Below are 251,007 nucleotides of genomic sequence, written 5' to 3' on the forward strand. Positions count from 1 at the left end.
CAGCTGCATAGGGCTTTATTGATGAACCTCACTGGCCAGGTGTGGCCAGTGATTGGCTCCGCCCACATATTTGAATCCGTCTTCTTTTATCATCCCATTTGTGTGCGTAGTACGCTGAGCCAAACTCTTTTGTTTGGGTCGACAAAGATTTGCGCACATTTGTAGTGGAAACACTGCTCATGGGTAAATGACCAAGCTCTCACTGCGGTCTTCTCAAAGTCTGGACTTAAACGGATCGAGATGCTAAACGAGGCGTGGCTTTAAACAGGCCTTTAATGTACCAAAGTCCTCCGATGTGACAGGATGAAAACAATTATGCAAAGCAGAGCAGACCAAAAGGTTGCCATAGCGACCAAGAAGACACTGTCACTGTTGCTGGGTCTAGGGGTCAATTACTTTTCCACACCAGGCGATTGGATTGGTTGGAATGCTTTTTGTCAAATATAACATTTACTCAGGTTATGTTTGTTTTGAAGATGTGTTAAAGTGGTCTGAAATATTTAAGTCTGTCCAAAAAGCAAAAGCAACAGATCAGTTTGTGCTTTTTCTTTTTGTTTTCACAACTTGGACCCTGTTGGCTTTACCAATTGCACTTAAAAAAGGTTCTGTGAAGCAATGATTAACAGGAGCTTTAAAAACCTTCAGTAAAAGAAACTGTGCAGCAGATTCTTGCAAAGCCTCCCAGCAGTTCAGTGGCAAGACAGAAGGCAGCTCATCTCCATTCTCAGGTAATTAAAGACTTTGACCTGCTCCGTCAGGTCAGGCTGGGTGGGTTTAAAGACTTATTTTTACACTTTCCACCTTCCTCACTTTGCTCACCTGTGTTTGAAGAGTTGGGTTCTTCAAACACAGTCCAGCCTGCTGAAAGTAGAGGATTGCTGCTGCTGCTGCATCAACAAGACGAGTCAAAAATGTAAAGTATTATAAAGAGAGGTAAAATTTGAATGAATTAATGGTATATTTGAATTCAGAACACAAAAGCTCAGAATGTGGCGACCCCGGCGCGGCCACGTTCAGAGGAAATGATTGCTGTTCCGTACGCTGACAGAATCGGGATATTGATTTCAGTCTCTGTTAAGCCCTGTTGAATGTCAGGCGCTGGGCTTCCATGACATTTCTAACAACCACCTTGGATGACTGACAGAACTTTTAATTAATAATAAAGTTGGTTTAGTGCTCGCAGACTCTAGTGTCGAGGAAAACAACAGAGCTAGAGAACGATGAGGAAAAAGATTGCTGTCAAACTAAGCTTCAAATTTGGTGGAAAAGCTGCTTTTTCGGTTCTCTGTCGCACCACATTAGGAAGGAGTCGGGCCATATGATGTTCTGTTGGTGTAGTTGCGAAGCAAAACATGACGGTTTAACTGAATTTAAAGAAAAAGTTTGCATGAAAAGGTATAAAAAGTTTAATAGCCTTCATTTGCAGTGTATAGCAACAGGTGGAGGAGGAGCAGCACTGCATAATGGTGGGTTCACTCTCTACTTATCAGCTATTTTACATAAAATCTTTATAGTGATGAAAAATTGTGATCCAAGACAGAAATGATCTGGCAAAGTTGTTCAGTGTTGCTGCTGCTGGGACCAAAATCAGATTCTTTTACCCAAACATGAGCCGTTATGTTAACATGCTATATTTATCTGCTCTGTACTCTTCACTGACATCATCATTAGCTGTGATTACATTATAAATGTGCACAAGTCTTTGTAAAAAAAACACAATTTTATACACGATAAGTCATTAAAAATCTTGGCAGAAACGGTTGGAAGCAGTTAAACGAGACGTATTCATAATGTAGCCATCAGAGGAGACGTCGCCGTCTTGTTCCTGTGTTGGAGTGACAGGCCCTTATACTGGGGAGCGGCTATATTTGCGCCGTTTTGGGAAAAAATTGTAGTGGGTGATTTTACGGAAGTGCTGTGGAGTCAAAACGTTTGAATGACGCACAGCTTTTAGTGAACTGTTCGATGCTGTGAGAGATCTGGTGGAGCCAGCTGACACTGTCCAAAATAAAGCAAACGTGCTGGACGACATTTACTATGTTCTTTTTTCTGAAATGCTGTTTTAGATTTTTTTGGCCACATGTACTACAAAGTCACCCACATTGGGCAAATCTTTGCTCTCTTCATCGTCAGCGGTGGTTTTCAACCAGGACTCTCAGGTGGTGGATACCATTTTGTCTCTCTCTTATTGTTCTGTCCTGAATGCTGAATTCATCTGAGGTAAACTACTCCATGGGCGTCCACCAACCAACCTTGGACCAATTTTAGTGGGCCAGCCTCTTCTGCGATGGTTCTCCACTGTTTCATGTTCTCTCTATTTGTGGATAATGGCTCTCACTGTGCTTTGCTTGAGCCTAAGAAATAGCTCCGTAATTCTTTTCAGACTGGTGGATGTCAGTGACTTTGTGTCTCATCTGTTCTCGGATTTCTTTCGAGAGAGGAATGATGTGTTGCATTGAAAGCTGTTCATTGTGTCGGCCGTGTGAAACACTCGCCGCTACTTAGCTCTCAAGCAGTGAGGGAAGAGTTATTTTATTCATTCATCCAGGTTGGTTTGGGGGCCTTTTTTCCTTAATACGTGCCATCATCGTTTGAAAACTGTCACTCAGATTATCTCTGGCGGATATTAAAATTAGTTTGATCTGAAACATTGAGGTGCAACAAAAAGAGATCAGAGGAAAACCGTGAGAGGTCAAACAGCCTGACCGCTCATCCACAGCAAAGTGAACAGGAGTTTCCTATTGAACCAGTAACTCATCTGTTCTCCAAAACAAAGCGAATCTTCCGGGTCGTCTGCCATGCAAGTAAAGTACCACAACAAGCAGACAGAGCAGAAACGTCTTTCTTGCTTGCATCAGTGATTCTTAACGGATGTCAGGTCACATTGGTGCAATCCCTATGGTCAGTAACGACAAAGGCTTTTAATTCTTAATTCAACCTGATTGCGGCTTGTCAGCGTTAATGTCAAAAAAGTGATTTTTTTTGTTTTTGTTTTTCCTCACTTTTTTCTTTTTCTTTTTTTTTTACAATGCCACATGTTTGGTTCCCAGAGTTGTAGTTTGATGGGTTTTTACCCCCTGGTAGACTATTAGCTTTTGTTTGATGGGCAGGAAGTTGTTAACAGCTTGTGCGTAATGTTAAGATAAATGCAGTGAAGCTTCTGCATGTCGGGTGTTTTCGCTTTGAAAAACAGGAGTAAAATGTCAGAGCCGCTCTGACGTTCGCTGTCCGGCTTGTTTTGTGTGTTACAATTGGTTTGTATGAAAATAATAAATTGTTAGAACTACCTTCAAATTCTTGAGAAGAAATGTTTTTTTAGATTTAGGTTGAAATTATTAGTAGAATTATTTTTTAACTACAGCGTCTCGCAAAAGTATTCATCGCTCTTGATCTTTTCACATTTTGTTACGTACAGCGTTTGAGAACATTTTAAGAAATGTGTGCGTAATTGTGAAGTAGGATGGAAATTATATATGACTTTAGCTTTATAAGCTAAAAAAGAAAAATTGTTGGATTTTTTTTTTTTTATTCATATGTCATCTTGCACAGCAAAAAAACAAAAACATGATTTGGGGTATGTCTCTTCCCACATGACAGATTTAGCTTTTTTCAGTCATATTTGTAAAACAGATCAAGCTCATTAGATCAATAGTGGCCAAACATCAATTTTCAACCGGGAAACGCTGGGAGAACAAAAGCTGAAAATGCCCAATTATTGTTTTTGTTGGTCTTGAAGGTGAAATCTGTGTAATCTGTGTAAAATCCACTGAAAATGTGAAAAAAGGTGACATGGCACCAGGATAAAACGTGATTATTCAGCTCATAAAGGTCTCGTCTATCCTTCTTAATAATAAAAACAAAACAAAACATGGTTACAGACAATCCTATGTTGACACTGTTCAAATTTAAATCCACATTTCCATTATAGCTGTACTAATAAAGTCTTCGAAGTCCAAAATATGCATCATTTACTCTGTTTTGAGGTAACCTCTCCTGGTACCTCTGCTCTGTTTACTTCATGTCAGTAATTTCTCAGCGGATGTCTTTGCTGTCATGGCTTCTGCACACGTCCGGCCCCTCTTGGCAGACCGTGAGTTCATTAAAACCGTGCTTATGAAAAAGCAGACCCAGAACTGCCACTCTGTCTCGATACCTGACCTTCACCGCTTCCCCCAACTCTTCCCAACGTTATCTGTATTACTCACTTCCAGACCAAGCGTGCCCTGCGCTCCACCCACAGCACCCTACCGTCTGTACGCTTCATCTCTTCCGTTCACCAACAATTCTATTAGTGACCATCTATTTTACTTCCTCTCTCTCTCTCTGTCTCTCTCCCCCTCCCTCCCCACTTCCATCCAGAATGTTGAGTTCAAAGATCCTGAACAGCAGAGACAGGGGTCTCCTTTGGGCTAAAGTCTGTCTTCTTTTACACCAATTACTGGCCCAGCTGCAGAACTCTGGAGGATTTTTCAATTGATATTCTTTGCCGATTTTTGAAATCTCTCCTGCTCATTCTGAATCTCCGCTTTCAGGAAGTCATCACAGCCTCACTTTTCTGTTGACCTTTTAACAACGGTTTTTACCAGCGTTTCACTGAGGAGCAGCTCCTATAACGAGCTCATCAGATGTGCAGCTCCACCAGGCGTTTACTAATTGCTGCTGGCTAATCTGGAGGAGCTGAGTATGGAGTCACAGGGAAGGTATACAGCAAAGGGGGAAAGCGTGAAAAACGCGTACACGGGGGTGATTGACAGCGCTAAACCCCCTCTTCCTGGCTCTGTTGGACTGGTTCTACCCGACGGGTGTATTTCTGCAGATGACAGCAGGATCAGAGAGACGTTTTAACAAATATGTAAAACAAAAAGTTTCCCACTGGAGTCTTAGCCATCTTATGCCAGACTGTCTATTTTTCTAAAATGGGGCAGTTTTTTGCCTCTTCCATACAGAGTCTTTAATGACAAACTTAAACTCAGGGGGTCTAAACCAAGGAGAACACATTATAATCTCACCTGGTGAGTAAGACCCTGGGAGGTGAAGAGGGAACGATGCCCTCCAGAGCTCCGCAAATGTCAAGCTGTATTAACCCGTTGAAGGAGGAGTTGGTTCTTGAAGTACTTGCTAAATGAAGGCATCCTAAGAACTTCCAAAATATCATAGCTCTGTAAAGATCAATACTAATGTCCTTACTGTGAGTGGTTGATCATTCATCGCTCCTTGACTAAATATGATCTGCACAGTGAAGATGAAAGAAATTTCTGCGATCAAAGTAAAGAAATAAACATGCGTTGCCAGCAGCAAATTTTCCATCGCAGCTAATCCCTGGAGTGAAGGAGATCAGAAAAACTGGCGTGATGGTTTACACTCTAAAGATGACTTTACAGGCAGAATGATTTGGTTGGTGGAAAGTCATGCATTGTTGAAGCATTATTTTAAGCACTAATGTAACTCACAGCTGAATTAGTGTATCAATATCAAAGGCCTTAGTAATGACTGTGGCACTCCCCCGATTTACCTCCATAATGCTAATCAGGCTGGGCTCCACAGCGAGAGGCGACTTGAAAAGACTCATTTACTGCAACACATAATTTAAACTCAACTCCCTTTACGATTATGACGCAGTTTGCTTTTTTCTAGTCAGTCTTTAGATGTAAAGATTAGACAAAACATTAAGGCCAATGACCTAGTGCTGAGTACATATCCTTTCTTGTTGTAGAAACAACTTGCTTATGGCATGAGCAAGCCCTATGAAGTTATGCTGTAGTTTCTTGCATAAAGCTACCAATAGGAGATGCAGTTCACATCAGCAAAACCAAAAGAAAAAAAGTGCTCAGCAAAAGAAATCGTGAAGGCCGGGTCTTCACTTCAAACTTGAGTAGTTGTCCTCTGCCAAGCTCTTAGGATGTTTTCACAGCTCATATTCCGGTAGATTTTGGTTCGATTGGGTACCAAACCTACAATCTTTGTTGCATTTTCAGCTGATGTGATTCACTTTCACTCTGCACTGAGCCAAATGAACTAAACAAATTGGCGTTGCACCAAAAACTACTGAAGGAAACGACACAAAACATCAGACGAAGACATGAGCGCAACTTCCTCTGTAACCTAAAATGTAGTAGGAGTTTTTATTGACCCAGAATCCCCTGCGCTGTGGTCTCCAGTCTGCTTGCAAACAAACGCATTTGAACCGAGCCAAAGTTCACGTCAACCGAACTGAGGCCGAAGTTTTCAGGTGAACTGGAGTTTGTTTATTTTAGCGCATCAGAGTTCGATTGTGCATCCACACCTCCCCAAACGAACTGGACTTTCTTGGCAAACGGACCAGAGTTCCATCAAAGTGGACCAAACAGGACTGGTGTGAACGCACTCTTAAGTTTTGTAGCAAACTTTGTCCAGACCATCATACCACCTTACATCTGTCCACTTCACTTCACAGGGTACAATTTGTTCTACAGGCAAGTGAAAACTATAATCTCCTCATAACAAAAGGCGATAATGTTATTCATCAGAAAAGCTACACTTTTAGATTTTTTCCATTATCCAGCTCTGACAATCAGAGCTCTGCAGGTTCTGGCTTTAGTATGGAAAGGTCAACTTATTCACCTTGCCTGACTTGTACAGTCACACAGCCTCCATGTGTAACACAAGAGTCAAGGAATTCAAATTGTTTGCAAATGGCTTTATAACCCTTCCAGATTGATTGGAAACAGTAATCCCTTCAGTAGTCATTGTGGGTCTCTTTCCATCTTGGTAATGTGTTAAAACCAAACTGTGTGCTTGAGACCAGAAAACCTCCAAATCCTCCATCAGTTGTAGTGCATTTGATCAGCTGCTACTTTCCACACAGAGGCGTTAGAATAGAGCAGAAGTATCCTTTATTATCCTACAATGGGGAACATTTCTGCATTTACACTTTAGCTTTGTGTTTAACTTATTTAGAATAATTTGGAACCTTTTCTCTGTTTTGTGTACTTGAGGTTCATTTAAAATACTTTGAGAACCTGACCAAAACCAGATCGTATTTTTTTTTTTCACCTTCCGCCACGTAGAAACCCTGTAAGTGAATGATTGTGATTATTTTCATCATACTTTAAGCCCATGAGTAATGCATCAAGCACCAAAGTCTGAAAGTGTAAATTTGCTCGTCTCCTTCAGGGTAATATCAGGGTGCTTTGAAAGACGGCGCTTAATGCAGGCACTATTCAAACCACTTTCTCTCTCGTATTGTAATAGCCCTTTCTTTTGGGCTTATGAGTAATTTATACTGTTTCTGATGACGGGCGTAAAATGCACCTCGCGTGTTTTCGGCGATGATACGAGTAGTGCTTGTCTAAATGTCCTCCATCTGTCTCCACTGGGCTTTCAGAATGCTCTCTAGAACCTCTTTATTTGACATTTTCTGGCACCACCATCCAGCGAATAGCCCACCGGGCAGACAGACAGAGAGCACTTTACTTCTTTCCACACTCATCTGCAAATTCGAGTGGTGAGATATGGCCACGCGGGACGCATTAGTTTGATGCAATGTGTCGGCGCAATTCAATCTACCAAACTCCGAAAGAGATGCAGCTTCTTGAAGCGAATGACGACGCGGGATAATTTGACAAAAACATGCAAAGCAGTCGGGTCAGAAATGTAGTTGGCTTCCTCTTTTTTGCAATTGTGTTGGGTGATTTCGAGTGGGAATGTTGGCTTAAACAGACAGAGAAAATGATTTACTTCAACAGAGAGCTTATTGTGCAACACATTTTCATACCAATGAGTTGATCAATTAATTATCAGAGCAAATCTGTAGTTTGTGGTGTTCACAGGATTTACACGTTTAATTCTGAAATAGGAAATGTGCCACGAGGATTTATCTTTAACCTGTGTTTCATATGATCTAATAAAAGTTGTTCTTATTAAATTGTTATATTTTACACATTTAATAAGCCTAAGAAATTACAGTTAAAATGTAACATAGGAGCAGAAAGAGACAGTTTAGTTCATCCTAAACTTATCCCATGGGTCAAATTTAATTGTATAAAGTATTTAAATTCTCCATACTTTTTTTAAATTGCTTTGTCTTGAATTAAATGAATTACTTTTTGTCCTTCTGTTTGTTTGAAACTACACAATCGCGTAAGAACCATAACGTTAATTTGCTCTGAGATCCAAATTATTTGTAAAAGTCAATATTTTATATTAAATGTACTCAGGATTTTCATATATTTTATTAAAAACGCTAAGAACATCGCTCATACTTCTTTTTCCACAATTTTCAACTTGTCTGGAAAAAGAAAACTTATGCTTTAATTAGTTTTTTGGTGCAAATTGTTTAAATGTGAAAATTTGTTTAAAATTAAACAATAATAAAATGAACAAAAATATGCATATTTTTGGGACGGTGACAGTAATCCTAGAAACATAGTTTCATTTTCTGAAAACAAAAAGGGTGAAACCATCAAAAGTTAAAATATTATTTAGATTTTCTTCCGTTTTATACATTTTAAGGCTGAAAATACAAAGTATTCCTATGATTATTTGTTCTTCAACAGCTTTTTTCTAATGTAAAGAAGCAAAGACAGAAAGAAAGCAAGATAACTTTTCCAGCAGTCTCGTACTAATTTAAAAACAAAAGCCAAACAAAAATGGACTTTTTTTAAAGGCTGCAACATTAACATTCCAATAGTAAGTTACTGAGCACAAAGGTGCATGTTGTTGGAAAGAAAAGCTAAGTAATGAAATGGCCTCACTGTTGCATGTGCAGAAACACAAACATCTCTGTTTCTTTGGAGAGTTTCTTGTGTCTGCAATGTGGTAAGCTGCAGTAGAAGAACAGCTGGAAGCAGGAATCATCAAAACATCATGCCTCTGGTGATATTGCAGAAATATTCTTTTTTCATCATTACCGTGTGTGTGCCTATAGTAACTAAAGCTCTCAGGAGCCTTGATGTCAAAGCTCAAATTTGTCTTGTATGTAAAAAAAAAAAAAAGTTTACCACTTAAAGCTGAGGAGTCTGAACATGTAAAAATGTACAACGAGGAAATAAAATGTGGAAGTTCTCCATGATATTATTAATCACCATGACTCATATGCGGTTTAATGGATTATACTTTAGGATTTAGCCCTTAGCTTGCGGTTTTGTTCACCGGCCATTGAAGCTGCTCTCCAGCAGTGTTTTTCAGCCCTGGTCCTCCAGGCGCAGCGCCCTGCATGTTTTATTTGTTTCTCTGCTTAAGCACAACTAAGTTCAAGGAGATGGACGATTAAGAGGGTTTTGCTGAAGCGCCATCATTTGAATCGGGTGTTTTGAAGCAGCGAAACGGCTGAAGCATGCAGGGCCGTGTGCCTGGAGCACCATGGTTGGGGATAAACTGCTCTGAAATAATCAGTTTGCAGTTGCACCTTGACAGTTTGACTGGGTTTTATTTACTTTCTAACTAATCCTGTCGCGTCCTTTCTTGTTCCTTGAACTAGACGTCTTCTCTTGTTCTGAGTGTTCATGAAATGACAGCAGAAGTTCTGTTGACTTCTCCGTTAATGTAACCACAGATTAATGGAGAACATCTGAAAGAGTTTTTAACAATTATCAATAGATCTGTGAGGATTTGGGAGCTAAAATTCAAAACATGTAAATAAAACTGCGTATATTGCTGCTTTGGTTTTGCCTGACTGTCCTACATGTTTTTAGCAATCTAAGTTAAACCTGTTAAGCAATAAACAATTAATTGTATGATAAATTAAACTCAATGTTGATTCTGTTGATTAATATTCTCTGACGGGCAATTGTGTTTAAGTCATAATTTATTTTTATTTCTGTTTAATTTATTGTTTTTGGTCGTTGTGTTTTATTTTGGTTATTTAAAATGTCTTCCATTTCTAGAGTTAACTTCTCAAAATTAAAGTTTACTGGTCCTTGAGGGGGGAACTTACATCATCATGCCACTGTCAATATCTTACTCGAAAATCGCCTCAAAACAACGACGTTACCGTTCACTGCAGTAATTAATCTGACATTTTATCGTCCAGTAAAGTTCATTGTGACGGGCCTAGTCAAGCTTTTTTTTTCAGAAAATATCTACAGTGCAGTGAAATTAACTGAAATTTCTCAGATCATCAAACTAATTTTAATATCAGACAATGACCATAGAAAAAGGTCATCTGAGATAAGAGAAATTATTACTGATGATTCTAACTCACTAATTCATACATTTGCTTTGTCTCTTCTTACTTCCATTTTGGATTTTTTTTTTTTTTTTGGTAAAAAGCAATTTGTACTCATACACTTATCCGTTGCATATCAGCTTGTTTATTGGTAGTTAAAGGGATCATATTACGTGAAACCAGTTTTTGTTATTCCCTCATAAAAAACATGCCCATTTCAAAGCTTCCCAGCTTCTGCCTCACAAAGCCCTTCCCCCCACTCAGCTCCTTCAGACTAGCCAGAAGCAATTAGCAAACACCTGGTATCTGCACGTCTGCTGAGCTCGTTATCTGAGCCACTTCACATTGAAACACTGGTAACAATGTTATTAAAAGAAAAAAACAATTTTAACAGAGGAGTGATGTTGTGAGGACTTTTCTGAATGCGGAGTCTCAGAAAGAGTAGGAGTTTTAAAAGTGGCAGAGGCCCAATGTGCAGGTGTTCAAATTTATGAAGCTAACATAGTTACTTGATTGTGCTATGAAGTGGTACTGTGTCGCTGGAAAACGCATAGTACTGCCTTTTTAAGTATTTTTGATGAATTATGGAATTGAAGATATAAGATGATAAAAGATTTTTTTCAGTTGTGCAATATTTTTTGAAGATCTTATATTTCACCATATCTCAGCTGAATGCAATTCTGATCCCTCATTGGCCGTCCGGACAGATTCTGACCGCTGACCAAACCAAAATAACTGCGCAACCCTCTGCTCACACATCAAATTAAACGTGCAAAGCAACATTTCCCTTTCCAGTAAATAACAAAAAAATAACTTCACAAAGTGAGTCCAAAACATCGTTGGGAAAAAAAAAACATCAGAGCGTCAGGACTGCAGAACAGAGAAGGATGTAAAAGGACGAATAACGATGAATTTGCAGCAGCTCAGGGTCATTTCTGACTTCAGTAGGTCAGTTTTAGAAAGTGACCAGTCACTCTCAGAATCTTTCTGTGACGAGGTCACTTTCCAAAAGCTCAGAAACGACAACATCGCCAGACTTCAGCTCACGGTTCAAATGGCCACCACTTGGTTTCATCTCCGACTCATCCGACACTGAAAGTCTTCTTTAATAAAATGCAAAAACTCCAAGACGCGAGCAGGAACTCAGCACCAACCGAACCCTCATTTTATATGAAAGACGCATAGAATTTATTATCAAACCGACACGATGACAGTTTATAGCATTTTAAAGTGCTCTATCGCAAATAACAAAAGAACTAATAAAAGCAGCATCCATATATAATGCCTTTAATGTCAGCAGCATTTACGGGCCTCCAGTCGTCAAAGATGATGCTGCAACCTGAATGAGAAAACTATTGTAAAAACTGAAGCATCGTCAGCTTCAAGCCTCTTCAACAGCCACCAAGCGTACAGCCCAGATGTGAGGCTGTGCTTCCTGCGACAAGTAACCCGAGCCACATACTGTAAATCAAAATACGAATATAAAGTCTCTTTTTTTTTTTTTTTTTTGCATTAAAAGCCGTCACCTTACGTCTGTTTTTATACCTCTGCGTCGAATGTGAATCCAAAACCACCAAACGACCCGTAAATCCACAAAGAGGCAAACAGTACCAGAGTATTTATCTGGTTGCCTGAGGCTGGTCTAATGTAGGGCTGCCTCTCTGGAGGATGTCTCTTTGTGGGAGAAACGATGGCTCAGTTGTCAGAATGCGCAAGTGCTGACAAAAGATCGTCCTTCCTTGTAAAGAGCACCATGGTTGCCGTGTGGCTGTTCCTTTTTAAATGGCGGCACACCTTGATTTGCTCACTGATTGATTCAGACTGAGGCCAGCCAGGAAAACGCATGCATGAAGAATAAGGTGTTTTCAGTGAAATGCCTACACTGCAGATGTTGAGATTGGTAGAATGTTGCAGTTGACAGTTTTTGTTTTGCTTGAGCTCATGTTTCACAGCCTTTTTTTTATTTACTTCTTATATAACATATTTTTGTTTATTTATTGAACCTGTCACTGTGTTGCTACAGTATGGTACGATACAGATGATCTGTGAAAAAAAATCTAACTACTCTGACATCTTCTAGCGCTAACTAGAACCGACCAATCAGGAGGCAGGTCTTAGCGCTGTTAATCAGCCTTCCTTCCCAAGCTTGCTCTCTGGTATGCTAGGTTAGCATAGCCACTGATGGCGACAGACAAACAGTTTTCCTGGAACGGTAAGTTGTTTTTCCACTAGCACATTTAATAATGCTTACACAAAGTTGATTGACAGCACTAAGACCCGCCTCGTGGCTCTGATTGGTTGTTTATGATCGGGAGAGGTGCTTTTTTAGCAGGACAGGGAGGAGATGGAAGAACTTAACTTTTTTTATTTTGTTTTTCACAGTTTCTCTGTCTCATACTGTCAGGACGTTGTGACTGTTTTAACAAATATGTTTAAAAAAAAAACATTTTTAATGTATTTTTTATTATGAAAGTTACATTCTGCACCTCTAAAATTGGTAAACATATAATTCTGTAGCAAATTGCAAATTATACTTCAAGCTGTAAATGAAAACAGTTACATGGTGTAAGAAAAAACTAAGTTTTTGTTAGTTTCACTTCAATAGCTGTTCTTGTCAGTGTTGGCAGAATGTTGCCGTTGTCAGTTTTTGTTTTGCTTGAGCTCATGTTACACAGCTTTTTTTTTGTTTGTTTTTATAAGTAAAAACAAAAGAATCATGAAACTTTGAAAGCTTACCAGGCAGAAATGTAGCTGAAGAAGCAGGTATCATGCACACAAGTGTCCTAAACTGCACGCATCGACGGCAACAAACCTTCTCTTCAACGAGGCTTCATCTCCTATTGGGGTTAGCGCGGAAACAAGAACATGGCAATACGACAGGTATCTTTGTTCATCTCAGGCATGACAACAGAGCCGGCTGCGAGCGTGACAGTCGAGCCAGTTAAAATTCAAATTCAGCTCCTCTTGTCCTTGTTGTTGTGGAAGAGAGGAAGCACAAAATGAAATAAGAGGCAATCTGATGGACAGCATGCAGTCCAGTTGGGAATAGCCTATCAGCCACAAACTTCATTGTATTTTACTGTGATTTTTTTATTTTTTGTTTATGTGACTGATGCCTTGAACTGTATAAATCCGAAGTGAAAGGATACAGAAAAGGCATTTTTCCAGTCTTCTGACTTGTGTGGCGTCTAGCGTCTTATCACATTCCTTCATAATGAAATATCGGCGTTTCCAGTTGTGAAAAAAAACGGGAGAGGTTCGCGGCGCGTAAAGACCTTTGCGAGGCTTCCTGCGTTTCACGCAGCACTTAAAGGGCCACGGTCATTTGCAGCACGTGCAAATTAGAGCGTTTTGTGTGCGACTCGTGGGGGGATGGTGATGTATTATGTTTTCTTATTTGTGTAAATAACTGAATGCAAACATCATTAGAAGGAGCGGTGATCACTGTCTTCCCGCAGAATGAACTTTTCAACGTGTTCCCGGCTTTAATGTCTGTCCCTTAATTGACTTCCCTTTAAGTATTGCACACATGGCTGGACTCCCCAGGGCAGACAGCCCTGCAGATAAACCCGAATCACTGCGTCTTTGCTTCATTTCACGCGCAGGCCTGCGAGGATATCCGACTCCTATACCATGCACAGCAAATGCAAATTTCTGGGTAGGAGTCTACACATTCAGTGTTTTGGTAACCATGGCAACAAGGTTTTTTTTTCCCTTATTTCTTTCTTTCTTTCTTTCTTTCTTTTTTTTTTTTTTGCTATTCGCCGGCAGGAAGTGGTGACCGAGTCTTAGTTAATGAAATCGGATTCTCCAGATTACTCCGACATCACTTCAAAGCTCAGAGTCGTTGTGTGAGAGAGCGAGCGTCGGCTTTAATCAGCCGCTGCCGAGGCCTCGACCGCCTCCTCTTTTCTCGCCGGGTGTCGGGAGGCATTCAGCGCAGGGGTAACGCGATGTCCTAACACGGTGCAAATAAAATGTTTGTTTTATTCATCAGAAATCGATGAGTTGTCTCGGGGCGCTCCTGCAACAGTGCTGCCTGGGCTGAAAAAAAAAGTGGAGCTACTGTAAAGCCCTTTGGGAAGAGCAGCGATTGGCCGGCTGACAGAGGGGCGAGGGTGAGGTGGGGTAGGGGGGCGAGGGTGAGGTGGGGTGGGGGGGGGGTGAATCTCCCTGCTGGTGTGGTTTCTGGCTTTGACTCGGTAAACACAGTGGACAGTGTGTGTTTGTGGGTGGGGTGCCAGTGAGGGGGCTTCCATTTTAAGCACTACCGACTCCTGTTTGGACCCGTGTTGTTTCTCTGCCTTTACTTCGTTGTGCTCCATCTGCAAATCCGTCGGCCTGATAAGGTCTTATGCCATTATCTTGTTTTAAATCACAATTCACACTCATCCTCACTCATCATTGACATGGATGTCATAATAATTTTGCTCTTATTTCCCTACATGTACAAGTCCAGTTAATTCTTGTAGCACATTTTAGCTACAAGGCAATTCAACGTGCTTCACACCATAAAACCATCATACAGTTGTGAAATGAGCAATAAACATTACATTTTGTCAAATGCCGTCATCATGATCATCAATACACATTAAATGTGTTGATCAATGTCCCATTTACTGCTGATCAAAGGTAACTCCAAACAGCTGGAGGAGGACCTCAGTGATTCAGCTGTTTTGCAGTTTTCTGGAAGTTTGTTCCAGATTTGTGTTGCGTAGAAGCTGAAGCCACAGGAGCAGAGAAGCCACACGCTTTTGTAGCAGTTGGTAATGTCCTAGAATATTTCTGGCCGTTTATTTGACCTCTCCGCCTTTTCTTCAGACTCTTTTCATTTTCTGTTCTTATTCTTAAATAAGGAGGTGGAGTTTTCTCTGTGGGAGCTGGTCCTATCAGAGTGCAGCGCCTGGCGGACCGAGCTCACATTTGTTTTGTGCAAACTAGTCCTCCAGCCTTAACGACCAATGACCAGCAACCGTAGAAAAGTGTTGAGCCTCGTTTGTCCAACTAGCGTCCTGTCGCGAATCGTAAGCAGAAAAGTCTATAAAACCCCTTGGAAACAAAATAAATAGACGAGTAAATTCAACGTTTTTGTTGATACACAGCCAAGCAGTTAATCACTGAAAATAAGAAACATTGATTTTCAAAAACTACCCATGCAACTCCCAGCTATGACTTATTCCCACCACTTTGTATTATTCCTACAGCATTTGACTGAAGCCGATTAAATATTAAAGAACAACAGCAGACTTGATGATCTAACCAGTCAGAGCCGTATTTAGAATAACAGGAGAGCCATCAGTGGAGTCGAAGGGAGCTTTCAGGAGGTTGTGGGGAGAACGCAGGAGCGTGCTCCCCTTAACGACGACTCATCTATCATGGTCATGAGATGACAATACAAGCCGGCTCTCCTCTGCCATACAAATGCAGATTTTTTTTATCTCCCACCAGCTGGTGGTTTACACCTGTCCACGGTCATTATATAATAACTGTGCTACTGATTTCAGTCCTTAACAGCCATCAGCTAAACTTTAGAAGACCGAGTTCCTGGTGTTACGGTTTGAGCTGTTATCAGAACCACGTCGACCCACCTGAGTGAAGTTGCCCCGTCCACCTTCTTCAAATCAGACAAAATTGGGATCAAACGTTTGCGCTACGTTTGTGCCGCTGTCATTTTATAGGTATTAAGAAATGTTCCCGGAGGTTATGAAAGGTCAACCAGCCTCCCCACTTTAAACGTTCATTAATATCTTCAAAACCAAAACGACAGAAACAAAAAAATGTCCTGCACAAACGTCGTCGAGTTGATTGGCACCAATTTTATGTGATTTGAAGAAGTTGACCTTTCATGACCTCTGGAAACATTGCTTAATATCTTTAATATGATAGCGGCACAAACAAAAATTTCTGTTGCACAAATATTTGACACTGATTTTGTCTGATTTGAAGAAGGTGGGGGGGAAACTTCACGCAGGTATTTGACCCACGGATCACGTTAGCAGAATATTTTCCTTATTTTACCTTTTTTTTCTTCTTTGTTTTCAAAAATTGTGGAAAAATCCAAAGGTTATTGGGGCCGCAGTCAGTTATTTTCGTCACTGTGGAGAAAATGTTAGATGTGCTTCATCTGTTTGAATATTAATTAAATCGAATGAATAGCCTACGTCATTAATATCGTTCTAAAAATTGAAAGTTAAATTACTTTCTTTTTTTTTTTGGATGACGGACAACAAAATCGTCTAGCACAGCCTCAGCTGTGACTAGTGGTAAATGTGAGACGTCCTGAAAAAGGTAACATATCGCAACAGCACTTAAGTGTTGCCTTATCATCCATAAGAGAGTCGAACAAAATGCCAGGACTTTGACCCCCAGCAGAGCCAGGATCAGCCAATTCTTTCAGCCCCCGGATATGATGACGGGACAAAAAATGCGAGGGAACAATCTGTTCCTCCAGCTGACTGCGAAGCTGCCCACTGTGAGCAACCAGGTGCTGCAGGTCCTAAAATATGCATTGTGTCATTTCTGTCTTGTTTGCCTTATGTTAAAAAGGTAAAGACAATCTGATTATACAGTAATTTAGGAACAGGGCATTTCTAAACTTTTGAGCATTTTACATGAGCCACAGCTGAAACGGCGAGGTAAGAAACGCTTGTCAGGTTTTGCAATGTATGCCTGTTTTTTTTTGTTTTTTTCCCAGTTCTAAGTTTTAATATCCAGCGGTCCTTCAGCGGAACATACAGTAATTAACAACAAACATCAGCACGGAGCAGCTTGGATGGCATATTGAAATGTTAGATTGAAAGTTCAAAGCAATATTGTGCGATGTGCTTTCATGGGAGTCTGACTAGAAGTCGATTTGTTCAGAGACCCTGACGCCGTAACGCCTCATTATGAGAGGAGCCAGAACTGCTGGCTGTCCACCTCCCTGTTGGGCTTCCTCGAGAGAAAACTGGCAGCCAATCACAGACGAGCTTGAATGTTGTTCTATATCTTTATAGATCTGATCAGAGGCATCAGGGACGTGGGGGGGATTATTACACAGTAGTATAATTTGAAAGTATATTTAAATAATATTGTTCAGATTGTTGGCGTATTAAAGTGCTGAGTGTTCTGAGTTTCTTCCTCCTTAAACTAGACTGTAAAGAAAAAAAGACACACTTTTAAACTCAGCAAAGTTGAACGTGATTTTGTCAGAGAAAACCCGAAATCAAAAATTGTTGTATTCATGTTGTCGCCATCAAATGTTTGGACCCAAACTAACCTCGTGATGTGCTTTATCACTGCTGAAACAACTGATTCAGTGTAAACATTTCTTTGCAAGTGTTTGTACAAGATCTCCCAAAAGGTACCATATTTTGCAAGGTTTACATTTGAGCCTGGGCATATTTGAAGTTGAAACAATTCAGTCGGATCAGCTGTTATTTCAGCAGTCCAGTCAGAGCTGACCCAATGCCAACCCCACAGCAACCCAGAGAGTCCATCTGGCTCTGGATAAATGTAGATTTTCAGTGGCGCTACACTCAAAAGACTCTCACTCTATCAGTAACACAAATATATATATTTTTATCAGACTACACGTAATAACTAGCAAATTTAATCCCAAATTACAATGTTCAGATTCCAGCTCAGGAGTCTGGCGATGTCTTTAAGGGTCCACACCAGATCGTGTTATCTCTGTTATTTTTCGAAAAGGGTTTGGTTTTAATATTCAATATTGACTGAACCACTTCTAACAAACTTCCTGCTCGGAGAAGTTTACACCCAACCAGCTGTCTGGTTTTCATTGAAAAATCTGTTTGTTTTTTTCTGGAAAGTGGCATGTTACCATTGAACACATTTATTATTTATTTTCCGTCTTTCCAGTTTGGACAGTTATACGGTCATTGGAAACGCAGCGAGAGACTGGATGTCTCCCCTAAAGTTGTACGCTTCTTTAAATAATGTGTTTATCAAGGATCAGTACAGAATATTAAAAAGCATCTAACCTATCTTTCCTTTGATATTAAAAACAAGGCTCTACATTTTGCTGCCTTCTTGGTTTTTAGGCGTCGTTGTGTCCCATCAAAACTCCTTGTAAAGTCTGGGCGACTTCCAAAGAAAACATCTGAAAAGTGACTCCTGTTTATATGTGATATGCAAAAACGAAAAGAAAAAGAAAAAAAACTTGCTGTCATGAAGAAAGAGAGCATTCTTCATGCTAAAAATTCTCATAATGCGAAACCATTCTTGCACCGGGACACCTACCGTCTCCCAGCAGAAAAACAAAAGGAGCTTTCTGTCACCAAATCCTTTTTAAACAGTTGGAATTTAATTAAAGTTACTATTTAGGCGAACTCAGCACTGCTCCTGTAAACTAGATGCAAATTTTCCCTCCGTTTCAACACAGCAGTGGATGCGAAGCGTCATCCTGCGCTATGAAATTTTACACAATTACACAAAGGCTCTCGGGGATCTCTGTTTCTTTTCTTAGGTAATTCAATTGCTTGAATGTGGAGCAAGTCAGCAGAGACGTGTTGCTGAACCTGTGGCAGCAAAACAAACATTGAGCAACTACCGATTATTATTTTGTCGGGTTTATTCTTTGTCCACGAATTCTCCCTGAAAACGCTCACATTTGTGTTTATTTTAAAACATTAGGACAACATTTAAAAAAAAAAAAAATCCTGCGTGCCACACCAAGCACCTGCAGTCAGATGTTTATTGATCACGGATCTGCATATACAGCCTTGTTTTTGCTGAATGGAACTAATATATAGCATGACATTTGAGCAAACAGACAAGAACTGGGTGATAGGCCTGGCACAATAAACAATAAATCAATTAATCGCATGATGAATAAAATAAAAACTAATTTTCATTGCTTGATTTAGTGTTTTCTCCTTTTTTGTCTCTTTTTTACCAAAAACTGAATGACAAAAAGTCTTCAGTCTGGTGTTTCGGTCTCAACTATCCTTTTTTTTTTTTTAAGATCATTTTATCTACAGACTTCATAATTTATTTTACTTGATGTTTCTGTTGTTTTCTTTATTTTAAATATACCAAATGTCTTCCAGTTCCAGCATTTTAATGTTCATTAGAATTTAAAGTTTATTGAGCTTTGAGAATGTGTTCTTGCATTTTTATGCCATTACCACCATTATGTTACTTGAAAATGTTCTCAAAAGAACAATATTATCATTTATTGCAATAAGTTCTGGGGCAATTTATCGTTCGGCAAAATGTGTTATTGTGACAGGCCTAACGGGTGTGTAGGTTTGAAATTAATTAACTATTCTTTATCGATAATCCACACAAGGTCCAAACTGCACATAAAATGCTGAGTTCAGTCCTTACAGATTCCTTAAGTTTTTATCACAATAACATGGACATTTGGCTATCAAAGATGACCTGACAAAAATGTCTGACACACTATAAAAATGTGGCACGAAGAAGTAAAAATAATTAAAAAAACATAGCAAAACCTTTTCTTCCATGTTGCCTAACTCTAGAGTTCAGTCTGCTGTTAACCTTGTGTTTACTAGACCCAAGCATTATACATTATACAGCATAAATGTGGTGAAAAACTTAAAGAGCGTTTAAAACGAATAAGAACCAGGGCCAGGAAGGTTTAGGTTAAAAAAAGCCATTAACTGCTTTAATGTAAACTTTTCTTTCCTTCTCTTGTGAACTTTGAAACCCGGTCAAACGGCTCAAAACGTCTCACGACCTTCAACGAAGAACCAGAAAGACTTTAGTCAGCAAAACGGATCGTGCCTTTAAGTTAAAATGTGTATTTTACTGTATTTGTTTTGTGTTTAATTCAGCAGAAAACATAAAAAAAAAAAAAAGTAAGCACGGTTATCTGGAAGGAGGCTTTGCTATTTATTTGAGGCAAACCTTTTACTGACACACTTGGTATTTCTCATCTCATTATTGGAGCTGATTATAATTCATACTCTATATTAAATGTCAGGGAAAGGCCAGGGATTGTTATGCAAATGTTAAGAATAAATGTGTTCTTTCATTCACATTGAATTTTTTTTCTCCCCCTCTCTGCAGCTGACTGAAAAGAAATACAAATAACAATTGAATACTATTATTAAAAATATGAAGAGATTCCCAGGACATAATTATCTTTTAAATTGTCCAAATATGTTACAGTGGGACAGAACTGTACAGCCAATCTGTCACTCAGAATGTGAAGCAAGCTGCACAGTCTCCTCTCTCTAAATCAGCTAGGAGTATTTTTCACTAATGACCTGCGGTCAGGGGAGGCATCATGGAAAATAAGGATCATTTATATTACTATATTCACCCTGTGATTTGTACTATGAAGTATTTAATTTTTCATTTAGCTTAAACAATTTTGATTATTTTTTCTTCAAAATCGCAGAATCACAACCTCTCGCTAACCGCGCTGCCTGCCACCCGACGGGAGCGTGTTCCTCCTGTCTGTACATCACCAATAAAATGGTTAAAAAACATTTAATATATGAACTGATTTTCCATAACTTAGCTCATCTGTATAATGTACTGTGTTTTAGTCACCAGCTGTGAGTGTAACGAGTTTCGTGTGCGGAGAAGCGATTGTAAACGACAGAGAACAGATTTGAGGTGAGGCAGGCAGTTCTCTTGCCTCATGGCAGGGGGCGCTCACGATCCCAGACATTCATCTTGTGACTCCATAACTGCAGAGTGACGGCGTCTGTGTTCCTCATCTCCTCCCTTAGGATGTCAACATGGATGACTACATTTCTGTTTAAACAACTTAAACAGGTTTTCTAAAGTGAATTTTCAATCCAAGCAGGAAATATTAAGACCAACACCGGAGCTGGAAGGTTTACCTCAAACTGCGAGACAGAAGGATTTCCGCTCTTTTCAAATGGTTTTGTGGGTGTCCTTCTAGAAACTTCCATTTCTGCTTTTCTTGCCATCTTTTCTCAACTTGTGTTGAGGATAGACTTGGCTTTGAATGAACTAATATTTGTATGCAGAACGGGCGGCACATGGACTTCATTAACAAGTAAAGAAAAGACGTCAGTAACATTTTTTTAATTTAGTTTTTTTAAATGAAATGTGCGTGTTGTGAGCTACAGTTTGTGTGTAAAGAATGCAGAAACGAAACATGACCCGCAAACTGCTGCGTTAGATTAGCTAATAGCAGCGTTAGCTACAATCTACCACAGCCATCACTTATTAATAATAGCAAAATAATCACAGACTTTTACCTTTAACAAAATGCAACACAGGAATGAGGGAAGAGCTACTGTAGAAACTGTGATCTCATGAATTCATGATCTCTGCCGTGTACCAGTGAAGAACTAGGCTTGAGAAAGTAAAGAGAAGATATCCATTGTATGCTAAAGTGATTCAATGTTATATATGGTTAATATTTTCTCCCCTCAGTATCTATGAACAGAACTCCAAGCATAAAGGGACGTCCCTCTGTCTGCTGTCCCCAGCCAACAAACTCCCCCCCCCTTTATCAGACAATTAGCCAAATATTGATTTCTTTGAGCTTACACATTACCCTCTCTCTTTCCCTCCCTCATTAAATACATTGTATAAATATGTAAATTCAGACACTGTTAATTATCAGAGCATCTTTTAAAGTGGGCATTGCCTGACTTTTCCCGCAAATGCATCGCCTGTTAATTTTTATGCTTTGAAGGAGCACAGATCAGCAGCTGAACAAAGTTCTCAATAATTAAACCTGTGAAAATTGAAGAGGCAGTGATGCGCAATCTGCGACTGATCTGGCACTTAATTAAAAGCAAAGTGGGAGCTAACTCCGTGGCCTGTAATTCCGGTGGCGAGATCATTACCCTTAAAGAAGGCAGAAAGAAGTCGCACTTTACAAGCATTGTTAGGTTTCCAAAGTGAGGCAGCAAAGAATAAAATGTCCCTGTGATTTTAATTATTATTTTTTTTCCCCACCCCGCAATCATTATGCATGCTAAATAGATCCCTGTTGCACGCTGAGCACTTTGGGGGGTTTCCATTAGGTGTAGTCATTGTAAAAGCTCGTATTTATTTATTTGCTGCTTTATGGAACCCGCTGCCACACAGCAACACCTAGGTGGAGATGAACAGCAACACACAAAGCTCTTAGAAAAAAAATCATGTCTTCATAGAGGGACTTGGCTGTGAGGACTGACGTAAAAATTCAATACAGAAACAGGAAGACATACATTAGCATGAAGTACATTATAGCAATATGTAGCTTATTTAGAACCCTAACCCTGAGTGTTGATGATCAATTTTGTAGATAAACATGAATTAAAAGTGATTTTTTTTAATTAACTTAAGACTGTACAAAAATCAAGACTTTAATACCAGCACAGTAAAAGGTCATAAGATATAGTCACCTGAGAACAAAAACTCATTTACAGAAGTTCTGTGGTGAGAGAATAAAAAATGATTATTTCATAAATAGCAATTGCATTTAGCTTATTGGATAATGGAGTAACACTGAAAACTATTAGCTGACTTATGATCCAGGCTTGGTTCTCTAGCCTGCATTCTGCCAGAAAAGACAAACTGTGAAACTCTTTTCCAGTGTTGTGTGTGATGACCTGGCGACCTTCAAACTGCTGATGTGAAAACGCTGAAGGAAAGGGACTCTGTTGACACAGACTTCGCTGAACAAAGGAGGATTTTACATCAGACATTACAAATCGGCGCATTGAACTGGAGGAATCTTATGCCAAATGTCGAAGATTCGCTATTGAGCTTTGGAACGCCGCCTCCGGACCTGTACGGTACCGTTTCTGGCATTTCCCAACACACAGCTCTAACTCTGAGGACAGTCAAGTATTAAACATATAAATATGGTTCACCACACACTTATTTTAAAAATGCATGCACAAACAAGCAAAAAATTCACTCAGTAGTAACTTCTAGCTGACCTCTTACGACAAAATTAGAAGAAGAAAAAAGAATTGTCATCCATGCTTTACGTCATTTATTTTTAGACATTCGGGTTAGGGGTAGGGTTACTTTTCCTCTCCCACTCACTGTCCAAAGTGAATGATTTAAAAAAAATAAATGTCATTTAAGTTGCCTGGTTGCAGTCAAAGTTGAAACAATATGTTTCTGGTAAATTGATGTGATCTAAATCACCATAGTTGGTTTTCATACCAGAATGTTGTTTGGATTCCAAAGAGTGCAGTTTTAACCAGCATTTATTTATTTATTGTGTGTGGTTGCTGGTCTGTAAAATTGCTTGAATTTGAACTTTTTTATTTGAATAATTTATGGTATTTATTTTTACATCTGACCAATCTGAGGTCAGTCAGATTTAACTCCAGATTGTGGAGCCACTGGCGTCATCATTAAGCTGTGACTCGGTTAGCAATATTATATGCCCTGTTTATATTTTTCTCGTAATTTTCTATTATTGTTTATTATTATTTTTTCTTTACTATGGACTTGTTTGCTTTTGCCTAACATTTTAAACCTGATTATAGCGAAGCGCGTTACTGTGCAGCTGAAAAACTCTGCCGGTACAACCCGATTTTGTATGCGGGGAAACGAAATACACAGACGGACACACAAATATGTGTAGAAGTCTACATGAATAGTTGCTTTATGCAGATAAAATGGCAGATTAATGCTTCATAAAATGCTGTTTGGAATTTATGCAAAATGGTAGAAATATGCTTTGGTCTTAGCCCCCCTCAGGCAAGTTGTTAGCTTCAACCTGCAGGGAACAGAAACCGATTTAATATTTATCCCGAATGAGGATATGAAGAGAATTATCCACTACAAGTCAGCTACTAAGTGATCATTACCTTTTAACAAAACCGCCACAGTAAAACAAAATTCAGGAATGACTCTTTTTGAAAAGCCCATCCTGTATGCTCAAAGTAAAACTCCCCTTCTTGTTAGCTGCCTATGAAAGATCTAAATCTGAACAGAAATACAGGAACTCAGCTGTATATCATCTGAAATTATTTAGAGACCATTAATCCGACGCCCTAAACCCAACCTTGTACTTTTCACTCCGTACGACTCTGATGCCACGTAACACTAATTTTACAGCTGTCGTATCTTTAAATGACTGTTAGAGTCGTGATGATGACGGCAATTAGCACACGGCACAGATGCCGAGCCGTGTACGCTAGGCCTAAATTTAAAAGCATTATCAACCCTCATCGTCGACCAGATGTTTGCTTCTCATACAGTAGAGGAAGAGCTCGCTCAGTCCTGAGAGCAGTGCGACGATCCGTGGCTCTCGACAGACGACTGCAAAAAGAATCGACTTACAAGAAGCAGAATCTATGGCGATTTGGACACCAGTGCAATTTTTTTCTTATTATTATTAAGGATTGTTACTACAAATGTTTGAATCTTAATTATTCTAATTCAGAACTACTTGATGGGAATGAACATTTTCAGCTCGTCTATTTTTCATACACATAATTGAGTGAGCAAACCTCTGAATTAGTAGCTTTTATATTACATTGGCTAGCTGCTGATTTGGATGGCGTCGTTTACAAAACGATTAGTAATCCTGCCAAATAAAGGAAACTACTCCAAAAAGAAAACTTAAACAATAAAACAACGGATGTTTGAATAAAACCGAGGTAGTATGTAGCCCATTGCAGCAAAACATTTCCAAATTACATTCGGAACAAAATGACTTCTTTCACACTGAGACATTTGGTTTGAGACAATAAAGTATTTTCCTAAACATGTTTTGAAAACATACGTTTCAAAGTTTGACCTGAATAATTTTTGAATCGACTGATGGTACTAGTTCCTACATAAGAGACAAATGAAGTATGAAGTGGAGCCGTCTGCAGCGGGACCATGTGTCAGTTCCTACCCAGCGAAGAGACGTTTCGCTGCTCCTTCATTCCTCATCTTTACATGAACTGAGTTTTCAAAACACGGCTGCACAACACAAACTACTGTAGCTTTCATAGGAGAGCCTACTCGTAATGTTGAAAGTGCCAAAATAATACTACAAAAACAAAAGTTTCTTGATGATTATGTCTTTTTGTTGGGAACTAATCTAGAATAATTCCTCGTTGTGCTCCCAGTTCTTGCGTTTCAAATCCTCCACTGTTAAAAGCATCACTTGATGATACGCTAATGAGTGCAGGTAATCTTCTTTAACTACAAATGAACAGCATCATTATCATTCTTCATTAAAGAAGTATGATAAATGTGTGAAAACTGTTGTGAAAAAAAAAATTTCTCAAGTTTATGCCAAAGACAAATAACAGAGCTCTTAATAAACAGGATTATTAATTGAAGAAATAACAGCTCTGTTTAGCTGTGATACCTTCCTATAGGGGAGCATCAGCTTATCTATTGAAACCAACAACTTGATGTTCTTGAACAGATAAAATACACCGTTGAAGTCCTTTAGTTTAACCCTGTCTCTCCTGGACAGATGTGATCTTTTCTTGCCCTCTTTAAGCTGTAGCCTTTGAAATTGACTCAGAGCTTTTTTGTTTAGATGAAGCCACTAAAGGACGTTCTGCTGCCATTTAACAATAGAAAGGACTCCTGTGTCAGTGGCTCAAAGAGCCGAGTTCTGCTGGATGTTTCTACAGTTAAAGGGGAGTTTTCCTCTCCACTGTCGCTACATGCATGCTCATCTTGACGATCGTCAAAGTCAACAAAATGACACAGGCAGTTGACCACCTACATTTTCATCCAGGAGGAACAAATGCCTCAAGTCGATAGCTGCATTTCCATTACAAATGGGTGCAAAACATTGTTTATATTCTGCTAATGTTTTTTTTGCAATTATACGCTGTGCCATCGTCCTATCACTTCCTGTCTTGTTTGCCGCTTCTGCTGTAGTATGTTGGTTGATCATGTGACTCGTGTGATGTGAAAAAAAGTGTTTCTATTGCAGTTTTGCAAAATACACTAATTTGATACAGTAGAAAAAACACCTCATCCTAGCTCTATAACTTATGATCACAAAACAGAATTTTTATTTTTTTATTTTATTTTTTTAATGGGCAGTTCCATTAAGAAAATGTATTTTCGTAATTCCAATTGCCGAAATGATATGGAAGCTTAACTAGTGACTCGACCGAATCTGCTGGTTTCCCTCAGAACATTTTAACCACTTTTGAATAATAAACTCAACCTGACTCCATTGTTTGAGACTCAGGACCGATTGGGATGCATGAATGATTAGATTGAATTGCATTGACTTCTCTTTTTTTGTAAAGTGAATTGAGAGGACATCTCTTTTGCACTTTATGAATAAACTCAACTGAAATAAACCCAAATCCCCAACCTATCTCACTGCAACAGACTTCTACAGTCCTTGATTTCTCTCTTAATGCTTAGTATTACATGCACCTTTTCAATTCTGTGCGGATGAGGTTAAACAAATGCTTGGCGCGCTGAACTGTGCCTTAACCTCCCTCTGAGAGACCAAGGTAAAGATGCGCTGACTGCTTACATGCCTTCAGTGTCCTCTCTGGCATAATGAGCTCTGACATTTAACGCTCCCTCAACTAGCATAGCTGCGTCGCTGTAATTAGCCCTGACCTTCCGTCTCCGAGACCAGAGCAGTTCTGACCCCATGTAGAAACTGGTAATGAGAAGCAGAACCTCGGCTGTGACAGTGTACCACACGGGTCAGATTAAAGGCTCGTGCAACCAATCAGATGCACGAGCGCAGGGACTGTCTTCGTTTGAATGCACAGGTAAAGCAGAGCTAGCTTGCTAGCTTACAAACAAGATTGAAACACTCCTAGCTTGTTTCATAAGCTAGCTTCACAACCTAGCCTGTAAAACAAGCCAGGTTTTTGAATTAATCTTCTAATTAATTCATAAAAAAGGGTCAAAAAGGATCATTCAATTAACCCTGAGAACACAATCTTGAAAGGGCATGATGTTGTTTATCAGGCTAATTTAGCCTTTACGTCGATGAACAAGTGGCGAGGTTGTGCAGTTTTCTGAATTTCTTTTTCAGGGTTTTGTTGTTACCCACAACTGGGAGATTTGAGCCTTGACCACAAGTGGTTCATGGTCAAACTTTGATGTTTTTTTTGTTCCACTTTGCTGGTCGATGTTTCTGAATGTGTATTTTTTTCATTTATGAAATCATTTAACCAGGTGACATTCTACAGCAAAACCAGGAACAAGTTGTAAAAATAGAGAAAAACTTTAAAAAAAAGCCCATCTATTTCTGAGAAAAGTGTTTTTTTAATAGTTGAAGTCTGAAAGAAGGCGTCCCATGATTCAAATGACAGTTTTGGACGTTTTAAAATGGTAAACATCATGTTTATAGAGTAAGTGAGAGTCGAATGTAAACTTCACAGGATGTTTCTCACCAGAGGGATGATGTGTTCACTGCAGACTGTAGACCAAAGAACTTTGGTCTGATCTGAAAAAGCAACTTCTTCCACATTTGCTCTGTTATTTGGATTGTGTCAAAATTCAAATGGGAACCTTTCTTCCAATCATGACTTTCTCTTGACTTACTTTCTAAAAACGTAATCTTTTGATTTTTGCATTATAAACTGACTATATCTTTGAGACATTCAAGTAATATTGAATATTTTAATCTTCAATTTTGTCCATGACCTGTCTGGTGCGTTCCAGTCTTCTCCGTGCAGTTAAGTCTGAATGTAAATGGTTACACTTAGCATAATCAAGTAACTATGTCACCTTCAATTGTTATAAACATGCTTTGTATATCAATTATGTCTTCATAAAAATTTTAAATTGTAAAATCAAAATCGAGCCTCTGTCTCTTTAAAAACTCCTGCTCTTTCTGAAACTCCGCCTCCAGGAAGTCATCACAAATTTGCTTCGCTATTAACCCTTTAAAAACTTTTTTTTTTTTTACCAGCGTTGCGCTGAGAAGTAGCTTGTATAGTGATATCAGTATATGTGCTGTTCCTCCAGGTGTTTGCTAATTGATGCAGGCTAGTCTAAAAGGTTTCAGCACTCAGAGTGGTTGCTATGGGAGATTAAAGGATTTCTCAAACACACCAGAAAGAATCAAATCAACACTCAAGGTATGTTTATGACGAGGCAAAAACATTATGACATTATGCAAAACTTAGTTTATTTTACATAATACTGCCTCTTTAGAGCAATCAAAATATGGAGGGCTGAATACGTACTTCTGCTACATTTTTCATATTCTGACTGAAAATCATGTATTTCTGTTTCCCATTATAATGTGAAAACACTCAAGTATGAACATTTTTGCAAGGAACGCCGCCGTAAAAAAAAAGGAAGTACAGCTGTTCTGCCATGATAAGTGATATCAATTTTATTTCCTCCATTTTTTGTCGATAAACCATTTTTAAATGTACATCTTTCCTGTGACTAGTTTGTTTGAGCTCCAGTTTCCCACTTGACAAATCAAGCTCAACTTTAATCTTAAAAAATAAATAAAATAAAATCCCCCACGGGCACTCCTGCTGTTCCAATGTGCTTCTGAATGATCATAAGAATTAAGCGTAATGGATTGCGGTGGAACCACGCCAGGATGATTGTTGGTAGAGGGGCTGTATGGAGCCCATGCCATTAAAACGCTGCACACATTAACTACTGTGCAGCTGATTAAGCCACATGGTCTCTTCCTAACCCACCTTCATTCTGCCAACCTGTCCCACAGAGCGATAAGAAGATATGTAATGCATAACCTCGAATTGGGGAGTAACGTATTTACAGTAACTGCGGATCGCGGAGTCATTACATAAAGGCTAACGCCAAGTCGCCAGGTCACCTTCTCGCTATGAAATCCAATTTTGAAAGGTAAACAGTTAAGTCGTCAGAGCTTTTAGAGGCGAGGGGCATTCTGAAGGAACGAGTCGCCTTTCATATCCTACCTGGGAGCGGGGCTCTGACGCGCCTCGCTGCCAGTAACTAGCCATTAGCGCTTGGCAAGCTCGCCTTCGAGCATTTCAATGTAAAACTGACATTTAGAAGAGAGCAGATGACGCTATTGACACTTGGATAGGCGGTAATTAGTTACCCCTTTAGGTTCCATTGTGCGAGGCATTTCATCACTAAATGTCAATTATCATGGCAGCTCTATTCAGCGAGTAACCTTCAGTTATCACTGTAAGCATTAAAGAGAAAAAGGGATACCTTTAAGATTAAGCTGACTTTATCCCCATGCTGACAGGTCCCTTTGACTGCGCCTGGCGATACGGAATAATGTGGCGTTCAGATATCCGGGGGATCCACCTGCAGCAGGTGTCGTCGCATGCTTGGGAAGGAAGTATATTCCATGTGCAACTTAATAGGAGCTTGAATACACTGACACAGAAAGATTCAGTGTGTGTGTGTGTGTGTCGGTAGACTGTTCATACTTTTAAAACAGAAATCTTTTTCTGTTCTTTAGCAGTTCTTAGTGCTTTTTGTCACCAATCCAGGTTGACTGAATCTTTTCAGAGGGAATCTTACAGGTAGTGCCATTTCAAGACGTTGGACTTGGATGCATATTTAGTTCGAAAAAAAGCCCAAAAATCTTTTATCCTTTCAATAACTCCAGTGTCAACCCACAATGCAAAAATCTGTCATACACTGCAAAAACACAAAATCTGACCAACTATTATTTGGTCTAGTTTCTAGTGGAAATATCTCAGTTTTGTCTTATTTCAGGTGTACTAACTTACAAGTAACTTTTCAGCAATATAGGAGCTTGTTTTAAGTCAATAATCCCTAACATTGACGAAAAAGTACCAGCTCCAGATTATTTCACTTATAACATGGGAAAACATTTTCATTCCTTTATTTTTGGTCAAAATAAAGGAATTATTTTCTTAAAACAAGCTCTTGCTAAAAAGTTACTCATACATTAGTGTACCAAGGTAATTGCACTGGAAACCATACCAAAAATACTTACTGTGATTTTTTTTTTGTAGTTTAGTTGAAGCAACCTTCTGAGAACGAACAGTCGTCTTCTCATAGAATAAGGTATTTATAGCTGGCTTTAGGAAAAAAAAAATTAAATGGGAGATTGAATTGATATATGAACAACATTTTTCTTTAGTGCTTTAAGGTCAGCAGACAGTAACATGTAATGCTCCATTCAAGTTCACATCTGACTCATCATTTGACAACATTCACACAGACGTTCCTTTTTATTAGCCCACCTGAAAAAATATAACTAACATCTTTAATGAAACATTTTAGAGAGTTTGTGCTTGGGATGAAATGCACTGTCTAAGTCTAAATGCAGTGAGTTGCTTACAGTTTTAACCTCTGCCTCAGTGGGAACTCTAGAGACGTTTGAGACGACTTGCATAATTAGCACAGTGCTGTGAAAATGTGATTTTTTCTGCTTTTTTTTTTGATTTATAGAAACTTGGAAGTTTCTGGAAGTTGGTCCAGATTTGTGGAGCGTAGATGGTTCTGGGGGTTGCAGAACCATCTACGCTCATACCACGTCATTTCATGTCCACACGTTCATACAGCCCAGAAGCTAACCATGCAGGGATCCGGGTATGAGATTCCTTCACTACTAAATAATCCGCTCTCAACTTTTGGTGCCACTTGAACAGAGTGGAAGTGACTGGAAGTCACAGCAACTGAGCTACACAGCGGCAGGTCCTGTGAAATTACAAAGCAGGGTCAGAGGATGCTGCGTTCAATCCCCAGAGATGGACAACCTTCTGCAGAGTCGATAGCTGCAGACCTCCAAACGTCCCCTGGCCTTTCCTACATCATCAAGGGCAGAGCAGTGACACCGCTCTGCTGGATGGAGGAGGGGGGGACAATCGGGTCAGTTGTACTGAGCTCCTCATAGAACCGGGCCCTTCAAATTAACATTATGGTCTGGAGTTTTATTTTCTTTTTTAATAGGCATGTTTCTACAGAGCCCCTAATAGGACCCAGAAGGAAAAATAAACACTCATGCACTCCACATACATGTCTTTTTGTTAATTATTAGCAATATATTGATACATATGATACAAAATCAAATTCTAACAGATTTTAACCCACAAACAAATCCCCAGGCAGCAGACAAACTAAACTGGGGTAAAATAAATATCATCTGCACAAAGTAGAAAAAAGGCACAAATGAATAACGCCATTTAAGATCACCCTATGACGATTAAAATTAATATCCACCAAAAATGTATGGAAATAAAAACATTAAAAAGAGGAGTGTTGTGGGAAGATACTCAAAGACAATAACAGTAGATTTCTCATAAACAGTTTAGAAAGAGATTTATACAATCTATTTTCACCTGAAGATGCATTTGTCAAAAAATAAATCTGTAAATCTTTTTTTTTCACTAAATAAATATATGCGAAAATGATTATTTTTAGCTAAATCGTTATAGTCATTTGATAAATATTTAAGCTCATGTCATTTATTTGATCTCTTCACCTCAAAAATCAGAATGACTCTGTGGTGAGCTGTAGTCTGGGAAAGGTGAGTGGTCTGCAGTGGTGAGAGCCCACTGACCCAGAGGCAGTCAGTCCATGTGTTTCCATGGCAGTGTAACACACACACATGGAAACATGGGATGGTAGTGTTTGGCTTTAGGACACACACACACACACGCACACACACACAGACGTATCCTTGCACTTCTATGCGAACTGGGGACTTTGTGTTGACTTCCATTCATTTTAGTATCTACATTTTTGCCTAATTTCGACATTTCCTGTTACTCTTACCACTACTAGTCTGTGCCTAACCTTAACCAAAACGTAATTCACATCTGACCTCTAAATCTAACTAGTAGAACACAGTAGAAGTGCAAAAAAAATCCTCCCTTTCCACTCTCTTTGTTGGGAAATTTTGTGAAAATGGTCCTCTTGATGTAGTATATAGAAGTACGTGCACACACACACACACACACCCACACACGCACACACACGCACACACACACACGCACACGCACACACACATTTACCCTTAAAGGTTGACACGGCTGTGGTGCAGCAGAATGAACATTGGCACCGTTTTGACCAACCCCTTTGGGAAAGCACTCTGTGTGACCTTCTTCCTCCGGTGAAATACAAAATCCAGCTCTATCAGACGTTCTGCTGCACTCGGTGTGATGATTCTGCTTTAGACTAGCTCTGAGTCAAGTCTGGCCTCAGCACTTTATGGAATGTAAACACAACTGGACCTCAGACTGAAATCAAAGGCTCACTCGCCCCAGACTCTTTTCATCCTCGAGCTTATTTTTGGATTTACTTGACGCAAATATCAGTATAAAAAAAAGAGTACAGAATAGACTTTCATTTTTTTAGCTGTTAATGTCATCACAATGGAAAACATAAAAGACTAACTCTGACAGTTATTTTTGTGTGCGTGTGATTATTAGCCTGTAAAATCCACAGAAGAGACACTATGGGAAAGCAAGGCGATGAGACCAAAGGAACGGCGGCGCCTCATAGAGACAAAGGCGTCACCATCAGACTGTCAGAGGAAGCATAAAAAACAGGTTTCAATAATTATCCTCGTTAGCATGAGGATAATGTTTTATCAGGCTAGTTGCTTTTGCAGCGCTCCTTTGTTGGGCTTCATGCTCTCTGTCAGGGGAGTCCAAAGTGTCCCGGGGGACATTTGTGGCTCTTTGACTGATTTTGTGCGGCCTCCCCAAATGCAGTTTAAAAATGACATGACAAAAGATTTTAAAAAATGACATGTTGCCGTTTTTAAAGTGCAAAAAAAAAAACCACGAAACCAGCTCGCCAACGATGACTACCAGTGGTTTTAGCCGTCAACATAACGCTTTAAATCTTAAATGTGTGTGATATTTTAAAGATAAAGGCTTTGCTATCAATAGAACAACCAGAAAACAAATTCCAAAGGCATCACATTTCACCGGCCAATAGAAAGTTTTAATTAAAATTGCAAAGGAGATGGCAGTAGGTCAGCTAAGCTAGCTTGACTTTGAGAACCTTATCATGTCTGCATGTAAAGTAGTTGACACACAGAAAGCGAGGACACAGAAGAACACAAGTGGTTTTGAGTTCTTTGTTTTTCCCTTTGCTGTGACGCTCTGCACTGAATGAATGTAACCTGCAGTTCAAAGTTTCATTTTAACAAAACTGTTCTACCGCCGCAGCGCAGAAAACATCATCTTTTTGCCCTCAAGTATTGTAGGATGGTAAACAATAACGTTCAAATGTTAATGTTGTAAAAATGACCCCCAAAAGGAAACAGAGAACTAGATGCTTTTCTTTTAATACAGTAAACGTGCAAAGAATAATATTCATTTTGAAAGAAAAAAAAGGGAGTAAAAGTACTTTATTAGCTTGATTTCCTTCATTTATTTTCTTGACCTGCGAGTTATTTTAACTCTGTAATTTTGGCCCGTGTGACAAAACGTTTGGAGGCTCCTGCTCCGTTATGCAGCGTTAGGTTATCAAGCAACATCCCGAGCTTCCAACTCCAGCTTTTCCCCCAGGAATATTGGAGACGCAGCAGATTTATGGAAGAAGTTCTGATCAGATGAGCCCACAATCAAATCCTTTGGCCTGTGTTAAATTCCATGTATGGCAGAAAACGAATGCTATACATATCCTTCTGAACACAGCATGGCGCCGTCACAATGCCGCTTTCCTTCATCAGTGAGTGAATTAGTGAACTCCTTTCGATCTGGGAAAACCCTAAACGTGCAGATGCTAAGTAGAAGGAAGATTTAAGTTTACAACATCTTCAATATTTTCTTCCTTTTTCGTTTGCAATAATCAGAGAGAGAGGTGACTAGAAATCACCCAACCTGACGTCCACAGAAAGATTGTAGAAACATGTCCACACTGATCCCCTCTGGTCCCGAAAGGACGACGCCTCAGATGAGTCTGTGGACACTGATAGCTGGCAGACAGGGCGAAAATGGCTTGACCTTGACTTTTTTTTTTCTTTGACGATTGAGGTTTTTCTTTTTCCAAAATGTTGAAATGATTGATTTTGTTGTGTTACCACATAAATGCTGTTTACAGACCAAATGCTGGGACACCTGACCATATTGTGAGAGGAAGCGATGGGCAAGCCGACAGTTTAGATATTCACTAGCAACTGAAGGCTTGCCTGCACGAGATCTAGTTAATAAAAACAACTGCTTGATTGTGCTATTCACACAACTGTGCGTACGATTAGACATGATGGGCAGGGAGGCGGATTCTGTTTCCTGTAGTTTAATATGTTCTGGTCTGAAATGTACAAATCGATTCAAGAACAAAAACCAAAAGATCTTAAGATGCTGGATGAAGCTGGTAACACAACGTCATTAACCAGGCTGAAATGTTGTGTATTAACATGGGCTGAAAGGTCACTCAGCGAGGAGGAAGACATTACTCTAAAAGAAACATAAAAAAAAAAACAGATTGCAGTTTGCGAATGCGTACGTTTCGGGCGAGAGGCAGGGTCACCCTGGACAGGTCGCCAGTCTGTCGTAGGGCAACACAGAGACACACAGGACACACAACCATGCACACACACACTCACACCTAGGGACAATTTGGAGAGGACAATTAACTTGACAGTCATGTTTTTGGACTGTGGGAGGAAACCGGAGTACCTGGAGAAAACCCACACATGCACAGGGAGAACACGCAAACTCCATGCAGAAAGACTGGGGCCGGGAATCGAACCCAGAACCTTCTTGCTGCAAGGCAACAGCTCTGTGCAGCCAATGATTTGGATTATTATGAATCCAAATCTGTCCGCTGTGAAGAGCTTTCATCTTTCCTGTAAGTCTGGGAGCAGAAGGTCAAATTTATTCTTATAGCACATTTGCAACAGTACAAACTACACAAAGTGCTTCACAAGTTTAAAAGCAAATGAGGATGAGTAAAAGTTCATAAGAGTGGTATATATAAAAAAGGTGTTAGAAAAGCAATAAGGCAATAATTAATAATAAGCCGTTTGGGTTGACATGTACGGAAAGCCAGTTCATAAAAGCAAGTCTTTAAGAGTGATTGCAGCTTCTGTGTGTTATGGTCACGTAACGGGTTGTATCGTCTGTCCGACCATCATTTCTGGGAAAATTCAACGTTGGATCGTCATTTGGCCGAAAGACTCAGCAATGACCTCACTGCTTCAGGTGGAGTCCTTCGGACTTTTTATGCAGACTTCCTGGTATTTGTAAGAGCTTACAAAACGATGCCTCACAGATCCTCCATTCTATCACTTCTCTCCTACCACAGCAAGTGAAAGTAAAACTTCATGCATCTTTACCAAAAGTCTGGTGTTTTTGTTGCTCAACAGTGACCCAAAAAACTAAAGGGGACACAGACACAACGCCGTGAATCTACCGAAGCATCTTTACTCTTCGCTATTTCTTTTGACGATCCGCGTAAATTAAAATTCAGAGACCGACCCAACTTAGCTCCTCTTCGCTGTGGTAGGTGGAGATGACAACCTTGGTGTTAGAGTGAAGGTTAAAGCTCTAAAATAGCCGTAATACCATCACTGTGTCGCCGAATGCACAATGTAGCTTTTGTGCGCGACACTGCCACTTTTCATTTAATCAGCCTCTCTATTGTGAGGACGGAATTACCCTCAAGAGCTTTCCTGACAAAAACCTTCATATTCTGGAGCAAATTAACAACAGAATCAATCCCTATTCTGAAGGCACTCGCTTTGGCGCACACACCGACCGCAGCGCACTTCAGCTGGCAAAGGTAAGGCTGAGATTAAGTTTATTTCTATTTGAAATTATAGTCAACGTGAAGGGTCTGATGTTTTTACTAGTAATTCACCAATTGGTCCATACAAAACAAACATTGGGTATTGATCTACCTACAAAATAACACATAACCAACCAGAGAAGAGAACAAACACCAATAAAAAAAATTGTAAAATAAAACAAAAAGAACAGGTACACATTGAAATTGGCAGTTTTTCTCAGATTTGTATTACCGTTTTCCTTTTCCCCAATATTCCCTGTTGTAATCAAACTTGGGTTTCACAGATACTTTAGTGGGAAAAAGACGGAGAAGAAAACAAAAACCACAAAAGATGAGATGCTCTGATGTTTACAGTTGGTTTTATTCTCGAGAGCAAAAATGTTTGGGGAATCTCTTTTGCAGAAATTTTAAGAAAAAGCTTCAGAGCTTGAGGTTGTAACGTGACAAAATGTGCACAGAAAAATTTACTTTTTTGTGTGTTTGTACTAGGCGCTGTACCCAAAGCTCTGAAATGTGCAATTTCTCAGCCTGCGCTCGCGATGTTTCAGAGTATTTAAAAAGTAAATTAGGTCCTTAGAACTCGGCTAATCTCACTTTTCCCGCACAACCCGCATTAGTGCCTTGTGCCCCCTTTTCCTTTCTCTGCTTACTGTAACATTGTGCCGAGCTACGGGGCCAACTGTTGCACGGCCAGCTGAGGGAAATTAATCATACAGTAATAAAAATGCAAATGTTATGAACAGAAGCTCACAACAAACGAACAACAACAAACGTCCTGTCTTTGACTTTCAGTCAGCCCGAAAGGAGAGGTGTTCAGAACTCGTCTTGAAACAAAACGTGCATAAAAAAATGCTGCAGTTATTGAAGTGAAAAGGAAGAGGGTTTGCAAAAACTGCCTTCCTGGGTCGAGAAGTAAAATTGCTCCCGGCTTCCCTTCGCCAAAACCGACTTGCTTCTGCTCCGAGTTGCCGCGTGAATCTTCATGGTTCCTCTATGCGTCATGCTTTTCTGGCCGCGTGTTTATCGAAACATGTTGCTTGTTTATGAAAATGCAGGTTCCAAGTGCCACCCATGATCCCTGCAATCCCCCAAAGTCTCGGCGGCTGCCAGGCTCATCCAGGCTGCCTCTGTCAGAAAACAGCCCTGTGGTGAAACGGGGCCAAAACTCACCCTCTAATGGGCCCCAGGATAATCATTACTTTGACTGATGGCATAATGAGGGCTTTATAAATATGCATGGGTCGCAAGAGGTAATAATACTGTGGATTATTAAAACTTTGGGGTTAGAGGTCAGGCTAATGAGACAAGGCTGCAGGGAGCGCCGCGTCCGCCAACACGGGGGGACCAAGGTGGGCCGGGTGTCGGAAACACGGCTTGTTCTAGTGTCACCCGGCAGTAAACCGGTGGGGTCTTACCAAAAAAAAATGCCTTTTTTCTTCAGTTTATGCACTCTTGTGTGCATAAGCTGAAAAAAAGGCATTTCTGTTGTTGTTTTGAGGCCAAAAATAAGTTTTAAAATCATATTAATGTTGTTAGATACATATTGCAGGTTTGGAGCAGGACAGAGTTGTGCATATTGGTGAAATGGAAGGAGGTTGTATTTGTGCAAATCCCTTTTTCTGTCTTGACCTTTTTTCCTACTTCCCTCTTTTTTCTCTCCCTTGTTTTTTTTACATCCCATTTGCCGTTTTTGTCTTTCCGTTATTCTGATTCTTCATACCATACTTTCTTTTCTATCCACCTTCCTTGAATTAGTTCTTTTGTCCTTTTATCACTTCCTTGTGTCCTACCTGTCTTCCTTCCCTCCGTTTTTCTTTCTCCTTTCTTTTGTCCTGCATCCATTTTCCCCCTTCCTTCTCTTATTCCTTATTTATGTGCCATTACTTCTGCTTATTCCTCGTGTCATATCTCTCCTCTGCTTTCCCTTTACTCTGGTTGTTCTTTTTTCATCTTACCTTCCTCTTTTTTCGTTAGCACCCTGTCCTTTGTTGAAAGGACAGGGTACTTTTAGCTGTGTTGGATATTTTAATTAACCTTAAATGAAGTTATCTGTCCTTTAAGAATCTGGTAGAAGATACATGGGAGTCCTGCTTTACAATCAAGAACGTTATGGACAACCCAATCCACTTCATGAGACTGTCAGAAAAACAGCTTCTTCAGATTTGCTGTAACACAGACTGCTACAGGAGACCCCTCTTGCATACAGCCATCACTATCAACAATAACTCTGAAGAATTTTGAATTAATGAAATAAAAAAAATTATTTCCCTTTGGGATCAATGCAGTATCTTTGAATTGAGTTGAGTTTAATTTTTTATTCTAACACCAACAGATAGAAATATGTAAAATTGCATGACTAGCTTATAACCAGAGAAACCTGGAGCTGGTTGGGGCAACCTGAGGCTCATCTTCATAAAAATAACTTCAGCCACAATGTTTTACATAAGATTAGCTTCTACTAATATTACTTTTAATGTCAACAGATGCAGTGTTTTGAACATTTTGACTTTCTGTTTAGCTGTTGATGCATTTTCTCTGCCGACACACACACACACACACACGCACAAACACACATTAGTTCCACAGTTCCCGGGATTGGGGATCTACTGGGAATTCAGTGACAGAACACTTCTGGTGGGTCAGAGCGGTTTCTAGGGGGGAGGAAAAAGCTGTCATGCACCGAGCGACAATTTTGTGCCCACATTACCCCTGGGACAACACTGCAAATGCTAAACAAGGACAAGAGCAAATGCCCGGATTGCAGTAAAAGCCAGGACTGTCTCGCGTAAAAAAAAAAAAAAAGAAGAAAAAGGAAGAAAAGCCAGGGCTTGGCTAGAGGAGCTGTTTATTAATTCATGACCGAGTATGATTGGATACAAGGAACAACCTTTTTCCATAAGCCTGCAGAGGAGAGCCTGTTTACCTCCGATGGAGAAGGTTCCGGCGCAATATTTTTGTAATGTTGCTGTTTACATAAACTTCAGTAAAGGCAGAAGAGAGAAGAGGGGGAAGAAAATGCATGTGGGTGTCAAAGTCAGTTATATATGCCGAGCCGGAGATGAATTCAACAACCCGGCTTAGGATGATCTGTAAATATTGACTCCATGTCTGCTGGTTTTCACTTTGCACTATTATTTAGAAGCATAAACTGTAACCCAAACAGACTAACAAAGATTGTATTTCCTGGACTTACTACTCAAACTGATTAGAATAATATTAACCCAAAACAAACAAAAAAACACCTAATTGGTTCAAATCATTTGGTTAGACAACATTAAAGCTGGACGATAAATCAGTAGCGATATGTATCGTGATAGAGGCTTTAAGATCAATACAATGAGCTGAGTTCTGTGAAGTGGCCTTCTGGTCCTTGTCACAATTCTTGCAGCTGAATTTGAGTCACAGACATGTCAGACTTGGACTAGACCACTACACATTATTAAAAAAATCCTTAAAACACAACATGTGATCTGTAGAATCCTTTCCACATAAGCTAAAAAAAAGAAAATTATTTCTTAGTTCCTCGCAAGTAACCCTTTTGAAGTTGTGTCATCTTAACAGGTGAGTACGGAAGAAGATAAGGACCACAGAAAAAAAAAAATCGGACTTTTTTCCCCCAGAATTCTGAGTTTAATTTTCTGAGATTAAAGTCAGAAATGTATTTCTGTTGTTGTTTTCAGTCGCCCTAATCTTTTTCTGTCGCTGAACTTATCATCACACTAGTAATAATTATTTATTAACTAAAATATTGCTGCAACGGTGTGTCCGACTTAAACTGGATCTCACCCACATGCACCACATCGCATGAAGCGGGTTCTACGTCTGCTCCGCTGTCTCCAAATGTTCATAAAATCTGCTTAAACTAAAGGATCCCATGCCTCCACTTTGACTCTGCCTTTGCAGGAAGAATAAATCTGTCACACTGTGTGCTAATCAACTTTTTTTCTGTCTTTTTTTTTGCATAAAAAGAGTCATATTCATCCTGTAAGTTCAGCCTCTGATTCTCTCTGACTGACGTTGACGGTTTCACTGAGGGAAGCGATAACCAGAGACTTCTACCCACCACTGCCACAGATTCCTAATCCTGTCTGTAAGCTCTTCACTGCTGGGTGTCCTGACCGCTTATGCCACCCATACTCTTAACCCCGGACTCGAATTGTACGCTGGTTTGGCGCATGAATCATCAGTGTAGGATTTATATGGAGTGAGTCACATCAGCAAAGGGATGCCCGTTGCACTTTGCAAAGGCTGCGTCGGTGTAGATTATTTGCGGTTGTTTTTGGGGAAAAACCCCAAGAAACTTAGAAGATGTGTGACTGCTGAAGCAGAGAGCAAAAATATTACAGTTTTTATCTCGTCATCTGGGGATAAAAGAAACAGAAAATATCCCCATTAGGACACATTGACCCTTAGCTTAGCTTTGCAATTGGAGGATGCAAAACATTTCTCATTGGTTGAATAACCCCAGCATTTTTACATCTTTATGTCTAGATGTAAACATCAACATTTAAATATCACATTTGCATTTAAATATATTCATAAAATCCTACATCTTTAGTAGATAGGAAGTGGAGAGTTCAGCATTCGTCATCGGAGAGAGTTAAACTTGCATCAAAGCCTCTTCAAAGAGATTTTAACTAGTAAAGTTGCACTATTTTCACTGTTTATGTTCTGAGACACAGATTAAAGTAATAAACAACTGCAAAGGATTGTTGATCATTCAAATTTTTTTCTTTAAACCTGAATAGACCAGACACTCTGCAGCGTATAGTTTGTCTAGACACATTTCACAAGCTTTAAATACTGAAGCTTTGTGGATTTTTGCTAAATTCTTCTGAGTCAGAAGGGATTTTAAAGTCCTTCCACATCACATAAATCACATAAATCACAAATCAGTCAGTTGTATTCTTCTTGTGTTCTGTTGACAGGATCGACAAAGTTTCTTTGAAATTCACTGTAGCTATACATTTCCATTCAGTTCAGTTTTTAAAGTATAAACACGTTGAAAGAATCTAAACTTGATGTTGATTTGGTCTAATTTTACCATTTTTAAAATAACAACCCACGTTCCTATCAATCCAGTAAGAGCCAAAGAAAAAAATAATTCTTTAAAGAAATATGTTTGTGTGAATTTTGACATATAAGGGTAGAACCTTTTGGGGGTTAGATACACGTTGTCTTCTAGGTGAGAAGTCAAAACAAAATGCAGAAATGGGTTTCAATACTTTATTGCATGTCCATCCATCCATCCATCCATCCATCCATCCATCCATCCATCCATCCATCCATCCATCCATCCATCCATCCATCCATCCATCACATATATGATCCAACACTCTGAAGGTTGGGGCTTCCCAATGGTGAAGAATCCCAGATGGTACCTTCACATACAGATGTGGCAAAATAATTCAACCATCTCTCTCTCTGTTGAGGTTCAAACACTTTTTATTTAGATCGACTGAAAAATAAGACAGAAAGGATAGACTCTCCCTCCCTTCTCCCCATCTCTCATCATCCACTGCTCCTCCTCCTCCTCCTCCCTCCACCTTGCTCTTTTCCGGATCAGCTGCCTTCTCCTCTGTGTCTCTCTTCCTTTTTTTTCCCCTTTCTTTTCTTCCCCCTGCCGGTCTCCATCCCACTTTTCCTTCTCCCACCTCAGTCTCTCAGCCTGGATACACCCTCCCTCGCTCGTTCTCTGCGCGGACCGCATGTGTCAACGCGTGTACACGTGTGGCTCCGCCGCTGACGGGAAACGGCCGTGGACTGGATATCAGATCCCCTCCACCCCGTCCTTATGCATACTTATCACTTTTCTTAACACCGCTGCAACATCGTTCCATTAAAGAAATCTCATTTTCCTTCTATTGAGGCGGCATCTCAGATGGCATCTTCCATCCTTCCTCCAGCATATTGGATTTAATGAGCAGCCGCCGTGAATGGAAACGAGCAATCTTTGGATTTCCTCTGTTAACGGCGTTGGGTAAGGCTGTCTTTTCTCGCTTCTCTGCCTGATTCTCTCGCACCTCCTATCCCCCCCCCAAATTCACTTGTCACAACAAATTGACAGGTGAACGCAGAGCGCACGCTATCATATGGAGGGGAGCAGTCAAACTGAGCTGAGCTGGCCATTTTAAGTGGGACACGGTTAGAGAGAGGGGGAAGGGGAGATCTGCCTTTGGGTTAGCAAAAAGAGTCAGGTAGAGAGCAGGGAGACGTTCACTGTCCTCCCGACACTTGGGAGCGTTGTTCGCCGGCTCGCTGCTTCTGCGCATTGATCTGCTGGTATTTTCAGCTTCCATCCCAGACAACTTTGCGATGCTCTACCTGCGCGACTCTGAGCAGTTTCGGCTGCGTGAGTGCCTGCGGGGGAGCAGCTTGGCCAGGGCGAGAGCCTGGATGCAGATAGGTGGGCGTGCGGAGCTAAATCCGCCGAGCCGTGGGTGATATTTCCATCTTTATGAAACCGTGGAGAGTTTATTTTCGGCAACAGTTTCTGCGTCTGGTGCAGCAGAGTTGTACTCAACTCGCTATATTTGATGCTTACTTCCTGTCCTGGCAGCCATTTTTGGAGAGGCAATGTTGCGTAGAGTTATGACCAGTTCCCAAGAGATCTGCCTCAACTTACAAGTCCATTACTAAGCACCTCTTTACTTCATTTGTATGTACCTTAGCTGATTTATTTTACTCAATCAAGGACATTTGCTTCCCACTAATTTTCACTTTACCAGCCCGGCGAAGTTGACGCAGCTACTTTGGTTTGGCTCATGTCTGCTTTTATCTTGGCAGCTGTCTCTGCTAGTCGCCGTTCGTCTTCCTCTCTCGTCTCTGAGCTCTACAAGGAGAAAATGGATTGCTAGGAGGAAAGAAATGAGAGATCTTGGTTACTGAAAGTAGTAATGGAAGCAAGAGAACAAAAAGATCAAGAAGTTTGGAATGACAGAATGACAGGAGACACGAGAACCGAAGTGAGTGAGAAGACGAGACTGTATGTGCTGCTGCGTGTGTGTGTGTGCGTGTGTGTGTGTGTGTGTGTGTGTGTGTTTTAATACAGCTCAGTAAGAGCTTTTTGGACAGCCAAGCCTCTTCTGATTGCCAGGCTTTTGGCAGCTGGGGGTCAGTTCACACACACACACCTTCAGGTTCTCTCTGATGGGAGTAGGAAAGCGCTATAGATCACCAAAGACCTGCACCCTCGCGCCTCGCTGGCTGCATTTCTTGCAGGGGACATCAATATTTATCACATTTTCCATTTCAAAAGAGCAAACTGTGGTAACGCCAGGAGATGGGAAAAATAATAAAAGATAAATCAAATTACCCCACCTCGGGTGGACCTTCTGCTGCTGTTTCATTTAGGATTCCTTCCTAGCACTTAGCCAATTTTGGCTTGATCCCACTGCATATTGAAATACAGGTGCAGCACGGCGACTCGTGTTCTCACCGGTTGTAGCGAGGAGCTGGAATTACATTTGCAATGATAATAGGAAGACAGCAGCAGGGGAGACTGTTGTTCTTTTTCTTTTGCCTAAAGTATTCCTTGGTCAACAAATCTCAAAAGGTCTGTAGTATAAAGAACGTAGGGTAGGTGGTTTTCTCGCAGAACCTCGCAGAGGACTCGAGGTAAAAAGGAAAATGATTTATTTATAAAAGTGAAGTGCAATAGATTTGGGGATAGGACTTCTGGAACCAGAGTCTGTAAATGAAAGAATGTGTGAGACAGCTGATAATGTGCAGAATAAATAATGAGACAAAGTTTGAGGTCTAGTGAGGTGGTGTAGACATGGGGAAGCGTGGAAGGCAGAGATCCAAGTTGTGCAGAGTCTTTGTTCATCCAGAGGCACACAGGGTAGATGGTAGATGGCTTGTGAGGGCTAAGTCTGAACGGTGAAGGCGTTGGAGAGTGGGCAGGCGAATAGAATCTATGATGATGTGATTCACCAAAGTCTGGAGAAGATCTGGTACAAGGAGCTTTGACGAGATCCAGCTTGTTAAGCAAGAGATCCAGGGAAGCAGAGGTCTCAAACTGCAATCCTCGAGAGTAAGAATCCTGCAACATTTAGATGTGTTCCTTGTCTTCCACACTAGAGTTAAATGGTGAAACTGCATCACTAGCATGCAGTCTGAGCTCTTCTAGAGAGATGATATTGGAGCCAGGTGTGCTGAAGCAGAGAGACACCTAAAGGTTGCAGGAGACTGGTCTTTGGTCCTTGAGGACTGGACCCCTGCAGTGAAAGGTTGAACCTGTAGGGCCCAGAATGTTGTGCTGTTAGATTCTCAGGTCAGGCAGAACAGACAGCAGTCTAGAGGTCTAGAGGTCCAAGTTCTCAGAACTTTATTAGGACACACAATGACGCTTTAAGATCATACAATCCTGCCAGCTACCCCACGGTGAGCATGGCTAGAGTCCTCTGCTATGCAAGGCGTGAAGAAAAAGTAGAAAAGTAGGAGTGGTAAGAAAACCCAAAAACTCTGCTGTAGCCATACTGTTTGTTAATCCTATTTGAAATGTAGGTTATTTTTTTTAGTTTAAGATATGTAACTGCATAAAGACCATCCAAGTAGATAGATGTTGTTGTTGACTGTTCAATCTTGGATGAAGACTATCTATTTTAAAGGTCTTACAGTATGCTTTTTTTGTTGTTGTTGGGTTGGGCACAGTTTACCCCAAGCCCATGAAGAAAACACAAGTCAGCAATGTTAATAAATATGTTCGCCTAATGATGCCCCCTTCACATTTCTGCCTGCCCCCTCATGTATCCATGCCTAGAACCGGCCCTGTTCTGGGGCGACTCTGGCTCGCTGTTGATTTGATTTGGGTTTTCTCCTCTCGCATGTCGATGTGCCTCTGGGTAAGTTAACACCAGGTTTCCTACTGATTAGTGTGTGAACGTGTGGCTCGGATATAAAGTGTTTTCAGGGGTCAGTATGACTGGAAATAACTTCAGTTTATTTCTGAATTTAAAGTGCCTCACAGCAGCAACGTTTTGCTACCGTGTGGCAGCAGCAAAGTGTTTGAGTCGTGTCAGAGAACACTGTCTGGGTTTCCAAAAACAATAAAGTTGAGGACAACGGCCGACTGGAGTAAAACTCAAATTCTTCAGAATTTATGTCAGAAACTCTTTAAAGTCTTTTTTCCACCATTGCATTTACAAGCTGATGTGCATCTTGCGGTGTCATCGACCCAAATACACACGAAGCAGAATTATCGTCTTTTAAATTTCAAGGCTCTCTTTTTTTAAAAAACTTTGTATTTCCTCAAATTCTGCAGTGGTAATCCATATTTTATAACCTGGTGGTTTCCTAGTAGCAGTGTGCCTTTGTTAGACGAAAAATAACACACACTGAAGGATAGCATCCTCACTGATTTAAAGGTACATTTGGCAAACTGCAACAATATTCCTACACAGTTACCCAAAGGGCTAGTTTGATTAATTAACCACCTTGTTTTACCTGTTATTCTAAAGAAAAGAGGCAAAAACACAAAACATTCAGCTCAGCACTTCAAAACCAGCACATTTAGCTGAAGTTCACTTTACTATTTAAGTCCAGGGTGCTCATAAAAAAAGCCACCAAACAAAATGTCGTTTGATGGATGAAAAGCTATTTTTTTTATACTACAGACACTACAGACACTCTTATCCCGCTCATTGTGAGACGACTAGCACCAGTTGACTGGACCTCTGTTACATTAGGTCAGCCACTTTAATATTTATGCACTTATTTTATGTCTAAATTTTTTTGTTGACTATATTTGATTTGTAAAAGTAATAAAAAGAGGGAAAACGTCCAAGAGAGGGAATATTTTTTAAAGGCACTACATGTATTAAAAATAATAATCAATTGTAATAGATGACATTGCAACTGTGATGATCAGTGTATGAGTTTAGCACCAGTGTTTCCTCTTTTTTTTTTCTTTAAAGTAAAATCAACCAGATTGTGTTTTACCTTTTTTTATTTTGAAAATGTTGGTCAAACACCTTAAATCTGATCCCACCTTAAGTTTTTATGTGGCCCTCTAGACTTTAGAGCCACGTAAATAAAACCTTCAAGTTGTGTATTTTAATTTTATTGTATCATTCAAACCGAAGCTGTTCTGCTGCCAAATTACTTCAATGTGAGAAGATGTTCAGTATTACCCCAATTTAGGACGTACTCATTAAATGCAGAGCCAGTTATTTACCAGTACTGTTTCAGCTTCTTAATGGGTTTTATCAAGACGTTCTGGCACAACCGGCCCTTTAAGGACATTCATGATCTTGATCTGGGCCAAGATGGAAACGGGTCTGCCACCCAGACCTTAATCTGCATTTTCAGACCCCGTTCTGAACATCTAATTTGGTGTTTTTATTTTATTTTATTTTTTTAAAGGAATGCATCCACTTGTTAAAATGCATAAACAAAACACAAGACCTTCAGGAGGAGGCCTTTTTTTTTTTTCTTCTCCCCCTCTGCAGCGGTAAAACAACTTGCCAGGCAGCAGGTGACTTGCATCCAAGAGTGACTCACGCCGCCGGTGGATGCCCCTCCTCCCACAGCGAGGAAGCTCTGATACCACCCATCACCAAATGAGAAATTAACAACTCATCCCCCCGTTCCCTCAACTTCCACAGCAGCTTTCCTCATGGTCATTACAGCGAATAATGGTTATTACCGATGTGGCTTCATAATTTAGCATGATGCATGAAATGAAGTTGGCAAATTAGTTACAGCAATTGACAGCTAATGGTGTCCGCGGTGGCGGGCGCGAGTCACATAGTTCCGTGGGATTTGGAGCCTCTCATCCGAGCGCGTTTTGGTCGGACGCGATTGGACACGCAGCACCTCTAAACAAAAGAGATTCACTGCGACAGTGCAAAGCTGCAAAGGAGCGGCGGTTCGAAATGTAATTTCGTTATTAATGCACTTTGCAATGACAAAGCGGATATAAAAATACTTCAGAGTAATGTGCCAAAGATAAGCATATAATGTCTCCGAATCCTATTCTCTCACCGCTCAGCTGTTTTTGAGTAAACAGTGAGGAGTTCTTCCATTATCTTCCCTCTGCGTATTGATTAGCAAATAATTAACTTTGCTGATAATGTAAATAGGATATAATGGGCTCTAACAATGGTGTTAGGAGTATTTAAATCGGGCTCCTTTTTATCCTGGGTAACAACCAGGGCCCTGAAAAAAGATCATATTTAGCTTTTCTATTGTTGGTAGAATAATAATCAGCTTTTTTGGCCTGGGTTTTGCACACAAACAAGAAATTTGACTTCAATCTTCCTTGCTCACATTGTACAGACAGTAAAGCTGCTGTATGTAACGATATGTGTGTGTAACTTTATCATGACAGCATAACATGAGACATATAATATGTGGGGGGGAAAAAATCAAGCTCCTCTGCCTTTTCCCAGTGCTGTAACTACAGAAACACACCGCTCAGTCAGAAATGACCAAGCAGAACCAGGAGGAGGGTCTTAACGAGGTCAATCACTCTTACGTGCTGCTCACACCCTTTGCCTTTCTCTGTGCTGCGCTTGTGCTGATTCACCACAACACAGCCTGACATGAATGCTAAGGCTAGTTAGCATGGCCACCGACAACAGCAGATGATAATTTTTCTTTAATGGTAACTTGCTTCTCCACTATTGGCACACTTTGAAGTGTACACTAGGATGATTGACAGCGCTAAGACCCTCTTCCTGTCTCTGATTGGTTGTTTTTGACCAGGAGCCATGGATTTTTTTTTCAAATGGCAATAGCAGCTCAGGGAAGAGGAGGAGCTCAATCTTTTCTCAGATTATTTGTCTTATATTCTGTCATGATGACAGTTTCAGAAAATATGTAGAAAACATATTTTTGTAGAAGTTGCATAATGTAGCCAAGTATAAATATATAAGAGTTGAGGATATAAAATAGGAAACATGACTTATCTTGTCTTTTTTTTAAAAAAAACAAAAAACGGTTTAGCTGCATAAACACATTCTAAACCCAAATGCGAATGAATATTAATGTGATGTCTGTATTCATACCACCATGGCAGAATTTTAGCAATCTTTTGTTTTGGGATGACGGTACTTGCTGTTTGGATATTTTAGAAGATTATAAAAATATTCCTCTGTTACATAATTTAATTAAGCAAACCTAACATACTGTGTGTCTACAGGAGCACAGAAGAGACGGCGTCCATTTCTACAAAAACAAAAACCAGCGACAAGCGTCACAACCTCATTAGTGACTCTTAATTTTTCCGTCCCTTTCAAAACCTTTGGAACCCGGTCTGAAGCTAGGTATGTTTTTCGCGTTTCATCGTCTGCTTGATGGGCTGAAAATGTCTCTTCAAAAATTTGTTGTGGAAAAATTTGTTTAAAAATGAATAAAAATAAGTTCTATAAGGCAGAAATGACGAACCCCGTTAGGCGTGCATGCACAGGAATCTCTGGAGTCGCCCTCACGTCTTCCACGCAACGTAACCTGATAGTCGGAACAGAAACCGCTCCGGAGCAGGGGAGGAGTTCGGCGCGTGCTGCCGGGTTTGAACGGAGTCAGCTTCAGGGCGCCGAAAACCTTCACGTTTAGCCCAACAGAGCCGGCTAAGCCGTTAATCCCACTTCCTAGTACATCCTCCTGGCTGCTTCCTGAGCCCGTGTTTGCATCCTCTCTGTCGCTTGCACATAACAGATATAGGACTTAACTTGTTCTGTTTTTTTTCCCCCCCATTAAATTATTTTATCACCCTGTTAATTAGTAATCACACTGATACACACAAAAAAAGTTTTTAAAGTTGTTTTGGGTAAAGCCGTTGTAATCCTCACACCTGCAAATACATTTGGGACTTGAAGCTGGAATCAGCTGGAACTGGGTTAGAGACATTAACCCTCCAGTTGTGAAGGATGAGATTGCTATTTTTGTTCCCTTCCTTTGCCTTTGCTGTTTCTTCTGGCTGGCTGAGTAAATGCAAATACTATATATATATATATATATATATATATATATATATATATATAATGCAGGAACTGGAACTGCTTTCATCTCGTGCATTTGGGTGCGCCGCAGTGAATCACATGTGTTGCATTCTCGGGAAAAGAACAACCTTTCTGTGACCTTTTGTTTTTTGGCAAAATCGCATGAATATGCCTCCTCGTGTGCCCTAGTTTTCACTCAGGACACTCTGCCTCAGAGTCATTTCTGTTGTCACCGAGGCAATTTTGTTCTTCTTCGTGAAATAAGCAGAGAACTGTGAATCTACAGTAACTCGTCCGTTTAAACACCAGCAATATGGCTGTGTTAGTCTAAAGATGAAAGGATATTTACCCTACAAACAAAAGATTTTTTTTAAAGGGGCAGTGTTATCTAAAATGTACTTTTTTGAGCGTTACATTGCGTTATTTTGTCATAAAAACATACATGGAGTGTTGCTTTGCTTCGTTCACGCATGTTTGAGAAATCTTTTAGTCTCCCATGGCAACCATTCAGCTGTTCAAAATGCCTTCGGGACCCAGCTCCTCCTCTGAGCTTCCGCTTCCAAGCTTCCTCCTCAAAGAGCAGCCCTGCCCCGCGACTCCCTCAGCTCCTTCAGACTAGCCCACTGCAATTAGCAAACACTTGGTGGAACTGAGCATCTGCTGATCTCATTATATGAGATACTTCTCACTGGTAAAAATGTGTTTAAAGGGTTAACAGAGCAACCATGTTGTGATGATTTCCTGAAGGCGGCGTTTTTGAAAGAGCAGGAGTTTTTAAAGAGACAGAGGCCCAATTTCAAGGCGTTGAATTACAAAGTCAAATTTCATTTAACGTCATGCTTGATCTATAGAGGATTTTTATAATGACTGAAGGTCACATAGTTACTTGATTGTGCTATTAAATGGCCCCACAGGCCTGGAAAATACATAATACTGCCCCTTTGATATTTTTGTAAGTAATCACAGCAGAACCTTCACTCCACCAAGCCTGAACACGAGAGAATCATTTCTGAGGGAAATTTTGATTAAATATTTTATGATTTTCCAGGCATCATCAGTGTTTTCTAGATGACCTTCCGGCTAATTTTACCAAAGGCTGGCAATGATGAAGCTCCTTCAGTGACACTGAAATGCAGTGTGGAACGATTATTACCGACCTCGTCATGCCTGCCTTCCTTTGAAAAGACTGACATTGTTAAGAAAAAGGTCACCAAGCATTTGAAACACCTTTAGACCTGGTTTGGTTTTCTGAGCTATTTTCAAATTAATAACTGAAACTGGCACTTCAGTGAACATCGCTCCAGCGCAATTCCCGGAAAAGTGCTCTACAAAGTCAGCTCATTTACTTAGACACATTAGTTAATGTTTTATTTATTCCGTACATTCTCATTATTTCAAACATGTGATTCCTTATTGTTGCTGTTTTTCATTATTTGAGAAGATCAAAACATTGATCAGGAAAATTTCTATTTGATCTTTGCCTTTTTGTTTGTCAGTGAGTTTTCTGGAACAATCAGCATTGAGCACAGAGATTTTTTTATTTTTATTTTTTCTGCAGCGCAGCAGAAAAACCTTCAGAAGATTCCAACAAAAACAAACACGGAGAAAGGCTCACGATTTTAAAAAGAGAGTGATTGCTAACAAGGACAAACAGAAATTACCCTCCAAGGTTTGGCCAGGGGCAGATTGTTTTATTTCAAAATGTTGGACCTGGCAAACTGTGAGTGGTGCACAAGGTCGTGACCTTTACTTCTAAAAGAAATAGTTGTTTGAAATAAAGTACCAACATTTGTTTTATACGTTTGATCCTCTTTGTAGGAAGATGTGTATCTGAAAATTGTGATTGAACATTTATTAAAGACTGAGGGTAAAAAATGGTTGGCTGAAATATAAATGTTAATACCTGAGTAACCCAACAATCTACACTGGAAATTATTTAACATTTATATAGCTTTAAATGTTGCATTTTAATGTCAGATTAGTCAGTTATTATTTCTGATTGTCAGGTCTTGGTTTTTTTTATTTTAACTAAAGATAATTATTTGTTAAAAATGTACTGCTCACAGCGTGAGAAATCTGTACTACTGTTATTAACTCCACAACACTAAAGTCTGTTTTTTTTTATTTTATTTTTTTACTATTTTTAAAGTTCAACAGTATCTACAAGCTTAAATAGCTTGGATTCGACATCACATCAGCAAAACGTCTGAGCTGATGTCTTTTTACATTTTCTCACAATTCTTTTCTTTTTCTCCTATGTTGAACATCTTTTTCTTTGTTTTATTTAGCATATTTTTTATGAGCTAAAATGGACATAAAAGCAAACAACTCCAGCCACTAATTTTTCAATATGTGAAAGCACCAATCAATCCGCAGTATCTGTATCATTTCTGACCAATAGGAAAATTCAACTGCAGTAGCCACCCTTCAACCAAAGAGGGCAGCACTAAGACGGTTTGAGGCCAAAGTATTGCTACATTGCATGTTTCCATAAAAGTGTCACAATTTGCACAGTAACAAATGATGGCAATCTTAAGGCCCAATTAATACAACTTATCTAAACAATGATTTGGAGTTTAGTTTCTCTTTAAAACTGACTTGTTACCCTGAAAATTCAACCAATCTAAAATGCCCAGAACCTTCAGTTCACTTACATGCTGTTTTCTGGAGTAAGTTTTCAGTGAGGATTGTTAGTTTTGACCCTGATTCATCCAACGACGATCGAATGGTTCCTGGAAAATGTTTATGAAGAGAATCACTTTTGACTTGTTTTAAAACGATCTAAACTTGATGTCTTAGCATTGCTAATGACGTTCATGTACTTGTTACTCACGGTCTCCATCTTGCTCTCCGCTAGGCTACTGCTAGCTCCACCAATGCTAACTAGCCTTAGCATTAGTGAATGCTAAAAGTAGCATCAACAAAGAGCTTATGCTAATACCTTAGCTAATACATTAGCATTGTTGATGCCGTAGCATTAGTGAACGCTAAGGCTAGTTAGCATGTTACCACCGTTGATGGCAGTTTTTCTGTAACAGTAAATTGTTTCTCTGCCATTAGCTCATGTGCGCTCTGATTGGTTGCTTCCTCACTGGGAGCGGTGTGTCTCTGCAGATGCCTGTAGGACCACAGGAAAGCGGCAGAGGAGCTTGATGTTTTTTTTTTTCTTTTTCTTTTCTTTCCCCCTCCACAGAGTATCTGGTTCATACTGTACTGTCATGAAATGGTGAAAGTTTGAACAAATATGTAAAAAAAAAACAAACAAAAAAAACATATTATTTATTGAAGTTAAAAATGCAGCTTTAAGCCTCATAGCATTCTGATTTCTGTCTTTGGTATATTCATGACTGACTGAACATCCTTCGCAAGATTCCTCCACATTTCCCTTTGGACTACAGGCACAGCAAGAAAACCAAAAAAAAAGTGTCACCACTGAGAATAATCCAAGGCATAACTCATAAATAACATGGACAAACACATTTGCAACTATGACATGATGATCAGGTTTAATGCTGTTATGGATAATCTAATTTGTTCTCCCTAATGAAGTCTGGCCTCCATTAAAAAAAAACACCCTGTACACAGTAATTACTGGAACACAACACTCTGCTGCATTTGTTGATGGTAATGTGGCGACTGTCTCTTGAAAAGGTTCTCTGATGCACTAGAATAACGTACAAAGAATGGAGGCATGCAGGCTAACAGTTTATAATGGTAAACTACAGCAGAGTTATGTTGTTTAAAGAGGATATATTTGATTAATGCAGTAAACAGTGTTGGTCAAGCTACTTTGAAATAGCAATTAGTTACTAATTACTGATTAATTCCCAAAGAAAGTAGTCCACTTACTTTACTAATTTATATTGAAAAGTAATTATTTTCTTAATTACTTAAGACGCACTACATGAATACGCAATAAAGCAATATGAGCCTAATTTTGTTCTTTCTGCATGTTCCTTCATAAAATCTAATCAAATGAAACCGTCTCTCATTAAAAATTGGTTTGTTTTGCTCCAATTTTATGCATATTGTGTCACGAAACATTGAACGAAATGCAACAATCTTTTTTCTTTTAAAGAATTTTGTATAAATATTTAACTCTAATCGCTGTGTATTCTGCTATATAATTCAAGACAGTCAAGTCTTCTGTTAAGCTGTATTCCACCGTATGCAATTATTTTTGTGTTTACGCTCCTTCTTTTGAATGTATGGAAAATACAAGAATACATACATTTTGAATGTCTTGACTGTGCTGCGAATTAGCAGCATTTACGCGTTTCAGCAGTTGGTGAAGTGCAGAGAGGAGTAATAATGAGGGGGGTTTTTTAAAAAAAAAAGAAAGATTTATCTGTTTAGCAGTAGAGGGGCTATCGGAGATTTCCCAGGTGGAAGTAAGTGTGGAGGGATCAGGTGGATTTCTGTGGCTTGCTAGCAGAAATTAAAATAAATTTTCTTCACACGCAGAAGAAATTTCCCTTCAGATGCCGCCCTGGGCAACTGACCCTACGGTATGGTCCTTTAAAAAAACAAAAAAAACAGCTCACCACCACTAGAGCTTAAATATTAAAATATAATCTCTTATTCAACCATTTTCTTTTTTGTAAAACTGCTCCTTTCCCACCCACAAGGACTAATATAGGTGAAAAAAATGTTCTAATTAAGAAGTCATCCCTCCAGCAAAGTGGCTGATTCTGAAACACTCCTCAGAAACCGTTCTCCATTACTAATAGCTCAGAAGCCGCGACGCTCACAGCTTGCTTGGAAACATACCAGGAAAGATGTGATTAAACCATTGAAACTGTATTTATTTGTTGTGTTTTTTGATCAATTTTAGGCTCAAAGGAGCTAGATTAGCGCGTTAGCACAGCTGGGACGAGAGGTGCCTTTCTCCGAGAGCGTCGCTGCTGGATCCTTTCCCAGTCCTGACGACGCTCCAGTCTCCTCTATGATTAACGTCAGAGATGAGTGAAAACATGGGCTCAAGCAAGCTGCCGGCAGCTCCAGTTATTACACATGATACACCCAGAGGTCTATTTTTGGTTCAGCGCGTCAGGAGAAAAGTTTCAACCTCAAAGTCCTTGGAAAAAGACATGTAAAATTAATGTTTAAAAATTAACTATTAAAAATCAAGGAGAGTATCAATTTGTTTGGCTCAACCTTCTGGACTCACCCGGTGCATCTATCACACACGAAGCGTATCGGATGCAAAGTATTCCTGTTTCTAGACACTTGTGTCATGATTTGTTCTTTTCGCCTCCCAGTGTGATTAAGCCATGTCTCTAATGGCTGCATGTGTTCTAAGTATGCAACAACGTCCACGTGCAAAAAACCTGTTTGTTTTTAATGTTTTTGCACATAAATACACTTCATGGAAATGGAAAAATAAAATAAAAATCTGAAAGATTTATAGCTGCAGTATGCACCAAGCTTTTTTATGTTAGCAAGAAAAAATAAATAAAAATAAGATAAGCTGCAGTATGTAATTTGATAAAAAAAACATTTTTTTACTTGGTTGTTGAAATATGATAATCACAGAGTATCTGAATCTTTTTTCCCCCAGATAATCTGTAAGAAACAAAATTACATATTCTGCTCCCAGGGCTAACTAAAAACAACCAATCAGAGCCAGGGTTAGGGTTTGTGTGCGGCCAATCACCGCTACCTCCTGCACATGCTCTCTGCTATTCTACAGCTGCTACACATGAATGCAAAGGCTAGTTAACATGTCCACCTATGATAGCGGATAAACGGTTCTCCTATAAGTTGCTTCTCTGCCATTAGCACATTTAGCAGCACGTTCATGCGATTGATTGACAGCACTAAGACCCTCCTCCTTACTCTGATTGGCTGCTTTTGACCGGAAGTGGTGCATTTCTTCAGACAGCAGTAGCAGCACAGAGGAGGCGGAGCAGATTGATATTGTCACAGTTTCTCTGTCTCATAACATTGTCACAACATAGACAATTTTAACAACAAACATATCTTTTATGAAAGTTGAATGAGAATTTCTGCACTTTTCACATGACTTTACACTTCAGTAACACTAATACTCCAAACATTATACATTTACATTTTCTTTTGCACGACTCATACTCAAGAAAGCTTGTCAAAGCTAAAGCAAATCACAAGAAGAAAGCGAGCTACCTTGGATCTTCTCCTCTCTGTACTACTTTGTAGATTTGCTTTCCCTGCCCCCGGCTTCCTTGGGGGGTAAATGAAACCATCTACAGAGGGTCTTGGCATTCAATAGGAGGGGATGAAACGGCAATACCAGGACCCATCATGGGCTAGCAAAACGGCGCAGGAGTGCATGAACCTGAGGTTGTTTCTTTGATGCGCACATTTTTTTTTTTTTTTGGTTCCTTTTTTTAGCAGCTTGGATCTTTATGCTGACTCTCAGACAACAAAAGGAATGTTACCGGTGAATCGTTGGCTGCATTCTTTACAGCGAATGTATCATATCGTGCTAGCATGCGCAAAGAAGTGTTTGACATGGGTCTAAAGGTGAACAGGTGAGGCATGTTTTGGAAAAGACTAGACCCGTCATGTCACTGACGTATGTGTGTCTCCTAAGATGCCCCCCAGCTTCACATAGTGCATGTGGATTGGGATGAGAGGTGTAAAGTGAACAGCCTGCTACTACGTCAATGAATCATTTATTTTAAGCTCATTGGGGCCACGTCAGGTATTCGGCTTGTGAGGGTGAGGCGGTCGTTGTTTTCGTCTGTAGCCTTTGCAATCCAACGATCCAGTTTTGCCCTAATTCCAGTCAAATAACTTGTGTAGAACCGTAAAGGTTACATGACCTTTTCTTAAAAGAAATGTATAATTTTTTAACAAGATCTACCACAGAAAATGTGCTACCATTTTTTACAGAATCACCACTTTATTTTTCTTCCTTACCTGAGGTCACACCACAGTCTGGACTGAATTTTAACACAGAATTGTCTTGGAAAGTCAGAAACATTCTGTCAGTATTAATACAATTTTGTAGTTTTTCCAAAATGTTCTACTTTTTCAGGTAATTCAAGATTATCTCCAGAACCTTGGGGATCATCATCATGTTTTTTTATTTCATTTTATTTTATTTTTTTGACAAGCGTGAAATTGGCCCTTGTCCCCTTTTTGGTCAGTTGTAGTTCTTTCTTTCCAGCTCTCACCTTGCAACACCAGAAACTTTGTTTAGCCAAGTTTAATCTAGGTCTTCTCCATGTGAATGAATTTCTCTGCATCAAACTGTTTCTATTTTAAAGATTCCTTTATTCTTCTGGTCTGGCTGTAATCAAACCTTGTTATTGTTAAAGCAACTAAACCAAAACCTGTAATGAATCATTTCTATTCTCACACAGAGGTTTGCTTGGCTAGCTTAGCTTATTTTCACCATCATAATTCAAATCATTGTTTTGACATTGAGCGTTTGTATTTATCCTTGTTTGATCTTAAATTTTTAGTTGTTTGTGTGAAAATAGCGAAACTGGAACAAATCCATTTTTACAGCTCTTTTATGCACCAAACCATCACATTATGCTGCTGTGTGTCAGCTAACAGTAATTCATAGTCATTTGTAACTTTAATTTGCCCCCTGCGAGAATAACATTTCTTTTCTTTTACACCTTTAATGATAACACAAATACACACACATCTTCTTACAGGGCTAAGTATCCCTTGCAAAATAGCAACACCCATGTCTTGTTTCCACAGCACTGAAGCTGAATGAATTGGACTCAGTCAACACCTCTTGAAAGAAGGATTCCTTTTTCATCTTTTTTTCTTTTTTTTGAACAGTTTTGCCTGTCTGTGCCTATATTTCATTTACCTTTTTGGCCATTCGGCAGTAAAACACAGATCATTCGTCCTCCTTTAGTAACACTGTTTTTCCACACGTCCCAAAGACGAGACGAGAGACATTTTTAGACAGTCTACACCAGGCTGTCACATTCACTTTAGAGATAATTTCACCACAGAGTTCCTTTCCTTTGGAGCACACTCTGGAGACATTTGCTTGATAGTTTATGCAGTTTGTAGCCGGTAGTCTGCTACCGGAAATTATGCCTCTATACGCATGCGGTTTGTAGTCGTTGAACAGCAGCTAAATGTAACCCGTTTTATCCGCAGAGATCTCGCCTCGAATCCGTGCATGTATGTGTTCGGCAAACAAGTCACCAGACAGTTTACACGCAGCTTTTGTAAGGTGCAGAAAGAGGGGGGGGGGAGAAAAAAAGCAATTGGCGGCTGGTTCTGCCAGACACGAACCGCCTGCATGTGCAAGCATTCGGCGCCTCACAGCACATGGTGGCTCCACGTGTTAGTAAATGAGTGTCATCGCCACCTGGGACAAGTGATCTTCATGGCATGATGTTATTGCTGCACTCCCACTCCTTATAACTGGTTCAGCAGGGAGCAAAGGCTGTCAGGAGGCACCGGAAGGAGATTTGGATGCAGGAGGTTTTCGTGGGGAAAGCTCTGTGCGTCTGCAGTTTTCAGCTTTAATGACTCGAGTTGAGGCCAGGTTCTATATTTAGGTCATATAGGAGAAGCGAATCAGTAGTAATGGTAAGCTGGTGGAGACGTGTCTTTGAAGGGTTTAGGAAAGGTGATATATCGATCATCCTACAGATTAGGCAGCGAATCGTTCTGTAGCTCAATTAAAAACGGTTGGATTGAATAAAGCTGTTATTTAGTTCTCATTGTTGGTGAATAAAGGTCTAATGATGCGTCCAACCGCTGAGAGAGAATAATATGCAACATTTAGGAACAAGATGATGTTTTAGATTTTTATATTTAACGGTATGTTTAGGAGAACTATGAATGCCCCTTATTTTTTCTTGTCGGAAGTAAATTGAGGTCTTACACACGACAAACTGCGGTTCAAAGCTGTTTGTTGTGGCCCTGGTCTCTGTCTCCTGGATGTTACCGTCTCCCTGCTCATCGTTAAGGCTACGTTTACAAGAAACTGCTGCCTGGAAACTGCCAGTATTTTTGTATGTTGATTGGGGAAATAGTTTCACATTTAGACGACGCACAACACATAGCTTATGTCAGCTGCAGTCGTCATGCCAGGCCACTGTATGGCGCTGTGATTTCATCGAACGCGCATGCCCTTTAGACCCTAAGCTTCCCCCTCATAGTAAACAGTAACCCGTCTCTGACTCCCATAAACGTTTTCATTAAATAAATATTCTGTCTTCTCAGAAATTGTGTTGAACTGAACATGTTACACAGCACAACACAGAACGATGCTATCCGCCAATACAGCTCCAACTCTACCATCTGGAGATGTGTTGTCCAACAGGACAGCATCCAGGTTTCTATATGAAGATACATTGGTTGATCCATGTGATCTCAGTGCCATCTAGCTCTGCCAGGAATGGAGTAAACTCTTGGATTGGTCTAACATCGTGTGGTTCAACACTTTTCAGGTTGTAAATTATCCTGACGGACTAACAAACGGTCGATTTGCCAGATCAGCTGATTGATACAGTGTCTTGATCAACTTGTCTACTTGGATTGTGAGGATTAACCATTGTTTTATGAAAGATTGAGAGACCAGGAGTTTACAGCTTAGAAAAAACAAAAAAAGGGAGGAAAAAAAACCTCTACTAAGTCCATTTCACAAAATGCCGTTTAGGGTTGCAAACATGAGACTAACTTTTTATTCCTCAAAACCAAAGCTGACTCTTCACTTGAAACCAAAATGAGATGAACTTGAATTGAAGTGGGACATTTTATACTGCTGTAATCAAAGTGGCCTCACTTTGCTCCTAATTTGACTTGAACTATATAAAAAGCTATTGAATGGTGTGCGTGTGTGAAGAAGTGTGTGTGTGGTTGAAACCATTCTCATTTAGAAACTGTCATAAAACATGCATGCCATTTTAATACTTTCTGGACTCCTTTATTCAAAGTGTGCAACAGCTGTGCGAGTGAATATTTTAAACAAAGTGACACCGGGAACCTGAGCTTTTAAAGCCAGCCTGAGGCCACATTCATATGGTGCCTTGCCTTGGCATTTTGAACCGTTTTCAGCTCAAACAGAATGATGTTGCAGACAGAGAAAAAAATAAGAAAATGTCACGATGTGATCACACGAACAGCGTCGGAGGAAAAGAAAGATTCCTTTAGCTGATGCACAAAAGTCTGAAAAAGTCTTCTGTTTGGGTTATGGATCTCAAGTCTTGCTCAAATAATAATCCTTGTCTCACAGTTTGCATCACTTACCACTTTATAGATTCTTGGGAGTTTGTGAAAATATCAACTGAAGGATGGGAAACTGGAGCAGCGTGCAACTTGAGGAATTGATACGATGGCAAGAAAAATCTGGGAATTCAGAGATTTTGCACAGGATAGGAATTGGCCACTGGACGTCAAACCTATGCGATGGCTGGACATGCAGATGTGACATGTCTGGAAGGTGATCACAACGAGGCCAAGCCAAAACTGACAAGACCAGCTATGAGGATAAATTCTGTCCAACAATGGGATGGGAAAACTCCCTCTGGGAGTCGGGACAGCAGGCAGAAGGTGCAGAAGAAACAGGCATCTCTCCAGGAGTTGAGCAAGGGACTGGTGAAACAGGCCCCCAGGGGTTAGACCGGATGCCGGCAGTGATGACCGAAGTCCTGGCAAGAGCAGACAGTAGGGCCAGCTGGAATACCTGATTTCTGACTGAAAAAAAGAGGATTAACTGAAGGCTTTACACAAGACTGCAAAGGACCTGGCCTGCACAGGGGAGAAAAGGGGACAGATGCTCAGTGAGCGAGAGCTCAACCGAGACCGTAACGCGAAATATGTCAGCAGACTCCTACACCTGGAAATTGGATGTCTCAGCAGAGTCAGGTGCTACTAGAGGGGGGATTTACATGGCAATAAACCTTCTGTTTCACAGGGGTAGGATCTCCAAACTCCTCTCTTAATCTTCTTTCTGCACAGGTCTTGCGCTTTGTATGTACGAGCTTCGCACAGTTGGAAACTGAATCTTTGCCTATTCTTGTCTGTCACTGAAATAATTCAAGCTCAATCAGATTGAATATATTTACAATTCAGTTAACTGAAGTGAGAACAATTGTTCATGTTAGTCCCTACTGATTGGGACTAAGACATCTTTTATGTGTTTTCTTTGTCCTTAACACTTGTGGGAAACCTTTGAATAAAACCTTTCTTCCTTAAAGGCATCATTTTCAGAGTGTACAACTATTACAATCCCAGTCAAGAGATTCACCAACCTGAGATGCAGCTCATCTAGAGTTACGATGTTCCTCTAGGGTGTGTCCCAGATCTTTTCGTGCCATAAGCTGCTTTTTTTAGGATAATCGATGGAACAAGACTTGAGATGTTTATCGTTTGGTGTATTGTTTTATAACAAATGGATGTGAATTTGTTTTACTTAGTAGTGGACTTTGCTTCATTTAGAGATATTTTTGGACTTCATTGCGTTTCAGAAAGGAAACGGGCAAAACGGGACTCTGCATTCCCCGAGGAGTGTCTTGTGTAGGCAACTGCATCTGCTTGATTTTATTTGGTGGATTAGAGTAAAGGGGACTGAACACAAATTCACGCCATAAAAACACTGTAAAAAAAACAATATGATTTTTCTCTCACTTCACAATGAAATGCTAAAAGTCTATAAGCTAAAATAAAAAAAATTACATTTAGTTTTTGGTTCCATCCATCCATCCATCCATCCATCCATCCATCCATCCATCCATCCATCCATCCATCCATCCATCTATCCATCCATCTGCTGAGGCAGTTGAAATGTGACGGACTGCTAAAAGTTCTGGTGGCATGAATTAAGTAAGCACCGGTTGCAGTTTTCTGTCCAATCTGCGATTACCAATCCTTAAAAAGGCCTGACCTTCCAATTTCAATTTTGGCTGAGTTGGTAACAGTGGGGTATTGTTGACTCTAAATGTGTGGACATGACCTGGTGGACCAGTCTGTCAGTCAAACCTCTCTCACAGCATAGCAGTGGAGGACAGTGGCCGATTTTCAGACTTTTATTGAGGTAAATAGGATCGGGGGATAAGATGGTCTTCACATGTAAGTATTGGCTGATCACTGATCTCCCAAAATTAAGGAAATCTGTGCTGATAAATCGGCTGGCTGGCTGGTAAATGGTTGCACCTCTAGTATGAATACATGTACGCGGCACTCTGTGCTAAAGCAAAGCTGAGCAAAAGCAGAACAAAAGGACAGATTTATCATGTTGAGCTTCATATAGAAACACACGCCTGCCCTTGAAGTCTTTTCATCCCCAATCCAAACTATGTTGATGACAACATTCTGAACATCACTGTAGTATGGATGAAAGACAATAATCTGCAGTCATGCTGTACATACTGTCATTTTCCAGCACATATTGTTCTTCCATCTGGGGTTTTCTGATAACAGGGAGTGTGAGCGACACAAAACACACACACACACACACGGAGACTCCTTTTTCTTTTGAACTTGCAGCTTTGTGTAAATGTGTGCCGCAGTGCAGTTTGGGCTGTCTCAGAGATATAATTCAGATATAATTTTTCATCCCACACAAATACTTTGCAGGGTTAAATGTACAAGGAGCGCATGCTACAAGAGCGTTGATATTAGAGGTGTGCCATAAGTGTTACCTTAATGCCTTTTTATTTACACTAGATTTGCTTCCACTGCGTCTTTCTGCAGTGGCCCAATTTCCTGGAAAAAGTCATCAAAGTTTCATTTCATCTTACTGGAGCCACAAACAGATGGACTCTCTTCCACCATGGGGAGCCGGTTTCACACCACCAGTGTTTTTCCTTTTCTGTGGACTTTTGTTGTGCACAGAAATGGGAGCTGTTTCGCCGAGTTCCAGCATGAGGCCCTTTTTCTGTCATTTTTAGTCATTTCGGCACGAGCTGTTGGTGTCTATATTTAGTCGAAATGGAGCAGATAATAATAATTTTTAAACAATTCTGATAGTGCTGTCTCTGCTATGCATTGCTTTCATGTGGCAGTAGAAACAAAGATCTCATTAGGGTGATTGTCGACTGGATGGAATAATATAAAAAAAAAAGAAAAGATTTTAATTGTTTTTCATGTAGCTAATCACTGATAATCAAACAAAACAAAGCAAGTTCTGGCGCTGGATGTGTCCTCAAATATGAAGTGCAAGAATAATAATGATTTCCATTGACATCTTCCTTTCTGTTTTTAACGTCTGAATTATCACCCCACCGTGGAGATTGCTTCAAACATTTCTGAAAGATGGCACCTGTGAGTGAGTCCGACTGTGACTCACTAAGCAACTAGAAATAACTCCCAAGTGGTATTTTAACAAAGTGGAAGTCACTGCCACCGCAGGAAGTCACACGGTGATGCATTCGGATGTCCTGCGGAGAGTTTGCCAGCTTGCTGCAGCCAGTAAATTCAGATCTCCAGACGTCACGAGGCCAACAGATTAGCTCCACGATGGCGCACATGGAGCTTCACTGAATGCTTTTCCAATGTCTGAAAAGCAGCATCAAAAGCCTCACTTCATCAAATCGATGGATGCGGTGGCATAAAGCAAACAGCTACTGGATTATAAAGCGTGGGAAACATGTTCTCTGAAGTACCAAATCACACATCCCCTGTCCAGTAAATCCATTGAGCTTGTTTGAGTTTTGGTGGTTCCCAGGAGAGCAGTATTGTTCTGCCTCCATTTTGTCAAGTGGAAAGTTTGATGGAAGAGTCACAGTACAAGTTTTTAATATCAGTTGTTTGATATTGATTAGTTTTGTCGTAAGTACTTGAAATACTGAAGACTGGTGGCTTTTTTTTTTTAAGCAGTTATGGTGGCAAAACTTTAAACGGCTGTTGCTAGGTAACCAATAAGCGAGTGAGTCAGATGATGCCATCCTGTGAAAGGTTGAGCAGCTAAAGACTTTCCTCTTCCTACATCCCCCAGAATGCTGTGTGGTTCTGGATTGGAGTTTAGTGAAATTATTGAATCTTCCGTCAGACGCGTTATCTATTGATATTGATCCCCTCTATTGCAATCTATTGTTATTGATTCATTGTTATTATTCATTATATTTCACTGTTTGTCTGGTCACCCTATAGTTTCAGTGAAAGAAATTTATTTTATGTTGTACAATAAAAAGGTATTTTGAAGAACTGTATGGATTCAACTCACAGTTTGGAGACGACTCTTCCAGTTCCAGCAGGACTAGAGCACATTACAAAGTCCATACGGAGATAAATAAGTGACTTTCCTGTGGAGGAACTTAACTGGCCTGGACAGAGTCTTGACCTCAACCTGACAGAACCTGTAAGTCAAGCCGTTGTGGCCAACATGTCGAGCCAAGGACAAGTGCGGTCCTGGAATTTCCAAATCTCTCATTTGGTATAACAGATGAAATATCAGAAATAGTGTTTGCTTTTGTTTTACCTTTTAAAACCTTGGTGTTCCTTAACAATGAATCATCGAGGTATCCCTGTGTTATATATCATTTTAGTGCTATAACAGCCAAACAGTGTAGAATTGGATGACAGGGTTCTAACATTTCTGCATCCAGTGAGTCTCCATGAATACAGCAGCAGCCAAAATACAGCCTGGACAAAGAAACAATAATAAGGTTTAGCGGGGCTACAGTGAAAGCCCCATCCATACAACTGAAAGGACCAGCCACTTAATAAAGAGTTTTCAAAATGGTACCGATACAAAGACTGTTTTGCAGTATAGAGTAAGAGGTCGGTGAACAGGGCTTCACTTGTAACGGATGACTAAAAGGCTGAGCTTTGTGCCGATTCGGTAATGTTTGTGCAGACAGACAGTATGCTAATTCCCAGTGTGTCTCATTCCATGGTGCATGTGGTTCATCAGCCATGTGGGAGCCATGTGTGCACAAGCTGTCCTTTGGCTTCGCTGCTAGGAGATGGCAGCTCGTGTAATTTTCTCCTGATTATCTTTGAAACTGCGTCTTACTTAAGATGTTAAAGGTTGATTGGGATAAAAAAAAAAATTGTAATTTCAAATGACGCGCTAGATTTGGCTTTTACTGTCTTTGGTACATACTGTACCTCTTACTTTTCATTCCTGTAAAATATTTTGACAAGAATCTACCCAGTTTAAGTTGCAATATGTAACTTTTATGAAAAATATGGTGTTTTTTCCTCACACATTTGTAAAGATTTAATCTGTGAATATCAAGTTCTTTTTGCCTTGCACCCCGTTCTAACTTCAGAAACACACCACTCAGTCAGAAATAACCAATCAGAGCCAAGAGGAGGGGCTTAGTGCTCCCAGTCACCCCCACGCACACTCCTACACTACAACAGGTTCACCACAACATAGCCTGCCACAAATGCTAAGGCTAGGTGGTGTAGCCACCAATGGCAGTGGACAAATGGTTCTCTTGATGCAGCAGTTCCTCTGCCATTACCACATTTAGCGACACGTTCACAAGATAGATTGACAGCGCTAAGACCCGCCCCCATTTTGATTGGGAGTGGTGCATTTCCTCAGACAGCAACAGTAGGCAGAGGAAATGGATCTTTTCACAGGCTGTCTGTCACGACATGGTGACGGTTTCAACAAACATGGCAGAAACATATATTTGTAGAAGTTACATGTCGCAGCTTTAATGCAAAGGAAAACGTTTTACTGGAAAGAAACGACGACGATAAACCACGTTCCACAGCCTTCGCCTCTCATGTGCTGCCATCGGACGTTAAAGGGTCATCTGTGTCATCTGCAGTGTGACACTGAGACGGCCTGTGCTTGTTCAGTCACCGTTACAACCCCGGTTCAGATGTTACTGGGGTTTCTTGAGACGACTTTCGCAGCTCTGAGAGGAAATATTTACGTGTCTGAGCAGAAAACTTTCTTCATTCTGCTGACACGGCTCAGCGTTTCCTCCCACAGCAATGTAACGTCGCCAAGCCTGAGTTCTTACAAGCTCTAACACGGTGCTTAAAAAGACATCTGACCTTTTCATTCTCAGTGTCACTTCAGGTATGATGAATTACTGCACTCGAGTTGAGCCTGCGACTCTTGTTTTTCTTCTTCACTCTGCAGTTAAAACTATATTTTTCTTTTTTGTAAAGGTAAACTAATTCAATAACTGTGCTATAAGCTCTTAGATCAGTGCTGGACGTTTGTTTTTGGGACGTCACTGTTGAGATATTGTCTTTTAATTAATATAACTTGTTAGCTGGAAGAATAAGACAGTCTTCGCTTTTCCATTTCTTTCTGTTTTTTTTCTTTTTTTTTTTAGCATTTACAATCACAGAAAGCCATAATTACTTCTGAAGTGTAATTTCAAAAGGCATCAAGAGATGGAAATACAATTGTAGCATAATTTTCGCAACAAGAATGAGTAATTTGAAAAATTTGTCACAGCTCTGATTTAATATCTCTCCTCTCGCTGATTAAAGAATCGCTGCGCAGCCAGTCACGGCTCGTAAAATGACAGCCGTGTACAGTGAACCGTTTGGACTGTGCAGAGCGAGAAGTGAAGTTGTTACGTAAAGGAAGACCGGCCTAACTGCATCGACCTCTGTCACGAGCCGATGATGAAACCCATCTGGAAGGGGAATCTATTAGCCTTTTGTGTCAGATTGAAAAATTTCAAACATTTTAAAGATCAAACTGTGTGTCAGAGTCTCTTCTCGCCGCGGTGGGATTTTTATTCTTCTTTCTTTTTTTCTCCAACAATACTTTCAGATATGCCGTGTGCCACTGAAGCAGAGGAAGTCGTCAGATTTTCTAACACAGGCCAACTGTACTGAGAAAAGTTACTGAACCTCCATTGTGAGTTTTTGTACCGGTGAACCTGTGAGGTGATGAACGCTTACTTATTTTCAAACATGTAATTTGGAAGGTTTTTATTTTTGGATATTTAGTCAAATTTGATTGCATTTCTTTGGGATTTTGTCCAAAACACCCTCAGAAAGCAGAGATGCACCGATTCAATATCTGTGTCGGTAGTGAAGGAGTTTCTACGTTGGGTTTTGGTGACAAAGTGCCCAATCCATAACTGCGGATCTGTTCAGTCCAATCCTTGTGCTGTGAGCGACATCATGCTTTATTGTTTATTCCTAATTGCACTTTTTGAACTATTTGAAAGAAGATTTTTTTGGTCTTTTTTTTTTTTACGTTTTTCCAAGGTAGTCAACCTTATTGTCTTTGTCAGTTTCTTTATTTTACATTGGCTGTCATACTCCTATTTACACTGACTGAATAAATTAAAGTTGTGTTGTGTTTACATGTTTGACTGAGCTTGTGAAGCTGGTTTTGTATTTAAGTGTGCTGTACTGGTGCAAAGTTATCAAATAAACTTGTAATTCAGTACATTTATGTCTGCGTTTACAGATATCGTTACCGGAAGTGAAAAAAGGGGGATCGGTGTTTCCTTAAGAAGCAGTCCAGCATAAATCAAAATTTGTTTTTTATAAAAGTACTTGATGAATTTAGATTTTTTTTTTTTTTTTTTTTTTTTTACAAACAATGTGCATTATGCTTTTTTTGTTCTTGTTTGATTGGAGTTAGGACTGCATGCGTGTTTGGATTATCAGCTTGTTATTTCCAGCTCTTTGGCATTTACAACAGCGCCTCATTCCTGTGGCATTTGTCAAAATGTGTTCCTCAAAACTTTCAATTGCTTGACATTTGAATTTCATTCATGTCAACTGCAGAATCTTGACTGATAACCGAAATAATGCAGCTTTATTTTCCTTCTTTTTTTTCTTTTTTTTTTACCCCTGAAGGTCCCTGATGTTCCCTGAAAGCATCATTGTTTTGTTTTTCTATACATTTATTATTATCTTTTTTTTGTTGTTTTTTTTGGTATTATTATTATTATTATTGTTGTTGGAGTGTAACACAGACGTGGCAGTGTCTGCTGCCGCCCGCGTCGCTCACAGCTTGACGTGGCTCGAAACAATCTGTTACCTGGAACACATGATGGCCCAAAAATAGCTGTGGGCTCTCGCAAAACTTCCACTGAGTCTGAGGTGTTATTTCTTGATAGTGCTACAAAGTGCTGCTCTCCAAGCCTTTTTTTTTTTTTTTTTTTTTTCTAAGTGAGACTGCGTTTTGGTGATTTCAAAATCTGAGTGCCACTTGGGTTTCTGACACATTTCGTGGCTTTATCTCTTCGGCGAGATTGCATTTCGTTAAACTTCCAGTATGACGGATAACCTCTGGGTTATTCCTTCTGGTTCGACGACAAAGACATGCTGAACGTTTCGGTGGCATGCTGATTACGTTGTGGCGCCGCCGTCGCCCTGCAACACCAATCTGTTTCTGATCTGGGAATGGTTTATGATATCAATATACCTGCTGTCCTAGTTTTTGCAGGAGTTGTTAGCAGCTGCTTAAAACCCCATACGCCGCTGTTTTTATGGCCGTGGCACAGGTGCGTTCAAGTCGCTGCGTGGAACTGGGTCATTTTACAGACAACAGAGCTAAAGGGATGGGAAATCTCCTGCCAAAAACTGGATTTGTTTATGAAAAAAGCTTTTTTCTTCTTCTTTGTTGTTGTCAAGTCTATGTTTTAGGTAATGGTGCTGTGGCAAAATATATTTTTTTCCATATTTATTAAAACAGTCACAATGTCATGACAGTTTGAGACACACAATTTGTTGGAAAGTTACCTGAGTTCAGTTACCTGAGCTGCTACTGCTGTCTGAAAGAAATGCACCACTCCTGATTTAAAAAAAACAACTAATCAGAGCAAGGGGGAGGGTCTTAGAGCTGTCAATCAGCTTGTGTACAAGCTGCTAAATGTCCTAATAGAGGAGAAACAACTCTTATTTCAAGCAAAACTGTTTATCCGCTGTCATTGGTGGCCATGCTAGCTAGCATAGCATTTGTGGCAGGCTATGTTGTGGTGAACCAGTGAGCATGTGAGTGGCGCATACGTGAGCTGATTGACAACGACAAGACCCTCCTCCTCGGTTGTTTTTGGTGCATTCTTGAAGATTGCAGGAGGTAGAGGAGCTTGATTTTTCTGTTTTTCACAAATTATTTTCTTAATATTTTACTGCCTCAACATAATAGTAATTTCTGCAAGTTTGTGAAAAACATATTGTTGTGAAAGTTACATGATGCAGCTTTAAGACAAAATGGAAAATAGTTTTCAAATCAGATTTAAGTTCCACTTCTCTGCACTGGACTATTTGCCCAAATATGTTCCCATTTAACACGAACCAAAAACAGCATAATAAATGTATTTGTAAATTAAAGGTATATTTAAAAAAGCCAAAAGTTCTCAACCGTAACCCGGTTTACCAACAAGACTCGACCAAAAAAGGTCCAGGCAAAATAGATCTTATATATTCTGGAGGATTACCGTACGTTAGGTTGAGTTTATTAACTGGTTTCTGGTTGGTACCCAAAACGAACCATTTGATTTAATGCTGCGGTTTTTGGATCCCTTTAAACAGAGCAGACTTCAGTGGTCTGGAGCTTTTTGTGCAGGTGTGAATACACTGAACCGGATCAAACAACAAGACCTGGTCTGGACCAAGCAACAAGACCGAGGCGCCCCTTTTTCAAATATATCAAAACTAACTTACAAGTAACTTTTCAGCAAGATATAGAAGTTTGTTTTATATCAATAATTCCTTCATATTGATTTAAGAAGTTCTAGTTCCACTGGTTTATTATTTCACTTATGGGGAAAAAATACATTCTCACAAGTGAAATAATCTGCCAGTGGAACAAGAACTTTTTCATCAATATTAAGAAATGATTGACCCTAAACAAGCTCCATCTTTCTGAAAAGTTACCTGTGCTCCAGGTTTTGTCTTATTTCAAGTGCACAAACATATTTACACTATAAACTAAACCATAAACACTTGGGAAGATTTGTAACTTTTGCTGTGTTCACATCACTGAGGAGAAAAAGTCAAACTTTGTAAAGTTAGAAAAGAGCCGCAAGCTGTAAATTCCACTTTTGTTGGAAATGAACAGTTGTTCAGTCAATGTCTTGATTTAGTGTTATCAGTTAAATAGGTAATAAGAAGAAGGATTGGAGAGTTTTACTAATGGGATGCAGACTTTATTGAGTGGAAAACACCATCACTTGCCACTACTCCTGCACATTGGGGTGTGAATGCGTGTGTGTGTGTGTGTGTGTGCGTGTGTGTGTGTGTGTGAGAGAGAGAGGAAGAGAGAGATGATGGATGCTACTGTGACCACGGCAATGAAAACATTCAGTCTCTGTCTGCTTTGGTTTCACTCAGGCTGCACTTGCGGTTGGCTTCATAGTGAACTCAGGTTATTTATTCATGTATGACTTCATCTCCCACGATGCATCAGTCATGTAGCTAGTGCTAGTTGTGGTGACTTAGCCTTGCTATAGCGATGCAGCAGATCTACCTTCACCTAACGCAAACCAAACAGATTTTATGACTATTAGTGGCATTACTGGTTGATGTGAATCTGTGTATAAATAAAGGTCTTTATGAGATCTTATTAGAATTTTTGATGTTTTTATGTGTTTGTAGAAGTGAATCCCAAAAGGCTCTTTTCTGTATGCAAAGCAAGAGATTAAAACAGTGCAGATTTCAGAGACTTTTGATTCACGCCTTGACCTTAAAACGTGCCGACTGGATTGTTACTAATTAATCAAAAACCAAAGTTTGTAAGGTCTTTCATATTTTCCTGTTTAACTCTACAGGGGATATGCGAAGGTATAGCCTGTATTTTGCATTGATTCAAGGGGAGAATTTATAAGTGCCTGAAAACATGAATGAATGCTTGAGGAAGCTACAAGGAGAAAATACAAAGATAAGCACAATATTCTTGGTTAGTTTTAGTATTATTGTTTTCTTCTGTTGCTACTTGGGCTCAAGTTTGTTTATTGTTCTTCAGCAACTAGTTGGTTGAAAGTTTTCGAGTTAGCCATTAGCAATGACTTCTGTCATTTTTTTCCCCAGAAAGTGTTCATGCTGCTGGTTCACTACGTCTAAAAAAAAAGACCCAAAAACAGTAAATTATGGTTAATTTAAATAGTTTGAGTGAGGCGTGTCTTGTAATCATCTACCAGTGTCTGATTTTGGTCTGAGGAAAGTTTGTTCCTCCACTCACTTTCCACTGTCAGGTGCTTGTTGTTAGATTCGTTTTGTAAATTAAATGTTGTGCAGAGGCTATATTGGAGTTTTCCAGGTTATGCACATGAAACGGGGATGTAATGTTTAGAACCTGGTTGATCAAAACTCAGCCACAGAACCTGCTGGTTGCAGCTGACAGAAAATCACATCCGCCATTTTTTTTTGGCGATTGCTTTTAATCAGAAACTCCACTGGTCACCATTTTAAATGACCAATGATTGAAAACGCATCAAGACTTCTGCAGATGGACTGATTCAGAAAACAGCATGTAAACAACACAGTCATTTTCGAAATAAAGCCCAACCCTCTCATCTACGATACCAACTTTCTAGTGGAAATTCAATTACATACATTTACCCCAAAAGATATTCATGACCATAAAATTACCCACCATGCAGTTTACATATGTTTATGTTGAACTGAATCAGAGCAAATTAGCTCCTCATCATGAATGAATGTGACCGAATCGGGAGTCGTTGCTCATTAACGTGCACTATTTTTATCCATCAGCTGTCATTGTTGGACACAAACCGACGGTGACCTTCGTATTCATCACCAGACGGGGGTTCTGTCTCGTACGTGACTCCGTGCCGTCTTGCCGAGCGTCTTTTAACCACGTTTGCCTTGCACCGTTGTCAGGCAACGGCTAGAAACAATGACCTTTCTGCCGCTTCGAGAGAACCACCATCCACTCGCTCGTATTTGCATAAGTATCCCTACCTGAGTATAATTAGTCAAATAACCTTGAGTCAGCCGGATGAATGAGGTGTGACTAATTATCCGCCTTTTGTGCGGCGATCTGCAGACGGAGCCAACTCAGAGTCGGGAATATAGAAATACATCTTTAGATTTTAGTCATGAAATCCCTCAGACTGGAGGTTTATGAGATGTTATGATGACACACGAAATCCCGAAGCTCCATGATGTATTTTTACAAATATAGGAAATATAGGCATTTGTACTTCAGTGTATTTTATGCTTATGAAACCGTGGCAGAGAGACGTTTTCATAGACGCGATTTGAGCATCAATATATTAATTTTGGATTTTTTTTTTAAAGAGGTTTATTAACGTCTCTCAGGAAAAGCTGTGCACAAACACCTTAAAGGATTGTTCTAAAGCAAAAATGGGGGCGAACAAATTTGACCTTATTGTAACATTTTTTTGGATCCACACATGAAAAGTTATGCATATTAACTCAAATATGGACGCAACACTCCCACATTTGATCCTTAGCAAGTTCCAGAGAAACGGTTTGGTTTTTATTATTTTAACCATCCACAACCTTTTGGAATAAGTCTGTATCGATGTTTCACCACTGTAGGGTTTATTCAAATATTTCTGACCACTGCAGGTAAATGTGTCCCGTTTTGTTCTCCCTACAGGATCAAAGTACTTCATGAACATTTTAATTACAGTTTATATCCACGTCCTAACCTCGGAAGAGCTCTTAAAAACTTTACGGACAACATCTTGGCGGACAATTTACATCAAAATTGTGCTTCTGAGTCAGTATTAATGCACATGATGAAGTCTGTGAAGGAAAGGAACAATGCCTCGATGTAACTGATTTAAGAGGAAAAACAAATTAGTGTTGTTCTGTTATAGTTCATTTTACTCACTGCTTGTGGGTTGAAATACTCCATAATCATCACATGTGAATTCTGAAATGGGAAAACTACATTTATTGGATTACAGGTCTCCCCCTTCCAGACGATGAATTCCCATACCATCCTGACACGTTTTACTAACCAACAATTTTAACATCAAAATCCTTACCTCCTTAGCTTTTAGCAGATGGTATTTGTTTCTTCACACAAGCAGCTCCGGTCTTTCAGAGCAGCCACCCATTCCGTCTATCTGGAAGCTGCGTAATTATCTGTTAAAATGTTTGGGCTTTCCCACAAACACACGCATGATACTTCATTTAACTGTAGGCCAGTGGTGTCCGTGTAGATAAGAGACTGCGCTAAAATTTAGGTTGCCTCAAAATTTAGCATCCACAAAACCTGAATAAAATTCAACACTTCAACCTCGGCGGGAGAGAAGATAACAATTTACACGTAATTTGTCGGAAAAACTCAACTAAACCCTCGTGATGAGGTTAGCACCTGAATTTCCTTTATCACTTCAAGTGCAGAACTTTGACAACATTTATGATAATATCAAAGGGAGAAAAGAGGGAAAAACTGGAGACCCATCTGATCCTTTCAATTTTTGTTTACCTCTCAATAATCTGCTGACACAATGCGCTCGCATTTGCATCAGGCGCAACACAAACAAGCTCACGCAATGTACATTTCAGCTGGAGCGTACACAAAGATATTGAAAATCGGATGGCAACCGCTGCCGTCGGCGAAAACAAGCCGCCCTACCGTGCCGTCAGCAGTTATTATCAATCTTTCATAAGTGCGCATCAGAACAACACATTTCTCGGTTTGGATCCTCACAGGACCCCCAGTGCAAACACGCAGTTCTGAAGGATTCCTCCCTGATGGCCTCTTGTTCTTTAAAATCTTCATCACTTTTCTTTACATACTTTTCACAGTTGACTATCTGCTTCCTTTAACATTTTGCTCAAGCTACTGTCAAGGTTTTCTTTAATCCCCACTTCCCAGGCCGTACAGATTCAAGACATACTTTTATTCACATTTTTTGAATTATTTAATTGAGCAAAGCCTACATGTGCATATTTGCGTCTCTGACAGTCTCTGGCAGCCAAAACAGATTAAAGCTCTAATCAGCTCTGACCTACACAAACAGGAAGCTCATATATGTCTGTTTACTTGATTACTTCCTGAGCCTCATGTGTGGGTTGTTCTTTCCTTTATTTTTGTAAATTATAGCACTCAGCCTGAGAACTTGACAAGTCCTTGCAGTGCATGAAAATAAAAATTTATTTCCTTTGTTCTCATCCTGTTTCCATGGCAACGTGACAGGGAATGAAGGACAGGCTGCTGGCTCTAATGAAAACACCCCGGGAAGTACTCGACCCTTCTCGCTCCATATCTCTTGGCGCAGCAGAATTATTGAACCATTTTCTTTATTTCTTTTTGCAGATTTAAGATGAAGTTTAATTTTTATAATTAATAGCCTATTAAGCATCTTCTGTCTCAGGGGTTGATGCAGCCGTGAAAGTGGCAACAGAAACAAATTGCGGCTTTGGAAAAAGTAAGTGATAAAAAAAAAAGAAATATATATATTGTACAGCAGATAAATGTGAAGTGGGAAAAGAGACTTTTTTACACATCTTGGAAGCGTGACATGTTTTTCTATTTGGCCTATTTTACTTTGTTACCTTAAAGGGACTTTTCAAGTTTTATTTATGAGTAGTTAGAGCCGACCTGTGTGTGTTTAACCACAATGAAATGCAGCTGTTTGGTTTGTTAGAGGACATTAATGAGCAAACAGAACCATGGAGACCAAAAGACAAGACAGATGAGTGAATCGTGATGGGACCCAAATAAAAGTTTTAGTCAAGTTGACTGCAATTAATTAATTACAATTAATTGCATTTTAATCCCTATTTTAATCATTTTTAGTTTAGTATAATTGCTGAAGACAGTCAAGTCAATGTAAAAAAAAAAGCTGTTGCTGCAACTTAAGTGTTTTCAACTGGACAGCTGAAGTTGATGCAACTTTACCGAGTTAAAGCAACGAAGAAACTAAACTAAGTCAAGATTTTAAAATCTTTTATTTAGGTTATTCAGCCATCAGATTGGTGCATAGTGCTGTTCAACCCAGTCAGCTTTCAAGTGTACAGAAACCTTTGATCCTTCATGGGAAAAAAACTGAAAAAATCCTTCTTCAGAAATGGGGATGTTAGCATTAGCATTAGCATTGGGGACATCTGTGCTGCTGCAACATGCCTTGAGATGCTGTTTTAGGCCAGAATAGCTTCACTGACAGGCGAACTCCTCCTAGCACAACTTGAACACGACTGTCGTCTTTTCCAGCGTCGCATCCGATCAATTTTTTGAAGCAGAGATGAACCTCCGGCGGGGCAAGAGAAACGGCTTTGTCACCCATCACTGTTGTTTGCAAATGTCACTTGTGCGTCAGATTTACAAGCGTACCAGAAACACGTGAATATAAAGGTTCCAGCCACAAAAAAAGAGCAAATGCCAGCGTAGTTAATTTATCAAAATTAACGCACTGACGTCCTGGCCCTAAGTTTAAATCAAACATCACTCAGCAAAGTAGCCAAGAGGTACATCATGACTATTGAGAACCTACAAAGAGCCTCAATTTGGGGACACATATGCTACAAACTTTATGCAAGGATAGACAGATAAAGTCATAGTAGGAAGAAAGTCAAAAAAGAAATTTAAAAGTCAGATAAAAATTGTCCATAATGTCTAAATAGAAATAACTTGTACTGAAAATGGCGAGGAGTTTTAAATCTCGATGAAAACCACGGAGCCAGAATAATGAAGGTCACTTTGTTGTTGTTTTTCTTCTTTTATTTTTACATCCAAGAAAATAAATTTCTCATGTGCCGACTTTATTTGGCTTTGACTTACTGAGGACCGTAATGATGACTGTGAAAAATGAGAGCGTGCGTCTAAAGTGCTGCATAAGTGTAAAAGATGCATAAAAGATGACATTTATGGATAGACCATGAATGCTTGTTGGTATAAAAACTGAACAAAACTTCACTTCACATTTTTCAGGGGTGCCTGAGGAAAGACATTTACTAGTACGAGTGTGAGTCCAAACACACTCCCAGCAGTCACATGAAAATTATGAAATCTGGTGGCTGGAGCACTTTGGGGTGTTATATTATGGATGGCAGGACAATGAAATATAATTCCAGCAGAGCAGCTGAAAACTGTGTGATACATTCACTGAATACTTATAGTCTCACTGAGCATAAAAATAATCCCGGGGTAATGAAGCAAGATGAGAAAGAGCTCCCTCTTTTTAGTTTCCTCCCCCAAGCCCATTAGCCAAACAAATGATTAAATAAATGCTGATTCTCATTTGATATTTTTAGCCAAATTAAACTAATGTGAAAGTAAATACTACATTTTTGCTACATCTTCTTTCACCTCTGAGCCAATTCCATCCAACTCACACCAGCCTGAACTGGAAATCAAAGTTGAGACATCTAATGGCGGCATCTTCAGTCAGATAGTGGAGCCAAAAGTGAGGGTGTGTTCACACCCGCCTCGTTTAGTCCACTTTAATCGAACTCTAGTCCATTAGTCCATAAAGTCTAGTTAGTATGGGGAGGTGTGAACGAAACTCTTTTTTTGGGGGGGTTTGCATCCACCAAAGAAACCTAGTTTGGCTTAAGTGAACTCTGGTGCGGTTCGAATGCATATGTGGATGCCAAGCAGAATGGAGGCTTCTCCAAAAGCAGGAAGTGGACTGTAGCATAGAGCATTCTGGGTAAATACAGTATAAACGTGTCTAGCGCTAGCAGGAGAAATGGCTTGTTGCCTTTTACCAAAGACAAAAGTGAAATCTTACAACCGCTAAAACGTTACTCCATCTTTGTTTACATTTTGTGAAACAGGAAGTTGCGCTCATGTCTTCTTCTAGGGTTTTACTGTCGTTTCCTTCAGTCCTCTAAAGGCTCTCAGTGCAGCGCCACCACCAGGTGAGGAGCTGAGCAGGTTTTTCAGTCAGTTTGGATCGTTTGGCCCACGGCAGTGTGAAAGTCAACCGCATCAGATCACAGTATAACAAATGTTGCAATTTCTATTGCCAAACTATGGAAACACTCCAGGTCTGCTGCATCTGATTTGTCTTTCAAAGTGTTGTAACGGTGCTGCAACTCCTTCTCCCAGATAAAGTACAAAAGAAACTTTTGCAAAGCATTGCACAGTTCTGGTGGAGGCTGCCAGCTGCTGAGACTCACCAGCCTGCAGCAGCGGTGTGGCCACATGCAGGTGTAACGCAGTCTGTGTGCCTGTTGCAATACCGCTGCCCACCATCTGCAGGAAACGCGTCCCGGGGACTGTTTTCTAAATCAATCTTACTGTAAATGTTTAAATGGGTTTTCAAAATTAGCATGTAGTCCAGACAGCAAAAACTTGCCAAACCAAAACAGAATGAAATTCAGGATCGCCTGCCCAGTATGACTTCATCCCACCAAGGTGCCACAAATGTCTGTATTATTAATTTGACTATGGTAAAAATGTAAACAATTATAACGACAATGAAGTAATTATTACAAAGTTAAGCCCAATAATATAAAAAAGGGATGCAACTCAAGAACAAGAGTAGCTAAACATTCTCCGTTTCACAATTGAAAGTAAGAGGCTCAAACATTACGCAGTCTGTCAAACTTAACAAACCCAGGCTCTTAGCAGCTGTCTTTCCATTTACCTAAAAATTGTTCAAATTGGAATTATGAAAATGCATTCACTTAATGGAGACCTGCCAGTTTTGATAACTAATTCTTGTTCTAGGTTGAGATGGTTTTTCGGTCGTATCAAAATTAGCGTATTTCTCAAAACTGAAATGAAAACACACATACGAGTCGCACGATCAACAGCTGGCGGAAAAGATGAAGAAGATGTCAGGAAGTGTTTCCGAGTGAACCAATTTATTTAACTGCATTTGTTACCGGATGGAAATACCTCTATTTCAACAATGTCAAAATTGCGGGGGGGGGGTTTCGACATCAGCGAAACATCAGCCATTTTTCGCACCTTTGTAGTGGAAATGCAGCTTAAACCGACAGCAGCTACACGGCATTTTGAGACAGATTTCAATTTAAATAGAAACTTTGTTACATTTTAATGTCTATATCTTGTTCCATCTGCACTATTTAAAAAAATCCGCTTAAGAGGTCAAACTTGAGAAGTCAAACTTCTTTTCCCCAAATTTCAAAACATGTCTCATAAAAACACCTGATGCAGTTGGCATTCTATCACTACAGACAGTTTTTACTTTTTTGCATCAATAATAGCATGACTTCCTGTTGTGCAAATATGTCAAGAGACTCCTTACGGTAATTGCCAGGAACATGCTAGCCTCCTCTCTTGAGGATACAATTACTTCACCTCAAGACGGGTCGAAAGTAGCATTCAGAACGACCTTTGACCTTCCTGCTGGATTAAAAAAAAATAAAAAATAAAAATCAGTGAAAGCATTTAAAAATCAATAGAGGGCTTGTAACTAATACTTGTAATTGACATTTTCTGTCATCAGCCGGGGATAATGACAGCTGTAAACTTGGGTTAATGTTACAAAGCTGATCCAAGGACGCGGCCACCAAAGACCTACTGAGTCGGATCGCAGAGGGGAAAAAATGTTGATCCGGCACTCAGAGCGCCCGTGAATCACGGCCACATGCTGACATGCTGTGAAATCAATATGAAGTCAAGTAATAAGAACCGGCAATCAGCAGCCTTATGAGGGGAGCAGGTCGGATGCCATCCTTATACATAATTCTGTTGACACACAGCAGCACCCATGGCTAAAGGGCATGCAAGATTTAGCACCGCAATTTTGCGCTATGAGGAAACATAATTAGGCTCATGAGATGGTTTCAGCCCAGTGTCATTTTTATTTTTTTTGGTAGAAAGAAACAGAGCAATGCGAGACAATGGATCTTCTCTAATGATTTTGTACACAAGAGCTCTTTTGCAGCTTATATATACAAATCATAGAACACTTAGATGTTTAGACAGGTTTTGCTAGAGACGATGCATAGAGTGCAACACACTGTGCGCTTTAAATTTTAACTTCTGTAATATACTGTATACAACGCTTCAGTAAGAAAGGGAAAGCATAAGAAAATTAATGCACTGGTGAAATATTGAAAATTCATCCATTACGGAGCTTTGTGATTAAATTGGATGCAGTTTTTTGTTTGTTTTTTTTCAGGAACAGTCGGGGAAACTGAGATAGGTGCTCGGCTTACATAACAACTTCCGTTACCGAACAAGCGAGTCGCTTCCTTGACATTTTCACTCGAGCGTCTTAAGAGCCATTTTCTGCTTTCAAAACAAATTAATTGTTAATCAAATTGTTCACTGAGAAAAAAAAAGTAGGGGTGAGATGTAATCTTGCATATGAAGCAGACTCTCAATTGAGTTTTAATGGTTTCATTTATTTATTTATTTTTTCCCACCATCAGCCTAATTGAAAATCAGAATGAAGAGACTCTCAGTTGACTTGATTAAAGCTTACAGCTATTTTGAGGAGGAAAAAAAAAAAATCTTTTCACACATATTTGTCAATGACTTAGCTCCTATAATTATCTATGGAATCGGTATCTTTCACAAGAATTATTTTGTGTGTAATGGAAACAGATGTTTGGATCTAATTCATCAGGTTCTGTTTGAATGGGTGGCCCTTTTTTTTACTATAATCATAGGGATTCCTTCTTTAGATTACTCCTCAGGTTAATCAACATGACCCTAAAGATCTTTTTGGTTGCAAAATGAGGAAAGCAGGTAAATACGTCACCAGATTTCACACACACATATACATATATACTGCTCAAAAAATAAAGGGAACACTTCAGTGTTTACTTAAATGTTAAAGTGTTCCCTTTATTTTTTTGAGCAGTGTATATACAAGCATAAACTGCATCTTCAAAAAAAGAAGAAAATAAGGAAATCTAAGCCTGAACAAATCTTTGACTTTATTTACCTGAATACTAAGTTCTGCTCCGCATAAGTGTGACTTCATCCGTGTTGATACGTGGAACAAATTCCTCAAATCTAATGGGTGCAAAACTCATCCTTTTTGCACTGTGTGTTAATATTCGTAAGCCTGAGTGAGATTAAAGATGTCTGCTGAAATTATGCTCTCATGTCGTATGCGCTATGCTAAGTGAACAGATGCACTATCCCCATATGGCCTCATGCACAGAGCCGCTCCCCTAATTAAACGTGATGGAGTTTCTCTCATTCTGAAATCAGCAGGAAAGTTAAAAATCCATATCAATACCGCTGCAGAAACAAAACATGCATCAAGTTACAAAATGTATAAACAACAAAAAAAGAGGCTCTTTTGCTACAAAATTGATGAAGAAATGAACAGCTAATGCAGAGGTGAGAAGAAAAACGGAAATGAGAAATCATATTTATCAATAATACAGGAAATGTAATTATACTTCTGTATACGTTTTGAGAAAACAAAAGAAATGAATTCAAAAGTGTGATTTTTGAGCAGTCAGTATCTTCCTTGAATTATGTCTTCAGATTAGAATGATAGCTCGAGTTCAGAGTCAGCCTTACAGATCTCAGAAATGTCACATTTTATTTGCAAACTACAAAAAGTAACAGTGTCAAAAAATATGTTTAAGCATTTTAAGGAAAGATCATTTTTGGGTTTTTACACAGTCATGCTTTTATGACCAGAAATACTTAGCATGGGAAAGTCATTGTGAACATTTTGCACTGCTGGGCAGGGCTAGCTGTGTTAGCATTGAGCAAAGTGCCCATCCACATGTCAAAAACAAATTCCTTCTGAAGCTGCTGAGGCTATCTCCAGACCCAGCAGAACATTCCTCATTGTACCCACTGGTCAGCAAGTTAATCAATTTAACTAAACCAATCAATAAAATATTCTCCTCTATGCATTATCTCTGAGACTGACTCTCGTCTCCTAGCGACGATGGTGGCGACGTCTGGCTCAGTTGTGTCCTTGGGCAAGACACTTCACCCGTCTTGCCTGGTCAGAGGGTCTGTCACCATCAGGGTGTGAATGCTGACAGACATTCATGGCTTCACAGGCCATTTGCCATTCATTCAGAGGCCCTTGTCGACTTCTGGTCACTTCACTTGGATGATAAATGTTCCCTGATTTTAAAACTTTGACTGAAGCGGCACAGAATGTGGATTTAGCCTCTACATGAACATCCCAACCCTGAGACATATGTACACATACATTCCATAATTTCTTGTCCATGTTGATGATTCTGTGACATGTTTTGTTTTGTTACCTGCTTTTCAACAAATCCAACTCTCAACCTTGTTTGGGAAGCCGACCGACAGTTTCTGACACTCTGAAGTCCAAAGTGGCAAAGTGGAGCAGAGACACATGCAGTGTAAACCGAGGGTATTATAGAAGCGGTTACATTGTAAAAAGCACTAAGAAAACCTACCATTTGTATTCATCTCCTTAGGAACTGCCAGGGTGTTCTTCAAGTGGCCGTCTGCGTACTTGTTCTTCCAGTTCTCGCCCTTTAGCTTTCCTCACAAATGAAGACTGTGTGGTTTAATCCTTGGCTCATGTCCGTCTGTATGACTTCACATTTAACGCATCCGTCAAAAAGTGCATCATGTAGAGAACAAGAACATTTATGAGTCACAGAACCAGCCAAACCATATTCCAATAAAGTGCTACATATAGCCTAGAGAATATATTTGGTTTTGAACTTTTTGCTCAGACACCGTGATAGGGCGGTATTCTAATTTGTGGTTCTTGTATGTTGCATTGCAAGGATCTCGTGTTGACCACACGAAATAACCTTAAAAAAGTGGTACTTATTTTTATTAACACAACTCTTGAGATCTCAAACCTGAGAAGGTCGCATTGACCAACTCAACCTGTTTTTTTCCATAAGCACAAGCTGTCTCTATTGTCTCTTCCTGCTTCTGCTCTCAGTTCAGCTTTTTACCTTTCCTACCAGATGGGTTGATGCATGTTTAGAGTACACGTGTATAGAAACACGAGCCAAGATGCCTACACTCCTTTCACTACTGCTTACATGCGCAAATAATCTCGACAACAGCTACATCCTGTCTCGCGCTTGACACATACTGCAGAGGAGAAAATGGAAAGAGCAAAGTGATAATGAGAGGGAAGGAGGGACAGTGGGAACTGCATCTCATTTTAGATTCCGTGCCATCATTTTTTATCATCCTTCCATTTCTTTTCCTCCTTTGTGCACTTCTCCTCCCTCCCTCCCTCAATCATTGCTCACACTTTACTTCCTCTTAAAAGATCCTTTCATCCTGCTCTTACCTACACCGTTAGACAAAGCCAGCTTTGAACGCGCCCGTGTCGCTTCTGTTGAAGCCACCGCTTCCTTTTCTTTTATTTTCCTACAGTCATGACTTTCACCTTTTTAAATTATACTCTCATATAGGTACTTTAAACCTCTATTAATCTGTGGGTGAATTTCCCTGAATCAGAGCTCTGGACTTTTAAGGACCTCTGTTATGCAGTAGAGCTCCCTTTTAGGGCTTAAGGACACCAAAATTAAACCCCACTGTGGCTTTTTAGAGGCTCCAGTAATGGCACAGGAACTACTGATGAAAACACATCTAAAAGAAGCTTGAATGTATAAAGAGCCACGGCACCTGAAAAGCTAAACCCTTGAAGTCTACTGTGGGCAGAAAAGAAGAAGCAGCAAAAGAAAAAGAAAGAACATAAAAGAGCCCTCTCAAAGGTACCACTAAAAAGTGTGGCGTTTCTCCTTCAGAGAACAGTAGCTAATTATTCCCAGCAAAGACATGCGATTTCCTTTTTTTAATTCGAGAGTTTGTTAGTTCCCAATATTAGTTCAGATTTTGGGCTCTAATAACGAGCAGGGAGTTTTAGAAATCAGACAAAACCATATTTGTTCAAAATTGTATTTCACTTATCTGAAAAATGTTGCTATAGTTTAACAAATCTCCCAGTGGATCTAAAAATATTAGTACTTTTTCATCAATAATGAGGAATTAATGACTTAAAACTGTAAGTTAGTTTTGTTTTACTTCAGGTGAACTAAAATATTTGCATTAGAAAATAGTCAGAAATACTTGGTAGGATTTGGTGTTTTTGCAGTGTAGAGCAGTTTGACCGGTTTGAACCTTTGTGTTGTAAACTGGTTAGAAAACCAGTGTACACACACACGCACACACGCACACACACACACACACACACACGCGTGCACCTCCAACAGGTTCTCACACTCTTAGGGACGTCTTAACGTCTTAAGGCTATTTTTGGTGCGTGGTTCTCGCCTCAGTCAGGAAGCTGCATCATCCTGCCACTGAAGCCAATAAAAAAAAAAAAAAAATCTAATTTTTGCTATTCTTTTAAAATTCCTATTAAGCTTTCCTGCAGAATTGATGCAGTGAACGTCGCTTTGTTTTATTCTACTGACGCACCTTGTTTTGAGGCAACACACTACGGCTTACATAGGCTAACAATGTCAGTATCACGCTGGACGAGGCAACGACTTTAACTGTGGAAGATAGAAGAAGAGTTTTAGGGATTATAAGTAGAACCAAAAGAAGTTTAAGTGCCGAACATTATTTTTATTGATCAAAAAATTTTTATCTGAAATGACACATGATCTTAGAAGATCGTAAGACAAGAACCAGGCAATAAGAGGAGAATAAATATCCTTGATGACATTTTGTTATTATTTATAACATTTTTGATTATCCTTTCTTACCATCATCCTAATCTTTAGCTGCCTCCACAGGTTATTGATCGGATTTATCCAAAATGTTGAGATTACTTCCGATAAGAAGAAACCTAAGATAAGGATTACTTTTAAACCTAAGTTCACCGTTGGGATAGAAACATGTGGATTTCACTGTAAAACAATGACACATTACATCACAGCGAAAATAATCAGTCATTAAGTACAGGCAATTTAATAAACCAAGTGAATAAAGCCATCCAAAAAAAAGAATAGAGAATGGAGAGAAGAAAAAAAAACATGATGCAAATTGCAAAAGACCATCAAAACCCACTTTATGTTGCAAATAATTATGTGCCACTAGTATGAATTTGGTTTTGATTTTCAACGGCGCTGTGTGTTTGCATGTCGCGTCAGTGTGAATCACAGACATCAATAACTCAACAGGCATTGAATTAGAGTGTTGTAATAGGAATATAATGAACCCTCTGTCAGCGTGTGCACAAGTAAAGAGGGTCTGCAGCTAATTAAAATGTTATCAACAAAGGTGCACATACTTGGTGTGTATCAAAGTGGGGACAAGTCCTGGCTTATTTAAATGAATTTCTCGAATGCACTGAGCGGTAAACAAGAAATGCCAACTCTGCTTTGCAACTTTGTTTACACTGCAAAGCCTTGGAAGTTTGGCTCCACCCGCAAATGTCCTTGCTTTCCAGAGGGGGGGGGGACATTTTCAAGAAATTCACAAGTAACTACATCCATTCCAACAACTAGAAGACTTGTGTGCAAGTGTCAGTTGTCTGGATCTACTATTGACAATATGAAAAGGCTAACTCACTTTTAGTAAAACCTTCGGGAGCTTTGCTGCAACAACCTGACGTTCCCAAAGTACTTAATATCTGAAATTGGACTTATTTTAGTACCAGAAGTTTAAATTACTTTAGTATCTGGAGTTACTTAGTATCTGAAATTAGGGTTATCTTAGTGTCTGAAGTATGAACTATTGCTAAAAGATCTACACTGCCCAGAAATAAATGTGTTTCTTGTGAAGGCCCATCAGTCTACCGCTGTGCTTTCAAAACAGAATTACAAAATGATAGAAATTGGAAGGAAACTTCCCACAGAAAGCAACACAAACTGAATTTAACAGGAGCTTAAAAAGGATCGAGAGGCCCTGACATACATCACCACAAGAAAACGAATATCTGAGAGTGAACTTTAAGACAAACACAGTTCAGTGTCTTAACTGGCAGCTGAATTAAATAGCATCTTGACCAGTTTATGGGTCAAGAGTTAAGAGGCATCTTCAGCATGTCTGACTTATGACTGGTCAGGAAGAGTTGTATTGTAGATTGTCCATTAAAACACCAGCAACAAGGAAAAGAGAGTTGATGATATTGGACAGTCTGGCTAAAAGTGTCCATCATGAGGTCTTTATATTAAACATTATTATATTTGAAAGATGTAAAACGGAGGGAAAGACGCAACAACACTGGGCAACAACACCAGGCCAGCAAGAAGAGGAAAGTATAACAGTCTGTATAGTTTATATTAAGTTGATGAAAGAAAGTATAACTATATATATATTGCTCCTTAAGTGAAGTGTTTATACTGCCAGGTTTCAACCATCTGACTTCAACTGTTCCCCAAACAGGAAGTAGAGTCGGGTAGAATGACCAGGAAAAGTCGAGTGCCCACAAGCAGCAGGATGTCGTTTTACTGTCCAAAGTCAAGTTTGTCTGGAATCAACTTGGATTGAAGGATTGAAAGAAAAAGAAACTGACGCTTTTAAAACTGCTATCTTCAATTATGGCTATCTAAAGTAATCTGAAAAAAAAAAAAAAAAAACGTTTTAAGGAAAGAGGAACAAACATTGATCTGTTTGAGTACCATGGAGAATAGCATTTGGAGGAGTCAAGGTGAGGCTTTGTGATGCAGCCACCATGATGAGAGTCTGTTCAGCTGCAGCCGGTGCACAACCCTGGGATGTTTCTCTGCAAATTGATGAGCATTAATTTAGATAACTAATCTAAATATCAGTGGGGGTGTACTAATACATTTGAGCTTGTGTGTATGAATTTTATTATCCGTAGATAGCAGAATATTTTTTTTCAGATTCCTACATAAACAGTGTATGGGAAACTTGTTTTTTGCTCGATAATTTAACTCAGGAACAAAAAAAGGGTGATTCGTTTTTAAATTCCTTTGTTAATACGTTGTTTGTGTCAACGATGAGTGTGCGTAAACCTCCGACCAACACCACAAGCCTTGCTGTGATCAGCAGAGCTAAGTTTCAAATTTAGCACACAGGAAAAAAAAAAAAAACTCATCTGCTTTTGCTTCTTCAGTAAAAACTCTGCTCTGCAAATGGAGATGGAATTCTGGCTGTTACTCATGATTTGTGTCAGACTTAAATTAGATTTTTTTTTCAAAGCAGTGTTGGCACACTGTGTCATTTTGCAGAGTGGGGGGGGGAAATAATCTGAGTGGTATTTTTATCGAACAGATGTGGAAATCTTGCAGTCATCTTAACTGGCTCCGTTGCGCATGAATGCAGCTTTCAAACACAGCGCTCTGCCTTGCAAGCTTTAAACTCGTCTATTTCACACTCGCTGTGTTGAGAAGACCACCCTAAATGAGTGGTTTACTTTATCGCCTACTTACTGTTAGCAATAGGAAAGAAATATTGGTATTTTTTTATGTATGATCAAGATAAAATGTTTGATGTATTATGTCATACTCCAATAATAGTACAAGCCTTCAAATAAAAACTTGGTGGGATATTCGTGCTTTACTCATACTAGCTCAACAACACAGTCATAATACCAAGAGCAACATTTAATTGTCAGTTTCTAGAGTTTTCTGAGTTATTACCATTATAGAAATGTTAACCAGTGCTTTCAAACCATGACTCAGCTCACTTTCTACATGCGTGCTGATGCGATTTCTGACAGAAAAAGAGGCCATGTTTACATGCAACTCGTTTCAAGTGTGATTACACTATGGCAGTGGTTCTTAACCTTTTTTGAGGTACCGAACCCCCCAGTTTCATATGCGCATTCACCGAACCCTTCTTATTGTCATGATCCGAGTTTCTATGTGATCCTGTTCCCTGTTAGTCCTGTCTCTGCGTCTTTCCCCGTTGATTGTCTCCCAGGTGTGTCTCGTTCCCGTGATTGCCCCGTGTGTATTTAGTCTCCCCTGTTGTCTGTGTTCTTCGTCGGGTCCTTGTCAATCTATGTCGTCTGTTCCCGTAGATGCCTGTTTCCCCGTGCTGCTCTCTGTTGTTCCTCGTGTGGATTATTGTCATTAAATTCATCATTTTTCACCATATCTGGGCCTAAGCGTCATCTCCTCACCTACCACCACACCGCCTCATGACAGAAGGACCCGACCACGACCACTAACGGTGAGGAACGCTACCTTTCATCATGGACCCAGCAGACCGTCGTTCTCTGTTTAGGGAGATCAGGAGATACGACGAGGAATGTAAGAAACCATATTCTCCGTTCACCCGCCTCAACGCCGCCATTCGGATGGTGATCCACCTAGACAGGTGGATCCAGCTCCTTCCTGGGTTGGGCTTGGAGGATTTTTACCAGGAGGTAAAACGGGAGCTGGAGACGGTAAAGGCTGTGCTGGCAGCGAGACCCAAGCCAGCTCCGTCTCTTCGCCCAGCCTACCCGTCTCCAGCCGCCACAGCCTGGTCACCCTGTCCTGCACCCGCTGCCGGCGTGCAGCTCCCCGAGCTTCCTGCACCCACTGCCGGCGTGCAGCTCCCCGAGTTTCCTGCGCCCGCTGCCGACGACCGGATGAGTCCCTGGTGGGGGACTCGTATGGCGATCTGCCCACCAGGTGTCGGGCCACGGCGATACCATCGCTCTGAGCCGCCGGAGGTCCCGGCCCCGGGGCATCGACGTCGCCGCCGCCCTCGACCACCGGAGTTTCCCGTGCCCGCTGCCGGTGAGCAGCCGCCAGAGTCCCCTAGTGTCCCTCCAGAGTCCCCTAGTGTCCCTCCAGAGTCCCCTAGTGTCCCTCCAGAGTCCCCTAGTGTCCCTCCAGAGTCCCCTAGTGTCCCTCCAGAGTCCCCTAGTGTCCCTCCAGAGTCCCCTAGTGTCCCTCCAGAGTCCCCTAGTGTCCCTCCAGAGTCCCCTAGTGTCCCTCCAGAGTCCCCTAGTGTCCCTCCAGAGTCCCCTAGTGTCCCTCCAGAGTCCCCTAGTGTCCCTCCAGAGTCCCCTAGCGTCCCTCCAGAGTCCCCTAGCGTCCCTCCAGAGTCCCCTAGCGTCCCTCCAGAGTCCCCTAGCGTCCCTCCAGAGTCCCCTAGCGTCCCTCCAGAGTCCCCTAGCGTCCCTCCAGAGTCCCCTAGCGTCCCTCCAGAGTCCCTAGCGTCCCTCCAGAGTCCCCTAGCGTCCCTCCAGAGTCCCCTAGCGTCCCTCCAGAGTCCCCTAGCGTCCCTCCAGAGTCCCCTAGCGTCCCTCCAGAGTCCCCTAGCGTCCCTCCAGAGTCCCCTAGCGTCCCTCCAGAGTCCCCTAGCGTCCCTCCAGAGTCCCCTAGCGTCCCTCCAGAGCATCCTAGCGTCCTTCTCGAGTCCCCTAGCGTCCTTCCCGAGTCCCCTAGCGTCCTCCCAGAGCTTCCTAGCGCCCTTCCCGAGTCCCCTAGCGTCCTCCCAGAGCTTCCTAGCGTCCTTCCCGAGTTCCCTAGTGTCCTTCCCGAGCTCCCAGCGCCCGCAGCAGCCGGCGCTCCGCCAGAGCTCCCAGCTCCAGAGCTCCCAGCGCCCGCAGCAGCCGGCGCTCCGCCAGAGCTCCCAGCGCCCGCAGCAGATGGCGCTCCGCCAGAGCTCCCAGCGCCCGGAGCAGCCGGCGCTCCGCCTGAGCTCTCCGAGTCCGCTGCCGGTGAGCAGCTCCCCGGTGAACCTCCCGAGAATCCAGCCGGCCGTCCTGCCGGTTCCACAGCCTCGGCTCCGCCCGAGCTCCCAGCGCCTGCAGCAGCCGGCGCTCCGCCAGAGCTCCCTGAGTCCGCTGCCGGTGCGCAGCTCCCCGGCGCTCCGCCCGAGACTCCGCCCGGCCGTCCTGCCGGTTTCCCGGCCTCTGCTCCGCCCGGCCGTCCTGCCGGTTTCCCGGCCTCTGCTCCGCCCGGCCGTCCTGCCGGTTTCCCGGCCTCTGCTCCGCCCGGCCGTCCTGCCGGTTTCCCGGCCTCTGCTCCGCCCGGCCGTCCTGCCGGTTCCCCGGCCTCTGCTCCGCCCGAGCCCACGGCCTCTGCTCCGCCCGAGCCCACGGCCTCTGCTCCGCCCGAGCCCACGGTCTCTGCTCCGCCCGGACCCCAGTCTCCAGCGCCTGCAGCAGCCGGCGCTCCGACCGGCCCACCGCGGCACAAGCTCCGCCTCCAGCGTCGCCGCCCACCGCGGCTCAAGCTCCGCCTCCAGCGTCGCCGCCCACCGCGGCTCAAGCTCCGCCTCCAGCGTCGCCGCCCACCGCGGCTCAAGCTCCGCCTCCAGCGTCGCCGCCCACCGCGGCTCAAGCTCCGCCTCCTGCGTCGCCGCCCACCGCGGCTCAAGCTCCGCCTCCTGCGTCGCCGCCCACCGCGGCTCAAGCTCCGCCTCCTGCGTCGCCGCCCACCGCGGCTCAAGCTCCGCCTCCTGCGTCGCCGCCCACCGCGGCTCAAGCTCCGCCTCCTGCGTCGCCGCCCACCGCGGCTCAAGCTCCGCCTCCTGCGTCGCCGCCCGCCGGACCTCCCACGAGAGGTCTGCCTCCTGTGCCGTGGTCGGCCCCCGGAGGGTTTTGCGGTGCTTATTTCGTTTTGGATTTGTTTTTTGTTTTTCTGGACTCTGGCCCTCCTACCGTCGCCCCTCCGCCCACCCTGTTGGGATCTGGTTTTGTTTTCTGGACTCTGGCCCTCCTGCCGTCGCCCCTCCGCCCACCCTGTTGGGTTGTTTTTTGTTGTTTTTCGTTGGACTTTTTCTGTTGGGCGCCTGGTAGTCGCCCCTTGAGGAGGGGGTACTGTCATGATCCGAGTTTCTATGTGATCCTGTTCCCTGTTAGTCCTGTCTCTGCGTCTTTCCCCGTTGATTGTCTCCCAGGTGTGTCTCGTTCCCGTGATTGCCCCGTGTGTATTTAGTCTCCCCTGTTGTCTGTGTTCTTCGTCGGGTCCTTGTCAATCTATGTCGTCTGTTCCCGTAGATGCCTGTTTCCCCGTGCTGCTCTCTGTTGTTCCTCGTGTGGATTATTGTCATTAAATTCATCATTTTTCACCATATCTGGGCCTAAGCGTCATCTCCTCACCTACCACCACACCGCCTCATGACACTTATCCCCCCCCCGCCCACACACAAAATACTTTGCGGTATTCTGATTTAGTAATGTAATTATATTAGCTGTGTTACCACCCCCACGCCACTAGAGGCAGTAGCAACCCCGAAGAGATGTTACTCATGTTACTCATGATTTGTGTCAGACTTAAATGAGATTTCTTTTTCAAAGGAGCAGATTTAGACTTTAGAATTTGGTAAAAACTGTGAGTTTTTCTGAAGTAATTAAAGACACAAGTTCAAATCACGACTTTACACAAGTGTGTCTTTACCTCCGTGGCAGAGGCTCCGCTGAACCCCTGAGACCGACTCACCGAACCCCTGGGGTTCAATCGAACCCAGGTTAAGAACCACTGCACTATGGTGTTGTGCTGTTAGCAGATTTGTTAGGAGTGACGATTTAAAGTGATGAAAAGGCTGAAGAAATATGTTTTACATACACTCTGGATTAAAGATTGCGTCCTCTTCTAAACAAACTGCTGAGTGTTTCCTGTACACAAATGTACACATCTTGTTAATTTTTAAAAAATGATGCTGCTCAGTTTCAGGGTAGCACATGGATGGTGTTGTGCTACAACGTGTAAACAAGTTACGTGATTTAAATTGACCCTTTATGGGTCAGTAACTTTAACCTACATTGCTCTTAGTAAGGGATTGGAGGCCCGTTTTCTCCAAAAACAGGCGTGTTTGCATTACTGGACTAATTGTGATCAAACTAGAATGAGGTTTGAACCAGTAAAATTACTTATATACTCGGCTACAGCGTAGCCTGCTCAATGGTCCATTTTACACATTTCTAAATACTGTAAAATACACAAAAACTCTTAAAATGATCAGCCCAAGTTTTTATTACTGCCCAGGTAACACCTACTGTCAATAGAGCTCCAATGGACAAGACGAAGTTAGCGATTCGGCTGGCTACGTCTGTGTTGGGAACTGTTAGCTGCTGCGGCCAGCAGCTAGCAGCTTAGAGCGTCCAGAAGTGGTAAACGTGGCGTCTCGTGTCTGCTCTGGAACAACTGGAGTTCTTGGACAGAGTTTTATTTCCTGTTGGAGGTGAAAACTTCACCCAGAATCTCCTCCTCAACTTCAAGTCCTACAGACAAACGGAACAGTTAGCATTAGCTGTGTTTGGCTAGCATAGCTCGCATTATTAATTTTTCATTGCAGCTTATTTAATGTTTCAGTGATTCTTGAGAATAGGGACAAAACAGGTCCCATGGATAAAGCACAAAATTTGAATAAAATATACACAAAATATTATTTTTTCAAATATCTTACTAAACTAACCTGGGTCATGTGAGCACAACAATGTATATTTTCCAGGTATTTGCTGAATATTTTTTTATTTTAAACATTGTAGTCGGTGGATGATGCCTGTAAAAGCCCTTGTCCAGGAGCAGAACTCAATACATTATGATAGTTTAAAACAATTAAAGAAATACAAAAATTATATATTATGACAATAAAGTACAAGTAGTCATATAAATAATTATAAAAGTATCAATAAATTGAATTAAAAATAATTTTTATACGTTTTCCAACTCCATTGAAATTTGTCCCTAGTTTTTGTCAACACCGTCAGAAATGAAAAGAATATAAAAAAAATCAGGCATTATTGGGGGGCACCAGAACTTCTGAGGACCCCATGACCACTTCCCTTCTCTTCCTTTGCTAAGAGGGCTAGTTAGCTCTGGCTAGCTTATGTTATTCTTTAGTTTTTTCTTCTTTTTATTCCTAAGTTTTTTGTAACAACCATGATGTGTCAACAACATAACTGACAATTTACAAAACTTTTATGAAATTTTGTGAAATAAAAGCTTAATTTTGGTAAAATGTAAAGATTTCATGGACCTGATGAGCTGCAATATGGCCTCCTTCAGAATAACATCATATGAATTGAGATAGTTTGGCTTTTTGTCAACTCCGTCAGATGTCAACTCCATCAGAGTTTTTGTGACTCTTTCAGTGAAATTGTTGTCAAATCTCACTTAAATGTGCAAATAATTCATTTTAATGTATTTTACATAAATTGCATTACTTCACATGTATGAAGTTTTTCATCAACTCCGTCATGCAGTGTCAACTCCGTCAGAAGGACTTTTTGTTGTTTTTTGTTTTAAATAATATTTATTTTGTTTCTTGAGAAGCATTTGTCTGTAAAATGAGTAAAAATATCACTAATAGGGTCATTAAAAATAATTTCATATTTATTTTTGTCAAATGGTGATGACAACGTTCTAGGCCAGGTCGATTGAAAATGTACTTAAAAAAAAAAAATGTTGCAACTGGGAGCCTGTACCTTAGCATCTTTACATTTCCAAAACATTATTTGTCATATTTGCATACATCAGGTTGAGAAATAACAAAAAAAAAAATTATGGAAAAATTAAAACCCATTTGGTCCCTATTATCAAGTATCACTGGTTTGTGTTTGCGTGGTTTCCGTTTGTCTGTCTCTTTGCCACTGATGCATTATTGAAAACACGAATACCAGATGTTTATGCAGCTCACATTTTTAAAATATATTTTTACACCAGCATTGTTGATCTTGTTCGTCAATTGTTGTATGATTTAGCCACATTTGTAAAACTGATCCAACATTGTTATCTCATGTTAAATGGCCTTACTGTCAAGTAAAACAAAAGTGAGACACAATCAATCTAGAAAAACTGTTGAATTTGTTTTAAAAAGAAAAAAAAGTCCAATAAGACTGTTTCCTTTTCGCGAGGCAAAGACAGATTGTGTCAAAGCTTATAGGAGAGGGCTTTGATTTGGAACGGCTCAGACAGACAGCTGGGAAAATTTGCTTGGACAAGCGGGTATTGAGAGTCAATGACTGATGTTACTTGTTTCATAATTGATCAGATCTAGCAGGTTCATGGTTGGTACATGTCACTGGAGAATTTGACATTGTTTCGTCAAATTAGGCTTCTTTTATACGGGCCCGGAGGATATGTAAAAATCGGCGCATTGCCTCGCCGAACAAAATGAGGCAGGCTTAGAGAGAGACAGACAGACAGAGAGAGAGAGGGAGAGAGAGAATGAAGCAGCCATCCAGCTGTAGCTGCTTAGGCAGTGAAGCTGAAAAAGATGAAAGCCAGATTGTTAGCATCAGTGACATCACAGCAGAGCGGGGAATTGCGTCAGCTTTTTCAAACGGCGCGCATAAAATACCAAACACTGCCTATTCTTGTGATAACAGAGCGGACCCCAGAGGATCTGTTGACGCTCGTAATCACAGCTGTTATTATTTTTGCCCCCCCACACACACACAAAATTCAGAGTTTATCACGGAAAAACGAAATGGCTCCAGATGTACTAGCTGTTAATATGCACTTTTGTCTTTAATTTTTGCTTAGTAAAAGCAAACAACCCATATTGCGTATGTTGTGGAAATGAACTGGAAAAGCTGCTGACTGAAGTGATTAAGAAAAATAAAAAGTAACATAACAACTGGTGTTATTTCTTTTAGCATCATGCAGCTGACTTTGCTGTTAATCCAGGAGGTGTTGCACCAGCCGATGTTGATTAGTCCTGACCTGGATTCTCGTCATCTCAGGCTGTGGCTCATCGGTTCTCTGATTCTGTCTGCAGTGTGACACACAAGGCCTGGTTGCTTTTGCTCACATCACCAAATAGCCTCTGTGACATCTTCCATACTTTAATACCATCAAAGGCTCTGTTTGCCACATCAGCATAATTAGCCGTCCAGCATCACCGGCCTTCACTCTGCTGACGTTTGATGGTCTCCAACGTTTGGTCATCAGACATCTCAAATGCCTTGCAAAAGTATTCCTGCTTTATGCCGTGTTATGTTTATAATTATTGCCCATTTTCCTTTGTAAAAAAGCTCAAATTCAATTAAAAGACGGACTGAAACGAGTTCCTTGTGTCCAAAGCTTTAAATGTTGCTTTAAACCTTTACCCTGGTTTAAACTCATCTATAACTTTATCCCCTGTTGGTCTATCTCTTTAAAAAAAAACTCAATAAAAACATGTAAATATGTGGTTGCAACATGACAAATTACAGAGAAGTTCGAGGTTCAGTTCGATGGCCATCCACCACCTTTTTCTACATATGCTAAGCTACACTATAAACATGAGCGTGTTTGTTTTCTGGGAAACCAAAAACTATTAGTCTAAAATGCTCCATTCAGTTTGCTTCTTTGTTTGGTGTTTATGTGTTTCGCAGCTAAAAAAAAAAAAAAAAGAAAAAGACAAAGGGAACCTGCCGGCTTTGCTACCTTACTTGACCTCCGTCGTTATGAATGTTCAAACATGTCACAGTACACAACAGGACGGCAAAACTTCAGCTGGCCTCCTTGTAGGAATTTCTTCTTTCATCTTTCTCCCTCATCCACGTTCTTCCTTAAGAGCATATTCTTGTTTACAGCAGTGGCCCAGGGGAGCTGTTGTGAGAACAGGCAGTGCTACACACAAAGGCACTTTTATCCAAGAAGTGACCAGCAAAACGTGTGGCTGCTGCTGCCCACCAAGTCATTTCAGCCCTTAGTGGAGCGGTGCGCTCAGATTTATTTAGCATCGTGTGTTTATATATCATTTTGTGTCATATTGTACCTTCAGTCTCCTAAACAGACTCAAGTGACATTTTCTCATATAAGGCATATTCTCTATGCATCATGTTTTCCAGAGCATCAAATCTGACAGGAGCTTTTCTTCATTAGTTCAATCTGATTAGGAGCAACATTTTAATATCATCGCAGAAATGGATAAAAAGATATTTTATTTTTTGTTCAAAATTGCTTAACACTTAATATTTCATTTGAGGTAATAAAGTATTAAAGCGATTTTCTTTTTGAATTTATTTTCAAACGGTTGGTACTAATGTTGATGCACCCAAAGGTTTTTGTATTTCATCCTCCATCAAAAACTTTTAAGTTTTGCAAGCTCATTAAATCAGGTTTGTATTGTTGTAGTTTGTTATAAATGTATGTTTTTTTATGTATTTAATCTTTATTTTGTTGTTTTGTTACTGAGGAGGGAATGGAAATGACAAACTCTGGAGTAAGTGGGGTAAACAGGGAGATGGGAAGCAGCTCCTTACTGTCACTCATCTGGTTGGGTGAGAACAGAAAACAAAGGGGAAAGAAAAACACACAGTAACACAAATGAATACTAAATTTAACAGAACAAATCCAAAAATCACAAACTTTAAGAATAACTGAACTAAACAAAGCATAAACAAAAATGACAAGATATAATAAAGCAATAAAGAAATCAAAACAGAAGATAACTGAAGCCAAAGATTCACCTAAGTCACATTTAGGGATCATAAAAACAAAATTTATTATCATTTTACTCATTTACTCAATTTACTGATTACTATTTACCATATAAAGCAAAACTAGGACTGTTTGTAATCTTTTTGAAATTTAGTTCCTTTTGCTGTTCTGGCAAACTAAACCATATCTAATATTAATTTAGTTGATCAAATGTGTTGTTTAAGACTTAAAGGACTTGGACTTTACTTGAGATTTGGGTGGAAAGATTTGAGTTGTACCTTCATGAGCGCCCACCTGCATTACTTACCAAACTCAGCATAATCTTCCTACACCAGTCAAAGGGAAAGGTCATTTTATTTATATAGCACATTTTGAGCAATAAGGCAATACAAAGTGCTTCACATGGTTTAAAAGGAAATAGGAAATACAAACAAAACAACAAACCAAAGGAAAGAGCAAAAGAAGAAAAAGCTAGAAACTGTGTCGTGTGTGTAATATTAAATGAATTTGGCTGGCAGGTCTGACAGGCTGCAAAACCTTCATACCACATCTGTTTAACACTATCGACTTTGTTGGACTTTGAAGAAAACTTTGCAAAACCACTGAGATGAAAGGATATAAGAGGTTTAACAAGCCATGAATAACAACCTCAGATTAATTACTGGAACTGGCTTCCCTGATGAGAAACAAAGGTAAAAATCAACAGTTTCTAAAACAAAGTAGTTATCAAGGCAAGTTGTCCACGAACCAACAGCTGCACAACAATGTGGCACTGTTGCATTTAAAATACTCGGTTTAAACAGTATCCTGGAAGCAAAGTGGTCTTTTCTGATGGAAGCAAATAAGAAAATTTATTCTTACGGTTTGTAAGTTCTGCACCCCAGCAAAGATAAGCAGGTGTAAGACATAAGATGCATGCATGTGTGGATGTTTTTAAGTTTAGTAGTTGATGTGAAATTCTTGGACTCTTTTAACGCACATAAATGTAAAACTAATGGCAGGTGTTGCTGCCAAGCATTGCTAGGCAGCCAGAAGCGCATTTGAAAGCCAGAAGACGAGTGTTTTCATTGTCTTCTGCAGCAGAGCAAACACATGCTGAAGACTGAGCACAGCTGCTGGAAAACAACTTCCAGTGGTTACAGTAACGGACTGTGTTCACGCCAGGCATTGGGCAGACCTTGTTATTTCTCTGTTAAACACTCGCCTGCTCTCTACATAGACACTTAGTGGACAGGGACACAAAGAATCCTCATGGAGGCTGACTTTACTGAAACGATGGACATGAAAATCTCCTGATGGGTTTAAGTACGATTCTTCTGTCTGTCTGTTTAGTTGCGGATGTGTTTGGTCTATCAAAGCCCAACAATGCCATGCTTGCTACGTAGCCATGCTATTAAAAATGAATCTACAATTACTTGGTGGTCATTGTAGAATGTATTTACTCAAGCTAAATGTACAAGGCTCTTTTCTTTTACATTATTACCTATTCTTAGACTAGAAAAAAAAAAGATTCTGTTGAATGATTTTGGCTAAATATCAGAATGAGAAACTGCAGTTTAAGTCTGTGCATCCTCTATTCCTAATCGGTCTAGTTAAAGGCCTCGGAGTGATGCAGCCTGTCCCAGGTCCCAGTGGGAAGAGGCGTGCAGGTCACAACTCCTCACTACATCACAGAACTACACCACAGAGAAACTGATTGCTAAGAACACACACAGTCAATCTGAAATAACTTAATGCTTACAGTTAAAAAATAAAAATAAAAACAGGAAGAAAAAAGCAGGCGACCTGCAGAAAAGACGCACCAAGACTCAAGTAAGAGGCTGTTTTTCTTGAAGTGTGCTAGCTGTCGTAGCATCATGACAAACCCACATCCAGGTATGAAAGCACAATAATATGTTTATTAAACTGTGCTGATATTTTAAACAAAGAACTGGTAGCTTGCTGAGCTAGCTCAAACAAAAGAGAGAGAGAAAAAGCTCCAATTTCAGCAATTTACCAAACTAATTTCAAACAAAAACCCAAATAACTTTGTGGAGTGATTTTTGACACAGTGTGAAAAAGTTTAAAGTCCCTTCAAAAGGTGTCAGTCGTTTCTCTAAATATGTCGTCTCACCGATGGCAAGTAAACAGGAAACACCCGTAGAGTTCACATGGGAATTAAGAGAGGAACGAAATTTAGGTCACCACTTCTTAGTTCATTAGATAAGTCTAAAAAAATATTCCGTCTTTTGTCTTTCACACTCACAGTGTGTGGCAGGAGAGGCAGACACAAACATGTTGATACCAAAGTTGTAGCTTCTTGATGAGTTTTTGAGAACGGTTCGCTCGCTCACTGGTGGCTGCCTTTTAAAGTTAATTGTTGCTTGAAGGAATTAAAAAAAAATCTAATTTTAATCACATTAATGATGTGTTTTGATAAATGATAGTGTCATAATTCAGATCAACAGGGGAGCTGTTAATTCACCAAACAATAATTGCATTTCAGATTGCGTCTAGTTCTGTGTTTCTACCTTTACTCCCTTTATATGGTTTTTATAGCTACCATGCTAGAGATGCTTCCTCACTGACAAAACTAAGCAGAGCTGTGGTGGGTTTAAAATTAGATTTATTTATTTTTAACTGTAAACTATCTAAATAAATCAGAAACAACAGCTCAGCCAGGCAAATCGATTTATCCCAGAAGTGTCCAAACGTTTAGCCATCGAGGGCCAAGACTGACTACATGAAAGCAGCTGAGGCCCACAAAAAAATATATTTTTTAAGTGAAATACAGTTCTTGTGCCTTTTTTATTGCATCTACACAGTAATAACTTAAATGTGCAAGACTGTATTGATAATAACAAAATAAACTTGAAGGATCTGTAAACTGTTTCGTCATTTTTTGGGTTGATATTTTTTTCAGCCTAAGTTCAGCAACAAGAATGGGACCTGGGTAATCTTCTTTTTTTTTTTCTTTACTGCTTTTGCTTACTATATTTTTGTTCTTGTATTATTGCAGGCCAGATTTTGATTAATTCCAGCCCTGATTTAACCTCCAGTTTCTGGGATCTCAGTGTTTAGATTGTGAAAAAGATATAGACCTTTTTGACTCAACTTTGTTCATCTTTGCTGACTAAAGCAGCTGCTGGACCCTTACTGATAAAGCCCTAATCTTTCACTCCACATCCTTCTCCATCCTAACTTCACTCACAGGACACCAGATGTTTGTAGTTTCCTCTAAATGGACCAGAACTCATATGATCAGATTAACTGTGTCCCATTACAAATGTGCACAAAACTTTGTCAGTGCTCCGCTGATGTCGAACTTCGCGTTGAAAATAATCACAGAGTGGATTTGATTTTCAAATGTGTCCAAAACTTTATTGGTATTCCGCTAATGTCAAAGATCACAATTTTGCAATCGTGGTGTTTCCATTACAAAAGAAACGCAATTAAAATCACACGTGAAAAAGTTTGTTCACGTAAGTCATTGGAAAACACGCTACGCCGTCGTCCTCCTACCACTTGCTGTCGTCTTCTTCGTCTTTTCCATCAGCAGTAACATCCGGTTGCCTGCCATCTACTGGATCCTAATATCTGTACCTCAAATTCTCATAACGATCCTAGTATTATTTTAAAAAATCGAAAAATCTTCTTTTTCTCCTCAATGCTATTTAACTGATCAACAACATTCTCAAATTTCAATTCCCTATTAAAACCTAATTCCGTTTTAATGGGAAATGTCTTCTTTTATTTCAAATTTTGACTTCCAATAATTCCCTTCCTGCAAAAGAGCCCCCTGGTGGTTGAAGAAAAATCCACATAGAGGCCGCACAGGACTATAAGCCGCATGGTTCGAAGCGTGGGGAAAAAAGTTGCGGCTTACAGTCTGGAAAATATGGTAATTTATTTGTGTAATTCTAATTTACCTGATTTTCTGGTCAGTGGAAACGCAGCTGCTGTCTGTTTCACTTGGGCAGATGTGAAAGCTCATTTCTTCACTTGAGAAATGCAGGTCTTGTTGCGTCTGCAAGAGAATCCTGGTGCCTTTTCCTTACGGTGGGAAACAAACCAAAGAGAAAAAGTGAACCAAAGAAGGAAGGGTCATGTAACATAGATTTATGTGATCTCAAATGGGACTCCTTGCTCTGCATCCATGTTGCGTCAGAAGAGGAATCCCTGTTGTCATCAGGCGGAAAACAAAAAACAGAATCTGAACTTACTCGAACCACGATGGCTGACTGCTAAACCAGTCAGTGCGGAGGACTCAGTTTGTTAAATGAATAATATATTAAGTTGCCATCATGTCTGTGTTCTTTAAACTTCAATCATCTCATCCAGTACATCACATCAAACCATAATCAATAGCAGAATAGGCTGGTTTGACGTTGACACACAGGATTGGCCAGGTTGTTTATAGATGCAACCGTCACATTGATCTGTGCAGCTCAACCCACAAATGCATTCGGAATATAAATGGTATAACATCAAGTACCAGGAATTATTGTTACAGCTAAGCAGTTGATTAAGTTGAGTTTCATTACTCTTCATGCTAACTTTAGAGATTTGTAATGTTTTGGAGTTATACTTCCTCTTACTCAAAAGTTTGTACATAAAAGCTGCTGAAATAATGAATTAAAACTGAAAAAGGTTAAGGAGTCCGATACACTGCCCTGGTGTGCTACGAGGCTAATTTTATCTCAGTAATACCCATTTGACTGCTTCCTACTTTAACAGATGTGAACCACCATTTTAATGAATTCATATGAATTAATATGAATTATGAATCTATGAATTAAACATAACAAAAGTCTCAGGCAAAGGTTAGTTTTACTTTCTAAAGACTTTTTGGTACTTCCTGATCTTTGGTATCTGTTTCAAGCAACTAATTCTTTAGTTTTTTTTTTTCCTGCAATATCTTGAGAGCCAATAGAATATTAAAAGTCTCTACATCTCAGGATATTTTGCATCACTATAACAATGTTGACCGACTCGTCGTATTCTTTAAAAAACATTTATATAGGAGGTGTGAGGGGAATATTTTGCTAACTTGACCAATGTGCATTTATACACTATTCTTCTACCCACATGGTTTAATTTGACCCATTTCTTTCTCATTATTTTCAGTCTTTCTGCTATCAAATTCCAAGCTATTTTACCGACCCGGCTGTTCTTATTGCAACGTGTAACTAGTTTTTGTTTACCGCAGCATGTGTCAGTAAGTTTACCATTTTCCCATTTATAAGGTAATGCAAAGACCCCTCTGTGAAAGTACAACTTATTTATTTATTAGTCTTTGTTTGTGAAATGGAAAAAATACATTTTGCGGCTCACTGTTGCTGCCTTATTAGAAGAGTGATAAGCGCACATGCTGCATGGCAGATTTTTAATATCGCGCCGCAGCCGAGTCCCAGTTGGGTTCATTACTCTCGCAAGCCAGGTGTTATGACGGTGCGCTGGAAGTATGAGACAGTGTTTGTGAAAGACTTTTTTATTTATTAAAATATGTAAATAATTACCCTTTGCACAGCGTATGACATTTACTTTGTCTTATCGTAGTTCATTTAGTTGTTCTTTTGAGTTAAAAACTCAGGATTATGGTGTTTGACTGAATCGTATGGTTTTAAATCCATATTATTGACAAAGAGCTTCCAGCTTGATCACCACTAACACTAACGTTTATGTACTAGAAAGGCATGAGACAAATATCAGTATCGAAATATACAAAGGTTTCCATTAACCCACTCCTTCATGTCAATATAATGGGGTGCAAGAGAAAGTGTCTGAGGTTTTGTCCATCATACCCCATCCTCTTCCTGTACGCTGCTAGCCTAACCTGGAAATTATTCTAAAGTGTTAAAAAAAAAACAATGTCGTGGTGTGGAAACTTAAAGATCCTCACCTTAAAGCGGCAGTATGTCACTTTTATAAAGAATACGTGTTTTTTAATATTTGTTACAGTTTATGAGACGTATAATCTGTGAAATGATCGATCTCCTCCACCTCCTCCCTGAGCTACTATTGTCGTTTGGAGAAACGCACCGCTCCCGACCAAAAACAATCAATTAGAGCCAGGAGGCGGGGCTTAACGCTGTCAATCTACCTCGTGAACGTGTTGCTGAATGTGTTAATAGTGGAGAAGCGAGTTACCGTCCAGGCGTTTTCACAGCTAATTGGTTGCCAGGGGAGATTACACTATTTCTCAAACATGCATTAAAAAAGTCAAAGCAACGCTCCATGTATGTTTTTGATGAGGGAATAATAATATAACATGATGTAAAGCTTAAAAAGGTTGATTTTGCATAATACCTCTCCTTTAACCACTAAGTCGAGGCGTGTTTCTTGAATCCTAAGTTTCCCATTCTGAATTACCAGCGCGTCTCTTCCTTGGCTTTTCATGTCTGAAACCTAATTGTGTCAATATTCAAATCGTCATCAAGCGGGTCGTGTTTTCCTTCCTGATGTGTGCAGATTGTTTGCATTTGAAGCCAGTCTTGAGAAAAAGGTGTGTGCCTGGAAGGTGCAGTCCCTCCACCACGGCAGAGGCTGTCCGTCGTTGAAACGTCAATCAATCTGACAGACGGCGCTTATCTACCAGTGTGAGAGAAATGGACCAAGCCCCCTGTCCCTCCGGCAGTCCATCCACACAGGCAAAACTCGCAGTCTTCAAGGAGTTCATCAGTTGCACATCACAGATAAGGCTATTGAGATGGAGGGCTTTAGGTAGTGTGTGTGTGTGTGCGTGCGTGCGTGCGTGCGTGCGTGCGTGTGTGTGTGCGTGCCCATGCGTGTGTAGATCGGCTGTGCTTAGAACCGAGACCTTTGTGTACGCCTCACCTGAGGTCTGATAAGATTATATTCACTTATTCCAAGCAGATGTTTCCCTGAGTTGGGCCAGTGGAAAAGGTCAAGGAAGTTTCTCAGAGTTTGACTGCATGTTTTACAAAGAGAATGTTTCAAAGGCAGAGAAATGTTCCCCAACGTAACCGTCGTGTTCTCGGCCACGACGACCTGAACCGAAGTTTCATTTATCTGTCTGAATAACAATTTGGATTCATTTGTTGATCAGTAATTTGATTTCTGCCACAGGCTGTAAAATAAAATGGAAGTCATCTCGGTTAGCAGTCAGCTGGATGGAGCTGAAGGGAGTCGACATTATGGCAGACAAGAAGCTGCACAGAGTTCTGGCCTTCCTAAACATTTGCATACTTTTACCAGCCATTATCAATTTTTGTTTTTTTTTGAGGTCACATATTGGCAAAAAGAAAAAAGAAAAAAAAAGAGTGAGGCCTTTATTTTAGGAAGGCGACAAGGGAGAAGATTTAAAGTTCCACTAGAATAAAAAAATGTCTATAAGAAATATTTTGTTTCTGTTTTTGGAACATTTTAAACAAGGAATGGAAAATAATCTGATTTCTACATTCTAGAACATGATGTCCTCAAGCAGAAGCTGTTTTTCTTTCTTTTTAACCAATAAAAGTGCATCTGCTACCAAAACAAAGTTAAGATAGCCATGTCTCATGACTGATTCATTTGACTATACATGGGGTTTTCTTCCACTGTCTCAAACTAAACTAGGAGACCAAAAAAAAAAAGAAAATCTTTAATCAGTTTTTTTTTTTTTTTACTTTTGAAAGAAACTGCGTGGAAGTGTGACAGCACAATATTATCTTTTCTGTTCAAAGTTATACCATTTATACTTCTGAGTCTTAGCCAGCTCGATGTCGCTGGACGCCTTACAGAACCACAAATTTGCATTTGCCATTAATCTTAAGACCCTAAAATGCCACTCCAGTTTTTCTTTATCTCAATTTTCCAAACACAAACAAAGCCCAACTTCTTTTGGCAGCATTTTCACTGAATCTTAAGTCTTTTCAGTGCATCTGCTGTTCTTACTTCTGTTGTTCTTATTTTCCTTTCTGTTGATTTGAACTTCATATTTAAGATGATGGGCGGGTTTCTGATTTATTGCAACCTCAAAGCTGTTGAGTTATGAAAAAGAAGAGTCCATTTCCATCATTAATTTAATTCGATTCAATCTTCAGTTTGTTCAGCGCTGAACTGAATTGGATTACAGTTTTTTTTACTTTTTCTTTCTCACTTTAGACTCACCAAACGGTACATTGAAAAATTAACCTAAAGAATGAATTATTCAGGAGATACTCGTCTTAGAATGAAAATATTTTCATTTTTAGTTTGAGTTTGAATTATTTACATGTTTTAAAACAAGTTTTTTGCTGTTGTTTTTTTTTACATATTTGTTAAAACTGTCAGCATGTTGTGACAATATAAATTCAGACAGATTATCTGAGGAAAGACTCATCTGCTGTCATTGGTGGCTATGCTAACTAGCTTAGCATTCACATTTCAGTTGTGGTGAACCAGCTGTACTGCACCAGAGAGAAATGTGGAGCGTGTGATCAGCATGTATGCAAGCCTGATTGACAGCGCTAAGACCCCCTCCTGGCTCTGATTGGTTGGTTTCAGTTAGCGCAGGGAGCGGTTAGAAAAGGCAGAGGAGCTCAATTTTTTCACAGATTTCTTGTCTGCTATTCCACTGTCACAGCACAGTGACTGTTTCAACAAATATGTAAAAACAACAACAAAAAAATCAACACATTTTTAATAAAAGTTAATCCTGCAGCTTTAAATGATTAGATATAATGACAATAGCTCCATAATTACCTCCTTTATTAGCAAACAGCTGCTCATGACGCAGAGGGAAGCCAGAACCTCACAGTAGACGGAGAATGAGATTATTTACCAAATCATGAGTGTCTGTGGAAAGTCCACTCAGGACCTTAAGCAGCTCAGATCCTGTGCCTCTGCACTCCGACAAAAAATTAAATATTTACGTGTGTCTGAAAACTTTAAACCCCACTGAGTGACAGTACTTTTTCTCCCCTTGCTTAGCTGGTGTAAGAGCCTACTGAAGTGGTTGTTGGTTCAGAAGAGGCTTTTAAGAAGGAAAGGAACATCTATAACCCATCTCCTGAGCTTGTCGTCGTGTTGCCACTCCCAAGGCACCAGCTCCAGGGGCAGCCTGAGCCTCGTGAATCTTTCCCTAAACTCATAAATAAGCTTTGCTTAACAATCTTCCTAAACCTGTTGGCAATCCTACTGCTTTTGTACATTATTGTGCCACACTTTTTCCTTCCACCTGACTTTCTGTTATTATCCTTAACAGGTCACCGATGTGAAACACCAGTCACGACTTGTTGCGGCTTCTCCTCCCAAACATGACATTTCTGTCTCAAAACATTCTGTATTCAAAATCAGTTTTTATTCTCTTTTTGGTTTTTTCACCTTGTGACTTTTTAAACTTAAGCAGCAGTATGCCACTCAACAAAAGAAATAAATTAAAACATTTATAAAGGTGAGGTTCACTTTTTGAATTGATTTAGTGAGATAAATTAACAAGACATTAACTGACAATTGGAAATTTAGCATTATAAATAAATAGAGATGCACTGATCTGACAGTAATACCCATCGGTCCCGGTACTGAAAAAAACTCTCCACTGGGTATCGGTGACGATGTGCCCAATCCATAACATCTACTCAGTCTAATTCTGTGCTTAGTTCTCAGAGCGTAATCAATTATTTTACATTACATTTAGGATATAATTTCTCTTTCTGAACCAAAACAAGTTTGAAATTAACTTTATTATGTATTTTACGTCGGCTGTTCTACTCCTAGTTACACTGACTGAACAAATTAAAGTTGTTTTGATCGAGCTTGTGAAGCTGCTGGTGTATATAAATGTGCTGTGCTGGTGCAGAGTTATCCAATAAATGTATAATTCAGTATGGCTACATCTGTGTTTTTAAAAAAAAGAAAAATTTTAAGTCAATTCGGCTCAGTTTTTTTGAGTATCGGATTTGTATCAGCCGATACCTCGGATATCGTTATCGGAAATGTAAAAAAGTGAATCGGTGCATTCCCATTTACAGACGGCGTTTTCCACAGCGTGTGAGTTGATCTGTCCGCTACAAAAGTAAAGATAAAAATACCACTTTGTGTGCAAATGCTTGAATTTGATGAGTTTCTTTGATACGTGTTTTGAAAAAATACTCATTTATCCAGACAAAAATTCTTTGGACCCATATTCATAATATCCATCTGAAAAACAAAATCAACAAAACACTAAATTAAATCAACAGTTCATAAGAGTCTTTGCTCTTTCTTCTGCTTTGGACTCTTTCTTCACTTTTTCCATTTACCAGATTAGTCAAACTCACGGTAAGATTATCATTTTATCCCAAGATTACAATTTCATTAGTTTTCCAATTTGAGAGCATGAGTGATTACATTGTTCAAACAACGGTAGGCCTGAAATAATAGCCTGGCGTCATAATGAGTCTCCATGGCCTCCCGGTGAGGTCGTAAATATTCATGACTGAGCCGCGGGTCCACAGGTCAGTGGCAAACAGAGCACAGTTTCCCCGTCCGGACCAAAACGTTTTGAGCAGACGCGTCTGTGTTTTAGGCGTTAACGAGCCGCAACGAATTAAAACGGATATAAAGTTGATCTCAAATGTAAAGTCACTCGGGGATCTTCTGCTGCGATTCTAAGGAACTCGTGGACCGACTGCATGTTGAGCTTTTATTTATTGTGGTATTTCTAAAATAGAGCAACCAACAATGACGGAGTTATGACATTATTGTGTCGGAGAACAGAAAACAATAACAATAAGGTTTTAATTTCAATAAGGGAGCCACTGTTCATTTTTCTTTTAAATGGACAACGGATTGCAACCAGCAGTGTAAATGTTGTTTACATTATTTTATGCTTGTGCTCAAAAAATGGTATTGCTACTTCAGAAAGTGGAACCCGTAACGTTCCACAATGCTTGATTATGTTTTTTAATTTATTGTGATTTTTCTTAAATTAAACGTAATTTGTTAATGATCTAACTAATGATATTGGTTATAATTAGTTTATATTAAAATAGATGCTATCTTAGAAACTGCATTGTTAATATGAAAATGTATTGTGATTTATCAAAAATGGTTTGACATGCACACAAAAGATATTGTAATATTTTTTTTTTGTCCATATTGCCCAACTATTCTTGGACTTTCGAGCTCGCGCTCTAGCCTCTCCGTGCTGCGCTGCATAAGCCAATTCATAAAAATTGGTGGAAAAAAATATATATATTTTCGCTAATCAGATACGTTCAAAATTAATCAAAAAACACATTTTGAATCAGTCCTTTATTTTAGTGCCAGAGTGAAGCTATAAATAATGCTGCATATTAGGTCACATTGCAGACATCGTAGTGGTAATACTGTGAAAGTAAAAATCATTTTAGTGTTTTCAATTTCAAGTTCTTTGAAGGTAGGTAGGAAAACCGTCATGACCAGGAGGTCTGCTTCTCTGTAGAGGCAGCTAGTAGAAGAGTACATGTTTACTATAAACCACCATCAACACACTGTGCTACACTAAATGAGCTAACATTGAGTGTTCTTCTGACAGTAACAACATTTGCACTGAAGAGTGTTGGACTGCAGCCTGCTAATGCTTCCCAGGACAGCGAAAGGTTCGATTTTTGCATTTTGAGCCAGAAGGCAAATCTGGAAATGTTTCAATTCCAGTCACTAATGTTTTCACAGCATCTCTAGTTGTAGCCCTGTTGTTTGTTGCACATCACCATGGAAACCAAGTAACCAAGGCCTGGAGTTGCTACCACAGACTTTCATAACCACTGATCTGGAATGTAACAGTGTTTGCTGGTTTGGAGCCTCTTTTCACTCTTATGTTTACAATATAACCTGAGGAAATTGCTGTTGCATCGTTTAGTACAATGATTATATTCCTGTAAAAAAAAAAAATATTTGCTTTAGATAGATAAAAAATATATACATTATTAAAATTGGCACAGATAGGAGGTTGACATAATGACTTAAATCTGATGGCATATTGATTTTATATGGGCACTACAGCAACATATGGAGACGCATCCCAATTTAAAGAAAACAAAATGAAACAAAAGGCCAAATTATGAGTATATGTTTTTTTTTAATTGCGATACACAAATGAGTAATTGATTCTGTTTGCACTAATTAAAGTTCTCCCGCTACAGGCCTCTCTCATTAGCTCTCGTAAAAAGTGCTGCTTTTCGATTAAAGACACAAACAGGCCGACCTGTGTTTTTAGCATCTTTCTCCCCGGTGACTCTTTAAATCTGGCGGCCAGCCGAACTTTTGTATGTTCCCCTAATTACCCTGATTGTATTGTGCTTTCGAATTAAGTCGCAAAAATGAGTTCAGAGTTCTTCTTGAGGCTAGTAGGGGGCAGGAGATGTGAACCATGGAAAACAAGGGCTCAGGGAGAACGTAATTACTTTTGCAGGTCAAAAGTTTTTGAAGTCGTCTCGTGGGAGGTTAACTTCGGTTAGTCTATTTGGCTTGTGTTTTCGCACTTAAACGCACGTGTGTTATTTAAAGCCCCACAACTAATTATAACAGAGGCCCGCAAGTTGATGATAAAAATGAGGAATGCTTAATTCGATTAGGGTGTTAAATTTTGTCTTACTCACCTAAGCTTAGTGGAGTAAAACAGGCACGAATGCACCGCAGTTCAAGTCCGATTCACAAACATTCGTGTTATTTGTAGCTAACTGCTAATTTAACGACGGGAAAACAATACGACAGTTTGCAAAACAGCCTTTAAGGTCTTACACAAGGCAGCAGTTCTGTGTGAAACTCGTAAAACCTTTGTGCACAGCAGCTTGGAGAAGTTTCAGAGTGTGCATTGTCCCATAGATTTTTTTTTAATTTTTATTAAGCATAAAGTTAGAGATAACAAACCTGGAATATGACAAAATCGATGCGACAAAACCAGAACACACAGAGCAATTGCAGAGATACATGTTCATATGTCGGTTTTATAGCATCCAAAGTCCAAGTGGGAGTGAAATCTAAGCATAAAATGTAAACATAAAGCTAATAATTGTTTATTCACACAGACTGTGATACTGAATGTGTCATGAAACACTGTGTTCAGTAGTTGAGATACACAAACCGGAGCCCTAACAAGAGGCAAGCTGATTACAAACAGGAACTGTAAATCAATAGTCATGATAGCAACTTGGCTAGAACTAAGATTTTACAACATTGAGATAAAAAACACACAAAAAACCCAATTTGACCTGAAATTCAACAGGCTGGCTCTCACATTGCTGCTTTTTGCTCCCCTGTCTTTTCCAGTGATACTTCAGTCCAGTTAAGTTTGCAGGAATTTGTCCTTTTAGTTTCTGACAAAACGCCGTCGCATTGTGGTCTGGACTTTGACTAGGTCAGCAGATTTTTCCAGATTTCATCATTTGGCTTTAGGTGACAAATAGATTGCGGAGGAGAAAGTCTGCAACAATAACACATTTTATCCCAGTAATCATTGCGATAAATGAAAATATTGTTGTTTTGAGAACATTTTCAAGTAATATATTGATGATGGCTTAAAAATGCACCTTCGTTAATAAACTTTAATTTTGTAAAGAACAGTTAACACTGTAACTGGAAGATTGTGTAAATGTACAAAATAAAACACCAAACCCAATAAATAACGCAAAAATAAAACTACACAATCAAAACCATAAAGAAAATGGATTTTGACGTCCCTGTAAGCAAAATTTCATGTCAGAGTTAATAATCAGAATGGAAACAATCAATCTAATTTGAATTTATTTTCTTATTAATTACTTATTGCTCCAAGACTCCAAGGTGCCTAACCTTTTAGACTCCAAATCATCAACCCTTCCACCACCAAACTGATGGTCGTGTTTGTGTTTCTGCCATCATGCGATGGTTCTGCTCATACAGCAAACTGTAGAAATTCTGTTCCCAGTAAAATATCTGGACTTTGGGACAATCTGGTTGTGTTCCAAAAACATTCAGGACCTAAACATTTACCCTGTAAAACGAGAAGCATGCAAACACACCGACTTCCAGCTCTTTTTTTAAAAGGTCATTTTTCTGAGCATGTCATGGTCTGACCTTGGAGTGAGTTTTCTGGGATGGCCACTCTGAGCGAAGAATGGCTGCACATGTTGATAATCAATTAATCAAGTGCAGCTGAGAAGCAGAACCTTGACGGCTGAAGTTTCTGTATGGACTTCAGCTGTTTCTACGTCGGAGGGCAGCAACAGAATCACATCCAGCCGCTCCGCTAATCAGTAGAGCAAATAGAATAACGCAACCTGTGTGTAATTTAGCTTTTAGATGTGCAAGAAACAGCAAACTGTTTATATTGCAGAACCCGGACAATAATGCGAGGAGACAAGGCTGTAATTTGAAGATGTGGCAAAATGGCTGCTGAAACCAGCTATTTTCTGCCACAACACAAGTAAACAAAGCAAAAAGTGACAGAGAAAAAGCAATGTGATGAAATTCTGATACAGTTATGAGTTCACCGAAGCATGGGGTGTAGATGTGTCTGCTGAAATGTGATGCGACGGCAGAACATCTGTGAGGAGCTTGTTTTGTCATCACAAGCTGTTTGCCTTGCAAATACGGATGATAACTATTGAGTGGATCGATGTTTCCCCCAATTAATGTGTTTTAATGAGAATATTGACATAAAATCTACCCCCAGACGTCATTATCAACCAAATACACACATGCAAACGAAATCCAGGCATCTTGTTTAATAAGTTATTTGTGACACGGTGGAATGACGGAGTAATGTTTTAAATCTGTAGAAGCGAAGCCGCAAAAAGCAATGAAAATAATATACAATTATACGTGTATAATTATATGCAAAACCAGTTCTGTGTTTATTTTTCTTTGAATGCCATTAAGTTTTGCTAAATTAATGGATGCATTCAAGCTTTTGTGTTGAAGTGTGGGTGGAAATCTAACCGCGTGCTGCTGCCTTTTTCTATTTGTTTTTAGTGTTATGTAATCTTGTTTATAAGTGCTTTGTTATGCACAATGTGTGGGACCTTCTTTGGGAAACGAGATGACTCGTGTCAAGGGGTTCTCTTTTGAGCAGATCCCATTAAAAACGCTTTCAGAAATGTATTGCTTACAAAATACTAACTTTACCTAAACGCTGTTTACTGCGCTCATTTAAAAGCAGGAGTGTTTGTCCTTCAGTCCACATCGCTGTTTATTTTTGAACACATTGGGTACAATAGTGAAAAAAAGTGAATGCCCTGAAGCTCCTGTTGCACATAACCTCATAAATGTGACACGACCTCCTTGAAAAACGGAACAGAAAACAAACATGAACATTGGAAGTGGTAGCTAATTCCTTGCTAATATACTATGCCAGATTTTTTTTTCAAAATAATAATCAATTTATTCCATGTTAGTTTGGTGAAAACACGCACTAGCAATCAAAAGCAGCTTTGTTTGGTATATAAATAACAAAAGTTTTCAGCAGTTTTCCAGTACTTTGTTTTTTAAAACATCAGGACAAAAGAAATGTTAGAAAACGGTTTTAAATCAGTGGCTCTCAGACTTTCTGCATCAAGGTCTACTGTAGTAAATATGTTTATGCGTTATCTCATAAACTCAAGGCAAAAAAACCTGCCATCCACTGAAACTGCATGGGAGCTTGTTCCACTTATAAGCTGAAATGTTTGGATTTTAATTTGGGAAAAATGGCCAGAAATGCCTCCAGGACTCAGTATTTTAAGGATATCCTACAAACTCTCACTTCAAAAATCCAACATGGCCGACATGAATATAAAACGTGGAAATATCTGTAGCAAAGAAAAAAAATTAACAAAGTAATTCATCTGTACTTTGATTATGCTGCTACCATATGAAATTACAAAGTATTTATTGCACAGAAATGCTTATTGGCTTGTGTTGCTAAGCTAAATTCGCTTTGCCAAAGAGCAGAAAATCCTACTGGTTTTCAAACCTTGAACTGGGAACATGATTAAAGTCCAGTGGTCGGTGTTCTGGTCATCTGCTGATTGCTCCAGTTTAAGCTGGAAAGTCTCTAACTCTTTCCCCTTTCACTCCTCTTTCGTCAGTTTCCGACGAGTAAAGATGCTTGAGCATCTTCTCCTGTTTGGCTGTTGATGCTCAGTAGCTCCACGTCACAGTTCATTCATCTGCATTTAACTTTGAAAATAATTGACCCCAAAATGTATTTTGAGTGCCACTAAAGGCAGCGACTACCAGAGGTACTTGTACCACGGTTTGAGAACCATAACACTTAAATCATCTTCTGAAGTTGCACTTAAAATGAATCAAGAGCTTTGTACCTGCTGTTCTGAGTCGGTGGCGGTTAAAAACCAGGAGACGTCGCTGTGTGTATGTGGACGACTGACCGTGCGTTTATCTCATTCATCTGAAGCAGTTGCAGATAGCTCGGTGGCTAGAAACAATTAGCATAAACGCTATGAGTAAAACGGAGAGGGTGACAAACTGGACGTGAAAGATCACAGCAAAGCTTTGACTGTCTAATGTGATCCGGTCACAAAGCCCTGCAAAGGCCCTGAAATTATATTTTGTTCATAAAAAAAAAAAAAAAAATGATGGCATGTCGTTTACCCTAAGCAGAAAAATTATGCCATGCTTTGAAAGATGCTTTGTGAACGACTTCTATGGATTTCGCAATCGATTTTAACATCAGGCCATTTTACAAAACGGTTCTGGGACGTGGTTGTGGATCGCCATCGGTCCCCTGTTGCCACCTCGGTTCCTGCGTAAAGTACTTGAGTGACTCCGTGTTGGAACCGGACTGCCCGTTTCAAACGGATGGATTGGTGAAGCATTTTGGTCCAGGCACCCGGACTTCATCAGGATGCGGCCATTGTTTACTGGCAGCTCGGCTGTGACAATGGGCGGGTGTAACGTGAGAAGAGAGACAGTAATTATAGCTCCCATTCAGCGTCTGATTCAGTTTGTGTCTGTGGAGAAAGGCTTCATCCAGTCAATGGATGGAAATTCTTTCTGAATAGGGAAGCTTTTTTTTTTTTTCCATTTCCTCATTTAACCCTTGAAATGCCATACCTTACAGTACAAGTGTGATAAATTGTTTGTGACTTTAAAAAAAAAAAAAAAATGATATTAAGATTGCTGCCTGTGTTTATGGTGAAAGATGCTCTGTACGGTGAAAAATTATAGGAGTCCGAACTCAAAGGGATGCTGAGCTAACAGGACGCAGGGAGGAAAAGTTTCCATACGTAGAAAAAATAACCATTTTATGTTGGACAACCGTTTTTATTTTTATGGGACTCTGTTATCGCTGCACATCTTGGACCACTTGGTGGTTGATCTGCAACATTTCCAGTTTTCTGAAACATGCAAACAGGTTTTGCCACAGTGTCGTGTGTGTGTGTGTGTGTGTGTGTGTGTGTGTGCGTGTGTGTGCGTGCGTGTGTGTGTGATGCTCGCTCCATGTTTTCTGTTAAAGTTTCGTGCAGCCATGCTTCCCGATCCAGCCGTCAGAATAATTTCAATTCTTTGCTCTTTTGTCAAACGCATCTTCTTGGGTATCTGAAATATAAAAGAAATATAAATTTTACATTCTCCTATGTATGGAAACGTATGGCCCATCCTGTAGATCTGAATGCAGGTTGTCTCAAAAGCACTCTTCTAATCCTGAGGTGTAGTGTTGACGCTGACCCACCGATGCTCCGTTGCTGATCCACCTCCTGAGGTAGAAGTATAACTGTTATGAGCCACAAAGATTAATCCTGCATTGCATAACAAGTGAGACATGGTGATGTGACAGACAGCAGGTCTGTGGATGTGATCAGAGGGAAAGGATGATCTTTCAGTGTTCGGCTTATCTGAGAAATATTTTTGAACAGTCGAATCTCAGGCAGCTAATAAAGTGCTACGGACGGCGAATAACAATTATTTTTATTATTGAAGAATCAAATGCACTGAAGCAGCCTGTATGAACATTATGACACAAAGCTCAGACCTTTAGCCCTCCACAAATCTTCCTGTTGATTTGATGTGAAGTTGCTGTAAATAAATGAATCGGTACAAACTGAAATTTGCACATTTTCTGCTTGTACATTTAATAGGTTGTTTTCATGTTCCTTTTTTTTCTTCCTTAAGTTAAAACACAACTTTTTACAGTAAACCCAGACCACAGCATCAGTTTTAACCGTGAAATCGACAATCACAATGCCTTCTGACCGTGAAAGAAAACATGGCAACCACAGCTGCCACCGTTCCACCATAGGATTCATTCTACAGTCTGGTTTTTACAATTCCAGCTGAATCTTTTGTCTTTTGGAAGAGGACATGGCATGCGCTCTTGGCAGGTCGACTTGTAGGAAGTGACAAGACGAGGTTGAATGTGTCTTTAATTTGTGCAACTGTGACTTAAAAAGGGTTTTAGAGAATAAGTCCAAAAACCAGGAAAGAACAAAACACCAATTTCTTTATAAATAAACAAACAGAATAAGAGAGTGGAATGCCAAATGTTACAAAAACTAAAAGCAGGAAGTGAACTGCAGAGCAGGGCATTCTGGGTAAATGCAACCTAAACAAAAATGTTCCACTGCTAAATAAATAGAATTTATTTAAGTGCGCAAATGTTACGGCAATTACCCGATAGTTTGGTCCTGCTGCGCTATGCAGATGATCTGTCTGCATTGATAAAGACTCCCTCACCTCGGCATGCCAAAAGCTTTGAGTGGCAGGTCTTTGCAGGGGAGTTTAACCTACTTTTTTTTTAATTCAGCTAAACATCATATCTAACATTGGGCGCCTTAATATGCAATATAAAGAGCAATTAGCCTTCATTGCAGGATGGTAAGATAGTTTGGTATAAAAAAACCAATAAAACAAGCAAGTTTTGTTATTTTCTTCCTACTGCATTGGGAAATGTTAAGTTTGTACTATGAGTACCACAACTTACAATCAATACAAATTTTATACACCAGCCTGTGATGCTGTGATGTTTCCTCACGTTTGAACCAATGCGATACAACGTTTTCTGACAAGCTTCGCAACAGTTTAATTCATTCCTGTTTTTCCCTGTAACATCCCAACATATTCAATTAACGTAATCACTTCCCATTTTCGCAAATCTACAACCCTACTTTTCTGCCACATACTGCACAGTTAGTCCCAACAGTGCAGTTAAGGCTAAGTGACTTGCTAAGAGGCACCTCGAAGCCATTGTGCACGCCAAGGGGGGAAAGAAAACTTCCTCCTTCGACCAGAATTCCCCAAATGGCACAACGAACGTGGTTACACAGAAAATCTAGTCGACACGGGTTTGGGTATTAAAGATTGTTTTAATTCCAGCTCGTGCTAAAAGTGTCCATTTTCGTACAGTTTTACTGTTCAAAGTCGGCATCGGTGGAAAGAAACCGACTGAACGCAGAGTCGTTCATAATTAACGACAGAATTAAAAGACTAACCAAAATTCATTGTTAGATCCAACTCTGTTCCATACATACGGATTTATTTGGAGTTCCAAAAAAATCAAAGATCAAGTTAAATTGGCATCTATGTGGAAAGCGTTCCATATAAAGATGACTGAACAATAACAAAGGGTGAAGCTGCGTTCCCCACAGTGAGTCCTACTGTAAGCTTCGCTCCCTGGGATGCCTGTTAGTCACCGCGGCTATGAGAAGTTCTGCTAGATGCCCTGGAGGGGGGAGTGCCATGTGGGTGATGCCTTTGCCTGTCAGATGGCTTGTGGTGAGAGCTAATCGCATTGAAAATAGAAATGCTTCCTGCCTTGGGACGGAGGGAGGGCGTACAAGCAGCCCCAAGGAGTCAGTCATACATGTGCGCGCGGAGAGATAGCCTAATCTTGTCACAAACACAGGGGGGTAAAAATGAAAGTCCCCACCTATCAGTGGCAAATGCTTCTTCTCACGGAGCTGATTTGTAAAAATCAGGCCGGCACGCCGCCGAAAATTACCAGTTTTTTTTAATTCTCGCGCACAAGCTGCTGTTGATTTATAATCCACCTTTGCATACATTTGCTGAACTGGATCTCCTTTATTAAATCACTTCTTCACCCCTAAAATTGCTTTCCTGTCAAGCTTACCAGTTGGAGCCTTACATAACCTCCCCCATCTTCCATCATGTGCTCGTTTCCTCTCTTTTTTTTAATTTCATTTACAGTTTGCAGATTCTGTTTATCAATGACTCCTCTCTGTTTTCTGGGATCTGTTTTTCCTGCCAGGTGTGAAAATGTGCCTCTGGTTTAAGCTGTGATTATGTCAAGGTTTTTCAAGGAGAGCTTGCTGATTTTCAACTTACACTGTAATACCTGCTAACCCCCACACCCTCCACACACACACACACACACACACACACACACACACACCCCTGACTTCACAATTATGTCACTCGAGTGTCCTTGATGCCTTCTGAGTCTCGGCTATACTTCACAGACAACATGTGGCGTCTGCTTCTGCATGCTGAGGCGGAAGGCAGCGGCGTTAAGAGCGATATTCCCCGAGGTCCCGTATATGTGACAAAGTGGCGGGAACGATTTTTTGTGAAGCCCACTGTGAAGGGTTTCAAAGCGAGGAAACAATAGGGCTGATTGCCTGTAGCCGAAACAGCCGGAGGCACGTTTGGATGTGAAGTGGACAGGGCTGGATTTCACTTCAAGAGCTCCGTGTGAGGAAAAGGAAATCACAAAACGCCGAATAATATCTAGGTAGAGGCCTTTAAATGGGCAGTGGTTGACTCCAGCTAAACCGTAAAGCAACAAAGAAATGACTTTTTGGACAAACTAATGAATATCTACCTTGTATTTTACTGTTACGTGAAGATAAGATGCCATGAAGTGTAATGTTTTTACGAATATGATACTGCAGAATACTCAGTTTAGCACAGGCTAAAACTAATTTTGTCATATGTGCTCTGCAACTACATTGTAGTTACACCTGTTGAATGGCTGCTTAGAAAAAGTGAACTGGCCAATCACATTGCAGCAGCTATTATACGCACGTCTAGACGTGGTGAAGATGATCAGACATTGAACATTACAAACGTGTGCAAAACTTTATCATTACTCCTCTAATGTCAAAGAACCACAACTTCATAATCGTGGTGTTTCTATTAAATAAGAAACAAAATTCAAAACACATGAACAAGTTTGTTCACTCGATAATTCATTAAAAATCCTCCTCCTAACACTTCCTGTTGTCTTCTTTGTCATTTCCACCAGTAGTAACATCCGGTTATTGATCATGTGACTAGTGTGAAAAAAGTGATGCACCTCAACCTAGGGCAAACACTATTTATAGAAAAAGGAGAGTGCCTTCATACATGGTATGGTAAAACACAACAGAGTGAGACATCAGTTTATGTATTTCTTTTTTTTTTTTTTTAAGATTCCTGCCAACCAAAGTGTGGATGTTAATATTGTCGTTTTAAGAATAAGGTAAAAGTCTTATTTTATTTCAACATACCTGGTAGATTTAATCAGGCATTGTTCAATTAATTATTTGATTTTTCATATTAACAGTTGTGTGTCTCTATTTGCCCTGTGGTGGACTGGCAACTTGCCCAGTTACCCTGCATTTTACCCAGTGACTGCTGTCAATAGGCACAAACACTCTGCAAATATAAGCACGGTATAGATAACAGATGGATGTAAATTAAGAGCTGCGTCCTCATGTTCATTTTTAAGTTTAGAACAACCCTGCAAGTTTTTTCCGGAGCTTTGAACGCAGCACTCATAGGAATATGATTAAATTCTCGGCTAATTTTGAAAAATTTGCACCTCTGGCAATTTGTTAGGTTCATTAAATCTCAATCATGTAATCCCTCTGTGAACAGTTATGACCAATCCTTATTGGATTTCCCTGAGTTAGTGTTTATTTGGTACTCTGTACTAGTCTGTCATATGAAATCTCAATAAAGTTCCATACAGTTTGAGGACGTGATCTACGGAAGAGGATCAGGGCCACTGCAAAAAAAAAAATCTCACAATTCTGACTTTTTTTTCCTTAAAATTCTGTCTTTTTCCCCTCAAAATTATGACTATAACTAATGACATTTCAATAATGTTGCACAAATTTGTGTTTTTTTCCCCCATAATTCTTCATAAAAATGTCATAATTCTGAAAAAGATAGTTTTTGTTCTAAATTGTCTTCCATAGTAATCTGTTAAAAGTGCGAGTTATAAATACTTTTTGCGGTGTAATTTGGGCAACTACTTTTTTAGCTGTGTCATATTTTAAAGCGACCTCGCACGTACTGAGGCCGTCGAATCGTAGATCCCCCCCTCCCCGGAGGAACATCAACGTGTCTCTGTTTCAGCCAATAACGTTGCAGATGAATCACAGCACCGCATACATTCAAACACGTTGCCTTGGATCCGCCATCTGACTTTTTTCCACAGCCAGGAAATCAAAGGGAAGTTGCGTCTCCTCTGATTTAAATATATCATCCAGCTCCATGTGTCTGTCAGAATGTACAAGATCAAAAAAAAAAAAAAAAATTGCCAACTCATTTGACTGTGCCTGGCTTCTCGCTCCGTCGGACTCTCTGCTGATAATCACGGCTTAGCTTTCATGATAATTTGAAGCAGTGAATTCTACTGGGTTTTTTTTTTTTTTTGATCCGACGCATCAATAATTATGAACCGACTCTGTCATCAGGTATTCCTGTGAGTGCGAATAAATGTAAAATATTGCAGTAGATAAAAAAAAGAAAAAGAAAAGGGATTCAAAATGTGAATATTAATAAGATCACCGGCATCTATTTAGAGATTTATTTCATGTAATGAAGGAACAAATTAACTTGGGCGTCCCCCGAGCCTCCAGAGAGAGTTCTCATGCAATTCTGAAGGCTGATCGTCTCTCCCCAGCACAGAGGGAAATGAAGCCTGTGGTTATTTCAGACGGGGAAGTAAGGACATGAAACCCAGAAGTCTGAAATACTGCTGTAATCTGTTGCAAGGAGGGTTTTTCATTCACAAGCTATAAAAAAAAAAAAAACCTTCATAACACTGCAGCAGTCATCACCATGGAGCATTTTTGCATCTCTAATTGTGTCGGTTGTGTTCTGGCTTTAACTCTTAGACTAATACCAGCTGCTCAAGTCTTCTCTTGTCAGTAAACATGTCTTGCAAAAAAAAAAAAACTAAAATAAAGCAGCAACTTCCTGCAAATCAAGACTACAGCCAGGCGAAGAGTAGCGAATGTTTCAGGAGAGTTTTATGTACAGAGTTTAGGGTTCCAGGATTCATGTCTGTTGTTTCAGTGCGAGACTGAAACGGTTTCTGGGCCGGGAGTTTTATTAGCAGAATGAACTGCTATAGACAGGAAGGAAAAAACAGAAAACAAGGTGATCTCTGTGGTCGTTTTGTATCTAATAGGTTGTTATCTTCCTCATTAGAGAACGGAGGATAAAGGAAGTATGGACCTTGATTTTTTTATTTTTGTTCTTTAGTGATGTAAACAGCAGCGCGAGCAGATATGACTCTACAATCAGGAGCCAATAATCAACTTAATCTTATTTATTTGCTTTGCAATGCCACATTTTGCACTTAACTACAACTGAGGATTTCTACTGAGCCAAGAAAAGGCAGCGGTTGTGTAAGAGTTTTTTATTTTTATTTTTTGGTTACACATTACAGTTCTCTTGATGGCAAAAAAACAACATTTTAGTTAAAAGACACAGTCGATCTATATTGGTATAAAACTTTATGAGGAAGATTATGTTTTGCTTTCTGTCCGAGGACCAACAATAGCCTTGTAATATTGCTATCTATCGAATTTAAAAGGTAATGATGACAAACTGGGCGGTGATTTTACACAGTAAAATGTAAGTGAAGTTTCCCCTGTTGGTTGTTGCAGGTGGCTGATCATCTGAGGAGGGAAAGCTGCGAGGAAATGTGGATTAGGTGCAGAAGGGACCCGGCTCACTCCTCCTGCCTCCCACTTTCCACGCAGTAAGCAGATCCAGCACATCTCCTGGACCAGCAGGCCAGCAATTACTACCTGGGAGGGTTCTTAAGGTAACCGATGAGGCTTTATTTCTAAGACGCACGCTTGGAGTGATCTCAGAACTCGCTGGGAAGAACCACTCCTGTCGGCTTAGAGCTCATAACTTTAGGAGTGCCGGCAGAAGAAGTTAAAATGTTATCGACGTTTAAGGACGAGGCTTAAAGAAGCAGAAGAAAATAACAGGAATGTGACTTTTTTTTTAAGGTACAAACTATGCTGGATCCCACATGAAGCGATTGGTCTTTAGTGTCTCGGTGGCAACAACTGCAGCTCCAGCTACTTTAATAAAATTAAGAAAAAAGAAAAACAGATTATAAATGTAGCTAACGCATTACACAATTCTCTTGTGTTTTCTTTAACTTTCTGTTTTTCATGTCTTTGGCAATTTTGTTGGGACGCAGTCACTGTGTTATGATTAGAAACTCAAAAAAAGGAAACAAATACTAAAAAGTGGCTAAAGGTCAATGAGCTTCCATTGCAGTCTATTTTGTAGATAACAAAAAAAAAAAAGTCCTCTTTCACAGCCTGTCATATTTTGTATGAAGTTAAAAGCGGGTCAGGTTGGTCGTCCTGACCTGTGTGTAATTTCTCTGGTTAAATTGGTTGAGATGGACAGAGCTGGAAGGGGCAGTGTGATGCTTGGGGCAATGTTAAGCAGGGGAAGCCTGGATCCTGCCATTTAAGCCGCTGTCATTTTGTCACGTTCCAGTATTGTTGCTGACCAAGTGCGTCCTTTCAAGGAAATTGCATATGCTGATGGCAGTGCCTTTCCCCCCCCCCCCCGCCAGCATAATTAGTTCTCCCGTATTGAAAGCGATGTTCAGGTCATGGTTTGAGGGGTTGACTTTCCTACTGAGTCCTGCTGGAAAAATATGGGCTTGCAAAAACGGGGACTTCTTTTAGATGGTGGTAAAGAATGGCGAGTCAGATTCATGCATACATGAATACAGCAAGATCCATCCATCCATTTTCTAACACCCTTGTCCCTCAGTGGGGTCGGTAATACAGCAAGATAATATTACAATTTTGATAGCATGCAATGTAATATGGACCTAAGCCAAAAAAACGTCGCCCGACTGCCATTAGCTGTGTCTCCATTACAAATGTGCTCAAGTTGTGCCATTGTGAAGTTGTGTCAGAAAAAACACAACTTTGCAATGTCAGTGTCTCCATTAAATAAGAAAGCAATTAAAATCACACACAAATAAGTTATACCTCATTAAAAAAAACACTCCCCCATCATCCTACTACCACTTTCTGTTGTCTTCTTTGTGTTTTCCACCAGGAATAACATCCGATTGTTGATCACGTGACTCGTGTGAGGCAAAAAAAAGCACGAATTCTGATATGGCCGAAAAGCCGCCTTTTTCTAGTTATCACAAAAATGCTTTATTGAAAAACATCACTTTTTTTTAAAAAAATGGCGTGTTAACTTTAAACAAATTAATTTCCGTAATTCCAATTTACCCATATGAGACAACGCAGCTGTCGACTTGTTGGTCACATCAAAAAATCTTGTGGAATCAAGTCACACAGAAACTGCTGCAAAATATATATGCTGTGTTAATATGGCAGCCATTACTCAAAGATGACTTTACCGCATGCTACGTTATGCAGTCACTCTGTCTGCGCACATGAAGATTCACTCACATCAGCATGCTAAATGCTTAGAGTGGCCAAATACCTTTTTGTGCCAGACGTCTGTGGAGAATCCAGACGTGAAGAACGACCGTTTCACTTTTACACCACAGACTGAGGAACACACCACTGAGACCGCAATGTAAACAGAGACTGTTGCTGCAGATCAACAACCGGTAGCAGAAGACCCATGTACACAGGGATCACTTTCCTGAAAGACAAATCTAAAGTTTGACCTTTTAAGTGACACTTGGAGGTTTGCATTTATATGAGCACTTCACGAGGGTACTCAGACTTTCAGGCAGAGAGATAAATTATGCATTTTAGGAATAAATGACCCAGTTTGCCCATAAAAGAGGTAGGTTGAGCTGGCGAATGGTGGACGTAAATATGCCAAGGCTTTCACTGTGACTGAAATCTGTATAATGTAGATTTACTAAAGATTATGTTATCTTCCTGCTTTCCTACAGCCTTTTTTGATATTTAACTCAGCTCATTTTCAAAAAGCGAACATACTAAAATCATGGTGGAATGTTTTACTAAAGATGTAGACATTATTATTTGGTAACATCCACCATCTAATTCCTAATAAAGTCCTTTTAAAGACTTTCTCAGTACATTAGTATGAAAGGCGAGCTAGTCACAGTCCTTTCCTGTTTTTGCTGTTCAGGTTTAAAGAAATATCATCACAACGAGCCAATATCATCAAAGAAATAGTTTTTCGTTTTAAGATGGGATATAGTTCAAGGTTAGACCCAAAGGACTTTCTTACAACATGTTTATGAATTATTAATCACCTCTAAACGGATGTCCACTCTCACTGGTGAACAGCGTAGCCGCGGTTGGTTTCAACACCCATTTGACATCAGTTGAAAAGCCATTAAAACAAACATTTTCACATTTTACTTAATCGACTACGACAAAGAAGTGCATGAATGTGATGCGACAGAAGAGTTTTCATATCTTTGTTTACAAAATGAAAATATACGAAATCTACGGCAAGCGGCTGTGTTCAACACTCCAGAGTTAACGGTTTCTAGGATCACCAAAAGCATTTACGAAACCCTGAGTCATCAATGGGAAACAACGCGCTGGTATTTGAACTCAACTTGTCAGATGAGCGTTTAGCTGTTTGATATTTCAAACATTGCTCATTCAGACGTTTTATTTTTCCTCTTTTATCCATCATCTTGATCTCTGGTCGCCACACATAAAGCCGTGAAACTCAGGTGGGGGGGGTGGTCAAGTCATTCATCGACAGCGATGGCTTTCCAGATTGTCATCATCATCAATCTCGAATCGTTGAAGGGAAAAAAAAAAAAAAGATTAAAAAATCGGATGAAAAACAGAAGAGATACGAAACGCTGTGAAACTGCCACTTAGCAATTCAGCAGACTGTGAAATACAGGTGAGTCACCTCTTAATTTCAAACACCTGCCTGTCGCTTCTGATGCTCCAGACGGCCTTAATCTTCAGCGATCCCCCTCGTTCCAGGCGGCCTCTTTTCCCTCGTTGCCCTCGTTTCACCGGGCCGTCGTTTTCCATCGCCTGGTTCTGGTGTCTTTACGGCGCCTTTTCGTTCGCTTGGTTCCAAACGTTCCCGTGTCCCTTCCTCTGTCTCCCCGCTGTCATGGCCGCGAGTAAAAGTGACGGCTAAGGTGAAAAGAATTGAGATCTACAGAGTTTGTGTACGTCAGTAATATGTTCAGTGGACTGTAACTCCCTCCCCGTGGACGACCGGGCCGCTCCAGCTCTACGAGGGAGTGAGCAGTGAACGGAGTGCCGTCGCTTCAGCTCCCTTGTGCCAATTGCTCAAAAATGGCCAATTTCCTGTCTAGGATGTGTGTTCTCACATTTTTATCATCCCCCGCTGTAGTTATCTAGTTGCACTTAGGGTCATCAGTCATCGATGCCACGTTTAGAGGAAGCCAATGTGCAGTAAAACTGACGGACGGCCTTCCGCATGACTGAAGATGTATGAGGCGCGCAGGCGAGGCGGTGAGGCTCCTTCTTTTTTTTTTTTTTTCTTCTTTCCTTTTTTATTGTATTTTCAGCGTTGTCATAAGGTGCCAGGAGGAAAAATAGCATAGCTTACCCTGCTCACTACTAAATAAAGCACAGAGCGTTTACTGATTCAGTGCTTAGCTCGGCCAATGTTTTCTGTCTTTGTTTTTGTTTGTTTGTTCTTTACGTGTTTGCAGATATTTGCAGTCACTGGAGACAGGAGTGTGGTTTAAAGTGGAATTATTGCAAGATTTAACATCTCAACTGCGGTAAAATTCAATTTAAGATTGTAATTTGTATCATGTCTGACTGGCTTAGATGGAAATTCGAGTAATGATTTGGGAGAAAGTGAGAAAAGGAGTAAATTACATAGTACTCTAAATAACCTGAGTGTTTCGCTTTGGTTAGTGTTTGCTACATTTACTGATTCTCCTGCTACAGATGATTAAAGTGGCAGTGTTATGGAAAATCAACTTTTTTAGCTTTAAATCATGTTATAATGTTATTCCCCCAGCAAAAACATACCTGGAGTCTGGACTTAAGTCTTTTATGGATGTTTTAGAAATCCTTTAATCTCCATGGCAACCATTCAGCTGTGCAAAATGTCTGGTTGGACCTAGCCCCGCCTTAGAGTTGCAGGTTCCAAGCTTCCAGCCTCACAGAGCAGCGCAATCCCGCTCAGCTCCTTCAGACTAGTCAGCAGCAATTAGCAAACAGCAGGTGAGCTCATTAAGGAGCTACTTCTCAGTGGAATGCTGGTAAAAAATAGAGGAGCCATGTTGTGATGATGGAGTTTCAGAAAGAGCTGGAGTTTTTAAAGAGACAGAGGCCCAATTTCAAGGCATTAAATCAGAATGTCAAATTTCTTTTAATTTATGTTTAATTTAAAGCATTTTTATAATAACTAGACGTAACATAGTTACTTGATTATACTGTGAAATGGCACTATGTGCCTGTAAAACACATAATACTGCTCATTTAAAGCAAGAGGTAAAATAATCTGCAATCTGCGCATTGCAGATTGCAATGCGCAGATCTATAATGCTGACAAGCTTCACAAGGGCATTGTGAACCTTGTCAGAGGCAAATTGAACTCTTTGAAACAACAGGAGTTGTTGCTGGTAATCTATCAGTAAACTTACAAAAAAAAAATCATCTTTGGATGTTAAACCAGGATAATGATCCAAACATTTGAAAAAATGAAGACCAGGTCTTTATAAAAGTATTGTATGTAATATCATACCAGATCGGTTTAAGAAAAGTGTTCATCCACACAAACCCACTAACAACACTGAGTGTTGTTTTAAACATGCCAAACCCACAGGGGGCAGTGTAGGGCAAAGCCAAAACCTATGTCGGCCAACCACAATCCTTCAAGAACAAACTTGACTTCCTGCTTGGGATTAAACACGGCCAAACAACGTCTCAATATGTGACGTCATCACTCCGTTATTTGTCGCAGATTGCAATTCGCAGGTCTCTAAATCTCATGTTTGCAATGTACACACACAAGAAGAACTGTCAAATCTTCACTTTGGTTGGAGTTTTTATAAATAATAGTTCTTAGCGATATTAAACGGGGTTTACGTGTGAATGAAAGGCCAAATTGCATAAAAATCTATTCAGTTTCCCAGATGTTCGGCTACCGTGTTGTTGGACAAGGCTAGACGGAAATGGACACCAGACACAAAATCAAACGTCTCCAGAAACTGAATCCTGACACAAACACAGAGTAAAACCCAGTAAAAAAAAGTGTAAACAGAAATGGTCAGTAACTGTCCCTCTCTGTTTGACCTACATTGTATAATCTCCAAGACGTCTTCCATTTCGACTCAGCCATCATCATCATCATCATCAAAAAAAAAACAAAAACGTATTGTTCTGATTTGCTTTTCTACGCTTTATTGCTCCACATTTAAAAAACGTCGGAGTAGCCCAATAAAATCAATAAACGTTGATTTCGCTTCTATTAGTGCAAACGTTTGAGAGAAAATTAGCAACAAAACTCCATAATCACGCAGCACTACGTGTTACATTTGGCAAACTGCTGCAAAGTACACTAATTATTGTTTTAACATTACTACTAACGCCGTCAAGAGTAATAAAACTCACACGTTTGAAATGTATTAACACGGTTAAATTTAGATCACAGCAATCCGCTCCTCTGGTGAAAACAAAGACAGATTGCAGTGAGGCATATTTCACATCGGTGTTTTAGCCGTCGTCGGGGAACGGCGCGTCACAAGCTGTTGTACTTTCACGCCAGAGAGGAGATCGAATCCTGCCGCACAGCGCAGAGTGTGTACCGCATTAAAACCAGGCAAAAAAAAAAAAGGAAGAAGAAGCGACTCATCATTAGCATAAGAACGAGTGGAGGACACCTCTCCACAAGCTGGAATGAGAAATGTTCCTGTTCGTCATGCATACAAAGCCCCCGCAACTTGACCTTTGAATTATGAATACCCTCCGCCGCGCAGGGGAGCTGCAGCCATGTCAAAGAGACGGGGCGGGAATGTGAAGTGAATCGCTCTGGGATGCACCAACATCCTATCTGGTTGAAAGTATTCAGTGCACTTTCAGTATTCGGGCTGCAAATGGTAACAACGGCTGGATTTTAACATACGACCATGCGATAAGATCGTTGTTGCCCGGCTTGCAGGAAGTGGCCTGCATCGTTTTTTTTGTTTTTTTCCTCAACAGCGTGTTTGTGAAATCGAGACTAATGTTGTTTTCACAGGGGCAACACGGCGGGTGCATTTTAAACAGGTGGCCTTGTCAAATTTCAAATGCAAAATGTATGAGTATTTCTGATTGGAGGCCATGATTGTATGTTTGACTGTCGTGATTTTTATTTTTATTTTTCCCCTCGACGAACACCTGAGTAAAGCAATTACTTCAGTTATGTTAGAGTCTGTAAAATGATTGACTCGTCATGACTTGAGGCGGTCTGTCAAGGCTTTGTCTCATTACAGATGTTTCACTTTTGATTCAGTTTTCATATTCTTTGTCACAGACACCTTCCCCCATTAAATATGAATTTAGAAAGCAAACACCAGAGATTTTTTCGTGACTCCATAAAGGCTCAGAGCATAAGTTCTCCATGTCAAGCTGATGATGATCTTGTAGGAATGTATTTGTTGACATGTGGAAATCTAATGTAGTTGAAGCTTAAATTTATGTTTAAAGAGGTATGTGTTATGTGTTTTAGAGGATATAATACCATTTTATAGTACAATCAAGAAGCCGTCAAGTTACATTTAGTTGTAAAAAAAAGATGCTACATATATCAAATATAATTTTGTAATTTAACATCTTGAAATTGGGCCTCTGTCTCTTTAAAAACTCCTGCTGTTTCTGAAACTCCGCCTTCAGGAAATCATCACATTATGGCTCCTCTATTAACCCTTTAACAATGTTTTTTTTTTTTTGGGGGGAGGGTTTTACCAGCATTTCACTGACAAGTAGCTCGCTTAATGAGCTCAGCAGACGTTTGCTAATTGCTGCTGGCTAGTCTGAAGGAACTGGGTGACGGAGCTGAATGGTTGCCACAAAAGATTAAAGGATTTCTCAAATATGCATAAAAGAATGATGACACAGTCCAGGTATGTTTTTAATGAGGGAATAACATTATAACAAGACGTAAAGCTCAGAAAATTGTGGTTTTACGTAATACTGCCCCTTTAAGAAGTTTATTTTGATGCATAAGAAAAAGTTCTTGAGCTGCTGGCCTGTTGTCTTACACATAACACTTGTTTACATAAGTTCTGGAAAAATGTTTAACTTTTGTTTGTGTGGCAGAATATTTGTGTTCTTGGTGGAGAAAAATAACAAAAGACTTTGGATTATATGTGAAAATACTACAACTGGCAAAGTCTCTGTTTGGCTAACAACGCTAATTCAACATTCAAAAACTTAACCTGATCAACTACGCTGCTCCACTCTGGACAGAAATGCTCTGAAACATAGTTTTGAGATTTATTAAACTTTATTCCATTTGTGAAAATACAAAATTTTGCCACCTTAGAACTAGACAACCATAAACACACGGACAAGTCAAAACTGGACTAAGCTTTTCTTCACCAATTAGGGATGTGTTGATGCATTATTTATAATTGCTTGAAGACAGAAACCAAATTCTGAAAACAAGCCAACAATAAAACATTTTTACGTCCTGTTGACGTAGAGCGGATGTAAAGTCTTGTCTTTCCTGACCAGCTGGACGTGTTGCCGCGCTCTACCAGAAGCCACCGGGATGAAAAGAGACAAACAAACTTTCCAAAATGGCACCGAGCTGGTCGACTTTCAAAGCCGTACTGGTTTTTTCCAGTTTTGACCGGACACGTTAAATATGCATGCACTGTAAATAATGAAGCAGTTTTTCAGGGCTTGGCAAACAAACGTTTCTGGTTGTTGTAACATTGCTTTCCACACGGTTTCTGATGAGAAACTCTCATTTGTTTAACGTGACGATAAACATGATGCGCATATGAAACTCGGGGGTTCGGTACCTCAAAAAAGGTTAAGAACCACTGATTTAGATACAATGACCTTCTATTATAACCAAAGTGCAGGGCTTAAAGAGCAAAAAATACATACCACCGCCCCTATAATATTAACTGAATAAGCCATTGTTGTTTTTGGCAGCAGCCTGATAAAGTTTCAATGGAAGTAAAGACAATTTTAAAATTTGACTTTTAGATAAAGTGTTAATATCCTAAGCCTTTTACGATGGACAACATTTTGCTTATCACACCCATCTGGTACTTATATAACATAAACCAATGTAATGTGAGAATCTGTACCAACTTCCTTTCATTTCCACCGCCGGGTCAGCGTTCGTCTGCTTGTGCGTTGACCTCAGCGGACAGTTGCTGGACGTTTGCCGACAGTAGGACTCTTCCGGATTTCTTGTAAACTCCATTTTTTTGCTAATAAACAACAACAACTCCCCAGCCCATGAATAGACCAAGGAAACAATATATGTATATTTGTAGTCTTGTCAAAATGTTATTGTAGGAGCAAACAAAAAAAAAAAAAACCAAAAAAACTATCTTTTCATTCACGGCGTGGCTTCAGGCGCTGAATGTAACAGGCCAATTATCTTCATCTCCCTCCCAGCGTTCAAGCTGAGCTTTCATTCACTATGTACTGTCTGACTGTCTGTGGCTCTTGTCTTACAGCACAGAAACCAGGGGCAACTAGTTGAAAAGAAATAATTGGCTTGATTGCAGAATGGCTAATGACAGCTGCAGTAGCTCAAGGTATATACAGTGGAAATACACCGAATAGAAGAACACACGCCTTTTTTTCCTCAACGTCTCAGGTTGAATCAGACCAAATCTCTCTTGTTTTCGGCCGTTTCGAAAAATAGAAAGCATTTCTATTTGCTAAACGGAAACTGGGTTAGGGTTAGTTACATTTGGACAATAAAACGTAGGAGAGTCATTTATTTACTACATGGGGCTCCCATGTAATGCTTATCCCGTTTGAACAGGGCTTTAGATGTTGTCTCACCAGCTTCACACAGCATCTTCAAGGTGACTTTGTCTTCAGGTCTGAAAGAATCGCTTTCCCTCCTGAGAGTTGTGATGGTTGGACATCACCATCATGTCTAAATCGGCGTTTTATTTTTTAAACCGATGAATCCGGCGCCTTCTGTCATCTGGAAAATGTTCCTGAAGATGAACCAGCTTCACGAAGCTTCACAGTTCTCTTCCTGATTTATTTGGACTTTAAACAATAACTTCTGATTTGCAAGATCTCTTGACGTATTCTTTCTCTCGTTGTTGTGGCATTTGGCAACTCGAAGTGATTTGTTGATTCTAACTAACAAGAGAGTTGGGTCTGATTTAACGTCATGTGGTGAGAAGAACAAGATGACTTTTAAGTTTATTTCCACAGCACATTTTCAGCCTCGAGGCGGTTCAAAGTGCTTCACATCATAAAAACGTTTTACAGTCACAAATTATGAAACAAGCAATGTTACATTTTGTCAATTTACTCAGCGTATGTAAACTTCTGGTTTCGCCTGTGTTCTTTAAATCTTCTTCTGTCCTGTTTTAAGTTGAAACATCTAATCGTTATTTTGTATCGATTTTTGATTTCACCTCTGGCTCTTTTAAAAAATAAAACTTAAAAATCGGTTCTGACGAAAAACGATGGCAGAGACTGAGGTGTTTACATGCAGGAGCAAAACCTCCAATAAACCCCAAATCCTAGACGAGTTGCAGATGATGCGTCAAACGTAGGACCGGAGAGAAAACGAGTTTTTTCCTCTTTGGTCGCCATTTTTGAAAATGGGATTACCAGCAAATGAAATGGAAATACGACGAGGACCCAGCAGGGATACTGGGAATGCGGTGTTGTTGTTATTTTTTGTTGTTTCAATGAGGTTCGGATGCAGGAGCGGATTCTCCTGAACCTCCTCACCCAGACTACAGCAGACAAAGCAAAGAGATTAATGCAGCTGCTGCTCAGCTCCACTGCAGTGAGCAGCTGCAGAAGGTCATGGCTGCCCATTGCTGCTGCCTTACATCATGAGTCCATATAATGACCACTGGTCCGGACTCTGTTCTGTCCTTTAACAAATGCATTTATTTTTCACCAAAATTGTTGACTGAATGTGCTGCGTTTCATGACGGAGTGTTAGATCCATACGCTAAGAAAATACAAAAATAATATTACGAGAAAAAAAAGTTGAAATAATATGAGGAAAAAAGTTATAGTATTACGAGAATACTCGTGTGAAAATAAAGTCAGAGTATTATGAGAAAGTCATAGCATTATAAAATGGTAATAATGCTTTCAGAATAAAAGTGGTACAACAATAAAGTCAAATAACCACTTTATTCTCGTAATATTAAGACATCATTGTACTTTTCAGTGATAACTTAGTTGTCCTGATGTATTTATTTTTTGTACCAGGAGTTGCATTCCATTTAAAATTACATCTTATAAAAGTGTTAAGGCGCGTTTCCATAGTGTTAATGTTTGTTTATATCACTTAAAATGTTCATGTTGTTAGAGCTGATGTTAAATATCCACATCTTCAAATCTGTTTTTTAATGAATTCACGATTAGCACTCAAACTTTAAAATCTTAACCATGATAATCAAGCAAGACATTTTCTTAAACTTGTAAAATTGCTGGCCTGATTTAAACTGATTTAAATTTGTTGCAACTTTAAATCAGATTATCTAGTATAAAGTATGTGTTTACGAGGTTTTGAACTAAAAATGCATTGAATGTATCGTTTGTCAACTCTTTAACGAAAATGAATAAAGTTCACAGAGCATGTGTCTTTTAGTCCAGTTCAATGTGAAATGCTTTCACACATTTGTTTTATCCAAAGGAGATTGATAGAGGAAATTTTCACGAGCTTAGAAAACGGCTTAGAAAAGTGAAAAAAGGCTGTTTTGTAATTCTAATCACCAGACGATACAGACTGTTATTTATTTACCCTCCTAAATACGTCCCAGTAACTCAAAGCTCTTTCTGGTTTCATTAAATCAGGTATAGTAGTTAGTGGAAGGTCACATGAACCAAGAGTTTAGCTTGATTTTCGTCGGATTCATTTTCTTCCCACGGAACTAAAACTCTTCATCTTTCTTATCCTTTCGTTTTGACCTACTTTTGATAGAGGAAAGAAAAAAGATAGAGAAATCCCCATCCCTCCTGCCCCGCCCCCCCCCCCCCCTCCATGAAAAAGTATTTTCCCTTTTCTGTCAATATTGCAGTTAAGAAAATGTCTCTTTATATGCTGAGGCAAAGTAGAGCTAGATCTCTCAGAGCAACAGAAAAAAAATAAATACATGTCTGTTTCTGGAAGATTTCCTCTAATCTTTTCCTCCAAAGCGCAAAACAAGTATCCAAGGTCAGCTTTCAAAGCGATAGAGAAGCCAGGCAGAGGCGTTTTTACAAGGTGCAGCTCTGTGGTTAGCGTCAAGCTAACTGCTAGTGCGGCGGCTCGTGAAAAACACATGCATGCCAAAGTGAACATGTTGGAGCACAGGGTGGTCTCAGCAGCAGCGTGTAAACTAATTCAAATAAAATATTTTTTATTGTTCTAAACAGGCAGCATCACACCTAAAATACTGAAACAAGCCGGCTGAACTTTTTGTTTTGTTTTGTTTTTGAATGTCCAAGTGCCTTAGTTTCCGAGTCCCTCCTTTTGAATGTGTTTGTCTAAACATTTTACTTACCCTTGGTTTTGTCAAGTGCAGTTGCCATGGAAACAGGTCATGTACTTATGTACTGTTTTGATGGGTGAATGCATATGAAAATACAAAGAAGCTCGTCTGTAACGTGAGCCCAGCTGCTGTCTGAGCTCTCGTCTGCAGACGTGTTACTGTCAGACAGCTTTCGTTGTGTGTGTGTGCGCGTTTGTAGCATATAGGCGGCGTTACCGGGGGTGATATTAAGGTTTCCTGAGGGAATTCATCTCTAATGCTTGTGATTTATGCATTAATGGTCCCGTAAATGGAAAATCAATTGCCATTAATCTTAAATATGGAACGGATGTTGTAATTATTTCTATGTGGGCCTTATTCAGGAGAACCGACAACAGAACATCGATGTGTTTTTCTAAATTAATGAGATGCCATTTTTGTTATTATATTATTTTCATTTTTCACTCCCACATTTATTCTGTTTTTTCGTGGTTATGATTATAGCAGCTGATTTTTAAGTTGTGGCTAAGTGAGAAAAATGTCATAAGCTCTTGCTTTTTATAAAACTTTGATCTGGCCATACAAATTTTACATAATTGTGGTTTATCTTTGAGAGTGATATGAAGCCAGAGGAAGAGCATTAAACATATTTTTTGTCAACGTGACAAGAAATATCCAAGAAATCTCTCCAAACCAAGCCATTCCAGTTTCAAAACAAAGTAAAAGTGATTACTCTTACATTAGATCTAAAAGAGCATTTTAGATCTTATGTCTTTCATTGCAATCATCTCCCCATACACTGACAATTAGCACAGTTAGCATGACCATTACAACAACTTTTGTGTGTATTCATGAGAAAATCAGAATTTATACACATTCAGTATGAAAACAATAAGACGGAGCATAAAGGCAATGAAACGTGACGTCACAAGCACAAGATCCCACCTGCTGGGGAGCAAAACAGCTGCTCACCCACAACGACTGCTATTGCTTTTAGCGGTCAGGTTGTTAAATGTATAAATGTTTGCGACGTGTAAAAGAAAGAGTGATGCAATGTTTTGCTACTAATTTTCAGCACTGACAACTAGATAAGGTCCAAGCATGTCACATTTCAGAGGTGAGTAAAAAGTTTTAAAAAATAGTAAGAAGTAGGTCAGCTATGCTAGCTTGACTTTGAAAACCTTAACATGACGACGTGCTACAGAATTCAGTGTTTCGGTTCAGCTACCAAAAACAAAATGCGATCCACACATTAACTCTCTGACATATCATAAGTAGAGCAATCAACTAATGAACCACCACTGGTATTCATGCAAATACTTTAATTATTAATCGCAAAATAAACATCAAGCATAAAAACATGACACTGTAATGGACTGAATGTTCTGTTCTGTGTGTGGAAAATGTATGTGTGTTTTTTAGTATTGAATCCTGATGCACATGAAAGTAATCTCTGCTCTGTCAGCTATCTGTTGTGGCTAAGTTGCTATGACAACAGGTTTGTGTAAAGATGACATCGCAAAGCCTGTCCTGAATGCTAAGGCTAGTAGCCCACCGATGATGGCGGCTAAACGGTTTTCATGTGACGATGAGTTCTTTCTCTGCAATTAGCACATTGAGCAGCACATTCACAAGATTAATTGACAGCGCTAAGACCCTTCTCCTGTCTCTGGTTGGCTGTTTTTGGCTGGAAGCGATGCAAAAGTAGCTCAGGGAAGAGGCGGAGTAACTCGACCTTTTCGCAAATTATCTGTTTCTTAGCGAACTATCACAACATGGTGACAGTTTTAACAAATATGTAAAGAGCATATGTTTATAAAAGTTATATAGTGTAGCCTTAACTTCAAACACATCTGGCAGCTAACAATAAAGATAAATCTTAACTCGTTAACCAAATATTTTGGTCGCTTATTATAAAATAATGGTATTTTTTTAAGTGTCAATCATCGCTAAGTTACAAATCAATCTGGTAACTTTGCCATCTCTCCTTCTTGGTGTTTGTTGGATTTTAGAAATAGGGTTGCCAGAAGACTTTTTTTTTCTTCTTTTTTTTATAGTAGCTGCTACTTTTCTGCCACGGAGGTTTTGGTCTTATCTCGTGTATGCCGCTGCAGTGAGACTCTGCTTTTACGGTGATTGCGAGGGATCAGTAAGTGAAGGTCATCTCTCCGCACCGCACTTGGTGCACTACACTATCAAAAATTATATTACTAGTATCCAAGGTTGGGCAGTAATAGTATTTGAGCTGATTCCATGTCAAACATTGATGGTTTAAACGGATTAGAAATAGGATGATGGAGCACAATATTGAGAGCATGTGTCCGTAAAAGAGCTATAAAGTTGCTATAAAGGAACCCAAAGCACAGGATGAGTAAAAAGGATGTTTTTTTTCCTTTTGAATGTTATCACAGTAAAAAAATTTATAGGTTAAAAAAGAGCACACTGTGGGAGTCTATTGTGTAGAAACCCTATATCTCCATAATGGATTGAATTTCTTTTGCATTTTACTTCATTATTCCTTTCAACGGTCTGCATAAGCGTTCATTAAGCTTTGTTTGTAGGCCCTCACTGACAAATGGTTTTCCATTGAAGTCACTTTGTTTTTGGCGTCTCTACAATGTGTTTATCAGGCTGGAATCCAGAACAGAATAACAGATTGTAGGACCTTGTTCAAGGTTTACGACACTGAAGGACACAGGCTGTTGCTGGTTTGATCCAACGTATTAACCTACGCCTGTGGCTCTCTGTGTTTAAAGGTCATAATAACAGCCATAAATTTAATGTCAGTCATCATCTTGATTGCATTAGGATTTTCTGTAGGCCTTTCATGCCAACGTGTGCTCATTACAAAACCGCAGGCACAGATTGAGCATATTGTTGAAGTCAAATGGAAGAACGGCGAGCTGTAGCTCCTGAATCTAGCCACCATATTGGAGGTTTACTCTGTCACCTTGGGAGTCACCTTGAGATTCTTAAGGCCGTTGTGGTCGACCGATGACCTTCGGATTGTAGTCTTAGTTGTTTAAATGGTGGAGTATTTGATGTTTCTGTCAGAGAATTAAGCTTCTAAGCTTATGAACTAAAGTCTGCTGGGATGCTCTGATGGATCCTCCAGCTGCAACGTATGGGGGAAGCAGTGTGACTTGGGTACAGGTGTTTGGAAGAGTGGAACAGATCATTGTTAAATAAACTTGTTGAGGAAGCACTTTGATTCTGCTTTGTTAGCCTGGTAAAAACCAGCCCCGTGTTCCAGGCTTTACTTCGTACAAAGGGTCTGGACCATCGGAGAAACGACTGCTTGCTGGAGACGTGACACACGTACCGCTGTGAAGCTTACCAGTAATTTCTTGTGCTGTAAGCAATCATCCTCCATTGAGAGGTGCTGAATGAGATGCTTCGTTCACTGTTGCGGGCGACGGTGGGAGGGCGACCCAATCGGTGGATTGACGGTTCCGTTTCCGCTCCGTCTGCCTATGTCGTTGTGTCTTTGAGCAATTTAGCGTCATCAGTCACAACTTCTTCTGTTCGCTGATTGGCCCGGTTGAAATGCTACCAGAGGAATCCAGGTCAATGGGAGAAGTTCCATTGACCTAGTGAAGGGAGATGAGAATCAAGTGGCAAAATCAAGGCAATTACCAGGCTATGGTGTCGTGGAAGGCCATGTAATTAAACCTTGAATTAATGCCTGTATCACATAACTCTTGCACTTACCTAATTAGTCAGCTTTTGCTATCTAGTATTTTAGTTTGTGAGCACTATTATGAATAAATCAATTAGTCACGTATTTGGACATACATGTTTGCTAATGATAACTTTTGTTTTTTGTAAGTACATTCACACACTTCTTACTCCAATTTGTTAACCTTTGTTTTAGGATTATATTCTTACATCACAATTATAAAAGCATGTCTTTTATGAGCAGCAAACTTCAACTGCATTCATATTAAGTTCAATAGCAATGTTTTTCATTATTCTGTTTTTCTAACTAGGTGCACCGGCCGGATGCGGTGATGTCGGCGCCTTCAGCTCGTTTGGTCTTGTCTCCGCTGTAATCCTGATTAACGTCAGCAGCTTTACAGACAAAAGGGTCATTTAAAGCAAGCCTGAATAAGTAACTACACTTTTATACAAAAAAGGCTTGCATAGTTTACCAAAACGTGTAACTTCAAAAAGTCAAAACAGAAATCTCTTAATTGCACTGCCAGTTGAGACGCTGTCTCACTGACTGACTGAATATTTGAACAGATTCATTCTTAGGTATGAACTCGTTAAATTTTGCATCCACGGTACTTCTTTTTTTTTTTTTTTTACCTGTCCTTTTTAATTTGGGCAAAGTACCATATAAGAGTTTTTTTTCCGCCTTACATTCAAAACATTTGGGTATATTGATGACTTTTCCTGACATTTTTGTCTATTTTTTTCTGTGTTCTTCCTTTAACTTTATTTACATTGTAAATAAGCATTTGCCTGTTGAGCTGAACTCTGATCATTTCACTCTAATACAGAAGTTTGATGGTTTTGTACCAGACTTTACTGGTTTGGAAAATGTTTGCATTTTAGTATGCTCTTTGAGAATCAAGGTTGGACGAATGAGGAAATCATTAACAGCTGAGATTGAGATAATGGTGAGGTTGAAAATAAAGCAAAGAGAAACCAAAACCCAATATAACAATGATACTTATACAACTAACACAAAGGATAAACCAAAGCAATTAAGAAATTACAAAAACATTAACGTAAATAAAGCTAAGAGTTCAAACACAAATAGATCATAATAGTATTTTTATTTTTAACTTAAGCAGGAGACAAATGGAGATAAGAACCATAATAAATACAACATTTTCATGTATTAATATACGACTAAATGAAATACGATTGAAGATGAGGGATTGAGGCACTTTTTAATTGATCGATCTCTCATCACAATTTTTCAGCTAAGAAGCAAAATATGCATCTGTCTGAATCCTTAAGTATGAAATGTTGGATGATATGAGGAGGTAGAGTATGGACATGAAAGTTGGTGAATAAATCTGGAGAACTTGAAAGTATGAAGTCAAGAGAAACAAACAAATCATCCAAAGCTTTTCTTTACCAAAGCGTCAGCTGAGCAATCATTTGAGCCTCAACAATAACTCTATCCATTAATTAGCATTATTTCTCTGTTGATATTTTCTATGACTCACTTTTTTTTTTTTGTCAGCTGTGCTTCTATATTTGTGAGGCATATTTGACTGCGTGTGCGGAATAAAATATGCCGTTTGAAGCGATTCACCGCACAGACCCGCCTTTGAACGCAGCGGCCCGGCGCTCCTTCAGCATCTCTCCTTCCAGGTTCTCACCTTTCCAAATTCATCAGTTTCAACTCCTAAACAAAGTTCGGAAACGAATATAAATGCGGTCTTGGTGACGCACGGAAAATAGTCCGCTCCAATAGTTCACCTTAGTGTTAAGCTGCTGTATGAATCTAGTATTTCATAGGAGAAAAAAAAAAAAAAGAAGGAAGGAATCAAGCGCCACTCCATTTTGCTTTCATACAGTTAAGTGGTTCTGCATTAAAGCGGTCATATTTTGTGTATAATACATGTGTGACATTGTGTATCGTGTAATTGAGCGCGGTTTGTTTCTGTGTGGGCGAGTGGCGAGGTCGGACCACCGACAAACACAATACGGCTGTCGGCGCCCGATCATGTTCGATCAACAATGGTTTGCCGTAATTGTGCATTTAGATTGTTCTGATGTTGACACTTCCTCAGACATATAAATATATATATATATATATATATATATATAAAATGCATTGTTGAGAATAGCATTACCGGCCTTATTTACCTTCGCCACGGCGGATGCGTAATGCACATTTTCTCTGTCTCGACGAAGCATTTGTTATTCTGAAAGGACATTTATTTGCGTGATGGAATTTGAGCCGCCTGTGTTTGCGGCGTAACTGTAATCAGTACGGAAAGTGCATCTAATGCTTCAGCGGTGACCTATGGAGGGGAGAGAGTGCAGTCAGAAGAACATTTTTCAATAAGCGAGTTTGTTGTTACTTAGGGTTGATGCGTTTTACTATGCCATTTGCCTTTATCTGGAATGCATGAAATAAGGCTCAGGAAGTCAGGAAATAAGATTGTGTTTGTTTTTGTCTCGTGGAAGATGTGAAATAAACCACATTATTTACTTGAGGCTTTTTCTCAATAAACCTATGAGTGGGAAAGAGACATACTGAGGCATCTTTAAAAAGCATCCAGAATTAGCAAGCGATGGCCTGTTTATAGGTGTAAAAAATTCAATTTGATCAAATTTTTCTTTATGGCATCAAATCACAACAAATGTTGTCTTAACGCACTGTAAAAAAATCTAATTTAAATTCAATTATGCATTCATTATTCCAATTGATCCAGTTAATTGAATTAACACAGCCGAAGTCATGGTAGCAGCATTTCGCTCCGTCCTGAACTAGCAACAGCAGGAACTTGCTTGTCGTTGACTTCACAGCAATTCCTCATACAGAGCATGCATGTAGCGACAGCGCAAAGGAAAAACTCACCTTTTACAGGAAGAAACCTCCAGCAGAAGCAGAACCTGGCTCGGTGCAAGAGGCCATCTGGGGGCAGACGTACAAAAAAGAAACAGATGAACGTATGTAGGATTGTTTTTTATGTTGAAATGAATTGTGATTAAAAATAAATGTGTAAGAGGCGGAATAGCAATTGAATATTGCTTTTCTGATGTTGTTGGAGATCAAAGAGTGTTTGGGGAAGGAACAGCACCTGTCAGTGTGAGACCTTGGTAAGCGTTGCCTCTTCTTTAGCCCACATCTAGTCTCCATGGTAACCAGTTGTTTTAACACCGCAAAGTTAATGTCTTCCCACTTTTCTCACTTTACAGCCAAGGATTTATAAAAACCCAGCAGTCTTTTACTTCCTGTTGTACAAAACCTGCTCTGGGTGTTTCATTTTGGGGGGTTTTATGCGTCATGAAATGACTTTCATTGTGAGGTGGTTCTACGTGGTCAGCTGAATTTCTACGTTTTTGAACATGTCTGAGTAACGTTACCAGAAGTGAGGCGCGTGAAGACGGATGTGATTAGATTAGCTACTGTACAATCAGCTACAACGTGTCTAGACAGGCTCATATTCCAGTATAATAGCAATCAGAATATGATGTAGCATATTTAAAGCTCAGACGTGGAAATAAAGGGCTACTTATGAAGTCGAATCAGTTTCTTCAACATGGAAAAAGCTGCTCTCCAAGCTGCTCTCCAAGTCATGAATTCATCTATTAAGTTCTGTTAGTATAATTTTGGTTACAAACGCCTCAGTGTAGGTTTTTTATATACATAAAGTTATGGAAACCATTAAATTAATGAATGAAAGATGACATGGGTTTGCAGTACTCAATGGGTTTAGATAACCAGATTATACTGTTAATCTGCTTTAAGGTGAATGAATCCGTCTCATAAAACTTTGGCCAATTCTGTATCTTGGCATATTTTACTTTGTTTCATGGATCTGCTCTGGAAACTCTGATAGTTAAATTTAGAAACGTCATTACAAAATTTCTTTGAATTTGTGCTGGAAGATCCAAGAATATATATTTGCCTTTGTTTTATTGCTTGTACAATAGGGGAAAATAATTAGAATTAAGATATAAACAGTGAGTTTTAGGTTTTTCAAATAAAGTTGCCTTTTAATTTTTTCTTGACTGGATTTATTAGAACCATCTTGTCAGGTTTTTTAGGATTCAGCTTTCCAGAGTTTTACCTTTACATTCACTAGAAAATGTGGTAGAATAAAGTTATGTAGCTTCATATTTTAGCTTACCTTGGCAAACATGAATATTTGTGTGTTAATAAAACCTATGAGAAGCCTTGTACATGCGTAATTGTATGTATTTGCTCTGGTACGAAAGCAGACATTCTTAATTTTTACAAGATTCTGCATGAATTCCTCCCGTCTGTCCCCCTCTCTGTTTTCACGTAGTGGTACGATCCCATGTCCTCATATCTGATTGGCCTAGTGGCATAAAGTTTGTTTGGATGCTACCAATCAAAACAAGCTTCTGCTGTGAGCGGGCCGGAGCCACTGAGAGTGAGAGCTGAGCAGCCAAAGGAAAAATAAAACGTTGTGACCCGGCTCTGACTCGATGGGAATCTGTTTCTCTTTTATTCACTACGAAGAAATCGCTAAACGGACAATTGGAAAGAGAATAAAGCTCAACAACCTTTTCCTTTGACAGTTTCTATCCAGTCTTGGAGGTGACTGAATAAAAATTGCAGACCGTCTGGTGTGTGTAAAATAAAAGTTCATTTTCAAGACGATTACTTTTTGTACTCGTGTGACGCTCAAAACCGAAGACGGTTGGTTTTCCTTTTCCTTTACATGTGAAGCACAGTGTAAAATAACAAGCACTTCTCCTCGTGTGTCTCACTCACTTACACACCGAGAGGGTCAAACAAATAACGGCTAATATTCAGCCCAGCAAGCTTTGCTTATTGCCTTTCAGAGCAGCAGCCCATTTTCTCACAGAATGCTAGACGGGCGGAAATAAAAGAGACAATGATCACAGCAGTGTTCCTCCTCAAGGTCAACAGTACACGTGTAGGAGAGAAACAAAGAAATCAAGAAATTGCTTTTTCATCCCAGGCGGCGGATATTTTGAAGAAGGGGGAAAAAAAAAAAATAAAATCTTTAACATTTATTGCTTACGTTTTGCTTCTAAAAATTGCAGTGGAGAGGATAGCTCGCCAGAATTAAAACAAAAACTACAACGACTTCCTGTTTCTGTCGACTTTCATTAGACATCAAGCGGAAGCTCGCCGGAAGCCTCCAGAACTGGCGCAACAAAATCAAAGTTGCTGATGTTTGAACAACTTGAGTGTCTGTTAACGAGGAGCTTAATTTGTTCAAAAATTACTACCTGAAGCTTTTACTCGGGTAAAGCCGCACGTCTTTTTGTTTCTTACGGCCCCGGAGAGCGGCGGAGTGTGCCAATGTGACAGCTAGACAATGACTAGACCCTAATTGATACTGCCAATTATTCTGCCAGCAACAAAGCGTGGCAATGTACAGTGAGCAGCACGTTGGTTTAATTAGAAAAGGTGTCCTTAGCGCTGCAGTTCCAGGGAACTTGACGAAGAGAAAGCAGTCCTTGCCTTGAGATGATACAAGACACAGATGAAATAATATTCCATTACAGCCACAGAGAGGGTCCTGCAAGCTGGGAATGTGAATATAATCTGCCACCCCTCCTGTTCTCACAGATAAAGCACTTTCCAAGGCCAACTTTTATTGGTTCTCTAGTGCCTTGCAAAAGATTTACAGCCACGTGTTGATGAAGTTTTGGTAGATTGTAAGTGATAAACCAGCATGAGGTGGCGCACGATCATAGAGCTTAAAGATTTAAAAGCGATTGTTTTCGACTGCCTTCATTCTGATACCTGGAAATAAAACCAACCACCTTTAGAAGTCATCTGAGTAGCAACCTGCATGCAGATTAATCTCACGATGAATCCATCTGGTTTATGAGGATGTCAGAGGTTTAACAGAGAACGTTGTTAAATATTATCATGCTGACCAAAAAAAATACAGCTGACAGGTCAAGGATAAAGTCGTATCAATCAATCAACCGATCAATCAAGTTTATTTGTACAGCACCTTTCAGCAACCAGGCAATTCAAAGTGTTTTACGTCAACAATTGTTAAAACCTGCAGCAGACATTGGATTTCTGTTAAGTGCTGTGGTTGAAATCATAAATACATCCAGTATGTTTCATTTATTATGTGTCAACAGAGGTTTCCTCTCCATGAGACACGCCAAGCTCTAAACACCTGGAATAGAACGGATATATGGTACAGATGTGGACCTATAAAAACATGGCAACCACAATGGTTAGCTTTAACTTTAGCATATGTAGCTAATAATATAATGCACTGATAAGAAAATGTGAGCCAATATCAATATCCAATATTAATGATGCTGTCATGGCCCATACCCGATAGTTACTGATGTTATCTATATTTTACCAGGGCTGGAAAAATATTTAAAGATGCAAGCATTTCGTATCAGTTGCTATTGATAATTATTGATTAGTTTTTTGTTATTTCATCCACAGTTTTCACTCCATGTCATTATTTTTTTTATTTTTAACCAGTTATGAGGCCTGGTGGCCCAAAACCTCAAACTGCTGCTGCGCAAGTTACTCAACAGATTGTTGCTAGGTAACCAAAGAATGAGTGAGTTAGTTAATGCCGCTCACCTAGCTTAGCTTTCCACACCTTGACAACAACAACCACATCACCACTGCTTCTGTGCTCCAGTTAAACTCCCCACAATCCTTTGCTGCATCATTGTCCCTGTCACATGACCAAACACGACACCAAATAACCGACCTCCTCCTCTCTCCCACCAGAAAACAAACAAGATCGAAACAAATATCGGTTGCTAATATTGACTCAGTTTTAAGTGTCGGACCAATACTGATGCTGGTCTGCATTGGGAATTGATGTTTGTAGATGCTCAGGCTGTGTTACAGAAATGTGGCCAAACATTCTCAAGTTGCAAAAACCTGGCGGAGAAAAAGTTGAGCTGCGCTGCCTTTCACTGAGTGGAGTCGGATCAGAGCAAGCTAAATACATACCAACGCCACACTTTTCAAACTTTTTCTTGTATCCGTTTACATGTTTACTCTAAAAATGCAGGGAAAAGTCCCAGGGTTATGTTTACTTTTGCAATGAGTCGTAGGAGCTTGAGGACTTCTTCCCCGGCTTTGCCAACGTTGAAACGAGCCTTCAGAGTGTACTTGTGTTTGCGTGCGTGTGCATGCGTGGGTGGGTGTGTGTGTGTGTTCGCGCGCGCATGCTACTTTACAACAAAGCCGTCTTGAAACGCAGCCTTGCTAAAAAGACACGGAGCAGCTGTTCGTGGGAGTAACTAATGTGTAGCATGTGAGGAAAATAACATTGATTGCAACAGAGTCATTTACCCTCTACTGAGAACCAATTTGTTTGGTGTTGTTTTCCTACAACTTGAGGGATGGTTTCTCGATACTAGAAACCCGGGTCGCCGGGTGCAGAAGTGCAGCGGCAAATGATGTACCCCCCCACCCCCCGTATGCCCCGTCCCTCACACACTTCAGCCCCACACACACCCTCTACCCAAGTGTGAGCTAAAGGTGTCTTTATAATCTGCTTGGGCAATCTTTGACCACAACAAGGGCACTGAATCATTTTCGCAAAAAGAGCGCCCATCAAAGGAATCATAGACCGAATGGTCCTAATCTCTTCCCCCTCTGCCCACGATTATTCGCCGCTTTGGGCGCATCACAGTAAGAAGGTGAAAGCAATGATAGATAATGGTACTATCACGGGAATTACATTAGAACCCTTTGGGACTTCAAAAAGAGTTCCTCACAAAGCCAATTATGCAGTCTGTTTGTCTCAAAGCTCTCTCGCATCACAGCGTTGTGTCAATAACCTTTAAACGGAGGGAAGCACTGAGAAGGACCTGAGGGAGCCGGGGGGCGACATGAAAATGGCAGCTGCAAGGTCGCATGTAGACCTTCCCGCGACGCAAAAGGAAAAAAGAAAAAGACTCTCCGACAGGTAAGTCCACATTAAATGCGAGGTCACTTTTAAGACTGGCACGGGTTTTACAGGCCGAGGAGTAAACATCGAACACAATGGGATGAATTACATGTTCAGGCTTCTAAAAACCTCCGGTTTCAATTCCAATTTGGCTGGCCGTGCGTAGCGGAGAGTTCCCTTCAATCAGTTCAACGACTCTTTATGTCTGCCTATCAAGACCACACTCTCCATTGTCGCTATGAATAATTCCACCCACCTATTTCTTTATATACCATACAAACAAACTACTTCAGCATGAAAAAGTTCACTGCCATTCACTGAAAAGCCCCTGATAGAAATGGAAGCAGCGGACGCTGGGACGTGGAATGACGAGTCGGAGTGCGGGATCGCCGTGTGAACGCGATGCCGTCCTTTCCAGCAGTTTCTCTGTGAACGTGCAAAAACCGAGGCGCACATCTGGCAGACATGCTTTATTTTCCTTCACGAGAATAAATGTTTCATGGCTCGAGATTTCCCAGCAGGACAGAAAGCAAATTTACTATCCTGGGAAATTTAGCGTGTCGTTGGAAATCATAAACGGCACCTGTGGGAATGTCCAATTGTGATTTTAATAATGACCAGAGTTCTCCACCAGGAGCAGCAAATCCATGCAGAGTTTCCGACAAGCGTCCGCCTTGATAACCGAGGAGACGCACGCGGCGCGTGGTGAAATGTTTTCAAAGCTCTCGGCACACACACTCACACTTCATCATGTCGTGCCCACGAAGCATCAGCGTTTGCTGTTAGGGCTATTGATGTGGCAGAGCCACTAAAATTGTTAAGCATGAATATATGAGAGAGAAGACGGGAGAGTATTCTTTTTCATAATTGTTTTACAAGTACATATTAAGTGCCGTGCATATTTATATGTAGCGCTCTACATGTTGCAAACCAGAGCAATCAAAAGCCACCACTTTTACCTGCTAATAAAGTTGTGGGTCTTAGCCCTACGCCAATAACAGGTCAGTATTTGCAATTTTTTTTCCTGTGGAACATAAATTCAGATTATTTAAATATACCTGCTTGTGGATTTTTTTTTGTAAAACGCATCTAAAATAATAGAAAGAAAATGCATTTTGAGAAGTTGAACTTCCAAGCTGCTTGACATGCTATTAGCTAATGTTTGCGTAGCAGCCAATCCAGAAGCTAATTTATTTTACACTGAGTGGCTGTTCCCCTAACAGCAGAGATGAGAAAAACTGCAGATTTTAACTTCTGTGGTAGCACTAAAACAGTTTCCTTAATATGTATTAATAAATATTAAGGTTCTCGAACTACTGAAAGGAAGTTTTAAGTATTTTCAGAGGGTGTCGCAACTAGTATTCACGTATTTTAGCTATTATTTCTTAGCTAACCAACATGAATGCCAGGGTTTGACTGTGTGTAGCACAAACATTTATTTATTTATTTATAAATTAAAGAGGTAAAATATTGACAAAATATATCTCATTTTTAATCCAGGTCTGTTTCTTTAAAGGCACAATAACATCTATTGTTCTGCGAATAAGATGTCACTTAAATATTGGTCTTCAGCCCCCCTCCTGTTTCTGAAGATTTAAAGGGGCAGTATTATGTATATAACAGGCACAAAGTGCCACTTCATAGCACAATAAAGTAACTTACCATCAGTTGTCAAAAGAAATTTTACTTTGCAATCTGCTGTCTTAAAAATTGTCTTTTGTCTCTTTAAGAAGCTCCTATTCTTTCTGACACTCCTGTTTGCTGTTTGTTGCAGCCACTAGTCTGAAGGAGCTGAGTGGGGAGGGTGAGGAGGAAGGGGCTGCTCTGTGAGGCGGAAACGTTTAGCCACCCATGAACGGTTGCCACGGGAGATTAAAGGATTTCTCAAACATGCATGAAGGAATCAAAAGCAACACTCCACAGGTGTGTTTTTGATGAGGGACTAACATTATAGCACGACGCTAAGCCAAAAAAAAAAAAGTAGTTTACACAGTGCCTCCCGTCGTCTTAATACATTCACACAGAACAATAAAAAAAACACACAATGTCAGTTGACAGAAACGTTTTACACCTCTGACAAAGCAGAGGTACACAGTGTGTGTAATTGCACACAGTAGCCGAGTCCACCTTTTCCCAATCAATCGTTCAGGAGACCTTTTAATCTTGCAGCTGTGGCTGTGGCTCGACTCCAGCTGGGAGCAGAAAGTGTTTATTGCCTCTGGTATCAGTAGGAAACTCACAGCGACCCGTCCACAGCGACTGTAATGTTCAGATTCTCGTCGGCGTTGTGACAAGCGCATTTTCCAATGGAACAATTGGCCCCAATGCGAGAAACAAAAATGGAAAAAACTGATCGGCTTTACATCTAGATTTATTTTTTGGTTATGGAACTTCTTTTTTTTTTTTTTTTTTTTTTTTACATATTTGTTAAAACTGCCACCAGGTTGTGACAGCATGTAATAATTTGTGAAAGAAAAAAAAAATCCATCTCCGCCATGTCGACCTGGATCTATTACCGTCATCTCAGGAAATGTAAAACAACCAATCAGAGCCGGGAGGAGGGTCTTGCCGCTGTCAATCAACCTCATGTACTTCTGCTAAATTTGCTAATGGCAGAGAAACAACTTGCCATTACAGGAAAACTATTAATCCATTGTCATCGGTGGCCTTGCTAACTAGCTTTAGCCTTCACTCCTGGCTCTGCTAGCTGCAGCTTGCTCTCTGCTAGCACTGGCAGTCAACCAGAGGGTGATTGTCAGTGCTAAGAACCTCCTCCTCCTCACTCTGATTGGTTGTATCTAGATAACACTAAAAGAAGCCGAAGGAGCTCTATTTTTTTTTTCCATAAATTATCTGTCTCATACCATACTGACATTTTCAAAAAGTATGTAAAAAAAATATTTTTATATAAGTTGCATAAATGCAACTTTAAGATTTAACCTCCAACATGATTTCTCTCTTTTTTTTTTTTTTTTTTCAAATTTGAGATCTGAATCACAGCCAGTTCCAACTTATTTTTTGTTAGTGAGACAAAAAGGGGAAATTTTCCTCCGAATGAAGTGCACCGCAGAAACAGCTGGCACGACTCTAAAGTGTTTGAATGGCAGCCTATTAAAAAGTTTGCGCTGCACGGTACACACGCTGTAGTCACGCGTTGGCAATTTGAATGCACATCAGAAGATATAATAGCTCAACATGTTCCTCTGCCTGGCGTGTGAGCCACACTGCTTGTCTTTAGAGAAGTGGGTCAGCATTAAAGCAGGAGATTTGTTTTTCCTTTCTTTTTCTTTCATTTTTTTTTGGCACTGAGACCCTGCTTTTCTTATCCAACTGAGTCACACATTTGTTTCTGTTTCCTATTTCCATATGCAGCACAATATGAAACGCTCGCCAGGGTATGTATTTATATATATGTATATGATAAGATGGAGGAACAATTCAGATTTATTACCGCTTGTTGAAGCAGAAACAGTTTTACGGTGACATGGCTCCTTTTTCCCCCCTTCCTTTCTCCTCTTTAATTAATCCTCTCTCATCATCTCCTTTATGATTGTCAGTCATAATTTTCGGATGGAAATGCGGCGCCACGGGGAAGTTCCCGTCCAGGAGAAGACACCTGCTACTTTAATAATGGCTCTTCTGAGGCAAGAACCAGTTAAAATGAGGAAGGTGCTCCCACGGTGAAAAAGCCTTTCATGTTTGACAGCTACTTCAGAATATTTCAGCCCGGAAAAAAAATCAAACTACTGCCATATTGGATTTATTTATTTATTTGTTTTATATCACTGCCAATTATGGTTTGCTCACATTTGCAAGTTATAATGATGCTTTTGCTTTTTGCTTGTGTTCCCCTTCACTGTATTATTTTGTTGTTTACTTAGTCTGAGCCAAAGTTATAGCAGGTTTTGGGTTTTTTTTGTTATAGTTTAGTTTTACTTCAGTTCATTTGAATGACCTCATACAGTCACCAATTGAGAAAACCGCTAACAGACGTTACATTTTGTCAAACGCTGTCAAAAGTCATCAATACACATCAAATATGTTGGTCAATGCTCCAATTATTATGGTCCAAAACCAACTCTTTATCGGCTGGACTTTTAGCCTCGAGGACCTCGGTGTTTCAGCTGTTCTGCAGTTTTCTGGAAGTTTGTTCCAGATGGAAATTCATTGTTTGCCGTCTACAAAAACCCAGTTTGATTTAAAGTTTTCTATGACTGTTGGCTGCAAATGAAATAAATCGACAGACGAAACCAAATATAAAACAAAAAGAAAAGCCCAGTGGAGTGAGCACTTATTTCTCTTAATGCTGATGCATTTAATTACAGGCTACTCTAATGAGTAGCGCGAGATAGGGTTTGCTCACTAGAAATCTGTTTTCCCAGCACATAATTAAGCGGTTAGTGATCCTCTTATCCCCACTAGTGAGCACCACCAGGTATAATTGTCCTCTTCGCCGATACTGAACCCAGTGTGGCCCTCCGAACAGCTGGAGTGGAGGAGGGGGTTTGGGGGGTCCCTGTGAAGTTTCCTGCGTTGCTTCTGGCTAATCAAAGCCCGTTCGTGGCTGAGTTCATTTCTACCTAATTAGCGGGTGGAAGAAAAGGCGGGCGCTCTCTGTTGTCTGACCCCGCTGTTTCTTAAAGGCCTTGGTGGTCACTTTCAGTATTGGCTTTTTGTCATCAGAGGGGGGGAAAAAATGCTAATAACGAACCTCTATTCACTGTCGCACACAAACGCTGCAAAGGCAGAGCGAGCGGCACAAAAAGCAGCAGCGCGTTACCCCCGAAACACGGCCGTAACCCCGGAACAAACAGCGGCGCTCGGGAGAAAGAGAGAATTTCCCCGCATAATAAATGCAGGACGGAAATAATGGCGGTTCGACAGTCACCCTGCCGCAGCCTGAATGTGCCGCGTATCACATTCAGCCTCTCCGCACGCTGGGCTTTGTGTGCGCGTCCCGAACGTTTATGCGTTTGGTAACTTGCCTCGACAGAGTAAGACAGGTCGGGGAGGTTAAACGGATTTATTTGCTGTCGGCTGTTTGCTTTTTTTTTTTTTTTTTTTTTTTGCTTTGCTGATCTCCATGCTTCTGTGAAATTGCTTTTGTATTATGGCTGTACATTATGCGTTCTGAATGACGGCTGGAACAAAGAGGCGGCGGTGGTGACACCTGATGTTCCTGCTGCTGCTCGTTGCTTTTGATTAATATTAAGCAAACCAGCCACGATTAATGAGAGCAGATTGTGGAAGGTGAGCTCGGCACCTTGACTCAAGGGTTCTGTGGCGTTCTCTGGGCCAACCGGGCCAGCCGCAAGCAAATATTTTCTTTATCGATTAATCCGGTAACCAGTTTTATGATTAATCTGGTCGTTTAAAGGACCGACTCTCCTGCAGAAATAGGCATATATTTAATTCAATCTGGAGAAACTCAGACGAAAAGAAGAACGACAAATATGATAACACTTCTTTGGCGCTCGGGCCCCGGCAGAAGATTTGAGCTGTGATTTGCTGTGAACTCGGGTGAACATCCCCGACGCTGATTAGGGATGCTCTCCCTCCGGGGCCCGACACGGTGGTGGAGGTCGGAAAAGGATGACGTCCTGGAGAGCCGAACGATGCTGGTGGAGAAAGGCCTGGAGGTGGGTTGAGCACAGCTGGAATGCGGCTGATGGCGTGGGTGTGGATCCTTATAAGCGGAGCTTGATTGATGATTGGACGCGCCGGGTCGAGGACCAGCGCTGAGGTTGGAGGCGAAGAGCATGACGCAGCGATTGGGTGGAGCAGAAGTTTTCCAGCTTGAATTTGCACTTATAGCTTCATTTATTTTTGCAGTAAATGTTCACATGTATTAAATACGACAACGTGAAACAGAAAATGATGATGATGCTTTGACTAGACTTCCTTGTTAACAGTTTGTATTGTAAGCTAAATATGCCTCCATTTTAGTCTAACTTGTATTTATATGACTGAATATGAAGTCAGAAGCCTTAACAGGGAAGGATTATGTGTTTTCCAGCCACATAGTGGCTTTTCTAGCACAATCTAGAAACTGTGACTTTCAGGCAAAACATATCAAATATCAAATATGACTTAAAATACATTTGACTTTATAATTAAATGCCTTCAAATTGGGGCTCTGACTCTTTAAAACCTGCTCTTTCTGAAACTTCGCATTCAGGAAGTCATCGCAACATGGTTTCTCTATTAACCCTTTAACAATGTTTTTACCAACGTTTTACTAAGAAGTTGCTGCTATAATGAGTTCAGCAGATGCTCAGTTCCACCAGGTGTTTGCTAATTGCTGCTGGCTAGTCTGCAGGAGCTGAGTGGGGAAGTGAAGAGGGAGGGGCCACTCTGTGAGGCAGAATCTCAGAAACATGGAAACTGCGACTTCCAGGAGGAGCTTCGTCCGTGTTTCAGGATAAGACAATTCTACTAATTTATTTGTTTTAAGGCATTTTGCACATCTATAACCAGGGCTGCCAGCAGATTTGTCTATAAATGGTTGAATTCCAGACTCCATCCCGTGAGTCTTTGAAGATCTCAAGTTATTCAAAACAATAAGAGAGTAAACAAATATTTCCCCGAGGGCAGTCAATGAAACAGGCCCTCCCTTTTTATTTTCTTTTTCTCCGAGCGGTAAAAATTCAATCCGGCTTGCATCTGAAACGTTTCCAGCAAATGTTGACAGAAGCAGCTTTGTTTGTGTGCGCCTCCAACAGGCTTTGGATCGCAGTAGGTTGCCCGTCGCTGGAACGAGCATTGTTGTAAATCAAACAAGACAGAGCTGTGGATTGTTGGTTTCTCATTTTAAAACTTTGTAATTAATAAGCCGCGTGCCATGTGGCGCCGTGCTGAACTCAGATAGCAGCTGGTGCAAGTCCAGCAAGGTCAGATGAAATTTTTAAAAACTTCCGCCCCCAAGCCCCCGGCAAACGGTGACAAAAACGCAGCTGAGGTAACGCAACTCGTACCGAATTAAAGAAATGAGAGCTCATGCCATCGTTTTCACCACACTTCCTTTTCTCACTGAGTTCAGGCTTGTGTGACCTGATGACTGTGTTCATTTCTTTGACTGAAAATAGGAATTATTTGAAAGAGCAGGAATAAAAAAACAACGAGAACCAAAGTCTCATGAGATCGTAAAGTGGATGTATATCCACTTTGAAAACTGGAATAATATTAACTCATAAAGAAGCCAGGAGAACTGTTGTCTGAGAGCGAATAGTTTGGAGGCGCAACAAACTGGCACCCTGCTGAAGGATTTAAAAACGCTCCAATCTCCCTATTATTCACCATCTGGATTGACTCCTTATAACCAAATTTATAATAATTTATTATAATAATAATTTATATAAGGTGTTTATAATTTTGACTTCAACGTTTTCACTTTTAATATGCAAAATATGACAACAGAATGCCCTACATTGTTAACAAGCCATCCAGGGATGTTAAAATATTTGTATCTTCCTGCTTTATTTGGGTTGGACTTTGTGGGTTTACAGCGACATATAGCAGTGATCGGGATAAGACACATTTTCTCTCTTTGATTCAACTCAAATTAATCCATATGTTGTCAGTTTTATCAAAACATTGTGTTGTTTAATTCCACAACTAAGCCAAAACAAGTTTATAAAGTCTAACAGAAGGTGCTGTCATTCATTTAGCTCAGACACAGAGAAAAGAAACAGTTACAGTTTAAGCTAATTGTTATGGCTAAATATTAACAATGATCATTTTAAAGGAACAGCCATTGAATTAACAAGTAAACCCAATCACCTCATGGTCCCAACATGAAATGCATTGTCTCATGCTCCTCATGTTAATTTCATATTTCCACTTTTTTCATAATCATGAGGTAAAATTGTTTTCTAATAGAAAGACATTTGTTGTGTTTGTCAGGTGAAATCTTTTCTTCCTCCATTTTGCACACCCACATTTCCTGATATTTTGCCTCTCACTGTATTGCCATTGCAATCATTTGTTTTAAAATTATTTTACAAAATAAAAATAGTTCCATGCACAACTGTAGTATATCATGCGGTCTCTATCCAGATTGCATCTCGTTTCGCAGATATGGCTGTCACTTTGTGTTTTTCAAAAGTTTTTTTTTTGTTTGTTTTTCTTTTATGAATTGTCTGCTTAGAAACAGAGAAAAGGCTAATTAATGTTTTCTATTTTCCACAGTGAGAGGCTTTATGGCTCCACAATGTTAGGTAATCTTTAAAGCTGCAGTATGTAACTTTTATAAAAAATATTTTTTTATATATATTAGTTGAAACTGTCACTACATCATCACAGTATATAATGAGAGAGATAATCTGTGAAAAAACAATGAGGCTCCTCTGCCTTTTCTCACTCTTTTAGTTTCTCAACACCCAATCAGAGCCAGGAGGAGGGTCTTAGCGCTGTCAATCACGCTGATCATTCTCTCTGCTATGCTACAGCTTTTTTTTATAGTTGCAGTTTATAGTTATAGTCTGTTGTGAATGCTAAAGCTAGTTAGCATAGCCACCGCATAAAGTTTTCCTGTAATTTCTCTACCAGTAGCATACTGAGCAGCACACACGCAGATTGATTGACAGCGTTAACACCCTCCTCCTGGCTCTGATTGGTTGTTTTTGAGCGATGTATTTCTTCAGACAGCAATGGTAGCTCAGGTGGGAGGTGGAGGATCTTTTCGCTGATTATCTGACACTTTTATGACATGCTGACACTTTTAACAAATATTTTTATTTTCTCTTTACCTGACAGTGGCATAGTTGTGTAATTAGTACACTGAGGTTAATGGTTCTGGCTCGCAGTGTTCACATGCTCTTGAGTCACCTTGAACAAACTCAAGAAATTTGCTCTGAGCAAATTCAAGCATTTGGACTTAACCGTCCTTGTAAAAGATTGAAGAGCAAGGCTGCCAGTCATTTATTTAGCACCAAAACACTGGGCTAAGAAAACAGATGACGCTCGAAAATGGAATGGATTTGCCTCAGCGGAGCTCTAATGTACAGCAGATGAAAAACTATTTTAGTCTGTTGAAGGCAGTTTGTCAACGGCGGTCGGGTTATGAAGCCCTGATTAGGTACAACGCCTTCTGTTCCACTTCTCCAGCAATGTGGAAAGAAACTACGATAGTTGCACTTCAGCACATCCAGTCTTTTCAGAGCATACCGGACAGTGAGACGACACGTTCGGCTGGTAAATGGTGAACAAACGGGTTGAGGAAATGTGTGTAACACACTGCAGGGGAGTCACACAGGAGTATTAGCAAAATCTAGCTAAGCAGGCAGCTATTTCTTTTCTCTTTGTGTTAGAATTGAAGGTAAATTCTCTCGTTTATTTAAAACCAATTCAAAGTGACGCGCCGTTAGACGTCTCTGACTGTTTCGACGGTGCCGTTGTTGCTTTGATGCTATTCAAATGGCACATCAAACAGGAGTTGGTTGAAGGAAACGCTATTACGGCGCCGGGCATGATCAAATATTTATCGAAGATGTCGTTTTGGCAGCTCGGTCTTTCTGTGGGAAATAAAACTTTCTATGTGTGTTTCTTAAGCTTCGCAGCTTATGTGCGTCAGCTAATATCCTTTTTCATGACTCATGTATTTTGGTGACACCATTAAATGCATGAACAGCATTAAGGCAGGCGCTGGAGAAAGAAAGAAAAAAAAAAAAAAAAAGGCCCGGGGCGCCGGGTTCCTCTAAGAACTTCCCTTTGTTTGATATCAGCAATCTGAAGCGATTTTATCTCACTGTAACACTAGATGGAGCTCAGAAGTTTAGAACATATAAAGTTATGTTGCATTGTGAAATGGTGAATGTGTCTGAACACGTGTGTGGTTATGACAAAATGAAGGTATAATGTAAAAAGTATTGGTGGTGCATTTAATGTTTCACAAACTTTTCACCTCTCACTTGTTTAACAGAAGCAGACATGGGGGAATCTGTTTTGTGTTCTCAAGGTGAGGTTTAAAATGAACCCACTGCAGGCCGGCTCATTTAAGTGTTTGAAATTGTGGGAATGACAGGGTGCACTTTCTTTTCACCATGACTGTCCCATCGTATCAGACTCAGATCTGAGTTGTTTGTCAAGTCAAGTCAACGAGGCAGTTCAAAGTGCTTTACATCATGAAACCACCACACAGTCATGAATTATGAAACGAGCAAGAAACATTACATTTTGTCAAATGTCATCATCAAAATCATCAAGCAAATTTACATCACAGATGTTGATCAATGTTCCAGTTGTTGCTAATCAAATGCAACTCTGAACAGCTGGGGGTTTAGTCCTGATTTTAAAAAACTCAAATGTTTCAGCTGCAGTTTTCTGGATGTTTGCTCCAGATCTGTGGTGCATAGAAGCTGATTGCCGCTTCTCCTCATTTGGTTCTGGTTCTAGGGATGCAGAGCAGAACCAGAGCCAGAAGACCTGAGGGGTCAGGAAGGTTGGTACAACAACAGCAGATCTTTAATGTGTTTTGGTGCTAAGCCGTTCAGTGATTTATAAATTATAAAGTATTTCAAAGTCTGTTCTACAGGGAGCCTGTATAGGGACTGTGGAACTGGAGTTATGTGCTCTAACTTCCTGGTTTTAGTGAGAACGCCAGTTCAGGAGGAAGTCCTATGAAGACACTGTTGCAGTAACCTATGTAGCTAAAGATAAATGCACGAGTTTCTCTAGCTCTTGCTAAAGGATTAGTCCGCTAATCCTGAAAATGTTCTTCAGGCGATAGAAGGCCGACTTTGTAAACGCTTTTATGTGGCTCTGAAGATTCAGGTCAGAGTCCATCATCACACACAGATTTTGGTCCTGATCGCTGGTTTCCAGCTGTAATAACTGAAGCTGTATGTTGACTCTACATTGCTCCTCTTTAGGTCCAAAGATAATAACTTCAGTTTTGTTTCTGTTCAGCTGCAGAAAGTTTTGACACATCCACACATTGATCTGTTCTAAGCATCTGTTTGGACTTCAATTGATCATGTCTGAGTGTAATTGTGTCATCTAATCTTTCTTAACCAGTTTTTCTCCTATGTGAGTGACCCTGCTCTAATGAATTCCCAAAACCAGGTGGATCTGATGCGGATGAGGAACATGTTTGTGGTCTACCTGCCCACATGAGCTGAGTTTTTTTTTTTTTTTTTTTTGCTTAGGTGACTTGTGGGATCCAAGTTACATTGCAGCAATATTTTATTTTCCTTAAAGAGATAATTTGGGATTTTTTTAAAGAAAATTTCTGTTTAAAGCAGATAAAATATTGAATATTGCAGTAGATGGCTTTTGACATATTCTTCATGTCTTTGTGATTGATCATGAGTGAATTTTAGGCATTGCTAATGTTCAGTAAATCAGGCACAGTTGATTATAATCTGGCTCTGTGCTCACTAACACAAAGCAGATTGTTTTTACCTCCCATCCTCGTTGCAAACTGATTTCTTGTGAGAAAAACTTTGACTTTTTGTCTTTTTCAGAGAATCAGATATTGTTTCAAACATTTTTTGACACAATGACGCAACAGGAACATTCTGCTGGAGCTGCAGACTAGATATTTGGGGGCATCAGCCCCAGATTTGCCCTGAATGTTCAACAGGGCAGGACTTACCTCATAAAGGATGTGGTAGGAAGGCTGCATGTTTTCATTAACAAGGAAGCTTTGGATCTGTGGAGAGAGAGAGCTCAGCATTTTGAATTTTGAAAATAATTTCAGCATTTTAATTCAGACATGCCATTTCCAAATGGATCTATGAATGTACTTTAAAGCCTCAAACACACTGCTCTGCTACACTTCAGCTAGCATAGCCTGTTGTGAATGCTCAGGCTAGTTAGCGTAGCCACTGATAAATGGTTCTCCTGTAAGAGTGAGTTGTTTCTCCACCATTAGTCGATTGAGCATCGAGTATATGAGGTTGATTGACAGCGCTAAGCCTCTCCGCCTGGTTCTGATTGGCTGTGTTTGACCGGGAGCTGTGCGTTTCTTCAGACAGCAGTAGCAGCTCAGGAGGGAAATTGATCTTTTCACCTTTTATCTGTCAAGACATGGTGACAGGTTTAACAAATCAGTAAAAAAACGATTTTTTTTTTATATTAAAAAAAAATATATATATATATATATCCATCCATCCATTTTCTTGCACCCTTTTTCCCTCAGTGGGGTCGGGAGGGTTGCTGGTGCCCATCTCCAGCCAACGTTTCGGGCGAGGGGCGGGGTACACCCTGGGCAGGTCGCCAGTCTGTCGCAGGGCAACACAGAGACACACAGGACACACAACCATGCACACACACACTCACACTCACACCTAGGGGCAATTTGGAGAGACCAATTAACCTGACAGTCATGTTTTTGGACTGTGGGAGGAAACCGGAGTACCCGGAGAAAACCCACGCACGCACAGGGAGAACATGCAAACTCCATGCAGAAAGACCCCAGGCCGGGAATCGAACCCAGAACCTTCTTGCTGCAAGGCAACAGCTCTACCAACTGCACCACTGTGCAGCCATATATATATATATATATATATATATATATATATATATATATATATATATATAAACATTTTATATATAAAAAAAAAAAATTGTATATAAACTTTTTTTTAAATAATTATCATTTATTTATTTAATACATTTCAATATTCCTACTCTCAACATTGGGGTATTTAGGAAATAAAAATAATTTCAGTCGGGGTGCTGTGGAGGTGCAGGGGCGAAGCACAACCCACGTATTGAGGCCTTACTCCTCATGCCGGTGGTCGCAGGTTCAATTCCCAGCCTGATGACATTTGCTGCATGTCTTCCCCATCTCTCATGACCCTCTTTCCTGTCAAACTACTTTCAAATAAAGGCCACTAGAGCCAACAAAATCTTTAAATAATTATTTCAGTCATTCTAATTGACCTAAAACAACATAAGTTTTTAATTTATCCTAAGAGTGAGAAATATGTCTTTTTATTCAATCTCGGTTCCAACTATATATATATATATATATATATATATATATATATATATATATATATATATATATATATATATATATGAGAGATATATAGTAATACTGAAATACATAGACGTTCTTTACCTACTGCTTTAACAGTCTCGTCCTGTTTGCATTGTCTGGTTAAAGTTGTCTGTAACTCACACATACATTCACTGCTTTTAAAGCGTCGTCTCCATATATCCAGAGGTGCATTGAAAACCTTCTGCTCATTCGCAGGCACTCGGGACCTGAGGAGAAAATGAGATTAGGCTTCTTCTCTTTTTTTTTTTTTTTTTTGCGCCTTGCAATCACTCAAAGGATCAACGTGGATTTAGTTGTCAACAATTTGCCAAAGCCGAGGTGGCGCCTATAAAGTGATTGAAATCTTTCTCCCCTTTGGATGATGTGATGCCACAGAGAGAGGAGGGCAAGTGAGGGAAGGGAGTAACCCCCCAAAAAACCTGCAGTGAAGAAATGATTACCAGTGTACGCTACTCCCAATACCATTTCCTTCCACTGCGGTCGCACAAAAAACAAAGGGATGGGATTTGATTCAGGTTCAGATTAGATTTGTGTGTATGTGTTTGTGTGTTCATGTTTGTTTGGGGGGGGCTTTCCCTCTGGGTGTGTGTGTACATGTGTGTGCATGTGTGTGCGTGTGCACGCGTGTGTGTGTTTGCGCCGAGGCAGAGCAGCAGCAACATCTTTTACAAGAAGGCTCTGATGTCAGGAAGCCATTGTCTGTGCGGCGAGATGACAGGCGAGAGGTGCTGGCAATGGATGGCGCCCGCCGCCCGAAGAAAATAAATAAAAAAAAATAAAGAAAAAAGGGGGCCATTGTTATAGAGGCCTTGAGCGGAATATCTGCAGGAGTGTGAGGCCAAAGCGCTGCTCATAATAACCTGTCTACGGGGAAAAACATTTGTCTTGTTGGCAAAATGAAATCCCGAATGGCTCTTTCAGGAGAATAAAGGAGGCTCTGCTGTGGATGATCACTAAGTGCGTGTGTGTTTTAGATATTCTCCAGGAAAGACATGGACATGGAAATGTGACTTTTTCTGAATCTTCTCATCCGAGGTGCTTTTCATTCTTCAGAACAGGATTCTGGAAGTGATTTAAAGGCGACTAAATATCGCCACCTTCAGAAAACAATGTCTTTTTTATTTTGCCAAAAGTGTTTTTTTGTCTAAATCATATTTGGAAAAAAACAAGGGATTTTTCTTTTTGCCAATAACTCCACAGACTTGGAATTATTGCCAAATCTGTGACAATAATGTTTTATTGTTTTATTCCATTTTTTCCCGTTCTGATGCCCACAAATGAAAAACGACGGCCTTCAGGAGAATTTGGCCCATTTACTCACCAATTACCTCCATTTTGACACAAAATAACAGCCTTAGTATGTATTGTCATGTTAACACATTTTAGCTGGACGATAAATTGTTCCAGAACGTATCGCGATAAATGATATTATGTAGAGAGCATTTTCAAGTAATATAATTGGTAATGGCATAAAAATACAAGAACACATTCTCAAAGATAAAACAAAATTCTAATGAACATTTAAACACTGGAACTGGAAGACATGTTAAATATCTGAAATAAATAAATAAATAAACAAATAAATAAAACATCAAATAAAATAAATTATGAACTAAACAAAAATGTCCATCAAAGAACCAGACTAAACATTTTTATCATCCATTTTGTGGTAGAAAGAGAGAAAACAGAAAAGCAATAAATGAGGCGAGATCCCATAAAGAACATATGAGCTCCATTCAGAAAGAGTTTTGTCAAACAGTGTATAATAATAAATCTGGTTTATTAGCATACCAGCTAGGTGGGCTAGCTAACACCTGTAGGGTCGATTTTTCTCCACACGACATCAGAATGAGCCGCCAGGAGCAGATGTTGTTCATCACAGCAACTCTGCGTCTTCGTGGGATACATTTACAGCGACGGCATCACAGTTAATGAGACCGAAAACTAATGGAGCGTAATCTGCGAGCCAAATTCTGTTTAATTTAAAAATATATTAATGTAATTTATGAGGAAATTAAATAGCTCAAGTCCAATTTTTCCCCTCTATTGTTTGTTACAATTTTATTTTATTTTGTTTTTGAACAAAAGTACACACAACACTTGTAACAAAATATATTTTTTTATTTTTTTTAAAGCTGCTTGTGTATTTGACATTTATATTTTGAAATTTTGTACTTTATCAAAAATATCTACATACTTTGGTTGTTAATACAGACGATTAAATTTTTTCTGGCTTGTTCTTATAAAAAAAATGTACATTTGAAGCGAACTCTTCATAAAGATTTGGTTCCTTTCAAACAGCCATCAGTCCCATCGCTACCCGTCACCACTCAAGATCATTTAGAGATTATTATTTACAACAAAAATATTTGAGTGACTGACTTCCTTGAATTCATAAATAAGAAAACAAAATTTTCAAATTGTCGCTCAGGAAGTTAATCCTGAGCGATCCTCTATTGATATGAAGCTCAATAGAGCTAAATATTAGTCAGTGTAGACGGGATAAAAGAGAAAACATTGTTTTTGTAGCAGCATTTTAAGTTGTATTAGATGACAAAAGAAAAAAAAAACTCTTGTCATTCTGCTTGCTTGTGAAGGTGAAGGACGGCATCATTGTCCTCAAAGAGAGAGAGAAAAAAATCCCATAAAAATGTAGAGGAAATCAAGGATGATGTAGAATACAAGAAGGCAAATTGGAGAGGATTATTCAGTCTCATTTGGGCCTCGGTGATAGATTAAGCCCCGGTATTAAAAGACATTGTGTTTTGTTCAAGGGTGGAAGTGACTTTGCCAAGACATTGCGAGATAAGAAGCTAACTCCTATTAGTTTAATGGGAATGATAGTCTGCCCAAAGCAGAGTGTGCAAGTGGCATGGGAGCATCATTTTTCTTTGCAGTCGTTCTTGCACTGAGCTGAGGTTAAATGGAAGAGAGAGAACTGCATGGTAAATAGTTTGTTTTGCTTTTGTCAGGGAAATGTAACCATTCAATCCAATTTGTTGTTTTTGCTACCACTTAGTAACAAAAGCAGGACCGGTTTGCCGGATTCGTTCCGAACAAACTCTCTCCGTTTGGTAACGTTTTCTTTCTTCTGGGCGTTTCAAGAAACTTGTTGGAGATGGGAATATTTTGGGTAGCACTTTGTTTGACGTGGTGTTTATAAGACTGACAGTGCACTGTCATAAACATGACATAAGTGTCGTTCGGTAAATAATGACACTTGTAGTGCAAATGTGCAAATCTTGCATTAAAAGTCAATTAAAAGAGTCAAATTTGCATTAAAAGATGCGCCTTCAGCCGAACTGTGGCCACAGGAAATTAAAGGTTTTCTCAAACTTGCATGAAAGAATCAAAGCAACACTCCATGTATGTTTTTGATAAAGAAATAATATTAAAACGTGACATAAAGCTTAAAAAAAGTTGATTTTACATAACACTGCCTCTTTAATTTAACAGCTCTTTAACTGTAAACATGAAACTCTAAATTCATGATCAGAACTAAAGTTTTTGGGTATTTTTTTAGATGAGGAGTGAAACAGGAAGGGAAGTCCAGCTGCGCTCTATTTAAGCATTCAAGATTCAGACAGATTCTACTCTGAATACCTTTTGTTTTCTCTGCATACTGTCCTTATGGCGAGCCTGCTGTCAGCGTCTGAAGCCGAATGTCAGTCCTGCCAAACCCAATTCCTGTGACATTCGCTTGTTGCCTGCAAGCCCATATTATAATGCTTATTCAGGGGTGTTAGCCATTCAAAGTCCATTGAAGGTCTATTTTCCCTTCAGCCTTGCCAGATCTGCAGCTTTACCACTTTCTCTGCAGCAGTCGTTTCACATAGCAGCACAACAATGCAAGTCAGGAAAAATGAGTGACTGCAAGGTGGAGAGTGAGTGACAACGACTGAGTCAGGGTGTGTAGTTTTTTTTTTTTTTTTTTTATCTGTGTGTGTGACTGTTCCATGACATACTGAGTCCGATCTTTTCAGCACACCTGGCAGATCGTCAACCGGTTAAAGCTATATAGTCTACAATTGTTTTTCCTATGTACATGCAGTATGTGGTGTGTATTATGTGATAGCTCTGTAAGATGAGACAGTTTCTAATCCAGAGGTCCAACTCAACGTTACTTTAAGATGAATAAAATCGAAGCCATGTACATGCTGGAAAACTTAAAATCGGTATTAAAAGATCCGTCAATACACACTCGGCAATGATGCTCTGGAAAATACAGTGACCTGTTTTCTTGGCCGCCTTGTTACACAGACACAGGCACAGGATAAAAGCAGCAGTACGTAACCTTTTTTTTTTTTAATTACATGTTTTTGCATTTTTTCCAAAACGTTTACTATGTTTTTCCAGTATAATATGACAGATGGCCTGTGAAAAAAAATCAAGCTTCTCTGATGAGTAAACACACGGCTCCGTCAGAAACAATCAATCGCCACATTAGAGGCTATTATGAATGCTAAGCTAGTCAGCATTGCTTAAAAAGTTCCCCTGGCATGTTAAGTTTTTCCTCCACCAATAGCACATTAGCAATAGCACATTTAGCATTGTGTACACAAGATGATTGACAGCACTAAGGCCTTCCTCCTGACTCTGATTGGCTGTTTTTGACAGGCAGCTGTGCATTTCTTCAGACAGGAATGGAGGAATTCGATCTTTTCACAGATTATCTGTTTCATATTATATTGTCACGACATGATGACGATTTTAACAAATATATTATATAAAAAACGTACTTTTAAGTTAGATAGTGTAGATTTAACTCATATAACTTCCTGTATCTGGCGATGTTTTCATTTGGACTAGTTTAAAATGCTGAAATGCTTAGTTAATGCTAGTATGTATATTATCTGTTTTGACTCAACCGGGTCATAATTTATCTTTGTATTGTTCCACAGTAAAAGATTTTATCTTAATTGTAAGACATAGTGCTTTGAACAATTTAAAGTTTATTGACTAGAATTTCAGCTGCTCTCTGAAAGAAATAACATGACGCACACAACACAACCGTGTTATTCCAGCTTGCAAGGCAGTCAAATTAAAATAGGCCTAATTAAAATCTGCAAGTAACAAGACTGAGTTAGATTTTAAAAATCTAACTCAGTCTTGTTACTTGCTGGCTGACAGTACAGTTGCAGTTGACACAAACATTAATCTGTTTATTTAAAAACAGAGTAAAAAACATTTCTGTTTTTATGTATTTAAAAAAAAACAAAACAGAAATGTGCAGATAAAGTCCTACGAAAATGCATTTGGTAAAGTTGCAAGTTGGATAAAGTGTAATGCAAAGCTCTTACTGTGTTTGGTAACATTTCTCAAAACTGCAACTCTGACAATCCTGGCTCAACACTCTCTATTTTCCTTGGATTTAAATTTTGCACCCCCTCCCACACACACACACACACACACACACGCACACACACACGCGCACACACACACGAATCAAATCTTTCACACAGTTGACATGTTAATGTGCGTGTATGTTGATGTCCATACAAATGCCTGGAATGAGAAAGAGTGCAAAAGTAAACACAGACTACGCTGAGGATTTCAGACAGGAAATAAGTACCTTTCCCTGTGAAGCACAGTCAGTTTAAAGGTCAGAAAGATAGGCATGCTGCATTAAAGTGGTTAAAAAATAGTACTGGCTTTTAGGCAGTGAGTGCTGAGAAGATCCCAAAGGGCAAAGCAAAGAAAGACTGATTGGTCTTGCTGTGCCAGAGCCGGGGATGCATTTGCAAACTGTGCTAATCTAGCCTGGAAATAAATTTAAAGCAGACCTTAATGTGGCACTTGCAATTTCCATACGTCTCAATATCTTTTAGCAGGATGCAGAATGACCTAACAGCATCGGCCATGTGACAAACACATTAATGCAAAACTGAGCAATTTTACCAGAAGTTACTGACGCTGTGTGTGGAGTATCTCACAAAAGCAAGTACAGCCCCTCACATTTTTGTAAATGCTTTATTAGATCTTCAGGTGGGACAACACTGAAGATGTGACGTTTTAATACAATGTAAAGTAGTCAGTGTACAGCTGGTATGACCATGTGAATTTGTTGGGCTCTTAAAATAACTCATTTAACTGCCATTAACTTCTAAGTGACGGTGAAAATGTCCAAAGTGTGTCCAACAATATTTTCCTAGTCTGGCCATTACCCTCAAACACAGCTGCGCTTGATTCTCATCTCCCTTCATTGCATCGTCTGGGATTTGTCCCATTGAGCTCGATTTGTCAGTATGCATTTCATCCTGGCCAGTCAGAAAGAGGAGTTATGAACGATGAGTTTCTGCACTATTTTTTAATTTGTAGTCTGCCTCTAGTTATAGTTTGGCAATGGAGGAAGTGAGGACAGCCTTTCAGTCCCTGTTGACCACGCTTTAAATTTTTTAAAGATGTTTATTTGGCTCTAGTGGGCTTTATTTGAAAGTGCTCAGACAGGAAATTAGGTAATGAGAGAGAAGGGAAGACATGCGGCAAAGGCCACCGGGCTGGAAATTGAACCTGCGACGGCCTCATCGAGGACTAAGGCCTCCTCATGTGGGTTGGTCTTCCAAATGTTGATCAAATAAACTTTTTGCTTGGCCATGACAGCGGACGCTGTCCCGGTAAAGTGCTGTGTGGTCTTGGCCTCCGTGTCGACAGTCTTCCTACAGCCTGGGCTCTTTCTGTCAGATCCTCTGAGAGTTCTGAGCCACGTTGAACTTCCAGTGACAGAGTGTGAGAGTGATAACAACCAATCCTACCCACATGCTCCCTATTTGCACCTGAGACCTTCTAACACCAACGAGTCACATGACACAGGCAAGAGGATATCGCTAATTGGGCACAATCCTGACGTTTTCACTTAGGGGTTTACTCACTTTTGCTAGCAGCAGTTCAGACATTGTTGGCTGTGTGATGAGTCATTTACTGTGCTACACAACCTGTACACTGACTATTTCCCATAGACTGTCTGTATTCTTCAACAATCAGCATTCTGCTGTACCTCTGTGCCAGGGTCAGTCGTCTTTGATATTTCCACGGCATGGATATTTCTGAACCCTCCAGTTCCTGGAAAACTGTCATATTATTGACATGACCAAGCAGGTTGGGTTCAGAATAACCTCTCTTTTACGCATGAGTGGGAAGACTGGGTTTACCTGCTGTCAGAAACTGCTTCCGCAGGATGACAGGCTGTCAGCTGCTCCTCACCAGAATGACTAAAGTACTGAAAAAAAACCCGATGAGAAAGTAATTGTTACTTTGGGCTTCTGCTATTTTTTTTTTTTTTGTTTTTATTGAGGGAGGGGATAACAGCATAAAATGTTGCTGCTGCTGTGACTGTATGCTTTGAAAGAACTCAAAGACTTACTCACTCAGCATATAAGACATTTTAGGGATATTGTGTCATGTCTCCCTAAAACACGTGTGTCAAACTTGAGGCCCGTGGGCCAAATTCAGCCCGCCATAGCTTTTTATGTGACCCTCTAGAGTCTAGACTAAAAACAAAGTGTGGTTAAATATTATGTTATCAGTCAACTCAATGCAATTTCTATCTGTTTACTGCTAAATTATATCAATCAGTCCCTCCAGTTTCTTGAGAATTACCACAGAAATTCACACAAAATGAACAAATCCCTGCACTTTTTTGCATTAATAATTGGTCATTTAGTACAGATTTTTTTCAAAAATTGTCAAAAACTCTCTTACTTGTAGTAAATAGCTGCCTCAGCTTTAACTGATGTCAGATTGTAGTCCATGATCTATACAGCGAGTAATAAACAGTGGCATTTACCGTCATAAATAAGCACAAATATTTCCAAATTAGTACCACAACCACTTTGATTTTTATTGCTAAAAAATCGCAAAAAGAATCACAAAGTCTTGGAAGGACTGAGAAGAATTTGTTGATATATTAACCGTTTTGTGAACAGGTTTTATCAATACATTTTAGCACAACCGGCCCTTTAAGAGCGTTCATGATCTTGATTTGGCCCAAAACAAAAATGAGTTTCCTACTCCCGTTTTAAAGGATAACGAGTGCAGTCTTTCTCCTGAATCCACGCTCTTTTACTTAAGTAGAACACATTTATTGAGCAGCCGTTCACAACACAAGAGGAATCATTCACCTTGTTTGATTTTCCTTAAAATAGTGCAGTCCAAGTTGAAAAAGCATTTTTTTTTTTCGTTCAGCCACAAGAGAATACCGTTCTCCAATACCTTCACCGACTATAAAGAAAGCCAGGAAACAAGGCTGGCTCTAGTTCCCCTGTTGCACAACCGTATAAATCCAGCTCAGCTTATGTTTGTCTATTGAGATTAATCGAATACAAAGCAGCACTGCTGTTGGTTTTCCACCTCCAGCTAAAGAGGGAAGCTTTGCATTGAGGTCCTCCTAATATTTACACCAGGAAGAAGCCAGCTGGTAAATTAATCGTTTGTAAATCTGAACGAATATTTTCAATTAAAACAGCTACATCTGCAATAATCAATGTATGCATTAGGGCTGTGTTCAGTTGAATATATATACTGATATATTCAACTTTAAACAATCAGATGGCATGAGATTTTTTAAAATATTTTTTCTTTATCCATTTCAGGATTGAAGTGTTTCATATTGTGAGCTTCAGAGGAATAGCGTCAACACTAAAATTTAGTTTCTTGCTATTAGGAAGCTACAGAGCAACTTTAACGATTCACCAGCCAAGCATTGTTTTTTCTTTCAACAAGGTAGCCCCCAAAATGCATCCACACACACACACTACTGAATTTAAAACGCTTCCTTGTACATTTAATATATATATATAATATTGTAGCCTAGTCTTATGGTACATTTTGCAGAGGTTTTGTCAACACTGGTTATGATAGTTTCACTTCAGCTGCTGGATTCCTCCAGGGACTGACATGGCAGGAGACCTGGCCTTATTTTCTGATTGATCAGCTAATAACTATGTCACCGCCTGGGGTCTGCGGCAGACTGTGTGTGCGGCTTGAAACGCTCGGCCCAAAATGGGTTAGGAGATCACAAAGAATGAGCAAAAAAACCCCTGTGTTTGTTTACCTTGATGCGGTTTCAAACAACGCATCCTTTTATTTTGCTTCAATGCATAAAAAATGTGTTTTCTCTAATATTCTTAATGGTGTGGCAGGATGAGGATTAGCCATAGCTAATGAACTTTTATGATCAAAGCTGACAGCTAAACATATTCATGATCCACTGTGGCACAGGGCCATGAAAAAAATATCTGACTTGTGATATGGTTAGTCTGTTTAATTCATTTCAAGGATATATGCATTTCTTTCCAGTCTGAATTATGTAGTGAGACATACATGAAAATACTTGATGGTATATTTTATGCCCTGCGACAGACTGGCGACCTGTCCAAATTGTAAACCTCATGCGGGTCTACAGCTGTTGTCACTGATCAAAAATACAAAAAACTTACTGTTCTATTAAAGGTTATTATCGCATATACTTAGGACAACTTTAAATAGAAAAAAGAAGTACATTTCCACCAAAAAACTTTCTGGAAAAAAAAACTGGAAAATTCTTCAGTTTGGAAATTCAAAAATTTGTGAGAAAAAAAATTCAGAAGGTTTAAAACTCAGAAATGTCCACATTTCTTTCTAGAAAATCTTAGATTGATCTAAAGATTTCTGAATTTTTCTAGAAATTTTTTGACTTTTAAAACTTTCACGTTTCTTTCTAGAAAATTTCTGGGACTAATATCAAAATATATGCGTGTAAGATTGTACTTATCTGCTAAGTCATCTGTGACAAAGGAATCAGTGACTATGAATCTTTACAATTAAGTAATTCATCAGAACTAGGTTCAACTCAGGAAGAGCAAGGGAAACAATGTGTTGAACAAAACACATTTATTACACATTTTGACAATAACGAAACAGAACAAAATAGTCAATTTTTAGTAGTCGTAAGTCAAGTCAGTCAAGTTCAAAAGTTTCTTTTCCTTTGATTTGTTTTCAGTTCTGTTCAGTTTTCAGATCTGAATGTTATATGGTAGCTACCCGGGTAGTGTTAATATGTGTAATCCCACCGATCAAGTGGAACAGAGGAAAGTTCTTCTTTGACATCATAGTGGACACAATGCTACGGAGCCCCTAAGGGGACATGGAGAAAAAAAAAGGAAAGAAATCCCGACTTATTATCTCGAGATCCCGAGAAACTAAGTCAAGATCTCGAGATCTCAACTTATTATCTCGAGATCCCGAGAAACTAAGTCAAGATCTCGAGATCCCGAGTTATTATCTCGAGATCCCGAGTTATTATCTCGAGATCCCAACTTTTTTTCCTCGAGATTCCGAGAAACTAAACTGAGATCTCGAGATCCTGACTTTCGAGATAATAACTCGGGATCTCGAGTTCTCGACTTAGTTTCTCGGGATCTCGAGAAACTAAGTCTTGAGAAAAAAAAGTCGGGATCTCGAGATAATAAGTTGGGATCTCGAGATAATAAGTCGGGATTTCTTTCTTTTTTTTTTCTCCATGTCCCCTTAGGGGCTCCGTACAATGCCAATCTGCTCTTTTGGATCCTGGCTCGCCGTTCTTCACGCGATGTCTCAAAAAAAAAAAAAAACTGCATATAGCAGAAATGTATTTTACTATAGTGAGATACACCAATCTAAGTCACTTCAGTGAAAGTTTATCTTTTCACTCCATGTAGATACACTGTAAAAAGAACTGTAAAAAAACGGGTAAATGTACTGTAGAATTTGAAGGAATTTTTTTCGTTTTTAGTTTTACAGGTATTTGTACCGTATTTTCCATTTTACGCATTGCATCATGGGAACAAGAACCTTCGAGAAGCGCGAAAACTGGTCAGACGACATTTCAAGCTCGCTAACCGGACCCTGGAACATATATCTTTTGGACTTCGGTTGGATTAAGAGATGGAGTTACCTTTCTGCCACCTCTCTGGTAAAGTAAAATAAATAAAAACACATTCTTTTCTGTGAATAATGGTTTGAAATATTTGTAGTTGACTTCGTGAGACTCCTGGCACAGTCTGTAATTGCAGACTGTTTTGCAGTCATTTTTTTTTTCTTTTACAAAAAAGATATTTTTTTACAACACTGTGTTTGCGTGTGTATTATAAAAGTAAAACGCGGTGGTTGCTGTATTACTATTCATGTATTTAACCGAATTCAAAGTCCCGCCCATTTTTTCAAGTCAAACTGAACTGGGCGCGTGAAAGCTAACCGTTCATCGCGTCATGCTACTTATGTCTCAATCCTGCTTTTTAAAAATATCAAGCTGCAGTTGTCTTATTTGCTAAACATGATTTGACGTCCCGGTTGTTAACATAAAAGCAGGTGGCCATTTAACTTTGGTAAATATACTTTCCATGTCAAGTTTGGGGTTTTAGAATATGGGAAAAGTCGCGGGTGGGGAGTATGGTGGGGGCAAACGACGAATGAACGTAATGTGGGGGCGGAGGGAAACCGTTAGAGACCAGGGGACGACGGCTCGTGTTTCAGTCAGCGTTAAATTTGTTGCATGTTCGGTGCTCTAGTCAGGCATGTTGAGATTAGGTTAGGTTGATAAACTGTTAAAATGGGTCAGAAGCTTCTTGCCTCATATAAATTCTAAGTTAGTGGATTGTACATACAGATAGTTAATTTTCATATTTCTGAAATGGGAACAAACATCACTGAGAGTAAATAAAAGTGACGTTTGCAAAAAAAAAAAAAAATCCAATTGGGAGTTTTTACTGAAATGCCTACTTGCAAACTCATTATTGGTTATTGTAGCTTAGCTTAAAAACTATATAAACAGTACTGTTCTAAATTTGTTAGAACAAATTATTTCATTTTATTGTTAAAAAAAAACAACTAATTTAATTATTGTAAGACTTGCATGTTTTGGGGTTTATATTTCTTTCTCCTTATATGGTTATTTTGTTTCTTCTCCTCAACAGCTGCATCCAGACACTCCTGAACTTTTCCTGGAAAGCAACAAGACATCTTTAAAATAGGTGTGTACATTTGTTTTTGTTTTACTCAACCTGTTAAACCTTTAGTTTAAATTAAGAAGTGTGTGATGTTTTCTGCAATAACATAGGCATAATGTTTTGTTACGTGTCTTTCTAATAATGTCTAATGCAGCACCTTGTAACTTATGATATTTTTTTTACATATTTGTTGAAGCTGCCACTGTGTCGTGATATTGCATGAGTAGGCCTGTCGCGATAAACGCTAAATCAATTAATCAATTAATCAGACGATAAAAAAACCTATCGAGATCATTTTAATTATTGTCTTTATCGTCTCTTCCTGCCTTTTTTTCTTTCTGTTGATGACGCTAAATGAAAAGGGCTCAGACCCTTCCTTCCTCATTTCCTTAGTCTAATGTCCAGCGCACATTACACGAGTTGTCGGCCCATTTTCAAACCCTGCGAGACACATTAGCCGACAGAAATCCCAGGTATAACGGTTCGATCGGGTTTGCCCTGCCGTGTGGTGTCCAGCCACATGGGCACAAAATAACGACTGCAAGTCCAGTTAACTAGTTTTAAAATCAGGCATTAATCAATGCTTTACTAGAATCTACCTGTGATGCATGTGGCTATAGAGTCAGCGTAAAATCTTAGCTGAATGAAAATAATTATAACCTATTTATGTTACGTTAACGAAGAACAGCTGAAAACCTACGGGGTTCATCAACTGCGGTAGCAATTTGGCTCCAACTCCTCCCCTTGTCATTTCTATATTCTTTGCACAAAACGTTAAATATTAATGTTGTTTCCACAAATCATCTCGGGTTGCGCCTTGTCAGCTGTTTGGGATTCCCCTCCGTAATTTCCCCTCAGAAAGCAGGAGGAGAATCCGAGCTTTCGGATTGGCTACCTGTCACATTCAGCATTAAGCTCCCAGTCGGGGAAAACCCCTGATTTAGATCGGAGCGGCCACGACAATCTACCGTAACCCACCACACACCGCAGGATGATCTGTTAGATCGGCCAACGATCTAAGATTGTCATAAGGGGAAAATAGGGGCAAAAAATGGTGTAGTGTGAACTATTGCATTATGTAGTCGGATGTGCCGGTTTTCTCTATTTAAATCTAGTGATTACTGAAGGGCAATACAGACTTCATAATCTGCACTCTTTTGGTTGAATGCAGTATTTATTTCCACTTTGGCTTTATGTTGTTTAGTTTTTATTCAAGTATGTTTTTTGTTAATGGAGACTGAGAATCCATTTTATTTTTGTTTTTTGTTTATTTAGTTTATCAGTTCCAGTGTTGCGTGTTATTTTGAAAATAAATATTAGGAAATCGCATGTATTATTAGTCATTTCCATTAAATCAGTGTCAAAAGGTCTTGAAACAATATTATCGTTTATCGCAATAATTTCTTTAGACAATCGTCCAGCAAAATTTGTTATCGTGACAGGACTATGCATGAGAGATAATCTGTTAGCCAGTGCTAACTGGATTCAAACAGTCAGAGCCAGTGTCAATCACAAACTCTTGTGGTGCTGCTCATCCCACTTCTCCCTGATCTCTTGCATTTGGCTACGCTGCAGCTAACGGAACCTCTCATGAATGTTAAGGCTAGTTAGCATGGACTAACTAGCCTTGGACTAACAATGGATAAACGGTTTTCCTGTAATGGTAAGTTGATTGACAGCATGAAGAGGTTGATTGACAGCGCTGAGACTATCCTCCTTTCTCTGATTGGTTGGTTTTGGTTGGGAGTGATGGATTTCTTCAAATGGAAATAGTAGCTCAGGGGAAGTGGAGTTTTTATTTTCACAAATTATACGTCTCATAACATAAAATCATGACATGGTGACTTTATTTTAACAAATATGCAAAAATCAGTGTATGTTTTTATTTTCAAAAGAAAATATTTGTGTATTGTGTATGTTAGGGGTGCACCAATAAATATTCCCCAAATCCTTAATTTTGAAGATTGGTGATCCCCCAATACATGTGAAAGTGATTTCATCCACTGATCTTATCTACCCCAGAAAATATCTAAAAATCAACCGCTTTCCTCTCCTGTTAGAGACGTTTGACTGATAGACCGGCCCACCAGGTCATGTCTGCATTTGGCAATATTCAGACAAGACGATCAGTATCGGCCAAAATCAGAATTGATAAGTCAGCTTTTTAAAGATTGACTAGAAATCTAATTGACACACTCCTAGTGTAGATTTTTTATCAAAATTACTCAATATTTGTGAAAGAGGTATTAGCAATTGGTGAGATGCTGATGAGCCAGGTGATATGCTGCTGTAATGTAACTTAGAAGCGTTTTGTAAAAAGTACGTTTATAATATAAAGTGTTTCTGTGTTAAATTTGAGTATCAATTCTCTTTGTTTAGAGATTTTCTGGGCTCAAACCCTGAATGAGGTCGACTGACACGATGCAGATGAAGGTGAAGAAGCAGCTTTGCATTCCACCAAGATGGTTCAAGTCCCTTAATGAATATGGGAATCCATGAAAAATTTGAGCCTTTTGAAGTTTAAACGTGATTGGTCATCTCATCAAACCTGGTGCACCAAGAACCTTTGCGAAGCACAAGAACTGGTCACAGAACATTTCAAGTTCTTGGTAACTGAACCTAAGAGTTGGATTAACCTTTTTGAATCCAGTGTCTTCCACTGTCGTTGGCATTAGGCTGTTTATGTAGCATTTGATTTTTAACTAAATATTTATACCTATATTTCATTTATTTTGAAGTATGTTGGTCTTGTTTACAACTATGATTTTCATGTTCCAAAGCATTTTTTTTATGTTCTATCTTATAGTAATTAACAAAACTGTTTGACTACAAAACTAGAGTCAAGATTGCTTTATATTTAATTTATACATTGAAATTTGTATAGTAAAATGCAATAAATTAGTTTGATGTGCAGAAGATAAACATTAGCAAGCTCAAGAATATGTTTAACTCTTAATATATACTGCTCAAAAAAATAAAGGGAACACTTAAACAACACAATATAACTCCAAGTAAATCAAACTTCTGTGAAATCAAACTGTCCACTTGGGAAGCAACACTGATTGACAACGGGGACTCTCGTCGGGTCAATCAGTGTTGCTTCCTAAGTGGACAGTTTGATTTCACAGAAGTTTGATTTACTTGGAGTTATATTGTGTTGTTTAAGTGTTCCCTTTATTTTTTTGAGCAGTGTATAATAGCAAAGGTTAGTAATAAAGACTAGATGACGTCAATTTATGGTCTTAAATTGCAAAATAAAATCTGCAAATTGTCGAATGGTTTTATTTTTATATCACTTTGCATGAGCTATTTTCAAACTAAGTGTTTTGTGTTCTACAACTACATTTCCTGTGGACTTAGAATTTAGTTTTGTTTCAAAATTATGCTAAGAATATATTAAATACATTAACTTTAATATATTTTACACTATAATTAATATAGAATACAGACTTCAATGGTTAGGAAGACAAGTATTTGGAAATGTCCAAGTTTTTATATATATATATATCACAAAAGACAGTAAAAAGACAGGGAATTTCAGTTTTGTGTTAACAAAATATTGGTATATTTGACATCCATCCATCCATCCATCCATTTTCTTCTGCTTATCCGGGATCGGGTCGCGGGGGCAGCAGCTTCAGAAGGGAGGCCCAGACTTCCCTCTCCCCAGCCACTTCTTCCAGCTCCTCCGGGGGAATCCCAAGGCGTTCCCAGGCCAGCCGAGAGACGTAATCCCTCCAGCGTGTCCTGGGTCTTCCCCGAGGCCTCCTCCCGGTGGGACGTGCCCGGAACACCTCACCAGGGAGGCGTCCAGGAGGCATCCTGACCAGATGCCCGAGCCACCTCAACTGGCTCCTCTCGACGTGGAGGAGCAGCGGCTCTACTCTGAGTCCCTCCCGGATGACCGAGCTTCTCACCCTATCTCTGAGGGAGAGCCCAGCCACCCTGCGGAGGAAACCCATTTCGGCCGCTTGTACCCGTGATCTCGTTCTTTCGGTCATGACCCAAAGCTCATGACCATAGATGAGGGTGGGAACGTAGATCGACCGGTAAATCAAGAGCTTCGCTTTTTGACTCAGCTCTCTCTTCACCACGACGGACAGGTACAGCGCCCGCTTCACAGTAGACGCTGCCCCAATCCGCCTGTCGATTTCCCGCTCCCTTCTTCCCTCATTCGTGAACAAGATCCCCAGATACTTAAACTCCTGTTAAATTATGGAAAATATTTTGATGGAAATTCTCAAAGAAAAAAAAAAAAGAAAACGTCCTGGTAACTTTTTGCCTGGATATTTTCAGTTTTTTAACAGAATTCCCGTCAGAAGTTTCCCGTAATTTAACAGTATTTTAGTTCAAAAATTTTCTTCCAGTACATTTTCCTGTTTTTTTACGGAAAATTGAAACTGAAAATTTTCAACCTTGAAACTATAAAATGAAATTACAATATAACTTTTAATACATAACAGCAAAATATTAGCTTGTGGATAATATTTTAGCCACGTTCCGCCTGCGAGTGCAAATGTCGGGAATAAATGGTGGAAAGAATCCTTTTGAGTTGTGATGTTTGGGCAACACGCTTCGTCCGAGCGTTAGCTATAATTAGCTAACGGAGCTAATTATAGCACAGAAAGAAATTTAATATCAAAAACAAAGTTCTTCCGGGTCCGGGTACACAGGAATCAAAAATCAACCATCGATGAAAACTAATTCTTGAAAAATATTGAAAATAAAACTGAGTTTTGTCAATAAAATGACCACAAAAACGTTTTTTTCCCCCCGTTTCTTCTGGTTATTCTAGCCCATACTACTTTGAAACCATTTACTGCCACCTATCGGCAATATGGTGTAATACAGACTATAATTCATATTCGTTAAGTAAACGAATATGAATTATTCGTTAATTAGCATATCTTTGACTTTTCAACAGAACTTTCTACCGTCTTTCTAAAACATTTCTGAGATTAATCTAAAAAATTTTGAATTTTTTGGTAGAAATTCACTCCTTTATCAACGTAGGATAGAATCCAGACTTTATATCTTTTTTACAAGTTCATCTTCCCTCCTGAGCTTTCATTCGTCTAGTTTTGTCAGAGCTAACCTTTTCTCGTGACAAATGAAACATAAAACAGAGTTCTTTGTACTTTCTTCCCTAGCTAGAGATGTGATTGTGCTCTGTGTTCAGGCCTTTCATGGAGCCAAGCATTTATTTGTGACAGAACCACATTACTCCCGACACAGCAAAAGACTTCGGGTGTGCGTGCGCGGCCCCGTTGAGAACAAAAGAAATTAATTATTGATGGGATGCTCTCAAACCCAGTGGCATCACAGGTGTCCATTATTACCTTAGATGTTGCTTGGAGCTTTTCATCGGGGCGGAGCGAACGGCAACCCGGACTGTGAACCCAGCCTCACTCCATGACGTGCATCCTGCCAAAGCTAATTTTCTCTTCTGCAATCTTCCTCTGCTGAATGGCGCTCTCATCTACCATCAAATTTTTCACCAAATACAGCGTTGATTAAAAAAAAAAAAAAAAAAAGGGGATTACGGAGCAACTGCTCGGACAAAGCGTGTTGCCCAAACATCACAACTCAAAAGGATTCTTTCCACCATTTATTCCCGACATTTGCACTCGCAGGCGGAACGTGGCAGCTGGGTTGAAACCTGAGGAAGGGGGATGGAAGGAGGCGGGTATTTTGTTGCGGCTACGTTTTTGATCCGGTCGGTTCTAGTGTGCTGATCTGGAAAGAACGGCCAGCTCGGCCCCAACGCCTTCCCTCCCCTGAGGAGGGGTTTCACGGCCAGAGGTGCGAGGGTGCAAGGTTGCCTTGGCCATGCGTGAACTGATGCTGATGACATTCACATGTAGCTGGGATGCCTGAGTGACTCGAGATGTCCTGCGGGTCTTTGCAGAAAGGTTTTAGGAAACAGGAAGGACAGAAACACTTGTGATCTAATATTTTAGGAGTCTTTTCTCATTTTCTTTGCGAGTTATGAGGAGATATTTCGCTGAAATATGCAAGTAAGGCCCGAGTTGGACAACGAAATGTTGAACCTTACTAATGAATGCTCAACAAACTCAGTGTGCTTTTACTTGTGATATGGAAGCGAAAGGAAAGATGGTTTTAAAAGATTTATGTCAGTAATCTAGTCAGTAATTTGTAGAATCCCCTCTTTGGTTCCACTTAGAGCTACAAGTCTTTTGGACTTTACCTGCTTTATACATCTGAAGAATGTGCATCCGTTCTTCTCTACAAATTAGCTCAAGCTCAGTCAAGACTGGATGGGTGCCACAGATTGTCAATCGAAGTAAGGGCCAGGCTTTGACTGGGGCGTTTATTCAGAGCACTTGGCTGTATAGCTGCTGTTGTCCTGTTGGAAGTTGAACCTCTTGTGGGAAAATGGAAATTGTGCTTTCTTTCTGGCTTTCTTTAACCAATGAGTTTTGTTAAGTATGGAAATCTTACTCGTTGAATCATAATTTGTATTGACACATGGAGCATAAAATCAGCCAACAAGAGCATTCAGACTTTACGTATTTCATTCACTTTCAGTGCTGAAAGGAGACGCTTTTACCATTACATTCAAGAAGAGTTTCTAAAAAAGTCTGTGGAGAGTCTGAGGAGAAGGAGGAGGCTAGCTGATTATATGGACCATTAAGCGTGGTCTCCTGTTGACCACACTTCTACCCTATTCTCTGGTTCTCTGATAACGAGTGAAAATCCATCCCAGAAAACGTCATCTGTATCACTCAAGTCGCAGAACAAATCGCTTTCTAGTGACCAAAAGCCTGCCCTATGAGGTACATCTTCTTCCTCGCGTAAAAATCCATCCCAAAACAGATCTCTCTCCTCCTGTGAGTCATCTGCTCCAACTTGTTCTGTCCCACACAAATCCCAAAACAGATCAACCTCATGCTCAGAGGGATCTGTTTGGATTTGGTTTGATCCATTTCCAGGGGCAAAGAAGTCAAATGCCTTCTGCATCCCCGTTGTCACTATGTATCCTAAGCCAAAACCGAGTAGTGACATTGTAAAACTATATTGGACAGAGTTGAATCTCAGAGAACTGTTGTACTGAACGGATGTACTAAGGGGGCGTTTACACGACAACGATCCAACAAAAACGGCACTTTTGTTCCGTTTTTGTTGGATTGTTTACACGATAACGTTCTGATTACGATCTGTGTTTACACAGTAACGGTGCACATCGAAAACGTGTAATGCTCTCGCTGCGCCTAGTTGGTGCTAGGTTCTTTGAAACTTTGAAAGTGGGCATGTGTTTAAAAAAAAGTTGTACTTGAAGGCATGTGGATTTCCGTGAGAGAACACGCATTGTGTGCGTCTGATTAGGGCCATGCAGTTGGAAAAAGTGGGATAACTTTGCCGAAAAACCTTGTTTGAGCTTTCACGGTGTCTGTAGCGAGCCCCGGACTGGAAGCTGTTTATTGTTTTTACCTTGGAATGGCCAACAGTCTGTTATTCCTATATCAATTTGATAAAATAGGAGTTCCCGCACTTCCCATATCCGTGTCCTCTGTTACCTTTTTCAGCAGTTAAAACAGTTTTATCCGTCGCTAACAAGTCGTAACCTGTTTTTCCGAGCCGCCTTCAAACGCATCATGAACGCTGAGACGCTCGCGCTGGGTTTACACCTGTGAGGCAGCGAAGGAGACCTGCTGCTGCTGCGCAGGTGTGTGTTAGAATCATGGCAGCAAACCAGCAAAACGTAAATAACTGCACAGTTTTTTTCCCGAACTAACCGACTGAGTTGAGTAAAGCTGTTGGATGCAGGTGATGTTAGCTAAAAGATGACTAGCTAATATCAATTCAGCACGTTAAGCTTGTTAACAAGTAGCCTGTAGGCTACTGATGTTGTTGTCCATGTTCAGCTATGTAGATTCATTTTGCCCCCCAAAATAAGTCGATGCCCCTTAGATTGGTGATCCCCCAATACATGTGAAAGTGATTTCATCCACTGATCTTATCTACCCCAGAAAATATCTAAAAATCAACCGCTTTCCTCTCCTGTTAGAGACGTTTGACTGATAGACCGGCCCACCAGGTCATGTCTCCATGTTTGCAGTTATCAATAGTCACCCCACTGTTGCCAACCCACTGACGTTTTCTGCATTTAGCAATATTCAGACAAGACGATCATTTTCGGCCAAAATCAGAATTGACAAGTCAGATTTTTAAAGATTGGCCAGACACACTCCTAGTGTAGATTTTTTTAATCAAAATTACTCAATGTTATTGTTTGTGAAAGAGGTCTTAGCAATTGGTGAGATGCTGATGAGCCAGGTGATATGCTGCTGTAATGTAACTTAGAAGCGTTTTGTAAAAAGTACGTTTATAATATAAAGTGTTTCTGTGTTAAATTTGAGTATCAATTCTCTTTGTTTAGAGATTTTCTGGGCTCGAACCCTGAATGAGGTCGACTGACACGATGCAGACGAAGGTGAAGAAGCAGCTTTGCATTCCACCAAGATGGTTCAAGTCCCTTAATGAATATGGGAATCCATGGAAAATTTGAGCCTTTTGAAGTTTAAACGTGATTGGTCATCTCATCAAACCTGGTGCACCAAGAACCTTTGCGAAGCACAAGAACTGGTTACAGAACATTTCAAGTTCTTGGTAACTGGACCTAAGAGTTGGATTAACCTTTTTTTGCAGAACATAAACATAAAATTGACTGTTTTGTTTTATGTTCACAGCGATTAGAGGTAATGAGAGAACACACTCATGAATCCAGTGTCTTCCACTGTCGTTGGCATTAGGCTGTTTATGTAGCATTTGATTTTTAACTAAATATTTATACCTGTATTTCATTTATTTTGAAGTATGTTGGTCCTGTTTACAACTATGATTTTCATGTTCCAAAGCATTTTTTTTTATGTTCCATCTTATAGTAATTAACAAAATTGTTGACTACAAAACTAGAGTCAAGATTGCTTTGCATTTAATTTATACTTTGAAATTTGTATAGTAAAATGCAATAAATTAGTTGTGATGTACAGAAGATAAACATTAGCAAGCTCAAGAATATGTTTAACTCTTAATGTATAATAGCAAAGGTTAGTTATAAAGACTAGATGACGTCAATTTAGGGTCTTAAATTGCAAAATAAAATCTGCAAATTGTTTGTCGAATGGTTTTATTTTTATATCACTTTGCAAGAGCTACTTTCAAACTAAGTGTTTTGTGTTCTACAACTACATTTCCTGTGGACTCAGAATTTAGTTTTGTTTCAAAATTATGCTAAGAATATATTAAATAAATTAACTTTAATATATTTTACACTATAATTAATATATGGTATAGAATACAGACTTCAATGGTTTGGAAGACAAAAGTATTTGGAAATGTCCAAGTTAAAAAAAAAAAGTGATTATATCACAAAAGACAAAGTAAAAAGACAGAATTTCAGTTTTGGGTTAACAAAATATTGGTATATTTGACAAACTGTTAAATTATGGAAAATATTTTGATGGAAATTCTGAAGACAAAAAAAACCCAAAATGTCCTGGTAACTTTTTGCTTGGATATTTTCAGGTTTTCTTTTACAGAATTTTCGTCAGAAGTTTCCCGTAATTTAACAGTATTTTAGTTCAAAATTTTCCGTTAAAAAAATGGAAAATATACTGGTAGTTTTCTGCCAGTACATTTTCCATTTTTTTATGGAATTTCCAGCTGAATTTTTTCTGTAATTTAACAGGTTTTTTTCCATAATTTAACAGTTTTCTGTGTTTAAAATGTAACATATAAAAGCTGTTAAATTATGGGAAAAAAATCTGTTAAATTCCAGAAAAAATTCTGCTGGAAATTCCACAAAAAAAATAGAAAATGTACTGGCAGAAAATTACCAGGACATTTTCCTGTTTTTTGCGGAATTTTTTTTACTGTGTAATTTCTTTTTATTTATTTAGCATGAAGAGATTAACAATAGATTTCTGTCTGACCAATTTGTTGCGTTAGTCGTCTTCCGTACCTGCTGCAGTATAAATGTAGGTCAAATTTTTTTTCTTTCGATTTTTACTCTAAAGGAATTTTTCTACTACGTGTATTACCAGAAAGGAGCAGAAAAAAATTCAGCCCATTATGTCTAACGGTTTTTGAGATTTTGTTACGTTAGTGTACCTTGCCACAAACCCACCTGTGAATAGAAAAAGATTGGGTCTTTGAAAGCTGATTACTCAAAAATTAAATCAATTTGACACTTATTTGTAATGACATTCTTTAAATAAATATAAATCATATTGTAATGCACAAAATGCTTAGTATAAGTAGCTTTATAATGAAGATTTTTTTAAAAATGTCATTTTGTAAAATAAAACAAATGTCAATATTGACCGTAACAGCAGACATGGCATTTTTGGGATTCCATGTGTTGAATCTAAGCCCCAAAAGCTACATTCCTCAGCCTGTTACAGGCTCGTCAAATAAAGATTTATTAGGCCGTGGAAATACTTCCAAAGCCAATTTGACCGACGGGGGAAAAAAATGTGAAAATAGACACAAAAAAAATGATTTTTTTTTTTTGACCAGTCACCAAATTAGTATTTTTCATCAGATTTCAATAAAACATTTATACTACAGGTAAACGAGGCTGCTGAATTACAAACATAAACATCCATTTTTGGCAATCCTCAATAGTTTCCATGATATTGCTGGTAGGGTTTTTTTTGTTTGTTTTTTTAATGTCCACCTTCTGGATAAAGAGCAGAACTCCTTTAACCTGTGTGGCTTATTAGCAGCAGCTCTGTGATTCACAATCTGGACCTTTTTACTGTTGAGCAGCGACTTATCCCCCCCATCATTACTAACCTTTTCTAATCAATGAGCACCCTGGGCAGTGATTACAAAGGAAACTTTATCATTCAGCTCCTGCGTAACACTGTTAAGAGGTATTTAAATTCACATCCTGCGCATTGAGAGCCATCCGGTGACATTGAATGTCCCCTATTATGACACTTACAGAGCAATAATGTGCTCGCCTCTCACTTCAGAGCATATTACAGAAGGGTGAAAGAAATAGGAGTTTAACCGTGTGAAATATTTATTCTCTTTGCCTTAAACACTCCTCTCCTATCTCTGCCCCGGCGGTGCCTGAGACCCCATTTTTAAACTCGCAGGGGGATAGATAAAGGATCAGATATGTGTTAGACAACACTCTGCAGGGCCCGCCTCTTGGAAAAGGGGGGTATGACCACTGTATGTGAAGCCCACAGCGCCATCAGGTTTTCAAACGAGGTACTGCGAGCATTTCACAGACTCCCATCACTCTTAATTCAGCCTCAGTTAGGAATTTGATTTTAATTTCGTGTTTAAATCTGCTTATCGGTACTTTCCAGAGATAAGGCGGGGTAATTTGTTGCAATTTACCCCCTTTTTTGGAGTTAAAAATGCAGAAATTAGCGTTAAGATAAATAAATAATAGCAAAGTAGCGGTTCCCTCACAGGCTCGCGCTCCATCAGTTCAAACCGCACACAGTCACGCGCACAGAGAGACACACTTTGAGTTGGATCCCGGGTAAGGAGTGCGTTCCGCTGATCATCTCCAACCCTCCTTTCCAAGCAGGCGGATTGCTTCTGCCTCTGACGACAGCCAGTCACACATACACACACCGACGCACACACACACACGTAGCGCTGCTCAGGGCGGAGTGGCTGAGGAGAGACCGCATCAAGGAGCCGCGTACCCGCCTGCTTACAGAGGAGTCGCGCGTGGGAGTCGTTAACCGTCTCTACTTGCCATCTCCATTTCTGCCTTTTTATTCCCGGCACCCTATCGGACGAGTTTGGTGCTCTCAAGGAGGGAGTCCCATCACCACCGAGACAGAGGACCGAGGCTTGTGGTTTTTTTCTCTGTCTCTCTCTCCCTTTCTTTTTCTTTTTTTTTCTTTTTGTGTGTGTGTTTTTTGGAGGAAAAAGATTATTTTCGTCTGAAACATACATTAGAGCTGCGGTCGCTGTGGAGAATTTCACTGGAAATCAGGCGGTGTGCGTTTCCCCTCGGTTTGTTTCGTGAAAGCCGTCTTTTAAAGGCGGGAGGGAATGGACTTGAGATAGTGCGTCTCAATTTGAGTGCTGGTGGCTGGGAGTTGCCGTCTCGGAGAGATGCGAAAGCATGCTTGGAAGCTGTGAGCGCTACCGCAGGTGAGTATCTGTAAACGATAATGATGAATTGTGTAGGCTTCTAAAAGTCCCTGTTTTGTATTTGGAGTAATGTCTCCGTAGGTGAGCGTTTCTGTGTCTGCGTTTCTGTCAATGCGGTTTAATGTGGCGCGCGGCCAAAGACATAGGTATGGCAAGACATGGATATACATAATGCAGCCAAATCTGTTCGGAGGGAAATATCTGTCAGTGTGAGGGAAAGAGGCTTTCTTAAAAACCCCGAACTCACTGTAATGTTAGATATGGGCCAAAAATAAATAAATAAATAAATAAATATGAAAAATAAGGCTGTACCTCCGACGGTCAGAGCAGAATCTGTACTGTAGACAGGACAGAGAAACAGACCAGCAGAAAATAAGGACTTAGGCGCGTCCTCTGCAGGTATAAACATTAATCAACACTGATTTCTATTCTTTATTTTTACATTTATGATTAATACATATTTTTACTGCTTATCGTGTTCCTCCCCCCTCCCTCTCCTATCCACCATACTGTCCATGTCTGTAAGGTGAAGAAGGCTTAAACCATTCATCAAATTTAATTGTCCCGCGATTGAGACTGGGTGAGTGTGTGTGAAGGAAACAGAATGTAGACCCTGCCTTTCTGTTTGGTGTGTGTGTGTTTATGTGTGGGTGGGTGAAATAGGTGGAGAGTTGCAATTACAAAACGTTACCTTAACCTATCCCTTATTTGCCAGCGTTTTGACTTTGCTGAGATAACATTTTGTCTTCGTGTGCAATTCGTGAACCACCCGTGAATGCCATTTTTTAATGCATCTGCAAAAGATGGCTATCTCTTAAATGGGCAGCTGAGAGGAAGAAGAAAAAAAGAGAAAAAGCAAGCAGGATTCTGCAGATATGCAGGGTTTTTTTTTCTGTTTTCTCCCCCCATCTCTCTCTCTTTCTCTCCATCTCTCTCTCTCTCTCCTGAATTAACTTGGGACTCTTTGTTTTGAACGGGATGACAGTCAGCAGGGGTCTATATATAGCTTCGGCTGCGACAATATGGGACACAGGAAGAAACTTGCGCGTTTATGGTTTATGGTTGCACACACTCCGTCTGTCTGTTGTTTGTTATTCAAGGCAGCGTTTGGCAGAAGTAAGAAAAATATTATACCAGTGGCTCCTGATAATTCTCATTTTCACTCTGCCTTTTCTGAGTGTATGTTATGTGTAAAAGAAAGGGAGAGGGGAAAAAAGTCTACAATGCACACAAAACCCTGTGCAGGCTGTGCCTGCGGTTATTCATAAAGCTTTATATGTTATAAATAACTGGAGGGAGCGGACGGGTAGATAGAGGAGCAGTAGCAGCAGCCTCTCCTGCTTTATCAGAACCCACAATCCAATATGATAGATAGATAATACACTTTGAGGTATCACATGGAGACAGGGGCCAGGGTGTGGCACACTCCTCATTCCCCCCATCCAGCCCTTAGTGATGACCATAAAAGTGACTGTTTTGTGCCGTGTTTGTGTTTACCAGACCTGTAGCGACTTTCAAATGACCCCATCAAACTGATTGTTTCCTTTAATCTGCTCACGCCACCCGGCTCCGAAGTTTTCTCCTGGATTTCCTCAACAACTGGCGGGCTCTGCCTTAGTTAATCATGGCCGTTTTGCTATAGCAGAGAGGGCCGAGCGTGCGTTGCGATGGGCCCTCTGGGTGCCTTCGTTAAATTAATGTGCTGTAGCTGACCTTGGCTATCTAGTGCCATCAATAGGATTCACCTTTTTGCCCCGCGGTGGGGGAGGAGGGGGGTGGCATATTGCAAAGACCTGTCTTATCCTACAGTGTTACCCCGCTGTCGACATCCCGTATTGAATTACGGCACCCGTTGATCAATGCTCGCAATAACCCCGAACCTCTTGCGTAGCGGGCGGTTTAATGCAGGAGCATCAGATATCCCAGGAAAAGAATCATGCTCCTTGCAACGCGGTTCATGGAGGTATGCTTAGATATTAGTGTATTAGTAATCCAATCATATACAGACAGAACGGAGAAGAAAAACAATGAGAGCAGCCTCAGAGTGCGCGCTGCATTAATAATTCATGGAAGAAATCAGCTTGAGCGTAGATTTGACAGCAGACCGGAGCAGGCGAGACAGAGTGGGTGGCGGCGGTGCGGACGGTAACGTTAGAGCACGGTGACTGATCACAGCCTCGTTTTTTGTTTTTTTTCCTCTCTCGCTGCCACACAAAATGACCAGCAGTGTTATTAGCGAGTGGGCTAATGCCGGCTTATGACGTGTTCTCATGTCTCCTGGAGACGCTCTCATCTGGGGGTGCAAAGCTGACACCTACTGCAGCGACAAGGTGTTTATTAGCTCCCAGTTGTGAGACCACTCTACCTACATGATGTTACGGTGACATGGAGCTGCTAGTTCTCACACGGGACACCAATTATGTTGTTTTTTCTTTTTAAACTAGGAGTCTGATGCCATTCCGCTTGATGCCATAGCGTCTCAGTTCGACAATGCCCTAGGCTGGGTGGCATCTGCATGTAAGGCCCTGCTAAGGGATCACAGTGGCTGTTTGAAGTGAGGGAGAGGGAAGATCTTGTTTGTCCTTGGTGGATGTCAGCTGAATTAAAGGAGGAAGGATGGTTGTGATTGTTGTAAAAAAAAAAAAAAAAGACATCTGAGATTTACGGTTCTTCTTTTTTGCGGTTTCAGCAGTGCTTTTCCTTTTAGAGGCGTCAACAAGTCCTGGAAAGCATCTGTCCTAAACGTAATGCAACCTGAGTACCCTGTTATGGCTTGCTGTCATAAAGCAAGTGGCTCTGCATACGACTTGTGTTTATGTTTATCTTATATCTATGTAATACAATTAGGATTTGGATTTTGCTTAATTATGCTCCACTAAATCCAGTTATACACTGAAATGCAGTATGATTTTACTGTTATACTGTCAACAGTAATGATAAGACCAAGCCAGTGGCAAAACATTATGCTGTTGTTTCAGACTAAACGGATGTCATTATCTGTCTATGCCAACAGAACCCAATCAAAACGGTGGTCCTGTGGTAAGGTGGCACCCCAGCAGCCTGTATGTCCTTCACTTGGCCTTTGGTACTGTCATGGTGGCTCTCAATGAATCATCAGAAATCAATTGCTTGATTAAAATTTCACTGTCCTTAATCCTTTAATGTCGAGCACTTTTGCATAAGTGATTTATACCAATTCAGATTATGGTTGCAACATTTATACTGAACCAGAAAACAGCACTTGATACATTCAGGAACTGTATTTTTAGCTGGAGTTAAGACGTACCTCAATGTTTTCTCAACTGAACAATGTCCAAGTTACTACGTAATGTTTACTCCGCTTCTGGTGAACCACCAGCAGACTGACAACTGGTAGACTCAAGGAAACATGTTCTGCATTCACAACAATGGTGTTCAGCACAGAAAACCATGACAAACTGTAACACTAATTTCTTATGGAGGGGGTGATGGGAGGAGGATTAGTGTTGTCTGGCTACCTGTCAAAGTCAATAAAAAAAAACAGCTGCATTTATTTTGAGTGACTCTCAACACAGCTTCGACTGTGCTCAGAATCTTCTTAAGTTGATGCTAAATGCCATTAATGACATCCTGCAGAGTGCTTTGAATTCCACAGACCACTTTAAAAGCACATTTAGAATAATATATATGCCTAAGACAATGTCCAGGAGTACAGTGGTTGGCTCCCAGGAGTGCGTGTCCTCGCATCTCTTATTTTGGTTGAGTCAACAAAAGCTTGCTTTCTCGTAGACATAGCAGCAAAGTTCCTAGACTGCAACAACAGCTGCCTTTTCATCCACATAACTCCTCTCACATTCGCTGGTAAACATTGTGATTTCTGCACTAGATCCAGCAATAAGTGAGAAAGAGAAGAGGATTAGTGCACGTGAACGCTATCACTACAGCATCTCTGGGAGGTGTTGATTAGCGGAATAAGACAGAAACAGCCTCTTCCTGTCAGCGTTGCAGCAGTGTCGTGCCCGCTCACTTGGACATTAAGTAATTCTGCTGCAGAGACATGTTTATCACTCCAGATATGCTGTGCGGAACGGCTGCAGCTCAGTCGACGGAGTGGGCGTCCTTCAACTGGAAGGCTGTTTCTTTGATGCACAAGTCACCCAGTCCTCATGTCAAAGCATCCTCTGTAGTCAAAGATACTGAACCCTCTCATTACCTCCCAATGTTTTCATCACTGAAATCATAGTCGTATTCTGAAAAAGACAAGGTTGCCCCCTAATCATACAAATTTCTGTATCTGTTTTGCATCAAATCTTGACAGGTCTGTTGCGTTTGCAAGTATTCAATCAGCTCTTGTTTTCAGCTGAACGCAAGGATTTAGCTTCCGCCGTTTGTAGATCTTTAAAAGATGTATCATCTTAAAAAGCTACAGGACAAGCCAATGGGTCAGGGGTTGGGCAAATGTTACTGTGCTGACAGAGGGCTTTTGCTTCTTCCAGGCGAACGCATTTGTATTCACTGCATGCGGGACAAGCGAGTGTCTATTCTGGCACTTTTGTTGCCAGGAAGACTCACTCGTCCATCTTTTAAGTGACTGAGTTAATGTCACCCTGCTAATCTGCTAGAGGGGGCTGCGAATCATATCGACTGATTCATTCGAAGCCATTTGACTGGCAGCTTTGAAAGGGTGACTGGAGCCGGAGCGCTTCAGTGGAAGTCACCCAAGTTAGCATTGCCCAGGCTAAAACACATTCTGTACTTTCGGTCGTTTGCAGCTTGTTGCCCATATGTTGTACAGACGGTACAGTATGTGGACATAACTAAGGAAGTTTCTAGGTTACATTGAGGGTCCTTTTTTCTTTCCCAGACAAAGACGGTTATTGCTTTATTTGATTTATGTGCGAGTATTATTATTATTATTATCTATTTTCTGTTTGAGAAGAGACTGCAGGAATTGCTGTGCAGTAAGACAGGGTTGTGTGGCAAATATCACAACACGCTGCCATCGCCTCTGCTGAACTCATCATGTCGAACGACTCTATTCAGAAGTGATTGTAAACACAACGGTGGGACAGAAACAGCTCCACTTACGCACCCCCACTCGAATGGAGCATATGATCTTTTTCCATAAGTGGGAGCAAGAATTCAGTTCGAGCACCACCCCGCTGCTGTAATGGCGGCTAAAATACCCCACTGAGAATCAGAATTCACAAAGTTCAGCGTTTAGGTGAAGTGCAAGTGCTCTCGGCTCCCTTTCCTCCGTCTAGTGGGCTAACTAGGGGCTCTGGAGGTGAAGTTGTGTTTTATGGTAAATCTGCTGGCGGTGTGTTTCAGGTGAGTTTCAGTGACTGAAAGCATTCATAATTAATGAGTTCTTGGCTCCTATGTAAATTGTCGGATTGTGTTGACACATGGCTCATGGAAACGAGATGAGATGCAGCAGTATTTGGGAGGAAACTAAGAATGTTGTTTTTTCTTTACACAAATAGAAACAGTATAATATATACTAATGTTTTTATATTAACATCCTACTGACAGACATTTGAAACAGTTACACAGCACAAGTTTGACCTTTGGGCTTCATACCTTTTTGTTTTGTTGTTGTTTTTTTAAAAGACAAAGCTGTTTTCCACTGGTGCATTTTGGCTGAAGTATGCAGTTTTATTACGCAGCCGGAATTTAATCAAGTCATTTTTGGGTTCCACGTTGAAAAATCCCTGAAAATAAAAAAAAAAAGTTTTGAGTTTCGCCTTAATCTAAACCATTCAATCCAATATGACAGCAGCATGTTTGAAACATAGCAGCAGCTCCACTGAAAATACACCCTTCTTGTCTTTCTCACAAATAGGAATAATGTTTCATGCACCTAAAATCATGATATAATTATACATATGTAGGTTTGTCACAATAATACATTTTGCTAGACAATAAATTCATCCAGAAATTATTGCGATAAACGATAATATTGTTGTTTTGAGACCATTTTCACGAAATTTTGAGGTAATGGTGTAATAATGCAAAAACACATTTTCAAAGATCAATAAACTTTCAATTCTGAAATATAACAAAAAAGAAACAAATTAAATGAACTGTAAAGTTTCTGTAGACAAAATTGTCCTTCAAAATAAGGGCTAGTTTAGACCAAATCACCAGACTGAAGACTTTTGTCATCCAGTTTTTGTAGAGAGAAAAATGATGAATCATGCAAATAGAAATTAAGCTTGTTTTAATTTATTATATGATTAATTGATTTATTGCTTATTGCGACAGGTCTATGCACGAGTATTTGATATTTTGGTCTGGTGATAGTGAAACTCAGTCATAGCTGCTGCGTTTAGTGGTAATCGGATTTTACAAAGCAAAATTTTACAAAAATTAGCGTCATTAGGGGTTAACGGTTCCCTTCTTCAAAATAAAAGTCTCAAACATACTCAGAGGATAACAAGAATAAATCACTTATGTTCATACATAAAAACAGCTTCACCATATGAAGTCACATATTGTTAGCAGAACGACAGCCCTTAATAAAACAGACTTCTGAAAATAAATGTGTCATTTTAATTAAGTGAGATCTTGTGCCAGGAGATATTTTTACCATTAAAAGTAAATAATTTATTGGTTTACCTTTTGACTTAATGTAGTTCCCGTTTCTGTTTAATGGTCCTTAAGAAGGTTTAATTAAAAGGCACTAATCCGATTAGAGTTCAGTAAGAACAACATGGACACCCCCTTTCTAAAATGCTGCCAGAACAATAGAAGAGCTATCCACTATGATGCTTCCTCATTGAAGTGTTGTCACATAATTCAAACATTTTATCATGCTTCAGGCCCATTATGCCCTCCATTTCTGTTAGATCAGAGAAGTTGCTTTTCATCCATTCAAAGTCAGCTCCCATTCATCATGTGATTCAAAACAACAGGCTCTTTGCATTGAGGAAAAAAGGGGGAGAGGCTTTTAGTTCCCTAAAAGCTATATTACCCCATCTCTTTGGTCCTCTCCGTCCATCTCTTTCTCTCTCCCTCTCTCCTGGTTTAACTTTCCTAAGAGCTCACTCCTTCTGTCCGCCTGTCTAGCCTGTCTTTTTCCTCTTCTTTCCTCATCCAGCCTTTCTTTCACCCACTCACTGTCAACACAGTAAGAGAAAGAAAGGGGGAGGGAGGAGGGAATTGGAAAAACAGAGCACTGCAACAAAGAACAGCTAATACTGTTGATGGAAGAGAGCGAATGTGCCGGGAGGAAACAAGAGGTCAGATTACAGGTTATCGACCGGACCGGGTGGCATAAACGACGTGTTCGTTTGATGGACCTCCAAAAAGCTGGAATATTCCAACCAAAACTTAGACATGAGTCAGACCTACACTGAAATTTTCAGGAACACGACCTCCTTACTCCTACATTAGTAATCTTTTTAGAATTGATTTCATTGCTAAGCAAAATTCAACGTGTCATTTTATGTTAATTCTATTAGATATGTCTTCCCAGATTATTGGAAAGCAAAAATGCGCCTTGTCTTGACACAAATCAATGAATTATTATCTCAACTAAGTGGTCCAAAAAAAGCACCACCAATTACATTCATTCTTTCAAAATTAGAAATCACAATAAATTAATGTTATAGATGACATTCTAACTATAATAAACAATATAAGATATTTGAGGATGCACCAGTCTGGCTGAGAGGTACTTCTGCTTTTCTTTTCTTTGATTTGATCTGCCGAATCCAGCTTTGACAGACTTAGGGTGCGTTCACACCAGCCCTGTTTAGTCCGTTTTTATCGTACTCTACTTGGTTTGTGAAAAATAGTGAACTCTGGTGGTTGAAGTGAACTCTAGGGAAGAGTGAATGCAAACCAGTCTGCTCTAAAAGCAGGAAGCCGGCTATCGCACAGGGCATTCTGGGTAAATACAACCAAACAAATACTTTAGCCAAAGCTAGCTGGAGAAGTAGCTTGTGGTCTTTTATCACAAACAAGAAAGAAATCCTATAACCACTAGAATTCGATACTGCTACATTTTGGTTTACATTTTGCGAAGACAGAAATTGGGCTTATGTCTTCTTTGGAGGTTTTTGTGTAGTTTACGTCAGTGGTTCTTGGTGCAGGTTTTCAATAGTTTGGGTTGTTTGACAAAGTGCAGCGTGAAAGAGAACCACACCAGCTGAAAATGTTACAAATGTTGCAATTTTGGTCCCAGTTCTTAACCTGGGTTCGATCGAACCGCAGGGGTTTGATGAGTCGGACTCAGGGGTTCGGCGGAGCCTCTGCCGCGGAGGTAAAGACACACTTGTGTAAAGTCGTGATGACGCCCTGCTTTGCCATCACTTGTTGCAGAGGATCACGTTACATTGCTTAGCTAATCAGTGCTGCGGAGGAGCCCTGATTGAAGGAGTTCCACTCTCAGCATGGATTTGAACTTTTGTCTTTAATTACTCCAGCAAAGCTCAAGGTTTTACCAAATTCTATAGTCTAAATCTGCTCCTTAGTCGCATCTTTTCAGGGTTGCTACTGCCTCTAGTGGTGTGGGGGTGATTACACAGCTAATATAATTACATTACTAAATCAGAATACCGCAAAGTAGTTTGTGTGTCGGGGAGGTCGGGGTGGGGAGGGTGGAATAAGAAGGGTTCGGTGAATGCGCATATGCAACTGGGGGGTTCGGTACCTCAAAAAAGGTTAAGAACCACTGCCAATTCCAACTGAGTTTACCAGACTAGCAGGTGTGGAAACATCCTGAGTTTTTCTAAGCATTGTCAACATAAACAAATGTGCAGAAGGTCGTTGTCACCAGCAGAATGTAGTTGCGAAATAAGAAGTGACCAAAAATGATGAGAGTTCTTAGTTTTTATACATTTAATGATTCAGGAAAGAAAAAAAACCTGATGTCCTGCCAATCAATTTGACTCTTTAGTTAAATTATTGAATGGCTTTCTATATTTATAAAAACATAAAATTGTGATAGGATTTTTAATCTCTTGGTTAATAAGAGTCTAGATGGTTAATCTCAATGCCCATCCATCCATCCATTTTCTGCTGCTTATCCGGGGTCGGGTCGCGGGGGCAGCAGCTTCAGAAGGGAGGCCCAGACTTCCCTCTCCCCAGCCACTTCTTCCAGCTCCTCCGGGGGAATCCCAAGGCGTTCCCAGGCCAGCCGAGAGACATAGTCCCTCCAGCGTGTCCTGGTTCTTCCCCGAGGCCTCCTCCCGGTGGGACGTGCCCGGAACACCTCACCAGGGAGGCGTCCAGGAGGCATCCTGACCAGATGCCCGAGCCACCTCAACTGGCTCCTCTCGACGTGGAGGAGCAGCGGCTCTACTCTGAGTCCCTCCCGGATGACCGAGCTTCTCACCCTATCTCTGAGGGAGAGCCCAGCCACCCTGCGGAGGAAACCCATTTCGGCCGCTTGTATCCGTGATCTCGTTCTTTCGGTCATGACCCAAAGCTCATGACCACAGATGAGGGTGGGAACGTAGATTGACCGGTAAATCAAGAGCTTCGCTTTTTGACTCAGCTCTCTTTTCACCACAACGTACTTAGCCACTTAGAAAAATAAACTCAATATAAAAAAAAAAGAATTACTGGGTCCAAGGTCTTATCTTTCCTGTCTGAATTTTTTTTTCACATGCAGGAAATGCAAAACATAATTTTGGGCAATTATTGTTTAAATAATAAAAAAAAAAAAAAATATTTAGTATTACCTCTGAACAGATATTTACCCTGGGCGATACTCCGTCACATCCTCTAAATGTGAGGCGGGGGCAGCGAGGGCCGTTTAACTGGAGAGTGACGAAGGTAGCACGGGGGTGAGTCGGGAGGGTGAGGCCGATGAAAGAGCTGGGCAGCCATCAAAGACGAGGAAAATGAAATGGCATTTGACCTTGCAGAGTGCTGGCGTGCGACGCTCCGCCACTGAAGTGCAAAGTAGTTTGTGAACCTTTGGGAATTGGGAGAGGAAAGAGATCGGGTCTGTGGAAGGCCGGTGAGGGGTGAGAGGACGGGTCAGGCAATTTAACCCCTCACAACTGATTCAGCCACGGACTAAAAAAAAGTTCTAAAAGTGACCAAATGAGACAAAGTCAGACAGAAAGAAAGACAAAAACAACATACACAAAGAAACTACTTTTATTGTTTCCTGTGTATGGCTTTAAAAAAAGGTCTCTTAAATGGGTGAATCTGGTTGCACAGCCTGCAAGGAAACACGAGAGTAATATCTCTCTCCATAATAGAATCGCTCCTCAACCAGGTCCTGAACTTGTAGCAGATATGCAAATGTCAGATAAATAATTCAGCTCTTTTGCATTTGCTTGCACTTATTTCTGCCATTTTGGCAATAATGAGTAAGAATGTGATAAGAAAAATATGCAGTGTTTATACCATTTTCCGTGGATGGTCTATTAGCTTCAGAACAGGCTTAGCGGATGGATAATAACCACCGGATTTTGACTGTATATGTCATCATCGCTTTTCCTGATTTTCATGTGTCTGGTAAGAACAATATAGCAAGAAATACCAATTTAGCTATGAATGCGCTTGTAGAGCTTTTATTTTTTATTAATCAGGAAGACTATAAGTTTCATATTTTAGTGTGTTTGAGTCTTAATAGCATTAGATTGTCAGATATATACAGGCAAGCGAGTGTAACACAGCAGCAGCATCTATGACATGCCTTAAATGTAAATAGCTGTGACAATTAACTCATTATGCAACTAATTGTTTCAGATCACAACGCAAAGTCGAATTTGTAATTCAAATGGTGTTTTAGCACTCCCGGGTAGGAGGGAATCTGTTTTTTGATCCACCGTTCCTGTTACCTCACTGCAAGACCGGCTCTAAAAATACGAGTCTGCTAAACAATCCAGACTGAAGAGGCGATGGCTTCAACTCCGAGAGGAAAACAGAGACCTTCGCATCACATTCATTAGCATTTTCACATTTTGCTTCTTTCATCTCGAGATGTCAGACAGGACTGATGACACGATAAAACGGCGAAGATGGAGTTTGTAAACTTTGGTGTCTGCAAACTTGTTTTGCAGAATTCAACAAAAAAAAAATTGTTCTTTGCTGAGAAACAGGGCAGAAAGACAACAATTGTGCTTGTTTAGAGTCAGCCAAATTGGTGAGTTTTTACTTATCACAATTTAATCAATTAATATAAAGTCCAGGTTTTGACTAGGCCATTTCAAAAGCACCATTTTATTTTTTTTACTCATTCCAAGTTGAGCCTACTTTGGATCCCACAACCCAAGTGCTGCTAATCTTGTAGTCAAACACTGATAGTTGACTACATCAGTGTTTGACTACATTAGTGTTTGACTACCCTGATGTAATCAACCACTGCATCTTCAGGAACGTCTGGTAGAAAGCAGATTTCATGTTGTCATCAATTAAGACGAGTCACCACTCTTCCCTGTGTTCTCCATTTCTGGTTAATGGCTCCCACTCTACTTCACTGGACTAATAAAGCTTAGGAAATGGCTTTGTAGCAATTGCAGAGTGATTATTGTGAAAGACTTTGTTTCCTACATGTAATTTAACTTGTTTAGATTTGGACGTGACCTCTTTACCCTCTCTGTTGTTGCTAGACTAGACCTGTTTTAGAGATTTTTGATTGTCTCGTGGCTAATGAAAATGAACACCCATGTTGTTAACCACAGTTAATATAGAACTTAAATGCTCACATAGCACCAGGCTTAATATTTTATTCCCCCTCATTTGAAATTAAATGGTGACGTAAGTCAGTTTTCAGTTTGATCAGCCCTGGCCGTTGACCAACCTGTCAAAAACTCAAATACCCAACCCTTTCCTAATCTGTGAATGCATCACACTAAACACGCTGACAACAGCGTCCTTCAGTGTGAATGCTGCTACTGAGTAAATAAGACTAAAAAGTAAGCTATTTTCAGAATCTGTGAGGTGTTACACAGAAGAGCATAGAAAGTGTAGAGGTTTAAGAGGCAGTTTCAACAAAAAGGCTGCAGGGAAGCAAGAGTTTTCTGAAAAAGAAATCCAAGTCATTGTGTGCACCGGCTGTGTCCTTACCTTATCTAATAAGGTGGAGGTGTAAAAGTAATCCAGCATTTTCTCCAAATGGCAATGTCACTTTGAGGTTTAGGTGGTTTTATTTAAAAAATAGCTTTATCATTTTTATTGTGAAGTCTGACTTATTTGATAATGATGTTACAATTACTTGTAAGAACATCATGAAACCACAAACTTTTCCTTAAAGCATCTGGCAGTGCTGTACAGCTTCACCTCGTCATCGATTCTCACCTAGCCTGTGAAATACTTCGATTGTCTTTCTGAAAGCATGTGTCGTCTTTCCTCTGGGTAACACTCCAGATAGCTGAGCAACACAGTTGAATATCTCCTCTCCTTACGATATTCATGACCCCCCTCCCTCTCTCCTACAGCAGGCAATCAAAGATAGGGAACGGGATGATGCAAGGACAGCTTAGACAAGTAATTTTGCCTTTAATTGCTTGGAACTCCCTTGAGTTCTGATGCTTAAGCACTCTAAAACTGTTGTTGTTTTGCTGTGCATAATCTTTGATTATATGAAGGTCAGCATTTTTTCTTCTCTAAGCTTCTTACGAAAGAATTTGGAGCAGGTGGATTGCTCAGATAGCGGGACAATACTTCCCCGCCGGAGCTGTAGGAGTGAACTGCTTCCTTTCTCCGTCCACTCAACACTCCTCACTTCCAGCGTCTTCCAAGGGAATCTTTGCCCTTCTTAGAGATGAGAGTTTTTGTTGGTTTTTCCTTTCTTTTGTTTCTGCTTAGACCTCATTTCCCAGGCTGTCATTATGTGGGGGTTTATCTCACTAATTGAGGCTTCATCTTTCTGGGCAATCTCTCAGTGGACATGGATTAAGAGCCCCTATCTCTACACTGGAGCCACAGCGGGATCAGCCAACACTCTGGGGATTGTGGAGGGGTGAACATTAAAAGGAATGTTCTCAATTTGGTAGGGCTGGACGATATGGCTGGAAAACTTATCACAATATATATGCAATGTCAGTCAATAGTTGATTACTGATTAGTTTTTTTGTTTTAAATATCAGAAATATTGCGAAGTCGATGGCGTAACCTTTTCTGTTTTATCCACAGTTTTCACTCTACGCCGTTGTAGTTTATTTTTAGGCGGTTATGAGGGACAGCGACGAAACCTTAAACTGTCGCTAAGCAAGTTACTCAACATGCTGTTGCTAGGCAACCAAATAATGAGAAGCTGCGTTCCCGTTGCCCGTCTACTTGTGCAACTTGACATTTTGAAAATAAATTTCTTTCATGCAAATAAGACAATTTGGAAAAAAAAACTTGTTTTTCACTAAAAAGGTTTGGCACAGGATGAGGTAGTTGTTTTTGCCGTGTTGAAGTTGTTTTTTTTGTTTTTCGTAAACCTGCAACTGAAACACATTTTTCACGTCACGAGTCACATGATCAACAACCGGATGTTGCCACTGATGCAAGCTACAAAGTTGATGACTTATTGCGTGAACAAACTTGTTTGCTTGTGACTTTTAATTGCTTTTCTTATTTTACGGAAACACAGCAATTGAGAAACTTTTTTTGGTTCTCAAACAATGTTTTTTTACATTAGTGGGACACTGAAAGATTTGTGCACATTTATAATGGAAACATAGTGAGTGAGTTAGTTGATGCCACCAGCTTTGCTTAGCTAGTCGTCATTTAAAGGTTGAACATCTAAAGCTTTTTCTTTGCCTACATCCCCCAGAATGCTGGATTGGAGTTCAGTGAAATTACTGAAATTTCTATTTGACATATTGATATTGATATTTCACATGTATATAAAAGACTTACAAAATGTGTTTGTACATTATGCTGCATTGGTGATTTGGCAAACATTAGATGTAAAGTTGCAGAGTTGACCTACACTGACCTCGATTTTGCATTGCTACACCTAAAGTCTGTTTCATAAGAGGAAGTCCTGATGACTGCTCATGCACACTGTATTTTCTCCTGTCATGTATTGTGACTTGTATGACTCAAGAGGTGCCATTTTCTTTGCATAAACAATCAGCTGATTTGTTTAAGTGGGAACATGGGTCCCGAGTCTCCGATAGCGTGTTCTCAAGCAGACGCAGAGCTTTATGAATTTCAAATGTTCCGGGTCTACTCTCATTAGCCCTAAAAGCCAACAGATGAAAGTGCAGGTCAGCACTCACTGAAACAAGAGCCAAAAACCTTGCCCATAGGAAAGGAGAGTGACTCAGTGATAGCCGTCAGACCAGATACAGATTTTACCTTTTCTCACACTGCTGTGTGTAAGGAAAAAAAAAAAAATGCAATGGTCTGATCTATATTTAGCTGCACTTGTGGATATTGCAGCTTTGGTTTTGCATGAAACACTTATTAAAGTTTTGAGTGTCTCCATCTGAACCCAACAGATCAGGCAGAGTCGAATGGTATAACTTTCAACACGTGAGATAAATCCTTTAAATGGAAACTTTATTTTGATCCATCAGATAACCCAATCAAACAAAGTCTGGTTATTTTTGAAGTCCAGGTTAACAGCGTTGGCTCTTTGTGGTGTATTCTGAGTCTAATCTAAGCAAGACTTCTGGCAGGTTGCATTGTGTTACTGGCAGAAGCTGCTGCTACCCAAACTGACATTGTCATTGGATCGGTATCGCTGCCGACATTTCCCTGCCAGTGTTTCTAGTGTTCACTTGACTGAATCAATACATTTATTCTAGATACAGGTTTGCAAATAGTTTATTTAGACATTCAATGATCAGGAATTTGAGGCCAATTTGTATTTTTTTTCTGAGCCTTTAACAGTTCTGGATTTCTTAGACTTCTCTTTAAGAACTGAAGGTCAGCAGATTCTGATTGAATGATTTGTTAAGAACAGGAAGGAAAATAAAATACTTGACATAAACTTCAGTGCAGAACTCCTCATGGGACCTTTCTAAGCAGCATTTATTGCTATAGTAACCACATCCCCATCAGATTTCTGGACCAAAAAGAAAAATGTTATGCTTGTGTCAAAAACAAGATAGAATAACTCCCAAATAAACTCTTTAAGAACAATATAGAGTTAGTTTTCTCTTGCAGGTTGGAAGAGAAAACACATTTCTCTTTTCTTTAGGACTGAAGTTTTCATATTGTTTGAAATATTGTTTTCTAGCCAGCCTGCCATTAGTGACACTTAATTATTTATATTAAAAGCAGAAGTGACATCACACAGTGTGTGAAAGAGCAGTAAACGGACCACAGATTTACTAATGTTTTGAAGAAAAGACCAGATGATCACAGAATTAATTTTCTAAACTGTCTTTAAAAAAGAAGCAACAGAAACCAATTTAAAATGGCGAATGCATCTCAAACCAACCTTAATATACAGTTTCTCTAAAATCAGCTTCTGATTTCACTTTTTGAAGATTTCACTGATACCAAAGACGGCTAACTCTGAGTCTTCCTACATTTCCATTACAAATATTGCCGATATTCCGCCAATGTCGAAAAAACACAATTTTGCAATTGCGGCGTTTCCTTTCCAGACTATTTCTCATGATTGTTGCTGTCCTTTTTTTTTTTTCCTGACATCGACACCTAATTGTGCTGTAAACTTAAACACTGAGGAAGACTGACAAATGAGAATAAAATGTTTAAAGATCCTTTTTATATTAAGTGTCTTAAATTAGCTCAGAGGGGAGCGATTACTGGTCAAAGAAAAAAAAAAACAACATTCCTCTGAAGATGGTCAGATACTGGACTGAAAACTAAAAGCAAAGAAAAAAAATCTAAAGAAAACCATGAAATGACCTTCAGAAATCCTTAAGATAATTTATTACAACGTCTGGCTGCTTGAAATAAATGTACAAAGAAATAAGTGAGGACTGAAGACATTTTCGCAGTAATCAGCACTGGATTACCTCATTATTGCTCAGGAAGTCACGATGTAGTAGTTGATTTTCAGACAGAGCTCACACGTCTTAAGATATTTACTGCCAGGCTGTTCATCCAAGAAACCAATTATGCATTATTTTTTATTGTTTTGAATTCTGTCTAAGAACATCTCTGTCACTAAGCAAATATATCCAGATATATTTCCCTTCCCTTTCCACTTTATTTGGGTAAGGTTCATTTAAAGCCTTTTATGTTCACCATAAAGAAACCCTGATTTGCAACAATAAAAGCTGCAAGCGGTACTCATTGTCAGGCGTCCCTTGGCCTCAACGTTTTGCCCCTAATCTCTTCTCCACTATCCCCCGTTAGCCGCCAGTATCCTCCGGTCGCCGATCCCAGTGCACTGGTGGGGCATTTTCAGCGTCAGGGTTGACTCTTTATCAACTAATTACAGCTCATTTCCCTCTGAAAAAAAGGGCCTCGCTGCGAGCCTGAGCCTCAGCTAAAGCAAAGAGGACATTTTCTCAGCCACACTGGGAGGAAAGCTTTTAAATGCCACTCACAATTAAAGCCGGTATGGCCCTGAGCCTTTTCACACTGTGCCCATCACACGTCCCAGCAGCCGATAAGATATAGTTTTAATTATTCATTATAAAACTGAGGCATGTTTCCATGTTGACTCCCTCCTAATTGAGGAACTAGTATAGTGTAGTCACTGATATTAGAGCCGTATCCTGCAGACATGTATGGAAGACTCACTGCGGCGTTTATTCCAAAAGACAGGAAGAGCAGCCCTAACCAAAAGCAACAACAAAAAAAAAGCTTCTGGTAGAAGATTCTCTATGCATTCAGGTCTTATTTGTTAAGGACTAAGTGTTAATACTGAACTAAATGTGAATTTGTAATATACATTTTATCTATCTGCATAAAAGTTGGTGATGTGAAGTATTAACTGAGTAAAAAAAAAAATCCTGAGGTTTTGATGCTTTTACAGCATTTGTCCAGGAATTTTAACAAATTCTTAAAGTGTTTTTCACATTTTTGTATTTCTTTTGCAGATTTATTTTAAAAGGGACATCATTATGTGTTCTAGGCAAACAGTGACATTTTATAGCACAATCAAGTAGCTATGTTAACTTCAGTTGTTATAAAAATGCTTCATATCTATATAAATTTGAGTAAAAAGAAATTTGACTTCTTAATTTGGGCCTGTGTCTCTTTAAAAGCTCCTACTCTTTCTAAAACTCCGCCTTCAGGAAGTCACCCAACATGGCTCCTCTATTAACCCTTTAACAACGTTTTTAATCAGTGTTTCACTGAGAAGTAGCTCCTATAATGAGCTCAGCAGGTGCTCAGTTTGACCTGGTGTTTGCTAATTGCTGCTGGCTAGTCTGAAGGAGCTAGTTGTCCTTGAAGGCAGTTAGGTTTACCCAGGCGTTGTCATGGAGATTCAGGGATTTCTCAAACGTGCATGAATGGAACAAAGCAACACTTTAGTTTTGTTATTGATGTGGGAATAACATTGTAAAACAAAAAAAAAAGTTGGTTTTACATAATGCCGTCCCTTTAATAAGAAAACACATAATGTATTTTAAATATGATTTTTTTTTTTTTTTTTTAGATTAGGGAAATCATTTTGAAATCCAAGAATAGGCTATGCAAAAGTTCTCATCTGAACTCAAGAGTGGGTGTTGAGTTAACATCGCACTATTGTTAGTTACCAATTGAGCATAAAATTATCTACCTTTCTATCTGCCTGGTCTTTGTTTTTACTCCTCAAATACCAAATAGTGAAAAAAATCTGACATATTGTATATTTTTATATTCGACGACCATAAATTTGGTACTTGTGCTGCATATTTTACCAGGCTTTAGAGCCCAGCCAATCCTTCAGGCCCTCGGGGCATTCTAAAGTGGAGATGAACAATTACTTCATTACAGAAAGATAATTGAGATCCTGCACCCTGCAAAAATGGAGTTTACCATCAGTAGCTCCTCGGCCCCAAGAGAGCGTGGAAATTGCACAATTCCATTGTTGGAACAATCTGAACAAGAGGGTACCTGTTTTGCACTGGGGTTTTGAATATATTTGGTAAGTGAAACTGAAAATTGCTACCAGGCCCCTGGAGGGACAAAAATATTTTTGCAGATCAACTCTGCAATTAAACCATATTGGAGGGGATGAAAGTATTAAAACTGTTAATGTTATGGGTATAATGATGTTTCCTGTTAATGTCATCTGTGTTTTTAAAAGTCTATGACCTGATAATAAAAATGTATATTTATCTCTTTAATCCATCCATCCATTTTCTTGCACCCTTGTCCCTCAGTGGGGTCGGGAGTGTTGCTGGTGCCCATCTCCAGCTAACGTTTCGGGGGGAGAGGTGGGGTCACCCTGGACAGGTCGCCAGTCTGTCGCAGGGCAACACAGAGACACACAGGACACACAACCATGCACACACACACTCACACCTAGGGGCAATTTGGAGAGGCCAATCAACCTGACAGTCATGTTTTTGGACTGTGGGAGGAAACCAGAGTACCCGGAGAAAACCCACGCATGCACAGGGAGAACATGCAAACTCCATGCAGAAAGACCCCCGGCCGGGAATTGAACCCAGAACCTTCTTGCTGCAAGGCAACAGCTCTACCAACTGCGCCACTGTGCAGCCCTTATCTCTTTAAATAAAATTTATTTACTTCCTGTCACTAGTGACCATAAAATATTTCTGTTGGGCGCAGAGTCATATCCTCATATCCTATGTTTGAAGGAGATCAGTTGAACAAAGTCTAAATGATTTAGAGTTTTGAACTACTATTAGCATCTTATGTCCTTGATTACCATAATAATCAAATAAATGGTTATCGGAAATGGAGCAAAGTATTGAACATCCATCCAAATCTAGATCTCTGCTTTAGCGGGTCTGTACAAACTATCATTCACATTGTAATGTGTTGACTATATTCATCTATCTTCATCTGTATAAAACCACTAACTTTTTCAAAGTTGTTGTCACTGATTTTTGTCAGAAAAGGTCAATGCTGCACTCAGGTGCAGATGAAGCAAACACCTACAAAAGTAAGACATGAAAAGTTTAAAAGATTAAACTTCTGCATTAAGCTTGCTTCCTTTGTTCTGCTGACATTGCACCATCTGTGGCAGCCATTAAAGCTTTGAGTCCTTTTGAGGGCCATTTTTATACCCAGCAAAACAAAGTTTGTGATCTGAAAGTGTTATTAGCCAACATGACCAGAAATGCTGACTGAAAAAAATAAAAACTTTCTCTGGCCTTATTGTCGACTTTCTAAAAGCACCTCCTGGGGTCTTGTTAGCACTATAGCTTGGCAAAAGTCTGATCTACACAAAGCCCACACAACCAAAACACTCGAGCCCCTTTGACCTTCAGCGGTTATTGTCTCTCCTATATGCTTATTGCCGGAGAACTGTCGCAGCATTTTGGAGCTCCAAGGGTCGGCGTTTCCCGTGGCGCTCAGAGCAAAGTCCACATTTCTAACTACCTCGGCGAGGAGCAACTCAGTCAGTCCCCCGATCCTGAAGATCGGCTCTCCTAGCGGGGGTGCGACACATAAGACGACATGCCAAGAAGAAACGTCGCCGCGTCTGCTGGGCGTGTCTTTTTATGTGTGTGAGTGACGGGCCTGTAATGCGTCTTTCTCTCTGCCTCCGTGGAGAAAAAAAAGGAGCATCTCACTTCAGGGGAGCTGGGCGAAGACGTTTCTGCAGCTGAAGGCGCCAAGTGTGTTGCAACTTTTAAAATAAGCACATCACATCTTTACGCTCCCAGTAGGTGCAAGATTGCAGTTGTTTGTTCTTTTTCTCGGGCTCCTTCTTATACCAGTTTGAACATGTATGAACAAATTCTGGTGTAGTTTTAGAAATTTGCTTCGACAGCCACATTCTGCAAAAAACAACTTTTGAAATTGTATTCTTCAATCATAAAACTCAATAATTGGGACTGTAACGATACATTTTGCTGAGTGATAAATTGTCCCAGTAATTATTGCGATAAACGATAATATTGTTGTTGTTGTTGTTGAGAGATCATCTTCAAGTAATATATTGATAATGGCATAATAATGCAAGTTCATCTTCTCAAACACCAATAAACATAAATTTAGTAAAGGCACTGGAAGAGATTTTAAATTTCAAAATAAAACACAACAACTAAAAGCAATAAATAAAGCAAAACACTTAAAAAACATAACTAAAATGGATTATGATGTCTCTAAGCAAAATTTAAATATTAATCACCAGAATGGGAGTCTTTGAGTTCCTTTTAATATAGCATGTGATTAATTTATTAATTGAATAATTGCCTATTGCAACAGGCTTATCACTGATTTTAGCAAAAAACGAGAGCATTTTCATTAAGCAAATTTTATTTCGAAATGTCAAATTCCTCAATTTCATGGTCAGTGGTAGCCACAGATGACTATGACTAGTAGTCATTAGTACAAATGAGTACAAAGTACAAAGAAAATACAAAGTACAAAGAAAACAACTTCCTGTCGTTTTCTTTGTGGCTTGCGCCAGTTGTTGTTGATCATATGACTCTTTTCGCACCATATGTGATGTGAAAAAAGTGTTTCCATTGCAGTTTTGGTGAACCGGTAGTCTCTACCTTGAAGGTAGAGACTCCAGTTAGTCCTGAATGGATGCAGCCCGTTTGATCTGGTACGATTAAATGTATTACACATTTATTTGGCGTAATGAAACACCAAACCAATGGGCTCATGTGTGACTCCAACACCTCCCTCCCTCTTTAGACTTGAAGATGTCAGGCACTCTAAATCCAATATGCTTCCACTTAAGTTTCCAGTTTGACATTTCATCCTAGTTTGGGGTACTTTCCTCATGCTAAGCACAATCTCCTCGCGGATTTATTCATCTCTGCGAGGTAAAGTGAGACATCAGTGGCCGAAGCACCTGCACAGAAACGATAAATGACCCTGGTGTGAGGTGAAGTTCAGTGGGGACATGTCAACAGGCTTCAGAGCATAGTTTTGTCAAAACAGCAGCTGCGCTCTGTTGGAATTCTGCACCTTGTTGCATCAACCAGCTTCTTTGCCTGGATTAGGGCTATACTGTCCATCTGTCTGCAGTCGGCTTTACTTTTAAGCCCTGCCATTTCACAGGTCCACATCTAGCCGGCAATCCCGGTAGGCGGCTTAGCTCTTTCAATGACAGAAGGGTATCCTTGCTCCTGAAAATTCAGCTAGCCAACACTCAGGTACTGTTAAAGCAATCTTATTCAGCAAGCTAAAGGTCAGAGACTAATGATTAAGATGAATTAACCTGAATTGTGGCTGCTACTGTTTTTTTCCCTATAAAGTGGAGGCTCCTGCTTATTGGACAAACCAAGCTGATTTGATTCATATTTAACTTCATGTCATCATCATATAGACTGGTTCATTTTAGAGAGGCACCAATATGATATTAATATCTGTATCGGTCTTGATATTGAACAAATTTTAGATTGGGTATTGGGTATTATGCTTAGTTTTTACATGTTTAACTAAGCTAGTCAGCCAGTTCCAGTGTTAAATGATCAATAAAATTAAAACATATGGTTTAACATTACTATGCATTATCATTATATTACTTGAAAATGGTTTCAAAACGACAATATTATCGTTTATCGCAATAACTTCTGGGACAATTTATCATCAAGCTAATTTTTTTATTGTGACACGCCTTGTTATTTTTACGTTTGGCATATTTGAGTGTGCTGTACTTGTGTAGAGTTCTCAAATACATTTGTAATTCAGTACATGTATGTTTGTGTTTAAAAAAAGAAACGGTTTAAATCAATTCAGCACCGTTTTTGGTGATCAGTATGTTCCGGTGCAAAATCTGTACCGGTATTGGAAGTGGAAAAAGTGGATCAGTGCTTCTCTAGTTCATTTAAAAATAACAGAAATCGATGGCCTGCGTTATTTTCTTATCCATCCTCAAAGAGGGTGTAAAGAACAAGGTTGCACATTTATAACCAAGTGTTCTAGGAAAAGACCGTCAAAGCCACGGATATAGCCGCGTAAATAAAAATCCACTCCTGCATTTGGCCATTGAGGATTAGCCTGGCAGCTGACTAAGCAGTTTGCCAAGGAAGAGGCTTTAAAGGCTTTTAACACTTTGTGCTGCAGATAACGTCAGCATCATCTCGTGGATTTCCCAGCAGCTTACAGGTATTTAACAATGGTATTTAAAAGGGCTTGGGAGTGATGTCTTGTGACAGGTAAACTAAAGCTTTGGGCGACGGATGTGTCTTCTCCCTGCTTGTGTACCATTGTGTCTATTGTGATGAATTTAATAGAGACCGACAGATGAGTAGGGAACCAATCAGCGATGTATAATAAGTGCAGACATGAAGCCTATTCACAACACAAACCATCACAGCACAAACATTGGATGCTGGTGCGTGTCGGACAATGAAACTGGTCTAAGTATTTCCAAGGCCAAAGATTTAATGTAGACAGAAAAAAACCTATCATGCTGAAGAGTATAGATAAAGCAATATACCTGCAAGGTAATCCAGAAATGACAAACGCAAAATTACATGACATTTATTCAACAAAGTTGAAAAACAACAATAATTTAGAAAACAAGAATTTCTTTTTGAAGTTTAATCTGTTTTTTATTATTATTCTCTTGATGTTGATGCATATTCTTAAGATCTGACCATCTTTTTTTTTTACGTTTACTTATATTTTTCAAAATTTTTATTTGGTAATAAAAAATATTATTTAAAATATATATATATATATATATATATATATATATATATATAATGTTTAATATGCAGTGGCTGGAGTGAGATTCTACCTTATGCAAAAATAATACAAAGTCAACATATTAGAAATTTAAAATTAAATGTACAATGTTGCTTTAAAAATCTATCCTGTTTAGTATTTACAATATATTTTCCAAATCATACATTTTTCCATTTTAGCATAAAAATGTAATCTGAAAATGAGTAGATTTACCAAATTATAATGACAGGATTCAAATTCTAGTTTGACTGCTTGTCTTTCTAACAATCTGTTGTTTCATAAAATCATCTTGACAGTACTGATAAGTGGAACTATGGTTTTTTGCTCCTTTGACAATTCAGTGGACCTCTGCCTATTTGTTGTTCAGCATTCACTTGTTTGCGGATTTTTGTGAAATTATTCCAAAATTATTCCCAGAAAACCAGATTTTTAAAAATCTAAAATATGTGAAAGAGAATAAACCTTGGGAAGCTGAAATCCTTCGGTGTAACCCTACTTGACACAGCATTGAGGAGTGCCATTCATTTTTCTTGACACTGATTGGCTGTGCCAAAGACTGTCGATGTTAGCTTCTAACTGCTAACATCGACATCTAGTACTGCTAAATGTGACTTCTACTATACACATTAATCTGGATTAAGGCAGATTTGGTATATTAAGTTACATCTCATATCCTGGGTTGGGTATTTCTCATCGTTTATCATGCTACTTTTTTTTGTGGCACTATGAACAACGGACTATGCAGTCACCTAAGAAATAAGTCAGAAATATTTTTTATCATAAACTTTATTGTTATGACTTTTGAAATAAAATTCTGAGTCCATATCGCCCAGGCCTAATTACTAGTCAGAGTAGTAGTTGTTTCATTATGATTACAGCGATGCTGCTCCATTGTCAGAGCAGCGTTGGGTACCATCTGCCTCCCATGTGAGGCAACATCCTCCAGATCCCCATAGACGCTGGCACAAAAACATTTCTCCCCCCCATTCATTGATCTAGTTATTGGTCTTGGACCAACAGGCCCTTGTTTATTGAGCACAGTAGTCTTATTTCTCCAACATATTCATTCTCTCAGGAAGTGGCCCCCTCTCTCACTCCGCCTCAATTAATGTAATTCTCTGGGAGCTCGCTGATTGCTATGAAGAGCTGCATTCAGGCTGCATGCCTGTGAGGGAACGATAACGCCAGATCATTAACAATCCAGTGCTGCTAATGTTTACCAGTGGAGGTTATTTTTCATCTTAATGTGTCTGTCTGTATTTTTCCTAAATTTTGCTACTGAGGCTGTGAGCAACATTTTTTTTTTCCCCTCCAACTAAACTTGCCAGGAAATAAGAAATTTAAACTGATTATTGTTTAAATCCTCATCGAAACAGACTCAGTCACGGTGTGCATGCTTTTGATCTTCTGCTTTTGAAAGAATTTGAAGGTATGATTCTATGTTTGGCTTTTTTAGGTCTTGTTTGTTGCCGTGGTTTAATGGGATATTTCCTTAGCCTGTTTCCTGGATTGCCTCTATTTGTCTTTTTCCTCTCAGTCCACACACCTCGACCTAATTTGCTAATTATCACACCTGACTCGTATTAAGTTATTTACACCTTGAGCGGGAGCTTGTCGTTTTCTACTCATGAGGTCTCTTCAGAATTGATGTTAGTTTTCTCTCATATGGGTCAGTCCTGTATAATTTGTCTTGGTTCTAGTTTTGTTTTTAGTTTTGACCATCTTGTTTTATTGTTTGGCTTTGTAATTTTTATATATTGACTATCATCTAAAAACTTGTTCAAAAGCCAGACTGCTGTACAAAACTTACTGAATATGCTGATTTTCTTTATCAACAAGAAATTATGATTTAGGACACACAGTAGAGTCAGTAGTGTTTTGGCCTCTGCAGCTCCCGTACCCACTGCTACCTGATCTGCATCTGCTTGGTTCTCCTCTCCACACAGGCAGAATAAACCAGTTAGCCATGGTAAAAAAAAAAAAACTCTGAAACAGTGACATATCTCCCCCAAAATAAAGAAATAACTCAAAGCTTAGCATAAGACTTAGGGCAGGCGAAATGTTTGAGACAGAAGAAATATTTTTCTGTATGTTTTTGTCAGCACAACTTTGACCGACGACACTAAGATACGACGACTACTCAGAAACATTGATAAGCTAGCTAGCTTCTAGCTAACTGCTAGCTATTTACAGTGAGCTATGCATTTAATTGTGCAGCTCAATTAAATGAAATCGTGCTGTGCAATCCACAACACCCACCCATTTTTTCTGCTGACTCTTAAACATTTAAATAAATCAGTGGAAGCAAGAGTTGAAGATTCTTATTGCTCTGTGTCCCAAATCAGATGCGCCTTTCAGACAAAAAAAGAAAAAGTCTAGTATTTAGTAAGTATTTTTTTGGAGTATAATGTTCAACAAGGCGACATTTTTTTGTTAAAAATAAAATTCTTCGTTTTTCACGTAATTTTTGAATTCTTCAGAAAATAATTTTTTAACACCTTGTTTAACCATTTCATGTTCTGTTCTGGTTTCATTTGTGTTACAGAATAACAGGAAATGTTGACCTCCAGCTCTTGATTCGCTCTTTTTTTTTTCCTATTTACACCATAAACACATACTTTCTGGGTTATTAAAATATGGTTAAAATGGAAAATATGTAAGTCAGAAAAAAAATAAAACAGGATTTTGAACATAATAAAACTGATTTCATAGGGCCCTAAACAAAATCATGGGCAACAGAAGTGAAAGTAATCGCGTCTCATTTGCTAATGCGCACTATGTAAATGCCTTCATGATAGACGATGACAGATAGAGCCGAGCCTGGGGTCACTGCTTCTTAGGTGTCTTAGCATGCCACACAACACGCCCGCCTCTGTATCTCTGCGCTCCCTGTGCTCAGCACTAACTCAATCGATGACGTTGGGGAATAAGACTGATCACATATGGCTTGGGGCTGAATGCAGCCCAGCAGGCTTTGCCGCAGGTCTCTGATCTCAGACAAAGCCCCCTCAGTGTGTTTCGACATCACTTGATTACAGATGGTATCGTCAAATCCCCAATCTGAACTTCGACCTCAGACAAAATTAAATGAAATTGAGCTATGCAATCCACAACACCCACCTATTTTTTTCCTTTTTATTCTGATGTCCAGCTGTCTGGTGATACACTGAGGGGGGGGAAAAAAAAGTTATTAGTGGTTGCCCGCCTGGCAGTAGCATGTCACCCCATAATTAACTGTCAGCTATTTTTTAAGTGATTTTCTTTTTCCCCTTCCCTGCAATCTCTATCTGATATATTTGTTACGGTCTACTGAATCTCACAAAACATCCTTCATTGGGTTAAGAGGAAATACCCATTAACCTGTTTGACTTGCACAAATCCTGAAACATATAGCAAACAAAAATTAATAGTATCTGGCCCTGACCCTGTTATTTAAATTTGTCGCCAAATTATCCAGTTGTCAGGAATTTTTACTGATGCAGTCCCACCAAGCACCAAGACCAGAAATAAATATGACTTGTTTTGCCTGGGAAGCTTATTTTTATCTATCCAGTTCCCTCAGTGGTGTATGGTCTGTATTTTATCCCAAAAGACTGCATGCGCTCCGTGTCAGCCGCAGCACATATATCACACTTGCCACCATCGATCTTTGATTGAGTCCTCTTGCCTTTGCTGCTAAATCCTCTGGTGTTTTGACTGGCACAGCAAGGAAACACTATGGGGTGGAGAAAAAGAGACTTTTTGTTACCAGAACAAGGTACAAAAAATGCTCAGCATATTTTCCTGTGACACAGCATAATGCGGATTACTAAAAAAAAGCCAGTTAATTCCACCTGAAGCTGCGCCTTATCACTTCTTGTCAAGGGGATAGCATTAACTGATTGAGTTTCTGAAAGGCGATCTGTGGAAATAATGCTCAGCAGTGCACTGCAGACTCAATGGGGGTGGTACAGCAAGGCTAATGTAGATTCCCAGAATGATTACACCTTTGAATTCCTCGCTAAGATCGTGACTTCCTCTTTTTGGTCACCATGACGTCTGTGAAGAACTGTCATTTTTGAATAGCTTTTTAATCTACTGCAAGGCACAGAATCCAAAACTGTCAATTCACTGTAACCTGTATTCATCTTACGCCTACTCATAAATATTGTAATAGCTGTCATACTATCTGTCCGGTTCTCTTCACAGGAGTCACATGAGAAGGACATCCTCTTAGCTCCTATGATTGGTGCACAAACCAAATGCCTAAAAATGTCAAGGCCAATGGATTAAACCTAGATTAAGTTCAAGCCCCTATGAGTTCAAATCATTAAAGTCCTTGTGTTTACATTCCACCGTTTAGACTCAACTACTGGCTATTATAACTAAATTGATAAGTTAAGATCATTAATGTTTGATTGTCTAACAAACTATTTGCCATGTCTCTGCTTCTACCCAGGTAACCGATAAGATGGTGGCCAGGGAAGCGACTGGGCGCAGCTACCTGGTGGCTTGCTGGCAGCCCATTCTGATCCTGATGCTGGGCACCGTGCTTTCTGGCTCCACCACTGGGTGTCCGTCCCGCTGTGAGTGTAACGTTCCAGAGCGCTCAGTGATGTGCCATCGTAAGAAGCTCATGACCGTTCCCGAAGGCATTCCGGCAGAAACGAGACTGCTGGACCTCAGCAAGAACCGCATCAGAACGATTAACCCAGATGAGTTTGTCAACTTTCCAAACCTGGAACACCTGGAGCTCAGCGAAAACACTATCTCCACAATTGAACCCGGAGCATTCAATAACCTGTATGGCTTGCGGACACTGGGATTGCGCAGCAACAAGCTCAAGTTGATCCAGTTGGGTGTATTTACGGGCCTGAGCAATCTCACCGAGCTGGACATAAGTGAGAACAAGATTGTCATCCTGTTAGACTATATGTTCCAGGATTTGTACAACCTTCGCTCTCTAGAGGTGGGTGATAACGACCTGGTTTTCATCGCTCACCGTGCTTTTCACGGCCTTAACAGCCTCGAGCACCTGAGTCTTGAGAAGTGCAACTTGTCTTCTGTGCCAACAGAGGCTTTTACCCACCTCCACAGTTTGATCACTCTCAGGCTGCGTCACCTCAACATCAATTCTATACGGGATTACTCTTTTAAACGGCTGTATCGGCTGAAAGTGCTGGAAATAGCCAATTGGCCATACCTGGATACCATGACCACAAATTGTTTGTATGGATTAAATCTCACCTCTCTGACCATTGCCAACACCAACCTGACCACGATCCCTTATGTAGCCTTGCAGCACTTGGTTTATTTGCGATTTCTTAATCTTTCATATAACCCCATCCATACCATAGAGGGAAATAAGCTGCATGACCTGCTGCGTCTACAGGAGTTTCACCTGGTTGGAGGGAGACTAGCAATGATTGAGCCCTACTCTTTCCGAGGACTAAACTACCTGAAAATACTAAATGTGTCTGGAAACTCTCTTACCACGTTGGAGGAGTCAGCTTTCCATTCGGTTGGAAATCTAGAAACCCTGGCCTTGTACGACAATCCCCTGGCCTGCGATTGCCGACTCTTGTGGGTTTTCCGAAGGCGATGGAGACTGAACTTCAACAAGCAGCAGCCCACTTGCGCCTCTCCCGAGTTCGTCCAAGGCAAAGAGTTCAAGGACTTCCCGGATGTTCTGCAGCCAAATTACTTCACGTGTCGCAAGTCCAGGATTAGGGATCGTAAAGCCCAGCAGAAATTTGTTGACGAAGGAGCCATTGTTCATTTTGCCTGCCAAGCAGACGGAGATCCCGCTCCAGTGATTATGTGGCTTTCTCCTCAGAAAAAGTTTATCACCTCCAAGACAATTGGAAGGCTCTCTGTGTTGCCAGATGGCACCCTCGAGGTGCGCTATGCCCAGATTCAAGATAACGGTACCTACGTGTGCATAGCCAGCAACGCCGGGGGAAATGACACCTCTCTTGCTCACCTACACATTCATAGTTATTCACCGGACTGGCCCCACCAACCTAACAACAGTCTTGCTTTCATATCCAACCAACCCACTGAGACTCGTGCTAACGGTACAAAGCCCAATGTCCCTTTCCCGTTTGATATAAAGACACTAATCATTGCAACCACAATGGGTTTCATCTCTTTTCTTGGTGTCGTCCTGTTTTGTCTGGTACTGCTGTTCCTCTGGAGCAGAGGTAAAGGCAACACAAAGCACAACATCGAGATCGAGTATGTGCCACGCAAATCGGACGCTGGGATGAGCAGCACCACAGTGGATGCTCCTCGCAAGTTCAATATGAAAATGATTTAAAGTTTCTCGATTTTGGACTTCAGCACCAGATAAATTAGAGAAGAAGACTCCTTTGCAAACCTGTCGATCATGGTCTTTTAACATAGATTACTGCTTTTTTTTTTTCTCTAACTGGTGGACTTGATAAGAGACCAGTTCCTGACTTAGATAAAAAAATCAAGAAAAAAACAAGAGGGAATGTAACTACAGCCAGGGATGGGGTGGTTCCTACAAAGCCTGTGGGGGCATTATTTGAAATTCAGATTTGTCATACAGACCTCATAGTCCTCCGGATATTGATTGGGGAAAAAACAAACTATAAAAGAAGAAGAACGCTCTCCAAACAGCCAGAATACGGGGCCAGATCATATTTAAATCATTTTCTTTTTTTCTGTTCATTCCATTTCTTGTTTTCTGTGATGCTGAATGAATGCTAAGTTAACGAGCTCACACATTCATAAAGGTACACATTTGTTAAAATGTTAATACAATATCCCATGGTCTTTTTCACTTGTCTTTTTCTATTGTGTCACAATGCTGACAATCCCTTGCTACAAACATACAACAAGAAATTCTTGGTTACAAAAACCGTAAAAAAAATAAATAAAGAAAATAAAACACAATTTAATTACGACCACTGTTATTGCAGAGCCTAGACATTGCAATAAACGATTGGCATCAGTTATGAGACCTTGGATTATAATTGTAATTATAGTACTAGTAGTGCTTCATTGTAAAAACTGCTAAATTTTATTTTGAGTTGTTTCAGAAATTCAATGTTTACAGATAGGAAGGAGAAGAAAACCAGTCTGGTATTCTTTCCTTTGTAAAGCTGAATTTTATGGATGTATGACAAACTTTGATACGTAATTCTCAACCGTCCTTTTTTCCCTAATATAATAAGAGTTTCCATTGATGCTTAATGTAACATTAAACACAACAATTATCCTACAATCTGAAATGAACGATCTTGTTTGGTTCTGCGGGTTGAGTCTCGTTGAGCATTTACAGATTTAACTAAACTTGAAACATTAAATTTCTGAGCTAAAAGGCTTGAGGAGATTCATTCCAGTTACTTTACGGTGCTTCTAATCCAGTTATTTTGGGGGGGGTTTTTCACTACAGATCTCCTGTAACTCCTTACACTGGCGCACAGTTTGTGCTCATACCTTTTTCCAAATCGTGCTTGATTTGGAAAAAGTATTACTCGACAGCATTTTTTTGTCCTCTACCTGATTCCAAGAAATAAGAACTACTTGTTGTGGTGCTCCTAAAGCTGTAGAATATTTCTGTCATTGTTGGTTACTTCTCTGGAGTTTTTTGTTTTTTTTTTATAATTGTTTTCTTTGTTTTGTTTATTTTAAGAATTGATGATTCATTCATGAAAGCGCCCCTCTCTCTTCCTTCCCCCCATTAAAGCCATGGGAACGTTACCTTCTTGGATCACTTACAGGTTTGCTTCTCCCTCTGAAACGTGCTTTCTGTGTCACAAGGGAGCGGAAGAACTCGAGCACCTTGAGCTCCCCGGTCGGTACTGGATATTAAATCGAAGGGTCGAAGCCTTAACTTTTTAAGTACACGCTACAGACATCTGGGCTTTACAAGTGTATGTTCGTATACAGGCGTCTACGGTGGATGACAGTACAGATAACGTCACGGTGACGGCTGGAAGCAGGGACGGCATATGCAAGATGGGCTGACTGACACAGATGGTTTCACCCGTGGAGCAATCTGAAGCAGCTTTGGTGTAATCCGTTTTGCATAAAGGAAAAGAAAAACTAAACAAACTGGATGTGGCTCACGGTTCTCCCTCTTGCTGAATATGAATGCTCTTTGTTCAAAGTGTGGCTACTGTATCGAGCCGTTTTTTTGTTGTTTTTGTTGTTTTTTTTAGTCCCACGTGATCTGAGGGTGTTCGGGGCGGGTCCAAGTTTGGGTTTTTTTCCTTTATTTTTGTTACCCCTTACTTTTTTTATTTCGCCCCTGGACTATATCCACCATGTATAGTCCGAGCCAACTTTTTACAAAAGAAAAAGATACTAAAAAAGAAGTCTATGGAAAAATACATTCAAATTGTTCTGTGCAATAAAGGTAATATGCAGATTTCTTTTTTTCTTTTTCTTTTTTCAATTAACAAAATTTTGTTGATGTTGAATTGTTGAGAATATGGTATGTTGTATTAAACAATCTATGGACTTTTTTAAAACGTGGTTCTGGTTTTGATTTTATTTTATTTTTTTATGATTTGGGGTAAATCCTTGGTGAACATAAATTTATTAAATATTTCACGATATGCCACTTTTTGATTACTAAAATACAGCAAGTTAACGTGTGACTGCAGCGCCATGTAACATGATTTATGATTTATCTTTCTGGGTCAACACTGTCAAGAATTTAAGAAGAACCATAAGGGGGGGGTAAAAGTATTTAGAAAACCTGGGTACCAAAAAAAAAACAGGAGAAATAGAATTTTATTTCCAAAAAATAAACAATTTTAATTTACCTTCCATTTCACAGTTACGCACCCCAGATTTATAACAAAATCTCACAAAAATCCATTTAGTTTTCAGTCACAAATGTGAAACATTAAACCATTAACAATAACTTGACCTTGATAATTAGCTCAAGCTAAAGCCTAATTCACCTTTCAGGTGCAGCATTTGAGAGTCATTGACCAAATTAACTATTTCCAGTGATGTCTGGGTTTTTTTGTGATTGAACGGCTCATTATATTCAGACAGAAAAGTAATTTACCATAATATGTTTTAGCTCTAAATGACTTGTTTTCAGGGAAAATTGCAGTTCCCCTGCTTTGCCTCTGAACATTAATTACCCACCATTAGAAACGGATCACAGTCTTTAGAATATGTTTAGGGAATATTAATAATTTAACTCAGTAAAATTAGGGAAAATAGCTTTTTCCATTAAATAAGAATTTGATTCTGGGATATGGCTCGGCTAAACATGAGCAAATAAGCCTATTCTTAAAAAGAAAAGTAATGAAAGATTAGAAATTCCTTGTGGACAGTCCCAACTTCATAAAACATTTCTGCACTCTGTTAGAACTCCATGGGAACATTTGACATTCTTATTCCTTTTTACTTCAGGCTGTTTCTAATGATGCTCATGCATGTTGTGAGTGGAAAACAAGAACAAGCCGTGGAGACTCTTCCTTGTGTCCTTCCTTTCCTTTAAAGCTTCCTTTTATTCTTCATTCATTTTTCTTCTATCCTCCCTTTTAACATTAGCCATGTCATTTTTACGTTGCCTTTCCTTTCCTTCTTTCCTCTCTCCTTCCCTGATGTCACTTTTTCCTTTCTCGGTTCCTTCCTTCTTTAACTCTTTCTTTCTTTCTATGCCACCGTTCCTACTGTTCTTGTCTTCTGTCATTCATTTTGACTCCCCTGTATCCTTTCATCCTTGTTCTTCCTTCTTTCACTTCATCTGGGCTTAAGTGCAGTATTAAGTCTTATTAAGTGTTCAAATTAGACAAACCACGCATTGAAAAAGAAACACAAATTGTAGAATAAATATAAAATGTAGAAATAATGACTACAGTATGATACAGAGCCACAGAGTCGTCTGTTTAATTCACTTGAATCAAAATTAGCATGTCGAACTAAATGAGACTTTTGTAAATATAGGGCTTCATCAGATTTTTCAAAATGAAAACTGACAGTTACTACTAATTTGTAATGATATTAAGCTGTTAAAAAGTGGAAAACGTTTAGAAATGTTGAATTACTGTGTTTGTATTATATATTCCAGAAATAACTTGGACTGCTGAAGTAATAAGTCACAGAGTTTACAGGACTATAGCTACTATGGATGGTGTTTTTTATTTTTATTTGTACACTGTTAGAGCAAAGGCGATGCAGCTAAAACACCAATTTTGCTCACGCATGTAACCAGTGGCCAAACCATGCAAGTAAAAATAATTTTTGCAGTGGGGGTCGCAGCCAAAAACACTAAGATAATTACATTCATGCATTTTAATTTTATTCTTAAGTACATTTATGTAACTATTTATTGGTTTTTCCACTTTGTCATGACTGAAGTCGATCACCCTGAATGCCTTTCTATGACCTGATCATGACTCTCTGGGTGGCCAGCGTTTTTCAAGAGGCCTGACCCCCCCGCCCTCTCCCCCACTTGAGACGCCCCTGCTGGTAACGCTTAGTATTACTTCCTGCTTAATTAATGCTCTCTAATCTTTTGAGTCACAATTTAGTCATTACATAAGAAGCGGTTTTCAATATTTTCACTCACATTGCTAATTCTTTAGCTAATTCAACCAATCTCCATTATGCACCTGTGTGCATAGAAGAGGAAGAAGTCGAGTATTAAGTTACTAGATTGAAACATGTCAGATGTGCCTCAGACTGACCTTCAAGAGGCTCTAATTACGCCGAGTGTCCAGGCTTCTCTGCAGAGGTTACTCTGTTTGAAATGAAATGAAGGGAAATTATGATGATTTCAATTGCAGTTTGGCCCAAATGTAGCAACACGAGAGGTTTTCTCCCTGTCTGAAACCCTCACTCCTGTTTCAAAGAATCCCAAACATGTAGAAAATGTCACACATGCCACATGTTGTGCTGAAAATTTAAATGTAATAAAGTCGCACAGCACCCCCTCTTACCATGTTCAGCTTAGAAAATCTGACCAACAGGAACAGGAAGTCTTTTTTCGCGTTTGCATTAAAACCCAAAGGGAATTCAGGTATTTTTGATTGAAGGTTTTAGACATGTATCTTAATGGACCGTGATTTTGATTAGAAAATCCGATCCCCAGACTGTGTGGAGCCGTTTCTTCGGCCCGTAGTTCACCTCTACGCACGGGAAGCAACCAGAACCATGTCATGTTTCAGTAAAAGTCCAAATTAAAGCGGAAATATCCTCTCGTTCGGAAGTGAGCGGCGGCTTGTTTGGCTTCTGGGGGGGCCATCGAGTGAATTTCTCTTGCAAGCATTGTTTCACAAACTGGACATGGCAGTTTATATTGCAGCAGACTCCCACTAACCGAATCAAAAGGTTAAAGGGGGCCAGCGCATGAGGCAGAGCACAGCAGGCCTGTGTTTATGGCACGGCTGATAGAACACAGCTTGAATGATAAAGACTCCCTATCCACACATCTTCTATTACAAATATATATATATATATATTATGTGATTTAAAAAGACTTTTGGTCACCTCTGGTTTCACACTAGTGGACTTTGTTTTACACCAGATATCCACGTTGCTTTGCAGTCAACATGTTTCAACCCTGGATGACAAAAAGATATGTGTAATTAAATTAATGTTTTTAGCCAATTTGTTTTTACAATAAAACTGATAACTTTGGTGTGTTTCACTTTTACTCTAATCTCTCAAATGAAACCCAGTGAAACTGTCTACCTGGGTCAGCTTATTGGAAAAAAGACTCCACTAGTGTGCTCTTGAGGATATTTTCACACCTGATAGACTCGGTTAGATTGGGAACCAAAACTGCAACATTTGTTACATTTTCAGCCGGTGCTTTCACAATGCACGGTCCGCCATGGACCGCTCCGTCCCTGAGGTGTGAGGACCGTCAGCCATGCTGAAAGCCGTCACCATGTCTGCAGAAAAGTTCCTCTGGTCGTTTTTAACAATTTTTTTCTTCTGTCTTTATATCAAGGAGCCTTCAACTTCACATCTCAATGGTTTTCCTCCATTACCTGTAACATATTCTTAAAAACCCTTTTTTACTCTTCACTTTTCTGCATTTTATGATTAGTGCTGTCTGCATGTTAACTTAGTAGTCTGATACGCATGTTTTTCTTTTTTTTTTATTATTCAGGAGTAGGACTATAAAGTAAGTTTTATAGAGTAACGATCCAAACTACTGAAAACCTGTTCACCTCCTCACCAGTGGTGGCGCTGCACCAAGAACCACTTAATGAAATGACACAAAAACCCCTGAAGAAGACATGAGCGCAATTTCCTTCTTCCTAAAATAAAAACGGAGGGCCGTCAGATTTGATCCGTTGTAGGATTTCTCTTTTGCTGCTGGTTAAAGATCATTTCTCCTGCTAGCTCCAGACTTTTCTGTTAGTTTTGGTTGTACTTACCCATAATTCCCAGCACTCTAGTTTGCTCCCTGCTTTCAGAGACGTCTCCGGTCTACTTGCATTTAAACCGCCCCAGAGGTCACTTCAACTGGACGGAGATCTAGGTTTGTAGGTGGACCAGAGATTGATTTCACATTCACACCTCCCCAAACAAACCAGACTTTCTGGGCAAACAAGCTAAAAACTTATTAAAGAGGCATCATGAAGACCAAGGGACACGGCAGCGAGCAAGTTGTGCAGAAAAGTTAATTTATAAAACATCAGATTGGCGCATCTCACTGAGCGCCAATCAACCCATCATCTGAAAATGGAAGAGTGTGGCACAAACACAAACTTATCAAGACATGGCAGTTCGCCTAAGCCACCTGTCAAGCCTGGCAAGAAGAGCGCTGATCAGGAAAGCAGCCAAATCGCCTGTGGTGACTTTGGAAAGGCAGAGATCCACAGTTCAGGTGAGTGAGCCTGTTGGTAGGAAAGCATTAGTCACGTTATTCACAAAACCAGCCGTTAGGGCAGAGTGGTAAGAGAAAACTCTTAAAACCTTACAAGACCAGTCGCTCAGGTCAGATGAGACCAATATGTTACTTTTATGGATTTATGTAAAACACTGTGTGACAGAAGACCAACATACTTAATACACTTTCTCCACACTGTATCCATGGTGATGGCAGCATCAAGCTAGGCACATGCTGTTCTTCAGCAGGGAGTGGAAACCTGGCAAGGGTTAATGAGAAGATGGAAGCAGCTAAAGAAAGAGCAAATCTCAACAATGTCCTGTCAAAGGGTGGAAAAGACCAAAGACCAAAAGTGAAGGTTCACCTTTTAAAAGTACAATAAACCTGGACACACAAGATGAGATCAAATGGTTCAGTTCACATTATACTTGAAATTCAGACTTAAATCTGACTGTGAATCTCCAGATTCCTAAAATACATTACAGTTCGCAGAGATTCACCATTCTATGTTATTGGGCTAAAGAAATACAAACGACATTCAGCTCAAAGTGAAGTGAAAAGTGGTTTGGACTCAGGGTGGTTGAATACAAATGGATCCACATGTTTCATACTTTTATTGGTAAAAAGACTTTTTTTGTGAAAATAACATAGTCGTTTGTTTTCTTTCCAACTTTGCAGATTTTGTTGCTTTATTACATGAAATGTACAAAAGAAAAAGAAAAATCAACTGCAGTTTGTGGTTGTAGCAAAAACCATTACAACAATATGAGTTTTACATTTGGAGAATATTCACAGTATTTTGTTCAGAATCCTGATTTAATTCATATCAGTGTTTTTGGGGCGGCTGGGTTCGGGGTTCACCTCTGATGAAGCGACTCAAGCTGTTGCTTTGAAGCAGAGAGTTGTGTGTACACGTCCCCAAACTCAGCTGCTAAGTAAAAAAAAAATTACCACCTGATTCCTCTCATCTGCCTTCACTTCGTTATCGGTTTATTGTTTTTGGCCGGACTCCGGGGTCATCGAGCGAGAAACCAGGCCGGCGTCCAAGAAGACGATCTGTCGAGGCTGAATTTGGCCCGGGCCGTATGTCACAACCAGACAAGCTCTGCAGGTGACTCAATGTAGGCTTTTTATTTATTTAAAGACCACATGAAAGAGTCATGAACTCCCAATTCAAAAAGAAAAAAAAAAAATCTCAAAGCCAAACCGTCTGCCATTAAATGCTTTTTTTTTTTTTTTTTTTGTTAAAATGAAGTCCTCCGCTGGCAGACGTCTGGCCCGAACAGATCGTTTGTGCTCGCTTTATAGGACAGCGTATTGTTTCTAGGCAGATGTATTACCAAGGTGATCTGGGCAATTATTGCCAAGTTAAAATAGGCGAGGAGGTAAGGGGCCATTCGGTTCCATAACGCCGTTCCATTTCCAATTCTCCTGCTCCAGTCCTGAATATGCCACGGAGAAATAATTGAGACCTCAGTTGCTGTTTCTCCTTGAAGTAACCAGTCTGAAAATAATTTGGCTGCTGCCTGCTCGCCTCAAGGACAGCGGGCTGCTGAAATTTGATGGGGTAGCTGAGACAGGTGCCGCTGTGAGATAGACGATGTGATCTGATGAAAACAGCACAGCCGGGCTGCTGCTGCCATTTGTCAGCATTGTTCCAAGATATCTGCAGGTGAGTATGGGTTTCATTTTTCATTATTTTCTCCATCTACCTTCTGATATTGTGTTGGGTTTTTTTTTCTTCTTTTTTTTTTTATTTTTATTTCAATGGAGGCCTTCCATCATTTTAACTCCGTGATCGTAAAGTCTCGTCGTAATGTCGCCCAAACACAATGACGGCAGATAACGTGTTGCAGGAGCGCGATCAGGAACGTTGGAACATGTGTTACGAGTCATTAGACCGATTGGACTCAAACCAGCGGACTGAGCCTTTACAGCCTTCGTTTTCTGTTTCACACATGCAGATTTAAGGAAAACACAGATTGGAGATGTTTTAGAAATGTAGAGATTTAAATTAGACATTATTAGCAAGAAAAGAAAATCAGAGGTGTGACATAATGCATATTTTGGTGTCCATCTGATGACAAGTGAACACAGGGTATTTATTAGTATCGATACTGGAGATACCAATACCGATACGTTTCATGATTTAGGTTTGATGATGTCATCAAACTTCTGACCATTGGATGTTTCTTTTTGTTTTTTCTTTGACTTAGTGGCTGAAGAGCCAGAATTGAATGTGGACAAAGTGTTAAAGTGTCTGAAAAAATACATCATATCAAACAGAAACAAAGAAGACAAATCTGTGTGGATTCTTAACTAAAACAAAGCTGAGATCATTTATCATCTGAGAGCAAATAAAAATAGGAAAACTGATTTTTAAGGTATATTTGAGAAACTACTATTAACAAATATAATCAAATATCAAGAGAGAACCTAAAACTAAAGTATCGATCCGATACTGATATCGACTTGGTAGCGATATTTTCTACATTTTGGATTTACCAACCTCTACCACCAATACAGTGTTCCACCCTCACATTCATCTTGGATATGTTTAAATGGTTTTCCGCAAAACAATTTCAATTGCTTGGCATAAAAAAATATTGAATTAAAGTCGCTCTCAAAACTTCAGTCCTCAGAGAATGAGTCTAAGTCAAGGCTGTAGTCTTCATTTCTTATTTTTTTTTACTCTTTTAATCAAGTGAAAGTTTTCTCAAATGTTACTTTTAAAATGAGTTGTGTCTATAAAACTGTAAGACTCCGTAAGTCATGCTACAGCTTCACCCAGCTCAGGTTAGACTACATCCTTTCGAAGCCGTCTCCCATCAGTGAAAATGAATAATGCATAGATAATTCCAGGTAAGTTTATTTCATCTTTAAAAAGTTAACTTAAAGTGCTTCAATCCTCGATGCCAGGGATACTAATTATAAATGTTTCCTTCAAAAACACAAATGAAAATCAACCAGATCAGCGGTACAAATCAACTTTCTGCTCTTTCAAGCATCTAAAATAATTAAAATATCCTGAGACAGAAGCAACATTTCTGCGGCGGTAATAACGGCGCAATGGGGCAATTTCAAAAAGCTTATTTTAGAATCTGACATTCGAAAAGAGAACTATTAAAGAAGACTTACCAACACAAAAAAAGGACTGTGATCCATCCAGCTGTTCTCCAAGACACTTATCCTGTGAAGTAAAATAGAGTAGATGTCAGGAAAGCAGCTGAACGCCTCAGAAATGACTTTCTTTTCGCAGAGCCTCGAGGATGAACAATGCAACAATGGCGAGGCGCCACGTTGCTGCAGAGATATTACGAATCTAAACTGTTTTGACTTCTTCAATAGTCTCACTGCAGGAGCCCACAGATGATTCTTCTTCTCATTCAGTGAGACAGAATCTCCCAGCTTTAGTCAGTGTTCAAATATTCAAAAAGGAGTCATGAGCAAAAAAAAAAAAGACGGGGGTGAGAAAATCCTCGCTTCTCCCACGTTACACTGCAGAGAAAAGCCCTGGATATGCCTCGGCTGTCTGACAAAATACAGTGTTAGAAAATCCTGTTTTTGTTCTTTTTAGACTTTTACTTTTTTTTCCTTTCTTTTTTTTGCATTAGATTCTGTATGTGAACAGGGGGGAGAAAGATTTATCATATGCAGGTGCAGGTGGGAAAGGTAATTTGTTTGGTTGCTCAATTTGAAAAGCGAAACAAAGATTTATTACCTACGGAGGGGATGTGTTTCCAGTTTTTATTTCTGTTAATTGTGGTGATTATGGCTGTTGGCTAAAAAAAAAAAAAACACCAAAATTTAGCTCCTCAGAAAAATGTTAATATTACAGTAGATCACAGAGCTGGGCATCGTACATTATTTGTACCATTAAAAATACTGTTAATTTATCTTCAGATTGTCTGAGTATCTGATTTGTTTTATTTTTCATTAGCTTTAAACCACGGTCGTAGAAAATAACAGAAGTAAGTGCTGATATCTTACTCTTTCTGGTCCCACACTGGTTGTTTTCTGGCCCTGTGAATTCAGGAGAGCGGCCAGTTCAACAGTCGGAGCTAAACCAGTTCGCCTAACCTGCCGTTAAACGTACGTCACAGTATGCTTGTCATCAATTAATCAGCAATTAATTGAACAAATATAATTTGTAAGGGGTATAAATTGTGACATGGAGTAAAATTAGACACATAAATATGCATAATGTGGGACATATTTGGACAAGACAATTGGGGGTAAGTTTTAATGTTTTTTTTTTTCATCTTAATCTGAACTGGATATGAAAATTTTGTTTTTTTTAATGTTTATTATGAATTGTTTTGTTTTTTTCTCTGCCATTTTACATGTTCAAAATAAATAAAGGTTTCATTTCATTCATAGGCAGAAATGAAAACATTTGACGCCTGCAGTTGGGATTGTCAGGAAGTGGAAAGTAGATGTTACAGGCTTGAACAGACTGCAGTGTTTTTGAAGCTTCAGCCACAAAAATAAATGACTTGCTGAAACGTTCACTTCCAACATCAGTTTTTTTGTGAGGATGTGTGTGTCCAAACCCAGACCTTATACACCAGTAATAAACCGTGGTTCACCTCACATCTCAGGCATCTGAAGCAGCCAGGAAGGGCCAACCAAAGAGCAGCTAAAAGAATCTACAGCGAGAAGCCGAAACCCTTCTTCACAGCTGATGACCTGACATTGTAGTCGGAATGATCTGAAAAAACATAGCTGACTACACGCGCCCATCCCTCCATCCTCGCCTGGCAGTCAACCATAGCAGCTTCTGCTGCAGGTTTGAAAAGCAGCCGTTCACACCTCCCACCAACACATCCACATCTCACTCTAAAACACAAAAGCTCCCCGTGCAACAATCGCCCTCAGACCCCCCACTGGGAATGTTTGAGGGAGAAGTAAGTAGCCTCTTTCATTATCAGAAGACCAAAAGAAACTTTGGGACCTGACAAGAGCGTGTACTGACCTGGCCCTCCATTTTTAGCTAGGTTAGGTTTACATGAGACCACTGTCTGGAAACTCCCGGTACTTTTGTATGGAGAGCCATTTCAGCCAAAATTAAATAAATAAATAAATGGGTGAAATAAATAAAAAATGAGTAAAATAAATCAAAAAAATGAAGAAAATGAGTGAAATAAATAAATAATTTGTTAAATAAATAATTTAGCTTTTTCATTAACCCATTTTTTCATTTATTTATTTTTCATATTATCAATTTCTCAATTTCCCTTTTTTCATTAATCTATTTTTCATTTACCCACTTTTCATTAATCTATTTTTCATTTAACCATTTTTTAATTTAGCTTTTTTCATTTCTTTATTTTTCACATTATCAATTTCCCAATTTCTCTTTTTCATTTATCTATTTTTTATTTATCCCTTTATCCATTTACCCATTTTTCATTAATTTATTTTTCAATTAACCACTTTTCAATTTCCCTTTTTTATTAACCCAATTTTTTCATTTATTTATTTTTCCGATTATCAATTTCTCTATTTCTCTTTTTCATTTATCTATTTTTCATTAATCTATTTTTCATTTGTCCATTTTTTCATTTATCCCTTTATCTATTTACCCATTTTTCATTAATCTATTTTTTAATTTAAACATTTTTTGATTTCCTTTTTCCATTAACCCGATTTTCTATTTCCCAGTTTCATTAATCAATTTCTCATATATCCCTTTTTTATTTACCCAATTTTCTTTTATCTATTTTTCATTCAACATTTGTTTGAAAAATCTTTACTTTTCCCATTTTCCAATTCCCCTTATTCATTTAGTATTTCCTTATTTTCTTATTTATCACATTCTATTTCCCCGCAAAACTTAGGGAAAAAATAAATGCAAATGAGGAGAGGCACGTCATCAGGCTACAACTTCCCCAATTGGTTGGTTAGCGTCACACCCATACTTTGCTTCAAGAAAGATGGCGACCTACTAACGGGTTATCAATAAGCTGAAGCTCATTAACTTCATTAGAAAATAGTGTTATTACTCCTGACTTTAGTTCTCGTGTGGCCGCTCAGACAGAACGTGTTTCAGTTGGCGGCTCTCATGGACTCAGAGCTTCACCGTCGGGAGTTTTTATAGTTTGAACGAAGCGGCCGCTGAAGTTGGCTTACGATTGAAGGTTCGGGACACCTTCGTAGCTACCAGCTGTGATCCAACTATAAGGAGCAACTTTACTGTACATCGTAAGTGAACTGCAATATCCAGAGGCAGCTCTACGGAGCATCGAGCTGAAAGAATGAGAGTGGAGAGCCTTGGAGATCTGCGTCGGAGGCCATCTTTCAGACATGCACCGCTGCTGTCCGTCCAGGATCCTCCGGTTGCCCAGACGTTGCACGGTAAGCTACTAACGTTGATGTTTGTTTTCCAACTACAGTCATATTTAATCAATAAGGCTCAATTACGATCGTGGAAGGGTTTGAGTTGATCTCGGCAGTAGGTGACAAACTGAACGCCTCCAGGATGTTGAGACCAGCACGTCCTCTGATCCAATACATCTTATTAAGGATAAAATCAACAAAACGTGTTCAAATTAATGGCCCAACAGGTTGATTAAAGACAGTAAAAAGGTAGGAGTGGTTTCGAGTCGATCGCCTTGTTTTACCTTTGTAAACAGACAACCGGAATACAGTGACATTTAGTGAGGGTACAGAATGGAGAATGGATAAAAGCTGAACTCCTGCTACAATCTTTGCGTCTCTTGGTTACATCCCTGAGGTGTGCAATTTAACAATTTAACAAACTTGATATATTTACTTGGATAAACTTAATGTGATTAAATGTAACAAATTTACTCAATTTGTGTAATTTAGATAACCTGTTTTCTCTTTTTCAGTTTAGCGAGAAAGTCAAGAGCGCCCACTTCAGCATGAGGTATATTTGCTCTAATTCATACGCAAACCAATAAAAAAATATATAGATGCAAAAAAACATATATATTTTTTTCATATTGAAAATATATTCACTGGAAGTTGAAGTCCAAATCCTTGTGTTCATAAATTGGGCAAATAAAGCTAATTTCAAGTGGTGCGCTCAAACTTACAACAATGAGTTGTGTGTGAGGATATGTCATTAAAAGAAGGTTGAAATGGCGGCGTCTGCATCAGCTCAGCCACTCAGGCAATAGACAACTCTTTGTAAATAAGAGCACTTGCTCCAGACTGACTTCTTTCTCTTCCACGGGTACAAGAAATGCTATCTAAATAAACCTCTTGTACTCAACAAGAGCATTTACACAAGAGAAAATAAAACCACTGCTGAGATTTCAAGGGAAACACAAAAGCAGCTTTAGCAGGTTGTTTTCTGCAAGCTGCACAAACACAATAGAAGCCTCTCAGCACTCTGTTGACTCAGTACAGTTCAAGAAAAAAGTAACAGTTTTTTTTTTTTTTAATCTCACATTTTCCACGCTTTGGATCCTAAGAAAAGACGGCGCTACACGTGAAACAAGTGAAACTCACCTTGGGGGCATTTCCTTCAATCAGCTGCTCGTCATCTGAGGGTTTTCAGCTGCAATATTCATGTAATCCAGGAAGCCATTTGCAGCTTTCTGTGAATCTTAACAAAGACGTGTGTATTTATTATGTTGATGGCTGACATTGCACTTTATGTAGTGGTATATATATCACTCTTTTCGCTTTTCAGCTGATTTCAATAGTAGCTAGTTATATTCGCTTTCAATTCTGAAATCGATGCATATGTAAAAATAAGCCAAAAAATTTAACAGCTTAAAAAAAGGGAGTCAATCACAAGGCCGTAATTGGAGAACTTAGCAACATGTTACTCCCAGCATTGATAAATAAGGGAATTAATACGATAATATGTAAAGAAAGTGAATAGAGTTTATGCGGAAAATTTAATTCAAACAAAATGCTGCTTGGAGACTCAAATGACCAGCACCCTGTCCAGAGATTTAAAAGCTGTTCTGTGTCTGTAAGTTGTTGCAGTCAAAACAACTGCTTTGTGATAGAAGTTGCACGACAAAACACTGGATTTCTGGAAACATATGATTGATTAAAATTACGTAAATGAACTAAAATCACAAGTATTTTATCAAGACAGAAAACAGTTTATTGCAAATGCCCAAATGGCTCAATTTCACCAAGCGCCTGATTTGCAAGTGGTGAATTATTACTTTTCGGTGCCATTGTAAGTACTCGTGTTTAGCCAATTCGGTGAATACTTGACCTTTTAAACACAGGCTCCATTCAAATCCAGCTTGTACAAAAAAATGTTTCAAGTCAGGACTGGGTTAGTGAGTTTTATCAACTCCAGTTACCTTGCAGTTTTATTAAGACGTAAATAGAAATATGAAAGTCTTTTCACCTTTCACTTTACAACAACTTTCATGCTGATTAGGTGAAAGGCAACATCATTTTCTTGGAATTTATTCAACAAAAAGTTGTTTGGTGCTGGTCGCCCCTAAGATTGGTAGTTTCCAATGCTGTTTATTTACTGACTTTTCATATTTTCAATGATTTATAGCAGTAGAGTCTAAAGATTTTATTGAAATTAGAGGATTTGGAGTTTGACTGATTAAACTAAACCTTAAACAAATATTACCCGTACTTGTGAATTAATACATTTGCGTGTTATTTCAATGTAGAAAACTTTCCGTGTTCCTAATGACATCCACCACATGAAGAGATCTAATCTGCTGCTGCGTTCTCTTTAGACGTCATTAGGTTCATCCGAGTCGGCTCAGTTGAGTGTCAATGAGTGTTTCCACATCTGCAATAAAAACTACATGAGCCAAAATGTTCTGAAAAAAAGCTGAAGCCGACTAGTGATGCTGAACATCACAGCACATTTGAATGTATTAACTTTGTTAATACTTAAAAATCTGAGGTATTCCTCCTCAGACTGCTTGGTAGTCGTATAATTTGCGCCTTTCAGCATAGATTTCATGAACGTTGTAAATTTATTGCAAGACACACTAGCTGTGTTTCCATTAACTGTAACATTGCACAAATTGAAATAACAAAAATAAATCTGCTTAATGGAAACACGCCAATTTTGGAAAAAAACAAAAACAAATTTTTCATTAAAAAAAGTTCTTTTTTTTTGTGGTCGTATCAAAATGGACACGTTTCACAAAACTGCAATGGAAACTTTTTTCACCTCAAGTCACCTGATCAACAACCAGCTGAAAATGACTTCCTGTTTACATCTAATTGCACAGGCAGGTTTATTTACTTGTGATTTTAATGTCCTCTATTCAATGGAAACACAGCAATTGCAAAATGTATTTTATTTTATTTATGTTTTATATTAGCAGAATACCGACAACGATTTACGTACATTTGTGATGGAAATGCAGCTAATGTGTTACCTGGACGAAATTAGCCAAGTCATGGCAAACAATACTTTCTTTTTTTGTTATCCTGGGACAGCAATAATTCAAACAAGATCCACAGTAACAACTTACTTTTCTTGTACGGCTGGAACTTAAACCTTTTGCTTTCCACGTTTATTTTTTCTACACTCCTTTAACAGAATAAAACACCTCTTCATGCTGCGCTGTTTTTATGGATTGGAGTTCGGATTTTGTCCTGGCTCCCTGCATTTCTCACGCTGCTCCACAGCGCCAAGGATGCGCAAGAAGTTCGACTCAGCATTCCAGAACAATAGAGGCCGTTAGGTAGGAAGAAGCTGTTCGTATCCCGTTTTCCTTGTTCTGACAAGTTGTGTGACACATCCGACTGCTTGGAACCAAGAGAGAGCTCCTGGGGTGAATTTACATGAGGACTTCCTTCTTGACACATTAAAGAGCAACTCAAGCAACTTGAGTCCTGTGATCTCTGCAGCTAAGACACTAGCTGCGTATAGGCAGAGAGCTTTAGTGTGCAGCGTGGCAGTGCAGCAACAGGAGCACACGCGTGCAGCTGAGATCAAACTGGGTTTGACAAAAAGAAATAAGCGATGACGTCACTGCCCTAGTAAGTGCAAATTAGAGCGAGGGAAGTCGCAGATACAGAAGCCCGGAAGGATTTATGACTGCTCTAAAAAAGGATAATAATAATCATGCAAGAAGGATTCAGACTGAAATAAAGAAACACCAGAGAGGGCATGTGGCAAAAAGGTCCCAGAAGAAAATAAAGGTTTTCTAAAGGAATTACAGAAATAATAGCTTTTTATGTGAAATGTAAGTAAACTGTTGATACCATTTTTAAAATACTGGGGGGTTTGTGTCACCGTTTCTCTTTTCTTGTCTTGTTTTTTTGTCTTATTAACACGTAGACCGGACATTTTGCACGTGTGAACAACTCTGAAGGCCAAAAAGACTATTCTTCTACTTGCCGTAGAACACAGTTAAACCTGGAGATGTAGAATTATTAATTTAGTGCCGTGCGCCACAGCAATGGGAAAACAATGCAGAAAAACTGTTGCAGATCAACTCAAAACCCCTCGTATTCTTATCTTTACCCGGGAAGGTTACACGCAGACCAGTTACCGTAGCAACCGAGTGACAACAGCTCCACCAGGATTCAACACCAAAAAACACCCAAACATTTCCCACACAAAGAACAGAGCATTCAGTCCGCTACAGTTTTATGTTTTCAGGCTTAATGTTTATTTTGCAATAAATATGTAATAATTGCAAGAGTAACATCTGCAAAAACACAGATGTGGTTGATTAGATAACTTTAACACCTGCTGTACTGACGATCTGTCAGAAAGTCGGTGTGTGTGTGTTTGTTTTTGTTTGACTGAACCGAAACACGCTGGATTCCACTGCACCGCAACATGTTAAGGTTTTCAAAGTCAAGCTAGCATAACTGACCTACTTTCAGTTATGCTAGCTTGGACCTTATTGTTATAGTTTTGACCCAAAGCACTGCGTCCCTATTTTTGTTCATATGTCAAGTGTACATTTAAGATTTACCTTGACAGACTAAACCACTGACAGTCAGGAAGCCAATTTTTCCCCCTCCTTTTTATCTAACTTCACCAAAGTTAACCCTTAATGCCTGGTTTTATTTATGAATTGATTTGAAGAAAATGATCATTTTTTGCTTTCAAACTAACTTGAAATTAAGTGAAGATTCTTATTGTTGAATATAGCGCATGCAAAATATATTTGTAATATGCAATTTAGCAATATTCAGAGAATTATTTTCATGTTTTCATAACATGTAAGGGGGAAATCATAATTAATCAAAACTGCAGATGGGACTGGAGATGGAAATTAGCCACCTGGCTATAATCTGATGTATTCACATGTAAACATTAATTAATATGCATTGCGCCATTTAAAAAAAAAAAAAACTTGAAGTGAAGACTTTTAAACATCCATCTGTGTGTAATCAGTCTATTTCACTTGGTTACAACATTCCTGAAATACAAGAAATTCAATAATATTCTGATTTATTTCATGGATCTGTATGTAAACTTCTAAAGTCGCTTTCTCTCTTTCTAGTATTTAGCAAACAGAAATAACTTTGGTAACCCTAACTAACCTAAACCCGTATATTTGGTTTGATTTAATGCCGGCGAGTGTACATTAAACGATCACATTCCGACCGCACGTTCACATTCAAGAAACAACAGAAATGTGTCATGGAACATCCCTCAGCAGAAGGTTTTCTTTACAGTGAAACCTCACACATGACACAATATCAATGGCTTTCAGTAAAACGTTCAAAGCAGTGACATTGAGTTTTTTCAGATAAAAGTCAAGCTGACATCCATACTCCTTACAGCTTCATTAAAAACACGCCCTTGAACGTGATAAAAAAGAGACATGCAGCCCAGGAGGTGAGCCGTGGCACAGATATTCTTCCAGCGCTGCAGGTTTCCTAATGTCTCATATTATCACCAAAACAATTTCGATTACTGTTCCAGGAAAACTGCAATATCTCGGCTTCATGTGGGTAAAACTGAAAGCACTAATGTTACTCCCTTTAAAGATATAATCCCTTGCTAGTTTTTTTGTTTTCAGATTCATTTAAACCCAATAAAAACTATTGTATCAAAGTAGGGGTGATGGCAGCCTCTGTAATAACTGATTACTCTACAAAAGTTTGCTTTAAATCACAATCATGGGAGAAAGAGAGCGAGAACATATGTTAATTATTCAATGATACAATCTGCCAAATGTCACATTATTGCTACTGCAGCAGCTAGGACTGCTGCTATGCCATATGAAGTACATATATATATATATATATATTCATGCTCCACTGCAGTAAGATTTGTATTGCTAAATGTTACAGAAGCACGAGGGCGATCATTTAATCACGATACTGACATGTTCGTGTGCCCTTAAGGGAAAGCGGCACGTGCCTGATGCCAGCTCGTGATAATTGAGTCGACAACATTTTCTGTCCTGTGAAAATATTTTTAGCAGTTTTAGAAGCTCGATCTAATAGAAATGTGAAAGGGGAACATTGCCCCAAAACAGAGCGTTTAAAGGCGATGGTATGTAGTCTACTGATGAGACGTGATGAAGTGTGGAAGAAACGTCAGTGCTCGTGCTGTCGTTGGCGTAGACCGGGACATTTCTGGGCCGCGTTACGAAGGGGGAAAGAAAATCTAATTTGGAGGGATGGAACAGGTGGTGAAGCAAAACAAACCCAGACCTTTTAATAACGGTCCCTAGTTTCACATCTGAGCAGAAAATGCTACAATTCCCAATCCATCACACTGCCTCAGGGTAGCACGGATGTTTTTATTCATCGGCTTCCATCGGGACAGAATAGCCTCTTCAGATTGTCTTGGTGTTAAGATTTATGCTGTTGGAGCGTTGGGAGCGACTAAGGGAAAGGATTTTTCTACCCAACTCTGATATGTTGGGGTCCATGAGTTTAATGGTTCTATTTGTGCGTTGTCTTATTTGAGCACAATAAGGCTGTTTTCACAGTTGATACTGGGGACCAAAATTGTAACATTTGTTACATTTTCATCAGGTGTGGTTCACTTTCACACTGAACTGTGTTAAATGAACCAAACACTTTGAGAAACCTGTTCCCCCCGTTTCATCTGTGGTGGCGCTGCACCAAGAGCCACTGAAGGAAACAGCAGGATAATTTTCAAAGAAGACATGAGGGTAACTTCCTTTTTCACAAAATGTAAACCAAAATTGAGTAGTATCAGATTTTAGAAGTTATACATTGATAAAATACCACGAGCCATTGTCCCACTAGCGCTAGATGTGCAGATTTGTTTTGGTTGTACTTACCCAGAATACCCTGAGCTACAGTCCGCTTCCTGCTTCTGGACCAGTCTCCGGTCCACTTGCATCCACACATACACGCAAACCACACCAGAGTTCACTTCAACAGAACAGAAACCTAGATTTTTAGGTAGAGTTTGTTTTATTGATCCGCATCAGATTTTGATTTTGAATTCACACGTCTCCAAACAAACTGGACTTTATAGGCAAACAGATTAGAATTTGATTAAAATGGGCTAAACACGGGTGGTGTGAATGCACCACAAGTCTTGTAGTATTAACTCATTCCTTTGTGTGTTTGGTTTCTTAGTTACGTCTTATCTTTTGTTTGTGTTTTAGGATTTAGTTTCCTTGGATCTTTGTTTTTCCTTTCTGTTTATTTTTATGTTGGCTTCAGGTTTTTCCTTTTGTTTAACACATTGTATAATTCTACACTTAAACCAATACTGCAGTGCTGAGAACGTTTGTTTTTCTTTTCTTTGACTTTACTATTAAATTGAAATTGTGGTCCTTGTTTAATGAGCCAACCTGAGCTCTCACCTTTTACCATTTTCCTTTTTAAACTTCACACTTTTCTTCTCGTTAGAGGTCTGGAACAGTGGTATCAGTTAAGAAAAATGTTGCCTGTAATTCATAAAAATAATAAAGTATGAACAGTAATGGGTCCAGCAAAGTGAATCCCAACACTGTTAATCATTCGTATTACACTCCCACTGCCTCAAGAGGAGCCAGAGTGTTACTGTAGAATCTTTGTTTGTGGACAAGTATGGATGTTGACCAAATTCAACATTTTTATTTTGCCTGAAGTTACCTTGCAGAGATTAGTTTTCAAATTAAACTTCCATAACAAGAAGTCTAAGCAATCAGACCTTTCCCAGCAGCCCACCACCCACCCCACTCCACCCTCACAACTAATTTCTTTGAGCAGGTTTAATTATCTATAATGGCAAAGCCAGGCCTTGCATATCTGGTAAGAAACAATGTCCATTCCTCATAAATTCATTAGACTGCTGGACCTGAGTAAGAGGCAATGCTCAAGGCAAGTCTTGTGTCATTTATGGAAAAGCAGATAATGAAGTTTGCCGCAGTATTTTGTTTTGATTAGACTGCTGAGACAATTACCCACTGAGACAAAAAAAATGTAATTGTAATCAACCTGGATGATAATTATGAACATGATGAGGATTGGAAGTTTTCAGATGTGTTTTAGTAAATCCAGTAGTGAAAAACTTGCTGAAAGTAAGTTGGAGTCAGACATTTTGTTGTGAACGAATGATAAAAGGTTTAATACAAATGTGTATTAAAAAATTGCTGTCTTCCACCTCTATCTTAACCTTATTTCCTGTCAATTGATTGTTTAATAAAGGCCACTAGTGCCAACAAAATTTGTAAAAAAAAAATTTATTTCAATCTTTTTTCAAGAACTTTTAAATACACATAAAGCAGAGAATGCAACAATGTCACAGGTTCCATCTGAATACCCATGCTAGATTTTCCTGAACAATTTGATGAAACGTTTTTCCTTTTTCAGGTTTGCTTTCAATTTTATCTTACCAAGAGACTTAGTCTCATGTGCTAGATATTGTACTTCTTCAACATCTCTTTGCTGGTCTTTCATAGATGCATTTGGCTAGCTGTGGACAATGCGGGCTAACCTGGGCTCTAGAGGCCATGCTGTTCCTCGGTGGGGTGACGATGTGGTCTACCTCCCTTGGTCCTCATGAGTTCAAGCTACTGCCTGTCCGATGTGTTGGCGTTTCTCGGGGTGGGGGCGGGTCTCTTGCTTGGTGATACCTACCTTCTTGCTGGGGGTTTTCACAGAGATCACGTCCTGGCTAGGTCGCAGGAATTCCTTGTGTCTTACCATGTGCTTCCCCCTGTTGCTTTTTGGCCAAAGAGCTGCAGCTCCTTTGCTCCAAAGATGATTTACCTCTGTGTGGGGTGTATCAATGCTCTGGGGTAGAGGTGACATGTCTGCGACCTACCAGCATCAGGTCCCACTGTCCTTCGGTGCTCTTGGGGATTGAGTGTTGCAAGCTTTCTTCCTTTCTCATCACTTTAACAATGGTGCACCTCGAGGTGACAAAATCACCCACATACACCCACCACTCAACACAAACCACTTTTACTTCAACACGTACGCTCACCCACACAAGGTCATATAGTGTTCTGTAAAATCAATGTGGTTTATGTACTTGATGCTGTTTGCACTCTTAATTTAATAAACTCAATCACGCAATCAGGCTAGCATCTTCAAATATCCTTTTTGTTAGGAGAACATCTGCCCTAACACATCTAGGTCACCACCTTCTCTATACGGTATGTCTGAAATGCAAAGATAACTTGTGGAAAAAACAAGTTAGTCTAAATCTTTACTGTTAGTTCTGGCTAACATTTGCTTTAAATTGAGGTTAAGGGCACCATCAAATTTGGTATGAAAGAGGGAGTCTTGCAAACTGAAGACTTCATCCTAACCATGAAGCATTGGTGTAGATCTGTCAATCACTGTCAAGCACTAAAGGTTGAACATGCTATCACAACCAAGAAATAAATAAAAAAACATCCTGCATACCACAATTTAGGTTTCAAAACCCAAGAAATGGATTTTACGATTCCTTACTATGCAAAACTCTACTTTTAACATCTCATCTCAAGTATGCCATTAAAGTCGTGTTTTTTATTTTTGCATTTCAATCATCAAAAGGACTAAATGAGCAAAGAAAGCATCCTTTGTGGTTTCCATCTCTGCGATCTGCCGCTCAATCTATACTCTCAGAGAAGTGGGCCATTGTTCATTGAGACAATAGAAGCCAGAAACAAACAGTTTATCGTTCTTTGCAATGTCCTTGACAAAAGACACCAATTTAGAATAACTCAATTTCATCTTCACTGCAATTTCTAAAAAGAAAATACAAAACAAAGATAAAAACACAAGGAAGGTCAGACGTGCGTTTTGCAACATTGTGATTTCGATGCATACATATTTTTGTCCCTTATTATTATAGCTGCAAAGCCCCGTATCCTTGGGATCCTGTGAACTAGATCCCTACATCTGATCTGTTCCTTGAATCTGTGCGGGCGTAAGAGGAGATGGCATTTCAGCTCTCTCTTTCTTTCCAGCCCTTTTTCTTTTTTTTTTTGATGACACAAAATAGAGTGACAAATATTAAGTTAATATTTATCCTCACTGTTCTCGATATATTGCTTAGTTGTACCAATGTTTCTATTGCTGTTTATCTGAACGCTAGAACCCTGCAGCCTCAAAAGATGGGAGATTAGAAGATACTTGGAGAGAACCAATAATTTCCAGAGTTCACCAAGCCGTCCACTGGATGTGTTCAAGAGTTTAAAAAAACTGAGACGTGTGCAATTATATCTTTTAACAACTCTTCATTCAATCTTGGATTTGTTTTTACACATGACATTGATGTCAAATTGTTTCTGCTGTTGAAATTACAGTGTTTTGGTACCATTAGTCTAGTGTCTGACGTTTTATAACAAACTACAAAAAATACACACTTCCTTCCCTACTTTGAAGTAAAAGTCTAAAAATTGGTATCAAACTTTACTCTATGCCATCAAAAAGAGCTTAGGGCAGTATTTATACGATTTCTTGAGTCTTGCCAATAAATTGCAATTGCACCAATTAACTAATGGCTCACACCTTTCTAGAACATTCAATTAACAAAACAGGTACCTAGTAGGTCACGTAGAGCCAGGTTGCTTTGGATCTCTTTTTTCCTCTAATAAGTGAAACCATCACTTGAAAACAATTTTTTTTGTGTTTGCTCTGGTGATCTTAAACTAAAACTACGACGGTGTAAGTAAGGTCATTGTGCTATGTTTGAATATGCAAAAAACTATTTGATTTTAATAGCTCCATTAATCTTAGAAATGTTCTAGAAAAAACACGGACATTTTTGAGTTTATGTAAAAAAAATATGCTAAAAAACACTTTTTAAGATTTGTCTCAGAAATGTTCTAGAAAGCACTTGGACATTTGAGTATCAAAAGTCGAAAATTTTAGGGCGAAAATGTACTACTACTTTTTTCTGCAATGTCCCTAATACATTGTCGTATAAAACAGACAAAAATGAGCAAAAAATGTTGCTGTCTAAATATAAAGTGTATTTTTTTATTACTATTTTTTCTAATTCCCAGCATTGTATATAGATGATGACTCTGCCTTGCAGATTGTTAAATTATAATCTTTGAAAATATCACCATGGCTCTACATGGGTATTAACACTTGATGCAGAATTGTATAACATTTTTTTAAAATACATTTTCTGATGTCAAGTCAACTCAAAATTTATTTATCTAGCACATTTACAACAACCTCAGCTGACCAAAGTGCTTCACAACATCACAGGTAGATAATATGTAATAGATTTATATTTAAAATATTTATCAAAAAATGACAACTCCACTTCTTTCAAACATTTAAGAAAATATAATTTAAACCAGTTATGGATTGTAGGAAGACTTGCAGTACAAGAATAGCAAACATAATGTTATAAATCACACATAAGACTGACAGATCGGGTTAATCTTGGCTGAACTGTTAGACGTATCCATTTACTCCGACGGTTTTATAATGTAGCTGAACAGCCGCATTTATGATTACACCTTCTACACTTATTAATAATCCTCGCAGAAAGTTCACCGACAATTAACCTTGTTATGTTCACAAATATGCATTGCTGCTGCTATGCGTACACTAATAACAGGTTAAGATTTAAATTGATATTAATCCACAGACTCAATGAAGAAATGGCCGAGGACTGTGTGTAGGTGAACACTTGCAGACAGGATGTCAGGGTGAAGATGGAGGAGCTGCACAGATTGCATTATAAGATGGATGAGTGAATGGGCAACAAACTACTACTAATTTGGAGAATTAGTACCATTTTGGAGAGCTCTATAAAGTTGTAAAACTTGTGTAAAACGGCACCAAACACAGTCCGTCAAATTGGTGTATTTGTTTGAAAACTGGCCAAACGAAGCCATATGTGTGAAGCTGCAACGCTGTTATTTTGGTGGTTGTGTTGTAGATTACTCAATATTTATAAGATTTCTTTAGAAAAAAAAAATCTATTAATTAGTAAAGTACTTCTTGTGTATTCAGTCCCAACAAAGACGGCCCTTGACTAAATCAGTGCTGTCTGCTGTTTTTAAGTAAATCAAATTCAAATTCAAAAATTGAATTCCCAAAGGGAAATTAAATGTTGTTGTAGCTCATTCATTCAGATTCTTCCAAGAGGTATTGAAGATGGTGACGGCTACTGGCACAACATTTTTCTCATAGCAGTAAACCAATACTCTTAAATGAGGCCTTGTGACGTTAGCAATAGTGCTAAACTAGTTAGTTGAATACCGCTCAAGCAGCACAAAAGCACCAAACACACAACTCTGAGACGCAAAGCAAACCAAACACATATACATATGTACATACAGGGCTAGTCTACACCCACACGCCGTTCTCTTAAAGGTTTTGTCCCATTAATCACCTTAAAAGAAGGAAGATAGAAAATGTTCCCAGGAGACTGAATCCCTCCTCCATTCACTCGTTTGTATTGAGTTTGTGTGGGGGGAGGGGAGCACGCGAGTCCCCCTAGTGGATCTTTTAGGTCATGGCGCTAAACTAATCTACATATTCCTAACAACTACTTTGTCTTTTGCACATATTAAACCAAATTAGGAAAACATACAAATGCAGGTAATCAAAACAAATGAACGTAGTATTAATAAAATCAAATTACTCAGGATTATACCCTGCAACATACATTTCCTCCATATTCCTTAATCTGCTTAATACAGCACAACTATAGCCTGAAGTTTTGTCTGCTGCGTAATTTTTAATACTTTTTGCTATGTAGCTAAATTAGTGCAGAATTTTTTATATTAGGGAATTATATTCCCACCTAGTTTTTAAAAAATATATATGTTTTTGTTCTTGTCCTGTTTCATGGCGCCCCTGGACTCCTGGCACCCTTAGCATTTGCTACACTGCCTGTTGCCCCCACATCCTGGGTCTATATCACATAAAACCCCAACAAAATACACTGAAATCTGAGGTTGTAATGACAAAATGTTTAAAAGATAAGTGAGTGAACATTTTGGCAAGGTACAATATATGTGTATTAGTATTTGCTTTTGTTTATATGATCTTTCTCACAGTTGAAAAAAAAGAAAAAGCACCACTTGCACAGCATTTCTTAAAATAACTTCAGCATTTTTTCAGGACTTTTTTTTTTCTTTTGACAATTTTTCCACGCTGCTTTTTTTTTCTTTCAAGCTAGACTAAAGCAGTGACATGCTTGTGCAGAGAGGACCGCGTGTGTGCTAAGTGTGTCCAGGGTGTTTTACAGTTCATGGCTCTCCAATGTGCTGCTACGTTTTTCACACCCAGGAATCATGCCTCAGGTAATCCTTTTAAATATCGCCAAAGTGTGTGTGTATGTGTGTGTGTGTTTCTCGCCTTCCTAAGTGATCTGAGGAACCATGTCCGTCACTAATGCCTGTAAAATCAGGGAGAAAATGTTAAATAAGTGGTGACAGAACACATTCTCCCATTCAGCATAGGGGTTTAAATACAGATTTCTGTTGTGTGTGTGTGTGTGTCAATGTTCACAAGCAACAACCTTATGTGAAATATTTCTACTTCAATGGGATCAAAGAATTATAATAATAATTTAGAGTCCAAACATGGTTTATGGAAAAAACTGTTGACTACGGCTGACAAAGCGCATTTATTGTACGTCACGTGGTCCATGTCTTAAATGTTGCTGCAGCGCGTCAGCAATTGTCAGCCTGAGTAAAAGCTTGAACTTTTAATGAACTCCAGGAAATTCGTCTTTTTGACACATCCATTGCATTGAAAATTCTTCAAACGAAACAGCAACCGGGAGCAGATCTGCCAGTTGCATCCTTGGAAAAAATTTTTTTTCCATCTCACGCCATCAGAAAGCAGAATAGAACAGTGGTTATCTTGCATCTGTCAGTCTTTGCCTCTTTTCCTACAGCTGCAACAACACCACCTGGCGTTATTCATTTTTTATAACCTTTAGTCCTTTCGGTTCTGAGGATTGTAGCTGTGACATATTGTCAGCAGAGTGTGGCATCGTTACCGTTTGTTTATGGATTCCTGGATTTGTCAGCATTCATAACCCACGATGAACCGAGGGGGGAAAAAAAATATGCAACTTAGAACTTTCTTCACACTGCAAGGATGCAAAATCTTACCAAATATTTTTTTTGGTCTAGTTTCTAGTGAAAATATCTCGGTACACTTGAAATAAGATTAAACTAACTTACAAGTAGACTTTCAGCAAGATATAGGAGTTTGTATTAAGTCAATAGTTCCTCAATATTGATGAGGAAAGACATTTTTGTATAAGTAAAATAATCTACTAGTACCAGCACGTTTTCATCAATATTCACCTACTACGAACTCCTACATCGTGATGAAAAGTTAATTATAAGTTAGTTTTGTGTTATTTCAAGGGTACCAAGATATTTTCACTATAAACTGGACCAAAAATACTTGGCAAGATTTTGTGTTTCTGGAGTGCAAATTAAAATAAATTAATCAAACTCTAAGTATCACTTACCCATATTTGGAGATTTTGATTCAATCTCATTTGCAAAATAGATCAGTTAAACTGGATGGAGAGCTCTTACGTCTTGCGACAAATTCCTGATTTCATTCAGGTCTGGACTTTGACTAGGCCATTCTGACACATGAATATGCCAGTGTAGCTGTGGCTGTCCTGCTGGAAAGTGAACCGCCGCTGTTGTCTTCATTGTCTAATAGATTTTCTTCCACACTAGTTTTGTATTTAGCATCATCAATTCACTTTAACCTGCTTCCCAGTTTATGCTGAGGAAAAGTCACCCCACAGCATGATGCTCACACCACTATGTTTCCAATGGGGTTAGAGCAAACACTTCTTATTGTTTTTTTTAAGCTCCACAACTGTACAACTTAGCCTTTTTTTTGGAAATGTGAACAAAACAAAACAATAATAAAAATTGAGACAATGGCTTTGCAGAACAAATGTATTGTCTGTGTATGTGATATACGCCACATATTTTGAACTGTGTTTTATAAAAGCTGTGGCACAAATTTTTGTCAGATTAGCAACTGTAGACTGTACTTGAACAAGTGGGGGGAAAATACTGTCAGAATAATCAAAACTACTTCCAGTTGTAGTTTTACCTGCTAAAATCTTAATCAGTGTTAACCATTGATGCGATTTCATTTTCTCAGCATTAATACTCTTGTTCTGTTGCTTTAGTCTGGTCACGAAGCCAGTGAAAAGCAAACAGGAAAAAAAAAAACCAAACAGGATATGAGTCATGTCACTGATCACATTAACGTGGTGGATTCAAATGTGAATATTTTTCTCATGATTTGTTTGACACAGAGCAAGAAAAATAGAAGAAGCAGGAACTTATTATTCCAGCAAAATTGTTGCGCCGAACAAACACAAGCCCAGCTTTCATTTTAAATCACTCGTCGCATTTTCTTCTATATGTTTTTTTTTTTTCATCTGCTATCTCTCTACCGGAGAAGGCACAACACACACCCCGCCCCACATTTTTAATGATTACATTTTAAAGATGAAACATCCCTCTGACCGTTTCCTCTTCTTTCTAACAATGAAACAGAAGAGGAACAGCTGCGGTAAAACAAAAAAAAACAAAAAACTAAAACCCCTCCATCAGTTCTGGGATTATGTTTAAATGATAAGGTCTTTATCAGGTTCAAAAACCTTTAGATCTCACCTCAGGAATACAAAAAGCCCACACCACAGACTTCCTCTGTGTCACTGTTCAACAAAGTTCAAGCCAAAATTAAAAGATTTTACACCCGACACATAAAATAAATAAAATCACACAATTTACAATGGCGTTTCGAAAATATCTACCCATCATCAATATCTTCAGCTCCTGTTAAATATTTTAGATCACCAAACAAATGGTAATAGACAAAAATAAAGCATCATACAGACATTATGGTTTATATTTATTGAGAGAAAAGCCACGCAAACCAGCCGGGGCTCATGAAAGAAACACATTCTTCAGTAAATCTGATGACATTGTGTCATTCATGGTAGGAACAACGACTATCAAACATTTGCAGTAGACGGCAATGATCAGTGATGCTAAATGATTCATCATCAGTCACAACAGAGGATTTTAGTTCACTTTGTTTGCTGAATTCACACGCTGGTGTAAGGGTACGTTGGCATACAGCACTCGGATGTCTGGAGATTTTTCTGTACCAAATGGGTTAATCAACACATTTCCTGATATGCTTATGCATCAGATTTCACGAATCTGTCCAGATTTTCCAGACCGTGGCCTGGTTCTGGACCGACAGGCCGTTCAGTTGGCCTCAACCGAACACGACTTGTCAAAGTCAGCGGTGGCCGGCCAGGGAGCCACTCAGTGGGAGCCAAAACAACTCTCAGATCCCCATTACTAAAGTCCTATGACCTAAATGCTTCTCTTTCTCCACATGTAAAGTGTGGGATAGAGTGAATTATTCAGTGCTGGAAATCATCTTCAAAAAAAAAAAAAAAGGCAGAGGGAAGAAAGTAGTACAGAGTGAAACGTGGAAATCTACTTCCATCCACCCACTTGTTCAGGTCAGGAATACCCAAAGAAATATCCCAAGGAAAAGTTAAACGTTTTCGTATCGCAGATCATCCAAATATCTTCAAAGAGTCATTGTGGACATGATGCAGTGGGTAGGATGCATCTCTTGTAAAAGTCAGTTTTGTATTGAATTTGACTGTAACCTGTCTTGGATGACATCATCGGTTGTTAGCAAGCACTGCTAATCCACCTCCTTTGCGTTTGTCATTCCTCTTTAAGTGTCAACTGACTCCAGCCCTGTTTAGTCCGGTTTCATCAAACTCCCAGTTAGATCAACTAGAAAGTCTGGTTTGTTTGCGCTGGCCTGAATGCGCAATTGAATTTTAACCTTCGTCTCGGTTTGGTTTGGTTGAAGTGAACTCTGGCGCATATGAGGATGCAAGCAGACTGGAGAACGCTGCTAAAGCAGGGAGCTAGCTGTAGCGCACGGCATTCTGGGTAAATTCAACCTAAACAAAAGTGGGAGTCTAGCGCTAAGGGGAAAAAAGGTTCATGGTCTTTTATAAATCCTGCGACTGCTAAAAATCTGACGCCGCTCCATTTTCATTCACATTTTATGAAGAAGGAAGTTGCGCTCATGTCTTCTTCAGAAGTTTTTATGTCGTTTCCTTCAGTAGTTGTTGGTACAGCACCACCACAGGCGAGGAGGGGAACATGTTTTTCAAAGAGCTTGGCTTGTTTGACACAGTGCAGTGCGAAGGCAAACCACACCAGCTGAAAATGTAACAAATGATGCAGTTTTGGTCCCAATCGAACCAGAACATCCTAAATGTGTCTGGTCTTATGACAGAGAAGGTTTGAACTTCTCTCTTTGCTTTTTGGTCGTCTTCTTTCTACCTCTTTTAGGCTAATAGTTTGGGTAACATTTGGGCTTTTGAGATGCCAATCAGCATCTCAAAAGCCCAAATGTCTAAACAACACCACGTTGTCATGGTTACACATCAGACCTTTCCAAAAGTAAAATAGTAAGAGCAAAAAAATCCTTGCAGGGTACTAATAAGGCCATCTCCTCCTCAAGGGGTCGCTGGTTTTGTCGCCCATCTCCAGCTGTCAAAACTCTACATCCTTCTCTACAGATGAGCTCATCTCCATCTGACAGCATGCTAGCTCCCTGACATCATGGCCACGGTGGTGGTAGTCAAGCAAGCAGAATGTGAGTCAATGAATGTAGAGCAGGTGACGCTCCAAAAAAAAAAAAAAAAAGGTTCTAAAATTGTCTAAATGCCTTTTAGCAAGGCACCAGATGCCAAGCCGTTCCCAGCTCACTAAGCAGAGTCTGCGAACACGCAAACGGAGCACAGGGAACTATTTTGGTCTCACGTAGACAGCGACGGTGACACATGGCCTGACATGGCGGGGACACGGCAGCAAGTGGTGCAGAAAATATTACACAACGTTCAACCGGAGACGCTGGGTCGGTCGGTCCTGCCTGCGCTGTTTACAAAGAACCGCCAGTGTTTCCGCAGCGCAGCAGAGACCGGAGGAGAATATCCAGAGAAGTGTCTGTCTCACCCTGCAGCAGCGTAGGAGGACTGGAGCAGCAGCTTATGCCAGACTGAGGATTACTACCTCCACTCAATACACACTCCAGTTCACAGCTCAAAAGCTTTCTATTAGATTAAAAAGCACTTTTCTGTGTCATCATGAGCCTGATTGTTTGGTAGTCCTTTTTTTTTTTTTTGTGCTTTATTTATTTATTTTCTCCCCCTCCTTTTCCCTTTTTGTTGACCAGATTCCAAAAATCGTGAGTCATATTGTCGCCGTTTTCTGTGCGTGTTCTGTTCGCCGTTTTGAAAAATGAGTCAGAGCCAACAGTGCATCAAAGATTGACAGGACAGACGAAGAGATGTGAACTGAATCAGAAGCAGTCCGGCCGCGCCAGATGAATTAGCGCGTCGATGCTGCTGGAATCGCAGGAAAACATCTGGGGATGAGGGCAGGAGTAATGAGTGGATTATTTTGCGATTTGCACCTGACACGTCAAACAGATATTTGAAACATGCAGCTGTGTAATACGGTCTTTGTTTTTGTGTCCTTTTATTGTATTATTTGCATTTATTTTAGCTAGGTTAAACATCTAGAAATCCTGTTTTCACATCCAACCGTGGAAAACTATTCACACCCTTTGAATGTTTTCATGTTTCATTTATATTGCAACCAAAAAAATGTAATGTAATTCATTGATATTTTACATTACAGAGCAGCAGAAAATGGTGTGTGTATGTGCAACAGGGGGGAATGATGCATGATTTTAGACGGGGGGTTTTTTCCAGGATAAAAATCTTAAAATATCTGTGTCAATTTGAGATATCTATATATGACTTAATATTAGCTTTTAGGATAATGTTATAATATAATCCTTGGCCTCTAACAGGCATTGTTGTGTATTTTTTTCCACGTCTTCATGCTCCCAAAGGTTTGTGCTTCAGAAACGGCAAAATGCCATATAATTGAAGTTTTGGGACATTAACATCTTTTGTTATTTTATCGCTATCTTTGAGTATTTCTTTTTAAATTCTGACATTAAACACAGCTATGAACTCAGACATGCATTTAAGTAAACATGTTACGTGTCGTTGTGATACTGTTAGTAGTTCTTGTGAACAGAAACGTCCAATTTCTTTTTAAAGTTTATCACTTAAGTAGAATTTGAACATCACTTTGCAATTATAAAGTGTTATATAAGGTGTTAGTGTGATTCTTTTGCCATAAACCCGAAGGTGTCTTTTATCCAGCAGGATTTTCTGAAGAATAAAAATCTAAACGAGTAACAAGTTAGTTGGTATTTTTACATGTTTTCTTTTTTTCACAGAACATTGAGGCGCATCAGTGCAGCTCCCCAGCTGCTGCTGTAAGTTAATGTCCACGTTTATGGTTGGGTACTTTGACATTTTTCTTTTAATTTTCACCAACATCAGATTTCTGTGTAGGGTACAACAACGACATGGTCGAGTTTTGTCAAAGATTATAGTTAAGGACAAAAAACATATATGCTGTTTTCATATTGTTTTCGATTGAGAAGACCAAATTTCATTATCATCGTTTGAACGAGGCTGAAATTTCTGCTGTCTGTATTGTAAGATCAGGGGCTCATTTACATACAAGCATCATTTAAGCTCGAAATCTGCCTAGATTGACAATATCGGCTTGCAGTGCAACACCGATAAGTGTTAATAATTATACAATGTACGCAAAACGTTGTCGATATTCACCTAATGTCGAAAAAAACACAATTTCGCATTTGCGGTGTTTCCGTTAAACAAAAAAACACAATTAAAATCTCATGTGAACACATTTGCTTGTGCGATAAGTCGCTAACAAAACAACCTGCACAAAAAAAACCGACTTCCTGTCGTCTTCTTTGTGGTTTGCGCCAGTGGAAACATCCAGTTATTGATCATGTGATTGAAAAAAAGTGTTTCTATTGCAGTTTTGAGAAATAAACCAACTTAGATACGGCCAAAACAAATAACCTCATCCCCCAATGTTCTTTTTTTTTTTTTTTGTGGAAAAACCATTAAGCGAGTTTATTTCTGCGATATCAACTCGCTCAATAACATGGTCAACGAAAACGCAGCTAACGATCCCTTAAAAAGCATTTTTCTGCTTTTTACCATGATTTTTAAATCACTATTTTCCATTGACGACTTTAATCAGCTGTAATTTTACACCTGATTGGTGTAAAATTACACCTGATTGGTGTAAAATAACATTTGTAGCTATATTTTCATTCTAAATGGTCAGTGTATTCTATATTTGACAGCTACCAAGCACAGGTTTATAAAAGTCAGCACTACTAATTGCACATAATTTAATGTTTTACTTGGTGAGAAAAAAAAACCCGCCGTGTCATACTAGTGGGTTGAGATGGCTCCAATATGGCTGTCGAGCAGAAGACAACCGATGCACACAGGCGAACGGCTCAGCGCTCAGGAGAACGAAGTGCCTCGACAGAACAACGCTAATTTGGATTGAATGCCCACTTTGGATTCGGCTTGAGCTCATAGACCGGCGGCATTAATCGAGGGGCCTGGATCCTCCTTCAGAGCCTCCTGTCCTCCCCAGCGACCCCCCCCCCCCACGCCCAGCCCCGCTCCCCGGCTCCCGGTTAATAATGCCGCACATTATTTCCCAAGCAGATAGTCATAGAGCGTGAAATCAATTTAGGTGCAGAGGAGTGTGAGAACAAACCAAACTGGAGGAAAAACGTCTGAGTTTCAATATTTTCTCCTTTAATAATGCACTCTGGTCCTTCCATGGTTTAATAAACACCGAGGCGATGATGGAAGGACGTGGTGGGAGTGGAGAGGGGGAAATATCACCATGTTTTTTTGTTTGTTTGTTTGTTTGTTTTTTACCAATGTGTGAATTGTCTTAATTATGCGTTGACTGAAATCAAGTAAAAGTTTGCAGGATGTCAATAAATACTTCTCCCCCCCTGTGCCGTGTTGCGGAGTTCGGTTGGCGTCGCCTCTGGCGTCGCGCGGTTAGTGAGCGGGAGGCGGCGGAGGTGCAGCGCCGCACTCCAACCGTGAATAAAGCCCGGGGACAAGCCGGCGTCATTTATCAGCGTTAGGTTCTTATGAAGGGAAGCTGAGCCAAAACATCCCCGCCGCCGAGGAGCTGATTGAAGAATCATCATGTCTGATTCTGCAGGTTTTAATGTGAGCCCGGCCTTTGTTATGTAAAAAAAAACACGAAAGAGTTTAAAAGGTAAAAACAACTTTGGAGTCTGGGATTATTAATAAAGCTCTCTGTGTTGTTAGATGAGCTTATCTCTGTGTTTAATCCTGGGCTGAGTTTTCTCATTTATTTAATGCTATAAATAGCGTTGCAAGTATCAACAGTGAGAGCATGTGGGTTTTCCAAAAGACAAAGAAATAAAATAGAGGTTACTGCACACATGGTATATTAATGTGAAGATTTTCTTTTTCTATATTGAATATTTTTCCTTCTTATGAAAGGGTGACGCGCTTTTGGAAAACGGAATAAATTGTTTGGTTCAGCTACAAAATAGAGGGAGGAGGTTTTTGTTTTGATTATTAACTAATTAGTATCGACAGCATGGCCTGGGTTATCGCACTGCAAGTCAAACAATGAGAGCATTTCAGGAGGCTCGGCGTAAGCCACTCACTGCGTTTCCACTGACCATAGGATTTGACAAAACGCGTCAACGTCGAAAAACTAGTTTTGGAGCAACAATGACGTTGTTGTTGTTTTTTTGTGGAATTGGTTCATTTCGTAAAACTGCAATGGAAACGCTTTTCTCACAACGCACGAGTCACACATCTGACCTTACATAACTGTGGCAACACATAATACTACACTGTTACCAACATGTCAGTGACATTGTCAATGTCAGTTTTATCTGAACAGCCCTTTTAAAAACCAAAGTGCTGTCCACAAACAATAGCATGACAGAATAAATTGACAAAGAGAAAATAGAACTAAAACGTCACAACAGGAAAGTTAAATGCCAACGGATAAAAATACGTTTTAAATCAGTTTCTCAACCTTTTTCAGCCCAGCGCCCCCCTAGCCTTAATCCAGGTCCCTCACCGCCCCCCACCAAAGAATTTGTAGGCTACTTTTCACTGACTATTTTATTATTAATATTACTATCACTATTGTAGATGTTTTGATTTTTATGCTCGTTTCTGTATTTATCATCAAAAATTATTTCCCAGAGAACAAAAAAGTCATGGGAATAGAAATTATTTTCACAGGCGTCTAAGAAAAATGCAATGAACATTCAACTTTGTAGGCCTGACAGCAGCCAATCAGAGTGGAAAAAATATTCTTGTTCTTTTCCATTTTCTAGTTGTTAAATATTCCACAAAATGACCAGATTAAAGATGTTCAACATGCCAGTTTAAACTTTGAACTATTTGCAAAACAACTGAGCTCTGCAACATTAAAACATGGATAGAACTGTAATTATATTAATTATAGCTCTTCTTCTTCTCTTCAGTGTTTCTGTCAGTTTCTGGTGGTGCAGCTCTGCGCTGCCTTCAGGATAATGGGACATCAGAGTATCATCCATAAAACTTCATCCACATGGCAGAGCTAATACAGTCCCCTTATTAAGTATTGCTCTAAAGGTCTTGCCATACCAGTTTATTCCTATGTATTTACTTTGGTTTCTTACTTTATTCTTGCATTTTGTTCTTCATTAAATTCCATTTAGTTTCCTTTGATTAGTATTATCCTCTCTTGGTTTATTTCTATGTCCACTTTAGTTTCTTTCCTGTTGCTAGATTTAATTTAACGTTTATTGACCATCAGTAATCTTCACTCAGTCTGCTGCGCCGCCTAAACCTCACTGTTCAGCGTCGGATTCTCTGTTTTTATGCCATAATTCACATCTAGTTCGTCGCTCCATTTTATGTCCCGCTTCTCCTGTTTTTAGGAAAAACCGCAATGTGTCCGTCGTTTTTTTTAAACCCCCTAAGGTGCGCAGCGCTCGGGAAGCGTATCGATGTGGAAAAGGCAGACTGACATAAACTTTTTAAAACAACGGAAAAAATTGCGGTATTTTGATTATTGAAATTTTAAAGTGTTGTGTTGTTCTATCACCCCCATTTCATACCGGACCACTTACAGCACCGATGTTAACGCTATAAAATGAACGCTCTCTATCGTGGTATCACCCGTGGAGGGATTTCTTTATTTAAATGGATTCTTTTTTCAGAGGGATACAAAGTGAGGGTATCGTGATTTTAGTAATTACGTGTTTATAAGAGCAATTTTCTGTTGTCCTTCCATAGCGGGCAGCTTTCAAAAGGAAATAAAACACTTTTTAATATAATTTGCTGCTTTGACATGATCACAGAACCGCCAAAACATATAAATACAAGAAAAAGTGAATCACAGCAACGTCATCAGCCGGTGTAACGCTGGTGTAAGGGACAATGCGGTGAAGCTAGTTACAGCGGAGCTGCGCCAATAAGCTACAATCACTGAATAGAAGAAGAGCTGCCATCGATACAGTTGCAGCCAAGCATGATTTAATGTTACACAATACAGTTTTACCAAGTTGCTCAAAGTCTAAACTGGTATTGTTGTGCATATAAGGTGTAAATTTTACCTTCGACCAAACGCCCCCCAAAGGAATCCCAGCGCCCCCCCTTTTATAAAAATATCCGCCAGCGCCCCCTGGGGGGCGGTACCGCCCACGTTGAGAACCGCTATTTTAAGAAGTGATTTAAATTGTGGGCAACCTGGAAAGGCAACGTGTTCCAGAGAATAGGAGCAGCTTCATACGGAAAGAGACATATGAGGCTGAACATTGGCCAAGTGAGGGATCAGTCACTGCATAATTCAACTCCGCTCTCTCAAAGATCAGTAAACCTGAATTTAGCAAAGAGCATCCAACACCGGAGCCTCTCAGATACTTTAAATATCCAAAACTAACCACAGTAAGAAAAAACAATAAATACAAAAACACACACGTGCAACCAAAACCAGAAATAAAACGATTCATGATGCCTCTGTACACAGAATTTTTCTGAAAATATCAACCAGCATGGAAATGATTGAGTTCCATTAAATTTTTCATGCGACTGATTGATCAATTGCTTATTGTGTTCACAATGCATTACAAAATTCCAGCTAAATCTACCAAAACCCCCAACAACGTCAGAGCAGATAATATCCCAGCTCCTTTGCAGGAAGGTTCCTGTTGAGACCTGAAGTGATAATCTTCTCGCTCCCTAAAACAAAGGTCGCCCTTTTCCCTTAGATTGCACTGCGGCACAACACACCTCTCTGTGCATAATTTATGTGAAGTAAACAAGATGGAATAATTCAAACTCCTGATTTCATCAGAGTGGATTTGCAGCTGGAGCGCTCCCTGACTGCACATGTTCAGACTGGCTCTGAAGTTTCACTGCGGATGGAGTTTAGCGCCGCTAATGCTACTCTTTCAGCAGTCTCTCTGCAGGTCTAGTTAAACCGTAGTGCCGACAATATAATGCCTCCGAGGCTTTCTCTGCATGCCAGGTAGTTAGGTGGCAATAAGCAGGAGCAGGTCGCAGCTTTATTGCAGCAGTGCCGAAACATTTCAGGGGCTTTATATCAGTGGTTTTTAATTATTATTATTTATGACTGTGACCAACTTCACCATCTGGGGAATGTATTATTTAGCTTCCATCCACGCGTGTGCACACACACACACACACACACACCCACACACACACACACACGCGCGCGACACATCCATACATTAATTTTGAGGCAGCTGTACTGAAGGAAAACTGAACAAAATGAATTTGTACAAAGTATTTGATGACGTTTGCGCCATGTTATCTTGTGCAACAGTTCTTGGGATCTTATCGGGCCTTTCTCATCGAAAACATTTGATTAATATCTGCACAGCACATTGGGGACGTATGGAGCATTTTACTGGGGTTTCATTAAAATATGAAGCCATTTCTGCAGCTCCTTCCAAAACTGTCCACACTCTTTCAACCATTTTGAATTATACAGAGTTACAGTCCTAAACTTACTTTCTTTCTTTCTTTATGACAAAGCAACACAAATAAAAATAAAATACTTTTGTTCAAAACAGTATTAAGAGCTACAAAGTCTCACCTGTTTGTATTTAGACCCTGGATCAATACTTCATTGATTCATGATTATCTGAAGACTGAATTTTTTACCAATGCTCCCATTAGAAAGAAAGATATATTTACCAATTTTACAGTTTATTTTGCAAAACTACAATGGAAACATTTTCTTTGCATCACAAGAGTCACATTTTCAACAACCGGATGTCGCCACAAACCCTGAAGACGACAACAGGAAGTAGTTTTGGGATAATTTTTCAACGACTTTTTGCGAGAACAAACAGATTCACGTGTGATTTTAACTGCGTTTCTTATTTAATGGAAATGCCGCAATTACAAAATTGTGTTTTTTCAACATCAGCTGAATATCGACAAAGTTTTGCGTACATTTGTCACGGAACGCAGCTTATGTTGCCATGCGATGTGGACATGTTGCCAGTTTCACTTCCTGGAGAACAAGCACTTCTCCAGGAAGTGCTTGTTCTCCAGGAAGTGCTTGTTCTCCAGGAAGTGCTTGTTCTCCAGGAAGTGCTTGTTCTCCAGGAAGTGCTTGTTCCTGGAGACAGAGGGACCAGCACTGGCAAAGAGAAGCACAAACGGCAAATGGAGTCAATCACATTAAGCAGTACAAAATTGATTAAGGAACACTGTAATTAAAGAAAAGCCCCTCTTCTCAGATTTTACTCCTTTGTCTCAGTTTATCACATTAAACCCTCATAAAAAAATCATAAAGTAAAATGTAAAACACCTTCAGGAGTGAGAATACTTTTGTGGCGGCTGTATTATAAATACCGACATTTGTAGCAGATGTCACCTTAACATCAGATCATACCTGCAGGGTGTTCCATATAATTTACTGTAAACCTCCACTTCCTGGAAAAAAAAAAAAAAAGAGCCATCTGCTCACTATAAAGCGCTGATGTTTTATTACTACTATCAGCAGAATCAGCACATATATAATTGGGTTACTATGAATTAAAGATCCACATGAGATTGATTACCGAAAGCTGTTTGGGACATTTTGTGACCAGGCTTTCTAGATGAGTTTCGGCCGAATGTTGGCTCTATACTTTAGGATATCACTGTGTTGGGCTTCAAGCAAATTTTCCCTGAAAAAATTAAGCAGATAAAAAGGCAAAAGTCCAGAATCAAGAGTGGAGGGGGGAGATAGGAAGACGCCTGAAGTGCTGACCGGTGTTAAATATGTTGCTTTTCACTCTAAAAGACTCCTGAATCCTGCAAGGCTAGCAAACACACGCCGTCTCATTTTATTTACCCATGTTTTGAAAGCTTAAGAGTTTTTTGGCATCCAGCTTTGGGAAATAAAAATCCAATAGCTTCTTTTTTTTTTTTTGCTCTCCCTTGACAGCCTGAACGTTTAAACTAATAACATACAACTAGTTGTGTGAGTGGTGCTTGTCTAGCTGTGTGGGTGAGAAATCTCCACGTCTTACCTTCCTCTGCCGTTGGCGTTTTCTGTTAAATTTGACTCACTGCTGACGTGCGAGCTGCTTCCACGCTGTTTATCTTTCCAAAGCGTTGCTTTAATGCAGCTCAAGATGTTTTGCAGTAACGTCAGCATGTTGTTGCTTTGTTTTCTCTCCAAACGTAATTATCACTGCCTCAAGATGAGTGTATGACTGCCTCCAAGTGGTCAAAAAATGACTAGTTGAAGCAATGGTGAGTTAATCTTCATTAGTGCAGACAGAGCGTCTGCATATCATAGCATGGGATTACATAATGTTATGACTTTTGAGTATTCCTTGCTTATTTTCTCTAGTAGTAGCACCAGTACTGGAACTTGTGAATATAAATGCATCTCAACAGGAGTTGTGGGAAACATGACCAGCTTCTAAACAGAGATTTTTCTTTATGAAGTATTTTACAGGATAGCAGTGGTTGCAAGCTAGCGTGCTGCTAGCTCCAGTCCCAGGCTTTGTTTTCCTGGTAGAGATCAGATGTTGCTGCTATAAATAGCAGTATTTCCATTGCAAATCTTTTTCTATATTCCGCCAATGTCGGAAAAAATACAATTTCGCAATTATGATGTTTCCATTAAATAAGAAATGAAATGAAAATTTAAAATCATGCAACAAACCATTACATCCGTCACTGTTGTGATTTTTAAACAGTTAAATGAAATATATTCATAATGCAGCCATAGCGCTGGCGCTCATCATGTATCAGCCAATCAGAGGAGACGTTGGAGCGACAAGCCCCTCATATCTGGGAGCAGCTACGCACGTGGCCTTTTGGGGAAATCATAGTTGGCCATTTTACAGATTAGTTATGGATTCCACAAGTTGGAATGATGCACAACATTTTATGATCTGCGCGATGCTGTGAGAGCTCCAGTAGAGCCGAATGCGCATTGTCCGAAAAAACAAAAAGAAAATATCATCTTCCTAACACTTCCCGTCGTTTTCTTCGTCTTTTCCACCAGTAGTAACATTTAGCTGTTGATGACGTGACTCACGTGATGGGAAAAAATGTTTCCTTTGCAATTTTGTAAAATGTATAATAACTTGATACGACTGAAAAACCACCTCATCTTAGCACGAGACACTTTTATCAAAAAACATGAGTTTTTCCCAAATTACCGTGCTTCCATTAAGCAAGTTTATTTTCATAAGTTCAATTTGCGCAATTTTATGGCTAACGGAAATGCAAATGCTAAATGCAGCGTATGTACTGCTTCTCCTTTCCACGTTTTCTCCACAATGACAGCATAAATGGAGAACCCCATGGCGCTAATGACATGAGTTGTTGCTCCTTTTAAAGAAACAAATAATAATAATTTTACGTCAAGCAGGTTGTTGTACCCAAAAGAAAATGTTGCCTGTATTTGTTGTTGCGTTATTAATATTTCACAAACCAATGGGTGCAACAGTGTTGTAAAAAATTAATGACTGCTGAAAATTACTGTGACTTTGTTTGTGTTTTGGTGAGAATGAGGGCCTGAAAATATTTAATTTCTCATTATAATCAGTTAGTGAACTTGTTTCCATATAAAGATTTTTGAGACACAAACTGCCTGATAAAGCCGTTTACAAAGTGTCTCTTGAGTTTCGAGGCTCATACCACGGAGCTGCTCAACACTACAGAAAACAATATGACACATTATCAGAAAAATTCCCTGAAGTGTTTGTCATCAGGTTATTGAGAAATTAAGACGTACCGAGAATCTAAACAACCAGAAAATCACAGAGGAAGCTTTCTTGTCTTACTCTTAATCAGTATAGATGCTTCTCATGTGGACGAATCAAATCTGTTTCACTGTTTTTTAAATTAATGCTGTACAGAAGTACATAAAAAGCTTACATAGTTTTTAATCAAGATGTCTGCTGCCATGTTTGTCAGCCTTCAAGGCTGTTTTCTTTGCATCTTTAAAATAAAAAAGGGGGGAGGGGGAACAAGTGGCTACATGCCAAGCGAAAAAATCTTTGACACATCCGGTGATTGCAGAATCACAGGCCCACATGCATCCAGTGCAACAAATGTCCGTCCTGATGACTTAGTGGAATACTGAGGACTGAAAAAGCAAATAATAAAAAAAAACCTTCTGAGTTACTCTGTTTTCTCTCTCTCTTTTTTTTTTATAAATCCGCCATCACCTTTTTGTCATTTCTAAGAAAAACAAAGGGCTGTCCTCTGTAATTTCTCTGTTTGTGAGAAAGTGTATTTAACATGACTCTCGCTGTGCAGCTCCTCGTTTAAACCAAGTTAAAAGTTTGTCGTTTTTACTTCCTCACAGAACATTTGGCACAAACTCAACAATATTTTAATTGGCTTCTCATGCTCCAAATGGTAAATTGACAAGATAGCGGAATAAATTAACAGTGAGGAGGTGACAAAAATTTGAAATAAATTAGCAGCTGAGAAAAAAAAACAACCTAGAGAAATTCTGAGACTAACAGCATTTCCTCCGTTTTCTGACAAAAACAAAAAAAAAAAAAAAACAAGCTTTTGATTTAATCCTCAACAAACCAGGAAACAAAATCTAACGATCATCACTGCTTGGTTTTAAAACAAAACATGAACAAACAAGGAACAAAACATTCCTGGACTGCACAAGGCTTAGCTAAGTGTCTCAATAGGAAGAGCTTTAAAAATGTTCCATCTTTTGCTCATCCAAGAACCATTAATGTCAATGTCTATTATTTGAATAAAATAAACAGAATGGAGGAAACGGAATAGAAGAAGACAATTATTGGGGGGGGAAATGCCATAAGAAGTCCCAGTTTGGATACATGGTGACTCTTAAGTTGAATTCAAAATTTACCTTTTTGACCGACAAAGAAATACGGTGGTGGCAGCATCATGCTGACTCTCACTCCAACTCCCACCCTCCATGAGGGCAATGACCCCCAAACATGCAGCAAAAGCTACAAACAGAATACTTCATAACGTTGTGTTTGACATCATTAGAGTGGTCCAGTCAAAGGCTGGACCTAAGTCCAACTACGAATCTGGCAAGACCTGAAAAATGATGGGCACGTGTGCCAGCCATCTTGTTTAGCAAAGAGGAATGGACAAAATGTTTAGTCTCCATACGTGAATGGCTGGAAAAAATGTACAAATAAATCTGCAGGATGCAACTTTGACCAAAATATGGTGTTTTTTTTAAACATATTTGTTAAAACCGTCACAATGTCGTGACAATATAAGACGGATAATCTCTGAAAAGATCAATGTCCTACTATTGCCATCTGAAGAAATGTACCAGCCAAAAACAACCAATCAGAGCCAGGAGGAGGGTCTTAGTGCTGTCAATCAAGCTCATGTACTGCTAAATGTGCTAATAGAGATGAAACAACTCACTGTTACAGGAAAACTGTTTATTCTCTGTCATCTTTGGCTATGCTAACTAGCCTTAGCATCCGTGGCAGGATATGATGTGGTGAACCAGCTGTAGCTTGGCAGAGAGCGAGTGGTGAGCGGAGCTGTCAATCATGAGGATGATTGACAGCTCTAACACCCTCCTCCTGATTGGTTGGCTCTGATTGGTTGTTTCTGACAGAGCTGTGTATCTGTTCAAAATGACAGCCACACTGAAAGCAGAGAAACATGATTTTCTTCCCCCCACATATTATTTGCCTTTTATTGTACAACACAGTGATCGCCTTACCAAATATGTAAAAAACTGAATTTTTTGTAAAAGTTACATACTGCAACTTTACATTTTCCTCAGCAGTTTTGCAGTCTCTGTGCAGCCAGCTCATCAGTTTGTGACTTTGCTGGCAAACAACCGCCTGATTTATCTTACAGACATCCTGAGTTTTACACCAAAGCAAATCTTTCAGTGGGAGACAATAATACTGCATATAAAATGTAGACATTAATGCTCAGTATAAATACTGTTTTCTGCACGTTTATTCATGCAACTCACCACCCACTATTTTCTTACCGCGAAACAAAAACGTGTTGTCAAGAGTGCAGCAGAAACTAGCTTTGACCGTCGTCGTTTTGCAGCTGCCAAACAACAAGCACACAGTTGGCGTGGGAAATTTACCACGCCGTGCGTTTGGCCCTTTACCGGTTGAGCATGAATAAGTCAGCACCACTCTCCCTCCGTCTTATCATCTGTGGTTAAGTGACAGAATAGAGGTCGGCCTAAGCAGCAAGCCAGACGTGAGATGTTTCTCTGCCAAAGGATATTGAAAAAGGCAATTGAGTCCCTCTGTTTACGACTGGTGTCTATCCAGCACTAGCAGGATAACATCTGAGAGAGGATCAGATGACTGTTTTTTCTAGAGCTAAGAGTGATAGCGGCTTTATGTTGCTCTTACCTTTAGCTGACCTTGTCAATGCTGGAAGAGATGACATCCTCAAAACCAGGATAAAACTTTTGAAATTATTTAAAATGTACTATTTGTGTCATGAATAGTTTACTGAAAACGGGGGGGGATGGGGGGGAATCCCCAGTTTTGTGAGCTAGTTGGTCTTTGATAAACCAACAAACTCAAATAACTACGAGCCATGCATGCACTCCACAAAATCTGTCCTTCCTATAAAAGCACGGTAAGAAAAAAGCCATTATTAAAAGAAAGCCACAAAGTCCTGATTGTAGTTTGCCAAAAGTCATGCAGGGAAACTAGCAAACTAGCACATGGAAGAAGAA

General features: G+C 39.6%; 1 protein-coding gene across 2 annotated transcripts; it reads left to right on the forward strand.

The window, feature by feature from the left end:
• The first annotated feature begins 41,264 nt into the window (after positions 1–41,264).
• On the forward strand, positions 41,265–209,123 carry lingo1a (leucine rich repeat and Ig domain containing 1a). Of its 2 annotated transcripts, XM_008411179.3 has the most exons (3): positions 41,265–41,699; positions 117,339–117,499; positions 205,079–209,123. In XM_008411179.3, exon 3 carries the CDS (start codon positions 205,091–205,093, stop codon positions 206,936–206,938), a length of 1,848 nt encoding a protein of 615 aa, XP_008409401.1. In that variant the 5' UTR covers positions 41,265–41,699; positions 117,339–117,499; positions 205,079–205,090; the 3' UTR covers positions 206,939–209,123. The 2 variants fall into 2 exon arrangements, with proteins under 2 accessions (XP_008409401.1, XP_008409400.1); XM_008411178.3 differs by lacking the exons at positions 41,265–41,699; positions 117,339–117,499 and adding an exon at positions 176,800–178,002.
• Positions 209,124–251,007: the final 41,884 nt, after the last annotated feature.

This window comes from Poecilia reticulata, chromosome 6 (assembly GCF_904066995.2).
Source record: "Poecilia reticulata chromosome 6, P_reticulata-male-v2, whole genome shotgun sequence".
Classification (NCBI taxonomy): domain Eukaryota; kingdom Metazoa; phylum Chordata; class Actinopteri; order Cyprinodontiformes; family Poeciliidae; genus Poecilia; species Poecilia reticulata.

Bases quoted from the DNA above. Each gene is read 5' to 3' on its own strand.
- lingo1a (XM_008411179.3), top strand. From the start codon at position 205,091: ATGGTGGCCAGGGAAGCGACTGGGCGCAGCTACCTGGTGGCTTGCTGG.